Raw genomic sequence first — 288,358 nt, forward strand, 5'->3', positions numbered from 1 at the left:
CACTTTTTTTCTTTTAAATGAAATTCAAAACTTTTGGTATCATCAGAATTTTAAAACTTTTCCTAAATCTACATGATATGACATAAAACCAATAGAGTTTAGAATTAATGGTAATCAGGTTTTATATGCAGACTTCATGAGTAATATATGAGCACTGTTTTTAATTTTTGGGTTGTGGGGAAACACAGATGATGTGCTCATAATACAGATCTGTGCTAAGGTGCCCATAGGCTCCCCATACAGTACCTCAAACTGTTTGCACAGACAGAGATTTTCTTGGAATATCAATAAACAAATCACCACCTTAATACAAACACAAGTGAATATACAATGAAGCTAAAATAACAAATATACATAAAATATTTATACATATAGATTTTGTTCACATTGCGTTTCCGGATCTTTTTGGATCTTTAATGCACAGACTCTTTCCCCTTTCAGTTTAACCCTTTGCGTACCAGGATGTAAGTTACGTACTGTGCACGTGACTAAATATGGCGGCCGCTCTGAAACAGAGTCTGCACACTAGCTACCGGGTTTGTGCTGTTTCATACAGAAGGAACCCGGCAGCATTGCCCATGAACATAGATTACTCTGATCTCGGGCATTTAACCACTTACATTCTGTGGTCAAATTCATTGATATTGTTTGCTTTATTTCTTTGCAGTCATTTCCTTCTGATCTAACACCTGTCCCTTATGTCAACATTGGAGGGTGGATTGTGACACTATCGAAACCTGCTGATTTCTTCCTGTTGTAATTACCTGATGAAGAAGGGCAAACATGTTTATAAGTTTTTTTTATATATGTTTAAATAAATATTAGTTCCAGCAACATACTTTTCAAGTCCCTTCTTTTCTTCTATTGAACATTATGCCCCACTGTGATGTCAGCTCATTGCGATATTGAAATTGTACTGTCCTTAGGGAAGTTCCAGAGAGAAGGTCCGTCTGTATACCAATCGGAAGAAATGCATTAAATATTACATATAAACTACATCCAGGTATTATCTGAATATACAAGTGTAACCACAGAGTATGAATCCCAAAGTCCCAAACGTTCAGTCAGGATAATATATAGTATACTAGCCTCTGCCCACGACTTCGTCTGCGTGTTGTTGGCATCAATGATCCGCCTATATTCAGCAAATTGATGTCGTTGACAGTTTGCCTACTCTGGCGTTTCGGCAGTTCTCAAGCTGTCCTGTTGCTGAACTTGTTCCTCACACTGTGCCTGTGACTGTTCCGGCATCTCAGCAACTGGCTGAGACGCCATATAATGAGCGTGTTGTTGGTGTCGATGATCCGCCTGCTTCGGCGTTTTGGCTGCTGTAAGAGCCGCTTGACACCTTGCTTGCTAGGTCCTCTGGAGTTCCGCTTGAGGAGAACTCTGTGACTTCTGGCTACCCACATAGCTCTTGTGGTTTTAGAATTTTGCGACAAATTAGATTTTATTTTTTACAGCATGTTTAAAATTGGCAAACTGACAATTTGGATTAAATGTGTTTTCCCATGTTAGTGTCTCAGCACTGGAGCAGATCAGATAATATGTAAATGCTTGCACACAATGGACTCAGGGTTATCTGTGTGTTTACATAGAGAGATAACAGACCTGGCTTTATCAGCAAACTCCAATTAGCTGAGACACTGCTGCTGGCAAGAGCAGTTTAATATAGTATATGTACATAAATTCGTAACAGTCGTGGAGCCATGTCATTTACCGGGATAAAAAGTAGCCTATGTTTTAATTGAGGTTACAAACTATATGTCAAATTTCATTCAAATCGGTTCAGCTGTTTTTGTGTGAAACAGTAACAAACACACAAACTTTCACATTTATAATATTAGTAGGATAGGATAGGCAATCCTTCCTGGAGAGTGTGAGGAGCAGAACATAACAAACAGTGTTACAGTCTTCTTCCAGAATAATGTCAGATGCAACTGTCATGATGCCGGAGTGACCATGTGACAGCTAAGCCTAATTACAGGCCTCATTGGTCCCTGATGTCATTCAGGATGCCTGAAGAGGATCGGGAGGACAAGGGAGGTGAGTAATATTGTTAGTTTTATTCACCTCCCCTGGGCTTTACATTATACGGTGTGGAGAGGCCACCATAAGATATTATACTGTGTTAAGGGGCCACTATGGAACACTATACTATGTGGAGAGGTCATTATACTCTGTGGAGGGCCACTATGGGATCTTATACTTCATGGAAGGGCCATGGAACATGCGCAGGTTTTGTATAGATGAAGGGTGGGCTCTCAGAATCAACACCCCTGGTGTGTTCAGGGCTTGTTCACACGTGAACAAAGGGGCAGATTTTGACAGCGGATTTCGCTTCAAAATCCGCCCCTTTACAATGGTGGTCTATGCAGACCGCCGGGCTTCCTTTTTCCACTAGCGGCGGGCTGCTGCTAGCGGAGAAAAGAAGCGACATGTCCTTTCTTCAGGCGGAAGCCGCGGCGCGCTGGTCCGCGGCTTCCGCCTAGTGGCAGCACCCTCCTATGTCGGCTCATTCATTTGAACCGACATAGGAGGGGAAAGCCGCGACTGCGATAGTCGCAGCAGGCGGGTTTTGTCCAGAGAGAGACGCGGCTTGCCGCGTCTCTCTCTGTGTTAAAACCCGCGCGGGCGCCCCACATTGCTGGAGCAATTATTTTACTGTACTGGCATTTACACATATGTTATAGTGAAGTACAGATAGACCTGAAATCCATCTATTAAAAAAAAAAATTAAATATTGAAGAAAAATTTGACCAAGTATGAACTAAATGATCTGGAGAAAATGACCAGATATCTGAGCTTTCACTGGATTAGATAATGTATTATTCGGTTCTTTAAAGGATGTCCAACAGCAGTAGATTGGTTATAAACTCAGTACATTGTACAGGTTCCAAATATGTCTTTGTTATTCAGCTTTGCAGCCCCATTGTCATGTAAAGTGCAACTGTATTTATATGTAAATGAGAGAAAACTGCTTTAGGTGTGCCTTGGCTTTCCTGGGCTTTGGCTTCAGCTGTGAAATCCAGGGCAGAGCACTTTCCCCCTTATTTGCATATGAATAAAACATCAAATTACAAGACAATGGGTCTCTAAAGCCAAGTAAGAGAGACATATGTGGAAACTGTAGAATCAGCTCTACAAGGTATTAGGATTAGGTTTATAACTAACAGCCTCCCTTGAACCCATTGCTGGTGCCCAGTAGCACAGCTTTGTGCTTGTCACTGGCAATGCTCCAGTCTTGTCACCATGGTGTACGCCTCCCACCATTAAGCACATTAGTGAGAGTGACAGCCTGAGATATGCTGATTACAATCGCTGTCTTATTGATCGGTTAGTCATTGGTAATCTTTCAGGAGTTAATAAGCAGGCGTGTTCAGAGATCCTGACGAGTTTTACAACCTCTGCTCGTCAGCTATTTGTCTTCTTAATATAATACTCTCTGATTACACCTGATCCCTCAGGAGTCATCGCCGCGTAATCGGCTCCGAATATGATTGGGTTTACTGATTTATACCCATTTAACACTTAAAGAAGTGAGCGGAGCCTTAACTATTACAAGTTTCAAATGGCTACAAGCACAGTGTGATACAAATGAGATCGGAGAGCACTTATCTGGTAGTCTTGTCCACTGCTTACAACACCTCCTTGTGACCCAATATGGTATTTCAGTTCTGCTCTTCATTTATACAGTGCCAGCAATAACACAGCACCACATCAGTGACCTATAATCAAATTCATTAGTTTGTCCCTGCTCTTAAGAGCTTACAATTCCCAAAAAAGGAGACTGCTTCAAACAAGAAAGGAATCACAAAAAGGGTTAACATGACAACTTCAGACTCTTTTAATGTATTCCCTCCTTAAGACAAGTCTAATGGTGGCCATACTATTTAAAGGGGCTCTATCAGCAAAATTATGCTGTATGAGCCCCACTTAGGCTATTCAGGCACCGGTAATCTTATTTTAAACCCCCCCCATAAAACCATATATGTAAATCATACCTATCGTGCACGCTGAGCGGTCCTGCACGGTCCGACGTCATCTGCGGTCACGCCTTTCTCTTCTTTCGGCGACGCCCTCCAGTCCTGGCTCTTCTACGGCTTCATCGTCCTCTTCTTCCGGCGGGATTGGTTCAAATCCGGCACGTGCGCAGTAGCATTGGCAGGCACCGGCGCCATTTTTCTCAGTGGCAGTACGCTCACATAGTTCTAAGTGGAACTGAGCATGCTCAGTATCCTATTGAGAACTGCCATTGAGAAAAATGGTGCCGGAGCCTACGCAGTACTACGCACGCGCCGGATTTGAACCAATCCCACCAGAAGAAGAGGACGATGAAGCCGTGGAAGAGCCAGGACCAGAGGGCATCACCAACAGAAGAAGGAAGAAGAGGAAGGCGTGCCAGAAGATGACGTCGGACCATGCAGGACCGCCCAGCGTGCACGATAGGTATGATTTACATATATGTTTTTATGGTTCTATTTTAAAACGGGGGGGGGGGGGGGGTAAATAAGATTAGCGATGCCTGAATAGCCTTACGCATATGTGGGGCTCATAATTTTGCTGATAGAGCCCTTTTAAGATTCTTTTACATGGTAAGTATTCCCGATCATTGCCATGTGTTTGCTGAGTGATCGTGATACCTGTTGGTTATTGAAATGTCCGTTACCATCGCTCTGGCCACTCTTCCTTCCTTCTTCTTCATATGAGGCGGACAGAATTATCATTGCTGTTAATTTCCCTCTCATTTAATTTTGTTGTCTGGTCCAAGTTGGATGTTCAGATCTTGGAGATTAAATTTTATCTCTTGATTCTTATTTCTACATTCTTTGAATATCTTTACACATTTATTTTTTATTATATTGCTTGGTTGGTTCAATCTTTTACAAAAGCCTACTGCTTCAGGCCGGATATGAGGCATGTGTGTTCTGATATTTTGCTTTAGACTGCCAACCATTTGCCTTTGGTACTGTGATCACTTATTTTATTATAACTGCTTTTACATTGAAAATTCAATAAAAATTTTTTTCAAAAAATATGCTTTTTGGTTGTCAGCACACCTACCTTCCCATGGAAACAGGAAATTAAACAATTAATCGCCATCAATTGGCAATTACTATATCAATAAACAGAACAGAAAATCTGCCTATGTGAAAAGGACCCTTGTGATAGCTACGCATATTGCATTGGCTGAAGTCACCAACTATGGCAGATTGGTCGACTATCTAATCTGTATAGTGGCCTCCCAATTCTCCTCCAATAACAGATGTTGGAGGAGATAAAGATGGAGCATTTGGATTTCAACATGCCTGATCTTTTTGTTCAAGGGGAGAAAAGCAAGGGAAATCTGGCAGCGACTTTCTCCCCTCTCACTAAAGAGCACCCCATATAGGTTTGGCCAAGCCAGATACCTCTTGTATCCCTTGAAGCATAAGGATTGGCTTACTAGAATATATTCATACACTTTATCCGATAGTCTAGAAACAGTGAACCAAAATCCATCCACTTTTATGGTATTGTTGCAAAACCTGAATAACCAATTCCACATGGTATTACTCACTCTAAGATCACTAGGATGCTATGGTAACCCAAGTTTGGTATAGGCCCAATTCAACTCTGCGCATGGGTTTCTGTACAGGGAGTCCGCTTGGGACACCCCCCCCCCCCCCGAACGGAAACCTAATTTGCATAAAAAAATGGTTACCTTAGGAAACCCACGGACCACACAGAGTATATTGGGGTCTGTGTGTTTTCCACTCAGTTACTGCCTGAAAAATGCAGAGAGAAAAGCGTTGCTTGCAGGAAATTTCTCTCTGCATTTTTCATAGAGAGGGGAACGAAATGGTCCGAACGCATATGTGAACCAGGCCTTAGTAGAATCAAGAAGTCCAACAGAAAAAGTTTTGTTTGTAAGCATTCACCTAATGAAGGTAAAGGCTCCACTATGGGAAAGGTCTGCAGAATGTGAACACTCCCTTTAAGAAAGTGTTCAAATGGGGTTAATATTTTTGGTGCTTAAAAAGAAAGGGTAAAGGTCTAATCATTTTATCTACTGGTTTACAGGGCAAAAAACATGGCCGGTAACAATTGTTACAGGTCTGCCTTCTATTCTTAGGACCTAGTGATTTGTCCCTGACCTTTTCTACCATCTATGAAAGCAAACTTTGGCATTTCTTGCAATCATTTCACCCTATCTGCCCTGTGAGGGTCTGATCTTTCAGCAGTGAGAGACTCATTTCAAGGACACCCTATCTGTCTGACCCCAGCTGTATGACGATACAAAATACAGAGACACAGAGTGTTGAAAGGTGGCAGGGATCTGATCCGGGTACCAAGCTTCAATTACAGCCCATGTCGGCAACCACTAACCCTTTACCCACCAGATGGCTATTAAGCTTTGGTCTGTAATTCTGTAACTTCTAGAAGGAACTGGAGAACGTGTAAAGAAAGTGACTCCCCTACACTGTTCCCTGCAGGATTTACCTGCTGTATTTGATCTGTACTACAAGTACAAATAGTACTGACTTACATAAGAAAGATTTCACTGTCTGCAAGTTGCAACCTGTTCAGTTCTGGAGTGTGAATGAGGTCTCAGTGACAGATGGAAGAACAGCTTTATCCATGCTGAGAAATGATATTGTCCCATTGACCTCTGACCCGTGACAGCTCATCTCTCACCATGATCAACTCCATGGGAGCAAAAGGTGCATTGATTTCCATGTAATACAAGAAAATATTACATTTGCCTAATTGTTACACAGTGACAGCGTTAGGCAAGAAATCAAACGCCTGTTTAATGCAGCTTGCAGCTCACAGCAGCCGGGTCGATGAAGCAGTTTGTCAGAGGCGTTCTCGGAGGAGCCTGCTCTGCCGCTGATCGGACACGAGGCCTCGTTATTTGTATTTATTGGAAATCAGGTGCGCATAGTCAGCAGAACATGTTATCCGAAATCAAAGCAGCCCTGCTTGCGGCTCGGGAGAGGACACTAGGAGAGGCTGCTTTCACTCAGGTAATTAAAAACCATTTTATTACAGTCGTGTGTAAGGCAAAACCTTATGGCCTACAACTGGTCAAGACTGAGTGAAAGCACAAAGGAAGGCTAAAAATAAAAAGATCGGGTGACACCCCCCCTCCCCGAATACTGTGGTCATATTATGTCATGTCATTAGATCATTGCGATATTCATGTCGTCGTGCAGCCCTGGTCTTATACCAGCAAAACTAAAAACATGGCTGTGCCCAGATGAATGGTGCACTTATATAAACTGTTTCTGCATATTTATTATATTTACAAAATCCTGAGCACAAGGGAAAACGTAACCCGAAAATATTTCTGGTATATTATACAAAACAGTCATTGAATAAAACCTGAACAGGAGACAGGCTATTCATATGGATGTAAGGAGCTGACATTCACTTTATATGGATTGGTAAAAATCAAGGTGCCCCAAAAATAAAGTACAGAAATGGTGAAAAGGAAGGAGAGATAAGTCACGGTTAGCAGAAGACGGTCCTGATCTCAGAACATGGCTCCTTTGTCCTCCTTGATCAGAAAGTAGATGGTCACTGGTCCACGGCTGGTAGGAACAGTCTCAGTAACTCGGGCAAACAGCCAGGATCCCAAGCCATACATTAGAGTGGGGATCCCTGCCGAGCAAACACAGAACCAATCAGGACCAGTGGTAGAAGACAGAGAAGACGCGCGGTCATTACCTTATCATGCACTGCTCGGCATTCACATCCCATCATCTCAGGCTTCCCCATTATTGTGCTAGCAATGAAGGGACAACTTTATTTTATTTATTTATGTTCGAGGCGTTCTGCAGCTTTACTAATGAAAGGCAGCCAGAGAGATAATAATGCGATTAATATGAAACCCATAATAACCCGCTAACATAATGGGCTGTTCTAACCAACGGCAGCAAGGGAGATTTTAATAAGCTGCGATAATAAAGCAAAGTAATTAATCCCAGCCATATGGATAAGCAGCCACAGGAAGCCACGCTCCACATATTCTGTTTGAAAAGACAATTGATGGCCTTTATAAAGCTAAATATTTAATAAGCCTTGGGTGGGAGGCAGGATGGAGTGTGTGGGGTGTAATTACAGCATCTCTCCATCACTTACCTAGATTTATGGCTTTTAGCGTGGTAAAGAAGTGGTTGTGAAGATGCAGGTCCTGGGGGGCAGCACGGGAACAGTGATATTTAATGAACGGGAAGCAGCCCGTTCGGAGGATATGGTAATTTGTGCCATTCACTTCCCAGTTGAAGTTGGATAAGCCAAACTGGTCATTATTAACAGTGCTGTACTTGACACAGAAGGAAGTCCAGTGTGGTAGATCCCGCTGCAGAAGATGCTGGGTCAAGACCTCAGAGGCGTCGGGACGAGGATGCCTGAAGGACACAGCTGGGAAGAGAAGCATGCGTAGCAACGTGTCATGGACTTTTTTCACCAATAGCATGTCTGCAAGACACAAGAGAGAAAGTGAATATCCTGTGCACAGACCAGCAGACATATACTGCAAAGAACAAGGATAAGCAGCATTTAACCATATCACGTGTTAAAACAAAACTGTAAATGTTGCATGATTAGGTTTAAGGGGTTCTCCACTTTGGACAATCCCTATTTGTTAGTAGGGTCACTTGACAATAAGCAGATTACAAAGTGTTCCGCTGTTGGGATCTCTGAATCAGCTGTAAATTGTGGGAAAACACGACAGCGAGTGTTCAACTTCCTTGAAGCGCCCCCTGAGGGGAAATCAAGTATTGCACAATGCCCATTGAAAGAAACTGGCTGTCTGTGTAATGCAGGACAGAGAGAATCTTTGTAACCACTCTCCATGCTTCCTTCTATTAATGTAGAATTACTAATAGCATAAATAAAAATAGATTTTCTAAACCAGACAACCCCTTTAAGTTGGCTTCATAAAGATTATTCTGCTACTTCTGGTGCAACTTGTCATTTAGCTCATATACTCTAACACATGATGCTATAATCCTATGGTCGATGGTTCCATACATTTACACATTTCTCCAAAAAGACTAGATAAATGATATTTCCTCCAATCAAAAAAAATAAAAAGTGCAAACACCTTATAATGAACTTACCAGCCAGCCCAAGACGGCCAGGCAACGATCACAACCTACCCCATTTAATAAAGTGTCACCCCACTGGCCAAAACAGCTTATCAAGGACAATATCTCCAAATCTCTGTACTCAAAGCAAAGTAGATTTATCAAAACTAGTGCAAGTGAAGGAATGTGCCCATAACAACCAAGGTGTCTGAATATTCCTCAAAGGGTCTTACAAAAACGAGGGCAAAAAACCTGAGCTTTTGCAACTGATCGCCTCTATTTCCACTAGTCTTGGTAAAACTTGGTAAGTTTGGGTTTGATGTCAAAACTTTGAGTGATATCATTCATGAGGTTTTGTAAATTATTATGTTTTTGTTTTTTTTGTAAATTATTATACTTTTTTTTTTTTTTAATTCCTTCCCTTTGTACTAGCGAAAGAACGGAGCATTACCATCAACCTGAAGTCATCCAGTTTTTTTTTATTAAAGGGGTTTAGAGGGTAAGTACTCGAATAGTGGTCCCTAAAATCAATGTGTGAATGAAGAGGTAATGTGCAGGCGTGACCATCGCTCCATTCTCTTCCACGGGACTGTCAGAGACTCTCAAGTAAAGTGCTCCATCCCCACAGAAGTGACTGGAATGGTGATCATGTAGGTGCACTACCACTCCATTCACACAAAGGGTTTGCAGACCCCTGTTCTTATGATTACTGGGGTCCCAGGGTGATCAGACCCTTATCCTGTCGATCAGTGTTGCTGGTGGGAAAACCCCTATAAACATTATCATCTCCATTTTGGAATCTTCAAAAGGTGGAGCTAGAGCAATTTTTCCATCAAGAAGAAATTATTTGCAAATTTTTTCCCCAGAGCATGTATTGTCTATAGAACTCTGCACACACAAAGGTGGCCTGCAAAGACTGTCTCATAGTACCTTTTCTGACCTACATCTTCAAGATGTGCAGACAGCAATCATTCCAGAGACAGAAAATCATCGACAATTGAAGGGATTCCAAATACAAAATATAATGTATCTAATCTCTGGGCACCACCTGCCTGGAGCGGGTACATGAATCACTTCTTATAAAGGTGCAGTCCCTGTCAGTGATATTCCCGGGGAGTTCTAGTTCAGTGCCTGCAGAAGAGCATAGTGACTGCAGCGGATAACAGAGAGAAGCCTTTGCTGCTCATTAACTGGCTTTGTTAAGACATGAAAGTTGCTAACTGTCTCCACTCCTCTTTATTAGCACACAAAGAGAAGGCTGTGGCGCTATTAATTATGGAGGTGAGGGCGGCCTTGTTTGTGCCTGCCTATGATTAATACATCCCAACACCTGCCATTTTACTGCAGTAAATAAACAAGGAGCTGATTAATTACCGGAGGCGAGCGCTCCGCCAGTCCTACACATACTACAGGCAGGGATACTTAAAGGGGTCTTCTCCATCTAGGGCAGGGGCCTCACACTCCACCGGGCAAATGGGCCACACACAGAAACAATTTCAACAGGTTGCATTCCTTCCTGTGTCCCTGTACAGTTTAGTGGCCCCTATCAGTTTAATGTGCCTCCACTGATGACGCCACAGTTTAATAATTAAACTGTATAAAACCTCCCGGGTGCACTCGTTCTCTATTCGTGGTACACAACTGTGACATATATGCATCCGGATCGGGAAGGAGAGGAGTAGAGCGAACGTGGCCAACAGCCTAAAGAGTCAGAAAGGTTTAGAGCCAGGGTCAGGTTCTTCTTTCCCCATTCTACCGATTCAGTTGGATCGCCCAAACCAGGGAGAAGGCCGTGGGCTGCATGGAGCCCACAGGTCGCGTGTTTGAGATCCCAGCCCTATTGAATAATAGTCTGATAGCTGCTAGGACCATGGGAATGAAGACGTGCTGAATGTGTTTGGCCACCGCCCCAATCACCTATAAGGGATTGCTAAAGATTGCCTTATCAACAGTCCCACGTAGATCAGCCATGGGAACCTTTACGCCTCCATTATCTTGATCATTGTGGAACCCAGTGACTTCCCCAGCATCAGATATTTACACCCTGTCACTGCTAAGGCCGGTTAGTTATGTGCGGTTTATGGAGAGGCAAACGCTGAGGCCTGTAATGGACCGCAGCAGACTCGCCCGATCTACGTTTTCAGTTTTCCGTCTTCTGCTGACGGAAGACGGAAATCTGGCAGACCGTGTCTGGCCGTGAGCGCTTTGTGCTCTCCGTAGCAAAACCGTTTTTTTTTTTTAAACCGGACACAAAGTCCTGCATGTCCGACTTTGTGTCCGGTTAAAAAAACGGTTTCACCGCAGAGAGCACAAAACGCTCACCGGCGCTCATGGTCGGACACTTTCCAAACCCATTCAAATGAATGGGTTTGAAAGATTCCGGCAGGTTTCCATCTCCTGTCCAGTTTCGGGCAGGAAACAGAAACCTCCAAAACAGAGACCCCGGGCACAGATGTGAACGAGCCCTAACTTAACTACTGCAGAGATTATGGTGGTGTAGCAGTCATGTAACTGACTCCAGCACGTGATCGCTGAGGCCGGTGATTGGTGGCAATGGCCACATGGGGGTAATGTCTTCCCAGTTGTGCCAGATCCAGAAAACAATGGAGAGGTCTGGAGCAATGAAAATTGGGTAGTGGGACTAAGAAGAGAGATTTTTTTTTTTTTTTACTTTTAAACCCTTTCTTGCCTCAACCCCTTTTAGGCTAAGGCCCAACGTTGTGGCGCTTACATTCTGTGGGGCCACGGCCTATTAGAGTAATCTGTACTGTTTCCGCAGATAGTTCCAGTCCTGTATTACCATCTAAGGGCCCCTTCACATGGCGTAAGCGCGCCGCTCATTTAAACACGTATCCGAGCGCGGTGCTTCAAAACAGAGCCCATTGATTTTAATAGGAAATCCCCTTTTATGCCGATATACGCGCGCTTCCCATTGAAATCAATGGGCTCTGTTTTGAAGCGCTGCGCTCGGACACGTGTATACGTGTCTAAATGAGCGGCACGCTTACGCCGTGTGAAGGGGCCCTTACAATAAAAATTAAAAAAAAAACAAGCACAAAAATTTGTTCAAATTGCCCTTCTTTCCTCAGATCAGATATAAAAATAAATGGACAATGTAAGACACATACATATTACCGTATTTTCCGGACTATAAGGCGCACATAAAAACCTACGATTTCCTCAGAAATCGTAAGTGCGGCTTATAGTCCGGTGCGCCTTATATATGGATGGAAGCGGCGGCAAAGTCTGCGTGCCGCTTCCATACATACATAAAAGGCACCGTAAGGGTGCATTCACACTACGGAACGCCGGCGTGTATCACAGCCGTACACGCCGGCGTTACAGCAGGGCTGCCGGACACTTCCCATTCATTTCTATGGGAGCCGGCATGCGAGCGCTCCCCATAGAAATGAATGGACAGACACTTCCCATTCATTTCTATGGGAGCCGGCATGCGAGCACTCCCCATAGAAATGAATGGAAAAAAGCAGTCCATTCATTTCTATGGGGAGCGCTCGCATGCCGGCTCCCATAGAAATGAATGGGAAGTGTCCGGCAGCCCTGCTGTCACGCCGGCCTGAAACAGAACGTGAAACTTACCGAGCAGTGCAGGGCGGGCGGGCAGGCATTCAGGCCTCCTCTTCCTCCGATGTCCTGACCACTTCCTCCGGCGCTCGCGAACTAATGGCCTGGGCGCATGCGCAATATCATAATGCTTCTACTACTGCGCATGCGCCCAGGCCATTATCAGCGAGCGGCGGAGGAGGAGGACGGAACATCGGAGGAAGAGGAGGCCTGAATGCCCGCCCACCCTGCACCGCTCGGTAAGTTTCACATTCTGTTTCAGGCTTTTATTTTAAAACGGGGGGGGGGTAGTTTAATCTAACTTTTACGGTTGGGCTCTATCAGCATGATTTTGCTGATAGAGCCCCTCCTCGCCTGCCGAGCACTTCCAATAGAAGCGGCTGGCACGCGGGGGGTTAAGCGGCCGCTGGCAAAGTCTGCCTGCCGCCGCTTTCAATAACAATAATAATAATAATAACAATAATGCGCACCGGACTGCGGCTTATAGTCCGGTGCGCCTTATATATGAACCGAGACGGACTATAAGGCGCTCATGGGCAATGCGGCTTATAGTCCAGTGCGCCTTATAGTCCGTAAAATACGGTAGTTATCTCTGAATCCAACAATCCCCACTCTACAAACTTACAAAAAAATGTTTCTAATCAAAAGAGCCAAGCTGCTGTTTTTTTGCCATTTCAATAAAAAATGTAAATAAAAAAATGGTATAAATACAAAGGTTTTTTTTTGTTTTTTTACACTTTTTTTTTCTCTAATTCTACACGTTTCTGAATTTTTTCCATCTTCCCAGTATTTTTTTTTCCCCCTATCAGTATGTCTTTGGTGTGTGGGAGGAAACCCACGCAAACATGGGGAGAACATACAAACTCCTTGTAGATGTGTCCTTGGCAGGATTTGAACCCAGGACTCCAGTGCTGGCATGCTGCAGATATTTCTGTGACTGTACAGATCAATGGAACTTTTCAGCTTCAAAAATGTCCATAACGTGTGAATATCACCTTAACATGTGTGTGTGTGTATATATATATATATATATATATATATATATATATATATAGGCGTAAATAGGCACATATATATATATATATATATATATATATATATGTATATATATATATATATATGTATATATATATATATATATATATATATATACGCACACACACATACATCAGGCATGAGATTGGCAAGACTAGTGTGTATGAGATGCAGTATATATATATATATATATATATATATATATATACAGTATATGTCATATACAGAGCACACGCTTAATACTGGGGAACGAGCAAGCATTCTCAGTAGTAGAACATGCTGTCGGGCTTCTGTATGTGTCCTCACATACTATGTACATGTATATACACCCGCACTACACATGACCTTCTCTATGCCCCTCTGCCAGTCACTACCCGGGTTACACCTCACCTGCCTCATCACAGCAGAATGCCCTCTAATGACGTCACCACCACCTGATCAGTCACATGACCGGAAAATATAAATTGCTGAAGCCGAAGCTCCTGTGCGTGAGATGTGAGCCTGCGCAGTGTGGTCAGCCAGGGGGCGCTGCAGTAGCTTTGTGTGCCCTGTGTGCTCCTCTTATACACCACATCAGATACACATATACTGTATATGCATGTGTCTATAGTAATCATATATAGGAAGTTTTTAACCCTTTCAGACTAAACAATGTTATTCTATTTGCAATCCCAACTTTTTTCTGCAATGAGTTCTAGTATTTGTTATTTATTATCCAATGTTTTGGGATCCATGCACAGTAATGTTTAGTGTATACACCGTATATAATATATACTATTTTATAATAGTCTTCCTGAGGCCCCACATAACGCAATTTGGTTTTACAGTCCCTACAAAGTGGCTGAGATTGGCTTGCTATGTAGGACCTTATCCTTACGGCTAAGGCTCTGCGTGGCGTAAACACAGTGGAAAAAAATGTTTCGTTTTATATTCTATACAAAGTGGATGTCATTGTAGTGAATTCCGTCCATATATTGCGGGAAAAAAAAATAGGCACAATGGACACACTGCGATTTCCAAACTAGTTTTGGAAATCGCAGCACGACAAGTATACCTACGCAAACGCTGGCGGTTTCCCCATAGGTATAATTGGAGAAGAAAGTCTGCAGATGTTACCTTTCTGTGAAAAGCACTGCAGAGAAAAAATGCATGTTTTTTGTTTGTTTTTTTGCTGCGTCCCACTTCATAGGGCCTTAGACTAAAGTGTTTTTCCTAACTTAACAATAGGTAGTAGGATAGGGGATATCTTGTAGATTGGTGAAGGTCTGACCACTCAGACCTCCATTCATCAGGAGAATCAGAGAGATTAGTGTTGGGCTTGAGTGTGCACCACTCCATCCATTTTATTAGGACCACTGGAGATCACCAAGTGCAGCATAGCCCAACCACTCTGTATTCTGAATGGGAGATGAAACTCCAACATTTTCCATTGTCCTTGAGGATGATCCTGCCCCATTGCTCCTCTCAATTTTCCCCCGCAAGTTCCGGAAGCATACTCGTAAGCTTCTGGGTTTCTTGCTGATTGCTGCCCAAACTGAGATTCCTAGCCTATGGAAATCCAGTTCCCTCCACATCCCTGTCGTCTTGGCTTCAGGAGATTCTGAGTATCTACAGCAGGGGTAGGCAACCTTCGGCACTACAGCTGTTGTAAAACTACAACTCCCAGCATGCATACTTGCTCTGCTGTTCTTGGAACTCCCATGGAAGTGAATGGAGCATGTTGGGAGTTGTAGTTTCACAGCAGCCGGCGTGCAGAAGGTTGCTGACCCCTGATCTACAGTATGGAATCCCTGCTTGCTGAGTTACAAAGTGACAATAGCTCTCACCTGCGCACTTGGCTTCTGTGGAACCACTTCTATTACTCTGGTGAATTTTGGTCTGCCTTCTCCGATTAGCCCCTTTGACTTTTTATTCTCCCCCTTCTCTTTTTCTTTCCTCTCTCTCTCTCCTCTCCACTCTTTATATGACGTGGATTTAGATGTCCTAGCGATTGACTTGAGATTATTGTTTTGATTTACCTATGCAGCTCTGCTGCGCCAGAGTTTTTGTTCTCCTTTCTTCCCCATGCTACCCTTTCGCCTCCCCCTACAAACCGTCACCAGATTCTCCCTCTACTTCAGTTCAATCGCCCCATATCCCTCTCTCCTTGTTTATTCCCGATTATATTCTTTTGACTTATGTTTTTGTCTTACAATTTGTAAAAATTTTCAATAAACTTCTAATGGAAAAAAAAAAAAGCCTGTGTGAATGGACCCTGAGGAGATGTAGAAATCCACAGCTCAGGCGAGAGAATCTGTCCTCAGGTCAACTATAAGTTCTGCACTCCACAAATCTGGCTTTTATGAAAGAGCGCCAAGAAGAAAACCATTGTTTGTTAAAGAAAATCATAAGAAGTGCCATTTGCAGTTTGCCACCAGCCATACAGGGACACAGCAAACATATGGAAGAAGGTGCTCTGCTCAGATGAGACCAAAGTTGAAATTTTTGGCCTAAAAGCAAGGCTCTGTGCAGTGTCGGACTGGGGTATCTCATGTGCTGGGGTATCTCATGTGCCGGGCGGGAGGTGTAAAATAAAAAATAAATAAATAAAAACCGCCTTCACCTGTCCCCGTTGCTCCGTTGTCTGCCGCCAGTGTCCATTTAGTCTCGTGCCAGCGCCTTCTTGCTGGGAGTCCTGCACCTCATGTGATCGCCGAGACCAATTAGGTACAGGATTTCCAGAAATGAGGCGCCACCATGAGACCGAACAGACACAGGCCGGGGACAGCAGGGTGCTGGGGACAAAAGCTCAATAAAAACCACTGTGGAAAAAATACATTGTGTTTCACCGCTATTTTTTTTCCACAGTGTTTTTTAGCTGCATCTCACTGTTGCACCTAATCCTTAAAGAGGACCTTTTACCATCTGGGGCACATGCAGTTTAATATAGCGGTAGAAAGCCTACATTGCACTGAATTCAGCACACTATCACCTTTCCCGTTCTGTGCCCCCAGCGAAGAGCTATCGGTGCCGATACCGTAGCTCTTCAGTGCCAGAAGGGTGTTTCTGACAGTCACAGCAGCGTCTATAGCGCTCTACTGTGAGAGGAGGCGTTGCTTACCGGCCAGCCATGACGCTGAGCGGTGAGGAACACTCCCCCCGGTACTAGTCTATGGATGAGTACTGTCAGAAGGGGAGGGGGCGTTCCTCACCACGCTCACAGTACAGAGCAATAGGCGCTACTGTGAGGAAGAGAGCTCCTGACTGACTGTTAGAAACACCCTTCTGACAGTGAAGAGCTACAGTACCAACACTGCTTGGGGACCCCCTGAATGGAAACCTATACGTATTAAAAAGCAGTTACCTTAGGAAACCATACGGACCTCATAGACTATAATGGGATCCGTGTGTTTTCCGCACAGTGTGCGCACAAATCATGTGGAGAGAAAAGTACTTTATAGTGATTATGTGTTTTAGATTACTCATTGGAATTTTGGGCCCCACTTGTAAACTTGCCCAGGGCCCCACTTTGTCTAAAATCGGCCCTGGCCGGAGAATCAGCATTCTGGAGAAGAGAAGGATCTGGTGCTTGCTGGTCCTGAGGAATTCAGCATCAGGGACTGGAGGATAGGCCTGTAAAATAAAATCGGTTTGGTTAACCGACAATGTTTAAGGGCAGAATAATACTATATGGCTGGTTTATAGCCAAATTTGGATTTGTAGTGCCAGTCTTTACTATACAGCACATATGATGGACTTTCTAACGTTTTTACAGTTAACCCCTACTAAAACAAAAGAGAAATAATCATCTTAATAAGGTATTTGTCACATAAAAAGTGATGCAAGTATTATTCTGCTAGCCTAAGCAATAAGAAAGGGCCAATAAACCAGCATGTGCATGTGCTAGAAAAGTGTCTGGCCATGAAAGGGTTAACTTTACATCACTGGTCAGAAGCCAATGGGATTGCTGGACAAGAGTTTGAAAAAAAAACAACTGCCAGGTGCCTTCAGTCTGTTACAGGACAACCGCAGGTGAAGACGCCGGACGCAGGTAAGATCTGACACTCCATCATCTGATAGGACGGGCCCGGATTTATCTCCCATGAGGCCTCATTCACATTATCAGGAACCTGATGAGGACTTCAGTGCTTTAATATATGGGAGATGACATATGTCACCACTAGGGGGAGCTAGCTGTATATGTACTGATATTGCTCCCATCCTAGTAGACCATACACTAGGCTTCTGCAGTGACATGGAGGTAAATCAGAGAATTCCAAACACAGTGCTGCAGCAACCTGGTGGGAAGATGGCCGCATGTCTTAATTCAACATTATCTGTGTCCTAACATTATCTGGGGGCCACTGAGGAGCTGTACTGGGTGTCTGCGGCCAGTTCTAGGAGTGTGAGGGCCACTGGGGAACATTATTAGGAATGTGAAAACCATTGGGCAGCATTATTAATTGCCTAAGTGCCATTGGGGGCCGTTGTTAGGTGTCTAGGGGCTACTAAGGAGCATTAATAGGTGTCATAGGAGCATTAATAGTATATCAGCGTTTCATTACAGGGGGTGACACCTGCACATACACCCCCTATCAGGACATGAGGAAAGCTTCAGTGTTTGAGTCTTTATCAGATCTGTGACTAAGTCTGTGTTTGAGGTTACAGATTTTGCTACGGATTGGACAGTTACGGATCGCAGAGATATGGAGGTCAGTGTCTTCATTATAACCGGATCCCTTGTCCTATTGTCCTCTGCTCCATCCCTGATAAATGACACTTACTGTATTCTCTTCTCCTTAGCACATCTACCGCCGCCAGGAGCGCGTATATGGACTGGGACCTTTCTCAAGTGAGTATTTTTAGCTCCATAATGTCATTGATGAAACTGATTGTTTATTTATATGCTTTTCATGCTAATCCTATAACCCAGCATATCTGATAATCCAGCACCTAGCAGGCTGCATTGATGGTGGATTAAAGGAATTTTGCTGTAATTTTTTATGTGCATAAAGGTTACTGTATATCTTATGACTGATCCCATTATCTGGTTTTGTTCTCTCTTCAGCTTATGCCTGCAACATGGAGAAGAAACCTACAAATCCTCGCCTATACCATGAAGTTCCTCCCGTCACCTCTCTACAAGAAGGAGCGCCTCATGCCAACCAGCTGCCAAGCCCAGGAGGAATACCTGCCCTTTCCACTGGAGGAAGAACCTGAGCTGCGCCAGGAGGAGAAGGAAGAGACGAAGAGGATTCAAAGAGAGAGACAAATCCTCGCTTATTCCAGGATGTTCCTGCCGTCACCTCTCTACAAGAAGGAGCGCCTCATGCCAACCAATTGCAAAGCCCAGGAGGAATACCTGCCATTTCCACTGGAGGAAGAACCTGAGCTGCGCCAAGAGGAGAAGGAAGAGACGAAGAGGATTCAAAGAGAGAGACAAATCCTCGCTTATTCCAGGATGTTCCTGCCGTCACCTCTCTACAAGAAGGAGCGCCTCATGCCAACCAATTGCAAAGCCCAGGAGGAATACCTGCCATTTCCACTGGAGGAAGAACGTGAGCTGCGCCAAGAGAAGAAGGACAAGACAAAGAGGATTCAAAGAGAGGAACAAAACTGTCAGGTGAGTACGAAGCAGGTAGAAAAAGAAGAGAAGACCCCGAAGAAGTCCAATGAAGAGGAAGAAAAGATGAAGAGGAAGAAGAAGATAAATGAAGAGACAAGGAATGAGGGAGAGACCAGTCAGAAACCTCAAGACCAGAGAGAGGACAGAAGACCAAGGACTCAGCGCCATTCTCTCCTCCACTACATCCACAGGAGTCTCGGAGGAAAGAAGAATATGATGGCAAACCTTCTCTTCCATCAATGGTGCAGGTAATGTATAATCCCACCACACCAACAGCACCTATAGTAATATTAATTATAGTCACATTAATAGTTATAGTAATTAGGGCCCAATTATAGAATAGGAATAATAGTAATAGTATAATAATAATCTTAGAAACAATAGTATATAATAATATCATTATTAAGGTTAATTAGATATTATCTATAACAGCTTTGATCCGGGGTCCTAGGACTGATCGCCTTTTCCCGGGGTCAAGAAAGAATTTTCCCCCTGTGACATGAATTGGCCGAATATGTCCAGGGGTTTTCGCTTTCTTCTGGATCAACAGCTTTAGGGCTAGGACTTAATGTATTATTAGAGCAATATAGCAATAAAACCAATAACTTTAGGAGGAATAATTTTTTAAAAATCCAAAAAAATAGAATAGCAATAATAAAAGTAATATTATAAAAGTAGTCAAATAATAATGAGCAAAAAAAAGCAAAAAAAGATTATAGAGTAATATATAATTAGAGTAATATTGATAGCAATAATTAGAATTTAATATACAATATTAATATTATTTCAGTAGTTTCTAGTTATAGCAATGTATCAATAGAATGATTAGTAATAATGATAAGTATAAAATAGTACCAGGTACTAATAAGAAAATATTAATAATAATATGCTTAATACACATAATATTTAGTATATTTTTAATAGGAATCAGCAGGTTTGATCCGGGGTCCTAGGACTGATCGCCTTTTCCCGGGGTCAAGAAGGAATTTTCCCTCTGGGACACGAATTGGCTGAAAGTGTCCAGAGGTTTTCGCCTTCTTCTGGATCAACAGCTTTAGGGATAGGGATGTAGGTTAGAGTTCATAGTAGATATATAAAATAAATATTAGTAATAATAATAATAATAATAATAATAATAATAATAATAATAATATAATAGTAGTAAATATATACATAAGATAATATACTAAGAGTACTTATAGTATAGTAATAAAAGTAAACATAGTAGAATGTTGTAATAATAAAAATCTAAAAAAACCATCAAACATATTATATCAGTATGTAGGATAACTAAGTATAGTAATAAATGACAATAGGAATCAGCAGGTTTGATCCGGGGTCCTAGGACTGATCGCCTTTTCCCGGGGTCAAGAAGGAATTTTCCCTCTGTGACACAAATTGGCTGAATGTGTCCAGAGGTTTTCGCCTTCTTCTGGATCAACAGCTTTAGGTATAGGGATAGGTTAGAGTTCATAGTAGATTTATAAAAGAAATATTAGTAATGAAGATAATAATAATAATAATAATAACAATAATAATATAGCAATAAATATATACATAATAATATACTAAGAGTACTAATAGAATAGTAATAAAAGTAACCATAGTACAATGTAATAATAAAAATCTAAAACAGCATCAAACATATTATATCAGTATGTAGGATAACTAAGTATAGTAATAAATGACAATAGACTTCAGCAGCTTTGATCCGGGGTCCTAGGACTGATCGCCTTTTCCCGGGGTCAAGAAGGAATTTTCCCTCTGTGACACAAATTGGCTGAACGTGTCCAGAGGTTTTCGCCTTCTTCTGGATCAACGCTTTAGGGATAGCGATCTAGTTTAGCCTTATTTTTCCCTGTGATTGTAATAATATTAATTGTTAGAAATAAATAATGACTTATTATTATTAGACAGTAACTATGTGTCGTCTCCTTTATTTCTCCAGTTATAACACTAACATTCAGATATCCACATATGTTCTAACCCTTATTTTCATGGTCCCTAGCGGCAGCATAGTATGGAGACAGGTCAGTGGCGTAAGTACCGCGGTAGAAGCAGTAGCGGCTGCCACAGGGGCCGGGACCTCAGTTTTTTTTTTTAATAGCCATTACCTGCTTGAGTAACCCTAGAAGGTGACGGGCCCTATTTACTTATCGATCCCCACTTCTGCTCACCTTCTGCATCTCATATCATGCCACTTGGGCCCCCTGTAAGGCAGAAGGGGAAGCGGAGGCGGCTGTGCGCAGGATCAGTAATTGAGACTGCGGGCCCACGGCCAGAGTATTTTTTGGGTGAAATGATGATAAGTGACATGTAATAATCCCAGATAATAATATTGGTAACTTTCACTTATGGTGTATTTAGGTATGTAATAATCAGGGAGATATACAAGGGTAACTATAAGGGGTATCAGCCGCACCCCAGGCTCAGAGGAGCATCTCTGCCACATAAGACACCAGCATTATAAATTGCACATGGTGGGTGTTCAGGAGCGTATTGGCCATGTATATTATGGTTCCAGCCTGGCCCAGTTTCCTGAGCTCCAATATGGGTCTTCTGGCCTCTTCTGGTCTTAGAGAGATCACGAATAACATCAGAGACTGCGAAGGCCTGTAATTGGGCCTCAGCAGTCACAATGGCATCATGACGCTAAAGAAACTAACGTGACCCACATGGCATTACATTGGCATCGTTCAGGATGCTTCAAAGACATGAAAATGTCAGAAGACGGGGCCTGGAGGAGTAGGTAACACTAAACAGGGTGATGGGTGATGAACCCACAAAAATTTGGGGTGAATGTCTGAAATTTTGGAACATTATTAAAGAAAACTGCATGGGCCACTATAGGACATTATAGTGGGTGGAGGGGCCATTATAGTGCATTATAGTTTGTGGAGGGGCCACTATAGGGCATTATAGTGGGTGGAGGGTGCAAAATGGGAAATTTTACTAAGTGGTAGGTTCACTATGAAATAATATGCTGTGTGGAGGGGCCACAACAGGACCTTTTACTATGTGGAGGGGCCACTATAGGACATTATACTGTGTGGAGGGGCTACTAAGGGACTTTATACTGGGCCATGATAGGGCATTATAGTCTGTGTAGGGGCCACTATGAGACATTATACTGTGTGCAGGGGCTACCCTGAGACATTATATTGTGTGGAGGGGCCACTACGGGACATTATTCTGTGCAAAGGGGCCACAATAGAGCATTATAATGAGTAATGGGACATTATACTCCTCGTCAGGACCATGCCGAGGCGTTGTAGGGAGGTCATACAGGCACGTGGAGGCCACACACACTACTCAGCCTCATTTTGACATGTTTTAAGGACATTACATAACAGTTGGATCAGCCTGTAGTGTGTTTTTCCACTTTAATTTTGGGGGTGACTCCAAATCCAGGCCTCTATTGGTTAATAAGTTTGATTTCCATTGATGATTTTTGTGTGATTTTATTGTAATCAGATTCAATTTTGAACAGAACAAAGTATTCAATGAGAATATTTCATTCATTCAGATTTAGGAGGTTATTTGAGTGTTCCCTTTATTTTTCAGTAGTGTGTATATATATATATATATATATTTATTACACACTGTGAGGAAGTTAGCTCGGTAAAGCAGTGCTGCGGACCCTAACAGTCAAGACAGGGACACAAAATACACAGCAAAAACTGGTTTATTTAGAAAAAAAAAACCTTGAAAATACATAAACCTTGACTTTAGGCACAAAATAAACAAAACAAAATACAGCCTTAACTTCAGGCAAAAACAAAAGAAAGAGTTGCTGGTCTGAGCAACTAACTAAACAGAACTGATAACCTAACCTTAACAGGCGCAATATAGTCTTGTCGGACTCAGGGTTACAAGACAGAACCATACACCTCCTTACATCCCATGGAACTGCACACAATGCAGGATCTGCAGCTTTTTTCTGCCCCCCACTAGGGGGTTTTCCCGGTCCACTGGTGGGCCAGTCCGACCCTAGCTCTATGTGTGGCAGAAAAGTAACCCTGCTCATCACCCTGAACACACCATCCCCACTGTGACACATGGTGGTGGCAGCATCATGCTATGGGGAGGCTTTTCTTCAGCAGGGACAGGGAAGCTGGTCAAAGTTGATGGGAAGATGGATGGAGGTAAATACAAGGCAATACTGGAGGAAAACCTGTTGGAGGTTGCAAAAGACTTGAGACTGTGAAGGAGATTCACCTTCCAGCAAGACAATAACCCTAAACAAACAGCTGGAGCTGCAGTGGGATGGTTTACAGCAAAGAATATTTGTGTGTTAGAAAGACCCAGTCAAAGTGCAGACCTAAATCCCATTGGCAATCTGTGGTAAGACATGAAAATTGCTGTTTACAGACGCTCTCCATCCAATCTGGCTGAACCTGAGCTATTTTGGAAAGAAGAATGGGCAAAAATCTCAGTCTCTAGATGTGCAAAACTGGTAGAGCCATACCCCAAAAGACTTGCTGCGAAAGGTTGCTCCACAAAGTATTGCTATAGGGGGGCTGAATACTTTTGCATGTCACACTTTTCAGATTTTTATTTGATTATAATTTTGAACACCAAGTATCATTTTTCTTCCACTTACAATGATCTGCTACTTTGTGTTGGTCTATAAATTAAAATCTCAATAAAATACATTTAAGTGTGTGGTTGTAAGGTGACAAAATGTGAAAAAGTTCAAGGGGTATGAATACTTTTGCAAGCCACTGCATGTGCATGTACTGTACATTCTGTATATGTGTGCGCCTATGCTATCTATGGGTATGTAGATATGCTATATCATTGCAATTGTACACTAGTCCCTGACAGCTTTAGTGACCAGACCTCTATCCTGGACTCAGAAATATGTTATCTTGACTTCTCGTGACCCAAACATCACCATTATGAAATGATTATGGAAAAGGGATCAGGATGCAATTTACTTTATATGCTTAGGGCACCAAAATGTCTTGCCCGGATCACTGTCCCCACCCGATCTCACATAAACAGTGCCATTTTCCTTCACCAGGCTCATTTGATTCGGTTGACACAATGACATTAGTAGTGGTGTCAGTATATTTGGGATATCACCACTAGGATCAGCGATTGGCTGCTACAGTCCGGGTAGGATGTCACTATGAGCTGCACAGTTTAACAAAGCCCATACTACTTAATCCCTACTGCTGCAGCCCTGACAATCCCGTGATCCCTATTTACATTTTTGATGATTAACTATATCTCTGAACATTCCTGGATTAGGATGTCCGAGATTTCGGGTGCTGTCCCACTGTCCCAGATGTTAGGTGGCATGTCAATCTGTAGTCTAAGACTGCAGATAAATGTTAAATACAATGGTGAAGCAGAAAGCCATCCTATCCTTGCTCATCCTATCCTTGCTCCGACAACCACCAATTGGAGCTGCCGCCAAGGGCTAAAGTAAAGACAAGTACAATGCAGTGACGTCATGACACCTATTCCTCCAAGCTTCTCAGATCACAGTAGACAGCTCTTAGGGAACAGACCAAGGTGAGTATGATTTTTCTTTTTTTGCATTTTAAGGATGATTTACACTGTGTGTGTGTGTGTGTGTGTGTGGGGGGGCACAATAGGACATTATATTGTGTAAGGGGGCCCGCTATAGAGCATTAATATAATGTGTGGGTGCACTTACACTATGTGGGCATGATCATGTGTGGGTGCATCTTGTGAATGTGCCCATACTACTTTCACACTGGGTGGTCAGGCTGCCTCTGTAAGGTGGAAATTAGTGAATACAAACTGATTCCAAGCACTATGGCATCATTTTATAAGATGTGAATACCCCTTTAAGAATATTTGTAAGGATGTCCTTGAAACTATAGTTTTCTTGTCTCTTGCCACAACTTATGTTCCATTAGTGCACAGGCATGACAAGTAATTGAAACTTATCCGGACCCCAGTGAGTGTGACATGGGGTTAACTGCAGTCACACCTGAAGTTTTAGGTCTTTAGTTGAGTTAGGATTAAAACAGATGGCCACTGACAGTCTCTATTGAGCTTTAGACAGATAGTGTAGTATAAAAGGCTGCAATAAACTGCTGACCTCGAGTGAGGAAATTTCTAATAAAGCGAACTGCACTTAGACAGTCTGTCCCAAAGTTGCACACCGTTGACATTGATGTATGCACTCACTTCCAGGTCACATCCTTTCACAGAGCAGTACTGTACAAAACCTGGGTTACATAATGGGTGTATAATGGCTTCTATATGCCCAATCCAATTTCTGTAACTAAAATTGTAGCACACAATGATATCCCAGCGACAGCGCAGATCTCTTCTATTTCCAGCTTGTAGCATCCTCTGAAGAATGCCAAGAAGGATGAATGTAAGCCTTTGATCCCTGTCTAAGTCTTAACCAGTGTGATTTACTTCTTCCAACCACATGAAACATGTCACATCTCCCAGCATGAACACGGCATGGCAAACCTACTCAATACTTCTAATTACAAATGCAACAATAGTGTTAAATAGGATTTCTACCCAAAATGCACAATTGATCATATACCAGTAAATGAGACATTATAGCTAGAGATGAGCGAACAGTGAAATGTATGAAGTTCGATTCGAGTAGCCGCTCAATACTCGACTGTTCGATCGAACATCGAACCCCATTATAGTCTATGGGGAATAAATACTCATTTAGGGGGAACCAATTATTCGATTCAGAGGGTCACCAAGTCCACTATGACACCCCAGGAAATGATGCCAACACCCTGGAATGCAACTGGGTCAGCAAGGGAAGCATGTCTGGGGGCTTTTTCCCATAGGAATGCATTGACCAGCATTGATTGGCTGAATGCCATACAGAGTACAGCATTTGGCCAATCAATGCTGGTTCTGCCAGAGGCTCGTCTGTGAGGAGGCAGAGTCTAATATCGGACCAGAATGGAGACTGCTGTGGACCAATCTTAGACTCCGCCTCCTCCAGAAGAACCAGCTTTGATTGGCCTAATGCTGTACTCTGTATGGCATTCGGCCAATCAACGTTGGTCAATGCATTCCGATGCCGAGATGTAGCAGAGCTGGTCCGATCTTAGACTCCGCCTCCTCACAGATGAGCCTCCAGCAGAACCAGCATTGATTGGCCGAATGCTGTACTCTGTATGGCATTCGGCCAATCAACGCTGGTCAATGCATTCCTATGGGAAAAAGTCAGCTCGCGCATATCACAAGCTGACAGGGATCCCGACCAGATAGAGCCCCAAAGAGCTGGGTGAGTGACATTCCCCCCTAAATAAAGGTAATCCCTAGCTACCCTGCCTGTACATCTATCCCTGTCTCACAATCACATAGTTCACAGTCTCATATGAACCGGATATTAAATCCACTATTCGTATAAATTGGAGGTCACCTGAATTAGCCAGCCAATTACTTTTTCCGATTTTTTTTTCGATGCCTCCGTTGTCGTAGCTCCTGTCGCACCTCCCCTGCGCAGTTATTGGTGCAAAAAAAAGCGCCAGGGAAGGTGGGAGGGGAATCGAATTTTTAGTGAGTTTGCCACCTGGTGTTTGACTTGAATTGAACATCTTGAACAGCCTGATATCCGATCGAACATGTACTCGATCGAATGCTGTTCGCTCATCTCTAGTTATAGCATTAATCAAAGTTTGGTAATTTTATCTGTTTTCCTTATAGATATATTGACACTTATATCACTTATGTATCAGTAATAGGAAGCGCAGCCATATTTTTTGTCACCTATTGTTAGGATAACAGGTGCAGATCTAAGCCAATAGTGAGAATTAGTACTAGATACAATGATCAAAATAGTAAACATGGTGCTGTGTGTCCAACACCCTGTGGGCTGCACAAGCCCCAGCCCCATAGTAGTGTTCACCAGAGCTCCAGATGGTGGGGATGGACTTAACGACATTACTGGGCAGAGCGGTACGGGTCGAGAAATGCAAAATACACACCACAAATCACAGAAGAACCAGACACTGAGATCTCTTACCAGCAGATGTCATGGGGAGTGGTTCAAGTCCAAGGAAGCAGAAGGCAGCAGTGGTCAGCAGGTGGCAGCAGAGAGTCAAATCGTAGACGTACAGTCCAGGTCGTCAACAAGAGGGCAACGCAGTACAGTGGGAAATCCAAAGGGAAGGTTAGACAGGCAGTACAAAATCGGTGTTCAGGAAGAGGTGATCTAAAGGCAAGCCGGGGGCATAAACAGGCACAGTACAAAAATCAGTAGGCAAAGGCAGGATCAGAGGTTAAGGCAAGGGCTTGACTAAGGAGTCGTCTTTCTCTGAAACGCGTCAGCCAGACGCTTTACATGCATGATAGGGGTTATATTTTTTGCATACGGCATCACCTGTTTTTATTGTAATATTTTTTGTAATTAAAAGTAAAGTTTTATTGGATACATTTGACTGCTGGACATCATCTTTTCTACGGGGTTAAGGCAAGGTTTCAGAGCAAAGGCATTCAGGAATACACTGAATAGCCAGCGGCGGTCCGGAGTCAGAGCCATCCTTAAATAGGCTCCAGTCCACATCCAGCTCAGGTGGAGACCGGCAACCCCCGCACACCGCTACGGAGGCTCCGGCCTGCCTCAGGAAGGAGAGGGCCGCCCTTGCTCCTAACCCTTATGAACTGCCTCTCTCTTGTCACTGTCTTATTGGTTGCTCAGGCTTATAAAATCAGAGTTGGCCATCAGATTCTAATAAATATGACATCCATTATGGCTGAATTTTCTACAAAAATGGCCACCACAAGTCAGAAAAAAAATAAATCTCTGTAATAAAAAATGCATAATGACCAAATTTTGCCTGCTGTTCTAGAATCCCATTTACTAATTTTACATTATTATTATTTTCTTCATTAGGGTCTATGAAGACTAAACGGTTTCATAAAATAGACTAAAAGACTTGTGGGACTTTAATAGCATTGGGAAAGAACAGTAATGTAACAACCTAAGCTATTGTAAGCAAAGCTGAAAGGGGCCCAAACACACTAAAGGACCTACTGATTTTGGCAAGACAGGTTGACTTACGTAATGTCAGAGGCGTAACTAGGGGTTCAGCACAACGGGGCAAACATATCTGAGTGGGCGTCCAACCCAGATGTACTAATATTACCACCATACAGGGACCATATAGTGATAGATACTGGCACTACACAAGGCTCTGGAGACCATGTAATACAGCACGCAAAAAATTTAGTGACTAAGGCTGGTTGCAGATGACCGTGGCCATGTTCAGACTGCTATCGTGCTATCTGTATATTTCATGTATAGCACACTGACCCATTCTTTTCTATGGGCCCATATAAAAGACTGTGAATTTCACAGTCCTGTATGCGGGCTGACAGTCTGGGTCGCAAAATATAGAGCAGGTCCTATTCCTGTCCTATTTTGCAGTCATGTATCCGTGGCTCCTATTCTTTTAATGAAAGGAGCTACGGAAGCATGGCCAGCACATGGAGGACATCTGCATGTCCCACATGTGCCACCCATTCATGGTAGGCCAGTTGCACACGGTCATCTGCAATCGCTCTTACAGGTGACCTCTCTTTCCTATCTCTTTCATTGGACCACTTCTTCCATCTGTGATTTGTCTTTGTAAAGTTTCCAACATAGATATTTTTGGCTCCTCAATTTTCCTCACACCCCAACAGCATTTTACTTACCTACTCAAAGTCCCCATCCTGCTGCTACCCCAATTACAATATAAAATATATAAATCCCCTGATTATCACCCCCATGTGCATATTTAATAATGCTTCTATGCCCTCTCAATTAGTAATACTTCCTATGTGCCCCCTTTAATAAACAAAGCCTGTGTGCTCCCTTTAGTTTATAGTACCCCTCAATAATGCCCCTTCTGTGCCCCCAAATAATAATGCCCCCGGCCTAGCCCTTTAAACCAATAATGCCAGTAGTGCCACCTTAAATTAATACTGCCCATCCCTTAGAGGAATAATACTCTTTTATCCCGCCTTGCATTAATTATGGCTCTGATACCCCCTTACAGAAATATTGCCCCAATGCCTTTCTTGTATTAATGCAATGACAGGCAATGCAACTGCCTACAAGTATCTACATGCTGCATGAAGGAAGACCTGTCACCTCTCCTGACAAATCTGTTTTAGGCTAAGGCCCCATGGGACAACCCGCAGCTATAAATTGTTGCGGGAAAAACCACAGCGGCAACGCATCATGGTTCTTCCCGCAGCGCTTTAAACAGAAAGTCCGCAGAGTTTTCCTCCGCTGAATTTCTATTACACTTATATCTATGGGGAAACCACCGGCGTTTCCGTAGATATACTTGACATGCTGTGATTTCCAAAACTGCAGCATGTCCGCGCCATAGTTTTTACCGCAAAAAAGGCATAGCATTTGCAAGAATCCCATCCACTTTGCAGTTACTGTAAAACGCTGCAATTTTTCCAACGGAGTTTCCGCGGCAGGCAAATTGCGCCGTTTCCGACCCGTGGGGCCCCCAGCCTGTCAGTAATTGTATTCCCCAGAGAAATAACAGTTCTGGAGAAACTTTTCTTAAAGCTGTAGATTGTGTCATTCCTCTTTTCTATCTTCTGTAAATGTATGAATACATTGTCAGCTGGGTGTTACCATATCCCCCTTGTCGAAGGGGTGCGTCCCTACAGAGTCTGATTTTTTTCAGCACTGATGAAGCAGAATCAGTATGTGTTTGGAAACCCCCAACTGGTTACACTCGGAAGTGAATTTATTCATACATTTCTAGGAGGAATAACAGAGGAATAGCACAGTGAAGAACTGATATTTTATGAAGAATACCATGTCCTGAGAAGTAGCAAGTTTCAGCACTAAACCATACTTCATTGAGCTGCTTTAAGGCACCCTGAAAAAAATACTAGGGTTGATTTACTAATCCTGTCTAAGACTGAGGCCACATGTTGCGAATACGCAGCTTTTTTTATTGTAGATTTTGCGGCGGATTTTTGATCCAAAGCCAAGAAAGACTAAAAATGAATGGGAAATATATAGTAAGTTCTTATACGTCTACCTTCTGCTTAATCCACTCTTGACTTTGGTTCAAAAAACTGCAGCAAAATCTGCAACAAAAAAAGCTGTTTTTCTGCAATGTGGTATCTCAGCCTAATAGTTGGAGACTGCAAACTAAGGGTGAGTTCACACGATGTCTTTTGGCTCGTAATCTGGTACGTCTACGCCGCGAGAGCTTTTGCGGGCCGTATACGCTCCCATTGATTTCAATGGGAGCCGGGATCGTATACGCGGCGCTATTTTGCGGCCGCAAAATAGCGCGGCATATACGATCCCGGCTCCCATTGAAATCAATGGGAGCGTATACGGCCCGCAAAAGCTCTCGCGGCGTAGACGTGCCAGATTACGAGCCAAAAGACATCGTGTGAACTCACCCTAAGACCAGACAGTCCTAAACTGCACCAGATTTATCACAGTGGCAGATGCTGGAAGATAAATCTGGTATATTAATACCACCTATTTGGTTTAGTTTGTGCAAAAAATAATATTGTCTGATGGTGTTGCATCCTAGGTGTCGCCTTTTTGCCCTGGTGCTTTTCTGACAAAACTAGGCAAGGCAAAGCAGAAAAAGCATCTAAAACCCTTAAACGTAAGGTATGTAGACCAGTTTCTTGCACGAATTGCATCAGAATTTTAGTGCCTGTTGCGGTGTGTGCTAGACATGTAGCGTAACTCCATAGAGATCCATAGCACCAGAATGGCAGCATTTCCTGGCTAATGGTTGCCCAGGTGTGCCAAACATTTAAGGCACACTTGACGGAAATAAAAATGTACCATGAGTGACATAATAAAGATATGCAATATGTGATAGCAACAATATTTTACTAATAAAATCATCCATAGGATTAGAAATGGAATACGTAGAAATACTGAGAATATTGACTGTCCAGGGTCTTAAACAACATTGAACCAGATAGAGGATATTCCTTCATTATGTAATCTGGTTTATTCCAAAGAGGATGGGCGTGCGTGTTGTCAGCTTGCACATTTATTTCTGTGCTAAGTGTAGTCCTTATTTAACCTGGAAAGCCATCCCTTGTTAGTTAGGATTTTCATAATACCCTTCTAGTACCAGATTATAGGAGATACAATTATATGTTAACCACATATACATTCTAAATGGTGATTAAAATAGCATGATCTGTCCGGTAATCTGGATTACGTGCTGGTTAATATGCTCTGTCTTCCGTACTTGTCTCCCAGCACAGTTGACCTTGTCGTAAGGATATTCTAAGCCTTCGATTTTCTTAGGGGCCAGGGGCCACCATTGAATGGTCTAACACTATTCTTCAAATTTCAACTTGTTCTCTTCTGTAACCCCAAGAATTGTTTCAATCTCCTGGACGGTTTCCTGAAAGTGAGAAGATGAAAGGCATTGCTTACTAGGTAAAAATCTCCATAATGTGCCAGTGCCACACCTGGGATTGAATTGCAATACCACGCATAACCCGTGGACAGCTGTGCCACTGTTTTTTGGAACAATGGAGCCTTGTTTTCTCTAGTTCAATCTAATAATCCTACCTCACCCTGCTTAGTAATGCCAACAATGTGCATACTGTCCATCATATCAAATGGTTATGGTAAAGAGAAGAATAATACATGTTAGTTTTATAGAAATCTCCCTGCCATTGCTTTACACTGAATGTAGATGAAAATCTGCTGATTTTTTTAGATGAAGGTCCAATATCAGAGACGTAAACTTCTTGGCCCTAATGCAAAATTTGTAAGGGGGCCTCTACCTCCCTTATGCCATTTGGAATATTGGTATTTTTTACGTGACAGAGGGACCTCTGGGCCCCCTTAGGGTCCAGGGCCTGGTAGCAACTGTTACTGCTGCACCCCCTACAGGTATTCCCTTGCCCAAGATCTCTTTGTGGAATATAAATGTATTATGAGCAAGTATCCAACACATATCCAAACCACATAAATGTCACATAGGATGTGCACTTTTTTAGGGGGATGTTAAAAAAAAAGTTCACATTTTTCCTCATTTTATAAATTTTTCGATTTCCACTATATATATATATATATATATATATATATATATATATATATATATATATATATCTTACACCATTGTAAGATAGAATAATAGGCAGAACATGATCTGTGTAGGTGCCATGATATACAGAGCTCTAATAACAGTCTACTGGTCATAGCCAACTAGATCACTGCCCAGTGAGTGATCTGTTTATTGGACTATAAAGAAAAGACAGAAGCACGCATGTCCTACCCTATTCTTAGTGACATTAATAGGCAACCATGGTACCATGCCGTAAGAACATTCATATACATAGTGTAGATGGGAGTGGGTTTTCCACATCCTGGAAACAATAGCATATGGCTTATTTTGTTTGGGGAAGCCACTGCTAGTCAGAGATTAAATAGGACCCCCCTCTATTATATCTATATGAGCAGGAGTAGTTGTGAAGAGACAACCATTTAATACGTAGGCACCTTAGTCCACTATAATGAGACAAGTCCTATAATCACTATTTCGGCCCGCTGTGCTTCCCCTGCCTGGTATATACCATTCCGTACAACTGTTATATTACGACAGATCGATTAGTCTTATTTTTGCAAACAACAAATCCTTTAATTCATTTGTATGTTTTTGAAGTTAAAGAGGAAACCAAAGTACATAAAGGAACCCCATATAAGCACTGAGAAAATATACAAACACTAAAACAATACATGAACCCCAATATTTCAAGGCAGCAGCGTTAAAGGGATACCCTTTTTTTTCTAACTAGCACATAGGAATAGCCTTAAGAAAGGCTATTCTTCTCCTACCTTTAGATGTCTTCTCCACGCCGCCATTTGGTAGAAATCTGGGTCTTCTTTGGTATTCAAATGAGTTCTCTCGCAACGCTGGGTGTGGTCCTCAGACACAGGGGAGAGGGCGTTCCAGAAGAAGATGGAGGCGGTGCTGGAGAGTTCTCTGGCAGCATTGTGGACGCCCCCAGTGCTGTTTGAGTGCTGGGGCCCGCCCCAGTGCTGCAAGAGAACTCATTTGCATATCGAAGAAAACCTGGATTTCTACTGAACGCTGGCGTGGAGAAGACATCTAAAGGTAGGAGAAGAATAGCCTTTTTTAAGGCTATTCCTACGTGTTAGTCAGAAAAAAAGGGTATCCAATGATAGGATCCCTTTAAAGGGGTTTCTGAGGACTATATTTATGATAGTCTGAAGCTGTGGTGCTTTATCTTCTCAAGTCAGTAACATCACATCCATTGGTCACATGACCGTTCTGCAGCTCAGTCCTATTCAAAAGAATGGGACTGAGCAGCAATACCAGGCACGGCCGAAGAGGCAGCAACACTTATCTTAATGCTGCAGCTCTTCAAACAAGTGGGGTGCTGTGAATCACACAGATTCAATATTGATAACTTATCCTAAAGATAGGTCATCAATATGATAGTCCTGGAAAGCCCTTTTAACTACTGAATGACTCTATTGTACCGTTTTATGTAAAACTGCTTTGAGATAATGCAACAAATATCTGTGGTTAATAATTCCTGGTTTATTTGATGCAGCCAATGGATAACAATCCCTCTGAATATATATTTCATACAGCCACTCTTTACAACTGCAAGTGTTATGTAATATCTACTTACAACTTAATGTCCCATAACAATGTTGGCTATAACTATTCGCGGCGAGCCTGTCCATTTCTCTATTGATGCAGGTAACCTTTGGGTATAAATCATCTCATTGTTACATACACGCTCAGTGATAGGGACCTCGTGCCGATCATTAACTCTCTGTCTCTCTTACAGGACAGTAATTACCAAACACTGAAAGATGTTCTCATGAAGAATGGCGTTCCTCTCTACACGTTCCTGCCCAGTGACTGCCAAAACAGAGCTGAAATCATTACTTCATTAACAACTCACCTTGAAATTAGTTTCTCCCTGCATGTTAGGGGCTGAGACTTCCTGATGGATGATGAACAGATTGCGTGCAAAGGTCATCAGAGCTCCCTGGAGGTCCTCAGCAACGCTCCTGGTAATGAGATTCACAAAGAAGCAGGTCAGTGCCCCAATACACACATTATATTACCATTTGTTCTTATGTATTTGTTTACCATTACTATAGGATTAAGAACAGGCCTATTTGTAAATGTCCACTCATGGAAAGTCATATAGACCATGCCTAGTCATGTCATTCACACTAATGTCAGTCTGTTTCTCGATAAAACGTATAAGGGTAGGGGGCAAGCATCAGTAATGCCAATACAGATCTCAATATAATGATAAGGGAGCACATGTTCCAGTATGTGCTATGTATTGTAAGCCTAACCCGTGGGATGTTTTCTATCATAAGACGAAAAATAACTAGATGCTTTATAAACTTAAAATAGTGCCTGCCACAGACCTCTAGGATAGTGCCAGCCACAGAACTCTAGACTAGTGCCTGCCACAGAACTCTAGCATAGTGCCAGCCACAGAAATCTAGAATAGTGCCAGCCACAGAACTCTAGGATAGTGCCAACCACAGAACCCTACAATAGTGCCTGCCACAGACCTCTAGGATAGTGCCAGCCACAGAACTCTAGGATAGTGCCAGCCACAGAAATCTAGAATAGTGCCAGCCACAGAACTCTAGAATAGTGCCTGCCACAGAACTCTAGGATAGTGCCAGCCACAGAAATCTAGAATAGTGCCAGCCACAGACCTCTAGAATAGTGCCAGCCACAGAACTCTAGAATAGCGCTAGCCACAAAACTCTAGAATTGTGCCAACCACAGAACTCTAGAATAGTGCCAGCCACCGAACCCTAGAATAGTGCCAGCCACAGAACCCTAGAATAATACCCAGAACAGACTAATGCCAGTCATAGAACACTAGAATAGTGTCAGCCACAGAACTCTAGAATAGTGCCAGCCACCGAACCCTAGAATAGTGCCAGCCACAGAACCCTAGAATAATACCCAGAACAGACTAATGCCAGTCACAGAACACTAGAATAGTGTCAGCCACAGAACTCTAGAATAGTGCCAGCCACAGAATCCAAGAATAGTGCCAGCCACAGAACTCTAGCATAGTGCCAGCCACAGAACTCTACAATAGTGGCAGCCACAGAACTCTACCATAGTGCCAGCCACAGAACTCTAGAATAGTGTCAAGCCACAGAACTCTAGAATAGTGACAAGCCACAGAACTCTAGAATAGTACTCAGAACAGACCCCTAGAATAGTGCCAGTCACAGAACACTAGAATAGTTGTAGCCACAGAACTCTAGAATAGTGCCAGCCACAGAATCCAAGAATAGTGCCAGCCACAGAACTCTAGAATACTGCCAAGGCACAGAACTCTAGAATAGTAACTTGAGCAGAACCCTAGAATAGTGCCAAGCCATGAAGATTAGAATAGTTCCAGACACAGAACTCTAGAATAGTGTCAAGCCACAGAACTCTAGAATAGTGCCAAGCCACAAAACCCTAGAATAGTACCCAGAGCAGAACCCTAGAATAGTGCCAGCCACAGAACCCTAGAATAGTACCTGGAACATAACCCTACCCTAGAATAGTGCCAACCACAGAACTCTAGACTAGTGCCATCCACAGAACCCTAGAATAGTACCTGGAACATAACCCTACCCTAGAATAATGCCAACCGCAGAACTCTAGACTAGTGCCAGCCACAGAAACCTAGAATAGTACCTGGAACATAACCCTACCCTAGAATAATGCCAACCGCAGAACTCTAGACTAGTGCCAGCCACAGAAACCTAGAATAGTGCCAGCTTCTCTATTTCTCTCAGATAGTTTTCATAGAGTCCAAGGTGGCAAAATCCCCAAACTTGTCCCACTAAGTGCAGGATGCTTGGGAGGCCTGACATAATAATCCTTATCAATTTCAATACAATGATCATCAGATACAGAGTTTTGCTTCCTTACATGATACATAAACCATTATGACTATCTTAACACTTAATGTGGCTGTGTTTATAGAGAGCTGCCAATTCTTCAAGACATGATCAGAGTAGCTCTGCAGTTTTTCTCTTCTATCCAAACATTTTAGAGGAGACTGTTCTTGTACAGTTACCACAATAAACTTCTTTTCATCCTTTTTTGCAAAATGTAAGATGTTTGCACTTTTCATACAAATATAATGTATCATACGAGATAATGTTCATGAAAGGAAGCAATAATCTCAACAAAATTCATCAAACCAAGTGCATCCTTATGTACTATGTTTGTTAACAAGACTCTGTCAGGTGACTGTAATGGTATTGGTTACTTTCTAGCCTGTATTTGCAGATGGACTGACTCCATCCTTCAGGGTGTCAGGGCACGGCATTACCATCACTTCACCTTCATGCATAACTATGACATTGATGTACCATGTAGATCAAAGCAGCAGTTTAGAGTCTCATTACTCATATATCTCATTTGTGTGTCCGTATTGTATAGAAGTCGTAGAGATGATTTTCTTTCCTGAACTGTTTCTTCTGTACCCTGTGATGTTCCACCAAGGTGAACTAGAGATAATACAATCCAATTATATAAATCACCATAGAGCTACACATCAACACATTGTCAGGACCAGCTGCACACTCACGTAAAAAAGATATAAAGAAAAAAATATTACACTGTTGTCTTTAAGTACCCATCACAATGTGAAACATTTTCAATATCTTATTTCTATGTGTCCACTGACAGGCCCAAAGCAGGAATCTGCACTCCTGGGATAGTGTGCTGTCCTATATGAGAGCAGGATAAGATCAAGGGAGAGATACTGAGCTCTGTCAATCTTCATCAGGCTGATTGTAGTTGTGAGTAGGAAGTCTAAAATAGATGGCCAAGAGAACAGCTTATGGCAGAATTGTATGGGCCCTCTGTCATATACACAGTTGTAGCCAAACATTTTAAAGAGGATCTTTCATATCCTATGTGCCCTGGGGCAAGAGATATCGGTGCCATTACCGATATCTCTTCACTGTCAGAAGGGCTTTCCAGACAGTCGAGCTGGGCTGTGAGAAACATCTCTCCTGACAGTACTGTCTATAGCTCTGTACTGTCAGAAGGGCCGTTCCCGACCGCCCAGCCATGACGCTAACCTGTGAGGAATCCCCTCCAGTACTAATTTATGGACGAGTACTGTCAGGAGAGGATGGAGGGGCGTTTCTCACAGCTTAGCAGTAAGGAACACCCCCTCTGACAGTACAGGGCTGTAGACAGTACTGTCGGGAGGGGCGTTTCTCGCAGCCCAGCTAGACTGTCAAGAGCACCCTTCTGACAGTGAAGAGATATTGGTAATGGCACTGATATCTCTTGCCCCGGGGCACATTACGGGAAATTCAGCACACTGTCAGATTTCTAGTGGTATATAAAACTGCATGTGTCCGAGGACATCAAAGGCCCTCTTTAAGACTAAGGATAGGTTAATATCTGGAGTGTCCGTTGGAGACTTCGCCACAGAAACTGACAAGAATCAGCGGAGAGAAAAGTCCTGCATGGATGACTTTTCTCTCCACTGGTTTCAAAATAAAAATTGTGGAAACCCAACGTACACCCAGCAGACCCTACTATAGACTATGGGGTTTGCGGGTAACCACTGTCTCAGCAGTCCGGCTCTCTTGATCGGGTCCCCTGGCGGACCTGAACGACGGAGACCCATATGCAGATGTGAACCTAGCCTGACACGTATTTTGTTTTTTGAAAAAGTTTAGGGACTTTGCTCTTGGATGGCTGGGAGAAGTTACTCTTGGAGGCTTTTTAGATCTTTATTCATGGCCATATTCTTAGACAAAGTTGTGAGTGAGCCCACACTCTTGCAAAAAACGCAACCCCACACATGCATGGTCTCAGGGAGTTTTACTGTTGGCATGTTTCAAGACTCATGTTAACACTCACCTTTTCTACTCAAGACAATCTGATACTATAGTTAGAGCATTCTCTAAAAAAAACCTAATTGTTTTCCGCACGTCCAGTAATATCATATAACTTTTTTCTTTACCAAATTCTACTTAAAGTCGAAGTCCCCGTCTGCATTGAGATACTCACATCATTCCTATTCGATGCCTTTTCTGGTTTTCCAAGAGTGCAAACACTGTCCCTTGTTTCTCCTGCCAAGTAAAGGACAATGTGTCACTTTGTGACCTGGTTAGCATCAACAATCAATATATATTAACTCCTAAGATAACTTGCTGCCAAGTACGAAGAAGATGTCAAGGGTCAACGGCAGATTATCTGCCAGATGTATATGTAACTTCATTAATAAAGTCATGGTCAACCCGTTATGGTTAGATATGGAACGTCTCATGTTTTTCAGGTTTATCATCTAACGTGTCCCCAGCCTAAGCATTTATTCTTCTATAGACCCAATCATGGCCTTGCATGCCAGATCACAGATCGTGGTTAAATTGGTGTATTGGTATTGCTATATCTCTGGATGTTCTGTTTTCCATCACACATTTTAGATAATATGATGACTTAGTTCACAACGGGAATGGGCTGTATTTTTGCCACATGCTTATAGTTATAGGAACCACATCTATATCACCACTACATATACTTATATTGCAAATTCTGTTCGAAAACCTGTCAACTACTCCTATCATATATTCAAGTGACTCCATTTATAAGCTAGTATGCATAGCAGGCTTCGTTATGTGACCATACAATCCATAATTGTATGGTTCTTTAAAGGGATCCTATCATTCAAACACATTTTTTTCTCATTAACATGTCAGAATAGCCTTAAGAAGAGCTATTCTTCTCCTACCTTTCAATGTCTTCTCCGCGCCATCGTTCGCTTGAAATTCCATTTATTGTCGGTATGCAAATGAGTTCTCTTGCAGCTCTGAGGGCAGGCCCCAGCGCTCAAACAGCACTGGGGGCGCCCCCAGTGCTGCGAGAGAACTCATTTGCATACCGACAAAAAACAGAATTTAAAGGCGAGACGGAAAAGACAATAAAAGTTAGGAGAAGAATAGGCTATTCCGACGTGTTAATGAGAAAAAAATGTGTTTGAATGATAGGATCCCTTTAAAACAAAACAAAGCTCCTGTGTCTCAATATTGCTGTTACATAATTGTTCTGGTGCCCCCTGCTGTTCTTTTGATTCCCTTCCAGAATGTCCACCTCATGAGTCAGAGCTGGAGGTCACACATGCTCAGTAGCTCAGTTCCGTCACCCAGATCTTCTTGTAAATGGGCAGCATAGAGATTCCTGCTATTGTGCAGGCCAGGCAATAAAAATCACAGCACTAAAAGACTGGGGGATCTTAGCTGGACATTTTGAAAGCGAAAAAAAGGAAACCATTTGTGGTATAGGACGGTAATACAGTATGTAGAAACAGTAACATTAACTATATATTCAATTGAAGCCATTTGCAATATATTATATTATTGTATAGTAATATTCAATTATTTTAAACAAATTTTATTTTCTAAGCAATTATTTTTTTCCTTCAGAATGTATCCATACATTGGAGCACGTTGCACCCCGGCTGAAACAAAGTGTAGGTCATGTGAATTATTGCAGCCGCAGCGTAACACTGTATCCAACAAGTCAAATAAGTGAACTTTAAGTTATACATAGTAGCTATGACCTCTCATAACAAACCATTTTAAGCACGTATTATTTTTTTAATTTTTTTAAATTATTTTTCAGCATGGTTATCCTCACCTTTACATCATACCCAATACCATGGGCTTTACACATTTGGAAGAAGACATTGTAATACACGAGCGAGAGGTTTGTGTGAACCAAGCGTGTGCTGAGAACGGCAACTCGGTCTAAAATTAGGGTCTGGAAAAGAAAAAAAAAAAACACAGAATTTCCCATGAGAGAGATGACTTTTTATTAAATCTCAGTTGCAAGACATTTATCGCGCTGACATCACATGACACTATTTGCATCCAGCATCACTGAAGGCAGATACGTCTGTCCTCAAAGTAATTGCACAAATCTGTACTCCACCATGGAAAAAGAGGTCTTCATTTCAGTGTAATAATCCACAGGAGAAAAAGTGATATCTTGAAGCCTCACATAGGGGACACACCAGTCATGTACCTGTGTCTGTGTTCAGCAAACACAAGTAGTCCCTGTCCGTGTATCACAAAGGACATTGAATGATGTGCTCCATAAAAATGGTGCAGCCTGTTCTCTTACAGCCTCCCACAGGACCACCCTGTGTACACGGCTCTTTATAGCTTTCTCTGATCAATACCTTTTATAGGCTGTAATCCAAAACCTTTGTGAGGAATCAAAGAGCAACCTATCGATGGCTCAGTTTTACAGCTGACCTGGTCCATTGTGTTCCCTGTGTTTACACTGCTTTCCCCATCTAACAAAAAAGGCTTCTAACTGGTAAAAGTAGAGATTTATTACAGTATATGTGACTCCCATCAAGACCTCTAAAGTAGCCATAATGAGTGAAACTGTGGCCTACACAAAATGGAGGCATTATATCGCTATAAACCAAAAGTCTATCTTATTTATTTCTCTTAGGGCTCGTTCACATCTGCGCCCGGTCTCCGTTCGTGCAGGTTTCCGTTTCCTGCACAAAACTGAGCAGGAGACGGAAACCTGCAGGACTCTTTGATACCCATTCATTTGAATGGGTTTTAAAGATGTCCGGCCGTGAGCGCCAGTGAGCGTTTTATGCTCTCCGCCGCAAAAACGTTTTTTTTTTAAATCAGCCACAGAGTTGGACATGCAGTACTCGGTGTCCGGTTTAAAAAAAATGGTTTTGCAGCGGAGAGCATAAAATGCTCACCGGCGCACACGGCCGGACCCGGTCTGACAGCTTTCCGTCTTCTGCATGCAGAAGACGGAAAGCTCAGAACGGACTCTAGTGTGAACCCAGCATCACTGGTATAGTGCAAACACAGTGGTGTAACTAGGAATGGTAGGGCCCCGTGGCACACTTTTGACATGGGGCCCCACACAACCGTCGCCAAAGACCCTGACCGACCGACTCCCCTCCATATTCCTTTGCACACTATTATGCCCCATAGTGGCTCCTGTACACAGTATTATGCTTCATTGTGGCCCCTGCACTACTGTGGACACCGGTGAACAACTATTATACTCTGGGGTCTTTTCAGGACGCAGGCCCGGTCATGTGATGTCAGGGACGTCACTGAAGTAGGCCCTGAAGCTTGCCCAGAGATGTAAGTAACACAGTTTTTTTATGTTCTCTTACCTCTCCTTGGCCTCCGATCATTATACTCAGGGGTCTGAAAAGACACTCCCCCCCTTTCCGAGTATAACAATAGTGTTTGTGGGGCCCACAGGGGCCAGGATCGGTAAGTAAATAGGGCTTGTTGCTTGCTGGAGTAACTCCAGCCAGTAACATCCAATTTAAAAAAAAACAAAAAAAACGCAGCGGTAGCGGCTGTCGCTGGGCCCCTAATGTCCCTGGCCCTGTGACAGCCACTACTGCTGCCACCCCAGTAGTTACGCCCCTGGCCATATGTGAAAAACTTATTGTTCGGAATACTGAACACATTGACAAGCAGTTTGCTTATGAAAGCACACGGACCTCATAGACTATAATGGGGTTCATGTGTTTTCCGTCAGAGGGAACGACCTCACACCTCAGAGTTATTGCTTTTCTCACTAACTGACAATATTATATATACACTGTGGTGGAGCCACTGGGAAAGTATTGTACTGTGTGTGGTGGCCACTGGGAAGAGCATTACACAATTTAGCAACTAAAAAAAATTTTTCAGGATTTTTTTTTAGTCCCTGACTGGCATAGGATTTCACTTCCACCTGCCATTCTCCCCTCCCCCAGTCTTAATAAATTCCTCCCACTGTTATCACAGTCCCCAGTGGGCTTCCCAAACTAAACTCCCTATTGGTATATCATTGCAGTATAGGAATAAACCCGATTTTCATCATATTGATACCCAGGCCGATGTGCCTGTAATAGAAGAGTCAGAAAATATATAAGATAAAACAGAAATTATTTATTTTTTTAAAATAAATAATATAAACTTTCTCAGATATCTGCATCCTGGCAGACTTTACATCAGGATGCCGGTAAAGTATCAGATGACACAACCATGGTGAAGACTGACTGAAGTGTTGGCGTATTCAGTCTATAGTCTTCACATTACAGCAACACAGAATTGCCTTCCAGAATCCCGATGGCTGGGGGTCTTCTGCGGGGCTATTGGTGTTCCTCCTGGAACGGTTTGGGAACCACCTTCTTCTGTGTGATGCCGAATCCATTGAAATATTTTCACTGCTGATCTTTTGCAGTTCTGTGGTTGACGCTCTGAGACATTTAGGAAGCCTCCATCTTCTTTGTGGCACAATGGGGTCTTGATTCGGCCAGGCTTCCTTCACTCGATACAGTAATGGATTGGTCTTTCTTTCAGAGATATTTTTGCTTCCATTCTCTAACTGTATCACCTCCAAGTCTGTATCGTCCTCATATATTTCATTGACATCCAAGTCATTTTCAGGTGTTACCATTACATGGATGCTCTCAATGTCTATAATCTCCTTTTCTTCCTTATCCACCTCTTCATCCTCCTCCTTCTTCGTTATTATCTCCATGGTGGGCCAGAAGAATAAGACCTCACCATACTTGCAAAGCCATACTTCGTCTGGAAACACTTCGTCTTCCATACTGACTGCGCATACACTACTCACAAACACAAGCAACTCACCACCATCAACTGTAACCCTCAAAGGAATGTCAGTGCAGCATCTCCTTATATATCCTGCGTGATGTCATAAGGTTCTACCATAGCTAACACTAGAGAACATTCCGTGGTAGCTGCAGATTTCTTTTTTTTTTTTTTTAAATACTCTATATCTTTATTAAATCAATAATGTAACACGACAATACGTCAGTTACATAATATGGAGTAAACACAAAGAGGATGTAGCAGGGGTCCAGATGGCAACTATGTGATTTCCTTGGTGCCAGTTGCGATGAGCCCCAACACCTTGCTGCTTCTATAAAAAAAAAAAAAAAAAGATAAAAAAAAAAGCAGATAGACCCATCACAAATGGCCATGTGAAGATTGCTGCACATGTTGACCTGTGGCCTAAAGCTGAAGAGACATTGAAAACGATGGCCTGCTGCAGAGAGCGCTGTGGGAACAGAGCCTGGCATGAGTTGTTTTTTTTTACAACCACTATACAGCTTGGCAACTAAAACACTTGTTTTGACCCTTACATTTTTCAGTTTAGGAGCCAAAGTGGAGCCTAAGCTTTCAGTGATATGTAACATGGCCCACATTAAAGGACATGAAAGGTCGTCTTTAAGGGGGCGTTCACACTAGCGTCTGCTGTCCGCCCAGCGGTTTCCGTCTTCCATTAACAGTGCCGCACCTGTCCACAGTCCATAGTTTCAATCTTTCAGTTCACCAAAGAGATGTTGCACTGGCTATGGAAGAAGATAGTCTTTTTTTACCAAATGGTGACACTTGTGACATTTTTAGTTCCATATTTAGGAGAAAATACATTTACAGACAATTCTTTTAGGACATAATGGTTCACCATACAACTCTTACTGTAAACGATCCTTCACACACAATTTTATCCAGACATTCACACAGATGTTGGCACCCACCCACTCAGGAATGGAGCAGATCCATATCTACCAGGTCTCGGCTGTTTTATATACCTAGCAGCAATACTCACCACCAGAGACATCTCTGATCATGGGCATTTAATTCCTCAGATGCCGCAGTCAGAAGCGACCACAATCATCTTTTTTTTTTTGTTGTTCATGTTTCACATACAGCAATAACAAAAACCACAAAGACCCCCCTCTGCCTAAATTCTATGGTTTTATGCACCAGGACATAATAGGAAAAAATCTGGTTTGCAGAAAATCTTAAAATTAATTAAACCCCTCCTCCGATGAACAACATGTGACATATTTCTTTGTGCCATTATTTATTTAACATAGATGCAGCTAAAATGGAAAAGCCATGTGCAGTGGTGTCACTAGGAATGGCAGGGCCCCGTTGCAAACTTTTGACATGGGGCCCCCCACGACCGTCGCCGAACACCCTGACCAAGCGACTCCCCCCCACATTCCTGTGCACACTATTATCCCCCATAATGGCTCCTGTACACAGTATTATGCCCCATAGTGGCTCCTGTACACAGTATTATGCCCCATAGTGGCCCCTGCACACAGTATTATGCCCCATAGTGGCCCCTGCACACAGTATTATGCTCCATTGTGGTCCCTGCACACAGTATTATGTCCCATAGTGGCCCCTGCACACAGTATTATGCCCCATAGTGGCGGCCCCTGCACACAGTATTATCCCCCATATTGGCCCCTGCACACAGTATTATGCCCCATATTAGCCCCTGCACACAGTATTATGCCCCATAGTGGCCCCTGCACACAGTATTATGCCCCATAGTGGCCCCTGCACACAGTATTATGCCCCATAGTGGCCCCTGCACACATCTTCAATGATGTCCGGGACGTCATGTGACGCATATGTGACTGCTGGCCCAGTCATGTCAGGGACGTCACTGAAGTAGGCCCGAAGCTTGCCCGGAGAGGTAAGTAACACTGTTTTCTTATGTTCCCTTACCGCTCCTGGGCCTCTGATCATTACACTCAGGGGTCTCAAAAGACACCCCCCCAGCGCCGCACCTCCCATGAGGCGACCTGAAGCGACCGCTTCAGACGGCGCTATGCCGGGCCCCCGGGAGTGGGGGGCGGCATTTTTGCTGACCTAAGCCAGTCCAGGACAAGCTGTCCTGGACTGGCTCAGCATCACCGTCTCGGCAACCCGGCACAGGAAGCGAGCGGATTGGGGAGGCCCTGTGGACACAGCGCTGCCTCCCCTCACGCTTAGGCAGAGAGCAGGTCCTCTCGCTGCCTGCTAACACCGCCCCTTCGCTCCGCCCTGCCCCCTTCGCTCCGCCCTGCCCCCTTCACTCCGCCCCCTCCCCCTTCGCTCCGCCCCGGGAGGGCGGCTTTCTGTCGTCCGCCTCAGGCGGCATAAAAGCTAGGTTCACCCCTGCCCCCCCCCCCTCCGAGTATAACAATAGTGTTTGTGTATCCCGCAGAGGCCGGGATTGGTAAGTAAATAGGGTCCGTTGCTTGCTGGAGTAACTCCAGCCAGTGACAGCCTATTAAAAAAAAAAATGCAGCGGTAGCGGCTATCGCTGGGCCTCATAATGTCCCGGGCCCTGTGACAGCCACTACCGCTGCTACCCCGGTAGTTACGCCCCTGCGCAAACATTCTGTAATGTCTTTACAGACATTGCCGCTCACTGTCCCGTAATTTTAGAGGGAGTCTATCACCAGGAAAACATTCACATCACCCTGCAGCGAACAGCAAGGCTATTGTAAATATATGCCATGAGGCTCAAGTTTTCAGATACACATAGATACTTATTGTGTATGTCTTTGATATCATTTTTAACTTTTAGATGTGATCTAGGGAAAGGAGTGATTTGGATTTGATTTCTTTATTTTTTACTGCAGTTATTTGACTCCATAGGGGCTCTTAATCCCCAGGGAATCTGATCACTGGTACATTGCTAATGCACTGTACATTGCCTGCATTTGTATTACAGGCTGCATTGAGCCTGTATATGACATATATTTATGTACACACATGACACAAAAGCATAGCTAGCAGGGGGCAAAGGGGGGTAATGGCCTTGGGTACACTTACATAGTGGGGCTCACTTCAGGGCTGTGGATAAAACTAGAGATCTGAGTTACAAGAGCTATGAATGCTAGGTAATGCAATGAAAACTATGCGTAATACTACTGTGTGCTGCAAAACTATCATCTGTGGTACTACCTGTTTGGCACCATTATTTTTTAGGGGGCAGGGGTTACTGGGGTCTTGTTTTCAGGAGTGATGTCTGTCCGGCAGTATTATTATTATTATTATTTTTTTTTTTTGGGGGGTGTAGTTATAGTTTTGACAACATTATATTTGAAGTACAGTATTTGAGACAACATGCCACATAGCTGGTACAGCAAAAGGGACTAATGGGCAGCAACAGGCACAATACTGGGGTAGCAGGAGGAATGCAAAATGTTAAGGGAGTTATCCAGTTGCTATCCTTAGAATAGGACATCAATATTAGATCTGTGAGGGTCCGACAACAAAGAGCCCCCCAAGGACAACACGTCTCCCAATTATGTTTACATGTCAGGAGCCATGCTGTTCAGTTGCTGTACGCTTTGTAGTGACAGGTTTTGGTATTGCAGCACTGTCCCATAGACTTCAAAGTGACACACTGCAGTACATAAATCCTGATACAAATTGTATGGCAAGTGAGTACCATGGCTCCTGGCAAGTGAAGATTACTGGGATCCATGCTATCCCTGAACAACTGATATGCAGTTGTCTCAGCTTTCAGACCTTTGCAAATCTAATATTGATGTCCTATCCCCTTGATGGCGAACCTATGACACGGGTGCCAGAGGTGGCACTCAGAGCCCTCTCTGTGGGCACCCATCTGTGGAACAGACTATACTGTGTGGTGGCCACTGTGGAGCAGATTGTACTATGTATGGGCCACTGTGGAGCGGATTGTACTGTGTGTGGGCCACTGTGAAGCAGATTGGCCTGAATGGCGCCCACTGTGGAGTAGATTATACTGTGTGGTGGCCACTGTGGAGCAGACTGGATTGTGTGGGGACCCTTTACTATTTATATCACACAGTTTTATAGCAGACATGTGATATTATTACAGGTCATAATAACATTGCACGGTCCTATAAAACAGATCTGTGCGATGTAAATAGTGAACATTAATTGTTCAAAATTATACCAAATGCAGCACAAAGTTGTTTGTATAATTGAAAGCTCTGTAAAGCCCCATTCACACGACCATATTTTGCGGGTCCAAAATTTTTCGCAATTGTGGATCCGCACAGGGTTAAGGTTAAATTGCCGTGTTGGCTCTTTGTGATAATTTAGTGGGTTCGCCATCACTGTCCTATCCGATGGATAGGTCATAAATATCAGAAACTGGATAACCCCTTTAGCGACTGTAGCCATAATCATCGCCTGTGTGTTACTGAATTTTTAGAGTATATCTGAGCAAGTGCTCTTCATTGTTTACACTGAGTGCCGCTGATGTCCCTACTCAGAACTGGTCTCTTTTAGTAGTGGCTAGTCTGGGTATTGGTCCCATTCACTTGCAATACCAGGAACAGTCACCATGAAAAATATATCTTTTTAGGCTAGCAGATCTGGATGATTTGGGCTCCAGCTTATAATACATGATATCAAACAACTCAATATACTTTTATTTCACATAAAACATCTATTTACTGTTGTAGAGACCCCCGCGTACCACTTCATATATTACCCACATTATCCTGACCATTCCATCATGTAATGTGTAGGAGTGCCTGTGTAACACAACCTTACAGATCATTTGGTACATTTGATCCCATTGAATATAATGAAATGCCAGCGTGAACCTTGACAGCCGCACTTGGAAAACTCTGCCGCCATAAATCTTGGAGTGCAAGCTAATCATGTTTATAATATTTGCAGAATTAATATCACCCATGGCTGGAGTCATTAACGTGCAGAGGGGGGACTATAGGAGGTGCATTTCAGAAGCTGTTCACATGCAGTGGGGGAGCAGAAACTAGAGGAGCGTTTGATAGAATAATCCATGTCTCTGTTTAACAAGCGTGAAGCAGGATGGGGCCGCGGTGATGGAACGCCATTGTTTAAGGGTTGGCATTGCTCTTGCTGGGTCTTCGCAGCCCATACACTGGCATAATGAAGAGTCTTGTAAATTATTAATGCTGTGCTTATTTAGCCTCATCTATCTTGCAAATAATGAGTGATTGGTTTTATACATAATTACAGGAGCAGCAGCACCGAGAAAATGTATTCTTTTATTAAAGGGGGTTCATAAAGAGGGAAAAGTGGGTGTTAATGTAGCGAGGGCTAGATAGGTAACAGCGTGGTGAGTCACACCAGACTGCGTCTTACTGAAAGGGGAGAAGAGGAGATAAACTTCATTAAATGAGAGAACAGCGGGAACAGTACAGGAAAACATGTAATGTATGAGAATAGTCATCAGTATTCACGTGGATATGGCAGGAATGAATCTCAAGCTGCCCACACATCCAACGATAATGTGAGTTCATGATCAAAGCCATAAACCATTCCTTCGCTTAAGGCATTGTTCACACAAAGCAAGCTTGGGTGCAAGTGCAGAGCCTGTGTGAACAATCCCAGTAAACATATTATTTTTAGATTATCTCACATACAGTCTAATGGCAATGAGCACACTACTGGTAACATACAGGTGGTTATAAATATAACATGGATGTTTATGGGGTTGTTGGGGGTTATTAAATAAGTAGAAAAAAGCCTGGGGTGCGTTAAAATAAAACATAACCATTACTTATCTCTTAAATTTCCCTACTGCTCCATAACCATCTCTGTGATGGTCCCTGCCAATCTTTCTTTACATTGTTGCAGATGCTGTACTGTACATTCATATCGCTGGCCTTAGTCGTGATGCCTGTGTGTATGGCACGTGACTACAAAGACCAGTGATTGGCTGCAGTAGTCACATGGATGAGGCCCCACGTTGCGGAAGTGCAGCTTTTAGTTGTTGCAGATTTTGCTACTGTTTTTTGAGCCAAAGCAAAGAGTGGATTGAGCAGAAGGGAGAAAAATAAGTAATTTCTATATCATTCCCAGTCCTTTTTTTAGCCACTCTTGGATTTGGATTAAAAAAAAAAAAAAAATGCAGGAAAATCTGCAACAAAAGAAGGTGCCCCTGCCAATGTGGGGCCTCAGCCTAAAAGGGTTTTCCGGTCTTCAATCACTGTACTGTTCAGGTGAGCGTTGCGGCCTCTTCATTGAAAAACAAGCACCACTCTGTTCATTGTACACTATATTGGCTGTACTTGGTGTTGCAGCACATTTCCATTCAAGCTGCTCACAGGCCATGTGACGAATGCGCATGATGCCATTTGGCCTATGAAGTGACACACCAAGGGAACTGCTATCACTTCAAACAGGTGACCAGTGGGGGTACTGGGTGTCCAAAGGATAGGCACCAGTCACAAAAGCCTTGAAAACCCCTTTAAGCTATAAATACCATTTTACACAACTTAAAGGGGTTGTCTGGGGAGTATTTATTCTTAGTGAAATGCTTTTAATGACCTTAGGTGTTCCGTCAACGTCACAGCCTTTGAGTCATGTGATTGAAGGCGATTTTCAGCTACCGTCATGCCCTGGGTTGCTCCTCTCCCAATTTCACAGGTAAGTAATTACCTGTGAGATCGGGAGCGGGGGGGGGGAGACAGGGTGACCTAAGGATCTGAAATTTGCCTCCGATCACACGACTCAGGGGTTGAGATGTCTCTGGAACCCCCAAATCCATTAAAAGCATTCCCGGTAAATGAATAAATTCTCCCTAGACAGCCCCTTTAAAATGTCAAGCAACCTTGTATACATAATAGATTACTTAAATGGGTGGTCCCCACAAAATGCAGGACCTTTTTCCGCTGCACATTCAACATGTGCATAGCCGGGCTGAATGTGGTTGGAACGTGTAGTGGTTGCGTTCCCAGTCAATTCAATGCAATGTAAGAACCAGAAATAGCGAAGTACTACATTACTTGACTATCTCCGGTGCTCCATTTTAAGTGAATATTCCAGAGTCCAGAGCTGCACTCACAATTCTGCTGGTTGCTATCAGAAACCTCTAACAAGCTGCAAAATGGATACCCCACTAACAATTAAGCTGTGCTCAGCATTTATTCTTAATATATTGGATCACTAAGATCCGTCACGTAAAGATTAAGATAGCCACGCTCGTACTCAGTCAGAAGTTTTGATCAGCGGCGGTCTGGGCTATATACTGTATTTAGTGCTTATGATCAGAAGGAAAGGGAATAAGGAGGCTTCAGTTTTTACCTCTGCCGGTTTGGCTTTGTGTCTGGGGCGCTCCACTTTCTTCGGCACAGACGGCACGGTCAGACGGCTGTTTCTACAGTCCAGGGTCCCATTGGTAAGGTAAAGTAGGAACTGGGTCATTGCTAGTTGATCACTGTAGCACAAGTCTAAGTCTGTTGCCCAGATCTAGATAAATACAGAATACATAGACAATGACTGGTATACACCATAGTTCCTTACTGAATGAGCCAAATACATGTCTATTCCCTGCATTCAATACAAACCTGAATGTAAAGAGTCCATCTGGTGTTGATGACACTTGTCCAATAAGTCATGTCTATGAACCCCAATTTGTTTTCCCTGACTATTCCCAGACTGGGGTACCATTTACTTAGCATGGCCTGAGCAGGGAGCCTTTGTTGCTTAAAGGGATAATGTGGGGATATCATTTTTTTTTAGTGTATATAGAAGACAGTCCCCCGGCACCCTCATCATTACCCCCAATCATTCCTCAGCCTCTTAGTGCTCCGACTCTTAGTTACAAGGCCAACTTTGCTCTACTCTATAGGCCTGCAGCTGGAGCAGAGCAGAGTCAGAGATATCACAGAGAGGAATGAGACTTCTGTTCCCTAGCTATGCTCTGCAAAGTAAATCATCAGAATGCCAGGGGCCTATCCTTAGCAAGTTAAGGCTGCCTTCACACGGAGTAACGCTGGGCTTGTAAAAATCCTCATTCACAGCCGTACACGCGAGCGCTGTAGAAGGCTCCCGAACACTTCCCATTCACTTCAATGGGAGCGCTCGTAACGCCGGCTCTACAGCTCTACACCAATATCTAATCTGTATTGGCCACTTTGATGGAGTACTCCTTCTACAATGTTACCATATGAAATACGCCTGTCCATCCTTCAGGATAAATTGCTATCCTGCATTTGCATACTTGATATACAGTGTGTAATGACTTTTGCAAGGTCATAGTGAGCAAAGGCAATTGTCACAACTAGGAGGTCAGCCACTTAGCTTACTTCTTGTCTTTGACATTCAGCACACAGACATCTGTCCTGATCAGTACTTGATGTCAGGTCAGATTTAGGGTCTCCCTCTCTGTGCTACCTGCCAGCAAGAAAACTACTCTTGGCGCACTGAGCTGAGTCAGTGGTGTAAGCGGCGGATGTTAAATGGCATCATTATAACATTATTAAGAGGTCAGCCAGTCCCTGCCTCTTGCTAAACTCCTGCTAATTTCTAAATCATATTCACAAGCAAATGCCCTCTAAATGAATCACTGCCGAGATACTCCTTAATAACCAACTGGCAGGAATCTGCTGGGCTATTAAAGATCCAATCCGTCATCATAAGGATCTGCTCCAGGGGGGCAAGAGAAGTGCTAATCGGCAGCTGGTAACGAGATGCCCACAAGGGGGCTGTCCACTTCTGTTATTTAGAGATGGACAGACATGACCACAACAATTCACATTGTTTTAGCTGCTAGAACAAAAATGTCTGTCATGCTGCCACTATTACTAAGCCGTGCGACTAGGTGGGAGCTGTCAGAGGAGGCAGTCTGTGTATTACACAGAGCTGACAATCCATCAGCAGTAGCTACATGGCAGGGGGAATAAAAGCTAAACCAGTCTTGTTTAATATATATATCCTACTAATATTATAAGTGTGAAAGTTTGTGTGTTTGGATGTTTGTGAGTTTGGATGTTTGTTCCTCAATCACGCTAAAACGCCTGGACGGATTTGCGTGCAATTTTCCACAAACATAGTTTTCCCTTAGGATTGAGTCACAGGCTACTAGCAGGAGACTCACAAAAGCAGGACTCCTAGCCCCAGCTATAGACTCACACACACTGCCTGGCATTTCCTGCCTCAACCTGCCTGCACACTCCTTACTGTCACCTCAGGAGTAGCCCTCACTCTACTCACTCACATTTACATATAGCTTTCCACTATACAACACATCACATTGTCTCGATCACTACATACACAATATAACACATCAGCTATAGACTCACACACACTGCCTGGCATTTCCTGCCTCAACCTGCCTGCACACTTCTTAGGGCTAGTTCACACGTGAGTATAAGGGGAGGTTTTTGACAGCGGATTTCGCGTCCAAAACCTCCCCTTATAATGGTGGTCTATGGAGACCGCCGGGCTTCTGTTCTCCGCTAGCGGCGAGCTGCTGCTAGCGGCGAAAAGAAAGGACATGTCCTTTCTTCAGGCGGAAGCCGCGCAGGCTCAGCCGCGCGGCTTCCGCCCCCGGCAGCTCCCTCCTATGTCGGCTCATTCATTTGAGCCGACAGCAGAGGGTTAAGCCGCGACAGTGATGGTCGCGGCGGGCGGGTTTTGACAAGAGAGAGACGTGGCTCGCCGCGTCTCTCTCTCTGTCAAAACCCGCGCGGGCAGTTCACGTGTGAACTAGCCCTTACTGTCACCTCAGGAGTAGCCCTCACTCTACTCACTCACATCACAATATAACACATCACATTGTCTGTATCACTACATACACAATATAACAGATCACATTGTCTGTATCACTACATACACAATATAACACATCACATTGTCTGTATCACTACATACACAATATAACACATCACATTGTCTGTATCACTACATACACAATATAACACATCACATTTGCTATCCCACCAAACTTTTTAAAGCACTTTTACAGTTTCACACGTCTGTGTCCGCCCAATTCTCAAATCACCGCAGATGAAGTCGCGGGTAAAAGCTAATATATATATATATATATATATATATATATATATATATATATATATATATATATTGTATCTATGCTATTAATATTATTATTATCTGCCCCTTTCCTGGCCATATTTTTCAGCGGTGCGGCTTTTTTAGACTAGTTTTACTGCGGTGTCTATTTATGATGTCAGCGCACCACCTTGTAAAAACTGTGCACATGGGTTAGTTTAGGTGCACCTTTATAAGCTACAAGCACTTTGTACCTTTTTGTTAAAAAAAGGCGCAATTTCTCCTTTTTAACGAAGTATGACCGAACAGGCTTTTTTTATACTGCCCATGGAATGGAGGGCATTTGTGTCTTTTTTTTTGCCCCTTTTTAAAAAAGGCGCAAGACATAAATGCAGCGTGAGGCCGGGTCCCCATGTAACGTAAATCCTGCAGATAAAAAGCAGCGTTTACAGTCACTGTGTAGTGGATAGGATTCTAGTGAACCCCAACCCCACAGTGTGGAAAAATACACGCTGTGCACACGCTGATTTCCAAAACTGTTGCAGTTTTTAAAATCAGAGCATGACAATTATACCTATGGAAATGCCGGCGGTTTCCCTATAAGTATAATTAAAGCAGAAAGTCCGCAGAGGAAGCGCTACATTGCCGCTGCAGTGCTTTTTTGCTGTGGGATACAATGTGGGGCCTTAGCCTGAAAAGAACCTCCATTTAGGCCACGTCCCCTTTTCTAAAAACAAAAAACGAAGCAAAAGTGGAGAGGGCAGCAAAACATTTGGAAAAAAGTGCAAGAAAAAGACCACAAAAAGGTGCAAGTAGATTAATAAATGTGCCCCATTGAATTTCATTGATTTCATTTCATTCAATAAAATAAGGTGAACAATGAAGGCTTGAGGCCTGGTTCACATCTGTGTTTGGGTTTCCTTTCAGGGAGTCCACTTAACCCATAGATTATAATGGGGTCTGCACTAAACACGCGGAGAGAAAAGTGCTGCTTGCAGGACTCCCCGCACAGAAACCCGAACACAGATGTGAACCAGGCCTAAGAAACAAGTGAGACTCCCAATTTAATAAGGAGTAATTGATAAGGCAGCAATAATATAGTAGGAATTAAATTTAATAACTAAAGACTGAAAATAATATAAGCCCACCAACAATTGCAACTTAAAGGGAATCTGTCACCAGAACTTAGCATATCAAACATATTCCACAGAGAGATAGGTTAGGGTCACCTGAATCAAACAGTGTTTTCCCCTTGTGTATTGATGCCTCTGTTGCAAAGACATTGGTCTTCATTTAATATTGTTTTTCCGCCAGAGTTCTAGCAGAAATTTGCGACATGTGTTGGTACATCTCTGGTGTCATACTTCTTCTTTGCGCCCCGCTTGCCAGGGTTTTAGATGGGGGAGTGAATCTGGGTGGGCTTGGGTGGAGACACCCCAGTTCACCATATTTACTATAATTAATGCCAGAAAATTGGTGTAAATTATGCCACAATCTGTACCTCTGGCTGGCATAGATCGGTGACCAGGCGCATCTACATGCGCTAGAATTACTAAGAGGCTGGAGCTCCTCAATAATCCCAGTGAGTTGTGCAACTGGCAGGGAATGAATTAAGACTGACGATTAGTAAAGACGGTGAATAAAATTACTTTATATGAACTTCACGTGTACTTGCAGTGCGATCAAAGCACATCATAAAACTGCAGTAATTTGTGGTAAAACCACATGTGGTTCTCGCGCACTGTTCTCAATCACACAGTAAAAAGCGCTATGTGTACGGGCACCTCAACAGCATAGATTTTAATCTACTGACAGCAAACGATGAAGGTTCCTATAAAATGACAAATCCTGAGAGATTGATAGAGACAATATACTGGAAAACGTTTCATTGTAAATGCAGTTTATTTTCTAAAAACCTAATATCAAGGAAAATAAAACTGTTCACCAAACGTGTACAGTGAAACCCGCTCCCTTACCCAGACCATTGTATGAGGAAGACCACACCCCCAAAAGACCACTTTTTAATGTAATTTTGGAAGGTTGTCTCACAGAGGTTTCACTATATATTACACTTATAACCTTTCATTGAAGGGTTATGAAACTAAAAAAAAACAAAAAAACCAAGATCTGTATTTAAAGAGGTCGTTTCCCTTTAATGGAACCATGACAACTAAGGCTGGGTTCACACTTACGCTGGCTCTATGCTCAGGGTTTCCGTCCCCGAATCCATTTAAAAAATGCAGAAAGAAAATTCCTTTTTGCATTTTTTAGGCGGAAACCTGCTGTATCCCATTATACTCCATGGGGTCCACGGGTAACCGCTTTTTAAGCGTAGTGGGTTTCCGTTTTTTCAGGTTCGCTTGAGGGCCCAAATGCAGGTGTGAACCAAACATTATAAACATTTCTGGAGATGTTTAAGGTGGAATTATAACTTGACAGCATTAACAAATGTGAATGATGTAAAATGATGTAGAAAACCCTTATAAAAGCTGTCACATATCCCGTAGCTTATATTATATTCCAATATCATACCTGTTGCTGAAGACTTTCAGGATCTATGAATGTTAGTAGTTCTACAGATAAGTATCCAAGTACACCGCGTGTTTTGCAGGCCTCTCCGATGTTATAACACATTGATGTCAGTATATCAGGGGCCACTGAGCACTGAGGAAGAGAGCTGCCTACACACTGCAATGGGCTGGAGCTGTGAATCTGGTCCCCACAGGACAACATCTGGATTTCTCCATCTGGGTTGATCATCAGATCTATAGTAAGACAGGTAATGCTCTCAGCTGGTGGGAAAGCCTCAATAATTCCTCCTGGAAAAATAAAGTATAAGCAAACTGAGCAAAGAGCTAAACAAAAACATGCAAGTAAATAATAAGTAGATCATTTCAGTCTGTAAAAGTTTCTGTCTTTCTTTAAGCCACAATACCACCATACACAGCCCTCTTGGAACTGGTGAAAGCACTAGGATAGGTGTAGGACTGAGAAATCGAATTTCTGATTCCCCTGGTACTGCATTCACAAGGGCCAATGGGGTGGTCCCTTCCTGTGCAGTGTCCTGAGCTCTCTGCGCTAAGAGTGACCAATGCAGAGGACCCTGAACACTGCACAGGAAAGGACAGCATTGGTAAAACTTGCGACTGTAGTGTCTGATGGTTAAAACTTGTATTGGGTGAGGGTCCCACATTATGGAAATGAGGCAGAAAAAAAAGCTGTGCTTTCCACAACCAGCAAACCAAATGAGACCCTAGTTAATCTCATCCACACACTACAGAAAAAAAGAGCTGTGGAAAATCTTCTGTTGCATTATTAGGGTCAGTACACACGGAGTGCTTTGCAGGCGGATTTTGACGCGGAATCTGCCTCAAAATCCACCTGAAAAACCCCCTCCCATTCATTTTAATGGTAGTCACTAGCAGTTTGTTTCCAGTTTTTTTTTTTTTTTTTTTAGCTAATAGGAAAAAAAGTGACATGACCCATCTTCAAGCAGATTCCGCCTGGAAAATCCCGTTGAAGTCAATGGGAGGTGGAAAAACGTGATGCAGTTTTTGCAAAAAAAAAAAAAAGTTTTAAAAAAAGCTAGCGTTTTTTTTTTAAAGAGAAGGTCCATACAGCACGCTGGAGCCAAAAAAACATGTCAAAAACCATGTCATGTCAAAAACCACATCAAAAAAGTTTCCTGATTCCTGAAGTCAATGGGAGCCTTTTTTGCAGGCGGATTGACTGACATCTAAGGATCTCCTAATATGGCGAAAATCCTCATATAAGAAGCAACAGATTCTCATTTAAGTAACATGATCCCATAGAAGTGTGCTGTGCCATCACAGATGTCAGAATACGGGGAAAAAAATACAAGCATGAAATACACAGCATATAAGATTTTACTTGCTTCTCCAGAGGGGGACATTTCTAGTTATGTGAAGCAAATCCATTTATTTTTAGTGATTTTTTGAAGATGGCTGGTGCATTTCTTGTCCTCATTCAACCAGCACAGTCTAGCATCCTAAAATGCGGGATGATTAAAAAGAAAACTATAGGGTAGTATCAATTGAATTGTACAGCATGATTCACAGGTGTAACAAGACTTTTGCTGCAGACTTACACCAGGGCCCCATGTAGGATAAACGCCCTGATTTTTCTGCGGCGTTTCTGCTGCAGCAAAAACCCTCAGTGTTGTACAGTACTTACAAAGTGGATCGGATTCTGGCTAGTCTCTTCCACATATTGTAGAAAAAAATCTGCAGTGGACATGATGCAATTTCAAAAACCATTGTCTTTTTGTAAATCGCAGCATGTCAATTATACCTACAGAAATGCCTATGGTTTCTGGATAGGTATAATAAGTACAGATGAGTGAGTAGTATTCGATCGAATAGTCGAATATTGAGGTCTACTCGAATCGAATTTCGAATATTTCACTACTCACTCATCTCTACTGTATACGTTTTTTTTTTTAATGCCTATGTTGTCCTAGTCCCTGTCCCACCTCCCCTGCATAGTTATTGGTGTAAAAAAAAGCGCCAGGGAAGATGGGAGGGGAATCGAATTTTTACTGCGTTTACCGTGTCGTATTCGACCAAGTACGAGTAATTTTGAATACCGTAGTATTTGATCGAATACCTACTCGATCGAATACTACTCACTCATCTCTAATAAGAAGACGCAAAAAGTCCGGAGGAAAACTCTGCGGACTTTCTGTGAAAAGCGCTGAAAAGAGTTAAATCCAGAGTAGAACTTGACGTGGTGCAGATTTATAAATCCATATGGTTGGCCAGTTTCAAATGGAAAATGTATGTTGCATATGAATGAGATTTTTATTGTACTGTAATTTAGTGCAAAGTTTTCATGTCCAAATCTGCACAGAAAATCCAAAGCAAATTTGTTATATGTGCGTTTTTTTTAAAAAAAAATTATGCAGATTGTGAGCCCCACATAGAGCTCACAATGTACATTTTTCCCTATCAGTATGTCTTTTGGAATACGGGATGGAAATCCATGAAAACATGGGGAGAACATACAAACTCCTTGCAGATGGTTTTTTGCCCTTGGCAGGATTTGAACACCAGGACTCCAGCGCTGCAAGGCGGCAGTGCTAACCACTGAGCCACCGTGTGGCCCCCATATGTGCTTTTATCTTTACATGTCTCCCCTCTTGGAGGGGAAAAAAACTCAGAGGTCTAGCAGAGGTGGTGTACTGGTGCAAAGGTAGTGCCCTGGTATAAAGGTGGTGTACTGGTGCAAAGGTAGTGCCCTGTATAAAGGATCGTGCATTGGTGTAAAGGTAGTAATTTGGTACAAAAGTGGTATATTGGTGCAAAGGTGGTGTACTGATATAAAGATAGTGATGTGGTACAACGAGGGTGTTCTGATGCAACGGTAGTGTCCTGGTACAAAAGTGGTGTACTGGTGCAAAGGTAATGTCCTGGTACAAAGGTGGTCTACTGGTGTAAAGGTGATGTACTGCTGTAAAGGTAGTGATGTGGTACAAAGGTAGTGTCCTGGCACAAAGGTGGTGTACTTTTGCAACGGTAGTGTCCTGGTACAAAAGTGGTGTAGTGGTGCAAAGGTAATGTCCTGGTACAAAGGTTGTGTACTGGTGCAAAGGTAATGTCCTGGTACAAAGGTTGTGTACTGGTGCAAAGGTAATGTCCTGGTACAAAGGTTGTGTACTGGTGCAAAGGTAAAGTCCTGATGTAAAGGTAGTGATGTGGTACAAAGGTAGTGTCCTGGCATAAAGGTGGTGTACTGTTGCAAAGGAAGAGGACTCATACACTTACCTTGGCTTACTAACACCTGTAGAAACTTGCCCCATGTTGGATACCGGCTCCTATTCACTGGCTGTGCATAATGCTCCAAGACCTGTGGAAGCTCCTGCGCAATCCTCTGCAGTGCCTTTTCCTATTGTGAAATTGATAAAAGAACAGCCCCATTACGTTATGTCAAGTGTAATCCATAGAATGTATACAATATAACAGTGCTATAGATCCTAGTAATACAGTTCCATTCACAGCTAATAAAAGTCATTTGGTGACAACCTAATTTATTCTTTGTAAAAAGAGGGGGGCTCAAGCTAATTCACATGACATTGACTAACGGCTGTATGATGTTCGATTTTTAAGAGACGCCATAATACGGCAGTGTTCATTTTAATACAAGTGACCGATTTTTTGACAGTCGGTTGTAATAGATCATCAAAATAAGGTTTGGTGGCTCAGTGGTTAGTACTGTAGTCATTTTTCATAGCCACTTTGTACTTCATGTTGTGTGAATGTAGCCTTACTAACATATTACCCATTGGGACTAGAGTTGAGCGATCGGGAAACATCGGATCCTGATCAGTGATAGAGCAAATTTCATGATCGGGATCGGCTGGAAAATGATCGAAAATCGGATTTTAAAAACGATCCTGAAATCTCAAGATTGGCTCAACCCCAGCATACATACATTACGTTACATTACTAGGGTTCAGCGATCGGGATCAGGAAAGATCGGATCCAGATCGGCGATCGAGCAAATTTCACGATTGGGATCGGCTGTAAAATGATCAAAAATCGGATTTTAAAAACCCTAATTGGGATTGATTTACTTGATAACACTAATACCCTAACTAGGGTACATCCAATACTAGAGTCCATTGGCAATATATGGATGTGAGAAACAAGAGGCAAAACAGCGAGTGTATAAGTACCGTAAATCATTTTTTCTTGTTGTGAAAAATGAAGGTTCCAAAAAACTCATTTGAATGGAATATGTCATCAGAAAATTAGAATTTTTGAATTGATTTTTAAAAATTTTGGTGACACTAAAACATATCATTATAAAAAAAATACAAAAATCTTGCAGATAAAACTTTGGCCAATAAGTGGTTAGCATATCGTACATGCCTGACAATCCTTAGGCCATGGGTACTAGTATGACCAAACCAAACATGGAGTGTGTATGTTCTATAAATCTTTACATAGGTGTCTTCCTAAAATTGCTTTGAATGGAGTCCTATAAGACTGGCCCCAGAGATTAGAGATTGCTTAAAACACGGAAATTAGATTGTGAGCCCCACTGGGGATGAGGACCGATGTGAGTGTGTTCTCGGTAAGATGTAAGTGCTATATAAATAATGGGTAATGAATAAATAATGATAGCATTACACAGATATTTGCCCCTTCTCACCCTTATTCTCTAGGTATTCATCTATAAAAACTTCTTATATTAGTAATTCTACATGTTGTCACAATATCAGTTCTCTTTCGGTCGTTGTACATAAATCAATATTATTATTGTAATCTTCGTTTAACGTCCGTTTCCTAAGCCAATAAATACACATGTACATCACATTGAGCGCAGACGGGAATTTGTGGTTGATGTGTCGCAGCTTAAAGGAAAAAAACTAAATATCAATTCTGCTTCAGAATATATTGTGTACATGAATGTAATGCAATATTAAGTGATTCCCTATATGTTTCAATTTATAGAATACAACTGGAGAATTGAGTACAGAGTACGGGCACATTATTTATTTACATTATTAAGACTGTGTTCACATCTGCAGCGGAGCTTCTGTCGCAGATTCCAGACAAAACAAAGCAACATGCAGCACTATTTTGTCCATTCAAATGAAAGACAACATGGCGGACATTTGACGGATCTTATTATAGTTGATGGGGTCCATCATGAGTCGCTGGTGTCTGCCATGTGACGAATCCAGTACTGCCAACATTTGCACTGCTTTTTGGGATACACTGTGTGATGTATTATTATTTTTGTGGCCAATATATGTATGTAGATATCTGTATTATTTTCCCAGGCAGAACTATGATGATAATAAGGTGATAATATTCTACAGAGTTTTTATGTGGACCTGGTATCGGCATCCTCAGTGCTGTTTGAGCACTGGGCACCGCCCCCAGTGCTGTGAGAAAACTCATTTGCATACCGATGAAAAACGGGATTTCTACCAAACTGCAGCGCGGAGAAGACATCTAAAGGTAGGAGACGAATAGCCTTTCTTAAGACTATTCCTAAGTGTTAGCAATTGAAAAAAATGTAATTTTAATGATTGAATCCCTTTAAGAATAGGCCTTAAAATCCTGGACAACCCCTTTAACATGGATTTCATTGAGATTGTAATAAAGGACAGCAGAGAGATATAACCGTACCAAATAATTGAAAAATGACAAGTATGGCTATCTTATGTGTATGGTGCTCACACTGCATTTTGGCCTCATGTTTGGTATGGTAAGTTTGAAACATGGAGGAAAACGTAGTAAGGGTGCATTCACACTGAGTAAACGCTAGCTTATTCTGAACGTAAAACACGTTCAGAATAAGCGGCGTCTAAAGCAGCTCCATTCATTTCTATGGGAGCGGGGATACGAGCGCTCCCCATAGAAATGAATGGTCTGCTTCTTTCACTCCGTGCAGTCCCATTGAAGTGAATGGGGAGTGCCGGCGTGTACGCTCCGGCATGAGCAGAGCTTGCCGTATACGCCGGCACTCCCCATTCACTTCAATGGGACTGCACGGAGTGAAAGAAGCAGCCCATTCATTTCTATGGGGAGCGCTAGTATCCCCGCTCCCATAGAAATGAATGGAGCTGCTTTAGACGCCGCTTATTCTGAAAGTGTTTTACGTTCAGAATAAGCTAGCGTTTACTCAGTGTGAATTCACCCTAAGACTGGCATATTGTATGCCAGTCTTTATAAACCTCCATTTACCTGTTCCTGTTGGGCTGTTTATTAAGAGGCTGAGGCCTCTTCATAAATCTGTCACACGTCCTAGTGCCAGAATGGAAAGCTATTTTATAGCTGTACACATTTTATACCTTGTAAAGAACTGAAAATGGTCATTTGTTGTATTTTTAGCATTAAGGGGTGACATTTACTGAAATCAAAAGCTATTTCAATCAAAAACATATTAACAGGCCACGTTACATGGTAACATAGGACCCCTTCTTTGATACCACCAGCATAATTCTGTCATCCATTGAACTTGTGAGTTTTTGGATAGTTTCTGCTTGGCGCCTTGGCAATGTCAGAATAGTCTCCCAAAGCTGCTGTTTTTATGAAAACTGCCTCCCATCTTCAGATCTTTTGCTTGAGGATACCCCAGAAGTTCTCAATAGTCTTGAGGTCAGGGGAGGATGGTGGTCACACCATAAGTTTTTCTCCTTTTATGCCCATTACAGCCAATGACACAATGACGCTAGGTTCACACTAGCGCCTGGAGTCTGTTCTGAGCTTTCCGTCTTCTGCATGCAGAAGATGGATAGCTGTCAGACCGGGTCCGGCCGTGAGCGCCAGTGAGCGTTTTATGCTCTCCGCCGCAAAAACGTTTTTTTTTTAAGCCGGACACAGAGTACTGCATGTCCAACTCTGTGTCCGATTTTTAAAAAACGGTTTCACGGCGGAGAGCTTAAAACGCTCACCGGCGCTCACGGCCGGACATCTTTCAAACCCATTCAAATGAATAGGTTTGAAAGAGTCCTGCAGGTTTCCGTCTCCTGCTCAGTTTTGTGCAGGAAACGGAAACCTGCAGAACGGAGACCGGGCGCATTTTGTGAACGAGCCCTGACAGAGGTATTCTGTCATACTACCTGTCTTCCTGTCCGGATCTTCTGGGCACAGGAGAGGACTTTATTCCTGTTAGAGGTTGGGCTGAATTAGTTATTTGGGAAGGGCTAGTAGTGGGGGGATAGCTAGGGAGACAGGGAGGGGGTGAGAAGGGGAGTGACTGAGAGGGAAGTAGTGTGAGTCAGCCCATGCAATGCATCATGGTAGTTGTAGGACAAAAGCACAGGAAGCGACACCATGTAAACAAAAGCAGAAGATGTCAGGAGCTCCCAGAGAAACCCCCGAAAACACTCAAAACACTGCTAAAGGTATTTGGGTGCACTTATTAACCCATTAATAGCACTAACAGAGCTTTCATTTTTTTAAAAAAGATTTTTTGCCCAGAAAACCCTTCTTAGTTTTCATTAACTATCTAATATTTTTATATCTTGTCCAAGGCATTGCACAATTTGATGCTTTTTGGCAACAGAGAGGTCATTTTTCTTTCCCATATTGATGGAAACCTGTGGCCTGCATAATAATGTGGAATGTCCTTCTTAAAGAGGACCTTTCAAAACCTCCAACAATTCAAGCTTTTAGCATCTGTTAATATTTGCTGCTCCTCCGATTCTAACGCAGATGGAATTTTCTCTCTAGCCTCCACCATTCTTGAGTAATATGCACAATTAATTAGGCTCTGTAATGTCAGGTGGGCGGTGTCAGGCAGGGAGTGTGATTCAGAGCACCAACCAGAGACAGCCAGTGTCAGAGCTCAGAATCACACCCCTTGCCTGCTCCTGCCTGACACCGCCAGTACAGAGCCTAAATAGGCATCAAAACTACCAGCATTGATAGCTCAGGAATGGTGGGGGCTAGAGAAAAAATTCTAACTGTACTGGAATCAGTGGAGCAGTAACTATAGTGGATTTGTTGGAGGTGTGATTGTCCACCCCATGGGTTCAGTCACAGATACGCTTAGCCATTCGAAACCCTTTGCCTTCTTCTCTACCTAATATTGCTACCTGATAGAGTAACCTTTTGCTCCTTCCAATAATGTATTGTATAGTGATTTTTTCTAGTTTATTATTAAAGCATGTAACATTCCCTGTTACATAAATGGGTTTCACATTTGCTACATCTTTAGAAACTCACACAAACAGAAAAATCAGCTACATAAAAGGAAAGAAAAAAGTTACAACCAGGCGCTATACAATTACACTAGCCAACCATGAGAGGAAAACCACCTGCCTAAAAATAGGCCTACAGCCTAGACTCCACAAGACCTCTGAAGGAGATGAGCAAGAAGTTTTCCTGCAATCTATGATACAGTAGTTCTACAGGATCGGACCAGATAGCTTTGGTTCGCCATGTGCATCACAAAGGCTTTGGTGCCCATGACCCTGTTGCCAGTACTCAGGTGGTCCTTCCTTGGATCATTTTTAATATGTATGAAAATAAAGATTATGGGGATAATGTCACTCTTTAGGGAGAGACCACCTTTTCAGGTGTGTGGAGACTTATACAGCCATAGTTGCTCCACTGCAAGGGAACATGAGAAGAATATGCAAATCTGTCTCCCATCTTGGGAGACAGATTTGCATATTCTTCCCATGAAAATAAAGAGGAAAACCCCACAAAACCTGTTATTTTGGAAATGCTCTAACCCAGGCATCTAGCCATCACAATTTCATTCTTGTCAAGGTTGTTCAGATTCTTATGCTTGCCCATTTTTCCTTCTTCCAACACCGGGTTCTGGGGATACGATCACTCCTTAAGGAGAGATCACCTTCACAGGTGTATGGAGACTTACAAGAGCCTTTTTCTCTCCACTGGGGGATTATGGGAAAAATACGCAAATCTGTTTTCCATTCTTCCAACACATGAATTTCAAGAGCTGACTGTTCACTTGCTGACAAATACCACTGTCTCATAATAATCAATAAATGATATGACCTATTGGTGTATAGTGAATATTCACCATTTTTAGTACCCATCCGCTCCAAAATATACTGTGATCGTTTTTATAAATGTACAAAGTTACACTTGAAATGAAGAAGATCACAATGGTAATAGGGATAACGTGACAGTCGGTTGACAGGTAACTTGGGAAAGTATTGGGGCCTAGGAAATCTTTGCGCAATACTACTTCTCTGGCAGTAAAGGAGTTAAGAGCGGCCCTACACGAACACATTGCGTATCTCTGCTCCTCTCCTTCACTTGTCACAGCTCGGCTGCTGGAACCTGGCCCTCCGCATCCAATTGATGTTGTAGAATCTCTCTCCTCCATCTGGCCTATGAGGCCTGGAGCTGCAGCTATGATATTTTGTCACTGCTGTTTTCTTGCTGTTTTCCTCTATTCTGCTCCCCAGATGGTGAAAATAACATTCAAACTCTTTTTTTTTTTTTTTTGGTCTGTGTGTGATTTTTTTTTATTTGCTTCTAACAATGGTCCTTGGCATCATTTCAATGTTCTACTTCGGTAATTAACAGTACTGATATGGCCACAATTACAAGTCCCCCTCTCTTCGGCAGTAACGCTGTGAATTAGTAGGAGCTAATGATTGCAAGTGGAGAGGGGGCCCGAGCGCAGACGGTGAAGCGTTTTTTTGTAGGATGGAATAAAAAGGTACAAGCGGCGCGTTCGCGGTCGACGATGATTACCTAGTAATTAGTTTACACAAAGCCTTCTATTTAATGGCAAAACAGTGTAATTAACGAGTGACAGAAAATCAAAGGGTTGTTCTGTAAGCATATGAAAAATTAACACGGAGGGATACAAGTGAATTAAATCAATAGCGAGCAGAACGGAAGATTGATACCTGGGGGGCCCACAAACACATTGCTCTACATGATATTATATTGCTGCTTATTAAATTGCCCTGTGCGTTATTATATCATTTTCTTTATGGCTAGATCATTTTTCATGATATTATTATCAGCCTTTACATCCCAGTAGATCACTACGGCTAAGTATACATCTTTGTCTTAACGTATTTTCGTGTTTATTAGGTTACGACATATTGTATCCCCCGATAACCATGCTCTATAAGCACTTTAGTGGAGAGTCCGGCACCGATGGGGTTACTCCGTTTTTAGCCCCGGAAATGTCCTTGTATCAATATTTAAGGCAAACAGTCGCGCGGTAAGATCTAGCGAATATACATGTCTATGGAGTTCTGTAAACATCATATTTCTTTGCAAGCTGATTTGGAAATTATGTGCTAATGCCATACTGCTGGGAAAACCCCATTTGGGAGAGTTGCTCTGAACAATAGATTTTAAATGCGGCCCCTCAGGGCAAGGTTCTCATAAGAATAAGCATTTAACGCTCATTTCCAGACAGCTCCGCTTAAAGGGGTATATCCATAACTGATTAACACCCTGCCATTGTGATCGGTATATTACTTTACATCTTTACTGTCAATCATTTCCCGGAGAGATGGCTACATGCGATAGACCTAAATTTTGGGGTTAAAGCAGGTCATGCTTTCGGGCCCCCATCTCCTGATCCTACAGTTTAGCTAAGGGATAGCATGAGGGTCTGTTGTCTGAGTCTGATCTAATTTTACTGCAAACAGGGGATGCCATAAGGAATTCACACTCGTCATTTGTCAGCAGAACACAGCGAACAGCAGGAGTCTGATGACTGCCCTAGATATGGGGAATGCAGCCAAAACCCCACAGTGAGAAAGATTACTTAACCCTTTTTTGCCTGCCCACAACAAAAGATTTGGATTGGGGGGGACTTGAGAGGTGTTGAAGAGGTAGGCTGCATAGCACCATGGGATTTATCTGTCACTAAACCACACTACCGGCTAATGCAGCACAGTGTAGACTGGCGGAACAAATCAAGGAGAAAATACTTAAGAATTACATCAGCAACCCTTATTTTTCACGATTCGGAGTAAGAAAATGTGGGCGGTGAATTGTCAACATTTCAAAGATATTTATATAATGGGTCTAGACAAAGCCATCTATGCTAACAAAAAAAGAGCCTGTATAAATTGTTGGAAAAGTTATGTAGGAAACCTCCAGTGTGCAGTACACCACGAGCACCAGCAGGCGATACTCGGTATATTTACATATATTTACTTACACCCAGACAGCAATGAAAAACTATTGAAATCTTCTATTAAATGAATTATACTAAAAAAAAAACATTGAAAAAATAAACCAATTCTTGCTCCATTGCCAATCTATACCATGTAAAATCCGCGCAAGCCTTCTGCTCACTACGAGAAGTGACTTTAGAGGGATTTTGTCCGTATAGACACTGACAAGATAAGGGTATAAGTGTCAGATTGTTGGGGTGATCAGAACAGGGGACCAAAAGTTCCCGCAATTTCTCACTATGAATGATATGCCAGCACACTTGCGCGACCGGCACACCATTCACTTCTATGGATTTGCTTGAGATTGCGGTCGCAGGCAAGTGTCTGTAATAGCAAAATCCCCTTAACCCATACTATAATGCTTAGAGTAGTCAGCAGGAGTCTGGTGAGAGGGTCCTGAAGGCACAATTTTCATTGATATGAATACAGAGCAAAAGTCTGCCAGTACGGCAATACCATAAATTCCTAAAAAAAAGTTATCTGTTAAAGATGTCAGAATACGCAGTATTGTGAATGGGGCTGCAGAACTGAAGACTGGTCAGAGGGCCTAAGCGGACCCCTGACCATTGCATTGTCTACAATGGGCTCATGAGTATCAGGACTGAACAAGCAAGAAACGGAAGAAGGCGGCCTAGTCTGCTGAAAGTCTTCTACATCATGTGGATGGCTAGGTGTGTGGATGTCACTTACCTGGGGTATACATGGCACCAGGATATACTACAAGAAGACAAGTTGGCAGGGTGGTGGGAAACGTTAAGTCCTGACATTTATGTGGATGTTACTATGCAGTGTAGCACCGACCTGGACATTGTTTTAGAATAACTAGGCCTCTTCATGCCAATGGACATCATTTCCCACTGCAAAAACTGTTGAGAAATGGTTTGAGGAACATGACAAAAGGTTGAATGTGCTGACTTGTCCTCCAAACTCCATTTACCTCAATCTGATTGAGCATCTGTGGGATGTGCGAGGAAAACAAGTCCTGATCCATGGAGGCGTCATCTCACAACTTAATAAAAAGGACCAATCTAAACAACTCTTCACAGGAGTATATAGGAAATAGTAAAAATAGATCCGCGCTTACCCTCCGATTTCTTGAACAGTATCCTTTATTGGCGGTCTTTAAAAGCCTTGACACACAATGCGTTTCGGGAACCCTGGTCCCTTTCTCAAGTGTACATAAGGTCATCTCACAACTTACCGCACATAAAGGAATTGCTGCAAATGTTTGTGAATGGAAGGATAAGAATTGTTCTTGTGGCTTAAGGTATATTTATGCAATATCATACAGGTAGTTTTACTGTTACAGCTGATAAATAGATGGAGACTATCTATCTATCCATTTATGTATCTCTCTATCTATATTTTTCTATCTATCTATCTATCTATCTATCTATCTATCTATCTATCTATCCATCCATCTGTCTATCTCCTATCTATCTATCTCCTATCTATCTATCTATCTATCTATCTCGATCCTAAACATATACTGGTAAATTCCATTTAAAGCCGTATAATTTATTAGTATAGGGTCAGATCTTAAAAATGTGACCACATCAGCAGAAAGAAGCAATGGTCAGTAGTATTCAGAATTATACCGCCAGCCAGAGACGACAATAAGAGCTTCCCAAGCATCAATCTGCTTCATCCTTCCATCGCAGGCACAGGTCTCGGTGATGTGACACACACAGAGAAAGGGGAACTTGTCATTATGTATCATAAACTGTTATGCAAATACCTCAATTTGTAACTATTAACATAATTTAGCGCTCAGAGACATACACTCATTTCTAATCATCGCAGTGGAATGGAGTCTTGTTCTGTCGTTCTTAGCCTGCAGGAAAGTCTTTCATCAAGATGCTGTAATGTTTTAATAACCTGCCAGCGTTCACCGGCTGTGCCGCTGCCGACGACACTCTTACATTGTCCTCATTAAGGAACAGAACAGGTCGGGGAATAACAGGACATTAAAGCATTGCCGGTGTGCAGGATCCTGAGGCTTTGAAGCTGCTGTTCCTGACAATGCAGGTCTGTTAACCCCATCTGTGATGAGCTTTTGTAACATTACCTGTGATACGGACTCACCTGTGCCCACTTCTGCTTCCAGGTTTCTGCACTGTACCTCTGACGCTCTTTTACCACCCAGGCATAACATGGAAGGTGTGCAGCAATGTCACAAAATGCCGTCCCGTTGCTGCCAAATTCGTTGTCCACTTTAAATAACCAGCGAGTCACCAGCAGATTATCGATTATAAGTTGGCTCAGAGAACTGAAGAACTGTGAATTTAGCACAAATGCAGACATATTGACTGGTGTAAAAAAAAAACAGCACAGACAGCATAGATAGGGAAACTAGACGAAACTTGCAAATAAACGTGACATAAATAGGTTTGTAGGCAAAGGTAAAGTAATCTAGTTCTGTAGTAAAGGTGGATTTGTTATATAACCCTTTGCGAAAGATCATAACTCTGATTTTCATAATACGTTAGGTTTGGGGTATGTTTAAACAGTATATATTTGGTGCATGTGCCATGAACGTACTAAGGGTATATATCAAGACACCATTTAAATGCCAGAGCATCTTTTTGGCCTATGTTTGGCGGCATATGTCATTACACTTTTTTGCTGCTGTCAACTATGCTATTCTGACTAGAAGCATCCATTAAAAAATGTAGAAAATGCAATATATTTTTGATATAATATATATTTTTTAATGGAGAATATTACGAGTAACTTGAGCCACAATAACATTGCTCTTCTCATCTACAATGTTGTCAGATTAGGAAATGAACATAACTGAGATTTGATATAAATTTTTAAAAATAATAATTTAGGGACTGTTTGCACAGTGTTTCATGTGTTTTTCATACAAATGTAAAAGTTAAAGAACTTTTCAAGGAGATTGATAAGAAGACCTTAAAGAGGATTCCCAATAACATAACCACGACAAAGCAAGTATAAGTAAGAGGTCGCAGTCTTTTATCATCATAGGTTGCCAATGGACACGACTACGAATGCAGAAATGTTCTATGGTTTGGTAGTTGTCAGAAAACGAGACATTATTTCCTTATTATGTATATAATATCCCCGTCTGATATCCCGTCCACAATAAGAAAATCATGGCCGGGTTTCTGATAAGTCCCAGACCATATAGAAAGTTCCTGCATTCATGGTCATATTCAGTGGTAAGTGATCAAGACAACAAATGCCATCACTAAGATGGTTAGAGGAAATCTGTAAAACTCTGCAAAATTTTTAATTACTTATTTCCAAAAATGTTTAACTTTATGTTAAACTTAATGTTTAATTGTCTACAAATTTAGTTATGTTTATGGGAAAATCCCTTTATATACGAATGTTACTGGAAACAAAAAAAAAAATAAAAAATTAAAAAGGACAAAAATACGGTAATCAAAAGTTATTCCTTATATCAATATCCCCTATGTGTTTCCCAACATTAGGAATCAGTAATTCATCAGGGGACATAAACTGATGCAGAAACACAGGACTAGTGTAATATAGTGGGAGTATTATTAGATTTAATCCTTTTTTTCAATGCATAGACTACTTATAAAGAGTCAGCGTAGTCCTAGGAGTGAGCAGCGGCCACAACAGGCCAATATATTTATTATAATTTACATTAGAAAAAGGCTGTAAATTATGGCGGATATCTCTGCCAGCTTCTAGCTGGCAGAGATCTCAGACAGTGGCACATAGACAACCTGAGATGTGCCAAAATTATTGGGAGACTGACTCTTCTTAATAACTTTGGCGCATTTCACAATCAGTTATCAAGATTATAATCCTAAATGCCAGTCTTAATAAATCGGCCCACCATGTTTAGAAAGTTATGGCCATATGTGGTTGTCGCAGAGGCTTCTTTGTACCTCCAATTTCATACAGATTTTTCTTCTATTGGATTCTATAGAAATCTGAGGTATTCTCCTCTAGAAGCATTGCTTCATACTCACTTTGACATATACAGACTCCGTGCACTGACATACAGTTTCTATACAGTGTTCTATCATTTGCACAAGCCTGTGTATATGGTGCATAGTGGAAAATCTTGCAATTTATCGCTTAACAGGATATTTTCCTCCTTACTCTGAAGCAGTATAGAGGACATTATAGAGAAGTACCAAACAGCACTGTTTTCAATAATCACTTAGGGTGAGATAGAAAACTTACTATTAGCTGTAGCAGCCATAACTTTATGTGCCTGTGTGCTCTCTTTAACTCGGCCTCTTCTCCTTCCTCCACTTTCCATAAACTAAGGGTCCATTCACACGGCGTAACATGCTGCGTGACCTGGTCATGGCCGCAAAATAACGCGGCGTATACGATCCAGGCTCCCATTGAAATCAATGGGAGCTTTTACGGCGCTCAAAATCTCACACGCCGTATACGTGTCAGGTCACGGGGCACGTTACTCCGTGTGAATGGACCCTTATGTGGATTTAGCAGAGATTTCAGAGCGAGTAAACAGTGTAGGTAGGAGAGGGAGGAAAAGAGTATGATATAGGACAAGTTGATCCAGGGTTTTATATTGATTGCCATTTTGGAGTCGGGAATATTTTCCCCTCATATGGGACAATTGGCATAAGCCTAATAATGTTTTTTTCTTTTGCCTTCCTCCGGATCAACACTGTCGGGTTATAGGTTGGATTAGATGGACCTGTGTCTTCATCCAACCTCATCTACTATTTAACTATGTAAGGGTGCATTCACACTGAGTAAACGCTAGCTTATTTTGTAGAGTAAAATTACACTTGTAAATTTTGCTATCCTATTGACTTCAATGACATTTTACAGGCGTAATTTTACAGGCATATTTTTTACAGGCGTATTTTTTACAGGCGTATTTTTACACTTGTAAAAAAATATCATTGAAGTCAATGGGATAGCAAAATTTACAAGTGTAATTTTACTCTACAAAATAAGCTAGTGTTTACTCAGTGTGAATGCACCCTAAGTGAAGAAAGAAGCATTTTTCTCTGATAAGATATGTTACAAAGTTTATGATATTCACCCGTACTATTGATTTATGCAAATTTGGTTAAAAAGTTTGTGGCTGCTAAAAAATGGCCAATCTTTTGGCCTACAATGTAAGCTAAAGATGTTAGGTGAACATAGTACTACTCATTATATATTGAATAATCCTTTCATTACAAACCAGCCCTAGCTGCATCTGGTACATGTGCCGGTTCACACCTGCGCCAGGTCTCCGCTTTGTGGGTTTTCGTCTTCTGCCCCGGAAATTGCAGTGTCTGCCCGTGAGCATCTTCTGCCTCACTGCGACAAAACCGTTTTTTTTCTTTAACTGGACACAAAGTCCTGCATGTCCGACTTTGTGTCCTGTTATAAAATCCTGTTTCACCGCGGAGAGGCAGAAGATGCTCACAGACGGTCACTTTGCAAACCCATTCAACTGAATGGGTTTGAAAACTGACTGCCTGGTTTCTGTCCCCTGTCCAGTTTCTTTCGGCAGAAGATGGAAACCTGAAAGCAGAGATCAGGCGCAGGGGTGAACCCGCCCTTACTTGCATTTGCCTGAACTGCATGATTAATCATAGAAGTGGGACTGGCCACATGACTACTTACAGTAATACTTGCTACATTATAACTTAAAGGGGTTATTTCAAATTATCCCTATTCCACATGATAGGAGATAAATTACTGATCAGTGGGGGTCAGACTACTGACACTTACTGATCATGAAAATGGGTGTCCTGTTACCTTGTCTAAATGGAGCACGAGATGAAGCATGTGCACTATCGCTCCATCCATTTTGTATAGGAGTGCCGGAGATAGCTGCACATTGTACTTGCCCATTTCCAGCAGTCCCAAAGAAGCGAATGGAGAAGTCATGTATACATGACCAGCCCCTCCATTCATTTGGAAGGAACAATGGACCCTGTTCTCATGATCGTGGGGGTCCCAGCAGTTGGACTAACACCAGTCAGAAAATTACGGTACACCCTATCCTATGGATTGGGGAAGCTTGAAAAAAAACACTGAACACCACTGTAACATCTTTAGAAACATAGTGGAAGTTTAGGGATGAAATTTGATGATTGGTTCCCTTTAATGGCAAAAATAAACTGAAAGATTTGTAAATTCTGGTGATTTCCTAGGCTGCAAATGTCCTAAATGTATATTATATGATGAAGGAAGGATGATACTAAAGTTTATACCAAAAAAAGTTTTCAACTAAGTCTCAGGAGAACACATGGCTTAGGGGGTGACCCAATTACTATGTATAAATATAGCAGTGGTTAATACACAGAGCTGTCCAATTTTTATACCCTGGGCTGCTGTAAGATGTGGCCAGACATTGCAGAAAGAAGATTTCACCTCCAATACAGTGATTTTTTTTCCCTAGAAAAACAAATTAGGCTATGAAACTCTATGACTCAGAAATTTACATGGAGTCTGGACATCTATTGAAAAACAGGCATTTATAATGCTTGGAAGGAATTTGTAACTTGTTATAAGAAAACAACTGACAAGCTGGAGACACATGAGAGGGGGGTGGGCAAAACTGGCGGCCGGCTACTGAGCCACTGCAATCTACAATAGCGTCATAGTGGATGAGATATAAAGAGGTTATCCAGTGGTTGTTTTATGCAGGTCTTTGGGATAAAGGCTGCCGGACTCACAGCCATTGCTAATATGAGTATGACCAGTGAGTACTGCAGCTTGTACTGGCATAGGGAAGCAGCAGATCTGCGGGGGTCCTGGCAGTCAGACCATCACCAATCTAAAATTGATGTTCTATCCTATGGAGAGGATATAAATCTTATAAAAGCTTGATAACCCCTTTAAACAATTGTCACCCACACGCTGCAAAACCCAAAGTGCAATTGACTTGTGCTGCAGGTATAATAATCGCTGCAGGAGATCTGCAATAATTCCTGTGAGTGTGCTGCAGCAAAAATCACACGATTTTGGGAGTTTTTACCGTGGCAGCATTAAGGGGATAACATGTCTGAATTTATCTCCTATCTGGTCCTAGCCTGATAGAGGTTTATTTGCCTTCGTCTGGAACATTAGATGCTATGCTAAAGGGCTATAATTTCTTACAGGTTTTAGGCCGAGGCCCCACGTTGCAGAAATACAGTTTCTTTTTGGTGCAGATTTTCCTGCAGTTTTTTTGAGTCAAAGCCAAAATGGCTACAAAAGGAATGGGAAATATATAGAAAGTTCTTATATTTCTCCCTTCTGCTCAACCTACTCCTGGCTTACGCTAAAAAAAAAAAAAAGTTGCAAAATTAGCGACAAAAAAAGCTGCGTTTCCGCAACGTGGGGCCTAAGCCTTAAAGAAAGCCTATCACCTCCCTCAAACCTTTAAAACTGCCTCCATAATGCTGTACATAACACAACATTGATACAAATCATACCTTTTTTCTGTGTGACAGTGTTGGGGATGCAAAGAAAACTAAGTCTTATGAATTGTCTTCAATTGTTTCCTTCCAGGCAATAAAAATACTTCCTTATCACAATATGGACGTAAGTGGAGACAGGAAGAACGTGCCAACATGATATGACACATGCTCTAGTCATATTGGCACTGACTGAACAATAGAGCCATAGATAAGAATACAAGTGCATGTCCAGGAATATGAGGACACTTTACGCTGAATGATAATTTGTTATATACACAGTTCACCTTCTAACCTGTTCTTGGTTATAGATATCATATTCTCCTGGAGGAGTCGGGATGTTGGCACTTGCAAAGATGCGCTTACTTCCAGACTTGGTGCTGTACAGATGTCCGACTTCAGGCTCAGTTCCTAGGATAGGGACACCAAGCATATCAGCCACCACCAGATCATCAGTATGTGGGACTCTTCCAACAATGTAGCTCTCCCGGCCTTGAGTCAAGTTTCGAATACGTTGCAAGGTCTTTGGACTGTACTTGAGCAGAGTGGAAAGGCACATGTTGTGATTCTGTCATGAAAAGCAGATTGGTATATTAGGCCTCTTATAAAGTGTACCTAACCTCTCAACAATTGTCGGTTCTCCCTGAGCTGATGGGTGGAGGCTAGCTGCCATGATGTCTCCCATACACTGCAACAGAAAGTAGAGGTATAATCTGCTTCCTAACTCTCTCAGAATCATCAGATGGATTATATAGCAAGCTACTGACCTGTACAGTGTTCTGTAGTCCTGTTTTGCTCAAGATGGGTTAAGCAGAGATTTTAAAGTGAAAGTCAGTTTAGAAAGGAGTGGAGGGGGATAAGTGAAGTGCCAGATAAGTGAAGAAATTCATGTTTTTTCCCCTCAAATGAGATATATTACACTTGTACTACTAATTTATGAAACTTTTGTTGATGAGTTAGTGACAATTTAAGGAAATCAGTTTGCAGTACTTAGTTATAGTGAATGCTGACTCCAAATACAGATAAGTGTGGAGCAAGTCATCTTATGACCACTGTTTTTCTTTACAACTGTTGGGTGTAGGGATTGATGTGTAATATTCTAATATTGAGACATATATGATGACCCATATATCATGGGTCTAAGAACTCAATTTTGAGTAAAGCTATTTTACTTTGAGTAGAACAGGAAAAAAATCCTCTATTTTAGCAGACACATCTATTCCTAAAAGTAGTGACTCCCTTCATATAAATTATAACATTTATTTGATGAAACTGGACAACCCCTTTTAGGGTAAGGCCCCACGTTGCAGAAATCTGCTTTTTTGTTGTAGATTTTGCTGCGGTTTTTTTTTTTTTTTAGCCAAAGCCATGATTGGACTGAGCAGAAGGGAGGGAGCAGAAGTATAAGAAATTCCTATATAGTTCCCATTCCTTTTATACCAATTCTTGGGCTGATCAAAAAATACATTTAAAATCTGCAACAAAAAACAACATGGGGCCTCATCCTTAAGTTTGCCGAACCTTGGTGATTTAAGGAGTTGTACATGTATTTTTTAATGATGCCGTTTACCCTATGGAAGTCAATGAGAAAAAAAAAATGCAACTCAATACAAGAATTGCACATGATTTGCACACGAGTCACCATAAAGAATTACCTAATTATGTATGAACATAATGACTTAAAATGTAACATATCCATATTATTAGGATAGATGATATAACCTTCAGAATCTGATTTCCGCACCATACCAGAGATGGCCTGAAGCTGCTGCAAACCAGTTCACCACTAGTGGGCACCAGCCACAGCCGGTAACATGTCACATCCTCATAGTGAGATGTGATTCTCTATTCTCATATCTGCTAGTCATAAAAATATCTCCAGCGTGGGGTACAGTACAGTATGGCTTTATTTCTTGACATATTTCAGTTTTTTGCAATTTACTGAAGTTCTTTTTTTTACTTTTTGATACATAGGATACACCAGATTAAAAAAAAATAAACATATTCAAATAATATAATATAGTAATATATAATAGAATTGAAATAGTCTTATAAATATAAATAATATAAAATAGTAATAATATAACATAAAAATGTTAATCGAAAAATATTCACCCCATATCATACCAACGAAATATATAAAATATTCCTATTATGACTTATTGTAGGGATATGGATTTTAATATAAGATTTTTTTTTTTACCGTACTATATCTACTATTGTTTCTTTAAATAAACGAGGGTTTTGACAACGTGGTAAAGACATAAAAAGCAATATATTAGCCATAAAGCTCTATCATTTCCAGGTTAAACGGCTGTATGGCCACAATCTAGTTCATTACTCTGCTTAGCCATCAGAACATGCCATGATGGATCCGTGGCTGGGTTGTGACCTCTGCCGTAGTTGAGCTCCTTAAATTGATAAAAGCTGTTGAGGTGATACTATAATCGCTCACATCTTTAGTGCCTCATTCATGGCCTCTCTGGGAATAGAACTAATTACTACACATCTGTATTTATTTGATCCACGCAGAATTATCCTTCTGTCACTCGGAGAAGAAGCTGCCAGCCTTTTGTATAACGCTAACTCATCCCATGCCGCCCTCCTGGCTTATATTGAGGCAGTAACACTGAGAGGAAATCAATTGGAGACATAAAGAGACAAAAAGGGGTTCTGCAAGGGGCAGACTTCATGTAAGATCTCAGCAGAAGGGGAGGGATGGGGCGGATATTCCTGTAAACACACATAATATGTGCCTATGCTATTAGCTCATTGCTTATATTACCAATGGTTATCTGCTCACGACATAAAGTATAAAAGATGATCCCAGCCTTTGATATGGTGTTATTCGCCATACGGACTTACAGGGAATCTGTCCATAGCCTCAGGGGTGAGAATGGTAAATCTGTCATGCAGTTCGGTGGCATCCTGGGGGTTCCCAGATAACACTGCTGCCCGCAGACCCAGGAGCTTGCGGTAATATTGCTCTGACTCCTCATCCAGTTTCACAGGGGAAATATAGATGACATCCACATTGGGGTCTACAGGACAAAAGCTCACAATAAACACAGGAGACGCCGCAATTCTTGTAAATCAGTACATGTATACAGTGTGCTATTACTTGCATTTATCATTGTGCTGTTAGTGCTTATGCATATATAATAGTTGCTGTTACTTATTACAGGGGACTCTTTCAGTTTTTGCAGCGTGTATGAACATAAAATGCATTAGGTAGTTCTTAAATGGCGATCCAGGTCAATGAAACATAATAAGATGCATATATTATAGTGCCAGAGTATAATATTCAATGTTTTCAAATGTAAAATATTGTTGTAATTATACTCTATTCATTTACAGAGGGATAAACAAGTAACATATTCATAAGCTCTAGAATAAATATAACATAGGCCGGATAGTCTTCATCTGTACTTAATAATCACTTGTTTTCCATAGCATTGCTTCATCCTAGATTTATAGTCAAATAGCAAAAGAAAAGACCATAGGAGAAGGAAACGCTACCTGTATACACCTACAGTATATTTGTGAGCATGATGCACTACATATCTATCTATCTATCTAATATATATGCATCTATTTAATATCTATCATCTATTTATCTATCTGTTTCCCATATCTATCAATTCTGTATCTATCTAACAAAGAAGCAGCACTGTAAATACGGTGAGTGACAGCAGCTTCAAGCTGGCCCGAGGTCATGAATATACATACAAATATAGGTAAATCATTCCAAAAGAGTGTGCTACAAAAAAAATTAATTTGATTTATTTGCCCATATTCAGCAACATTTCTGTTCCACATTAAAGCCGTATTCGCAGCACTAAAGCACTGCGGGAAGAACCGCTGCGTGAACGCATTGCGGTTCTTTCCACAGCGCTTTTAAGAGAAAGTTCACAGCGTTTTCCTCTACGGACTTTCTCTTCCCATTATATCTACCAAAAAGCCGCAAGCGTTTCCATAGATAGAATTGACATGATGTGATTTTCAAAACCGCAACGTTTTTTTCCGCAAAGTGGGCATGGGATTCGCATGCATCCTATCCCCTTTGCTTGCACTGTAAAACGCCGCGATTTTTCCCGCAGCGTCTCCGCTGTGGGCAAATCGTGGCGTTTACGTCCCATGGGGCCCCGGCCTAAAACTTTTTTCAGTCTGTATATAGGCTAATAAACCACTAAATCTTTTTGAGTGTGGCGACATTTTTTTCTATCTATCTATCTATCTATCTATCTATCTATCTATCTATCTATCATTCTGACCATCTATCTATGCTAAAAATTAACATGTCAGCACTCCAAAAACAGAGAAAATAAAGGACTTTATTAGCCCATGAAGCTACGTTTCTGTTCTGTTAGAACCTTTTTGGGCATCTTGGGCTAAAAAAGTCCTTTACATTTTGGCCTATTGATCTGAGGTCTTGCAGTCATTGTGGAGTCACTGGTGCTGCTCTTTTATCTATCTATCTATCTATCTATCTATCTATCTATCTATCTATCTATCTATCTATCTATCCTCATAGTTATCTTTTATATTGTCCATCTATCTAATCTGATATCTATCAGTCTATTTTATCTATCTATCTATCTATCTATCTATCTATCTATCTCCTATCTATCTATCTATCTATCTATCTATCTATCTATCTATCTATCTATCTGTCTGTCTAACACAAACATATTTTTCATGTGTTATTTATATAAGGATATTGCTAATTCCTTGGGGCTGGCACCCTTTCTCTCATCTGGTGTGGTCTTCATTTTTCATCTATCTATCTATCTATCTATCTATCTATCTATCTATCTATCTATCTATCTATCTATCTATTATATTGTCCATCTATCTAATCTTATATTTATCTGTCTATCTATCTATCTGTCTGTCTGTCTATCTATCTATCTATCTATCTATCTATCTATCTATCTATCTATCTATCTATCTATCTATCTAGCCATCCATGACTCAGTTCTTACTATTAGTAAATAGTTCATATGTCTTTCAGTCCCTTGTACTACTATATAGTTGCATGGCTGTCTATAAGTCTTCTTCTTGCTCAATTACAATGGCTTCTCGCTCTGGTTCCTTCTAATGCTCTATACACAATCTATATCTCTATCTACTCACTGCCTTATGTAACTGCGCCCTGTAATTACTCCTATTGCTCCATATAATTGCCCACAGCAAACTATTTCACACACCATTTCTCATTTTCAAGTCAAATAAATAACAGCCTTGCTCTTATATTCTCCACGAGGCTTGGGAAATCTCCCTGCCGATTGTGACCACAGAGATTCGGAGTCACCTGCTATGTCGCACAGTCGTCCTATCTGCAGGTTCTGTTGGATACACAGGTCACGGCTTTCAGTCCTCTGTTTTTCTGTATAGCCTAAAAACGATGATGACAATAAATCATTGACAATAATGCACATTGTGTGATCATAACACAGAGCGATACGAGGCACATCATGATACAGTAGTGCACATGGCCAAAAGAACTGCACGTTACCTGTCACTACACCTGACTTGTCTGTTTTAGGAAATTATTATATTATTCATGAAATGCCAATTCTATCTTTTAAGTCTGTCTTGCACTGTCCCTCTACCAGTTTATGAATAAATTGACAAGTCGGTGTGTCCATTCCCCTTGTCAAAGGGGCGTGTCCCTACACTGTTTGATACTGTCATTGGATACCAGAGTCCGACTGGTAACACCCAGATATCAAATAATTGATACATTTAAAGAATTCCTATTTTAATTAATACAAATATTTACAAAAAAAATTAATGTGAAAAAATCTGACGCTGATTTGTGGCATGAATATGCATTGGCAGTTACATAAGCTGCAGATTTGCATGCTGTAACCCACTGGTATATGCGTAGACCACACTTCACTATATGACCTGTCACTTGCTAATATGGGTTTCAAAGCTGAATCTGAAATTCATGTATATAGGCTACAGCCCAGATTCCTACTGAAATCAATCGGAGGCGGATTTCTCATGGATTTCATTGCAGAATACGTGTTGGAATCTACATGAAAAATACTCCATGTGAACTCAGTTCCACAACACAGAACAATAAAAATATGAATCTACAATTGGAATTCTTCTACTATGCAAAGTTATTAAAGGGGTTGTCCATATTTACATAATAAAGTCTACTTTTTTCTAAAAGGTCTATGGGATATTGTTATCGCAGTTCAGTCCTACTCATTTGAGTAGAGAGGCGCTGTAATACCAGACACAACCTAAGGTGGTGCTGTTTATAGAAAAAAAAAAGACAGACCCTCTTGTCTTTGAAATGTTATGATGGGTAAGGAACAGAAATACTATATAAGTTCTAGAACTAAGTTAAAAACATTCCATCAAAACAGACATTTATTTGGTCAGAGTGAATAGTTAAAGGGGTTGTCCAGTTTCAGCAAATAAATGTTATTGTTTAGAGAAATATAAAAATGGTGACCTGGTGCCCGTCTGGTGGAAATAGTAGACTCCAGTCAGGAGCCCTCCAGGCCAATCGCAGCTCTTACCCAGACACCTTCCCATACATTGGTTGGTGAGGCAAATAGGAAAGGAAATATAGAAAAACCGGGAAATGATAGAGCGCTAATGGCAGAAAATTAAAAATAAACTTGTGAATAAAAATCACAATGTGGATGGTTAAGATGAATTGGTTCTGTTCATTGCTCCAAGGACATAAACAACAGCTTAAAATGGCCACGCGTTTCGACACCGGGCGGGTGTCTTCTTCAGGCCAAGCAGGAGGTGTCCAGCAATAGCCTTAGAACTAAATCAATTTAATTGTTTGCATAACAAAAATGTATACAATTTTCTAATATCTTTCTGTATCCATTTCTCATATCTTTGTTCATTTCTGCTTGCTGTCATTTGTTTACTTCCAGTTGTTAAAAATCAGTCCATGGTCATGTGATATGTGTGATATACACACAGGTACACAGCTTGTTACAGTCATAGCACAGTAATGAGAGTTCTGTATTGTAATGAGTTGCGCACCATACTTCACATGACCATGGACTGTACATCACATGACCATGGACTGTATATCACATGACCAAGGACTGTACTTCACATGACCATGGACTGTACATCACATGACCATGGACTGTATATCACATGACCATGGACTGTATATCACATGACCATGGACTGTATATCACATGACCATGGACTGTACATCACATGACCATGGACTGTACATCACATGACCATGGACTGTATATCACATGACCATGGACTGTACTTCACATGACCATGGACTATACACCACATGACCATGGACTGTACATCACATGACCATGGACTGTATATCACATGACCATGGACTGTACTTCACATGACCATGGACTATACACCACATGACCATGGACTGTATATCACATGACCATGGACTGATTTCTATCCACTGAAAGTAAACAAAGAATGACGGCAAAAAAAGATCTAGAAAACAGTGAGGAAATTGATACAGAAAATATATTGGAAACTTGTATAACTTTTCATTATAGAAACAATAACATTTATTTGCTGAAACTGGACAACCCCTTTAAGGTCAAATCATCTCTTTGACTATCTTGTTAATAACCATTTTAAAGAGATTATCCAAGGTTAGAAAAACATGGCTACTATCTTCCAGAAATAGCGCCACACCTGTCCACAGGCTACGTGTGGTATTGCAACTTTGCTCTACAAAAGCGACAGGTGTGGTACCGTTTTTATAAGAAACCAGTTATTTTTTTTAACTCTGGACAATCCCTTTAAGTTAGATTTAAAATCTACTTAGTAGTTAAACCTATACTAGTAACCCAGATAGAGTGGAGCTGTATTCGGTGTATTCCTGTACATACAGTTCAGCCCTCCCTCTTACTGAGCGGTTGGAGGAAGGTTTCCCCAGGGTCCCTTGCACACCTATTTGCCTGCACTTTGCACGGAAACCTCTTCTAAGTTCCCCTAATTCATAAATGTAATTAAATAATTACATTAGTGCTAATTAACATGAAACTGCAGATTATTTAAGCGCAAAAAACACTATTCAACTTCTTAATTATTCTTGTTCACACAGCATTTCCTTTTGCTCGCGCGCCCTAGGTGCAGATAAAGCAGCCCATCTGCTGGTAATTAGAACTAAATAATTTCCGACAATGTAGCTTATCATTTTGACTGCACATTTGATTAAAAACAGTGTACAAGCAATATCCCAAAGCGACAGCGTTAGCGTGAGGATGGGGCGAGGGGGTACCTGACCCGAGGGGCTACATTAGGTGAATGTTTGGAATATCTGAGAAGCAGGAGCACAGACAGTAAGACAAACACAAGCTGTAGAGCTATACAAAGCCCTCACGTACAGACGCAAGCGCACACCGCCTAGTATTCTGTATATAATATACACAATATGCACATGGGCACACGCAATGCACATGTAGTCACATAGCCCTGTTCATTACACACACACACACACACACATGCAGAAGTTTCTTAACTCATTTCACACAGATGAAAAGCAAATTATAGGAAATGGCCCCTCGGCTGCTCATCTCCCTCCTTATCCCCCACATCCCATAATGAGTTTATTTGTTTAACTCCCCGAATTAAACGTCGCTTCTAGTGCGGGCCTGGTAATATCACTCTCATCATGTCGAGAACATTTTCCTGCAGAGACCCATCTGAATAAGAGAAGGTCCCCGCGCTGAACTCAATCAGGGAAGCGTAATGTGCTGGGTAATAGAGGTGGTTGATAGATCTGGAGGCTAAGAGCTCTTTACCTAATGATGGGATATGGATAATGCTCCTCCTGCACGTCCTGATGTGATTCCAGTTGGATGCCAGATGCTAAAAAATCAAGGGAAGAGCAATGAGTGAGAGAGGCAGTCTGGAACACACTTATCGGAGAGGGCGAGGGGGGTCTTAAGCTTCCTTCCTTCATCCTGCCGTACGGTTAATCCAAGCTTAAATTATATTAATTGATTTAATTATATGCTTTAAAAACATCTCCACACCCCCCCTCCCCAATTAATTTAATTAGGAGGCTGCATGATGCGGCGGGCGAGGGGAGATTAAGGCCGTATTCGCTTTAATTAAAAGAATATGAATTAACACGGAAAGTGTGGGGTGGGGGGAAGGTGGGAGGTAAAGCAAATATAAATGAAATGGTGCGCACTAATTAAAAGGCCGTGTTAAATACTTCTTGACAGAGCAATGACAGCAGAGAGGTGTTTAATCCCCCCCGTAAGTGAGGAGAGGTTTGATATCCAAATGTACATAGGCCATACAATCTGTTCCTCTCCCAGATAGGAGACCGTCTCTGCGCCATTAGCTTGTAACATCTGGGTGACAGTGACCCTACAAATCACAATGCACGCCCAAAATCCCAACATTGTAAATCTATGTGTCCCGATAGAGATACGTGAACTCAAATGTTGACATTGTAACTGGCTGCAGTATGTAGATAGGTCGGTGTGCATAGATGTGAACGATGCCTTAAATCCAATCGATGATCCTATGACAAAGCTGAAGAAGGCCAAACAGGATATGTCATCATGAGATCACCACTGATCGGCATCTATAGGCTTCTGGGAACTCATTATAGGTGATAATGAAAAGAAATGTATAGTTTTCATGAACATTGACGGAAGACTTGTCACCTCTGCTGACATACTGGTTTTAGTAAATCATTGTATTCCACATAATATTATAATTTCTGCATACCTTTTTTAGACCTCTGTGTTGTGCTGTTTCTCTTGAACACATTGGGTGTTACCAGTTGGGGGCATGCTCCATATACAGTCTGACTGTGTGTTACCAGTTGGGGGCATGCTCCTATACAGTCTGACTGTGTGTTACCAGTTGGGGGCGTGCTCCTATACATTCTGATTGGGTGTTACCAGTTGGGGGCGTGCTCCTCTACATTCTGATTGAGTGTTACCAGTTGGGGGTGTACTCCTATACATTCTGATTGGGTGTTACTAGTTGTGGGTGCGCTCCTATACATTCTGATTGGGTGTTACCAGTTGGGGGCATGCTCCTATACATTCTGATTGAATGTTACCAGTTGGGGGTGTACTCCTATACATTCTGATTGGGTGTTACCAGTTGGGGGCACACTCCTATACATTCTGATTGGGTGTTACCAGTTGGGGCTGTGCGCCTATACAGTCTGACTGGGTGTTACCAGTTGGGGGCGTGTTCCTATACAGCCTGACTGGGTGTTACCAGTTGGGGGCATGTTCCTATACAGCCTGACTGGGTGTTACCAGTTGGGGCGTGAGCCTATACAGTCTGACTGGGTGTTACCAGTTGGGGGCGTGCTCCTATACAGTCTGACTCGGTGTTACCAGTTGGGGGTGTGTTCCTATACAGTCTGACTGGATGTTACCATTTGGGGGCGTGCTCCTACACATTCTGATTGGGTGTTACCAGTTGGGAGCGTGTTCCTATACATTCTGACTGGATGTTACCATTTGGGGGTGTGTGTCTATACAGTCTGAAAAAAATATGCTCCAGAATTGTTATATTTATATTGGGAATACAAGTATTTACCAAAACAGACAAGTCAGTAGAAGTGTCAGGTCTTCTTTAATATTCTACATCTGAAATTCCTCCTTTAGGGTACATTGACATGTTACAGATACCTATGGTGAGTCTAATAATGAATTTTTGAAGGATACATGGCAGAAATAAGTGTCTGACATTGCTTTCTGCTGTGGAGGTGCCAGAAGATCCACATGAGGATTCGTCCCATTTTATAGCGGTAATCTGTGGCTTTTCCAAGCAGAATACTCAAGTATAATGGACATGCTCATTGGGTATGCTGGTATTTTTTCCAATGCATGTGAATTGGGTTACAAAAGCCCTATTCACTTGCACTTTATGAACAACTCCATTAAAGGGGTTACTGTAACCCTATTCACTGAATAGCTCATAAGAGTTTGATTGGTGGCCTCTGGCCAATGGGATGGCCACCAATCATGAATACCAGAATTGCTTGTCCCCTGCACTCAGGGTTGCGTGCTGCTGGTCCGTTCAGACTCTATTGTATGTCCATGGGCGGTATGTAACGCTGTAGCTTAGTCGTAGTGAAGACAAGCAATATGATGCACATTGTACACATCCTGCTCTAAAGACCCCAAACAGAAAAATACAGGAACACAAATATGCAGAAAGCTCTGAAAAAAAGAATTGGCCACATGATTAAAAGCTGGAATAAATCCAAAGAGAGGGACTGCAATGTACATTAAATGTCAATTTATGATTATGTCGCTTTAGGGCACACTCGCGCAGTGGGATGGGGCGCCAATTTCTGCTCACTTTAGACAAGTGTTTTGTCACATTAATTTATTTTCATATTTGAGTATTTATTAATTGCTTAGATAATGTGGGAGCGGATAATGAAGCACAAGCTGCATGTGAGACGATACAGAGAAATCCACATATTCTTCACATACCAACTAGAGATGAGCGAAGCGGTTCGGAGTGAACTGGATATGCTCTGAATTCTCCAAAAGGTTTGTGTTTATCTGAACCGGAAGTGAAATTATTATACTCTGGGGTCTCTTCAGACTCTAGAGCAGTGATGGCAAACCTATTAGAGAGTGAGTGCCCAAATTGCAACGCAAAACCCATTAATTTATCACAAAGTGTCAACGTGGCAATTTAACCTTAATAATGCGCGGATGCACAATTTCACAGAATTACAGACCTGCAAAATATGGTCATATGAATGGGGCTTTATAGAGCTTTCTGCTCCACTGTGACCCCCACACAGTCCTATCTGCTTCAAAGTGACCCACACACAGTACAATCTGCTCCACAGTGGCTCCTACACAGTATAATCTGCTGCACAGTGGTCCCCACACAGTATAATCTGCTGCACAGTGGCCCCCACACAGTATAATCTGCTCCACAGTGGCCCCCACACAGTATAATTTGCTTCACGGTTGCCCTCACACAGTATAATCTGCTCCACAGTGGCCCCCACACAGTATAATTTGCTTCACAGTTGCCCTCACACAGTATAATCTGTTTCATGGATGGGTGCCCAAAGAGAAGGCTCTGAGTGCCACCTCTGGCTGGCACCCGTGCCATAGGTTCGCCATCATGGCTCTAGAGTATAATAGGTGGAGGCTCAGGGGAGGTGTAAAACATAAACTTTTATGCTCACCTGTTCTGAGCCTCTCTTGGTCGTCTCATGGCCTTTTCGGTGGCATCATGCGCCTCGGGTCACCGCTAGGGCCTGTGATTGGACCTCAGCGGTCACATGGGGTGCGCCAAGTGACAAGAATATAATAATTTTATTTCCAGTTCAATCTGAACAAGTTTGGACCGAAACAACCCAGATGGCTGACTTGTCCGAATCCAAGACTAAAGTCATCTTGGCCAACACGGTGGCTCAGTGGTTATAAATATAATATCAGTATCAGAGAAATATCAGTATCTGAAGCAATTCAATTAACATTGGTTACCGGTATATGGTCATATCTAGACACAATGTAATAGGTCTAAGGCTATGCTATGTGATACCTCTTTATTCAGGAGCAGTATACTGTGCTCTTATTTTAGTAGAAATCCAGAAACCTGACAGCCATAAAAAAAAATAATAGGAACAGTAGGGATCAAATGCAAAACAGATCTGTCCTGTACTTTATGGTTCCTTTAAAAATGGAGCCTGTGACATTAGAGAACAGTGGCTGACTTATTTACTTAGATTTTATTTTCAGTACACTTTTTACTGTGCGCAGTTTCCATCTGGAAGCCAAGCTACAATTGACAGACATGGTTACATAATGTGTCTCTGTTTAGTGGGTGTTTTTGCAATGGAAGTTAATGGGAGTAAAGCAACCCAAAAAAAATACCACCAGAGAAGACTGTATTAAGGTCTTACATAAGCAGACATTCATTTATACCATCACCGTAAGTGATTAATATCGATTCCAGACAAATATTTACACCTTACATTATAATCTCATCCATTTACATTAAGCAGTAGTTGTGCTTCATTTCAGAATATGCAAATGTTCAATCTGGAGCATTACGGGTAGCTCTGTTTCTCTAAGTTGCTACACCCCACACTGCTCTGCTACACCCTCCTTTCCCTCCTCCCGACTTTGAGTAACAGGGCAACATTTCAGCTTACCTCCTTGGTCCCGTCACTCAAAGAAGGACGTGGAAGGAAGGGCAATTCTGGGCAGTGTGGGGTGTAGTAATTTGAAGCAATGGACCTTCCCTTAGTGCTCCAGATTTCTTAAATACGTATTCGGTAATAAATGAATATCTCTGCGACAGAGGTGCAAATTTATATGGGGAAAAAAGCAGCACAGTCAACTGAGCAATATGATTTATTTTTTACCCACTAAAACCAAATTGGTCTCACCAAAAATGCAGTCCAGTCTTCATTCCTATAATGAGTTATGGAGCAGAAGAAGCTGAACAGACTGGTATATAGTTTGGTTAGAAAATTCCCAGTATAATTAGACATTTATTCAGGTTAAGGAGTCTAGTGGGCGGTCCTACTCCGCTATCTCTGTCTAAAGTGTGACCGCCTACTGGACTCCTAAGCACGGAAAGACCTACAAATGCATAAAGTACAAGTTATTCTGATACTCACCATATATCAATCTGCTTAGTTACTCCTACTCCATAAAATGCCTGACTGAACTATATTTTTAACATAGTTCCCTTTATATTTAATAAATATAAAGAATAAATATTGAATTAAACACATGACATTCCCTTTAAAGATAATGAATGCAAAAAAAATGCAACAATCAAAGTAAACACATGACATTCCCTTTAAGGACAGTGAATGCAAAAAAATGCAACAATCAAAGCAACAATCAAGCATTTGCTCACCTTCCCTCTGGATCGGGCATTCTGTAAATGGCGCTCTCTAGACTCTTGTAACATTTTCTTGACACGGGATTTCTGCACGTGCAGGAGCCAAGCAATCGCAATAACACCAGCAGCCCACCTTTGCCGTTGATATGTGAGATATGCCATTCTCTCTCTATAACCTCTCCATGTGGCTTGGATCTTCTGTGCTGCCGCATCCTTCCCATTTCTTCCTTTATAACGCTGTCCAGGGCGGCTCATGAATTTCTCCACCCAAGTTCTATTTTCTAGCACAGACAGAAGCTGGGATACTGATGGTTTCCTACCTAGATCTTGATCCAGTGTAGCTGTCCTCATCTTGTCTCCATTTATAGTTGCAGTAGGGATGGCATAGTCCTGGAGCAACTTCTCCAAGCTCTCCAAAAAGATCATATAGCTCCCCCAGTTAAGGCAGTAATGCTGTTTGAAGGCCAGAAAGTCTGCAGCATTAAAGTCAATGGAACCATTATGGATGGTGAAGCAGTGGCCTGTGTCTGGAGTCACTGGAGCTAATGCCCATGTATCCTGTTAAAAAGTCACAGTGTTATAAGCCAAGATATAATGAACTAAGAAAAATAAAACAGTTGACTTATAATGTGTATTGTAAAGGCCTATTGTAGTGTCCCTTGACTTAATAGCAAGAATTTCGCTGCATAGTGCACAATTCTTACCACCAAATATGATGCAGCAGATGGTATGTGGATAGTGAAATGATGTGACCTCAAGGTAAAATACCTGAGACTCTGCAGATATGAAGCCCTCATGCTTCTTCCACATTATATTTGTAGGTGTCCTTGTAGTTTTGGCTGACACATTATGAGGCGTTGAAGGTGTCTCCACACCACTGTCCTGTAGCTGACTCTCTGAATCATCAAATTGGCTTCTGGTGTTCTCACGGCTGTAGTCAGCCTCGTAGGAAGGTTCAGTTGTCTTGATAGGATTTTTGGCTGTAAAATGGTCAGATATGCAGATTGTGAGATGATGTCCTGGTTCATGGTAGTTCTAGAGCATAAATATCTATTAAAATTTAGCAGGCTGGATATGAAGGGTGGCAAAGTAGGGAACTAGCCAGGGCCCCCCGTTGCACGATTTAGAATTTATGGGTTATCTGGTTTTCTAACAATGGATGACAGGTCACTGGTACTGAGACAGCGCAGTTTGTGGTGTTGTTTACATCCCGCAAGCTGCACTGGTCACTCGCCATACAAACTGCAGTGGCACGTGTGGGTACTGCAGCGCTGTACAATTGAAATATATTCGGCAGCACTGCAGTACCTACACTTGCCGCTAAAATTTGTACAGCCAGTGAGCTGCGTGGGTCGCAGTATAAAAACAATACCGCAAACCGTACTTTCTTGACATCGGTGATCTGTAGGTGTCCTGGGTTTTGGACCCCCCAAAGAACTAATATTGATGGCCTATCCTAATGTTAGAAACCGGAAAACACCTTAAGGATCTGACAGTGGAGCTCAAAAATAATGTCCTAAGTACTTGTGGAGTGGTCATTTGATATGAATAGTAAGCCCAAAAAAGTCCAGCTATAGGGAGTCTGCTACTAAAACCCAGTATATTAACCTAGGCCTGCAGATAGATAGGTTACAGTCGCATGACCAAATGGGGTTTTTCCGTTGTGAATCGGTACCTCCATTGCTGAGATATTGTTGTTAATATGCAAATGAATTCTTTGGAGCAACAAGGGCATTGTTATTGCTCCAAAGACATAAGCAGCAACACCCTAATTGGTCCAAAGAACTCATATCAACAGAAATGGTGATCTTTCGACAACAGAGGAACAATTCGCAAGGGGAAAACGTCAATTGATTTGGGTGACAATAAGCTATCTATCTGTGGGGCTGGGCTGATATACTGGGTTCTGGTGAGGATCTAAAGATTGATAAGGGTATGGCTTCCACAGCCCTCAATCCTAACAATAGACCGGCAATATCAAAGTCCACAAAAATCCCTTCTAATTGCCCAGTTCTCACTATCTCCTGTTATACATAGATCAATATGGCGGTATTATTAGTGCGTGGGAGAAATATTTAGACACTGGATTGCGGTATTGTGTGTGTAATATATGGCTATTTATCCTTTAATACTCCCACCATGGGGAAATTCAGTGTGTTACTACAGTAAGTACATGGTGGTGATATTATTTGGCCACCATATCATGTATAGTCTTTGAAATAATAAGAAAATCTGTGTAAAATGCTGAATGATGGAGCCCTACTTTGCTTGTTCCCCAAGGTCCTATTTCTAAAAAAGCAGCCCTAATCCCTTGTAATTTGATGCACATAGTAGTAGCCAAAAAGTTACTAAACATCCAATGTTAATGTGAGTAGCTATTTTATAAGATATACTTATAGCTAGGAGTATTCAACCCATGTGCTTCCCCAATCCCAGTGTGTCACATGTGAATCCGAAAAAGTAGTTGCCTTTTGGTGATCGGACTGTTGGGTCTTACTTAATTAGGTCATAATAAACCCATAATTAGGCGAACGTGGTCATTGTAAGTAATAATCTCTGTGTCTATGGTGACAAACAATAATAATCTGTTGCATTGGTCATGTTGATTATTTTTCTCCAGGGAGAGTCTTTGCTACTGTATTTGAGCTTGTAATTGGCAATATAAAGATAATTTCCAATATAGAAATACAATACAATTCTGTTCACAATCATTTGGCTGGTAATGAAAATCTCTATGTGTTCTGCTTGGAAATATTAAATGTAAAAAATATTACAACGAAAAAAACCCCCAAAAAGTAAAATAACAGTTGAAAAGGTTTTATGGTATTTATATGTATTTATTTTTTAATACCATACTAATATGCATCATGCTCCGGATATTTTTTTAAGTTGATTTCCTATAGACTTTGTTATAGGTGGAAAAAAAAGCCATGAGTGCGTGCAGAAAGCCAAAGAAAAATACCGCCCAATTTTTTATTTTTATAATAAAAAACACAAATCCAAAATTATTTTTTAGTGAAAAACGTTAAGGGAAAAATTTCAGTGTGCTAGTAGCCTTAAGGTGCATTCACACAGAATAAAGTGGCGCTGACTCTGCCACGATAACTCGCGGTAGAATCAGCGCTAATAAAAAGACTCCCATTGAGTTCAATGTGTTTCGCGTGGAAGACGGAACCCATTGAACTCAATGGGAGTCTTTTTACAGCGCTGATTCTGCCGCGAGTTATCGTGGCAGAATCAGCGCCACTTTACTCTGTGAATGCACCCTTACACAATCATTTTATAATGATATACGAATCTATTTGCCATACAGACTTTTTGTAATCTCTAAGGACATACTGATCTTTTCCAAAAATGGGTAGTCCAAAAATATTTCCCAAATCGTGTACGAGGAAAATAAATGTTGTCAATGCTTTCTTCCAAAAACAATGTTTGTGTGTGATATGGTATCCCTATTCACTTTGTACAGAGCCGCAATACCAGACACAACCCCATGAATAGCTGTGGCACTGTATCTGTAAAAAGCAGACATGTTTTCTTATTCTGGACAACTCCTTTAAATTGCACTAGTTGTAGGAAACATGTCAGAGCTATCTTTATAATTTATTAAATATGAATTGTTAATCTCCAGTAATATTTAGAGGCTCCAAATAATACAAATGCCCAATAATTATTTTACAGGTAGAAAATTGGTTTCAGGTTCTCTTGAAATACATTTTGCCATAGTTTACCTTTGGTGTGTGTGAGTGTGGCTGTTCTTCTTGCATTGGCACCGTGCAGGGGTAGAGGCTGTTGCTTTATAGCAGGCGGAACCAAGGTAAGACGAGCGGCTGGAGGAATAAGGCCTCTCTGTACCAGACTCAGGATTCCTAAATAAGGAGCTTTATTATTAGGGATGTGTATCAAAAAATATGGAAAATGGTTGTACATGCTAAAAGGCTTGGTCTGTCCCATTGGTGAACAGGTGGATCCCCTGTGGGCCCTTGAGCTAGGTAGGCTCCAGTTTACCCTGGTATGGAATAGTACACTAACTATACTTTATACAGATACTTATCACACAGCACCTCAACCAGGCTATGCGTCAGTACGATATACCGAAGACACATAAGGAGGCTAAAATGACATCTAAATGCACAGATAGGCCAACCAAGGTACCATCTTCTCAATCACACTGCAGGGGCCCCTATCACCAATGATGCTGCAGCATCTTCCTGGCTGACAGAACTAAGGGTAAGTTCACATGGTGGAAACCTTTTCTGCGTGGCTAGCCGCGACGGGATGACGATGCAGTGTCCTGTCACGGCATTCCACTCCTGATTAGGCCCAAATAAATGGGCCTATTCAGGAGGGAGTCTTGAGCCCCAGATGCCGCAGCTGAGTGAGCCATGGAAGTTAGGGCATGCCGCTTCTTTTTCCTGCTATCTGAAAAAAATCACTAGTGGGAAAAAAATGTGAGTGGATCCCATTGAAATGAATGGGAGACGTTTTTGCAGGTAGATTTTAAGGTGGATTCCACATCCTAAAAATCCAAGAAAAAGGCCCTATTTCAAGGCAAGAGCCAAGTGGTAGACTACTAACACGAAAAGGTAAAAGGTAAGGGTAAGCAGCAAGCTACTATTGAAAAAAAAATTACATTGGAAACATTTTAGGGATTTGCAAACAAGTGTCATGTAATATTTGCATGTAGTGGGGCACCCACAATTTATTTTACTGGTGGACCCTATGCACCCTAATCTGACACTGCATGTCTTACTATATAAGAAGGTTAAGGGGCAGGAATACATTAAATAATAGAGCCGCATTCACAATTCTATTAGTCTATGGGTCTGTGAAAATCATGGCTCGCACATCCAGATTATCAGTGTTGTCTTTGTTAAAAGGAGTCTGTCAGGTCCAAAATGTCTGCTAAACCAATAGTGCCAAGTACAAGTCTTTAACAGGACATAAATATATTTTTTGCCTGCAAACCGATGAAGCAATGCCAAGATAATAATCTTTTTATGGCCATGTAAATCAGCTTTAAGTACACTGGGGTGGAGCCTGATTTGAGAGATTTTACTACAAATTTGTTGTGATCCAGGCCAATGCTACAATGAAGTTGGACTGTGATTCTAGAGGAGAGCCAAAGCACTTGCATCTGTCTGTAAGTAAATCTGGCAAGTCAGGCTCCACCTCCGCAGCACTTGCAGTCTGATCTGCATATCTATAAAAATCTGATTATTTTTGCATTGCTTTATCAGATTTTGGCCACAATGTTATGCTTCTGCTCCTAGTAAAGACCTCTATTATTGGTTTGAGATGGACTTCAGACCCGACAAACTCCCTTTAAAAATGTAAATGTGAATAAACCTTTGCAGCGTTGTGTCCACGTATATTGATGTCTCTGCGAGGCAAATGCAACCCGATAAAATATTATAATAGTTGTGTGATTAAAGATTGTATATACAATACTATTACATCTGGGGTGTGTTAGTTATTTCCTAACATCGTATTCCGTGTATAAGCCAGTGATATAACATAAGGACATATACAGTATAAGTGCCACATTGTATCACGTCTAGTGTAAACAGAATCATACTTGAAAGATAATAAATGGAGGCACATTGTGCGGGAAATATATTCCACACAAGCTGTCACTTGCCATAACACATATGTTTTCAGCTATGACATTGCAAAAGAACAGAAATCATCAAAAATCCTGAAGACAGAATAGGAATGAACTATATATCAGAGTGTAAATGGTGTCCTAATGTCAGCCGATGATGCTAATACCCCACATATATTATGTTGTCACCGGCCATAGGGAAAACAGGTGGTGGTTACTGGTAATTATCCCCCGGTGTAGTGTCGGTGGGGTCTGCATTTACACCTCTCACCTTTTTGCATGTCTTTTTCATGCACTGGCGGTGGAGGTAGAGAGGCGTCCATACGATGTGAGGCTGGTAACACCGACAGATGACTGACAGTGGGGCCTCTGGCAATCCTTTCCATAGGCACCTATAAGGAGGAAGATTTAACCCAGTGAACGCACTGATGTTGTGCATACATTATTTCTGCCTCATTCTGTTATACTGCTGTAAGGGGGCATCCAGTCTGTCGGGAAGAAGTAGACATGTTCCCTGGAAACTGTCCAGACACTAAACAATGCTAGACTTCATTGAAGTGTTGACCTCTTTATCAGAAGTATTACAAAACAATTTATTTCTGTCTGTAGCACCCGAGGAGTTTCTGGTCCCTGGACCTTATCGGAAATGTATCCAGCAGGTGTGGTAAGGGGAATGCATGCAGAACTTTTGCAAACGCCACATCTGTTTCACAGAGCGGGTGACATCAGCGGTGCAGAAAGGAGTGAGAGAAGGATGGTAGGATGGGGGTTTGAGAGAGGAAGATATGAGCTGGCTCAATCTGCCTGATGCTTTGCACGTGGGCATAAGGCCAGGCAGAAAAGCGCGGGCCCATCTTATTGGAATTCAGTAGTGGCCCTCGTTTCCTGTCCAGAGACAGATGTAACGCAGCCGTCCATGGCATTGCAAGCAGGCACTGAGCTGTTTCCAGGGATTTGTGTGTGGTGGAGAAGCAATGTCGGAGGCTCACCGTGCGCCCCTGCATAGCGAAATGACAGCCAATCTCCCATTCCACATGACAAGCACTGGATAAAAACTTAAAACAAATGGTGACCTTTCCAAAGATTAATTTGTTTACCAGCAGAATCCTCCTCTCCTTGTCATCCCAGATGGAGCATATCAGAGCGTCCCCAGATTCTAGGTGTAAGGAACGCTGACTCCAATCAGCTCCAACTCTCCGGCAATTAGTTCCGGGCGTCTTTTTTTCTCCTGTCTCTTGTATAATATTCCCCCCATCCCTACACACACAATTACCTCTCCATCCGATCAGGGAAATTGTCACGCTTCCCATTACTGGTTTAGTAAGTACATTGCAATGAAAACATCAATTTGATTACAATAAAAGTAAATCTCCATGACAACCTCAAACAAGGGCATAAAATGCATATTATTAGAGTTCCTCCTAGTGGTATCAAAAGAGGAGAGACCCTACAATACAGCCTCAGTGATCTATAATACAATAGAAAATTAAAGGGGGGTTTCTCACAAATGGCCCCCAGAGATCAGACACTTGTGGATATGGGATAAGTATGAAATCTCCGGAGGGTCCTACTGCTGGGATACCCACTGGTTGGGAGAATAAGGCCAGAAAATGACCTATGTGCTCAATTTACTTCTATGGAACTTCTGGAATGATGACGTCTGTAAGTGCCATGTAAGAGCAAACACTACTCCATTCACATGGAGCACTCAGAGATTTACAGCGATCAGACACTTTAAAAAGGACCTTTCACCATCTCCAACAAGTCCAGTTCTTTGCATCATTTAATAGGTGCTGCTCCACTCATTCTGGCACAGTTGGAATATTTTCTCTAGCCCCCACCGTTCCTGAGCCATCAATGCTGTTAGTTTTGATGCCTGATATACTATTTAGGTTCTATATTATCAGGAGGGTGGTGTCAGGCAGGAGCAGACAAGGGGTGTGATTTTGAGCTCTGACACTGGTTTCCCCTGACTGGAGCTCTGAATCACACCCCCTGTCTGACACCGGCCTTCACATCAAGCACCAAAACTAACTGCGCTTGTTGCTCGGAAATGGTGGGGGCTATGGAAAAAGTCCAACTATGCCTATTAACAGATACTAAGAACTAGAATTGGTGGAGGTGGTAAAAGGTCTTCTTTAATGAATTAGGGGGGCTTTACTGCTTCTGACTGACCATGGCCTTATGAAGAAGTCAGAGCAGGAGTCGGGCTGTGGAAAAATAAAGGTTTGGCCAACAGACTCAACAGCCAAGTCTACACCAGCTGGATCTTCACTGCACCATCTAAGAGCTACATCAAATCCATCTCATCTAGTCAACAGGTATCCTACTTTGTATTGGCAAGAGGCAAGGAACCCGAAACTGTTTTCTAGAGACAGTTGTCATTGGTTTTGCGCTAGTTATGTTTCAAGACCCTCTAATGGGTTAGTCATTGACTTACATGGGAGATGCTTATCGATTGCCCTAGAGAGATAGTTCTCTTCTTTTTGGAGGAGAGGTAATTTGTAAATTTAAGCCCGAAATAAGCACAAGCACCATGTAAGAGTGCACTAAGCTCAGGATATATAGTCAGAAAAGCTCCTAAAGTTATTTAATATGTTTCTAGAATTCTATTGGACGGACATCTGCCAACAAGAATGCTACGTTTGGCACAAATATGTCGCCATACCTTTATTCAGCTGAACTATAGGAAGATGTTTGCAGCTCTATAGCTCGGGCATATGTTCAGTGGCCCTATTAAAATGTGCCGCTACAATGAAGCTGAATAGCTTACCTCGTCCTGTTCTTCATACACGATGTCAAATATATTCTGTTACTCTGGACACCCAGATGTGTAACAGACAAAGCCCTACAGTAAGCAGAAGATAATCCAGGCTTTGTGTACAGTAAGGACCGTGGATGGTTTATCTAATCCCTATTAACATTTTCATTGATGAGCAAGCAGATCTGTATGCTTGAGTTACAGAAAGTAACTGGATGTGATGCTGTATATTACTACAAGACGCTATGACTGTAAGGAAGAATATTACATGTGGCAGACTTACAGATGTTTTCGGTTTGCAGCTGATCAGGGGCAGACTGATCCCATAGCTCTGACTGAGGAGGTCACGGTGATTCACGTTCTCAGGATTACACATGATGCGTGTGCTCAAGGTCAGTTTGTGCTGTAACAGAGATGAATACATTGGGCATATTTATAAAAATGATCATTTTACTAAAAACTGTCAAAACTGCAACACATTACACTTGACGTTTGCCAAATTCACAAAGTTACAACATATACATGTCATAAAACTGATAAAAGTATTGTAAAGGATGTCAAAAAAGAGGGAATTGTTACAGATTTCACCAAGTCTTTCCTTCTAATCCAGAACTATATGACCAAACTTTTGTCTAATAAAAATGACTGCTTAGATTTTATAATACTTCAGGTCAAATGTCTTCATAGTATTGTGAACCTGCTCAGGATTCTGGCTCACAAATACTGTGCAAAAGTTCTTACCCCTGTGCCCACTACAGATGCACTACCCCTCTGATCATCGCTTTGTGATCATAGAGAGAACTGTACGGCCGTGCAGTAGCTGCACAGTTCTCCTTATCCCTCACCCTTATGATCAATGCAAGGAAGAATGGCTGTTCATTTTCCTACAATACACTGAGTGTCGAAGGAAAACCAGTACGCGAGGGGGTCATAGGAAGAGATCACTCTGTGACAAGGAGGAGTAAAGCAGTTTGTGTGGAGTAGGAGAGCAGTCTATGAGAGAAGGATATAAGGAGAAATCTGTGTAAAGAGGGAGAGCAGTATGAGATGGTGCATGAGAAACAGTAAGTGGGTTAAAGGGAGTCTATCAGGAGGAAAATCAGTATCAAACTAATGACTGCACCTTGTAGAGCGGCTTCTGCACTTACCAAAGATTTTTTTTTTTATTCTGCATTGCAGCTCCATCTTCATTAAAATCAGCATTTTATTTTTATGAAAATTAGGTGAAAAGGGCCTTAGAGATGTGTCTTCTCTATCTTGGACTTCATCCTCTGCTCTAGATAACCACCTCTAATTGTTGCCCAGCTCCGCCCCCCACTGCTTGAGTGATGCTTCCACTTTGTCACATGTCTGGAAATAGGGATGGTTATCTAGAGCAGATAGCGAAGTACCTTCAGGCGAAGACAAGCCCCTAAAGACCTTTTCAGTTAATTTTCATACGATCCAAACTCTGAGTTTCATGAAAATGGCGCTACAATGCATAATAAAAAATACATCTTTGGAAAGGGTATAAGCTGTTCTACAAGGTACTGTCATTAGTCTAATACTGATTTTCCTGCTGACAGACTCCCTTAAGGGGACAATAGAGTTATATGTGTAGCAGAGGTGAGGCATGGACTCTCATGGGCTCTCTTTATGAGAGATGGGGGTATGATGAGCAGTCTATGTGCAATTGGGCCCTGAAAATATGTCTATAACAGAAAGGGCATGGAGGGCAGCATGTAAAACAGGAAGAACAAATCTGTGAGATATATAGGGATTAGGTCAGCAGTCTGTGTGACTGAAGGAAGGGACCATAGGGGGCAGTCTGTGTGAGAGGAGACAAGCCTGCCTATACTAGTCTCCATCGCAGCATAAAATCTAGTTTTCTATTACCGAAAAATATAAAAGGAGAAGATTAAAATCCACAAGTTTACTCTAGTGTCAACACTGGAGAAATAAGGGGTGAGTAACCCACTGGACACCAGGTATACCGTCCTAGGCCACAAGGGACAATGTCATTAATCCCATCACTACAATACATCAAACTAGTTGCAGACTTTAATTCCTTCTCTCCCCTAGACCCAGATGTTACCATAAACCCATTTATTATCCTAACTATTGCAAATTATTTGGCTCTATAAAGCAATATTTTTGTTGCTAATTTGGATTTCCCAGTTTAGAAGGAAGAAAGTCCCGGTTCCTTACTTTCCCGCTCACTATCCAAATGTAAAGCACCATGGAATTAATGGTGCTATATAAATAAACAATAATAATAATATAAAGGGGCACATCGATTGACATGCAGCAGATTTGATGCAAAAATTTCCAGGACGGTTTCATTCATCTGAATAGAGGTTGTAGAAATGCATGCACATCCTGCAGAAACAGCTCATAGCATGAATGTATTTTAAGTCTGCAGTAAATCTGCTATATGTGAATATATCCAAGACAAACTTTATAAAAGGCCTAATTATAAAGTCCCCCATTGGGAATTAGCTTTGTGAGACATGTACCCCTACTCCACATAGACATATGCTACTTCTTTTTGGTGAGTGATTGCGCCTCCAGCTAGGCACATCTTTGTGAAAGACTCAACTTAGGATGTCTATATGAGTGATGAGTGAAGGATAGCGTGATGTGGTTGTAAATGTTATCTTTCCTTAAAAAACTCAGTGAGTTTATATATATATTTTTTTTTTTAAAATATTTTCCATGAGGAAATATACTGGTAACTGTGTATACCTTACCCTGTGAGAGCCTCCATAGCATAAAATATAATGCTGATCGGATTGGGTGACATTGCCTATAAATCTTGGCTAAACCTCAGCATGTTAGCACTTTGTATAGCAAAAATACATGCAAGTGATGCAACGTACTGCAAATAAGGAACTTAAAAGGCAAAATAGTGATTTTTCATACGAGAGGCTATATGCCGCAATGTAAATGTAATCTCTATCTGATAACTGGAAATTTTTGTCTAGCCCATATATTGTATAAACAAAATAGTGCCAGCATTACTGAGTAACACCTATATACTGCTATGTGCCCTTCTATACCATTAGATGACTCTGATTTCATATTTTATTTACAGAATCTGCCATGAAAATCCGTGGGACACCAAAGGTTCAATTTGGGCCAAAGCACACTTTGGGTGCCATATGTTGGATATTTGTGACACTGATGCAGAATATGTGTATGAAGCCTAATATACACAGAGCTTTCTATACAGGGTGAGCTGCAAGCTTATATCAACGTGGGAAGTTAAAGGGAGTGTTAGGTTCAGAATACCTCCTAAACCAAAAACGATGACATGTAAGGGCCTTTCATGGGAGTACAAACATATCTCTGTCACCACAAACCAATGAAGGAATCCAGAGATAATTTTTTTTATGGATCTGCAAATCAGTCTGCAAATGCACTGAAGATGGACCTGACTTACCAGATTTCTCTACAGACTTTGGCTCTTCCTTGGAATTAAAGTTTAACTACACCCCTGACATTTTTAGCCTCTGCCTGCTTCAGAACTGTCTGTAGGTAAATCTCCCAAATCATGTCCCTCCTCCAGTGCACTTGCAGATGGGGGATTTGCAGAAAGTTGATTATCTCTGCATTTCTTCCCTGATTTGTAAGCACAAAGGTACGCTTATATTCCTATTACACTATTAACCTGATACTACACTACTAACATGCATTGTTATTGGTTTAAGAGACATTCTGGACAGCAACACTCCCTTTAAGCAAACTTTTTCTGCTGAATTTAAAAAGCATATTCAGAAAAAAAAATATTGGGCATATAGATTGTGGATATCAGGAGGATCTACCAATATAGCACATTTAAGCTTCATACAAATAAAGGTGTCGCATATACAGAGTCTATCCTGGTGGAGACCAAACTGATGATGTGTGTGTTACATCTTTGCATAGTTGCTAACTACCTCCAATTTGCCCAGGTAGTCCAAAATTTTTGCAAACAATCCCAGAAAATTAGGCATGGATTTAATTATCACACCAAAATGGGTGTTCCTACTTGGTTTGGGGGTGTTCCTGAGACCCTGGGGTTTAAATACTGTGTAGGAAGGTGACAGACAGAGTGCTGGAATCACACTATATCTCCCCCAGATTTTTAAGTTATGTGTGGTCCAGTGCGGGTCTTAAGTAGGCCTTAGCCCCAGGTGTGGGTCATAGGCTCATTACTGGCCCATAAAAGGCTGCAGATCCAGTACTTCAGGGCAGATCTGGGTCTGTCCTGTTACCCTGAGCCTGGAGAGACTGTATCGTGCGTATCGGTTTGTTCGTGTGCCTGTTAGTAAGCCACACTTATAGTTAGTTTTTGATTACTGTTTAGTTAGTTGCTCAGACGAGCAGGATTTTTGTTTTGTTTTTCCTGAAGTTAAGGATGTGTTTCATTTTGCTCATTTTGTGCCTGAAGTCAAGGACTATTTATTTTCCTGCTTGTTTTTCTAAAGAAACCTGCTTCCTGCATATTTTGTGTCCCTGTCTTTGACTGTTTGAGTCCGCACCTTTGCTTCTATCGAGCTACCTTCCACACAACTGGTATATAAACCAATGTAAATTTTGGCAAATATGGTCCTTCTTTTCTCCTAAAAGCGATCCTTATAGGGTAGAAAGTGTTGAAGATATAGTATCTGTTGGCACAGTCTGTTTTCCATACTGTTCCAACACATCTGAAAACTTATTAAATCAGAGGCATAAGGAGTCCAGTAAGAGTCCACATACATATATAATTGGGAGCCATATGTTAAAGGTCTGATATTGCGGGGAATTTATTAAGATTGGCAATCCTTACAGCAGTCTTAATTCATTCCTTGTCAGGCGCACAACTCGCCAGAATTACTATGAGGCTCTAGATTCTTAGTGATTCTAGCATCTGGTCGCAGATATATGGCAGTAATGACTGTCATAGATTTGTGACATAACTCACACCAGTTTTCTGTTCTCGTCCATCTATATTCCTGCTCTGCCCGCTGTATAAAAAAGTGGCAAGTGGGACACAGAGCCAAAAATGCGCCACAGTGTGGCAGAAATGCGCCACGTTGAGGGCCATTGTGTTTGCTTTTGATAAATTCCATATCAAAGACACAGAAATATCAGGAATACTTAGATAAATCTAAAAATAGATAAAAGATACCTTATGAGATGTTCCTAATTAGAGATGAGCGAGTAGTAGTCGATCGAGTAGGTATTCGATCGAATACTACGGTATTCGAAATACTCGTACTCGATCGAGTACCACTCGCTGTTCGAATGTAAAAGTTCGATGCAGAACCAGCATTGATTGGCCAAATGCTATACAGTCGGCCAATCAACGCTGGTTCTTCTCCTACCTTTAGAAGTCTTCTCCGTGCAGAGCCGACTGCGCATGTACGCTTGTAGTGCGGGCATGCGCAGTCGGCTCTACCCAGGCCCGATGCCTGGCAGAGTGAATTCCGAGCCAGAAGATGCTGTGGGGACGCTGCACGGAGAAGACTTCTTGGAGGATTCAGCCCGACCCTCACTCGTGGACTTGGTAAGTATAATTTGATCGAACGTTGCCTACCCCTGAAATGAGCATTTTCCCCCCATAGACTATAATAGGGTTCGATATTCGATTCGAGTAGTCGAATATTGAGGGGCTACTCGAAAACGAATATCGAACCTCGAACATTTTACTGTTCGCTCATCTCTATTCCTAATAACATAATAAAACATGTTTGCTTGCAATATAAATCTTTATTTTGTGGGGCCATAAAACCAATCTGCGAAATGCAAACCTGAAATTTGTTTAGACTTATAAAAAAGACGGTATAAAAAACCCCAAAAAAACAACAGTCAAATCCTCTCCAACCTCTGTCACGCACAACGCAGCTGTTGACAGTGGCCGGGGCTCGCTCAATCACGTCATTTCACAATCAGGATCAAGGATTTATGATGCCAAATGAGGTTTACCGTGTTTTAAGGATAGAAGGTGGCAAATTATAGGTGGCAATTTCCCAGCTGGAACCCCCAACTAGTTAATAATAACAGCGCTCGTGCCTGCATGCCATGCATGTGGAACAGCTGGTAAAGCAGCACTCTCCCTCCATTAAGAAATGAGGTGCGCGGGTTCTGTCACAGGATATGTATTCTTAAGCAGGTGTCGGAGGTTTGCTGCCACAGGGCCAGGGTAAGCAGTATTATGCCCAAGGGAGGTGCAGGTGGCAGGAATGGGTCAATTAAATAAGGTTTTATAGTTGATGCAGAATTTATAGAATATACACGATATTCTGGAACATGGTTGATTCTTATAAATAAGTGATAAGCCATTTTTATCATTGCAGGGATCAACGTGTTATATACAAGAAAAGTGGTAATAATTAACAATAATACACGTATAGGGATATATAATACACATGTAGATGCATTAACTCACACGACAAATATAATTGGCAATTTACCTCCTACTTACAGTACAAGGCAGCTCTGTGATCCATCTCTAGATCTATTCTACATTTGCTCTATATGATTGTTTATATCTTTCAGGTTATATGAACACCCCATGTGTGGTTTTTTATAGTACTTTGCACTATTATATTGCCTTTATGGTGTGTTTCTATGTCACTTTTTCAATAAAGTTTTGTTACATTCAATATATCTTGGTCTACGACTATTTGCTAATAGACGTTGTTGTTTATATGGGCATTGCCCAACTACACTGGAGTCTTCCTATCTGAATTCTCACTATGGAAAATGTATAAAATCTGTTGTTCACACTGAATCTAAATCAGGCTTACATTTAAAAATATGATTTTATCCTAAGATCAGGGGCGAAGCTTAAGGGGGTGCAGAAGGTACAGTCGCACCTTAAAGGGATCTGTAAGCACTGGCCCAGAGGCCAGAGGCATACAAGTCACTAAGTGCATTGGGGGACCATTTTTCACTGCCATAAAAAAACCCAAAACAACCTGCCATGCACTGAGGACGGGTTCACACCTGCACCGGTCTCCGCTTTGTCAGTTTCAGTCTTCTGCCCGAGAAACTGGACAGGAGACAGAAACCCGGCAATCAGTGTACACCCGTGAGCATCTTGTGCCTCTCCGCAGCGAAACCGTTTTTTTTTTTTAACCAGACACAAAGTCCTGCATGTCCGACTTTGCGTCTGGTTAAAAAAAATGGTTTCGCCACAGACAGGCCGAAGACGCTCACGGGCAATCACTTTGCAAACCCATTCAAGTGAAACTGACGTCCGAGTTTCCGTCTCCTATCCAGTTTCTCGGGCAGAATACGGAAACCCACAAAGCGGAGACCAGACGCAGGTTTGAACCCGCCCTAACCTTGTTACTTACGCTTTTCCCTTCCCTTCTATAACCAATCCTATACAAAACATGGAAAATCTGCAACAAAAAAATAGGTAGGGTTCACACGACCGTTGGTGTCCACTCAGAAGGTGTCCGTTTAAAAAAAAAAAAAAAAAAAGACACCTATCATAACGGACACAAATGGACCATAACTGATGGCTATCGGTTAATGTTTGTTGACCCTAGACCTCAATGTTAAAAAAACGGATACTTAGGCTGCATTCACACGGAGTAAACGCTGGCGTTTTTTGTGTGTTTTTTGCACATAGCGCCGCGTTTACGCCGCGTAGCGTCGCGTTAACGCCGCGTATACGCCGCGTTAACGCCGGGCAACGCCACCGCTAAATAGCGCGGCGTTAACGCGGCGTATACGCGGCGTTAACGCGACGCTACGCGGCGTAAACGCGGCGCTATGTGCAAAAAACACACAAAAAACGCCAGCGTTTACTCCGTGTGAATGCAGCCTTACAGTCTGTTTTTTCAAAAGCACAGAAAACTCCTGCATGTAGGATTTTTTTGTCCGCTTGAAAAAAACGGACATGGTTGTAAACAGACACTTAAGGACACAAACGGACACTAAAAGGATAACAGATAAAATCCCATTGAAGTGAATGGAAATTTTAACAGACATAGTTAGTGTCCGTTGCTAAAATCTTGTATGGACAGTAGCTACGGACACTGCTGAGCGGACACCAACGGTAGTGTGAACGCTGGAGCTGTGAGTGAACTGTATGTCGGACATCTCTGTGATCAGGAAGACTGCTACATGAGCGCTGAGCTGGATCACTTTTAGGCTCTACTCATATTTGTGTTGGTCATAAGAGCAGAACAATAAAATTGTCAGCAGTGCCGGATACTTTACGTAATGGCAACCACGTCGTAATGACTTTTCATTTTATTTTTCAGTCATTTTATTGCATTACTTTTACCAGCATTTATGATGGAATTCGCAACATGGACTCCAATGAAGATTTGACTATACCCTAAAGAGAGCTCACGAAGCCTGTGTGCAGTTTTTCTCTTATGTTAAAGGGACAATTTCTGCAATATCTTAAAGAAGACAATGTGTAAAACACTTAAGAATGCAGAGTCATGTATGTGGTCTTCTTCACATAAAAATTCCTCAAAGATTTCAGTAATAGAAAAGCCATGGTTACTGATCAATAAAGGAATTACAAAATTCCTATTGACTCAGATGTAACATATAGAATATGTAAAAACTATATATCGTATCTATCTCTAGATAGATAGACATATGAATGAATTCATTTTATTTATATAGCGCCAACATATTCCGCAGCACTGTACAATTTGTACATATAATACCTATCTAGAAATAAATCAATATCTATCTATCTATCTACACAGTATATATCAAGTGATTATATTTATCTATCTATATACATACTGTATATATCACAACATATACAGGTATATGTCTAGGAAAAATTATATGTACGCACAATATGCAGGGAATGACTGAAAATAAAGTCTTTGTCTCTACTAACTCCTTTATACTATCACTTTGGAAATACTCTATTAAAATTCTAAAGTGCTTCTGGCAATTCCGAAAAAATGTAAAAATTAAATAAGAGTGTGATCCAAAAGTAAAATTAGTGAGGACAATGCATAATTTCATCTTGGCATGCATTCCTCTCAATGGCTGCTGGATGCCATTACACAGTGGCACTGCCAGCAGGATATAGATGGCTGCTTTTAATGTACTCTGTGTAAAATAAAAGAATTTGACCAAAATGACTGAACGTCTACATATTTACCAGCATTGTGCAATAAGAACTTTCATTATATATCTATAAATAGATGGAGACATACAGTACCCAATTTATGTAACCAGAATGTATGACCGCATAGCCTGAATACTAACAGATATAACAGTATATTAAAGTTTCATTGCATGCTACATGCCCAAACACCACAAATATGTGTTTGTTGAAGCAAATTGTAGTGTTAAAAAATCTGCAGAGGAAGAGTGGACTTACATGGTGGCCATGCAAAAGAATGTAAAGATGGGCCGAATCTGCAACAGCATGAGCCACACATAGACTAAGGCCCCACATAGTGAGCCGCAGCCAAAAAGCAAGCGCGGCGGAAACACATGGTGGTTTTTCCCACAGCTCGTTTCACAGAAAATCCACAGAGTTTTCCTCTGAGGACTTTCTGCTTCAATTATACATATAGGGAAACAGTCAGAATTTCCATAGGTATAATTGATGTGCTGCAATTCCTAAAAATGTGACAGTTTTGGAAATTGCAGCATTTCCGCTGCACATATTTTTCTGCAATGTGTGGATACGTTTAGGAAACCAATGTGTTACAGCAGCATGAATAATACAGTAATAGTACAATAAAAACACAAACAAGCTCAGAATAGAAGATAAAAAAAATACTAGGAGTCATAGAAAATAAGAAGAAGAAAAAAAAAAAACCTTCAGGATCATTTAGTTCTCTGTGCGGAGTGATCTTTGCTTGGCGTGATGTAGATTATACACCCTGACCGCGGTAGGGAGGAAGGATCTCCGATAGCGCAACTTCTCACACTTGGGGTGAAGCAGACGGTCACTGACAGTACTGCCCAGTGCTATCACGCCCTCATACATGCGATGGGAGTTATCCTCCAGAATGGAGGTCACCACGGACAGTATCCTTCTGTCACCCACCACCTGTACTGGGTCCAGGGGGCTCCCCAGGACAGAGCTGGCCCTTCTAATCAGCCTGTGAAGTCTATTTCTGTCCCTGGTTGATATACTGCTCCCCCAGCAGGCCACATCAAAGAAGATGGCTGCACTACCACAGAGTTGAAAAAGGCCCTAAGAAGTGTCCCCTGGACTCCGAAGGCCCTCAGCCTCCTGAGCAGGTAGAGTCTGCTGTGGCCCTTTCTGTGCAGCGCCTCCAGGTGATCAGCCCAGTCTAGTTTATTATTGAGGATCACGCCCAGGTACTTATAGGTCTTGACTATCTCAATACATGTCCCTTGGATCTCCACCGGGGTCGGAGCACTTCTCTGTTTACTAAAGTCCACCACCATCTCCTTGGTCTTCCCTGCATTCATTCTGAGCTGGTTCAGCTGGCACCATTCAACAATATCCCGGTTTAAGTCTCTGTATTCCCTATCGTCGTCATCAGTGATAATGCCGACTATAGCAGAGTCATCGGAGTACTTCTGTAAGTAACAGCTAGATGAGTTGTGTGTAAGTCAGCAGTGTACAGTGTGAAGAGAAATGGGGCAATTATCTAAAATTATCTTCATAGCGCAAACGAGACCAGAGATATGGGCATTAGAAGTAAGGACGTGGCAGCTACGTCCTCAGCTAGGCAAGTGACACCCTGGGAGAACGTAGAGCTACGTCCTTGGCAAGAAAAGGGTTAATATGGTCATACACTGATAATGGGTGATAAGGTTTGGCTTACAGTTCATCCTATTTCCTTCAGCAGGTGACTTCATTGCTCTTTGCAGTCTTGTCAAGATTGTTCTTTAACATCAAACTGAACCTCAAACCAATATTTTCCTACTATACTCAAGTTGGCATTTTCTATACATGCATTAAACATAGATCCAGCTGTCAGACTGCTAGATCATGAAGTTATACTTAACACTCCAGAAGATACGGCGCTATGCTTTACAACACTGCGGGTGTTACTTTTTTATTATACATGATGAGCTCAGGCTTGTGTTTGGCTGCTCAGTCCTTGAAATTTAATCCATGTACCACCAAATGGAAACTATTAGTGAGTTCAGTGACAGGCGGCCCCTAAACTGTCAAGATAAACTCTGAAAATACAATAATTTGACAAACTGACTTGAAACTTAGCAATATAAGACAGCAACACAGGGAAATACAAAAAAAAACATGTATTAAACACTAGAATGCAATTCAAAAACTTTATTGTGTTTTATACCTCACAGAGAAGCAACACTGAGGATTTCTCAAGCACCTTTGAAAGGCAATAAAATGTTTGAGGCAACGCAGATTTTTTTGTTGCACATTTTGATGTTTTTTTGAGCCAAAGCCAGAAGTAGGTTGAACAGGAGGGAGAAGTATAAGAGCTTCCTGTATATTTTCCATTCCTTTAGTAGCCAGTCTTAGCTCTGGCTCAAGAAACCGCAACAAAATCTGCTACAAAAAAAAAAAAGCTGCATTTCCGCAACGTGGGGCCTTAGCCTAACATTGCGGAAAAGCTGCTTTTTTTGTTTGTTGAAGATATTACTGCGGGTTCTTTAGTCAAAACCAGGAGTGAACTGAGCAAGAGCGGCTTAATCTACTCTCTTCAATGAAAACAGACCAAAACTCTAAAAAGCTAAACCGAGTGTGCATGTTCATAAGGAAATAGAAAGAAATACATGTCAGCATGAACACGCATTGAATGGCTATTGATGGCATTATAACTTCCTGTATATTTCACATTCCTTCATAACCACTCCAGGGTTTGGCTAAAAAAAAAAAAGCGGAGCAAAATCTATTACAAAAAAGCAGCTTTTCCACAAAATGGCGATATGGCCTAAGGCTAACACCCCGCATTGTGGAAATGCTGCAGAATAAAAGGCTGTGCTTTACCAGCAAATTGAAGGAGATGTCATTGATCACATAGATTGTAAGCTCTTGCGAGCAGGGCCCTCAGTCCCATTGTGTGAAATGACTTTCTTTGTTCTGCATCTTTTTGTCTGTATTTGTAACCTACAAATTGTAGAGCACTGCGGAATATGTTGGCGCTATATAAATAAAATTTATTATTATTATTATTTTTATTATTGATCACATGCACACACTGCAGAAAAAAGAGCTTTGCAAAAGTTGCATTTTCAAAAACTTGTATGTTTTTGAAAAATACAGAATGTTTATTTTTAGCTGCAGAATTGTGAGCGGATTCCGTATAGATTTAACAGAAGAAAAAACTCAGCAAAAACTAAATGAAAAACACTGTGGAAAAAAGGTGATGCGTTTTCACTGTGTTTTTTCCACTGTGTTTTTTTGTTGTGTTTTGCCTAATGCCTTAGCCTAAGGTATTTTTTGTGATAAGAAAATAAACAAGCCTCACTGAACTACCTGAGATGGCAGACAGCTTCCATTCCAATGTCAGTGCCCCATTACTAAGGTCTGATAATAAATACCCAGGGGCCTGAGAAGGGTCAGTGCACACTGAGTTTTTTTGCGAGGATTTTGACGTTGAATCTGCCTCAAAAATACGCCTCCAAAAAGCCTCCCAATAGAACTCTATTAGTCCAAAATGAGATTACACCAACATCTACTGAAGGTATATAGGCACCTTTATGTGTATAGCCTCTAAACTGCTACTGTTCATTTGTCTAATATACTTTACCTGTACTCAGATACGCTTCACTTATAACTCCTGAACTCCAGTGCAAAATCCCTACTAGATCCACATCTAACGTTTCTAATACTGATGTCTTCTTATGTGTGGCATCAAGGGTCAGGCATGACTGCTACCTCTATACCAGGGATCTCAAACTCAATTTACCCGGGGGCCGCTGGAGGTAGAGTCTGGGGGAGGCTGGGCCACATCAGGTTTTCCCCAAAATTTTTTTTTCTAAAAGTCGCCATATTCTGACATCCGTAACTTTTTTATACTTCCGTGTACAGGGATGCATAGGGAGTCTTTTTTTTGCGGGGCGGGGTGTACTTTTTGGTTATACCATTTTGGGCAATTACTATTGCTTTGATCATTTTTGATTCAAATTTTTCTCAGAGGCAAAACAGTGAAAAAATGGCGGTTTGGCACTTTTGACTTTTTTTTCCCAGTACGGTGTTTACCCTACAGGAAAAATATTTTTATAGATTTGTAGTGCGGGCTTTTTCGGACACGGTGACACCTAACATGTATGTCTTTCACAGTATTCAACTACTTTTATATGTGTTCTAGGGAAAGGGGAGTGATTTGAATTTTTAAAACTTTTTAATTTTTTTTTTAACTTTTTAAATTTCTTTTTTCATTTATTAGACCCTCTATGGGTCTTGAACCCCAAGGGATCTGATCACTAATGCAATGCATTACAATGCTAATGTATTGCAATACATTGCAACGTGATGTCGGCCCTGGAGCATGCTCCGAGCACCGGCAATCACCGGCAAAATGGCCTAGGCGCCTGAGGGGTTAATGCCTCCGATCAGTGCAGGCACCGACCGGAGGCATTAGCGCTGGGTGTCTACTGTGACAGTAGACACCCGGCAGCTATGGCGGCCGCCTGACTCCTGACGCAAACTATCATCCCGAGGGCCACAGTTGGCCCGCGGGCCGCAAGTTTGAGACCCCTGCTCTATACCTTGGTAGATAACCATTTTTTGTTCTTCACACCATCTTTCAGTGGGAGTTGATACTAGAACAACCACAATTTCTACAAACATAAATCTGACATGTTTGACTCCTCTGTTAGACTGACCTGCTGTCCAGGTGACATGTGACTTGTTGGAGGTTGTACTCTTGAATCTTGTAAATCCGACACAAGCGGTTTCTGGTTCAGTTTTGCAGCTTCGTATTGAGGAGCCCTTTGTAATATTAAAAAGGCAAGAAGCAATATTTTGAGTTATCAGACGGAATGACAGAAGAAAGTCACAATGCAGGCTCCAGAATTGACACGGCTAGTTCACATCGGGGCGTACTGGCGGATTTTGGTCCTGATTTGAAGCGGGAAGCCACGTCAGAATATGGCCAAAATCTGCCTGCTGTGACTTCTGACAGTCGCGGCACTCCAATTCGGCGTGGGCCCAAATGAATGGGCCTAGAACGGAGCGTGCTGCCGCGAGGCGGACACCACGGCCGAATCAGCTGCAGATTCCACCTGAACAAAGGGCAGCTTTTTTTTTTTTCCTGCTAGCCGCAACATACCGCTAGCGGAAAAAAGAACGCTAGCGGTCTACATAGACCACCATTGTGAGGGGGCAGATTATAACATGGATTCCGCACCAAAATCCGTCCCCTCTTGCCCCGTGTAAACGGAGCCTTAGTTCATGGGCAATACCGGTATTTACTAAAACAGATATGTCTGAACCTCAGCTACATGATACCCTAATAAGGGCTCGTTCACACGGTGTAACGTCCCGCGAGATTTGGCACGTGTACGCCGCGTGACCCTTTGCGTGCCGTACACGCTCCCATTCATTTCAATGGGAGCAGGGATCGTATGCACCGCGCTAGTTTGCGGCCGTGAATAAATGCACGGCCGCAAACTAGCGCGGCGCATACGATCCCCGCTCCCATTGAACTCAATGGGAGCGTGTACGGCACGCAAAGGGTCACGCGGCGTACACGTGCCAAATCTCGCGGGACGTTACACCGTGTGAACGAGCCCTAAAGGTGTAGCCACATGTAGTAGCAGGGATTTAAAGGAATTGATCTTGTTGACTGGTAGATGTAGGTGAACAGCTCAGATGTAGGTGATCACTCACCATTTAAAGATCTGTGGTGTATACTTCTCCTTACTGTCCTGCAGAATGGTCATTGCACTGCAGTTGATGTAGTTTAGGTAGTCCTGGGTGTGCTTCTGTAGACAGACAACATTGCAAGGGTCAATTTAGTGGTATCTCATTCACAGAATATCCTCTATAAATTTGCAAAAATATTACTTCATTAAAGGGGTTGTCCAAATGCAGGACAAAAATAAATCATTTTCTAACCTTTAATCCAAGTTCTGTCCTTTGAATCGCAGTCTCCAGGTCTTTGATATCCACAGTCACACCATTCTCTTGGCTTGTATGTACCAGTTTTTTCTTTAAGTGTTCTAAGTCATTCTGAACCTGTAATATAAATAGAAGATAATTCACGTTTACATGACACACACATACACTATAAAATAGAAGTATAGATATACAGATTAATAGACACTATAGACAGATAATGAATAAAACTGTGTTTATTATCCCTGTACTGTGACATCACTGTGTGTATTATCCCTGTGCTGTGACATCACTGTGTGTATTATCCCTGTACTGTGACATCACTGTGAGTATTATCCCTGTACTGTGACAACACTGTGTGTATTATCCCTGTACTGTGACATCACTGTGTGTATTATCCTGTACTGTGACATCACTGTGTGTATTATCCTGTACTGTGACATCACTGTGTGTATTATCCCTGTACTGTGACATCACTGTGTGTATTATCCCTGTGCTGTGACATCACTGTGTATATTATCCCTGTACTGTGACATCACTATGTGTATTATCCTTGTACTGTGACATCACTGTGTATATTATCCCTGTACAGTGACATCACTGTGTGTATTATCCCTGTGCTGTGACATCACTGTGTGTATTATCCCTGTACTGTGACATCACTGTGTATATTATCTCTGTACTGTGACATCACTGTGTATATTATCCCTGTACTGTGACATCACTGTGTATATTATCTCTGTACTGTGACATCACTGTGTGTATTATCCCTGTACTGTGACATCACTGTGTATATTATCCCTGTACTGTGACATCACCGTGTATATTATCTTATACCTGTACTGTGACATCACTGTGTGTATTATCCCTGTACTGTGACATCACTATGTGTATTATCCTTGTACTGTGACATCACTGTGTGTATTATCTCTGTACTGTGACATCACTATGTGTATTATCCCTGTACTGTGACATCACTGTGTGTATTATCCCTGTACTGTGACATCACTATGTGTATTATCCTTGTACTGTGACATCACTGTGTATATTATCTCTGTACTGTGACATCACTATGTGTATTATCCCTGTACTGTGACATCACTGTGTGTATTATCCCTGTGCTGTGACATCACTGTGTATATTATCTCTGTACTGTGACATCACTGTGTATATTATCCCTGTACTGTGACATCACTATGTGTATTATCCCTGTACTGTGACATCACTATGTGTATTATCCCTGTACTGTGACATCACTGTGTATATTATCTCTGTACTGTGACATCACTGTGTATATTATCCCTGTATTGTGACATCACTGTGTATATTATCCCTGTACTGTGACATCACTGTGTGTATTATCCCTGTGCTGTGACATCACTGTGTGTATTATCCCTGTACTGTGACATCACCGTGTATATTATCCCTGTGCTGTGACATCACTGTGTGTATTATCCCTGTACTGTGACATCACTGTGTATATTATCCCTGTACTGTGACATCACCGTGTATATTATCTTATACCTGTACTGTGACATCACTGTGTGTATTATCCCTGTACTGTGACATCACTGTGTGTATTATCCCTGTACTGTGACATCACTGTGTGTATTATCCCTGTGCTGTGACATCACTGTGTGTATTATCCCTGTACTGTGACATCACTGTGAGTATTATCCCTGTACTGTGACAACACTGTGTGTATTATCCCTGTACTGTGACATCACTGTGTGTATTATCCTGTACTGTGACATCACTGTGTGTATTATCCTGTACTGTGACATCACTGTGTGTATTATCCCTGTACTGTGACATCACTGTGTGTATTATCCCTGTGCTGTGACATCACTGTGTATATTATCCCTGTACTGTGACATCACTATGTGTATTATCCTTGTACTGTGACATCACTGTGTGTATTATCCCTGTACTGTGACATCACTGTGTATATTATCCCTGTACAGTGACATCACTGTGTGTATTATCCCTGTGCTGTGACATCACTGTGTGTATTATCCCTGTACTGTGACATCACTGTGTATATTATCTCTGTACTGTGACATCACTGTGTATATTATCCCTGTACTGTGACATCACTGTGTATATTATCTCTGTACTGTGACATCACTGTGTGTATTATCCCTGTACTGTGACATCACTGTGTATATTATCCCTGTACTGTGACATCACCGTGTATATTATCTTATACCTGTACTGTGACATCACTGTGTGTATTATCCCTGTACTGTGACATCACTATGTGTATTATCCTTGTACTGTGACATCACTGTGTGTATTATCTCTGTACTGTGACATCACTATGTGTATTATCCCTGTACTGTGACATCACTGTGTGTATTATCCCTGTACTGTGACATCACTATGTGTATTATCCTTGTACTGTGACATCACTGTGTATATTATCTCTGTACTGTGACATCACTATGTGTATTATCCCTGTACTGTGACATCACTGTGTGTATTATCCCTGTGCTGTGACATCACTGTGTATATTATCTCTGTACTGTGACATCACTGTGTATATTATCCCTGTACTGTGACATCACTATGTGTATTATCCCTGTACTGTGACATCACTATGTGTATTATCCCTGTACTGTGACATCACTGTGTATATTATCTCTGTACTGTGACATCACTGTGTATATTATCCCTGTATTGTGACATCACTGTGTATATTATCCCTGTACTGTGACATCACTGTGTGTATTATCCCTGTGCTGTGACATCACTGTGTGTATTATCCCTGTACTGTGACATCACCGTGTATATTATCCCTGTGCTGTGACATCACTGTGTGTATTATCCCTGTACTGTGACATCACTGTGTATATTATCCCTGTACTGTGACATCACCGTGTATATTATCTTATACCTGTACTGTGACATCACTGTGTGTATTATCCCTGTACTGTGACATCACTGTGTGTATTATCCCTGTACTGTGACATCACTGTATATATTATCCCTATACTGTGACATCACTGTGTGTATTATCCCTGTGCTGTGACATCACTGTGTGTATTATCCCTGTACTGTGACATCACCGTGTATATTATCCCTGTGCTGTGACATCACTGTGTGTATTATCCCTGTACTGTGACATCACTGTGTGTATTATCCCTGTACTGTGACATCACTGTGTATATTATCTCTATACTGTGACATCACTGTGTATATTATCCCTATACTGTGACATCACTGTGTATATTATCCCTGTACTGTGACATCACTGTGTGTATTATCCCTGTACTGTGACATCACTGTATATATTATCCCTATACTGTGACATCACTGTGTATATTATCCCTGTACTGTGACATCACTGTGTGTATGATCCCTGTACTGTGACATCACTGTGTGTATTAACCCTGTGCTGTGACATCACTGTGTGTATTATCTCTGTACTGTGACATCACTGTGTGTATTATCCCTGTACTGTGACATCACTGTGTATATTATCTCTGTACTGTGACATCACTGTGTGTATTATCCCTGTACTGTGACATCACTGTGTATATTATCTCTGTACTGTGACATCACTGTGTATATTATCCCTGTACTGTGACATCACTGTGTATATTATCCCTGTACTGTGACATCACTGTGTGTATTATCCCTGTACAGTGACATCACTGTGTGTATTATCCCTGTACTGTGACATCACTGTGTATATTATCTCTGTACTGTGACATCACTGTGTGTATTATCCCTGTACTGTGACATCACTATGTGTATTATCCCTGTACTGTGACATCACTGTGTATATTATCCCTATACTGTGACATCACTGTGTATATTATCCCTGTATTGTGACATCACTGTGTATATTATCCCTGTACTGTGACATCACTGTGTGTATTATCCCTGTGCTGTGACATCACTGTGTGTATTATCCCTGTACTGTGACATCACCGTGTATATTATCCCTGTGCTGTGACATCACTGTGTGTATTATCCCTGTACTGTGACATCACCGTGTATATTATCTTATCCCTGTACTGTGACATCACTGTGTATATTATCTCTGTACTGTGACATCACTGTGTATATTATCCCTGTACTGTGACATCACTGTGTATATTATCCCTGTACTGTGACATCACTGTGTGTATTATCCCTGTACAGTGACATCACTGTGTGTATTATCCCTGTACTGTGACATCACTGTGTATATTATCTCTGTACTGTGACATCACTGTGTGTATTATCCCTGTACTGTGACATCACTATGTGTATTATCCCTGTACTGTGACATCACTGTGTATATTATCCCTGTACTGTGACATCACTGTGTATATTATCCCTGTACTGTGACATCACTGTGTGTATTATCCCTGTACAGTGACATCACTGTGTGTATTATCCCTGTACTGTGACATCACTGTGTATATTATCTCTGTACTGTGACATCACTGTGTGTATTATCCCTGTACTGTGACATCACTATGTGTATTATCCCTGTACTGTGACATCACTGTGTGTATTATCCCTGTACAGTGACATCACTGTGTGCATTATCCCTGTACTGTGACATCACTGTGTATATTATCTCTGTACTGTGACATCACTGTGTGTATTATCCCTGTACTGTGACATCACTGTGTGTATTATCCCTGTACTGTGACATCACCGTGTATATTATCTTATCCCTGTACTGTGACATCACTGTGTGTATTATCCCTGTACTGTGACATCACTGTGTATATTATCTCTGTACTGTGACATCACTGTGTATATTATCCCTGTACTGTGACATCACTGTGTATATTATCCCTGTACTGTGACATCACTGTGTGTATTATCCCTGTACAGTGACATCACTGTGTGTATTATCCCTGTACTGTGACATCACTGTGTATATTATCTCTGTACTGTGACATCACTGTGTGTATTATCCCTGTACTGTGACATCACTATGTGTATTATCCCTGTACTGTGACATCACTGTGTATATTATCCCTATACTGTGACATCACTGTGTATATTATCCCTGTATTGTGACATCACTGTGTATATTATCCCTGTACTGTGACATCACTGTGTGTATTATCCCTGTGCTGAGACATCACTGTGTGTATTATCCCTGTACTGTGACATCACCGTGTATATTATCCCTGTGCTGTGACATCACTGTGTGTATTATCCCTGTACTGTGACATCACCGTGTATATTATCCCTGTGCTGTGACATCACTGTGTGTATTATCCCTGTACTGTGACATCACCGTGTATATTATCTTATCCCTGTACTGTGACATCACTGTGTGTATTATCCCTGTATTGTGACATCACTGTGTATATTATCCCTGTACTGTGACATCACTGTGTATATTATCCCTGTACTGTGACATCACTGTGTATATTATCCCTGTACTGTGACATCACTGTGTGTATTATCCCTGTACTGTGACATCACTGTGTGTATTATCTCTGTACTGTGACATCACTGTGTGTATTATCCCTGTACTGTGACATCACTGTGTGTATTATCGCTGTACTGTGACATCACTGTGTGTATTATCTCTGTACTGTGACATCACTGTGTGTATTATCTCTGTACTGTGACATCACTGTGTGTATTATCCCTGTACTGTGACATCACTGTGTGTATTATCTCTGTACTGTGACATCACTGTGTTTATTATCTCTGTACTGTGACATCACTGTGTGTATTATCGCTGTACTGTGACATCACTGTGTGTATTATCTCTGTACTGTGACATCACTGTGTGTATTATCTCTGTACTGTGACATCACTGTGTTTATGATCTCTGTACTGTGACATCACTGTGTGTATTATCTCTGTACTGTGACATCACTGTGTGTATTATCTCTGTACTGTGACATCACTGTGTGTATTATCTCTGTACTGTGACATCACTGTGTATATTATCCCTGTATTGTGACATCACTGTGTATATTATCTCTGTACTGTGACATCACTGTGTGTATTATCCCTGTACTGTGACATCACTGTGTATATTATCTCTGTACTGTGACATCACTGTGTATATTATCCCTGTATTGTGACATCACTGTGTATATTATCTCTGTACTGTGACATCACTGTGTATATTATCCCTGTATTGTGACATCACTGTGTATATTATCTCTGTACTGTGACATCACTGTGTATATTATCCCTGTACTGTGACATCATTGTGTGTATTATCCCTGTACTGTGACATCACTGTGTATATTATCCCTGTACTGTGACATCACTGTGTATATTATCCCTGTATTGTGACATCACTGTGTATATTATCCCTGTACTGTGACATCACTGTGTATATTATCCCTGTACTGTGACATCACTGTGTATATTATCCCTGTACTGTGACATCACTGTGTGTATTATCCCTGTACTGTGACATCACTGTGTGTATTATCCTGTACTGTGACATCACTGTGTGTATTATCTCTGTACTGTGACATCACTGTGTATATTATCTCTATACTGTGACATCACTGTGTATATTATCCCTGTACTGTGACATCACTGTGTGTATTATCTCTGTACTGTGACATCACTGTGTGTATTATCCCTGTACTGTGACATCACTGTGTATATTATCTCTATACTGTGACATCACTGTGTGTATTATCTCTGTACTGTGACATCACTGTGTATATTATCTCTATACTGTGACATCACTGTGTGTATTATCCCTGTACTGTGACATCACTGTGTATATTATCTCTATACTGTGACATCACTGTGTGTATTATCCCTGTACTGTGAGATAACTATAGTGTAGCTGGATTGGGCTGCTGTAATGTTGCTGTATCTTTCCATAAGTCCATAGAATACTATAATATTACATGTACACATAACCGCTGCCAGTCTGTCCCTGCTCCGTGCCTGCCCTGTACCCGGTGCCATACCTGTACCAGCAGGCGGCCCACAGGCTCCGCGCCCCCCGATAGTCCAGCCATGCCAGAGCCCGGCGCTGCAATTTCTGCTGTCATGACGACGGGACGCACTCCGGATCATACCATTTAGTAGAGGAGGAGAAGGAACGTCCCATTCGGCTTCACTCAGGAAGGGCAGGGCGGAAGTGCTACAGTTGCCATGAGGAAGTTGGGCTGTTGCCATGCGGAAGTAGGCCGGGTAGTAGTACGGAAGAGACAGCGGTCCAGTCATGGCCTCTGTCCCTTGTGTGCTCCTCACCAGCTGCGCTCCTGGATTTAACGAGGAAGACCTAGTGACACGTAAGACTGTCCCGTGTATATGTGACTATGGGGGGCTGTGTGTGCTGCAATCTGTGGCCTGTATATATGGCTACTAGATCTGTACATGGCAGGGGCCGTGTGAGGCGTCATAGACATCTGCTGTGTTATATCTGTCACGTCACATGACATGAAGTGTGATCGTATGATGGGATATGTCATGTATGCTGTAAGTCTGCTAGTAGCTGTATGAGGGTGAATTCACAAACGGCAGATTGTGTTGCAGGAATTTCTGTGCCTGCATGATAACAGACTACAATTCAGTGACTTCGTTCTCCATGGACGGACTCTTATGTGATAGGGCCCTTAGGCTGGGGTTACATGGGGCCTCTACATCTCCTGCAGCTCCTTCACTAATGTTAGTAAATCACAGTGGCATTGTGACCCCTAATGTACTGTCACATCTAGGCAAACACTGCCGAAAATCCCAGTCACGACACAAGGGGTCACAGTATGACTACGGTTCAATAATATTAGTGAAGAAGTTATGGGGTGACATGTGATACACCCACAGACCTTCATCATTACAAGTTCCAAGGCCACAAGTGGATCTAAAGTTAAGGGTGTATATACACAACGGAGGAAAACAGACTTTAATATAATAATAATAAATTTTATTTATATAGCGCCAACATATTCCGCAGCGCTGTACAATTTGTAGGGTCAAATACAGACAGAAAGATACATTACAAAGAAAGTCATTTCACACAATGGGACTGAGGGCCCTGCTCGCAAGAGCTTACAATCTATGAGGTAGAGGGGGTGACACAAGAGGTAGCAGGGGCGGCATTGCTTATACAGGGGATCAGATAATTCTGTAATAGAGGTGACTGTCATTACACAAACATAAAATTGTATGAGCCATCACTAGTCATGTCCTTTAACATGTGGATGGAGCTTGGACCTATAAAGTTATCCTGAAATGGCATCATATCATGTGGGGAAATGTGGGAGGGGGGACAGAGAGGGACAGACGTTGCATGGCCGTTCTCAAATAATGAAAGGCTATGGGTGTATTCAAATGTACATTTTTTATTTTTTTTTTAAACAGAGTGTGAATCAAAAAGTAGGATGTGTCATATTGCAGGCCATTTTTCATGGATTCCTCATAGACTTAAAGGGGTAGTCTTTTAGGCTGGGACCGCATGGGCTGGAAACGCTGCGGGAAAAATAATGGCGATTTACAGTAACTGCAAAGTGGATAGGATTCTTTAAAATCTCATGCCCACTTTGTAGCAAAACCAGCAACACGAACTCACTGCGATTTCCAAAACCGGCGCGTTTTTGGAAATCGCAGAACATCAATTATATCTACGGAAATGCCGCCAGCTTTCCCGTAGATATAATTGTAACAGAAAGTCCACGGAGGAAAACTCTGTGAACTTTCAGTTGAAATTGCTGCAGGAAGAATTGCGATGTGTTCCTGCCACGGTTTTGCCCATGGGTCTTTATAGCTGCGGGTCATACCTTGGGGCCTTAGCCTTAATGTTTCAATGACATGCAGGCATGCAGTATGAACATGCACATAGCCCCAATGCCCTTAATGTTTCAATAACATGCAGAGATGGTGAACAATAAGCATTCTTCTCAATCTCACCCTCGATTCTGCGGCTGATTTAGCCACAAAGTTTGCATGGTGACCCACTCCGCAGATTAGGTCAATTCAGGGGGTGAATGACGGGGAGCAGAAGTCTACCTCAAATTCTTCTTCCATGTTCGCAGTGTGAACATGCACATAGCCCCAATGTCCTTAACCCCTTCCCGCTGATGCCATTTTTTGATTTTCGTTTTTGACTCCCCTCCTTCTAAACCCCATAACTTTTTTATTTCTCCGCTCCCAGAGCCCTATGATGTCTTAATTTTTGCGGGACAAATTTTTCTTCATGATGCCACCATTAATTATTCTATATAATGTACTGGGAAGCTGGAAAAAAATTCAGAATGGGGTGGATTTGAAGAAAAAATGCATTTCTGCGACTTTCTTACGGGCTTCGGTTTTACGGCGTTCACTGTGCAGCCAAAATGACATGTCCTCTATATTCTGTGTTTCGGTACGGTTCCAGGGATACCAAATTTATATGGTTTTATTTACATTTTGACCCCTTAAAAAAAATCCAAAACTGTGTTAAAAAATTTTTTTCTTTCTAAAAGTTGCCATATTCAGACGGCCGTAACTTTTTTATACGTGCGTGTACGGGGATGTATAGGGCGTCTTTTTTTGCGGGGCCGGGTGTACTTTTTAGTTCTACTATTTTCGGGAAATGCTATTGCTTTGATCACTTTTTATTCAAATTTTTATCAGAATCAAAACAGTGAAAAAACGGCGGTTTGGCACTTTTGACTATTTTTCCCGCTACGGCGTTTACTGAACAGGAAAAATATTTTTATAGAATTTTTTTTTTTTTTTTTTTTTTTAAATGTAGATTGTGAGCCCCACATAGAGCTCACAATGTACATTTTTCCCTATCAGTATGTCTTTTTTGGAAGATGGGATGGAAATCCATGCAAACACGAGGAGAACATACAAACTCTTTGCAGATGTTTTTTTTTTTTTTGCGCTTGGCAGGATTTGAACACCAGGACTCCAGCGCTGCAAGGCTGCAGTGCTAACCATTGAGCCACCGTGTGGCCCCTATATTTTTATAGATTTGTAGAGCGGGCGATTTCGGACACGGGGATACCTAACATGTATATGTTTCACAGTTTTTAACTACTTTTATATGTGTTCTAGGGAAAGGGGGGTGATTTGAACTTTTAATACTTTTTATATTTTTTTAATATTTTTTTTTACTTTTTTTAATTTTTTTTTTTTTTTGCATTTATTAGACCCACTAGGGGTGTTTGAACCCCAGGGGGTCTGATCACTAATGCAATGCATTACAATGCATTGCAAAAAATCATCCTCTCTTTTGCAGGCTGCATAGACCAGCCTGCAAAAGAGACAATTTGCAGACAAGCCTGGGAGCCTTGTACAGGCTCCCGGCTGTCATGGCAACGTGACGTCGGCCCTGGAGTATGCTCCAGGAGCCGGCGATCCCAGGCAAAATGGCGGCGCCGGAGGGGTTAATGCCTCCACTCGGTCCGGGGACCGATCGGAGGCATTAGAGCTGGTTGTCTACTGCTTAAAGCAGTAGACACCGGGCGGCTATGGCGGCCACCCGGGCGCAGTGGCGGATCCAGGGTTTGCGGGGCCCTGGGCAATTGACTTTGGCGGGGCCCTACTTACTGGGGGTCTCGCACTTCTAACCTGTACTTCCCAACTGTTGAAGACTAGAAAGAGGGAACAAAACGTGCGGCGCGCGCAGCGCCCCAAATTAGGCCCCGCCCACTTTTATGTTGACTCCACCCATTCTCATTCAATTTTCATGTGATTCCACACAGTATAATCCTCCTACAGTCACCCGTAAATTATATCTCCCCCCCATTTTCATATACACCCTTCATCTACCTCTAGTTTCATGTCCCCCCCCCTCTATCTCTGTCCCCAGTTTCATGACATTCTCCCCCTTTATCTGCCCACAGTTTCATTTCCCCCCCATCTCTGCCCCAGTGTCATGCCATTCTCCCCCCTTCATCTGCCCCAGTGTCATGCCGTTCTCCCCTCTTCATCTGCCCCAGTGTCATGCCATTCTCCCCCCTTCATCTGCCCCAGTGTCATGCCATTCTCCCCCCTTCATCTGCCCCAGTGCCATGCCGTTCTCCCCCCTCCATCTGCCCCAGTGTCATGCCGTTCTCCCCCCTCCATCTGCCCCAGTGTCATGCCGTTCTCCCCCTCCATCTGCCCCAGTGCCATGCCGTTCTCCCCCTCCATCTGCCCCAGTGTCGTGCCGTTCTCCCCCCTCCATCTGCCCCAGTGTCATGCTGTTCTCCCCCCTCCATCTGCCCCAGTGCCGTGCTGTTCTCCCCCTCCATCTGCCCCAGTGCCATGCCGTTCTCCCCCTCCATCTGCCCCAGTGCCGTGCTGTTCTCCCCCCTCCATCTGCCCCAGTGTCGTGCCGTTCTCCCCCCTCCATCTGCCCCAGTGTCATGCCGTTCTCCCCCTCCATCTGCCCCAGTGCCATGCCGTTCTCCCCCTCCATCTGCCCCAGTGTCGTGCCGTTCTCCCCCCTCCATCTGCCCCAGTGTCATGCTGTTCTCCCCCCTCCATCTGCCCCAGTGCCGTGCTGTTCTCCCCCTCCATCTGCCCCAGTGTCGTGCCGTTCTCCCCCTCCATCTGCCCCAGTGCCGTGCTGTTCTCCCCCCTCCATCTGCCCCAGTGCCGTGCTGTTCTCCCCCTCCATCTGCCCCAGTGCCATGCCGTTCTCCCCCTCCATCTGCCCCAGTGTCGTGCTGTTCTCCCCCTCCATCTGCCCCAGTGTTATGCTGTTCTCCCCCCTCCATCTGCCCCAGTGTCATGCCGTTCTCCCCCTCCATCTGCCCCAGTGCCATGCCGTTCTCCCCCTCCATCTGCCCCAGTGTCGTGCCGTTCTCCCCCCTCCATCTGCCCCAGTGTCGTGCTGTTCTCCCCCTCCATCTGCCCCAGTGTTATGCTGTTCTCCCCCTCCATCTGCCCCAGTGTCATGCTGTTCTCACACACGCTCACCTTTCTTCGTTCCCCCGCAGCTCTCTCCCTCATACACATATTGTAGCCGCGATATGATGACATCATCACATCGCGGCTACAAATGCCGGAGCTCAGCGTTAAAGCAGGAGCTGAGCTGTGACAGCTCCTGCTTTAAACGCCTATGTTGTCAGCTCATCGGCGTCCTACCACTGATAAGCTGAATACATAGGCGTTTAAAGCAGGAGCTGTCAGCTCCTGCTTTAACGCTGAGCTCAGTTGGAATCGGGACATGCCGACCGGGACCATTTTGTTAGGTCCCGGCAGCGCCGCGGGGCCCCGGGCGGTTGCCCAGCTCGCCCGGCCCTGGATCCGCCCCTGCCCGGGCGGTCGCCATAGTTACAGACCCGACATGCGCCGTACTATTACGGCGCATGTCGGGAAGGGGTTAATGTTGTCTCTGACACAAATATGAGTTCCATGTCAAATTGAAAGTATACAGATTTTTTTTTTTTTTCTGTGGGATCTGGAACAAGTTTATCAGAAAGTCTCCATAAATATGGCTTTGTATGTTGTTCGCACAGCTTTCTCATTTTGTTTTATTACATTTGTGGCAGTAATACACCAGAAACTTCCACAAATACGTGTGATTCCAAGCTGAGACCACACCATGCGGAAAAGCTGTGTTTTTGTTGCAGTATTTTGAGCCAAAGCCAAGAATAGCTACAAAGGAATGGGAAATATTTAGGAAGTTCTTATACTTCTACCTACTCCTTTATCTATTCTGCAACAAAAAAGCAGCTTATCTGCAAAGTCTCCACGTTGCGGAAACACAGCTTTTTTGTTGTTGTTGTAGATTTTGCTGCATTTTTTTGGCTCAAAAAAAAAAAAAAAAACGCAACAAAATCTGCAACAAAAGAAAGGTGAGTTTCCGCAATGTGGAGCATCAGCCTTTGGGTGATAGATTTGCAGCAGATTTTCAATCTGGAATTGCAGGCTGACTGCAGCGGATTACAGAAAGAAAATAGTAGATGAGATTTTAGTAAACCTTATCCACATGTAGCAGGAAAAAAATTTGAAGAAGAAATTGACTATGGATTTCTCTGATCCCAATGCATAGGAGGAATTCTTGGCAAATCCACACCACATCGTAAGGTAGCACATTCAGGCTAAGGCCCCATTTTGCATAAACGCTACCTTTTTTGTTGCAGTTTTTGTTGTGTTTTTTTTTTTAGCCAAGGATGGCTACAGAAGGAATGGCACATATATAGGAAGTTCTTATACTTCTCTCTTCTGCTCAATCCACTCCTGGCTTTGGCTAAAAAAAACCACAAAAAAAACCGCAGCAAATTCTGCAAAAAAAAAAAAAAAAAGCTGTGTTTCCGCAATGTGGGGCCTTAGCCTTATGCTGTTTTCCTTTGCGTTCTTGCGTCAGCTGCTCTTTTCTCCTAGGTCTCTCTATTAAACACCCCCGTAGCCTCAGAGCAGTGACAGAGCACATGTTACCAGCCATGTCACATCTTTTCTGAAGATTTGATGAACATTTGCTCTGTTTGTTTTATCAGTCAAATAGTATTTCCTGAATCTAACATGTCATTTGTATAGCACCAATTATGATATCAGGGTGTAACTATATTATCAACCCAATGGGGATCTCTGCATGCGCCCCTTTACTGTAAATGGAACCTAAGCAGAGTTTACATGTACAGATAAGCTGTAACGATAACCTCCGAATGTGAGCTCATACCGCCAAAGCTGACTGAACTGAATTCAGCGCACTGTCAGCCTTCGCCAATGTCAGAGGACATGAATGTTCATCTTAAATGCTCAATCATTTTACCATTACCATCCATAACCTGTTTGGGCAACTAGGCTCCTAGGTACGGCAGGGTTTGTATAGAAATACTGATAGGCGAGACCTCCGATATACTGTATACAGAAGTATCTAATATTAACCCTTGTGACTAGAATTTAGGTTTAACTTGCTTTAGTGCTATAAATATTTACATGATTTGTTTTATAGCATCATCTGTAGATGACTGATCAATATTTGTTTAAATGAGTTTTCTGGGCTAAAAATATCGACCTTATCCATCGATATCAGATCAGTGGGGGCTGATACTAGAGATGGGCTAACCTCTGAAGATTTGTTTTGTCTCAAGTACAGACGAGTTGACCCTTTGGTTCATTTCTGTCCATACTTGTTTGTATAGAACCAGAGGTGAAATTATGGGTGGTGTAAAAAAATAAATAAATATACAAATATATACTTGCCTTCCTTAACCTTTTGTGGGCCTCCTAGTGGCATCCAGCCCTCTGCCTTGGTCCTCTTCTGACCTCCTGGGTGATGTCATGTGCCCTGGGTCACCGCTGAGGCCAGTGATTGATCCTCAGCAGTCACATGGGGCACTGTCATGCTTTGCGTTTATGAGTTACAGTGTTTAGACCATAAAAAACACCCCTCTCATCTGTTTGCTTCCATGTGTTCCCCTTGATACTACTGCTAATATGTGCTGCAGGGGCTGAGCTCTGTACTAAACCATCCAGAGGGGAAACTGCTGACAAAATAACCCAATATAGTCCCCTCTCCCTACCCCTATAGAAGAAGGCTTCTCAGCTATACTACCATACTACTACAGAGACTGCTCCCTCCCTGACAATATAGTCCCCCCTCACTACCCCTATAGAAGAAGGCTTCTCAGCTATACTACCATGCTAGTACAGAGACTGCTCCCTCCCTGACTATATAGTCCCCTCTCCCTACCCCTATAGAAGAAGGCTTCTCAGCTATACTACTACAGAGACTGTTCCCTCCCTGACTATATAGTCCCCTCTCACTACCCCTATAGAAGAAGGCTTCTCAGCTATACTACCATGCTAGTACAGAGACTGCTCCCTCCCTGACTATATAGTCCCCTCTCCCTACCCCTATAGAAGAAGGCTTCTCAGCTATACTACTACAGAGACTGTTCCCTCCCTGACTATATAGTCCCCTCTCACTACCCCTATAGAAGAAGGCTTCTCAGATATACTACCATGCTAGTACAGAGACTGCTCCCTCCCTGACTATATAGTCCCCCCTCACTACCCCTATAGAAGAAGGCTTCTCAGCTATACTACTACAGAGACTGCTCCCTCCCTGACTATATAGTCCCCTCTCCCTACCCCTATAGAAGAAGGCTTCTCAGCTATACTACTACAGAGACTGCTCCCTCCCTGACTATATAGTCCCCTCTCACTACCCCTATAGAAGAAGGCTTCTCAGCTATACTACCATGCTAGTACAGAGACTGCTCCCTCTCTGACTATATAGTCCCCTCTCCCTACCCCTATAGAAGAAGGCTTCTCAGCTATACTACTACAGAGACTGCTCCCTCCCTGACTATATAGTCCCCTCTCCCTACCCCTATAGAAGAAGGCTTCTCAGCTATACTACCATGCTAGTACAGAGACTGCTCCCTCCCTGACTATATAGTCCCCCCTCACTACCCCTATAGAAGAAGGCTTCTCAGCTATACTACCATGCTAGTACAGAGACTGCTCCCTCCCTGACTATATAGTCCCCTCTCCCTACCCCTATAGAAGAAGGCTTCTCAGCTATACTACTACAGAGACTGCTCCCTCCCTGACTATATAGTCCCCTCTCCCTACCCCTATAGAAGAAGGCTTCTCAGCTATACTACTACAGAGACTGCTCCCTCCCTGACTATATAGTCCCCTCTCCCTACCCCTATAGAAGAAGGCTTCTCAGCTATACTACTACAGAGACTGCTCCCTCCCTGACTATATAGTCCCCTCTCACTACCCCTATAGAAGAAGGCTTCTCAGCTATACTACCATGCTAGTACAGAGACTGCTCCCTCTCTGACTATATAGTCCCCTCTCCCTACCCCTATAGAAGAAGGCTTCTCAGCTATACTACTACAGAGACTGCTCCCTCCCTGACTATATAGTCCCCCCTCACTACCCCTATAGAAGAAGGCTTCTCAGCTATACTACTACAGAGACTGCTCCCTCCCTGACTATATAGTCCCCTCTCCCTACCCCTATAGAAGAAGGCTTCTCAGCTATACTACTACAGAGACTGCTCCCTCCCTGACTATATAGTCCCCTCTCCCTACCCCTATAGAAGAAGGCTTCTCAGCTATACTACTACAGAGACTGCTCCCTCCCTGACTATATAGTCCCCTCTCGCTACCCCTATAGAAGAAGGCTGCATGTCCTTCACCACTCAGCTCATTAGGTGGATGTGCACATTACTCTACACTTTGAACACTAGATGGCACCATGTCCTGACTCTTGTCACTTATATCAGCATGGCAAATGCTGTTCATCTTATATGATCATGATCTATATGATGTATATAAGGTCCTTTATGCTTAGCTGCATTGATGCCCCCATAGAACATCTTTTGAATCCACCATGCTTTACACTGCAGTTTTGAATGGTTTAGTTGTGGTGTACTAGCAAAGCTTTTCCAGTAAATGTCTATAAAGCAGAACCACTGAGGAAACTATTCCCATTCGTCTGCCACCACCTGGATAGCCACTTTTACAGTTTGGGCCGACTTGGCCTGGATTGCAATGGTTTTTGGAGCAAACACGAAGTGGTCAGCAATGGCTATTTGAATTTGATGAACTTTATTGCTTTTCCCTTTCATTTTCGGAGTGTTGATCCCATAAATCCAGAATATGGGAAGCCTTGGTGTAGTCTGACCCAGGCACCGCATGTTTTGGGTTGAGCTGTGGACGGGGTGAGTTTAATGGCTGTCAGTGACTGGGTGACAACAAGCCAGTTGTCGGGAAAGCTGACAGAAGTCTTTTTTGTGTTGTGCGCATATTTCTCGCTCACATTCGGTTTGTCTCGTGCGCCAGGCTCAGAAGGCACATGTTCAAAGCACATTCCTGGGATAACATTTGTTTTGGAGGCGCAGCCTGTCTGAGAAGGCAGCTCTGTGTTTTACAACTGTCTGCGAGGCGGGCACGCTTCTTTAGTTTGGAAGACTTCATAGAAAGTCAATAGGAGAAGCTCTGCTGATCCCGACTACTCTGCTTTATCATGATGGTCTCCTATGCGTATGTACACATTGAGCATGCATGTATGTTTAGGTGATGATCTCTGCTTCTTGTCAGTGAGTGAAAACCTTCAGTACTTATTGAGATTTTATCCAATTGGCAGAGGCGTACGCCTTGTCCAAGTGGTTTTTAATGTAAGGATTGGCATACTGCTAACACCCTGTAACTTGCTGATCTGTGGGTATCCAAAATCTGGGACCTTTAAAGATCACTAGACCTATGAAGCTGTATTACAGGTAAAGCACAATGACCCTTTTGGATGATCCCTTTGAATTTAGTTTGGGGTACTTTGCAGCCCTCTACTCGGTTGTGAGCGGCATTTAACTGAAGGGGACATTGCTCTTTCTTCAACGGATCAGTGGGGGTTCCAGTTGTTGAATCCCTACAGATAAGCAAGTTATGGTGTTTTCTTGTGCCATAAGTTATGCTTTCTGAAATCAGTGGACTGCTTCAGGTCCCAACCCTAGCACCCCCACAACACAGCTGAATTTCCTGGCTGTCCTTGTAGTAGCGCTAGTCTGCCAGAGGGGGGGCTGATCATACAGAGTGACTCTCTTCTGGCTCTTTGAAGGTGGTCCTGTACGGGGGACCCCCTCTATGATATATAGAAGACATATAGACACTATCTGATTAGTTGACGTTCAACCCCCAAGAATTAAGCAGCATCGGTGCATGGTGCAGTACCCAGGACAGCCACATCTGTATGGTGGTGCCTTGTGATGAAGCTTGGCCTATTTAAGTGAGAAGGGCTGAGCAGCAGTACCACAAAGCAAAACATGTATAGATGTCTAATGTGAAATCCCTAAAAATTCCTTTAGGTTAAGAACGCGTACTGTAGTTGGAATCTCCAATGGCTGACCCACTGTCATGGTCAGTACAAGTGTAGAGGCCATCCACACGCTGCAGAAAAAACCTGCAGTGCAAAGTGTATTGCGGGTTTTAAACGCACAGCATGTCGATAATCCTCTGTGGTGTTTGCCGTGGATTTCAAAGGAGGAAACCTAGGCTAGTCACAAGGGGAAAGATTCATAAGCAGAATGCAGGCTAGCCTTAATGTAGACTCAGGGAAGCCCGGAGGAGTTTGATCCTGACTTGGCTGCCATGTTTGGTTAGTTTTATTCTTGTTGACAAGCCTTGTGTTGTATCCACCCTCTTAAGTCATACACCATTGTACATTCACGCTTCCTGTTTCTTGCAGAAATCATTGGGGCAGAACAACTTCTTGCACCTGTACAAGAAGATGGAGAAGTGAGACAGTACCCATGGAGGATAGACAACAAATATTACTCTGCCAATGTGAATATCTGCATTGTACCCAGCACAGGACATGTCACCACTCAGGTCGCAGAGTCCGTCCAGGCCTTCATTGTATACTTTGACAGCACAGCGGTAAGTGTTCATAGTGTCATGTGATGTAAGCAAATATTACTGCGGTTTTTTTTCTAACGCTGAAAAGTTTAGGAAATGAGAGTTTTATAAGCGTTTTTTATTTTCATGCCAATGTGGAAGAAGGTGGCAAGAGGTTATTAAGAAAAGTCAGATATGGAGGCCCACCAAATATGGAGGACAGCGGTAGATGATCCTCTACACAACAGTAGAGGGGATCCGAGGTCAGCGGCTGAAGACTCGGGGTGCACACTGAATAAGACCTGAGAGTGCGCTTTGTAGGAGTTTTGCTGCTTTCCCCTAACCTTTCACATGAGTGATTCAACAGCTGTTGAGTAAATGTGTGGATACCAAGGAAAACATTTCAGACACTGTTTTTTCCTCCAAAGCGGATAAACACTCTGAAATAGCTTCCACTAGTTGTTTGTCTGCTGAGTGGAAATTTCAAGCATGCGGCCACCTGAAAAATCTAAGTTCACCTTTGGAGAATTGCATACATTATATAGTAGACACCTAACGTACCTTTGTTATAGAAAATGCTTTATATATGGGGAAACTATTCCTTATTGGTGCTGTCCCTTACAGTCAGCAGAATACAGAGCACTGTGTATGACTACCTATGTGCTGCCGGGTAAGCTGATAAGTACAGAAGCCATGATAGATATATACCCCTCCCATATACTGTATGTATAAAGGCCTAATACATACGCACTTACCTAAGATACATTCACTTTAATTCTGTCAAAGATGGATTCTCATGCATCACCTATTGCACATTTCTAAATTCCTTATTTTATATAATGGCCTATACCTGCCATCTTCATTGGTCCAGAATCAGCATGTGTTCCTTATACACAGCACAGCATTTAAATTCTATGGGACTGACCAAAATAGGCAGTTCTAGTGCTCAGCCTCATAGACTTTAAATAGAGTAACAATGTGCCTGCGCAGCCGCTGCTTTATTCCAGTGAAGTGGACATGGGGCCTCTGTTCTGCTAATGCTTGTGGTGGTCATAGTGTCGGGACCCCCAGCAAGCACAAACGTAGCATCTATCCTTTTTATAGGTGGTTTACGATGTTTCTGGGACAAGCCCTTAAAATGCAGACTCAGCAGTGGGAGTAGTTGGCAAAGCAGGGAAAGTCTTAGGGTCCTCCTGTTATGGAAAAATGAATTCTAATAATGAAGTAATAGCCCCCTTCCCCCCCCCGAACTACCAAATGAGGGGTTGGGGCTGAAAGGAAAGCACTTACTATTGTCTGTGAGGTCACATAATGCTCCATTCGAGAAGCCAACAGTACTGAAGCTTTTCTATCTGGGCAGTTTGTCATCTGAAGAGCAGAAATGATAATAATGTTGGGTTTCTACATGTCTGATCCGTTGTTGTGCAGGGAGATCAGCGGTGCCAGCAGAATCTGACTGCAGCTTATCACCTAGTACAGTAATAAAAAAAAATTGGCTGATGGCTTTTAATAATGTCCATTTGTTGTCCAATATTATCAGCATCAGATGGGATAATAAAGATAGTAAAACTAGGAATGTACTTGTTACTTCAGCCATGAATATTCTCTTCTTGTGTAACCCTATATGATAGAAATCGGGTCTGGAGAAGGTGTCTCCTTGGCTTCCGCTGCTTGAAGACTGGCTGCTAGACGTAATGATCTTGGTGTGTGACCGTGCTTGTGAGACAGGTGAGATGTGAATAATACTGTGCCCCTTGTAGTCCTCTGTGTCCAGCAGTACTGCAGTTTGGCCTGCAGAGGGCGCTGCTTCAGGCTTAGCACAGGACCACATGTGTTTACCACCTCAGACCTCACTCACATGAGTGACTTGTAATACTGGATTCATCCTCTATTTTGCATGTAATTGGTGTAGTAATGTGGAATAATCTCCATTACTTCTGTATTTGGAGCTAAATTAGGCTTTTCATGAGTTTCTGGGGAGCCACTGAATAAGATTTGGGTTTAATCTGGTTAATACTTTGTGTGCAGGTGTGAACCGGCAGACGGCACAGGAGTGGTGTATACAACATGGGTTCGAGCTGGTTGAATTGAATCCTGAGGAGCTTCCAGATGAAGATGGTAGGTTGGCATATTAAAGGGTTTGTCCGACTCAATAAAAATTACGCAGCGTGCCGGAAATGGCGTACATAATAATAGAAAAATAGTTATCCACCTGTTACAAGGTCATAGGTTCACCTTTGTGATCGATCCTTGATAACTTATCCTGATGACCCCCATAATCTGATTTTTAACAAGAATCGTCAAATCAATTCATTCGTATCGTAAAATGGCTCTGTCATTTTGTACCACAATACAAAAGCACCGCCACTGTCTGCTTTTTTCCTTTTTGGGCAATTGCTAACCCTTTCCTGACAGGTCTTTGAATATGAAATCAAAAGCAGAGTGGGTGCCATAACCACCATGTATCCACTGTATTAAACAGAAATTTGATCCGGGCATTAAATGTTTATAGGGCCATGGATTCGCCCCTCCCTTCCTCTCACATTTTTTTTCCGTTGCCAGTCTGATACCTGCGCCACAAGACCATGGAAGCTGGGTGGTTAGTATGGCACTCGGGAGCCTTCTAAAGGCCACCAGGTCTGACGTAATATAACTATCAAGGCCTCAGTAGTTATGGAAGAATTCATAGGTCGCCATACAGTCGTAGTACAAGTGATCGCAGGCTCAAGTTCCCTATGGAGGACTTATTTCTGTTGAGCAGGCAATCCCTTTAAGATGGATATTAGGGTTAAACAAGAATGATGTTCTAACTATTCACATGTATTATTCTTTGATGCAGATGATTTCCCAGAATCCACTGGTGTCACTCGAATAGTTCAAGCTCTAAATGCCAACGTGTGGTCTAATGTGGAGATGAAGACTGGTATGTAATGGAAAATGAGATAAGTAATAGCAGTTATTAAAGAGGAGCCCTCACCTCACCAGGAATGAGCCATTCTACAGGGTTTTTCTTAGAGGTCTGTGGTGTGTGTTCACTGGGGAATCTGCACTGGGAAATCCCGTCCATGCATTGGCTGGATTTATCCTTTCCGAACCTAGTTAGGATGGGTATACTTGCATCATAGTGATCTATAGTGACTACAAACCCTTATATTGTATATAATGTGGGACAGTGAGTCGCAAGGAGGCTGAGAATCCCAGCATCATAGATCACTATATCACTATACAAGGCTTCTGGTCTCCAGACTAGGTACGGCCAATGTATAGACACATTTATTTATTTTTATTCTGTATTGCCCCATGTGCATGGGGCCTAAAAGGTATGAATACATTGACAGGTAGGCGTTACCAGTTGGTGGTGTGTCCTGCGTAGCGTAATATAGTTCAGACAATGTTGGCACTATCGGCTTTCCCGTTCTGTGCCCCCGGTGAAGAGCTATCGGTGCCGGTACCGTAACTCTTCACTGTCAGAAGGGCGTTTGTGACAGTCAGTGAAGATGCCCTTCCTCACAGCAGCACGTATTACTGCAATGTGATAGGTAATTCAGCAGAATTGGGGTGCGTTCACACGATGTAAAATGGAGCGCAAGCTGGCATCTATACGTGTGTCAGCATTTTGCACGCTCAAAGCCGCAAAATTACGGGCGCAAAATAACGTGGCATATACGCTCGTAACTCCCATTGAAATCAATGGGATCTTTTTGAGTGTGCAAAATCTGACACGCCGTATACGTGCCAGCTTGCGCTCCATTTTACATCATGTGAACGCACCCCAATTCTGCTGAAGTACCTATCACATTGCAGTAATAGGCACTGCTGTGAGGAAGGGCATGGTGACAGACGAGCAACAACATATAAGATTCCTATTAGGACAGTGCTTGAAATCTACTTCAGCTCCAGATCAGAAACATCACCACACCGGATCGGCGCTCTAGGACCCCAAATTTTCTGTCCAGGATTCTCCATGTGTTCCTGTTTCAGACCTGCTGACTCACTACATATTCTTGTAATTCCAGAACAATCCTTTGGGATCTTCAGCTCATTGACAGCCATGAATCACAGTACAGAGAGTAATGGAGATCCACAGGATAATGTGAGTTTATATTTCGTATAGGATTATCACAATCTATGAGGCAATACTGTGGTCTTTGTGCTAACTATGTATTCTCAGTGGGGAGAAGTTATCATACGTTTTACGCCATTTTCTGCTGTATGATAAAAGTTGCAGATTTTGCACGCTACCATTTTTGCACCAGAATTTACTTGTGACACTTTTCCAAAAAGGGGGCCAGCTACTGAGAGACTGTGACGCTAGCCACGTTGCACCACATTTACTATAATTTACGCCAGAAAGTCTCGTAAATTATAGCTCTGTAGCTCAAATCTAAGCCAACTCCTGAGGTCATTTGTCTCTACTATGGTTCCTATTCTCCATTTTGATGTTTATGGCTTTGTATTACGTAAAAGGGGTTGCAGTGATAATGATATTATAGCACATTACTGTTGTGTGGGAAGATGTACTAAGACTGCAGTGAAGCCTGATATGTTGCATTAAAGCCACAGTAATTACTTACTTGATATTACCATATTGCACTGGGGACATAAATATGTGAAAACTAGCTCCTGCCCGCGACTTCGTCTGTGGGTTGTTGGTGTCGATGATCTGCCTATATTCAGCAAATTGCTGCTGTCGATGGTTCGCCTGCTTCGGGGTTTCGGCAGCTCTCAAGCTGTTCTGCTGCTGAACCTGTTCCTCACACCATGCCTGTGATTGTTCCGGGATCTCAGCAGCTCACTGAGAGCGTGCTGTTGGCATCGATGATCCACCTGCTCCGGCATTTCGGCTGCTCTAAGAGCCGCTTGACGCCTAGCTTGCTCAATCCTCCTCAGCTCTGCTTGAGGAGAAGTCGGTTGACTGCTGGCTACCTTCTTGCGACAAATTAGATTTTCTTTTTCCTGGCATATTTGAAATTGGGAAACTGCCAATTTGGATTAAAGGGATTTTTCCATCTCAGTGTCTCGGCACGCTGCCTAGAGGACACAGAACACTTATACAGATCAGATAATATGCAGATGCTTGTACAGAATGGACTCAGTGTTATCTGTGTGTTTACATAGAGAGATAACAGACATGGCTTTATCAGCAAGCTGCAATTAGCTGATTGTCCTACAGGCAAGAGCAGTATAATATAGTATATGAACATAAATGCATAACAGTCGTGAAGCCATGTCATTTACCGGGATAAAAAGTAACCTATGTGTTATTCGAAGTTACAAACTATGTGCCAAAGTTTATCCAAATCCGTACAGCCGTTTTTGCATGATTGAGTATAATATTAGTAGGATTGTCATATATATGTATATTTCATCTAAATTGTATTTGTGACTTGTGTCTTTCAGGTCTCTGTGTCTGGTGGATCCGCCACAGTGCCTTCTACAGATCAGGGACGAGCAGGTGACTCTGACAGCCATAGTGACTCTCAGATTGATACCGTAGTAGGTGAGTTTTAAGCCGCTCTAGTGTGCTAGGATTATCATCAGTAGAGTTTTGGAAAGTGATTTATCTTGATGTGGTTGGATTATAATCTGCAATCCCTATCAGTATGTTTTTGGAGTGTGGGAGGAAACCAGAGTACCCGGAGGAAATCCACACACACACAGGGAAAACAAACCTCTCGCAGATGTTGTTCTTGGCTGGATTTCAACCTAGGACTTCACCGCTGCAAAGTTACAGTGCTAGCCATTGTGCTGCCTCATTCTGTGTATTTTATGTGGAAGATATTACAGTCTTAAAAGAGCCATCTCTCACACAGCAGCAGAATATGGCAGCAGCAAGTAGTTGAGTGTCTTTTCTAGCAGCCTCCTCCTCTCCCTCTCCTCTCTATAGATTAATATGTAGAAAGTACATCCGCCTGAAAAGTGAGATGTATCCTAGAGTTCCTTACAAGTCATTTATGAAAAGTTATCATTTATAACTGGCTTTAATGTTTTCACTCCTTGTACTGAGCTATTACATGACTTTCAATGATGCCACCTCCAATGTAGGGCGATTGACAATTTATGTATTTATTTTTTCAAAAAGGTTGTATCTGATAAATCGAGTTCAGCAGCTGAAAGGACTGGCCATGCTGTTTTTTTCCTCACCAAAGTGGAGGGAGTGTAGAAAAATGGAGCCAAACTTTTTAATGATAGAATTCTAGTGTTCAGGATTAGATACATTTTCCCCTATATGTCCAGGGCTGCCTAGATCTATTGTCAGATAGCGTTATTTCTCACTGATCTGTAGACTGCGTTGTATTTTGAGCTGCGATGTATTTTGGCCAGACCTCCTCAGTCTGCGCTGTGGGAAAGCTATGGAGATATGCTAAAAATACACCAGAAGAGACGGGACCTCTCTGACAAGAGGTCGGGGTTCACTGGCTTGACTAACAAACCCACCTGCTATTATCCTCAGACCCCATGTTGGATCTTGATATTCGAGAACTCGCCAGCCTTACTTCTGGGGAAGGGGACCTGGAGAATTTTGGACGACTTTTCAATAAACTTCAGGAAATGAAAGGTAGTGCTATTCATCATACTGCAGAGAGTTACATTCAACACTATGCAAATTTTTTATTTTTTTGCAAAAAAAAGTAAGGTGGGTGACTATATACCTTATATGCCACCATTGGATCTCCCTTTACTAGCTAGAATGGAAGGACATGAGTGGACGCCTTGTAATACCACATTTTCCCAGTGTCTCTGCAGGGCAATGTGTAAGAATGAGCTGATTCTCCTGCTGGTATTGACCAATCCCCAGCAGCCTCATAGCAGGCAACTTTTGGCTGCAGTTATGAAAGGGGTTGTTGCCTGGCACACTTATAGGGGTCACAGTGTTCATAGCCGTCACCAGACCCAGAGGTCAAAGGGGGCCTCGGAAATCCTCCTCACAACAATAAGACGGCTGAAACATCTTTGATCTCCTTTCTGACGGTGTGCCATACCTCTGTCCTCTGGTACACTGCAGTGTGACATGAAGATTTATCATACACAGAATTTCACTGTTAGAAAGGAAAAACTCACCCTTTTAATGGCAAAAATAGCAATTGGTCAGCAGCATGTTTCCATAGAGGAATTCTTTGTCACAAAAGGGAGCATAATTGTTATGTAGAGGGGGGGGGGGCACCGATAATTGATGGGTTACTTGAGAACACAGATATATTGTGAACAAGGCTTCATGGTGGTCTGGGCCCAGATAGAGAAGGAAAGGGGAATGTAAATGCAGCTAAAATGTACAGATGGGACATGGCCAACGGTTGTGTAGAGAAGTCGCACAGGGGGGGACCCAACCAGAACCTTTCCACTGGAGCTGGTGAGGTGAGCTTTTACTCACATCCTTGGTTGTCACTTTTGAAAATGTGTACAGGGTAACTAATTAGAGATGAGCGAACACTATTCGAAACAGCCGTTTCAAATAGCACGCTCCCATAGAAATGAATGGAAGCGGCCGGCACGCAGACCACGTCCATTCATTTCTATGGGAGTGTGCTATTAGAAACGGCTGTTTCGAATAGTGTTCACTCATCTAGCTAGCAACTATTTCTCAATTTTGGAGATGTGACAGCCAAAGTGGCTGCATGGTATGTTGTCACTGATGCAAAAAATCTCATTAAATCACACAACTTGCACTTTTTGGGAAATCCTGCTTAAGGCTCCACGTTGCAGAAACGCAGCTTTTTTTGTTGCAGATTTTGCTGCATTTTTTTGAGCCAAAGCCAGGAGTGTATAAAAAAAGAATGGGAAATATATAGGAAGCTCTTATACTTCTATCCTCTGCACAATCCACTCCTGGCTTTGGCTCTAAAAACCGCAGCAAAATCTGCAACAAAAAAGCTGCTTTTCCGCAAAGTGATAACTGCTCATACAGTATGGGACTCAATTATATATGTATCTGTCTCTATCACTGGCTGTGTTTGTACATACTATACATATACAATTTCCCTACAACTCATGTCCAATATGTGTTTTTTTCCTCCTCAGATAAAGCTGCCTCTCTGCCACACGAACAAAGAAAACTTCATGCAGAAAAGGTAACGTGTAGTAGTAATACCTGCCTGGTAACAGGGTACTGGTCTGTAATAAGGAATATACCCCTATAGATGGGACGGGTCTGTCCTTGGCACAACCATCACTCACTACACTGATGGCCAAGTGTGTGAACATACCCATAATCTACCTACAGTAATTCTTGTATTTGGTAGTACCTGATAATACTGACGGGGAAGCCATGCAGAACCATCTCCTACTTCTATGGTTTGTTTCAGGTTGCCAAAGCCTTCTGGATGGCCATTGGAGGAGACCGGGATGAAATTGAAGGCATTTCTTCTGATGAGGAGAATTGATAGCAGCAAGTATTGTGTATATATGTATACTGGCAAGATGCCAGGCCTTGGCACGAGGAAGAACACCGGGGCGTACGTCTGTTGTGCTTCTAGGGGTCTCTCCTTACTTTTTGTACATTTATTTCACGGCAAGGAACCTAATATCACATCTTCCTCTAGGACATATTCTCATCTGTGATCCCAGTTGTGTATTTATTAGAAAGAAACAAATCTCAATAAACTATTTTGTATTCATTCCAACATGTACATCACAGGTCTGAGGTGATTTAGGGGAAAGATTCTGAAATATGGTCTCTAGGAAGAGCTTTCATCCAGCGGGGAAACTAACCAATATATGACACCAGAAGCTCCTGGGACCCAGTACAAAATTTGTAAAGGAGTCCCTACCTACTTTGGTAGGGGGCGCCCCCTAGGGTCCAGGGCTCAATAGCCCCCTATAGTCGCACCCCAGCATGAAACCGGTTCTGTCAGGGTGCTCTGTGATAGCTCCTATAGTGATTCCAGGTATTAAAGGGGTTGCCTGGCAGGATCATCGTCCTTAGAAAAAGGAGCAGAATGGTTTTGAAGGCTTAAGCAATCTTAACTCTCCCATCCCCCATCATTGCTGTTCTGCCGCTTTCTAGGTCTCCCGCTGCTCTCCACTTCCTGGTGTCTCTCACCCAGCAGGAAATAAGCCAATAAGCCCAGACTAATCTCCCTACACTCATGCATTGGTTAGAGAGCGGAGGAACTAGTTATATGATGGTGAATTATCATTTAGGGGCCATTTTCATCAGGTTAACGGATCAGTTTTGTGAATACTAACAACAGAGGAAAGCGGATGGAGAACGATGACCATATGTTTACATGGAGTCGACTTTAAAGGGATTCAGTCATTGGAATCCCATTTTTTTCTGCCTACTACATAGGAATAGCCTTAAGAAAGGTTATTCTTCTCCTACCTTTAGATGTCTTCTCTGCGCCGCCGTTCGGTAGAAATCCCAGTTTTCTTCTGTATGCAAATGAGTTTTGTCGCAGCACTGGGGGCATCCCCAATGCTGCAAGAGAACTCTCCAGCGCTGCCTCTATCTTTGTTTGGAAAACCTCTCCCTGTGTCTTCTTCCGTCCTGGGTTTCAAACTTCTAGGCATGGGCAGTCGGCCCTTCCATCGGGCTCTTCTGCATGCCCGTGGCCATTTTCTTGTAGCTGCATACACCAGCTTACTGTGTGTCTGTGCAGGGTAAATTGTAACATGTGTCAGAAACACTGCAGTTATAAAATTATGACTGCCAAGCACCACCACTAGAGGGCGCTTGCTGCACACATTTATACATGAGATTTAAAGGAGGATTCCCATGGCCATCTCTAGTTTATGCAGCCATAGCAGTGTGCACATCTACTTTGGACTTTCTTTGGCATTCCTCATGCTGTAAAGTGTTGGATTAGTCTAATGGATATGCTATCACTTTATGATTAGTTGGGGTCTAGCTCCCACTGAGAATGAAGGTAAAGCAGTACCTGTTAGTGCTCTGTCCCCTTTCTAGTTTTGCCTGCACTAGACAAATGGAGCCATGCTGCAATTCCCTGTACAGTAGGTGCTGGTGTCTGGGGCACCGTACTACACCAGTGTCGCCACATCCTTAGCCCACGACACACAGTGGTGAGCCACAGTAGAATTGCTGCTAGCTAACCAGGGCAAACCATCCGGAAGTTGCAGCTGAGTCAGCTAATAATTATGTTTTGTTTTTTTTGCTTCACTGTGCTGGATTATTTGAATTATCAGTTTAGACATTTTTGGATGCGACAATATTATTTTTTTCCATTTTTTTTTATTGTTCCTTTATATAAAGTAGCAAATTGGGGGGATGTATTGAGTTTTTGATACTTTTCTTTGATCAGATTTCTTTCCGATTATGGACACTGGTAGCTGTGTAACATGGCTGTCACTTACTGCACGTGGAATCACATCTGCCCCTGACCATCAGACATATAGGGCAGATGCTAAGCGGTTAAAGTAGCCTGAGTACCATTATACTCCTGGGCCTTGGTGTTATAAATATGCCCCTGTCAATAGTGTCTATTGTAGAACTAGGTGAAAAAGAGATTATGGTACAAAGAATACTGTATGGATGAGTCCAACAAAGGCCAAGGCCCGTATCTTTATTGTGTTGGATCAAAACCTAAGGCTGAAATGGAGACTTTATACCGGGGAACTTTCTAATGCTAAGACCCAGCAGTATGGCAACATGCATGTACAAAATACTTAGGCAGGTTTCTTGTGTCATATCTAGGCAAATGTAAAACACTAGTTTGTGGATGTCTGATGTCACCACTAGGGGGAGCCGACTGCATACAGAAAACTGCATACAGTAAGCTCCCTCTGGTGGTGGTTGCAGGTAGCCAGAATATGGTTCCCATATGAGTGGTCACTGGTAAACAAAGAATGGAGGGATATAGCGGAGCTTTAGTGCTGGATTGGTGTGAAATAGAAGTGAGGGGTAAGGATGTGCTTTGTGTTTTTCTTACAGCAACTGGAAAGCTCCAAATTCAAGAGATTTGGATCTAGTAAAGGACTTGACTGTTCTTAAGGATAGCTCAGCAATAGAAGATTATTGGGGATCTGACATCTTACACCTATGGAGCTGCTGCAATGTGTAGGAACTATACAATGCTCTACACTGCATAGTGGCTGGGAAAGGTACTGCAAGCTCAGTCCCAGTCACTGCTGATCTGGATTAGAGAGGTGACTATTACCGCTTTAACCCATTCTAAGCCTGCTATCGATTGTTCCCTATTGGACAACCTCTTCTTCTTTTGATGGTTTTTGTGGTAGACCTTTTATATGTTACTCATTCATTGAAGAGAGCCTCGTGTAATCGCGACTCCCTTTAGTATCCAACAAACCTCACTTGTAGTTTACCCTTTAGTTCTTGATATTTAATTTTTTCCATGTTCCACTTCCAAGTCATAAAAGTGTTGAATTGAGACCTGGTAAATACACATGCCAGGAGAAGACTGAGGCACTTCAAGCTGGAAGCCGTCTTCATCATCAGCAAATGTTCTTGTTTCCAGTGACATCATACCATGAGTAACACTTTAAAATAAAACAAGACCCCAAATTGGGATTCCGATTGTGGAAAATCTCGGGATCCTTCCCCAATAAGGATTATCAGACATTGATGGCTCCGAGCTGGTGGGGGTGCGGGGGAGACGCGCTCATAAATAATGTCTGCTGATCTCTGTGGATTTACTAATGAAATACACAGCGGTGATATCATTCTTTCCAATAGCTCAGTTTTTGGAGTAATAGATAACAGATTCAATTTATGGAGTTATAATTGGCAAGCGGTTTCCTTATTATGAGGTTTTTTTTTACTGCCCAAACTTTTAATAACCATTTTTTTAAAGAGACATTCCCTACTTCATCCATGTCCCGAGGAAAAAACCACAAGAGTCTGACTATATTGTAAGCTAAATGTTCGTATATAAAGACGCAAACGGTGCTTATCATGTGACCATGGAATTGTATATCATGTAGCTTGTAGGGTGACGGGTCGGTGACTGATGTGGACGTATAGTTAGCCAAACCTGGTAATGGAGGGGGATATTCTCATGTACAAGTACCGGCTGATTTGGGGGGTAAAGAGGGTCTAAGCAAGTCCAGGCCTTTGTACCTTCAGAAGAGGAGTTAGACTTCCTTCCTATCACTAAACCAGACAATGATTATGGCGCTACCAAGTCTGCATTCTGCATTAGTGGATTAAATAAGTTGTCTGGATACGGGTACATGAAAGGTTATTCGGATCTTTGGTACAGAATACAAACTGAACTTACTAATATAGTTGAATTCTGGAACTGATCTCGCAAATATAGATCCCTCTTCTGGGTCTGGAAATGCCACTTTGGTGGTGTACCTGCCACAAACAGGCTCCTCTCCCTAAGTGTGCCGAATTGAGACATTGGTGCCAATGTCATAACTAAAGTATATTAGTAATTTTAATTTCTGTTAGCCAATGATTCAGGTAACTTTTTTTTTGTGGCCACTGGCCAAATCAGGGTGCTTAAGGCTCTGTTCACATCACTACCTATGCCATTGTATAGGCATATGGTGCCCTTGAGGGGTCAGATTTGCCATCGTGTTCAAACCATTGCTGTGGCGTGGGAGTCGACTCTGACCCTGGCTTCAAGATAAAATTATTATATCATACAATTATTATATGTAGTATAATTAGATATATAGTTTGTTACTGATTTACTTTCATAGGAATCGTTCACTAGATTCTCTGTTGGTGAATTAGAGGATCTTTACTGCTTCTGTCTGACCGTGGCAGTCAGCCATTAGTGATTCAGAATCAGGCCCTGGAAAGTTAGAGAAGTCTACAGGTTTGGCCTACAAAGTCTTCACAGCCTTACAAGTGTGATGTGACCAATTTAACTGTACATGAGAAATTGCACCCCCACACCATATAGGTGCACAATACCACACTATACAGGATAGTATGCATCTCCTATGGGGTATTTATTTTTGGCCTAAAGTACTTGCAGAAGGAGACTACGGTTGTGGCCTCGTGGTGTAAATTCAATGGTTTGCCTGCGGCGGAAAAAAAAAAAGCAGCATTTTCCAGTCACTGTGTAGTGGATTCTAGCGAATCCCATCCCCAGAGAGTGGGAAAATACATGCTGCGATTTCCAAAACCGTTCAGTTTTGGAAATTGCAGCATGTCAATTATACCTACGATAACGGCGGCGGTTTCCTTATAGGTATAATGGAAGCAGAAAGTCCACTTTCTGGAAAAAAAGGTAATGTGTTTCCACCATTGTTTTTCCCGCATTACTCTATGTCGCGGGACACTACGTGTGGCCTTAGCGCCTTAAATGCAAAATTGTGAATTTCCGCGCACACATTGTACACACAGTAGATATATGTAAAGGGTTTATTTACATTCACAATCAGAACTTTACACAAGCATTGAAAGTGGGGAGGGGGTAAAGATTAAACGTATTGGGCTCGTTCTGAATAATACCACTAATATATCGATTATTTCCCTTATTTGCTGCCGTGATTGGTCGAGGCGATAAACCTTAGCTAATCTGATGACATATATGATGGGTACAGCTACAATATAATTCCAAAGTACATGAGCGACACATAAGCAGAACTCAGAAAGTAACCAAAAGTCAGCCAGAATAAGCTCTAGAAAAAAGAGGCAGAATTATTTATACAAATAAAATGAGAAGTTTTAGGAGCTTCTTATACAAAACACAAATGATTTGTTGCAGGTTGAGAACAACCCTGTTCTTTCATGCTACAAAGAGAGGGGGAGGGGATCATATCCCGCAAACATGCTACAAATACATGGGATGGCAGATGACCTCAGCTACAGGTGGTAGATGAGAGCCGGTCATTCCTATCGGGGTCTTGAAAATGGGTATATGAGAAGACGTAAACCTCTGCAGCGCTATGGAGGGGGCGTGGGCTTCACCAATATCCTCTCTACATAAAGCTGCGGGGCGCAAGAAGTCCATGTTATGTCGTACAAAAATGAAAGGTTGATCTGTGACCAACAAGAACCAACCTACAGAATGAGCAGCTTGTTGCCCTTGAATATTCCAGCCAGTGCGACACGCTGGGTCCTGCATTGAAAACATGAGCCATAACCCTGTGCAGGTAAGAAGATAGGATACCAGCCAGAGAAGGAGAGGTTACTCAGTAAGCAAAGTGCTATCCAGAAGAGCTGGAATGGTTTCACCCAGTTGTGGCCTGTGTGGCGAGAGTAGTACCACCGTACCACGTGCTGGGCGTATTAGTGAGATGTACTTGTAGAACAGCAGGCTTCACACTCAGGCGGTGACGCGACTTTAGAAATGTGAGCACTTCACACAGAAATGTACTCCTCCAGTTGTCAAGAAAGTTCTTGGGACGTCTAAGACCAGCTTTCTATCTCGGGACATGACTACGTGCCTCGGTGCACGTAACGCTGCTGGGTAATACGATAGTCGAGTCTGTAAATCTGTCCCACGTTTAGGATACACATCTGTTGACACAGAATCACCTTACCCTATAATGCATAAAAACAGAATAAAACGGACTAAAATTGTGATGGTGACGGCCACCCCTGCAACAGAAATCCATCGGAGAGGTGGCACTTTAAAGGCACGACCACACCTATTGGAGGAGGTGGGAGAAAGAACCTAATACTTGATCAGTTCTGTAGTAAAAAATGTACCCTGTATCACAAAATGTGTGCTTAGTCTTTCCACTGAGAGTCAGTGACGATCCCAGATAGAACTACATGTCAAGTCTGTGGAAAAGTTTGGTATTGCAGTCTTCTTGCTAGACAATGTCACTGGGCTGGCTGCAGCAGCTGAGTGTTTCACTTCCATTGTAATGCTGGGTACTGGGAGGCAGGTAACATGCCAGCTGCACGGGTAAAGGGTCCGTATGAATGAGAAGTCAGGAAATAGTTCCACATTGTCTGCCTTTGTGCTGCTGAGCTCCTGCTCTATGTGGACTGTGTAGTAATGTTATTTTCCAGGTCTGTGACTTCTGTGACCTGGTTACGCTGCTCTACGAGACACTAGAGCATCGAATGGTTGGCGAACCCATCTGAGTGAGAACCTTATCCAGCCACTGTAAGGGGCCGTTCAGGTGTAGCTCGATCCAACAGGGGGTGCTGGTCACAGTCTGGCGCCTGCAAAGACAGAAATACATATCGAGGGTAATTCTAGAAGGAACAGCATCTGATTGAAAAAAATAAGACCGTCCATTTGCCTAGACATATCATGGGGCGCTGTCATGCAGGCTGCAGAGATCACACTTTTAGGCTACACACACACCCACACCAGTATTTTGCATTTAATGTTTTTGTTTTTTTTTGTTCAAAAACAGTGCGGCCATACTTATACGTCTACATATACAGGGTTTTGTAAACCGGACATTTTGGTAATACTGTTTGTTTGAAGGAGCCCTCAAGGATGTGACACTGTTCTTCCCTAGAATGCTAGATGCTTTCTTTCCCTGTAGGGTTCACTTTAAAGGGGCTCTATCATTAGAATTTGGCCATTTGAGATATTCATATGCCTGAATTGCCTTTAAAGAGCCTATTCAGGTGCTGCTAATCGTTTTTTCAACCCCCTGTTTTTATTACATACCTGTAAAACCGATATATAAATGAGCCTGTCCGTGCACCCTGGGTGTTCCTCCAAGCCTCCGTGCACCCCCCTGCGTCATACCTTCAAACCGCCCCCTCTTTTGCTTGAGCTCTGAAAATTCCTCCTCCCTCTCCCTGTAACCGCCTCCAGCGTCTCTCATATTGCTCCTGTACATTGAAATGTCGGACATGCGCAGTATCACTAACCTTCTGCACATGCACAAGCGCCATTTTCTTGTGCACTTCCTTCCACTGTCCACAAGAAAATGGTGCTCGGGCATGTGCAGTAGTGCTCAGAAGGGAGTGTTACTGCGCATGGCCAATATTTCAATGTACAGGAGCAATATGAGAGACACTGGAGGCGATTACACGGAGGAGTAGGAGGAGGAATTTTCGGAGCTCAAGCAAAAGAGGGGGCGGTTTGAAGGTATGATGCAGGGGGGTGCACGGACAGGCTCGTTTATATATCTGTTTTACCGGTATGTAATGAAAAAGGGGGGTCTTTGAAAAAACGATTAACAGCACCTGAATAGGCTTTTTAAAGGCAATTCAGGCATATGAATATCTGAAATGGCCAAATACTATTGATAGAGCCCCTTTAATAACATGTAAAATGAACTAACTGTAGGAAATTGATAAAATTCAGATAATGTACATACTTCTGTGGCTCTAGTTCAAGTTTTTGCAGAGCTGCTCCAGTTTTCATTTCAGGTTGCATAAGGGCAATAAAAAAGGGGGTTGCAAATGTGACCCTACCCTTTAATCTGAAGACATGGCTAATCTTCTACAGAAAATTATAAATTAAAAATTGCCCAAAGAAAACCCATATAAAAAAAACAACCCATCATTAAAAGTTCTTCAACTGTGTGCCGTTCTTTGAAATAGTGTGTGCAGGAAGTCTCAATCTGAATTTTATTTAGCCAACACCACGCAGATGCCCGGCCTGTGACATATAAGAGTTAGGTTTATAGAAGTAAATTGACTTTGCGCTTTGCTGCTAATCCTGAGGTTAGCCGAGTCATCTGCGCAGAAGGTTGGGTAATGAATGGGTTAATAAAGGAAGACGTTAAGTGAAATGTGAGCAAGAAACCTCAGGATCTGTAATGAGGCTGCCAAACAGAGGCACATCTGGGTTCCATTAGTTCCCCTGGCTCTGGGCCAGGACTGAAACTGGCTGTCAAGTGTGGAAGATGAGACTTAACCCATGCAACACTAGACACCGGTAGACTCCCTGCACCGGTTTTGACATTGTGGATCCTATGCCCTCCCGGCAGGAAAGAGTTAACTCCATAAATGGTCACTGAACATCTGGAACCCAGCAGGCAGAGCTAAGATCTGCGCTGAGTGTCTGCTGCTCCCACAATAGCAGAATGTTACACTCTGGCAGCCAGTGTGTTACACCCTCCACATAATGACATTTGTCACACTGCTGTCACCTCCCCGGACATTGAGGCTGAACTCCGCATGGCCGCAACTAAATCCATTTAGGAGATCCCAGAAATAGAATGTCGACCCTTCTAATCTGTCACAGAAACAAGACTGGAGGACACCGATACCAAGTCATCCACCATCTTTTACCATATGGACAGATATATAGTATATGTACCAACCTGTACTCAGCTCCCCAGCCCTTCACAAAGCTCATCCGTATAGTACACATCCTGGTCAGCTGGTACACCGCCTCAAATCCTTGGTTCACTGACTGGGCTAGTAATGCAGCAAACTCTTGGTTGTTAAAAATCTTCAGGTTGCATCCTGGGACAAAGAAAAGCAGATTGCAGTTATTTTTGCATCTAGAAATGAGGGTTTCTGAATGCATGCTACAGTGAGAATGGCCAGGGCCAACAAACCATTGGTGCAACTGCACAGGGGCACAGGACGTTAAGGGGCCCCTACCACTTTAACAGCTTTCTATTAGATTGTAGGTAAATATATAAGAGAAACTTCATGGCTAAAGATTACTGGTGGACCTTAGGTGGTGCTGTTTGGTGAGGGGCTGGCTGTATCCACCAGACCCAGAGGGGGATACAGCCAGCCCCTCACCAAACAGCACCCCCTGAGGGCCACCAGTAATCTCAAGTTCATCCAAAGTGCCTATAACCTTTGATTCGCCAAACAAATTCCAAAAGATTCCCCAAAAGGAAACAACTGATCTGTGGGGGTCCTAGCAGTTGGATTTGGCCCCCGGACAAAGGCCGCCTCACTGTTTACCAGGCACAGCACCATACATTTTGTAGTGGTTGTGCCTAATACTACAGCTCAGGACTATTAACTTTAATGAGACTGCAATACCAGGCATAGTCACTCAAAGTGTACAGCGCTGTGCCGGGAAACCAATGATAGGGGCCACAGTCCATTAGTCAGGTGATAGCGATGCCAAAAAGACAAGCAATCAATATTGTCTTGGAAAACCCTTTCAATTACAATGAATACTGGTAACTAAGTACATATGGTAATTCCATTTACTGGAGGTCTTGATAGTATCACTGCCCTGAATGCTGGACTAGAATGATTTTATTGTATACCTGGAGGTATCTTGCATACAGTAGCGGGGTGCCAGCCATAGCGTTGGTTACAATTTGGAGATTGTACAAATATCGCACTGTCACTGAGGCATTCAGCAAACACTTCACCTCCAATGTAGTATAGGCGGACTCCTCTGCCTGAAAGAAACAGGGAAATGATGTCACCATTACAATGAAAGTGGCCAGCTACTTCTGCTGTCTTATCAGAGACCAGGATATGATACAAGAGAGAAGCTGAGCTCTGTGATATATCGGGTTATATGATAGAGGAGAGAAGCTGAGCTCTGTGATATATCCAGTTATATGATAGAGGGAGAAGCTGAGCTCTGTGATATATCGGGTTATATGATAGAGGAGAGAAGCTGAGCTCTGTGATATATCCAGTTATATGATAGAGGAGAGAAGCTGAGCTCTGTGATATATCCAGTTATATGATAGAGGAGAGAAGCTGAGCTCTGTGATATATCCAGTTATATGATAGAGGGAGAAGCTGAGCTCTGTGATATATAGGGTTATATGATAGAGGAGAGAAGCTGAGCTCTGTGATATATCCGGTTATATGATAGAGGGAGAAGCTGAGCTCTGTGATATATAGGGTTATATGATAGAGGAGAGAAGCTGAGCTCTGTGATATATAGGGTTATATGATAGAGGAGAGAAGCTGAACTCTGTGATATATAGGGTTATATGATAGAGGAGAGAAGCTGAGCTCTGTGATATATAGGGTTATATGATAGAGGAGAGAAGCTGAGCTCTGTGATATATAGGGTTATATGATAGAGGAGAGAAGCTGAGCTCTGTGATATATAGGGTTATATGACAGAGGAGAGAAGCTGAGCTCTGTGATATATAGGGTTATATAATAGAGGAGAGAAGCTGAGCTCTGTGATATATCGGGTTATATGATAGAGGAGAGAAGCTGAGCTCTGTGATATATAGGGTTATATGATAGAGGAGAGAAGCTGAGCTCTGTGATATATCCAGTTATATGATAGAGGAGAGAAGCTGAGCTCTGTGATATATCCAGTTATATGATAGAGGAGAGAAGCTGAGCTCTGTGATATATCCAGTTATATGATAGAGGGAGAAGCTGAGCTCTGTGATATATAGGGTTATATGATAGAGGAGAGAAGCTGAGCTCTGTGATATATCCGGTTATATGATAGAGGGAGAAGCTGAGCTCTGTGATATATAGGGTTATATGATAGAGGAGAGAAGCTGAGCTCTGTGATATATAGGGTTATATGATAGAGGAGAGAAGCTGAACTCTGTGATATATAGGGTTATATGATAGAGGAGAGAAGCTGAGCTCTGTGATATATAGGGTTATATGATAGAGGAGAGAAGCTGAGCTCTGTGATATATAGGGTTATATGATAGAGGAGAGAAGCTGAGCTCTGTGATATATAGGGTTATATGACAGAGGAGAGAAGCTGAGCTCTGTGATATATAGGGTTATATAATAGAGGAGAGAAGCTGAGCTCTGTGATATATCGGGTTATATGATAGAGGAGAGAAGCTGAGCTCTGTGATATATAGGGTTATATGACAGAGGAGAGAAGCTGAGCTCTGTGATATATAGGGTTATATGATAGAGGAGAGAAGCTGAGCTCTGTGATATATAGGGTTATATGATAGAGGAGAGAAGCTGAGCTCTGTGATATATAGGGTTATATGATAGAGGAGAGAAGCTGAGCTCTGTGATATATAGGATTATATGATAGAGGGAGAAGCTGAGCTCTGTGATACATAGGGTTATGTGATAGAGGGAGAGAAGCTGAGCTCTGTGATATATAGGATTATATGATAGAGGGAGAGAAGCTGAGCTCTGTGATATATAGGGTTATATGATAGAGGAGAGAAGCTGAGCTCTGTGATATATAGGGTTATATGATAGAGGAGAGAAGCTGAGCTCTGTGATATATAGGGTTATATGATAGAGGAGAGAAGCTGAGCTCTGTGATATATAGGGTTATATAATAGAGAGAGGCAGGACTTCTAGGACTTCTTGCCCACACCCAGTGATTGACAGCTCTACCTGTATCATTGTGTGAATACAGAAGTCTGTCTACCACTCCATTCACAGAATACAGACTGCCATAAATTGTACCTCTAAGTTGTGTCTGCAAAGAAACAGGAAATATTCTACCCCACACTACTGCCCTGCTCTATGGAAAGACTGCTCTAGATCACCCCAGTCTGCAAAGCATGTGACTCAGGAAGAGGTCACACATAAGGGAATGGCTGACAATACATCTGATAGGTAACTCTCTCTCTATATACACGAGTATATACATATATACACGTTACACACACAGTACATAAGCAGGCACTTTGGCTTTATAACTACTGATCAGTTTCCTTCTAAGTTTGTGTTGCTCTCCCTTTAAATAAGTGCAACTAATACAAAACATCTCTGTATTAAACCCAATTATTAATAGAAAGACTGCGAGTACCACATGACTGATGCTTGTCGGTGTACCGCAGAGTAATGTAACTTGGGTCGGTCTTGTGGGAGTGAGGGGAGTAGGGGGAACTCTGTGTGTTGAGGTTACGCACTGGGTTCCTGCAATGCTGGCTGGACGGGGGCCATGTTATGGGAGGTCCTCTATTCTCACACTCAAAGGTCCAGAATGGAAAATTTTTGGTAACCACTGAATTAACAAGACGACTGAATTGTTCCAGTTATTTCGTCTCAGGCACAAATGTTCATTTTCTGGAAGGAGTTTAGACGACTACTCCTAGCAGACCCAAACACGGACCTGTAAACCAAGGAGAACGGTCACTGGGGGGCCTTTACTATAAAATGGCAAAGATAAGAGGGAATCCAGATCCTGCCCAGAGCAGTAACGTGTGCTGCTTAAGATGGGAGCGGTGCGGAGGGAGAGTAGTCTGTCCCAGACGCATTAACTCTTTCCAGCAATCATTGCTAAAGGGGCTTTATCTCTCTTCAGCTCTCAGACATCTCTTCTAGTAAATACTGGCATTCTCCAGGAAATAATATTGGCAAATTCTTTCTTAGAACTCTGTATTGAGTCGTTCCCTTGTTATTCCTCCTGGAAATGTATGACTATATTCTGGGTTTTACCATTGTCCAACCAGTACGGACATTGTCATTATATTACAACCTAATGTATGTAAAGCTTCAGAGCTGCAATCTCCCTGTATTCTTTGTTGCTCTGGTGATTTGCTTTCTGGTTGTGTTACCTTTACATAAGGCACTAAAGTAGTGGAAAGTTCCTTTAATTACGTAATAAGAGTTCAGGTAAGTCAACTGTTTCCAATAAGAAGCAGCAGAACTTAGAATGCAGCCCCGGAGTATAACATCACTAGGAACTGATGCAGAATAAATTAAGGAATCTGTCTACACACTTATGTAACTGCTTAAACAGATTGTACCTATATTTAATACTAGCTGTTACCCGTGACTTCGTCTGCGGTGATTGTAGCAGTGGGTATATACAGGGGCGGGTAAGGTTTTCGTACTGTGTATAAGGGATGGGATATGAAATGTAACTGTATATCTTGTTGTTGCTATAATTCTGAGAATACATGAGACTTTGGTGTTGAAGTTAATTTGTATTTCAGCTGCTATACGGTGTTGTTATAAACTGTACATAGTGTGTTTGGGACAGAGGTATTACAAGTGAATATACTTCGATATACGACATTGTATGATTTGTTATTTTCCGCCAGTACATGTAAGTTTTGGGCACAGGATACTGGTGAGCAAGCAACATAAAGTCTGGCCCTGTGCATGACAGTTTAGTAACTCCATGTGCCTCTTATTAATAGCAATTAACCCCATCATGTCCCTCACATTAACCCTTGTGTAAGAGTTACTGATATGTGAGAGACTTGGAGGTAATAATTAAGTATCTTCATTATTGAGGTCTTTTATTAGTACCTCCATGTCTCACATATAAGTAACCTTTATATGAGGCACACAGGGGTTAATATGAGGGACATGATGGAGTTTATTCCTATTAATGTGAGGCACATGGAGTTCCTAACACTAAACTAATAACCCCAAATGCCGGACATTAATGAGAATAGTAATCCTATGTACCTGTGTGTTTCTTACTGTCACTTTGCTAGCAGCTTCCTCTCCTCCTCAGGCAGACTTTGCAGGATGCAAACAGCAGGATCACTATAGCAGGCACAGACCTGAACAATTAAGCTCCACCCCCTGGGTTTCCTGCACCCCTCTCAAAGGGGAGTGTCCTTATGCCTCAGCTCTAGCAGAGCACTGAAAGGACGCTTGGACTTCATTTAACTCTTGCAGGTCCTGTGCTGCTGGTGTGGCAGTGAAATACGGCAGGAGTGCCACTCTTGGCACGTGTGCCAGGGGTTGCTGACCTCTGCTGTAGAGGGTAATATAAATTTTGTGGCTTGCTATGGTCCAAAGTGTGTGAGATTGCAGAGATAGTGATGTGAGTTTGGGTTTTGTGGGGGTCCTGGGAAAAACGTATGTGCGCTATTGAGACGAAAAGTAGCCTATTGCGCAATCCAGTGTAGTAACTATGTTTGTGGAAAATTTCAGCCAAATCGGTGGAGTGGGTTTTGCGTGATTGAGGAACAAACATCCAAACACACAAACCCACAAACATCCAAACTCACAAACTTTCACCTTTATAATATTAATAGGATGTAAAACTGTGCACTTGTAAAGGACACATGATATTTACCAATGTGTCGCCGGGTCAGTTCCACAGCAGCATTTCTATTAACGTTGGAGAGTAAGCCCAGGCAGAAACGCTCAGAGTTTGATGGGTCTGTAAATCCATCCACCGTCATGGAGGGCTGGGACGCGTGAAAAGTCTCGCCCACTCGCTGGTTGAGCTCGTAGTATGAGATGGAGCACCAGAAGGCAGGCTCGCAATATGTGACAGGCTGGAGATCTGTGTATACAGACACAAGTAAGATATGGTTAGCACTTGTAGGATGAATGCTGTAGGTTATGGGGTCAGCACTATGGCCCTGCAACATTACCATCCTGAATCCTACCAAGGGCAACATCTGCATGGAGTTTGGATGCTCAGCACATATTTTTGAGTGTTTTCTCCAGGCACTCCGGTTTCTTCTCTCACACTTAACCTAGCTATCAGTATCTTTAAGTAAGAATTTAGATCAGTGGTCGGGGTTCGATCGAACCCTAGGCCCTATGCACGGTTCATTTTGTGTACCAGTAAAAAAAACATATACCTATGTCTTGAATTTGGAAAAAAATCATATTTGATTTATCACTAAAGAAGGGTTCAGTGACTGTGCATATGAAACTGGTGGGTTCAGCCCCTCAAACAAGGTTAAGAACCACTGATGTAGATACAGACCAATGGGAATGATGGCAATCACTGTATGACACTGTGAAAAGGCACATAATTCCAATGTGATCACAGTCTAAGGCTCTCTTCCTATGTGTTATCTACTTCTAAACATAACCATAATACTGATATGGATCTGCCACAGACCCCCACCCTTATACCAGGGTTGTAACTGGGTTTTCTTGGGCATACTATTACAAGCTTGAAGAAGTGGGCGATGTCAAAACTTGTATATTCTCACCCTGAATCAGTGAAATAGTCACAGTTAATACACTTTAGAGGTTTTTGCCTCAATAACCACAGCTTTCTTCTAGAAGAGGAAGAGCAGAGCGAGTTAAGTAAAGCTGATCTCACTCCCACAAAGCTGCAACCTCTCTGATAAGGACAGGCCCCTCGTATACTCAGGACTGGCACCGTGCCAACCAAAACCGCCTGACCTAAACTCTACATCCGGCCAACTTCCACGGGATCGGGAGGAGAGCACTCAGGGGCATGTTTATATTAATATACGGTGCTATCGTAATATATTATTCTTACAGAATTGCTGACAATCCACTTTACTGTAAAAATATACAGAGATATGCAGCCCTCATTGGGAACAGATGTGGTGACTAATATGTGATCATGTTGCCCCCCTGTGCCACAGCGTTATCTGTCAGACCACCACCTCACACTAGATGCCTCACTGCTAGGATCTAACCAGAAAGGACCTGAAGTCCGCAGCCTAGGAACGTGAGCCTGTAAGACGCAGATAACATTGCTCGCATATACGTACAGAAACGTATCTGTTGGCTCGCAGAACTCGAGATACATGAGATAAAGCAGTAATGGTGAGGGAGGGGATGCTTCAGGATATTCAGTTAGTAAGCCCATTAAGGAGCATTATACTGAGATTCCCCCTACTCGTAACTGGCTGATAACAGAGAATACATTACATTCAACTGCATTCAAAAAGCTGTGTTTCCACAGAGTGGGGCCTCAGTTTTCCCACATATGCCGTATAGAGGATAAATGTCCCAGTGGTCTGACTTCCAATAAACACAAGAAAGGGTCCCTGAGTTCGCTGTAGTGCACATAAGGGACCATCACTTCATTCACTTCTATGGGACTGCTGTACTTGGCTATCTATGTCAGTCCCATGGAAGTGAATAGAGTGATGGCCACACATGGATACTACTGCTCCATTCACACAAAGATCTGAGGACCCCTGTTCTCGTGATCGCTGGGGGATCCGTCAGATGGCTGTATCTATCACTTTGTGATTCATTCAGTATATGGGAATATACAACAAAGCAAAAAACGATCAGCTCATGCTTAGTGGGAGCCAAATCTTACAGCAGATGGGAAAGACTGAGTCACGGAGCTGGAAAGATGATATTCTGTGGCCAAGAGCTGATAAGGAAACATGGCAGTGGCTGCAGCCCATGCACTCTGTCCCTGTATACATGTACTCCCTCAGTGACACAGCCAAATAAGAAAATCCCAGTATTCAGGACAAGGCTAAACCAATCCAGGGCAATCTCTGGGATTAACCTGCCAGCATAGAGACATTGCGTGCGGATGTTTAAGCCTGATGGCCCTTGGCAGAAGTTATCAGAAAAATCACACAAAGGTGTAATAGAGGATTCTGCAGACCTATACCTGGCCGAGATAGCTATAGACAGAATGAGAATTGTTTTCATTCCCTGACTAGCAAACTAACAGCTCTGTAAGGCTCCGTTCCCACAGAGTAACGCGCCTCTCATTCTGACACGCAAACACGTGTCAGAGCGAGGTGCTTCAAAACAGATCCCACTGACTTCAATGGGTTCAGTCTTACGCGTGCTACCCATTGAACTCAATGGGAGGCTTTTTACCTATTGCTTTCACGCACGTATCACATTGAAAGCAATAGGTAAAAAAGCCTCCCATTGAGTTCAAAGGGGAGCGCGCATAAGCCATTGAACTCAATTGAGGAATTGTTGTAGAATTATAAAGTGCATTAAAAAAAAAAAAAAAAAAAGTGTTTTATGTTTTCTAACCCCATTCACATGAGACAGAAAAACAAAAAGCTCACTGAAGTGACCTACCAGGTGTATGGATAGGCAAACCAAACACTACTGCACCAACTAAGTAAATGATCATCCATAGCATGTCCTGTCCCAAATTTTTGCTGACTGTGCCTAGTGAAATATATTATCTCTTGTGGATATTCTTAGTGTGTGGACACTGTCACACCATCTCCTGTATACCCCAATGTCACGTCCTCATATGCTACATGTATCTGTACCAGACATTAGACAGCCCCTTTATCTGTATACAGTATAAGAGTTAATGTGCAGGTGATGTATACAGCATATAAGCCATGTAATGAGCACTCCTTTAGCTACGGCCTGTGTATGTGCTATGGCAGGCCCCGGACTGACTCTTGTGGTTTGTAGCACAGAGGGCACATTGAGGTGATTTCTATGTAAAATGCTGCAGTCAGCAAGTTCACTGCTACAGTTTATCAGCAAGCTGCAACTAAGGCGAGATTTACACTGTGTGTGCAGTATACGTTTGGTGTATGTACTGGGAACAATCTTGGTATATATACATCAAACATATCCGTAGCCCCCCCCCCATTCACTCAATGGCGTATACAGTGTATGTTACTCTCTCTGGTACAGAACAGTGTAGACGTCTAGGCTGTTCTATACAGAGATCTCCAGTGATAAAATGTGTATATATATATATATATATATATATATATATATATATATATATATATATATATATATATATTTTTTTTTTTTTTTTTTTTTTTTTTTTTTTCCAACATGGGAGCCTAGGGGTGACATGCTGCTGTATGCCTATACCATGGCATACATCCAAAAATCCTATTACAGTATACTGCAGGCACTGTGCAAATGCCCTCTTACCTGTATACAGCTGCAATGTATGACCATGATCCCAATCACCTCTCACATTACATTAATAGGAGACGTGCGAGGGAGGCAGTATCATGTAATGTCGTACAACGGGCCATGTACACATCACTTTTGTGCTGTATGTTTAATGTGCATTTTGGGAAAACTCCACACATACATGCAATCTGTTTCCTTTCATTAGGAAGAAACCGGAGCACTTGGAGGAAACCTACGCAAACACGGAGAGAACATACAAACTGTGTGCAGATGCTGTCTGCAGAACTAACCACAGTGTGTCTAGATCTAGGAGGCCATACACCTACTGTGAACAAAGTCTTATATGCTATAAAACATTTAAGAATTGTAATATGTTACCGAATTATTTTGTAAACTGAGAAAACCCTGACGGCTCTCCTAAAAGGGTCAGCACCAAAGTGGTAAGATTAAAAATTGTGGCATTAGAAAGGAGAAGCCATATGTTATTACTATCCTGTGAGGTCTGCGGGGAAACAGTAGGAAATCAGCTAAAGCTGTAGAAGCCAATAATAGCCATAAGAACTAGGAACGTATAGATGTCCACCAGGCCTCTTCTACCATACAGGATATGGCAACTGAAGATAAAACCGCCAAGTCACAAACCAAGCAAACGCCACTTTCTCTTTACCAGAGAGGACAGTCATCTCTAGGTAAATGCAGTCTTATTTTTTCAGGGCCCACGGACAAACATTGGACAGGGCTATATGGGACACTAAGCCACGAGTCCATCAGGTAGTTTAGTGTCCCAAATAGACCTGACAGATTCCCTTTAAGGTTCATTATATAATAAAACGTTATGTGATATGCATTATATTCTCATTCAATGCACCATTTAGAACTCTGCTTGCTGTAAGTGAATCAGATTTTGACAATCTATGCTGAGTGTTGCTCCGAGAAATAATATATTAATATACTGTTATAATTGGAAAAACATAAACTTACCCATGTTACTGTGTGCAGGGGACATGGAATTTGGAGACAGGCTTGGTGACCCTAAAATAGTAATAGGGATTAATACAAATGTCTTTCTACTAACAAGTCATCTTTACTATACTTCTGTTAACATAGGGCTTAGACAGGAGTATTCTTGGCAACACAACCACACATACTGACTCTTAGAGGAGCGCTCAACGGCATCAGTCAGCCTCTGCTTTATCTTTATACACGTCTTACCTGAGTCTATGCTGTGGTTCATCTGATCGCTAGTTTCCCCATCTTCACTCAGATAACCAGGAGGTGGAGTTTCTAAAGAGAAAAAAAAGCAACAGTATTGACACTGACACTGGGGGAAACTCACTAACCTATCTACACCAGTTTTCTGGCATAGATGGTGGCACACATGGTGCATTTAAGGGCTAGTTCAGGGGTCCTCAAACTGCGGCCCGAGGGCCACATGCGGCCCACCAAGCACTTCTGTCTGGCCCCGCCGACAACGCTGGCAGGCGTGCATTTATAATGAAGTTCCTGGGGAGCTCGGGCCAGGCCATGGAGCGCACTTCACTTTACCTATTGGAGGGCACCGCTCCCGATGTCTGTGCGATTTGCTCTGCCTCCGGCCCACTATTTAAAAAGTTTGAGGACCCCTGGGCTAGTTGATACAGGGGAAGTTGGCAGCGGATTTTGACACGGAATCCGCCTCAAAATCCGCTGCCAAAAATGGCTCCGTTGACTTCAATGGGAGCCGCTCGCTTCCTTTTTCCGCTAGCTAGTAGCAGAAAAAAGAAGCGAGCTGCCCTATCTTGCTGCAGATTTCGTGGCTGAATTTGCCACAGTGCGAGGCTCCGGCCCATTCATTTGGGCATAATCCATCGCGGAATGCCAGTGCACTGCACACGCAGAACACCGTGTGAATTAGCCCTTAGTGCACATGCCCATTTTTGTGCATTGCTTGCCACATTTTACGCAGGCAGAAAAGGGAGGAGATTATGGCACGCTGAGGACGCCTTGGCCCAACAACTCACACAAGCTTTCTGAAACATACTGAAAACACTTTACAGCTCCGTTCATCTGTATACAGGTCCCCTGGCTGATCTCACCAGTGACTTCTTGTGTGCACCAGGTGACCGCTGCAACCAATCACAAATGTCACAGGTGACCTCTTCACAAACGGCACATTAGTGCTATGACAAGCTGTTTGTGAAGAGGTCACCATTGAGCCCTGTGAATAAGGCCCATATCTCCCATTCACCCTTATTTACCAAGGTTACAGGCACCGCAGAAATAGAAAGAAAGTCAAACATTTGTGTTTCCGTAGACTAAAAGCCCGTTCACTGATGCAGATGATCGGCTAAATCGTTCACATGAATGGTTTCTCCCAGTCATTGCCCAGCACACACTTATTCTGTCATCAGACAACATATGAGCAAACCTTTTTTTGGTCATTAATGGCATAATTTATGTAGACATGAAAATCCTCATTTGTCATCAGCATGTCTACTCTTATAAATTAGGGGACGTGATGCCAACGAACAGAATTGTCCATACATCCTTACCTGGAATGTAGCTGGTTATGGGCTCAATGCCTGCTGGGAAGTTGGTATTCTCTGGGATGGAATGACTATAGTCATCGAGAGGCGGGAACTCTGTAGGGATCTCTGTGTTTCTTGGGACTAACACAGGAGGCAGAACTGAGAAGAAATAACAATAGAAAAAGAAAAGTTAACTTTTAATCTATTCACATACATTTTACAACATCAGCAATGTAAATATTCTCAGGGCTCTGCCACTACCCACGTATGGAATCTGTGATGGAAGTGACTGGACACCAGTACCTTTGGTCCTTTGAGAATTTAAAAGAAAAATATTTAGAAAGCCCAATATATGTTCCATGAAATACCGGTTTCCTTATCTATACATCTATGTTTACTTATCTATATACTCCAGCGGTGTAACACCAGTGCATCTCCTGCTCTCTATGCTGCGTGTCTGTGTCTGTGACATGAACAGGCATCATAAATGCAGGAAATAATGTCAGTGCACATGGAGCACACACGTCAAAGTCATTACCTACAGTATTGCTGTATTCTTACATTAACCACTTCAGTGCCACATTAGGTACTACCATCAATGGCCAGACACAGCTGAGTGTTTTACCACGTGGAGATTTAACCCTTTGAACCCTTTTTGCTATGACCATTAAATAGTCACTTTGAAAATATGTATACCAAAAAGGTGATACACATGTATAGATTTTGGGCAAGAAATTAGACTTGCAGTGTTGTATTTTTTAAATCAATTTTTCCCTGTTATTTTTCTTTACGATACGAGTCCCTTATAAGACATCTTTTAGGGCGTCGTAACAGTCTATGTATTTTTCTTAAACAAAAAAAAAAAAACAATAAGGGTCAGCGCACACAGAGTTTTTTGGCGCTGATTTTGACGCTGAATCCACCTCAAAATCAGCCTCCCAAAAAAGCCTCTCAATTGGGAGACTTTTTTGGAGGCTGATTTTGAGGCGAATTCAGCCTCAAAATCAGCGCCAAAAAACTCAGTGTGCGCTGACCCAAACTCTGCCCTCCCTATGGTGTGCGCTCCCTCCTCTTGCAGGGGCACATTTCCTGTGCAGCACCATATGACCCTGTAGAGTCACACCATATATATCTTTGCTGTAACCTATACTGGAATGGCAGATGGAATCATATATAGGAATCATACAGTCTTTTTGGGATCCCTTAGCAAAGATACAAACATTTTCTTGTTATCTATGGCTCTAAAATCTGAAAAGGACCAAGTCTACAAAATTATCCTCAACTTGCTGAGTCTGATCACCAACATGACTATGGTCAATGAGTCTGTATGGGAACGTTCAGAAAAGACCTGCCTTGCTCCTTCTTCGGCCGTCGCCATATTTTGATATATAGTACAAATACCACGGACTATAGTGTCCATTCGCATACCTGGAGTCTCCACTCTTTGATAATGATATGGATTTACACACACTTCATCCTTCTTCATGTTGAAAGCGTATTCACACATTTCCATTGCCCGGAGCTCGTGGTGGCTGTGCAGGTCTGGCCACCTCCAGAGGCGGCAGTATATGACGTGAGGCAGGCCTTTTCTATGGGACACTTGCAGCCTACCATCCAGAGATCTGCAGAGATAATACATAAGTTGTAAGCCTAAAGGTTTTACACCATACATGTCCATAATTCTTATTTGCTTATATCAAGATAATGGATCACACCTTGTGCAAAAATGGACTTGGATGTTGGCTCATTCAGTCCGTCACTACAGGCATTGTGGCTCACAGTCAGGGGGTCCTGAATGAGGAACCCCTTGATGACACCTATGCCTTAATAAGGTCTCTATATTGTAGAGAGGGGTTGGGGGATCACTGCTCTTACAGTTACAGTAGACTTATAAACGCGAGTCTGTATTTTTGCAGTGATCCCTTTAGCCAATTGCTGTTCCAAGATTTCCTTTTTGGCATTTTGGCTATAGATGTGCAGGCCATATACAAACCACCCATAGCAATTCTACTGCAACATTTTTCTAAGATTTATAAAAAACGAAATCCTAGCTGCTTTGCGTGGATGTTAGTATATCCAGTTGATTCCATTATCACTAAAACATAGTTCAGATTTTGCAGTTTACGCTGTGCTCACAAGAGCACCCCCAAGCTCCATGCAGATCATGTCTCCTTGATGTGTGTAATACCCTGGTGAAGAACCGATACAGATCCCTGACCCGAAACAAGGGGTCACGTAAAAGTTAAGAGTCAGTGTTTTTTTGGCCAGAGACCGGTTTCGAACGTGCTGCACTTACAAACCACACGCAGGGCTGAACTGTGGGGAATCTATATATAAATCAGCAGGATTTAGCACAAACATACAGGATGTGCGACAGGTCACAAAGCTGAGAAGGGAGGTCTGGCCGGATAAGATAAAACAGAGATAAGAAGCAGGGGGGACCCAGAGGCAGGTTATTGCCATCTGTCAATGTTTAACCCTTCATGCTACACAACCGGACCAAAGTAAAATGTCTACCTGATATTATGATATCATTGCCATAATGAGCAAACTGATATGGACCGGTCAGGTTCTTTCTTAGCTGTCAACGTATGTGCAAATTTTTTATATTTGCAGAAATTCCCACTAAGTTCATAGGACTATTCACACCTGTCACTTACACTAGTCATCTCAAATATCTGCCAGCCTCTGACTCTCAACTTGTGGTAGATTCGAGGCTCTGAACCATGCCGACCAGATATACCCCATGACTACAAAGAAATGACTATATTGCTCGAGCCCAATACTTGAATGAGACTGAAAAAGATCACCTGCAAAAGCAGGCGCAAACGGTGGACAGATGTGGCGCTGTTTTTAGAATAAACTAGCCACCTTTTTTTTAATCCTGGACAACCCCTTTAAATCTGCTCCATTAGTTTCCTACATTTGTATGGGCACCATAACCCAAGCATTGACTAAAGGTTATAAAAACAAGATATTCCAACATTAATAAAGTGGGATACAATGGTTCTTTGTAGATGAAAGTCACAGACAGAACAGACTTGTATTCTCATAGTCGACAAACTAGTATTCCTGCTTGATCTGAGTATTTCTATACTCCAACTGGCTACAAATTGATGTAGATTTCCATGGGGCGGTGCTGCAGTACCTATACTCGCCACTATAGTGTGTATGGTGAGTGAGCATGTATACATTGTAAACAATACCAAGAGCCACACTGAGTACCGGCGATTTTGAGTGTTAGACCGCCACAACTCCAATACTGATGGCCAATTCTAAGGATAAACCATCAATATTAAAACCTGGATAACCCTTTTAAGGACAAGTCAGTCAACAACCTTGTTGACGGTTTCCAAAGGTATTGTGGTAGAATGTACTGCGGACTATAACTCAAGCTGAGGATCCGTATAAGGTAAGAAAAGCAATGTTCCATGTTCCTGCATAGAGGACAGCCCAAGACAAGGAGATGATAAAAATGTATGATAATATCTCCAGACCTGATATCTATAGCATACACATGCCTAAGCTGTAAAAAGTGTCCAAGCTGGCCAATAACTAGACGTTATAGCACAAACATACCTCGCAGGTGAAAAATGTTATCATACAAGATGAGCGACAGGCTTTGTGCTCAGTGACTGACATTGTGATTATACTTGCAAACACTTCGGAGAATGTGCTGAGCTCCAGGTCACAATACTCAGATATTTGAGAAAGTTATTTTAAGGGGATCGAGCTCTAGCTGGGACTTGCCCTCTGCCAGAAAACACGTCTAAAGCCTGCAAGCGACTGCCAGTCTTGGCCTTAATCCAGTGGAGCGGAGCCTTGCCATTTGTACTCCTATTGTTGCCAAGTCAGCCACTTCTAAACCGCAAAAGGTTGTGCTACAATGAACTCATAGGCAACGTCTGCAGAATCTGCATGTGAAGACGTCCCGGAGCATATATGTGGCGTGTACCATGTAAAATATGTCACCACCTTCTACTCTGCAGCCTGAGCCTGGACACATGCTGGTCTGCCATATACCCAGGTATATATACCCACAGAGCATCCAGTATAAATTCACTACAAATATTCCAGGTATCTGTAAAGTTGACTTTAGACTCATTCACACAGAGTAAATGATAAGAGTTTTGCTAAACTACTGATGCATAAAATATAACCAGGGCATGTTACTCTATGGAAGAAAGAAGAGTGGAGGGGGGTGGGGGAGAAGGGGTGACGTGGCTGTCTCCATTTTTTTTTTTTTATCACAAAAACTCCTATCAGTTCCCATGTAGGGCAGTTACTTAGAGCAACCAAACTGGTCCCTGCTTTACATCTTCTATAGGACCTGATTGGTTGCTATGGGCTCAGTTTCCATCTCACTAGGTATGAGAGTTCATTGTTTATGACACCGTCCGAAGTCTTTAGGATGGCGATATACACTGGTCGAACACTCCCTGGCTGACATTTATCTCTAACCAACCTGCTCTTTCATACACATGCATGCTCGGCCTGGCAGGGAGTGCATGTGAAAAGAGAACGCTTCCATCATCTTTCTTCTCCTCCAAAGGAAATGATCTGTCCTGCTAAAATTCAAGAGCCTGATCCTTATTTCCCCTGACATTTGCAGTCAGGATATAGTCAGCAGACCCCTATGCACATTAATGAAGACAACGTCCCACCAAAATCTAATATGCATGGTCAGCTGAGTAGGGTATGAATGTATGGCACTTCCATATAGCGAATACTAAAAGTGCAGGAAAAAAATTACAAGGGATCTCCTTTATTCACAGGATCAGTGTTAGAGGTCCCAATTATAAAGCAATGGCATTGCCCAGTGACAAGATAGAAATATTCCTATTATTTATGTATCATGCTTGCTTATATGGCACCATCATATTCCGCAGCGCTTTACAGACATTGACAGTCACTGTCCCATCATATAGGGCTCACAATCTACATTCCCTATCAGTATGTCTTTGGAGTGTGGGAGGAAACCCGCACAGCCACAGGGAGATCATACAAACTCCTTGCAGATGTTGTCCTTGGTAGGATTCAAACCCAGGACTCCAGTGCTGCAAGGCTGCAGTGCTAATCACTGAGCATGTGTGCTGCCCTATGAAGGCTGCCATCTTCTTCATACAGCCCTCCAACATCAGAGCTATAATGGCTAGATGGTTACATATCCTCTTGTGTCTTGTAATGTATGAGTAACATTGTAACATTCCCTGCTTCCTATGTCATCTCTTGGAATATCTCCTATACAATGCTGCATGTAGCGCTCATAAACATACGTTTATACTTAGTTTTCCTATTACGCTTACGTCTGTCTTACCATGACGCAAGCCTGTAAGTTTCATGATATGACCGCTACATCCTTCTCTTTTCTGCCTGGCAAAAAAAAAATTATGCATTTACATTTTATTGGCTTTTTTTTTTTTTTTTTTTTTTTTTTTTTTAATAAAGTTCTTCCACCAATGGTCTCAAATTTAGGCTAGGACTACATGGTGACATATAGCTGTGTGACATGGGACATTACACCTAAGGATTCTCCACGTGGTCACTGTGACTAACAGGATGCCGCAAGCGGACACTCGGCAGAAATCTAACCCTTCTCGATTCAGGCGTGTCTGCATTCTCTATTATTGGTTGGGATTGGCAGGGCGACATTACAATTTTGCATTTAGCCAACCACTGGTATGTTGGATAATATAAACTCAAACTCAATACCCATGAGGAACAGTGAAGACGTTGTGCCCACGTGTCTGACATCCAGCGACACAAAGCTATAATCAGACTATGGAGTCACACAAGATGTGGAGTGAGCAATGTGTGTATGTGTTCACATGTATACAAAGACTGGACTAGACAATCTGACCCAGAACCCTTGTGACATGGACCATCTTCGAGGCTATGGGAGCAATCTTGGTGGTCCTAAACTAGACAGCAATAGACAAAAACTGTGCAACTCCCATCGGAAGCGCCATTCTTATTTACTTCTGGAATACTTGAGATGGTAAACATTCCTTCTTCCGAGCCGCCAGTGATTATTAGCCTCATCCTTACTTTATGAGTCGGAACTAGACTCCACATTTAAGAAGTCTCTTATTGCTTGTAAGATTTAACCATTCTTATACCATCTAGAGCTAGAGATGACGGTTTATTGGGATAGTTTCAGACTGTAGATGAAACTAAGATTTTCACTAAATGTACTAAAACTAAGACTTATATTTCGGATGTCAAGCTCGGACTATCACTGATATCCAGGACTGAGGGTCTTCTAAGATGCTTTACATCTCTTCAGAATGACATTCTAAGCAATGAACATTAAGGGCTAGTTCACACGGGGGTAGTGACCGTGTATTTTGGTCCTGATTTTGATGCGGGAAGCGCGTCAGAATCAGGACCAAAATGCGCCTGCCGTGGCTAGCTGCTCAAACAATTGCGGCTTCCCACTCCAGCTTAGGCCCAAATGAATGGGCCTAGTCCGGAGGGATTGTCTTGACGCGGACGAAGCGTCCGCCTCAAGAAAGGGCAGCTCGCTTCTTTTTTCCGCGAGCGGGAACAAACTGCTAGCGTAAAAAAAGATCGCTAGCGGTCTACATAGACCTCTATTGTGAGGGGACGGATTTTGAGATGGATTCTGCGCCAAAATCCGCCCCCTCTTGTCCCGTGTGAACTAGCCCTAAGGGGTTTCCCACTAGAATATGCCACATCTGTGGGGGGCCTACTGCCTCCAGCGTGAAGGAGCCGCAGTACTACTTTAAGGGGATGACCAGTCAGGATTTTTTCTAGCTCATATTGCTCTAAAAAATATCCAAACTATTAATCATCTCACCAACCCCATGCGGTTCTTGTTCCAATGTTTCTCAGATACCCCCCTTTTGTCATGGAAACGTGACCACTTACCCTTCAACTGGCTGCAGCAATGACCATAGTATGGAACTGCATAATCTATTATCCCATTCTATACAGATCTATAGCACTCTATTGGGAGGGATACTCTATTGGCCTCCATCCGGCAATACATAGGTTTAGTGTATATGACTGAAACAGGGCCTAGGAAATTTACAGAACACTACAAATAATCTAGTACCGACCCTTTTAGGCAATAACCTAGACAAAGGGATGCCAGTTGCAACGATTCTGTCCTCAACTGCTGTTTAAAAAAAGTTGCAAACTGGAGGACTGCAACTTTTTTTATGCCAGAAAACTGTTATAGGAACTCTGATAAATCTCCCCTAAACGTGTTAGTCTGCTAGACTTAAAGGGGCTTCCCTACACTTGAAGTTCAGAATCTGCCCTTTGATCTTTTAGGACACATTTACATTTTACAAATTTATGAGTGTTCTAAAAAATGTTCCCGATGTAAACAACATAATAGCCGCCCATGACAATACACAATACTCATTGGAGACTCTCCGTAGCCTCTCTCCCACTACTGGTCCCATTCACTTCCTCTTCATCCCCCACCGCAGCGCAAGGAATTGTAGGATGACTCATTTCCTCCACTGAGGAGCTTACCTCACTTTCTGTGAATGAGCCCAATACACACAAACACAACATACATATCTGTGCGTACCCTACATGTATAGAAGCCGTGTCATTGGCTCTATCAGGATCTCATTGTATTGGCAGGAAACTACATGAGGCCATTCTCACACTTGGGTGTTTTGGTCAGTATTGTGCATTATATGAAACTAAGAGTGAAACCTACAGAGAAGGTATCATGGAAAGATTTGTGAAAATTTCATGTTTTGGATTTAAGTGTATTGGTGCAACATACTGACCACAAAACACATGTATAATAGTTGCCTCCAGCACCACGTTGATAGTCAATTGGCGCCATCAAGTTATAGACACACATCATATGTTATTTACCATTTATGTTAGCAGGGCCATATACCGGTACCTTATTTTAATGGTTGTGTTATCTAAGAAAGTATGCCTGATCAGCAGGTATGTATTTGAAGACACCCAATTTATGGAGTACCATCAGCCTAAAGGACGAATGGGGGGGGGACAAATAAAGCTTACCAGTGCATTCCCTGGATAAGCTTTATTTCTAATATGATTCCAATTTCCTACCTTTACCGGGTGCCAGAAGTCTGTATTTGCTATGTATTGGCTATGAGTGACGTCACTGGCTCTGCTGTACTCTAGTTGTAGGTTCGTAGAGCAGAGTCGGAAATGAGACCAAGAGTTGGATACCGTGGACACAGATTTTCGGCCTCCCCTGCTGTACTCTGCATAAGTAATAAAGGGGGGGGGGGGCTCTGGGACAACTAGTTATAGATTACAAATAAAGCTAACAAATATACATAACGCAAAAAAACAAACAAAACGGATACAAACATGAGTTTTACCCCAGGACCACAACCCCAAACGCAGGCCTGTGATAATACATGGGGATGTGTTTACGACCACTGGAAATAACGAGTCAGTGTGCTAGTCGTAAAAACGCACTGACAGACCACATGTTGGTGTGCATGAAGCCTTAGTGTGAAGAGGTTTACGGCTAGGTCACGTAGAAGGAATGGATTGTATGAAGGCTATGGGAAACAAATCCCAGTATCATTTCATCACAGCTTACAGTCTGAGTGCTCCGTGTTATGTCTGCTGCCTAGCATTCTTAAGGTACAATGACTGGACAGAGACATTGTATTCTCCTGCTGGCAAACTAGAGACGGTTCCTGTTCCTGAGTACAAGAAATATACCATTCAAGGCATATAAATGGCTCAATGAGAACGTTTCACAACAGCACTTCTGCTTCTGAGGGACAGGTCTTTTTTCTGCACCATCTTGTGGGCTGGTACACTGTACTCTGTGGGGACTAAGCAATGGCTCCGCATAGCTCTGACCATCTCATGTCTTACAAAGCTAAGTATAAGAAACCCGGCAAAACCAAAGCTCAAGACATTTTTCAAGAATCTAAATGCTAATGATCCCGTATGTTAAAGTATTAGGCAGTATTTTTTGCTTTTCTGTTTTCTATATACTTTCCTCATATTTTCGGTTTACTTTGAATATACCTCCATTATTTTACTAGGACGTCATAATTGCTTCATGTGACATCATGATAATACAATCTTCATGCGCTGTGATGTCACAGTGTACAGTCATCTTTTTGTGTCTGCATTATATCCCTGTGCTATGACATCACTGTGTGTGTTATCCCTGTGCTATGACATCACTGTGCGTGTTATCCCTGTGCTATGACATCACTGTGCGTGTTATCCCTGTGCTATGATAGCAGTGGACATTATCCCTTACTGTGACATCACCGTATTTATTATCCCTTTACTATATCACTGTATGCATTACCCGCTACTGTAAACTGACTGTGTATATTATCCCTGTACTGTGATGTCACTGTATACATTATCTTGATAATGTGACATCACTGCATGTATTATTCCTGTACTGTGACATCATAGCACTCTTACATCACTATGTTTAATATCCCTTTACACCTATTCCTACCAGTCATTAAAACAGAGGTCCTATGTAGGTCCTTCATAGATTGTAAGCCCTTGCGGGCAGGGCCCCACTGTGCCAGTCGGTCACTGTTAGTATTATATCTACCTGTATATTTTGTGTACTGTATGTAACCCCCAAATGTAAAGTTCCATGGAATTAATGGTGCTATATAAATAAACAATAATAATAATAATAATAATATGTACCCCATGTGAGCGGAAAGATGGTCGCACAAGCAAGCTGATATTGGAGTCAAAGTCTATGGAACCAAAGAAAATAGCCAACTGTGTCCTGGGTTACTTCAGTGAGACCAATAGACTGAACACAGAGCCAAGTACAACAGGCACTCCTTGTCATGATCAGTGGGGGTCCCACTTACCACCACCACTTGAGAGTATGCAATTTAGAGTCCCTTTGTGGACACCTGTTTTGGGGGTTTTGTCCCTCCTAAGTACACAGCAGGGTACTGGCTGGCCAAATGAGATGTCCTAGCCGCAGCTCTGACGCATAGGGCTACTTGCTTTCATTGAAGAGACTCCACAAGGAAATGTACACATGGAGGAATTTGCAAACATGCATGAAACAATACCAGATCGTATGCCTGGCATCAGCTACCCTGCTTGCAAAACACAATACAGGTCAAACTAATAACAGCAAGCAAGCAAGCGATCCCTGGGGAAAGACAAAAAAGGAGAAAGGAAGGAGTGGGGCAGTCATTGTTATTCAGCCCAGTGTAAACACAGGCGGCTGTAGTGAAAGTCCATGTAGACTGTATATAGGAGTGAATGGTCAGTCACTTACAGGATTTCACAAGCCAGTGAGTAAGTGCAAGCTCAAACAAAAGCTTTGTACAGCCCACGTGTTCATCCTGTGGAGGTGAGGGGGTTATGGAGAGTTCCCCTGAGTAAGCCTTTGCTTCTCAACACCCACACAAGCCTAAGTAAGAGGCGCACAAAACAAGCTCATTCTCTAAACACAGGAAATGAGCAATCACACCTCCCTTTATGAGAGATAGAGCTGGCCCTGGAGGCCCGGGGGCGCTCGTCTGCTCCCACAGACAGGGCTTTTCAGAGGGAAACACAAACTTGGCATGGAGTCATGTGATCATTGTCAAGTACATGTGTGCGGCATCCACATGGAAGGCCAATGGCCAGGTACTTTCCCTTGGCTTCTGTCGGCTTATTAACTTCAAAGGGGTTTTCTGAGACATAATTTGTACATTATGTCAGTGATACAAGTCATAAAACTCACGTTGTGGAAGTCTAGTAGCCGAGACACTCAATGAAGTCAAGAACCTGGGGGACACATTGGGAAGTAGCAATATACAGAAAGAAGCTGATTCATTATTAAGAATTATTAAGAACCTATTATGATATGGTTAGTCCAAATGTGTTGCAAATGCGGTTGGGGACACCCCTCTGTAGCACTTTGTGTAAGCATTCACAAAACATTTTATGCAATGGGGCAGATTTATGCCCCAGAAGCAACAAAATATTGGCTTATTTTTTTTGGTTGAAAACTTAGACTGGGCAGTGTAAATATGCACCAGATGTAGCATCCAGCATCAGTCTGTGCCATAGGATTAAGACTGTCCAGTTTAGAGGGGTTTTGTTATTAAGGACACTTATCCCTTATCCACAAAACGAGTTCCGAAAGATGACACCCCCCCCCCATATGCCTCTTCCATGTGAATGAAGTGACTTCTGACCAACGCTTCAGAACTCCCATAGAAGTGAATGGAGCACCAGCGAGGCAAGAATACTAGCACTTCATTCACATGGGGGAAGTTTGGGTCCCCATTCACCTGATCTCTTGAGGATAGGGGACAAAATCCCTTTAAGTTTGGACTGTCCAACTTTTAGACAGTGTTAGTATTTCTGCCCCATTGTGTTGTAACATTCTCACTGAAGAACTGTGGTACACACACACTTATAGATATTATAGATAATCTATCACTTGTTCTAATATGACTGTTATAAAGGGGCTTTTCAGGACTTACACATTAATGCCCTAGGTTTAGGACAGGTCATCAATATGTGATTGGTGGCCGTAGTGTTTGGGTGAGTGCTCCGGTCTCTTAACAGAGTACCATGTGCAGCTTTGGGGCTGTTCTTAGTATTCCAGCTCAGTCCCATTCACTTGAATGCTGCTGTAATATGTCACCCATGAACGTGACGAAATTCTCTTTAAAGGGGTTTACTGGGAACTAACTAATGAAGACCATAGGCTATCAACAACAGATCTGTGGGGGTCCGATTCCCTGCATCCTTACCAATTAGCTCACTGTAGGGTCCATCATGTCCCAGAACCAACTGCGCAGTATACAGACTAGAAGAATTGACTACTTACTGAGTTACTGAGCTTTGTTCCATCCACTTCAATAGAAGTAAATTGCAGTATCCAGGCACAGTCACTACACAGTATAAGGTCTTCAATCTACTATAGATGACCTATTCTCCTCCCCTTTCCTTCTCCATAGACTTCTATGTAATTCAGTCAGATAAATGGAGAAAAAAATAATTTTTCATTATTAATATATACTACAAAGTTTCTTATAGTCACTTGTACTATTCATTTATGGAAAGTTGTTTTATAAGTGGAGTTACTCTTGAACTACTTTGACGGACATACACAAGGCAAGGAGAAGTCGTATCTGATATATCTGGCCTCTATTGTCCTGGGGGGGCTGGCTGGCATCTTCTCTTTTACTGGTGGTTTGTCGCCATCTTTTGTGAATACGTAGCAGCTGTTTCCCTCATAATGGAAGAAAACGTTACCTTCACCTTTATTCCCATAAGATACAGCAATACTAGAGAATGCTTTTAATTTCCTCTGCTAAATAGCCGTGTGCTGAGCTGTAAAGTTATGGAATGTATGACTTGAATGTTTTCCATCTCCCTAAACTTTCAATATAAAGCAGTTAGTCAGTGCTGCTACCGCGGCCTTCCAGTAACTGCAGCTTTTCTACCAAGCCCATAACATTTTCTTCTATGGCCAAAGTGAAATTTCCGGTAATGCTGGTCAGAAAACGGACCTTCAATAAAGCAGTATGTGCCCAGAAAAATTTACTAATAAATCAAATCGACTTTTCGTAAAAACCGGAAAAAAAGAAGCAGGATTTTCCTTTTTTTTTTCCCCTGACAAAAATCATGCTGCCAGTATTATTCATATGGAACGTCAGATGTGCGACTCATATTGTAGCCATCAACATGTTCTACCATTATTCTGGTAATGTGGCCCCCAATGGGTAGTTCTTACTGGAGAGCTTAACAAGATGTGTGCCAGCTGATTCACATGGCAGTAAGTGCCAATAATAGGTCCAAAAGACACAAAGGAAAATGAAGAATGACTCTCCCAAAAAAAAACCTCAGAATATAAAGTTTAAAGGGGTTTTCCGGGTATTGGTTTGGCTTTAGTCTTGGATTCCGGTAGAGAGCAGGAACCATGTTAGACTTCTGTTTTTGCTGAAGTGGAGCTGAATCACGGAAAATGCTTTTGTGGGAAACTGCTTTAAGCCCATTAAACTAATCCCATTCACTTACCTGGGACTGTAAAACGGGATTTTTTTCCCTCTGCGTTTTTGCAACATGTAACCTAAATCTAAAGAAGTACCGAAGTGGTAACGGAATAGTACCGAAGTGTTCTTATGAAGAAAACTAAGCCAGCTGAGGTTCAAAGAAGTTAAAAAAGTTGTTCCCATTCAGAACCCACTGAACTGAGAGCAGGACTCTAATGTATATGGAGACTAGGGCTACATGGCAACTCCAGTCACATAACATCACCCTGTAGTTCCTTCACCAATGTAAGTGAATGGAGTCGCATTGTGACTCTTGAGGGTGCTGCCATCGTGGCATCTAGTCCTGGACTTTTCTCCGACTAGAAGTCACGGTTGCAGCACCCTCAATATCAACTCCATTCAGATGCATTGCTAAAGGAGCTGCAGGGTGACACAGAAATCTGCAGGACATGGGCCACACGGTGGCTCAGTGGTTAGCACTGCAGCCTTGCATTGCTGGAGTCCTGGTGTTCAAATCCTGCCAAGGGCAAAAACCATCTGCAAGGAGTTTGTATGTTCTCCTCGTGTTTGCGTGGATTTCCATTCCAAAGACATACTGATAGGGAAAAGATTGTACATTGTGAGCTCTATGTGGGGCTCACAATCTACATTAAAAAAAAAAAAAAAAAGAAATCTGCAGGACGAAACAGGATTTATGTCCAAAGTTGCTATGCAAATAATGCCCTGCAGGGAAGATGTCTACTTCTTTCCCTAACAAAATGAACTGTAGCAAAATGGAAGGGAAAGTCTATATATGCCTTCAAAATCAGTTTTGGGACCACTATGTCAGGTTGGAAGAGTCTGGGACTGCAAAGACAGTTGAGATGACCTCTAGAACAGAGGTAGGGAACCTTCGGCTCTCCAGCTGCTGTGAAACTACAACTCCCAGCATGCTCCATTCACTTCCATGGGAGTTCCCAGAACAGCAGAGCCAGTATGCATGCTGGGAGTTGTAGTTTTGCAACAGCTGGAGAGCCGTACGTTCCCTACCCCTGCTCTAGAATATTTGGAAGTGGGAGTTAAACAAGCTTTCTAGGACTATGGCCTATCGTAAGGTCATCAATATTACATCACTTAGGGTCCAACTCCCAACACTCCTAGCAAGTAAAGTGGCCTCTATGATACTGTAATCAAGTCAATAGGACAGGGCTACTTGTAGTACCAGACAAAGCCATTAAGGACAGGATGGCACTGTGTCTTGTAATGAAGAGACTGCAGCATTCACCCGAGCCCCTTCAAACAGCTTATCCGATCAGAGTTTGGCTAAAAACGAACCTTTTATATACATATATACTAAAGATTGTGCAGTTCTGTTATTTTCTTGCTGTTCTTGGTAGCCAGGTCGCACAGCTCTTACTGCACATTTTTGCTGTTTTTCAGCTTTCACATAATATATCTTCCTGAAACTAAACCGAAGGTCACCAAGACGATTCTGTCCAATCCGGCAGTGCCAGGACGCGGAGGGCTCCAGCAGTGTACACAAGTCTCCGGTGACTGCCAATTGAGGACAAATGTGAGACATCTTCTGTGTATTGTAGAGGTCCAGGGCCTCTGTCTACAATACAGTTTAGAAGCTCAGCAAGACTTACACATTATTACATCATCTGAAAATTAAAGGCAATGTCCACCTAAGTGAATTTTAAAATGTTCTCATTGTCTATATAAAATGAAAGAAATCGTCAACTTCGTAAGAGGTCTTCATTAAAAATATCCTACTGTTTGGTTTCTACAGCTCCAGAGCAAATGATGGGTCTCCATTGTAACAGACACAAACAACCCATGTGTAGTCTGATCTTGTAGACATACTCCTTTCTATATGTACGCTACCCAACCACATGCATGTTACCAAAAGACAAATGGAATAAAGGATAAGACTGCAGGATTACAGTATACAGAATCAGATCGCCGTCTATTACCATGGAGATGTTTACCAAGCACAGGAGCTGTAGCAAGAAAACGATGGGAAATTTTTCATTAAGACGTCTTACAAAGTTGTTTCATTTTTCGTTTTAGATTCATTGGGACAATTAAAAAAAATTGACATTGCCTTTAAAGCAAGCGAACGAGAGTCCAAGCAATGCTATGTCTATGTTCTCAGACGGTATAATAGCAAGCCGTGAATTGTCACCAACACCAGTTCTTTCACAATCACATACATACCGAAATTCACTTTCCGCTGAAGAGCCGCAGTGGAGTGGGTTTCATAATATTACTTCATTTTTGTATAATCTAGTATCACGGGCTTCACTAGAATACCTACTAGGGGGGATATTAAAGGGGTTGTCCGACATTACCTCTATTTCCCAGCCCTTCTCAATGCAAAGGGAACAAACCAGCCAACTAGCCAATTTCTGGCTAACGTAGGTCACTTCTATGGCTGGCTGGTTGAATGGTCCTTGTGGCAAGTGGTATTGGGAGCCAGAGACCAGTAAAGCATCAGAACTTGAATGGAAGGGGGTGCGTGAGAAGGTTATTGCTTCTTCTAAGATTTCTGCCATTATGACCATTTTTTATATTGCTATAAACACCCATCTACGAATAGACTTGTTCATCTCTTTTGGACATTGACTGTACAGAACAGGAATCTTATAAGCTCTGTGAAGTGCTGTGGATATATCTTTTTTTTTTCTTAAGTAGAGGCGTGCATATGAATAAATATATATGCACATAACATAAAAATGTACATATTTATATCCATACGCACATATGGATCTGTGATACATGCTGTAGACTGCTATGGGGTCACACTGTACTTCCATATGGTACTGATTTTATACAGAAGGACATGTAGATTTCACTCTTGCCATCATATGTAGTCCATAACATAGACAAATAACTGTGGAATTTTCCATAGAGCCATCATACAGTGGTCTATGGCCTGTAGTATGGACCCATGAGGATCAAACAAGGTCTATGAACCTATCCCTGACATGTGCCTGTATCCTTACTGCAGACAGCAGATCTCTATAAACTTTATTATTCTGTTTTCAGGTTTTGCAAATATGTCCAAATTACAGGCTTCCATGACTAAATCCACAACGTATAGTGAACACGTTGGCTTCTCAGTACCTCAGCTTACAAAGCAAGCTCTGACAAACCAATAGTACAGAATGTCAAATATTCACTCGGCGCAGTGCGCTTCGAGTACTGATGCCAGAAGTCACTCCGCACTGGCTAAAGCGAGCTCCAATGTATAGTGAGGCCAGCGCTCCCTCCCTGCACGGGCTGAACGTGTCTCCATTTACTACTGGTTTCCTCCCTGAGGCCAGAGTCCAGACGTACCCATGCACTGATTAAACAGAACGAAAATTACCGCCACCTCTTTCACATCATTTTACTGGCTACTACAATGAGTTCATGTCTATGGTGCACAAGTAAATACATTCCAGAAAACCAAAGGGAACTTACATCATCCTAAACCCAGGATTTCAAGGATTTTATCGTATAGCTTACCTGCAGGCATTACCCTTAGTATCTGGTTGTCATTTGGGACAGGTGATATTAGTGACATATTAGTGAGGTACTGACATATGGGGTTACTGCAGCTGTAAAAGATATAGCTGTGTAATACAAAAAATGAGGCGGCGCACCCTCTACCAGTGAAGGGGCTACGAAGATTGCCATTGAAAGTGCCAGTCTTCCTGATTCAGCAAGGGCTAATAGAAAACTAAAAAGAAAGACTGGACACAGATTTCTTCCTTTAGTTGGGGGCCCCCATGTACTGGAAACATTGCGATCGCAGCTTTTTACAGTACCTGCAAAAAGGATTGTACTCTGGCTAATCCCATCCACACATTGCAGAAATGTCAATTATACCTACAGAAATGCTGGTGGTTTCCATATACCGTATATACTCAAGTAAAAGGCGACTTTTTCAGCGCAGTTTTTACAGCCCCCTTCCCCCCCCCCCCCCTTTCCCGGCTTATACTCGAGTCAGGGTCCAACTCAAGATTGGACCGGACCACCGGGGAACCGGTGAATCCCCCAGTGGGCCCCAAGCCCCAACTATTAATCCTCATTTTGTTAATACAAATACATTGGTCAGGGGCCCCGATCGGTTCCATAACCAATGCATTTGCATTGGCAAAATGAGGCCTGGAGCACAGGACCTGCATAAATTAAACGAAGGGGGAGGTTCTTTAGCACTACAGTAATGATATAGGAGACTCTCCCTTCTCTAGCAAGAGAGATGAAAGCCCGGAAGGCCCCTGCTCCTGTTTCTGCATTGAGGAGAGGAAGCTAGAATAAAGTGAAAGTAAAACACCCAGGTACCTTCTAGAGTTACTATTCCTATTAATGTCAGTCATTTGGGGTTATTAATTTAGTTTCAGTAACTCCATGTGCCTCATATTAATAGCAGTTAACCCCATCATGTCCTTCATATTAACCCCTGTGTGCCCCATATAAGGGTTACTAATCTGTGAGGTGGGTGCTAATAAAGGACCTTAATTATGAAGATACCCAATTATTACCTCCATAATATCCCACATATCAGTAACTCTTATGTGAAGCACACAGGGGGTTAATGTGAGGGACATGATGGGGTTAACTGCTATTACTATGAGGCACATGGAGTTACTAAGCTGTAATACACATGACCAGACTTTTTATCTGCAATGGTGGATACAATTATGGACTATTATATTTCAATGGGCCCGTACACATAGATGCCGTTGCTTTTGTGGCCGTGTCTCCGGGCCAAATTGAAGAGCTGCAACTTATAACTAGGCTTATACTCAAGTCAATATTCCCAGTTTTTTTTGTGGTAAAATTAGGGGCCTTGGCTTATATTTGGTTCGGCTTATACTCGAGTATATGCGGTAGATATAATGGAATCAGTAAATCCACAGAAGAAAACTCTACAGACTTTGTGAAAAACACTACGGAAAAAAACATGCTGCTTATGCGCCACAGTCTATTCTGCAGCATTTTTTTATACTGCAGCCCACCACGTGAGACCTTAGCTTTAAAGGGAGTCTTTCACCAGAACCAGTATATCACTTCAGCCCTGCAGATAGATAGGTTATGGTCACCTGAATTAAACAGTGCTTTCCCCTTGTGAATCAGTGTCTCTGTTGAGATATTGCTGTTTTTGTCACTACACAAATGAGCTCTTTGGAGCAATGAGGACATTGTCACTTACCAGTGTGGAGCAACAACAATGTCCATGCATATTAACAAAAAACAGTGATCACTTAGCAATGGAGGTACCTGATTCACAAGAGGAAAACACTGTTTATTCAGGTGACCTTACCCTATATATCTGCAAAGCTGAGTTGATAAGCCGGGCTCTGGTGAAGACTCCCTCTAAGCCGAAACACTATTAAGGCGAAACATAACTCCCAGCCAATTCGTATATATCAAAAGCCACAGAACTGTCATAACTCTACATACAGGATTTACAGTGCAGGGTCGACCACAGCTCCGGATTTCATTGGTGTTGTCCTCACACAGGCCGTGTATAAACATCAAAAAGGTTCTTTATGAAACCCCTGAAGAGCACAAGCTGTTTCCGGCTCAGCTGACTAGCATCGATCAGAAGCGTATGAAAGCTGTCGTTGTTCAAAGAAATGCAAATTCTGAGGGCACTGCCACCTCCGAGAGCGGACCACAAACCAAACATCCACCTACACCCAAAGCAGGCATACCCCAGCATTCCAAGGACTGGGATAACAGAGTTTCTATTCAGACGGTGAGGACGTTTCACATCATTGCTGCTCATATCTTCTATACTGCTTGTCTATGAACGTTCTTCAGCTTCAAATCTGAAGACACATATGACAAGGTGACAAGTAAGGACACTGAAAGGGAATGACTTACTCTCCACGTCCTGCTTACCGATCTGCCGTCAGTCATAGGAAACCAGGTCCAAAAATGTAGTATTAAGTGGGGCCATACAAATGGGCAACCATGTAAGCAAATGAAGGGCTGAAGACCACCAGAGATAGAGCCAGCCTCTATGCGATGGTCTCCACTCTAAGTCATAGCCATGGTCCACAGCGAAGACTGCCTATCATATTCCCTAACAGGACATTTGGAGAAGGGTTACATTTCTAACACAACATGAAGAGCCAGACCCACGCATTCCCTGTTGTCAGACATATTTGTTTCTCACTCATTTCTTGTAAAGGAGTTCTCCAGGGACATTTACTTGCCCCCGATTTTATTGAGGATTATTATAATGATGTCTTCATCCTGGCTCCATAGTAACTAGCAGTGAAGAGGAGAGGGTAGAGAAGAGGTGAAGCGACTTTGGGCCGAATGCTGTTACGATCAAGTGTCTCAGGGTCAGAATCAGCCCAGAAACCTGTAGTCTGTCTGCAATTGAACCCAGTAGAAGCAAACAGGGCTGGGAGATTGATCAGATTAATTTGATTAATCAGAATAAAATTTCTGATGATTCCGTTTTTTGACATCTTATTAAATTTTTCCCACCATCCACATGTCAAGATGGAAGCTGCTTGGTTGGTTTAGGCCTGGTTCACATCTGTGCATGGGTTTCCGTTCGGGGAGTAAGCTTGGGGACCCTCCAAATGGAAACTTAATCCACATAAAAAAGTGATTACCTTAGGAAACCCGCAGACCCCATAGACTAAAATGGGGTCCGTGTGGTTTCCGCATGAAAAATGTGGTGAGAAAAGTACTGCTTGCAGCTCCTTTCTCTCTGCATTTTTCATGCAGAAAGGGGAAAGGATTGGGCGAACGCAGAAGTGAACAGAGCCTAACAGCAATACACACATTAACATCAGTCTTCTAAGGGCTCGTTCACACGGCACAGAAGGGGCAGATTATGATGCGTAATCCATGTCATAATCCACCCCCTTACAATGGTGGTCTATGGAGACCGCCAGGCTGCTTTTCTCAGGCAGATTCCGCGGCTCGCAGAGCCGCGGCGTTCGCCTGGCAGCAGCAACCTCCGGGGTTGGCTCATTCATTTGAGACGACTCTGGGGGGCAGCGAGAGGCGACTGCGACAGTTGTGGCAGGCGGGGTTTGACAATTCATGTGAATTGTAGGTTTTTCTCCCCATTAGCCTCAAGTTTTTACTTCACTACACAAATATACTTATTAAAATAATCAAATTAAAAAAAAAAAAAAATAGACCCCTGCCTTAATTTCCTCTCATTCTACTCAGCCTGGAAAGATTCAATGCTTGTGCTGTGATGAGTACTAGTGAAACGATCATCTTACAATGGAAAGGAAAAACAAATTTACTTTTGTCTCCTCATTGAAAATAATCAAAAAACCATGAATTCAGTGGGCAAGAGGAAAAATGTGACAGTTTACGTATGCGAAAATCCTTCCAGAAAAAGCAGACACTTCATCACTGCTGTGCCGGGTGCCAGAGGAGGCGGATCTCTGCAGCTTCATTCTACACTAATTATCATAAGTCAACTGTGTGGAATGAGGAAGTTCAGGCAGGTCCTCAGCCGCACACCACCGCACTTCACACTCCCCCGTAAATGAACCATCCCACTGAACAGAGATATGAAATAACCCATAGACACTCTTCATATGCTAAAGGTATTATGTGCAGTGTTCTGTAACCTAAGGTCAGCTTCCAAGCATATCAGAACCAAAACTAACTGCCCAAAAAGTTTAGGTCTATACGGAGTTATACTCCGTTTCACACTTACGTAAGCCCAAAAATGTGATATGGGTTGCTATATGCAAGGTCCTTGTGCATGTGCCTTAACGTGAAAGAGGAAAGTGGTTTTTGCTGTACTATCTGATCGCAGGATATGAAGTAGGGGAACAGCTGAGTTCTGTGATATATCGCTTTTATATCGTTTAGAGAAGGATTTCTGAATATAAAGTAAGGTAAATCCTGACAGGGCCCGCGCACACGGAGTTAACACGCGCGCATTTTAGCATAATACACGGGTATAGAATAATACTCCCATAGACTTCAATTAAATTTTTTACACATGTAAAAAACGTGCTAAAAAAATCAGACGCATTTTTTACACGTGTAACAAATTTCATTGAAGTCAATGGGCTAAAATGCGCACGCGTTAACTCCGTGTGCACGAACCCTAAGGCTGCGTTCAAACAGAGTTTTTTGGTCAGGAAACTGGCTCAAATTCATCCTCTTAAAAACGCCTCACCATAGGACTGACCAAATTCCTGACCAAAAAAGTCAGTGTGAACGCAGCCTAAGGCTGGTCCTACACGGCCGTAATGTAAGTCTTCAAATGGTCCGCAATTAAGAGTTTTCAATTGCAGACCATTTGCGGACACATTATATTCAGTGCGGCCTCTTACACCACCAGATATTTTATCCGTGGTGTGCTGGGCCGCAACAAAAGTCCGCAATTTATAGAGCAGGTCCGTAATGGCCGTGAATTCCCGACACTGCACGGACTTGCCCATAAAACTCTATTGGCGAGTGCAGCAGTTCACGGGCGTCTGCGGAGTCTATGTTGCTAATCAGCAACTTGTGGACGGTAAAATCATTACAGCCGTGTAAGACTAGCCTTAGAGTCCTGATTACCATGCCCACACAGCGACTGACACCTTCTGTGTACACACTGATACAGGAAGAGTTGTCAATCATCCAGTTTGGGCAGAGTAAGGAAGACGCTAACATTCTGTCCTAGGAGTCCTGTGGGATTTACTCTGCTTCTTATTTAGAAATCCTACTCTGCGGAATAGCAGCATCGGTCCTGCCGCTGCTGGCTTCATCTGTGCTGGCGTCTACACTCCCCGGCATCCGCCTATTACAGCGGATGCCGGGTCTGTATTACATTGCGCAGGCTGTACGTCCGATGTCTAGTACATCGGCAGCGCACACGCAGGGGCCAGCGGCATAGAAGCGACGACTTCTCGCCGCTGGCTTTGCATATGTAACCCCGCCCACCAATGACGCAACAAAGCCGGAAGACAGAAGAATTTACTGCAGCGAAGACTAGCGAGTATGCGACGTGGAACAACCCCTTTAACTGTAATCCATTTCAACTGGCTGCAAGTGTCATTTAGTTATTGCCACCACCTGTTAAGTGCCTCAGTTAAGTAACAGGTGCTGTTAATTACACAAATTAGAGAAGCATCACATGATTTTTCAAACAGTGCCAATACTTTTGTCCACCCCCTTTTTATGTTTGGTGTGGAATTATATCCAATTTGGCTTTTTGACAATTCTTTTTGTGGTTTTCCATTGAAGACAAATTAAATGAAGATAATAATACCAAAGAATGTGTAATTGTAATCATTTTCTGGAAGAAAATGAGTATTATCTGACAGAATTGTAGGGGTGCCAATACTTTTGGCCAACACTATATATCACAGAGCTCAGCGGCTCTCCCTCTATGAAATAAACATATATATCAAATCACATAACCCTATCCGTAGCAAGATTGAGCAGGACGCTTCTTCTTTTCCTCGTCCTGCTGCAGTCTCTGCCTTCCATTAAAAAAATGGAAGGTGGATTCTGGGTGGAATCCGCTCTGGATTCGGGGGGCCAAATCTGCCCCCAGATCTGCAGCAAATTCCTCCATGTGAACAAACTGTGATGTCAAAATGTGAAAACACATCGTCTAAGATACAGCTTCTTGGACTTTGATAAATATTATTTGAGAAGGAGAAGTGATTAAGATACCCAAACTGCCCAGCTCTTCTTAGAACGCATGCTATTAGATTTTGGAATACGACTGCAGGAATTTACATCCATTTAGTCCTAAGCCTACTGAGAGTGGATATCAGTCACATTCCCAAATTTTCCAAAATGTGTTCAATAATGTACTGGGTAAGTAACCCGATGTCTTATCTAGGTATCCATGCAGAAGAGAAAGTAGGTAAAATGTAGTCGTTCAGAATGTGATCTACTCACTTCTAGTGTCAATGAGCCCTACTAATGTAATCTAAGAATGATGCTACTCAGGGGCATAACTTATAGCTCCTGGGCCCCAATGCAAAATCTCTAACAGGGTCTCTATGACCCCCTGAAACAGCAGGGCCCAGGTGTGACTGCTACCTTAGCGCCCCCTGCCTTTGACAAAGCTAAACAATATCCCAATCAGGTTCTCTAGTGCTTGCTATAGGATCACCAAAAAGCAATGCTGGCAAAATGTGTGATCTCACCGTGTATGGCCGGCTTGGCTCTAAATCTGAAACAGATTAACTACAACAAAAGCATAAATTTATGGAGCAGGATTATGTTTTCTCAAAGGATTGTGACTGCTTATGTTAAAAAAACAGAAACTTCATGTCCTGAACACTGTGATGTACAATCCATCTTTTCCTACAATACCTGCCATGTACTTCGTACTGGCTTTAGACCCGGATGATGGATCAGCAGCACAAAATAATAGATTTCATGAGCCAGAGAGAATACTGTGGTTGTACATGCTCATTGTGCCTTTTATAGTGAGATATATTTCTATTTACAGAGCCATTGCAGCATATACACTGGAATAGACATAGGTGAAAAAACAGATCTGGGTACATCTCATATCACCCGAAAATATATTAGGATGACGTAGTATCTCACAGGTGACCCAGGCAGTTTTGGGGCAGACAGGGACTGTCGAGGTGAGTATGGCTTATAAACTTGTACCCAATTCTGAGACCTTTATTACAATTCTTTTTATAGAAGACAACCTCTTTATATAGGACCTTTTGTCACCAACGCCAAATCTTTGAGTCCTTCAATAGATGACCCTCCAGTGATTCCAGCACAGTTGCAATTTTTTCTCTAGTGTCCCCCATTCCCAAATAGTTATTTCTGGTGGGCGGTCTAAGAGTAAGTTCATATGGAGATTTTTGGTCCGGACCAAAAACCAGGTAGCCATGACTGAAAGCCGATGCACTGCACCAGCATCCAGCCGCGCTCCGGATAAGGCCCAATGAATGGGCCTAGTCGGGAGGAGGGAGTGTCTTCAGGCCGAATCGAGAGGCGAAATGACCTGAAGAATGAGCACCTCGCTTATCTTTTCCGGGAGCCGGAAGAAACGGCTCCTGGAAAAAAGACCTGAGTGACTCCCATTGATTCCAATGAGAGTCGTCTTTTTGGTCAGGATTTTGAGGCGGATACGGCCTCAAAATCCTGACCAAAAATCTCCATGTGAACTTACCCTTAGGTTGTGTTCACACAGTTTTTTTGGTCAGGAAACTGACTCAAATTCCTCCTCCTAAAACGCCTTACCATACAGTCCTATGTACCGTAATCTTTTTTTTTTTTTTTTTTTTTTTTTCTGCTAGCAGATTTTCCTCTAGCAGAAAAAAATCAGCTAGCGGAAAAAAGAATGAACATGTCCATTCTTCAGGCTGATTCCGACTCAGAAAATCAATATAAGTCAATGGGAGGTGGAAATACCGCTGGCAGTTCTTTGCCAAAAACCACCAGGCGGATTTTCTACCTCGTATTGACATGCATTGATTTTTTTCAGGCGCAAACCCCTGAAAAACGCTTAAAAAAAACCGCTTGAAAAAAACACCTCATGAATTTTCCTGAAGCGGATTTTTCCTGACCAAATTCCTGATCAAAAAACCCCATGTGAACACAGCCTTCGTTTTTCTATCCTGGCCTAGGACTGCCCACCTGACAGTAGGAAGCATAATTAGCATATTAAGTGCTAAAAATAACCTAAACGATTGCTCAGGATCTAGAGAAAAAATCTGTGTCGAAATCAGCGAAACAATTTCTATTTAAGCAAGGAGCTGAAGAGGGTGATGAGACTGAGGCCCCATGTTGTGTGTTTTGTTGCAGTTTTTGAGCTAAAGCCAAGGATGGCTACAAAAATATGGGGGATATATAGGAAGCTCTTATACTTCTCCCTTCTGCTCAATCCACTCCTGGCTTTGGCTCAAAAAACCGCAGCAAAATCTGCAATAAAAAACACCTCGTTTCCTCAACGTGGAGCCTTATCCTGGAAGGTCCTCTTTCAAAATCACCATCTCTTGGTTATACAATACCAAAGCACCGAAAGTGACCCAATATATGAGATAATGATGGGACACCACTAAGAACCTTTATTTCCCCGTATTAAATTGACGACGAAACTGAGATAAACAACATGTCATTTCCCCTTTAATAACCAAGAACTTTGGGCAGTGTGCAATACTGATGTGTTATTTCATATGGCATATTAAACCGCACCCACTTTTAATTTTCTCTAAGGCAAAATTAACATTTCCACTCACATATGTTGCATCACCAAAAAGAAGAAATACACACCAAAACATGTTTTTCCTAGAGTTTGCAATGCGTATAAGACATGAATATACAGAACAGAATTGTGGTGCTGGTGGCGTCTATTCTCCATACTTTAATCCATTGAGACTTCAGTTCTAATATTTGGTTTTAGACACAGCAGGAAGTTTGGCTAATTTTCCTTCTACATGTAAAGAGCCCGCGCTACCATTAAGGAATTTTTTAAACGTTCGTGGAAACCTGAGGAGAAAAAAATATTTTCTTAATAATTGGAGAGAAACTCCATCAGGTAGGCATTAGGTCCCCTCCACCCCTCCCCTCTCAGTGCTGCACTGGAAAACCTTCACAGTCCCTTGGGAACCATTGCAAAAAGAGAAAAAAGGTAAAAATGTCAGCAGCAAGTCGTCCACTACAAGGTCAGCGTCAGGTGGGGCTATCCTCTAGGTCACCTGAACCCTGCGCAGACTGGGCCCTGTTAGAGTTAGGCCTTAGTCACATAATGGCCTGTCGGTCTATTCACTATTTTTCACAACCATCAGAAACACTGACATGGTCTATCTCTGTCCATTGGCCGAAACCAATATATCCATTTGAATGGACCCATAGATATTCATGGGTTATAATAATCCCCATCAACGGGTTGAAGTGGACATACTCATTTAGTTTTGTTTTTTTTATGGAAGTTAGGTTAGTTATGTGAATAAGGCCTTAGACTTCACACACACACAGCAGGGTAATGTTTAAGGGTAAGTTCACATGGGGTTTTTTGGATTGGAACCTGAGGTGGAGGCCGCCTCAGGTTTTGATCCAAAAACTGAGTAACCGCGACTGAAAGCCGGTGCACTGCATTGACATCCAGCCGTGCACTCTGCTCCAACGAATGGGCCTAGTCCGGAGGATGGAGTGTCTTCAGGCCAAATCGCGAGACGACTCGGCCTTAAGAATGAGCATCTCGCTTCTTTTTTCCGGGAGCCAGAAGAAATGGCTCCTGGAAAAAAGACCTGAGTGGCTCCCATTGATTTCAGTGGGAGCCGTCTTTTTGTTCAGAGTTTTACGGCGAATACGGCCTCAAAATCCTGACCAAAATACCCCATGTGAACTTACCCTCAGGGGCTGTATGGAGGCATGTAGTGTCAATGCTGCCATATGGTACATTGTGCAGCACCATATAATGGGGTTATTCTGCACAATCGCTTTCTGATCAATAATTACAATAATAATAATAATGTTAATTTTTTTATTCCCTTCAAGTCTCTGAAAAGTAAACTAAGAATGTAGACTGGGACTGATGTCCCGTACACACTTCCCAAATGGTAACTCTGAAGTGCACATGTAGGGTCATTTCACCATTCATTCTTCATAATGATATGATGGTAGGGTGTGGCAGAATCCTACTATAGAGATAGGTGCGGGTTCCAGAGGTGGAATGTTCTATGGATGTCTTAGGCTGAGTTCACACTGAGTTTTTTGGTCAGGATTTTGAGAACGAATTTGCCTCAAAATTCTGACCAAAAAGATGGCACCCATTGAAATCAATGGGAGCCGGTCAGTTCTTTTTTCTGGGAGCCATTTGTTCTGTTTGACAGCCATTCTTGCTGTCAACAAATAGCAGAACCTCAAAATATGAAGGATCAAATTCTAAAAGTGACTGTACAATAGACTGTTGGAGAATCGCTGCTCTAAATTCTTAGCATCACACCTTGGCTTTGACTCATCCAAAACAAGGTTCATGAATGTACATAACTCATTCTTTCTGAAGAACAATCTCAAAGGGGTTTCCTCACTGAAGAAACGTATCCCCAATCCACAGGACGGTGGACAAGGGTAGTGGGGTGTACAACCACCCAAGTGCCCCTGTGAATAAAGCAGTGGTGTGACTTTGTGGCCAGTGTTTAATTCACTTCTTTTGGACTTCTAGAATGGTGATATCTGGTTTTCTCATATAATTTAATGGATCTGTGGCCGTGTCCATACCGCTCCTTCATTCACAAGAGCACCAGCAGGACCCTCTTGTTGTGATCACGGGGTTCAGACGTTTCTCCCCTACCCCGTGATGCTTCTAATACATACTGACTCTGCATAGTTATAGATTCCTACACAAATTCTTTCTAAGTACAGATGACATGTCCGGACAGGACCTTCCCCACTAGTAATCATATACAGTGCAATTAAATCTGTACACCCAGAATAGTCATTCCTGACATTCCTACAGGAAGCTGCCATCCAGGATGAAGGTGGCGGCCTTACCTCCTTCTGAACGTTGTATTAGGCCTTATGAGGATGGGGAAAACAAGTTTGTGCCCCTATATGATGTGCCATGTAATATTCTGTGGAACAGTCATATAACCCTATATATCACAGAACTCAGCTTCTCTCCTCTATCATATAACCCTATATATCACAGAGCTCAGCTTCTCTCCTCTATCATATAACCCTATATATCACAGAGCTCAGCTTCTTTCCCTTTATCATATAACCCTATATATCACAGAGCTCAGCTTCTCTCCCTATATCATATACACCTATATATATCACTGAGCTCAGCTTCTCTCCTCTATCATATAACCTTATATTTCACAGAGCTCAGCTTCCTTGCCTCTATCATAATATAATAACACATTTTATTTATATAGTGCCAACATATTCCACAGCGCTGTACAATTTGTAGGGTTCATATACAGACAGAAAGATACATTACAAAGAAAGTCATTTCACACAATGGGACTGAGGGCCCTGCTCGCAAGAGCTTACAATCTATGGGGTAGAGGGGGTGACACAAGAGGTAGCAGGGGCGGCATTGCTTATGCAGAGGTCAGACACTTTTGTAATAAAGGTGACTGTCATTACACAAACATAAAACTTTATAAGCCGTCACTAGTGGTGTCCTTTAACATGTAGATGGAGCTTGGACATATAAAGTTAGCCTGAAATGGCCTCATATCATGTGGGGAAATGTGGGAGCGGGGACAGAGGAGGGTTAAATTTTGGGGATTCTAATTATAGTACAGCAGGGTTTACGTTAGAAATTGTGATAGGCCTGTCTGATAAGATGTGTCTTTAGTTTGCGTTTGAAACTGTAGAAATTGGGAGTTAATCTGATTATTCGGGGTAGAGCATTCCAGAGAAGTGGTGCAACTCAGGAGAAATCTTGTATAGGAGCGTGGGAGGTTCTGATAATAGAGGATGTAAGTGTTAGGTCATTGAGTGAGCGGAGAGTACAGGTTGGGTGGTAGACAGAGATGAGGGAGGAGATGTATGGAAGTGCGGCATTATGGAGAGCCTTGTGGATGAGGGTGATAACTTTATATTTTACTAGCTGGTACCCGCGACTTCGTCTGCAGTGATTGTAGAAGTGGGTATATACAGGCGTGGGTAAGGTTTTCGTACTATGTATAAGGTATGGGATATGAAATGTAAGTTTGTATCCTGTTTTTGCATAATTCAGAGAATACGTGAGACTTTTGTGTTGAAGTTAATTTGTATTTGAGCTGCTATACGGTGTTGTGAGAAACTTTACATAGTGACTTTGGGACAGAAGTATTTGAAGTTAACCCTTTCCCGTCGATGGCATTTTTTGATTTTCTTTTTTCGTTTTTGACTCCCCTCCTTCTAAACCCCATAACTTTTTTATTTCTCCGCTCCCAGAGTCATATGAGGTCTTAATTTTTCCTGGGACAAATTTTTCTTCATGACGCCACCATTATTTATTCTATATAATGTACTGGGAAGCAGGGAAAAAATTCTGAATGGGGTGTATTTGACGAAAAAATGCATTTCTGCGACTTTCTTACGGGCTTTGGTTTTACGGCGTTCACTGTGCAACCAAAATGACATGTCCCCTGTATTCTGTGTTTCGTTATGATTCCAGGGATACCAAATTTATATGGTTTTATTTACATTTTGACCCCTTAAAAAAATCCAAAACTGTGTTAAAATTTTTTTTTTTTTTTTGAAAAGTCGTAACTTTTTTATACGTGCGTGTACGGGGATGTATAGGGCGTTTTTTTTTTGCGGGGCCGGGTGTACTTTGTAGTTCTACCATTTTCGGGAAATGCTATTGCTTTTATCACTTTTTATTCAAATTTTTATCAGAATCAAAACAGTGAAAAAACGGCGGTTTGGAACTTTTGACCATTTTTCCCGCTATGGCGTTTACCGAACAGGAAAAATATTTGTATAGCTTTGTAGAGCGGGCGATTTTGGACGTGGGGATACCTAACATGTATGTGTTTCACAGTTTTTAACTACTTTTATATGTGTTCTAGGGAAAGGGGGGTGATTTGAATTTTTAATCCTTTTTATTTGTTTTTATATTATTTTTTACTTTTTTTTAAATTTTTTTTTTTGCATTTATTAGACCGCCTAGGGGTATTGACATGGGTGGGCGGTGTCGTGGATTGTCAGAGCGGTGGGGGTTGGCAAACATGGCTGCTCCGGAGCGTTAAAGAGAGCCTCCTGGAGTATCGTTAAGGTGAGGGGCAAAGTGGTAAAGTATCTGTATATGTGATTGTGTGGGGTTAGTGGCGAGGCTGTAGAGGGCAATATGAATTTTGTGGCTTGCTATGGTCCAAAGTGTGTGAGATTGCAGAGATAGTGATGTGAGTTTGGGTTTTGTGGGGGTCCTGGCACAAACGTATGTGCGCTATTGTGACGAAAAGTAGCCTATTGCGCAATCGGGTGTATTAACTATGTTTGATGAAACTTTCAGCCAAATCGGTGGAGCGGGTTTTGCGTGATTGACTAACAAACATCCAAACATACAAACCCACAAACATCCAAACTTTCACATTTATAATATTAACAGGATTCTATAATGAATAGGCAGCCAATGTAGTGACTGGCACAGACCGGAGGCATCGCTGTAGCGTCTAGCCTGATAGATGAGCCTGGCCGCTGCATTCAGAATAGATTGTAGAGGGGAGAGTTTAGTGAGGGGAAGACCGATTAGTAAGGAGTTACAGTAGTCAAGGCGAGAATGAATCAGAGTGAGAATAAGTGTCTTTAGTGTATATCTAGTAAGGAAAGGGCGTATTCTGGAGATGTTTTTGAGGTGAAGATTACATGAACGTGCGAGCGATTCAATATGAGGGGTGAAGGAAAGGTCTGCGTCAAACATGACCCCGAGGCATGCTGCCTAGGAGTTATAGTAAGGCCTGAGACTGCAATGGATATATCAGGGACAGATCTATTAGATGGTGGAAACAGTAGTAGTTCAGTCTTGGAGAGATTTAGTTTCAGATAGAGCGAGGACATGATATTAGAGACAGCAGAAAGACAGTCACTGGTGTTCTGTATGAGTGCAGGGGTGATGTTACGGGAAGATGTGTATAATTGGGTGTCATCAGCATAAAGATGGTACCGGAAGCCAAATCTGGCAATGGTTTGTCCAATGGGGGCTGTGTAGAGAAAAAAAGAGCAGGGGGCCGAGGACCGAGCCCTGAGGAACCCCAACAGCAAGGGAAAGAGGGGAGGAAACAGAGCAAATGATACACTGAAAGTGCGGTCTGAGAGATAAGAGGAGAACCAGGAGAGCGCAGTGTCATTGAGGCCAACTGAGCGGAGCATAGTGAGAAGTTGATGGTCAACAGAGTCAAAAGCTGCAGAGAGGTCCAGAAGAATAAGAAGAGAGAAGTCACCATTGGATTTAGCCGTCAGGAGATCATTGGAGACTTTTGTGAGAGCTGTTTCAGTAGAGTGCAGAGCACGGAAACCAGATTGTAAGGGGTCAAGCAGAGAGTTAGCAGAGAGATAGCGGATTAAACGAGAATAGACCAGGCGTTCCAAGAGTTTAGAGATGAAGGGGAGGTTAGAGACGGGTCGATAGTTAGCAGCACAGGACGGGTCCAGGGAGGGTTTTTTCAATAAAGGAGTTATAACAGCATGCTTGAAGGAGGATGGGAAGATTCCAGAAGAGAGAGAGGTTAAATATTTTAGTAAGGTAAGTCGTGACAGCAGGCAACAGAGACTGGAGAAGGTGTGAGGGGAAGGGGTCACTACTGCAGGTTATAGGGCGAGATGAAGAAAGTAGCTGGGAGACTTCCTCTTCTGTAACAGGTTCAAAAGATGAGAATGGACAGTCTGAAGTGCGGTTGGTGAGGGGATCAGTACTATAGTAGGTGTGGGAATCAATGCCACCTGGGGCTTGGGTAGTTATTTCCTGGTGGATCTTATCAATTTTATCATGAAAATAAGTGGCCAGGTCATGAGCGCTAAGGTCTCTGAATGGCATCTGCACCTTGCGTGTGAGTAAGGAGTGAAACGTTTCAAACAGCCTTTTAGGGTTGCTGGAGAGAGAAGAGATGAGGGCGGTGAAATAATCTTGTTTGGCGAGGTAAAGGGCAGAACTATATATCACTGAGCTAAGCTTATTTCCCTCTATTATATAATCCTATATATCACGGAGCTCGGCTTACCTCCCTCTATTGTATCCTGTTCTCAAGTAAGGCAGCAGATATCACCTGACATGTTCACTCCAAGCCAAAACCCTTGGAATACATATACCCCAATGCACCTAGCAGTTGTATCTGTACTGTAAATTATACCACTGCCAAGAAATACATAGATATATATCCAAAATATAAATATATAATCCAAAAGAGATTAAATTGACTATTGAGGATAATAAAGCCAACTATATAATAGAAATCCTATAAAAACCACAAACAGCATTAACCTCCTAGGTCACGCTGCTAAAACAGAAATGACATAAGGTGCCCATTTTGTGAATGTTATTCCCTGGTTCTCATCAGATATACGGTTTTCACTCCACATCAGAACTGATGGCAAACCCTTTGGGAAAGAGACGCTAACTAGGTATATTAAGCTAAGTAAATTTCAAAGGCTAAACATACAGCTCATGTCTGTAACTGGATCCCCCGGCGCTCCGCAGATATCAGACTTATTATACCTGACTGATGCACAAACCAGCTGGCTCAGGTTTTCCCTTCCATAAAGCCATATTTTCTTGGCTGGATGCTTAATTTGGGTGACTGGAAATTCTGTACATAGAGGCTATGGCAGACAAATAGTAAAATAAGTGATTCATGATGTACACCAGGACAACCCAAGACGTATAATACAACCTGTGTGTATAGCTTAGTCCTACCCTGTCTTAAGTTAATTTTGCTATCATTGTATACACAGTTTTGTGACTACATAATACAAAGAACAAACCAGACCAATGTTCCGAGCGATTTGCCACTGATATATTCCTCTACGTATTGTTTGCTACTGATGTACATACATGTCATGTTCTATTTTATACATAGGAAGGTGCTAGCCATGCTGCCCAATGTTCCCAGGCACTGTCCTGGCAGGCCTGTCACAAGCTCTCAGCTTTACCTGTGTCCTTAGGAAGCAGATACAGTTGGATGAAATGGAATACTTTACCTGGTTACCAATGCTGTCCAAAATTTGGTGCCAGCAGGAGCAATACAGTAACATCATTACAGCTGCATTGTCAAACTGCAGACAGCCAAGGAGGCCTGCAGAGTCATTTACTCCATTTATGATGGGAATGGGGATAGCTGGGTATTCATTTTATTCATTGGAACAAGGCCCTTTCTTGTGCCAAATGTGTGTCACAACCCCATTCTGTGCCTCACCCAACACATTGAGCAAATGTGGGTGTGAGTTATAATGGACAGCTACACACGGCACATGGGTGTGCACTTGATATATGGGGAGGCCTTAAGACTGGAGTACAAAACGCCCATCTTAATAAATCTGTATTTGGTACCACTCTCATGACCTGCCAATATTTAAGCAGTCCTATATAACCATATAATATATTAGAAGAAAAAAAATATATACTGTTGCGTCCCAGCGTTTATATATCCTTTGCTTTTAACAATGTGCTTTTGTGCTCTTCTCTGATACACCTTATATCCTATTATGTACTGTATGTTCTGTGATTCACTCAAATTGGACATAAGAATTTCAACCCTGAAGCAAAAGTAAGAATGTTGGCAAATTGCAACGTAGGACGCCTTCCATCAGATTGTATCATGAGCAATATAGCAGATTAAATGCCTATTAACAGTTTGCAGTAATGTAGCCTTCATAAATGGGACTGTCTAGGCAGAATCCTGCCAAAAGTACCTGGGGACATAGTACTGAGATACCCAGACTGCTCTCTACATGCTCTAGATGGCTCGTGACATCACCAATGTCTTATACCGCCTGGTTGATCCCAACATCGAAGCAGGAACATACTAGGGGCTAATTGCTAAGTGACTGGATGGTCTTTGTACCAAAGCCAGACATAACCTTTTCAGTAATTTGTTCTACAGCAGGTCAGGGATCGGACCAGGCAAACTAGTCTTTGCTCCCCACACATCCATGAACCATGGGTGCCTATGATCCAGTCTCTGTTTCTCTAATTGTTTTTGCTCAGTTATTCTGTGATGTGAATGATCAGATACCGTTCTATATACTCTCGGTCCGGATGTTGCAGCCACCTCACCAAGCTGGACCGTGGTCAGAGTATCCTCATTCTCAAAACAGGTGAGGAGCCCAGAAATATCAGACGTCTATGCCATATGCTATGGGTATATCAAACATATCTAAGATGGGAATACACTCCATTTTTAAGAGGGAGCCTGTGATTTAACCCCTTAGAGACACAGCCCAAAAGTGACTTAAGGACCAGGCCTCTTTTTTCAAATCTGACATGTGTCACTTTAAATGGCGATAACTTTGAGACGCTTTAACTTACACAAGTGATTCTGAGATTGTTTTTTCGTAACACATTGTACTTCATGTCAGTAGTAAATTTTCGTCGATATGTTTTGTCTTTAATTATGAAAAAATAGGAAATTTGGTGAAAATTTTGAAAAAAATGCAGTTTTCAAACTTTGAAATTGCAAGCCTTTCAAATAGAAAGTCATACTACCCGAATTTTTTCATAAATATAATTAACCATGTCTCTGATTTATGTAGCAATCAAATTTTAATCACCCTTTCATTTTTTTCAGATATTATAAGGCTTACAAGTCAAGCAGTAATTTTCCAAATTTTCAAGAAAATTTCCAAAACACATTTTTCAAGGGACCAGTTCAGTTCTGAAGGGAACTTGAAAGGCCTCTCTAATAAAAACCCCCAAAAGTCACCCCATTCTAAAAACTGCACTCCTGAAAGAATCCAAAACAGCAGTTAGAAAGTTTCTTAACCCTTTCAGCATTTCACAACAATTAAAACAAAATGGAGGTCAAATTTACATTTTTCAATTTCTGTCACTAATATATTCATTTAGCCCTAGAATTTACACATTTACTAAGGTTTAAAGGAGAAACTGCACCCCACATTTTGTTACACAATTTCTCCCGAACACGACAATACCCCATATGTGCTGGTACCCTAATGTACGGGCACACGGTCGCTCTCAGAGCGGATGGAGCGCTAATTGGATTTTGTAGGCCAGATTTTGCTAGAATATTTTTCAGGCGCCATGCCCCGATTGCAAAGCCCCCAAGGTGCCAAAACAGTGGAAACCCCCAAAATGTCACCCCATTTTGGAAACTAGACCCCTCAAGGAATTTATCAAGGGGTATAGTGAGCACTTGGACCCTACAGGTGTTTCACAGATTTTTTTACCATTGAGATGTGAAAATGAAAAATTACTTTTTTATATAATAAAATGTCACTGTAGCCCCAAATTTTTCATCTTCACAAAGGGTTAAAGGAGAAACTGCACCCCACATTTTGTTACACAATTTCTCCTGAACACGACAATACCCCATATGTGCTGGTACCCTAATGTACAGGCACACGGTCGCTCTCAGAGCGGATGGAGCGCTAATTGGATTTCGTAGGCCAGATTTTACTAGAATACTTTTCAGGCACCATGTCCCTTTTGCAGAGCCCCCAATGTGCCAAAACAGTGGAAACCCCCAAAATGTCACCCCATTTTGGAAACTATACCCCTCAAGGAATTTACCAAGGGGTTTAGTGAGCCCTTTGACCCTACAGGAGTGTAACAGAATTGGCCCAACAAAAGGAAAAGTGACATTTTTTGCTATAAAATGTAGCTTTAACCCCAAATTATGCATTTCCACAAGGGATTAAAAAAGAAAATGCACCCCACAAATTGTCAAGCACTTTGCCCCAACTACAGAAATGCCCCACATGTGGATGTAAAGTGATCTATGGGCACACTGTAAAGTCCAGAGCTGAAGGATCGCTATTGGGATTTTGGAGGGCAAATTTAGCTGAAATCTGTTTCAGGCACCATGTTGCATTTGCAAAGCCCCTGAAGTGCTAGAACAGTGGAACTCCCCCCCCAAAACGACCACATTTTGAAAAATAGACCCCTCAAGGAATTTATCAAGGGGTTTAGTGAGCACTTGGACCCTACAGGTGTTTCACAGATTTTTTTTACCATTGAGATGTGAAAATGAAAAATTACTTTTTTTCCAATAAATCGTCCATTTAGCGCCATATTTTTAATTTTTGCAAGTAGTTAGAGAATTAAGAGCCCCCCACAGTTTGTTACACAATTTCCCCTGAACACGGCAATACCCCATATGGGATCATAATCTGCTGTATGGGTACATGTTGGGGCTCAGAATGGAAAGAGCGCTATTTGGATTTTGGAGGGCATATATTGCTGGAATAGTTTTGAGGTGCCATGTCGCATTTGCTGAGCCCCTAAAGTATCAATACAATAGAAACCCCTCAAAAGTGACCCCATTTTAGAAACTACACCCGTCAAGGAATGTATCAAGTGGTATTATGATTTTGAGACTAAAAATGCTTCCCAAAAATTGAAATTTTTAAAGAAATATGCCATTTTGGTATCCAATGCATTGCACCCACTTTGTGTTGTCAGAGACCTGCACTCCTAAAACTATTAAGTGGGCCTTCCCGAGGGGCAAAAAAATTATATATGTGGGTATAAACTGCTGCTTGGGCGCACAGCAGGGCTCAGAAGCGAAGGAGCACTGCGCTTTTTAGCTTTTGGGGTACAGATTTAGAGGGACTTTCTGGGCGCCATGTTGTTTTTGCAGAGCCCTGGAGGTTCCAGTAAACTGGAATTCCCCAAGAAGTGACCCCATTTTGTAGGGGAAATTTTAGAGTCTCTGCAAAAGTGCCATGGCATCCAAAAACCAAACCGTCTAAGTCTGTGCTCCAAAAACCAAATAACCTTCTTCCCTTCTGTGTCTGGCTGGGCCCTAATATCAGTTTATACCCACATATGACATTGCATATGTTATCCCAGGTACACCAGTGTCATATATGTGCCCTAATATCAGTTTATACTCACATATGACATTACCCCGGTTACACCAGTGTCATACATGTGGCATACACTGCAGTTTGGGCGCACAGCAGGGGGCAGAAGGGAAGGAGCGCGATGCGGCTTTTGGAGTACAGATTCAGATGTTTGGTATCTAGACGCCATGTCATGTTTGTAGAGCCTGTAAGGTACCAGAAAAGTGGATTCCCCAAAGGAGTGAGCGCAGTTTAAAAACTGCACCCCTAAAATAATTTATCAGGGGGTGTAGTGAGTATTAGTATCCCGGACGTGACTGCACAGCGGATGGCGAAGAGGGAATGTATAAGCCGTGCGGAGGATATTGCAGACACTAAATTCCCTACTGTACCCCCAGTAGCTCCTATGATTGGGGAAGTCACACTGGGGTCACTTCTGGTATATTTTCCCTCGTAAGCTCTAAATCCGGGGTGTCCCCTGATATTCGCTCGCACAGCTTATACATTCCCTGCCTGCCGCACCCAGTTGTGTTCTAATGATTTGGCGATTTTGCGTGATTTTGTCTTCACATTGGTAGAGGCTATATTTTCTTTATTTTTCTGCTGACGTGGCCATATAAGGGCTTGTTGTTTGCGGGATGCGATGTATTTTGTAATGACACCATCTTGGGGTGCCTAAAACTTACTGATTACATTTTATTAACTCTTTTTTTGCTGGATTTAAAAGAGAAAAAATCAATTCTGGTATTGAGTTTTACCTTTTACATTTTTCGCCATGCAGCGTACAGTATAAGTAACATGTGACCTTTATTCTGCGGGTTGGTACGGTTACGGCGATACCTCATTTATGTTATTTTTTTATGCGATACTAAGTCTGCAGAACAAAAACACATTTGGGGACATAAATCAGTGATTTTTGCATCGCCATCTTCTGAGAGGCGTAACATTTTTATTTTTCGCTTGACAGTGTTGGTTGAGGGCTTATTTTTTGCGGGACAACCTGTGCATTTTATTGGTACTATTTTGGGGTGCATATGACTTTTTGATCACTTTTTATAGCACATTTTGTAAGGTGAGATGGCGAAAAATCACTACTTCCGGCAGGTTTTTTCCGTTATTTTTTACCGCCGTTCACTGTGTACATTAAATATTGTTTCAGTTTTGTTGTACAGGTTGTTACGGACGCGACAATACCAAATATGTATTGTTTTTATTAATTTTTTGTGTTTTTTTACATAATTCATTTTTTATAGAAAAAAGGGATTTTTGGGACTTTATAACTTTATTAATTGTTTTCAAATACTTTATTTTTTTTTTTACACTTTTTTTTTACTTGTTCTTGTGTCCCTATGGGACACATGGATCAGTGAAGATTGCATCACTGATTCTCTACTCTAGACTGAGACACAGGCTGCAGTGACAGCCTGCACGTGTCTCGCTCGAGAAACAGGAAGTGAGCTGTGCGGACGGCACAGACTCACTTCCAGAAGACGCCGGGAGCACCAGGTAAGTAAGTGAGTGCTCAGGGCTGTCTGGGGTCACTAACCAGACCCCAGACTACATATTACAGATACCAGCACCCACCGATCTCACCGCGTGGGGTGCCGGCGGGGGGGGGGGGGGGGGGGGGGAGAGATCGCGGCACCCTTTGTTTGCGGTGGTCATGTTTGACCATCGCAATCAAAGGGTTAAAACCTCCGATCGGTAAAAGTACCGACCGGAGGTTATGGAAAAGGGTGATAGCTGTCAGTAACAGCCATCACCCAGTTCCGATTCCGCCCGCTCAGCTAGTGAGCGGGCGGAATCACCATGACGTACAATTACTTCATGGTGCGCGAAGTACCTCACGTCCATGACGTAATAGTACGTCAAAGGTCGCTAAGGGGTTAAAGGGATTCTACCATTAAAACACTCTTTATTCTAGTTGACACGTAGGAATATCCTTAAGAGAGGCTATTCTTCTCCTACCTTTAGATGTCTTCTCCACGCTTCATTCTGTAGAAATCCCGGTTTTCGTCGGTATGCAAATGAGTTCTTTCCTCCAGCGCTCAAACAGCACTGGGGGGCATCCCTAATGCTGTGAGAGAACTCTCCAGCGACGCCTTTTTCTTCATCTGGAACGTCCTCTTCATGCATCTTCTTCCGGCGCAGGCGGTCAAACTTGTAGGCCTTGGGTCGAGTCGACTGCACATGCCCGTGGCCACAAGAAAAATGGCCGCTTTCACAGTAAGTAAGTGCCCATTTTCTTGTGGCCTCTGGGCAGGCGCAGTTGGCTCTGCCCGAGGCCTACAAGTTTGACTGCCTGCGCCGGAAGACGACACATGAAGAGGACGTTCCAGATGAAGATAGAGGTGTCGCTGGAGAGTTCTCTCGCAGCATTGAGGACGCCCCCAGTGCTGTTTGAGCGCTGGGGTCCGCCCCCAGTGCTGCGAGAAAACTCATTTGCATACTGACGAAAACCGGGATTTCTATGGAACGGCAGCGCAGAGAAGACATCTAAAGGTAGGAGAAGAATAGCCTCTCTTAAGGATATTCCTACATGTCAACTATAAAAAAAAGTGTTTTAATTGTAGAATCCCTTTAAGGTCCATGAGTCATTGACATAAAGCTTCTTCTGTACACAAAGATTCTGCAGAATCTGAGACACTTATTATAAGGGATATTGTACCACTAACCAAAAAGTATTAGGAATACTAGAAGTCATCTGTATAAGAACACTCTACCTATGAGCCAATACTCATGTTATAAGTGAGAGACCTCAAATACTTGTATAGTTTACATTACTGGATATATTATCCTCTATATATTTTACCTCACACACATCCTTCCTATTGTGTAAATTCTACTTTAGAAAATTTTAAGAACAACACTAAGAGCATCTCCCCATCCCTCTCAGTAGCATACAGTAGTATTGCTGAAGAAATTCAATCTTTTCTTCATAAACAATTTCAATCTATTGGTCCCATATGCACATCTTCTCGGCGGTCGGACCTGTTGACATGCAGCCGCGGTAATACGATCGCACGGCTGGGTGAGCAGATATTTACTTCAGACTAAAATTGCAGTAGTTAAGATTAGGAACACTGGAGCTCTTGTCACACCTTTCTACGTGTGCGAGGTCTGGAGCAGAAAATTACTCTAGAGATGTAGCTTATTTAGTTGTCTGAAAGGAGCAGCTCTTGCAGAACTGGGCCACGACAATCACGGAAACTGCGCGAGCAGAACTATGGAGAAAATTAATTTGTGGATGCGAGTGAGAACTACCTGCTCAGCGATGGATACACCGCATAATACAGAAAGCAATTTATCAATTCACATATACTTAAAATGCAGAACTTTTATTAAAGTCTCACAGTACCATCTACAGTCCTCGCAGCTCTGCCCTATGCATTGTATGAGATAATGACATTTTATCCACACATTATGAGTTATTATTATGAGTTATTATCCACACATTATGGAGGGACCTATTCCAGGCGCATGTTATAAGGTGCTGACGAATATAAAAGAGAGCACTTACTGTATTTTATAGAAAGTCAACTTAACCAGGTATCTTATCACCAGCATGTCCTTATGCACCAGTGGTTTAATGCCCATTGTCGGTCTGCCCTGGAGGTGCATTCTCATTGCGGAAGGGGGGGGGGGGTATACACTAGTCTTAATAAATCTGCCCAGTGGGTAAAGCCAAGGTCTGTACACCTCAGTGTGCAGAGCATATGCACTGAAGCGAGGATAGAGAATTGCGCATGCGCTGGGAGAACCAGAGATGGGCCCAATTGGAGTGAACAGACTAGGCTCGGCAGATTAAGACACTAAATCACCAGTGCATAAGGCCATGCTGATGGTTTAGTGTCCAGAAGTCTGCTGATAGGTTCCCTTAAAACAAAGACAATGGACCTCATTTACTATTGTGTGTTTGCCAGAATTCTGTTGTAAACTTGCACCATGTGTTGGCGCATCTCTGGCGCGCTATGTCACATCTCTGCCTCTGTGCGCCACTCGCCACCCACTGTTGTAGACAGTGGGCAGAGCACAAATCTACACCAGCCCTAGATCTACATGCACTAGAATTACTACGAGGCTGGAGCTTCTGAGTAATACTAGCGAGCCGTGCACTTGGAAGGGAATGAATTAAAGTGTTTCGGCCAGGCTGCATGTAGTGTCTGCGTCTCACTTCCTTTATCTCTCCCCCCACTACTGAACGAGACACAGAACACTTAAAAGCAGAGCAGATAATGTGCAGTTTCTTGTACAGAATGGACTCAGTGTTATCTGTGTGTTTACATAGAGCAATAACAGAGACTTTATCAGCAAACTGCAATCTGAGTAAGCGACTCACTTGTCCTATCTCACAGGTCTGTGCTGCAAGGTGGTATCTGTTTGGCAGTGCTGTGGTATCTGGTGAAGCCTGGGGTTCTGTGCACTGAATGGTGGTATTAGGTTGGCACTTCTATGGGGGCAATACTGCAGGTGGCGCTCTGGCATCACTGAATAGTGGTATTAGGTTGCCACTCCTATGTAGGCAGTATTGTGGCAGGGCCCTGGCATCACAGAATGGTGGTATTAGGTTGGCACTCCTATGGGGGCTGCATTGTAGGTGGCGCTCTGGCATCACTGAGTAGTGGTATTAGGTTGCCACTCCTATGGAGACAGTATTGTGGCAGGGCCCTGGCATCACAGAATGGTGGTATTAGGTTGGCACTCCTATGGAGGCAGTATTGCAGGCGGGTCCCTGGCATCACCATGGATTAGTTAGTTCCATCGATCCTGTACGGTTCACTGTTTCGTCTTTTGTTTCATTCTCATATTTTCTCTTGAGAACAAAGCCATTTACGTTCTTTGCCTCTATAACGCTGTATTGTTACCCGGGTAGGTTTCCTTTTTTCTTAGAGAATTCCTTTGGCTTAATCTATGGAGAATAAACAATCCTTAAAAACATCTTTTGTAACGTTCCGGAAACTGAGTCAAGTGCCTCTTAAAATGACCACATCAATTTCCTACCGTCTGGACTATTTTTAACAAATAATTAACTTGCGACTGTAGAAAATGTATGCCATGGCAAGAACTCTCACCTACTCACTATAAATCTTTATGTATCAAGAACTACAAAAAAAAGCTCAGTCTGAACAATGTCTGACGCTAGGTTCACACTGGCATCGGCCATCTGAAGACCAGTGACAGGTGCACCGCTAAAATAGCAGTTACATATGGAGACAGATGGACCCCACTGACTGTACAGAGGTTCGACAGGTGTGAGGAAACAGTGGATGAAAAAGCTGTTCATCATACGGAGAATCTGATGCAAATGTGAACATAGTCTTAAACATGTTTTATCAGGAGAACCCCTTTCCGTATGCCGTATCAGGCATATGGACAACGTATACTGGCTACCCAACTTGGGACCCACCTATTAGGCAGAGTGCAGATCTACTAATAAGCATCAGCACACGCTATGGCGGACTTCTACCAACATGTACAGTATGTATGGATGGAGGGAAACATATGGCTGGACATGCACTCCGGAGCCATATCTCGTATTATAGGGACTGTCTGTCGTGAGTCAATACTGACAATAAGCAGCAATACTGAAGCAGGAAAATCTCTGGTACACTAATAGGTTGAATTCAGATGGCCGTAGATCTGTTCCTATACACAACTGAATGACAGGTGTCTGAATGTAGTCTAAGGCTCAGGTCACATCTCAGTTTTTGCACATTTGGAGTGTTTCTCAGAAATGTCTCTGCTATATACCCAGGCCTCCAGGCCAAATGAGAGTGGTTTAGATATACGTTAGGCCAGTATGCATAGCAGGAGGAAAGTATGCAAGTAAGTATTTTACAACAGAAGTCAATGGCCAGTCTGCCACAAAGTACCATGGAAGGCTGAGGCCCCATGTGGCGTAAAACACCACGGTTTGGCCTCTGTGGAAACAGCGCGGTAAAAACTGGTGTGTTTTACAATCACTGCAAAGTGATTGTGAATCCCATCCACACATTGCAGAAAAATATGCGCAGCGGAAATGCTGCGATTTCTAAAACGGTTGCGGTTTTGAAAAATCGCAGTATATCATTTATACCTACAGAAACTCCGGTGGTTTCCCTATAAGTATAACGAAAGCAGAAAGTCTGAGAAAAACTGTAATGCGTTTCCACAGAGGTTTTTCCCACAGCGCTTTTTCGCTATGTGCGCCCTCAGCCGTAAAATCTACCATCAGAAAATAAAAACAGATTATAAAATGTGACGTATTTCAGTATCAGGGTTTAGTAAATAATTCAGATTCGCCACACATTCCTTTTAGGGACTTTTATCTAGTGTTACATTTTTTTTCCTTAAGGGAGAAAATACATTACGTGCATTTTTTTTCGCCCATTACTCTCCTAAGGTAACTCCCTCGGGGTCTCGGCCATGGAAACCACTCTATCAATCCATCCTTGCAGCCAAACAGGCTCCAGACAGTCTCATCAAAATGGCTTAGTTGCATTTTTAATTGACTCTACGTCCTGACGTAATGGATAAGTGAGCGTTGCATAAACTCCTATTTCTCGGCATTGCCATCGATACGAAGGGTTAACCTGCCTCTCTCCAAGACGTACTTACAGCGCAGCTCCGATTGTTTAATACAAGCCGATATTAGAGAAGAAACCGAGGGGAATACGATCTGTTTCAATTGAAATCAAGCGCTCCATGATGCTGTTTATATCAGTGAGTACATCAAGCAGAATAATAACATTCTCTCCTGTTACGTACAAATAACTGCTGCTAATAAATTAATAAATTAAAATTAATGGTCGCTCAGTCCATTAAATCTTGTTAATTTTGTTTCTCCTATAACCCACAAGTTTACATTATAAAAACAATAGATTTTTTTTTTTTTTTTAATGATAATTTTAATTGGATCCCTGATGTGACAATCCCGCGTGTTATGGATTTCTTAATTTCTTTTCTTGATTTTTTTTTTAGACAAACATTAGTCATCAGAGTTATTAAGTATAATGTCCCAGACTTAAATTGCTAACAATCAAAAAATAGAGAGAAAAAAAATTACACAGTTAATGTTAACGTGAATGGAAGTGAGAATGGATACAGACTAGAATCCGCTCAGGTGTACAGCCCTACGGTCCGCTGCAAATTCCCTTAAGATTACTATGGCTGTGGAAGATAATTCAGCAATTGTGATAATGAAATGATGTGAGAGAGCAGATATATCCTTCTCAGACGCCAAGAACGGCCCAGACTGCTAAGTGCACCTACTTATACCAAGCAATAGAACTATATACCACTATGTAGTACTGCGCGTCTTCTTCCGGAGCTGGGTTTCAATCTTCTAGGCCTCGGGCAGAGCAGACTGCACATGCCCGCGGCCACAAGAAAAATGGCTGCTTATACAGTAAGCGTAAGTGGCCATTTTCTTGTGGCCGCGGACATGTGCCGTCTGCTCTGCCCGTGGCCTAGAAGATTGAAACCCAGCTCCGGAAGAAGACGCGCAGAGAGGTTCCTGAAGAAGATGGAGGCATCGCTGGAGAGTTCTCTCGCAGCATTGGGGGCGCCACAATCCAAAACATGATGAAAGGTCAATTGATGGCTGGTGAAATTAATCTAAATAAATGTATATTATACCCATGCAGAAAGTTTCTTGGGGACAGACTCCCTTTAAAGAGGACTTGGCACTTTTCCCAGTATGTCTGTTTTAAAGGGGCTTCTATCATTGGGAAAAGTCATTTTTTAACCAATCACATCCTTGCATAGCCTTTAGAAAGGCTATTCCACACCTACCTTTTGTATGTAAATTGCCTCAGTAGTTTTTGAATGAGTCCTTTTTTATTCATGTGCTAATTAGCCTCCAGGATGCAGCGGAAGTCTCATTGAGCACGGTCTTTCTCGCTGAGAATTTCCTGTTCTCTCTGGAGCCTAATTAGCATATGAATAAAAACAGTCTCATTCAAAAACCACTGAGGCGATTTACATACAAAAGGTAGGTGTGGAATAGCCTTTCTAAAGGCTATGCAAGGATGTTATTGCTTAAAAATGACTTTTCCCAATGATAGAGCCCTTTAATAGACACTTGTATCCCCCATGAAATGATAGATCTGGTTCTATGTTATTCTTTTGCTCTGTTATGTTATGGACATAAGTAAATTGACAAATGTGCATTGCCAGGGAAGGTGTGTCGCTGCATTGGTAATGCCCAATTGTCAATTTACTCATAAATTTCCAAGAAGAATAACAGAGGAACAGCAAAACATAACTATAAGAATATAATTATTTAAAACAGACATGTCAGATAGTTGTCTTTAAGAAAACACCACAAGTCTACACAACCTTTCCAATATATTTGGTAAAGGTTTTTATTTTTTCTCTCTTTAAAAAAAAAAAAAAAAGTCACATCATAGATACCCCGCAGTGCCTGTTCCAACGCCCCACTGGTCACTACTTCCTGTTCCCCTGACACTGCTCAACCAATCACAGCAGTGATCGGCCCCCGAGCAGCATTTCCTGTGTGTCAGTAGGGTTGAGGAATTCTCTGCCAGACAATCCCTTTAAAAACAAAAAAAATTCTCAAAAATATTCCTAGAACATAACCACCAAAATTCACGGGCAAATACAATACATAGTATGGGGTTGTTTTTTTTTACAAACAGTTGCTTATTCTCCAGTTTAACCCATTAAGTCAATAGGAAGGACCCACAAAAACACAACTAAACACCACACAGCTAACAAATAATATCACAATGAAGCATGCTCTAACATTGTAGAAAAAAAAACCCTCCAAAACTGGAATTTCATAACTTTCCATTAACTAACCCTGGACATCTGGATATTGTGGTAAGATACACAACTGGCAAAAAAAGAAGACTAAAAAAGCAAATAAAAAGCTCCATATCAACATACAACATCATGCCTGTAATAAATAAACTGTATATCATCTACATACACGCACAGAACATTTTTCTGGTCTAGTCTCTTTCTCAATAACTGAAACGAAAAAAAATATTCTACTTCTATTTATTGACAGAACCGAGTCTAATGAGCGAGTACAAATTACCCTCAACAATTTCCACTATTACCACGGCTTACGTTACATAAATAACGGATGAAATGCCTCAGAAACTGGTTATACAACACCTGGAATACGGCCAGAAATAGCTGCCACATATCCACTGAAGGAGAAGCCCCTTCTTTTGGACGTGGAAGTTTTTGCAGGGGAGCAAAGGGTTAAGCTGGAGCAGTGAGATCCCGCTGTTCTTGAGTGGAGATTGAATAAACTGTCTGCAGCAACGTGATACCTGCCGGGGCCGCCTGTTACTGTAAGCGGCCTCCTTCTCAGACTAATTGTATTAATGCCTGCTGCTGTCTGCGCCCGCCGCGCCTAATCTCACTGAACCCACCACATGGACTGCAAATGGCTGCGCTGCCCCCTTAAGAATGGACATTCAGATTCCACTAAACAAAGACCAACAGACGCACATCTTTGCACCATCCTCACGTTGCAAAAATTTCATCCCCCCCCCCCCCAGTTGTAAAAGTCAGACTTCTTGAGTGTCATGTGACCATGAAATTTCAGCTGGGTGACAATGGCTTTGGGTCCATCTGCATAGACATTACCTCCACTAAGTATTCTAGTTTCACCCAAAATATGCTAAGGTTAAAGGGCGAGTCAGATGTCTGCAAATAAGGCCAGGATTACATAACGATTTTGGCTGTGACACATGACATCACAGTACGGGGAGAAGAATGATGGTGAATGTGAATGTCACTTGTATGTTACTATGACCGTGACATGATGGTTGTAAAAAATTCATCAGGTCTGGATATCTTACAATGCTGTGTTACGGTAACTTTCTACTTGTAACGAGACAGAGTTTACTTTCTTTACTTGCAAAGAAGGCAGCCATGTGACCATTGCCCACGCTACATGTCTACAAGCCAGAGTCAGAGTGTAGTATTAGCCTAAAAGTTACCTTAACCAGTTTCAACGCCCAGCTGCAGCCCACATAACTGCATAAGGCTGAGGCCCCATGTTGCGGAAATACTGCTTTTTTAGTTGCAGATTTTGCTGCGGTTTTTTGAGCTAAAGCCAAGAGTGGCTACAGAAGGAAAAGGAAGTATATAGGAAGTTGTTATACGTCTCCCTTCTGCTCAATCCACTCCTGGCTTTGGCTCAAAAAAACGCAGCAAAATCTGCAACAAAAAAAAATCTGTGTTTTTTTCAACATGGGGCCTCAGCCTAAAAAAAAAAAAAAAAAAAAAAAAAGTCAGTGAGTGAAATTTCTCAACTCCTCTGTGTCAATCTTCTGGCATACATGGGTGATATTGTGGTGCACATTTGACAGGAGGCCTTTATTTGAGCCAAATGTGCAGATCATCCCCCGTTGCGCACCTAGTGTGCCACTTTCCGTGAACGTTGGTAGAGCAGGGCAGGCTGGGGACGCTTTGGCTTGACATATGTTTTTTGGCATGAGTTATACAGAAAATCTGCATTACTAAGATCCTAAGAAGTCCCAGTGTAGCCCTGTGTAGTCTTAATCCATACTGGTGTGGGACTGTTACACATCAGTTAGATGAAAGTGTTGCACTAATGCCACTGTGACTCAGTGCATTCCTATAGGATACCATCATTTTTTATTTTTTTTTGGTAGGTAGAGTAAAAAAAAAGTCAGCAAAAAAAATTTAAAAAAATAACTGAGAATTATATGCAAGAATATTTCACATGAACCAGCCTGGGGACACACTGAAGAGCCTATAAATACTAGAGAGAATTATGTATACACCTTCTGCCTTGTAGATAAACATTTCACCTTGGTTAGGTTGATTCTATCATTAAAACTCAATTTTTTCTGCCTAACACATGGGAATAGCCTTAATAAAGGCTATTCTTCTCCTACCTTTAGATGTCTTCTCCGCGCTGCCGTTCGGTAGAAATCCCGGTTTTCGGTGGTATGCAAATGAGTTCTCTCGCAGCACTGGGGGCGGGCCCCAGTGCTCAAACAGCACTAGGGGCATCCCCAATGCTGCTAGAGAACTCTCCAGCGATCCCTCCATCTTCTTCAGGAACGTCCTCGGCACACATCATCTTCTGGCGTAGGCGGACAAACTTGTAGGCCTCGGGTAGAGCCAACTGCGCATGCCCACAGGCCACAAGAAAATGGCCGCATACTTACTGTGTAAGCGGCCATTTTTCTTGTGGCCGCGGGCATGCACAGTCAGCGCTGCTTGAGGCCTACAAGTTTGACCGCCTGCACAGAAGAAGATGCGTAACGAGGACATTCCTGAAGAAGACAGGGGCGTTGCTGGAGAGTTCTCTCGCAGCAAACTAATTTGCATACCAATGAAAACCAGGATTTCTACTGACCGGCGGCGCGCAGAAGACATCTAAAGGTAGGAGAAGAATAGCCTTTCTTAAGGCTATTCCTACGTGGTAGGCAGAAAAAATTGTGTTTTAATGATAGGATCTCTTTAAAGATCAAATTTTATCTGCAAACAAACCTGCAAACAAAATCTGCAAACAAAAATTGCTGGGGAACATTAAAATATACAGGGCCACTGATGGGGCACAATAAACTGTATGGGGACACTACTGAGAGACATTAAAATGTACAGGGGCCACTGCTGGGGTATATTAAACTATGTGGGGTTACTGCTGGGGTTATTTAACAATAAATTCATATTGTATAGAATCTGAAAGGAATGCTGCCCATCAATTTTATTTTTTTTTCTGTGTGACCCATTTGCCCGGCCAAGTTTGGGACCCCCTACTTTACACTGCCTGATGCAAACTATACAGAGGGGGGGATTGTAATATGGATGACCTATTCTTAATATAAATCAATATTTGTTCGGTGGGGGCCACTACCCAGGAACCTCTGCTCATCTGGATTTGGAGTCCGGTTCAATTTTGGGTGGAGTTAGAAAAAAGTTACTAACTCCAACTCCAAAATAAAATTATTAAACATTTTATATTAATATATAAAAATACTTATATAGTTTATTACAAAACTGCTTTAATAGGAAATCACTATGTGTTTAACGAATTAGAGGATTTTTACTGACTATGGCTTCAGAGTTAGAGTTGGAGTTGGACTATGGCAAAATAGAGGGGTCTTTATCAGAGTTGGTGGTTTGGCCTACTGACTCCACAACCCTGGGTGTAAGGTAATAGTACTATAACCCCAGAGCCACCAGGCTTACATGAGGTCAGTCAATATGTCACCCTGGAGTATGTTTGTAGCATTCAGTCAGTAAAGGGCCGGGATCCTGTATACCACAGTGCTATAAACAGCTGTTGCTTTATTGTTTTTTGCACCATAACTTCCTCAAAATCTAGAAGGTCACTTTGATAAATGTAATATATTACATGCAACTACCTAACCACATCCTTTCCATCTACAAAAGAAAACATAGGAGCTAGCATTGGTGTCTCAGGAAATGCCTTTCACACTTATTTCCAGGGTGTACAATCTCTGACCTCTGTATCTTTCTGGAGTGTGACTTGCTGACACACATGTATATCTTAAGCACATCACATCGAGTGCGATACAAAGGCAACAGCACCCCAAATCTACTGGGTATAAATGTATCTAAATATATCCTCCCTTCCTACAGACGGTCTCCGGTGAGCATTTGGATGGAGAGGCCGGGGCTGAGTGTACACAGAAGTAGCTGTGTGTGCACCACTCCCTGCGCACAGATTCCTAAGTCACATGGTTTGTGGTCGAGGAGGAAAACTATTTATTGCCTGAGCAATGGAAAGAAGCTTCTGTTGGGGAAAACCAAAGCAACCACAAGCTGCTCTGCTATTTGGGGTGCATCTGCTGGGATCACTATAGCACGAGCATTGCAATCCCCGTCACCCCCATAACAAAATGGCCATACACGATGAACCATTTCAGCCCTTTGCAGAATGAAATAATGACAGCTGGACAAATCCCAGTATCCAGTGTGCCCAAAATGTGCCACTGGCACCTATCCTTCTGAATGACTGCCTATTGATATGTATCATCTGGCATCTAAAAAGGTGGCACCAACATTGAAAAGTGCTGACATTTCTCCAGCGTATACCGAGGCAGGTTTACTATTGTGGTTCCTACTAAACTGTGGGATAAAATGTGACAAAATGTGTGGCCTTTGGGCACAACTAGTTTGAGATTTAAAAAAAAAATCTGACTTGTTAGACAAATAGGAGTGGCTTCTAAGTAAAGGGGAGTGGCTTAAATGCACCAAACTGAGACTCAAAATAAGCCAACTAATAAGTATTATAAACTTAGAAGCATCGAATTTATCATCCTGCATCAGCGACTGTGATAAATCTGGAGCGTTGTACGCTACGTGTCTACTCCTGATTTCCCAATGCAGCAATGGATTTTCCTGAATTGCACTGCAGCAAAAACTTTCCAAGTTTAAGGATAGGTTCACATCTGCACAGGGGTCTCCTTCTTTCGGTTACACCAGGCAAGCTGAACGACTGGGAGCCGGACGGCTAAATCACCGGTTACCCACGGACCCCATTGACTATAATGAGGTCCACCGGGTGTCCTCTGTTTTGATACTGAAAGCAGTGGAGAGAATAGTCCTCTGTGCAGGACTTTTCTCTCCGCCAATATTCGGCAGTTTCTACGTCGGAGTGCGGCGCAGATGTGAACCTAGCCTAACCGCTGTGGGTAAGCTGTAGGTTTTGTCCTTTGCATTGCAAATGATGAAAGCCATGGTGAAAACCCTTCAGTGTAAATTGGCACAGCGTAGGTCAAGTGGCACAGTAGTTTGTTGCGGAGAATGTGAAAAGGATTTGTATAAATCTCATTTGCTTTGCTACTGTACATCACAGCCACCGGCATGTTCGTGATGGTTAATCCATCCGGTACGTCCCATGTGGATCCAGCCTTAGACCATATGCTGGGGGGAAAGCTTTGCATTTGGTTGACGATTTTGTTGTTCTTTTTTTTATCCAAAGCTGTGGCTTCAGAAGGAAAGGGAAGTATTAAGGAAACACTTACACTTGTCCCATCTGCTAAATCCACTGAAAAAAACTGCAAAATCTACAACAAAAAACAAAGCTTCCCTGCATTGTGTGGCCTCAGCCTAAGGGTGGTTTGACACTTGGCACTTTTTTGGAAATTGCAGTTTTTCTTGCAGTTTTGAGGCCAAATCCAGACGTGAATCCAGCAAGAAGAAGTACGAGTATTTCCTTTACATTTCCCATTCCTTTGGAGTTCACTTCTGGCTGTGGTTCAAAAACGGCATCAATATCTGTGGCTTTTTTCCAAAAAACACAGTGTGTGAAGCCGCTCTAAAGGCTATCCCTATTGGGTCATTTTCTCACAGAGCTTACAATCTAATTTCAATGAGATAAACTCAATCTGTGAAGGTCGCAGAGGCTGAACTCAGCGTTAACCCTCGGTGAATTTCGTAAGCGACTAACTTCCTTTCGAGCGGAGAACTGTTTTTATTTGCAATTCTGGAACCGAACCAAACCAATCTGTACATTTCCATCTAAACGCTGCCCCATTAACCCTTTGCAACGGGGACTGATGATCATTAAATGAAAAACTCTATGTTTTCATTTGCAAAAAAAGCATCCCCATTTGCTCTCGCTATTCTACATTTAGAGTTGAAAATTTGTTTTCTGAGCGAAGAAGTGCAGCTGCGGGAGGCAATAAAAGGGAACACATCTACACGGCTGCTCCTCGCCCCCTCTGCACTGTGAGGGCTTCGTAGTGAGAATAACATCTGCATATACAGAAATCCACATGTACAGATGGTTATCATTAATTGAAACGGGGCTCTTATATTGCAACCTGATACAACAGGATGGGGGGTTTAACAAGGCTGCAATTATACTGAATTTAAGCATCGAAAAGTACGGCCCTCAAACTTTTTCTGCCAAATCCTCAGGAGGCAGGAAATCTTTGCAGCTGATCCACACTCGCTGGTGAGAATATTTGCAGGCAGGCCCAGCTATTGTGTTGAGCAATATTAAGTATGGCTTTATTACACTTACCGCTAGAGAAAGTTCCTAGAGCTAAAAAAAAAAAAAAAAACAGGGATTCCGGCCACAGGATGACCACAAGTGCGGAATTACAGAATTTTTTTTTCTCTAAATACTCAATGGATGGGATGAGATACAGTTGATACAGGTAGAAGTGGGACAGTATACCACAATAACAATAGATATGTCCAATATTGCTGCAATTTGGCCTCACCTCAGCAGCAAAATTAGTCAGCAAGCCTTACAAATGCCGCCTATGCCGGGCACTCTGGAGGAAGGAGATTAATGTGATCAGCCTCATATTTAAAGGGGTTTTCCAGGTATACAGAAATATAAACTCAGATTAGGGATACATAAGAATCCGGTGACTGTAACCTGTCAATCTGTGGCGCTGGGTTCTGGCGACACACTCCCTTTAACATCATATAGAATTTTTTGCTTGCTTATTTAGTGCAATAGGTCATACAATTATTCTAATCATAAATGTCTCATATAGTCCAACCTATTTGGGATGAGTAGTATAGATGTAACACTAATATCAGCACATGAAAGTGCAATAAACTCCATTCACCCTACTGTAAAGGTTGCCACCTCTGCGCCATCCTATTTTTGGGTCAGAACCAGACGACAACAACATGCCCAGCCGCTAGGTCAGTGACTTCTATAGGATGGAAATGTCTGATGCACAGCAAATGCCACGCTCCAGACTTCCAGGATGCCTTCCCTTACAGACGCTCCATAGGTCACTGCGTCTAGCAGTCAGTCCAGGCTCCATAGCTTAGTCAACACTTTTCTGTCGAGTTGTGTTTCATGCAATCTCTATAAAAGTAGCTGTTATTTTCAAAGCATATATACTTATTTATTTGTGGCAAAAAACTACAATGGTGCTTTCAATATCATTTACACTATATTAGGTAGAAAATGTATATGCAAAGACCATACCTATGCTCTCCTATATTCACCTTAAAGGGAACGTTTTATGTCATGCTCTGACAGCCTCTAGTACATGGCCAGGACTCGCTTGTAGACACATATTCGGCCTGTAAGGTTGGATTATGGACTGGACTATAGACTCCTCGGGATGGCAGAACCTCCCAGATGACTCTTCACACGTAACTAGCACATAGTGTACAGTACAGAGGTTATACAGAGGCATCTTAAGTAACCTATTAGCAAATATGACACAGTGCTGGAAAGAATAGCCCAAAATGTAGATCTAAGAAGAAAGGAGTATTCCAGAATTTTTATATTGATGGTCTACCTTTATTATAGGTCATCAATATTCAGGAGGTTTGCCCTGAAGCATCTTCTAAGTGATTGACATCATGTCCACCAGTCATATGATCCTTCTGCCGTTCAGTCCCATTCAAATGAATGAGCCTAAGCTGCTAGGCTATGTATGGCTCCACGTGAACACATTCTGTCACGGCTGCCATAACGGGATGTCGGTGCAGTGCACTGGCATCCCGTCACAGCTTTCCGCTTCGGATTAGGCCCAAATGAATGGGCCTAGTCAGGAGGGAAGTGTCGCGGGACGGACGCCGCGGCTGAATCAGCTGAGGAATCCGCCTGAAGAAAGGGCAGCTCGCTTCTTTTTTCCGCGAGCAGGAACAAACCGCTAGCGGAAAAAAGAACGCTAGCGGTCTACGTAGACCTCTATTTTGAGGGGGCAGATTTTCAGGTGGATTCCGCATCAAAATCCGCCCCTGTGTGAACTAGCCCTTAGGCTCTGTGCCTGGTATACAATGAAGAGGCCAAAGCACACGCTCAAATGACCAGCGAGGGTGCTGGGTGTTGGATCCTCCCGATCTGATATTGATAACTTATCCTAAGCCCAGTCCATCAATATAAAACCCATGATACTCCATTTACACACAAATGTGTTACAGTGTTGAGAAATGAAGACTATAGAAAAGATAAGCAATTAAATATAATGTATTAATAAGTAATATACCAGCATATCTCAGTCTACATGGCACATTGTAAAGTCTCTACAGGGGTTTCCAATGCAAAGTAGCTCATTGATCGCCCCTATTTCTTCACATTTCACAATAATCTCTGCATAAACCAGGGAGGAAGAAACGCTTATCAATACATTATAGCAGATTAGGCTTATCCTGTAGATTTCAGTAACAGTGATTCACAATGTGACGTCTTCATAGGCATGAGTTACCACATGTGGGCAAGGCTGACACCTGTGTCTATCAGCACGGCCGCTCCCCTGCTACACACCGCCACCTCCACACGACCAATGTGTATAAACAAACACAGGAATGAGACAGTGACACATACCGTGAAATACAATATCCGATATGCTGGTGAATGAGCCGAGAGTAAACAGATTATTACACAGCCAGCGCCAAAGGTACCGCATGTGGAAGGGGCTGCCAACCTCTACTTGTAAACATATGCAGAGTGAATAATCCAGGGCAGACGGCCTTCCTTTCTATGACACATTCCTACATCTTCATGCCAGAAGGGTAGACACAGGAAGAGAATAGGCCTGGCATCTGGGTACCAGCATCCTGGTAGGTTACACAACTATAGGGACATAGGGCAGATCGGGACACTTGTCACTGACGTCCAGGATACAGGTTGGCTTTGGACAGACTAAGGATTGAGCTCCAATTTATGTTGGTTTATGTATAGCACCGAACCACAGCGTCACAGCCTGGTGCGACTTATGTCATATGAGTACTCTACACAATTGCCTACGTGCATGTTTATTCCTACTGGACTACTGGAAGTCACCCCAAAGCTGCACTGGACTAAGATTGCGCCATGATCTACAGTCATACTTCAGTGAACCACATATGTCTATACAGTGTCATATACTGGAGACTTCTATCAGACTTTTACAGTCTTCGAGAAACCTTCCTAACATACATCTCCAAGGAGGAAGACCAAGCAGAGGGCGCAGAGTGTTATCTCATATGTAGTAGATCCGCTGCAGGCAGAAAATATTTGGGGACAGAAAATCCACAGCAATTCTGGCTCCGCATTGATGAAGTGACTGACTACTGTACATGACGAAAACGATGGTGCCCCGAAGCATCGCCACTGGAACGGAGCAATGGAGTAACACTTCATTGTTTATTTAACCCATTCCCTACCCTGGAAAGCCCTTTAAAAATTCTCATCCACATAATGAAAACAAAAATGTCCGCATTGAGTCTTACCCAGAGTGTAAAGCAGTAGCATGCCAATACTTTCTGCAGGTTTCACCCTTTATAATGCATAGGCGGATAGCCACAGCAAATCAATGTGCCATAAGATCTATAGGTTGTGACACAGAATCGCAACGAAAACTGCAACTACCCAATGTGGATGTACAGAACTAGGCCTCAATGGGGAGCTATAATACAAATGTCCAGTGATTGTTTATAAAATGTGTTAAAGGGTCGGTAACTTTTGTCCCCTGCCCTTGTCACCTTGATATTGGCTGATCAGGTATTTCTCCAGTCAGACGCTTGGAAGGAAGATTTTACATTGACATCTTAGAGAAATGATAAGATATTATGCAACTGCTGACAACCTGCCGTGAAAATGTAAGGGTTGTAAGAGTAAGAAAAGCTATACTATGAAAAGAAGACCAAAATATTCTTATACTAAATGCACACCACACCTTAGTCATGTCAAACCTATATGCCTGTTTATATATATATAAAGATGACCTCTGAACCTGGAAGAAAAAGAACCAATGTTTTTTTACTAAAAATATTTCCATGGAAAACCTTTCAATCTCACAATGATATTATCAGTCCTTTACAAACTTGGAGCAACTCATAAGATCCCATTACCCTGGAGCTCCTGAGCACTGGGAATGCTGCTCTGGTTGGTTTACAATGACAATACTTCTCTCTACGGCCGTGATGGCGAACCTATGACATGGGTGCCAGAGGTGGCACTCAGAGCCCTCTCTTTGGGCACCCATCCGTGGAACAGATTATACTGTGTGGGGATCACTATGCAGCAGATTATACTGTGTGGGAGCCACTGTGGAGCTGATTGTACTGTGTGGTGGCCAATGTGGAGCTGATTGTACTGTGTGGGGGCCACTGTGGAGCAGATTGGACTGTGTGGGGGTCACTGTGGAGCAGATTGGACTGTGTGGGGGTCACTGTGCAGCTGAGTGTACTGTGTGGGGGCCACTATGGAGCATATTGGACTGTGTGGGGGTCACTGTGAAGCAGATTGGACTGTATGAGGGTCACAGTGGAGCAGAAAACTCTATAAAGCCCCATTTGTATGACCATATTTTGCGGGTCTATAATTGTGTGCAATTGTGGATCCGCACATTATTAAGGTTAAATTGCCATTTTGGCACTTTGTGACAAATTAGTGGGTTTTGGGTTGCAGTTGGGGCACTCGGTCACTAAAAGGTTTGTCATCACTGCTGTAGGGTATGTGGCATCCATAAGATCACAAAGCTATGAAGTAATGGAAAGTGCTGCATAACCTCATAGCCCATACATTGAGATCACATAACTTTTAGGCCTTATTCAGATGGATGTAATGTGGCTGCTTCCATATTGTGGCCACATTTTAGCCTCCAGCATCAAAGGCATTACATCCGCCTGAATGAGGCCTTATAAAGTAAAGCAAATATATTGGTATCAGGAACAAACCAAACAGATATTTCTGAGGCTCAGGTACCAGGACAATCCAGAAAGTTTTCTTTACAATCAAGAGTCCTGGAGCGCCATTGTGTAGGGAAGAAAGTGCATGAATAGATTAGCACTGCGGCCCCTTTATTGTTTGGATGACTGAAGGTCTCATAGACAGGACTCTCATCTATCCTAATGATTCACCAGAACGTTGTCAGATCATCATATTCCTTTACTGTCCAATAATGTTTAGTTTACTCTTTCTAGGAAATAAGAAAAACGCTAATCTGCGATACCATTATAGTTGAGGATTTCACTCACAGACAAGAATAGACAAAATACACCACTATTTAAGGGTTTTGTGTCTGTTCCCTGCCAAGGACTGCTCAGATGGCAGCCGTATTAGGTGATTTGTGCCCTAGATAAATGAACGCTATGTAAACCAGATGACATAACTACTGGGGGTTTGTGTATTTAGAGACAAGAAATTCTTTCAATTGGATTATACCTTCAGTGAAGAATGGCTAAAATCCAGCTTTACAACCGTACTATTCTGAGCCCTGCGCCCAGCCTGCCCCCCTATCCGCCCCTATGCATGTACTCACAGGCCCTCCCTGCCTGAAGGTTATATGCTTTCTCACATGAAGTCAGTTACTGAATACAGCGGGTATCACCATTATAACTATAAAGCTTAGTAATCTGAGGGAATGGCCACAGACGCTGTCCTACAACACACAAGCCACTGCTTTCATAGTATCCACAATATGGGATAGCTATAGATATATACATAGCGGAGGGGAGAGGTGTGGTAAACCAAAAATGCAAAAGGTCTACTCTCTATCATTTCAACCATGTAGTACCAGATGCCCCACCAAAACCAAGCGTAGACGAAACATCTGCCGACTCCCAGAAGTTACTTATGACAGCTTTTCAGCAGATCCCATAGATCTTGTTTATAAAGCTGCAGATAGACCTTTGTGTATATTTATCCTACCAATGTGCACAGACCCCCATTTTCCTCAGAGTACCCAAGATCGGATCTTGAGGACCAAAACGGGAGAATTAGTCAGGCATTTCCTCAGCCAGACCTAAAGACATTAAATGGCATGGCGGTCATGTATGCTTCATTCACACAGGAGATTTGGGGACCCCAATCGAGCAAAAGAGGTCCTAGCAGTCAGGCCCCCGCAGTGTGCATACAGTTATCACCTACACGGTTTATAGGAAAAACACTTACCTTTTACTACCTTAGAGCCTTTATAAGATACCCAAAATAGAAGGCCTACTACTTGCCCCTGCACAAATTCATTGGGAGCTGAGTTGCAGTACTTGCACCACGACTCTATAGACCTGATCAGTGTCAACAGTGCAGGGGTCAACTGCCAGACCCCCGATCAGATATTTATGACCAATCTGAAGGACTGACTGCCAACTAAAACCATGGTCATTCGTACCATCAGTAATACCAGAAAAAACAGAGCAGCATGCTGGGGTATGTTGTCTGGTAAGATTGATGGAAACCTAACAGACCCCACTGGAGTTATTGGGTTCAGCCTGGCACCCCTGGTGTCTTTCTTATCAGGGATTATGTAGGAGCGCTTTTTTTCTATTTCTATAATGCAATAAAACAAATTGAAACAATTATGTGAACATCGCCTAAATCAATGTCTGAAGGGTTACGTTAGCCTAACTGAGCCCCAATGAATACCCTCTTGACTTCCAGTTGGCCAGAATATATCAGTATACTGCAAAGTAAAAAATAGGTCCAGAACAGCGCACTAGACTATGCTATTTCATACAACAGTATCCAATTAATAAACTATGTATATCAAGCGGTACTAATTTATTTATTTTTACAATGGGATCTTATGGATGATGGACATCACTGTTTGGCATGAGTTCACACCCAGTATAGCAACCCAGGCCTGCAGATAGGTAATGGTCATCTGAATCAATCAGAGTTTTCTTGTGATTCGGTGTCTCCATATATCACTTTTGTCTTTAAAGAGAGCCTGTCAGCTGGAAACGTATCACAGTACCTTGTAGTGCTATTAATACACATCAAAAATACACTTCTTATTCAGCATTGCGGCACCACCTTCATGAAAACTGTGGCGTCATCCACATGCAAATTAGCTAAAAAGTGCTTTGGCGGCTTCCTTATTCTCCCAACTTTCCTCCCGGACACCCAGCTCGGCTCTCAATGGGTTGACTGACATATCACCCCCTGTGATCATGGTCTGCACTGCTCCTGTATGGCTCTAGGTAAAGTCGGCCTTCTGCTCTTGTGGCGTAGCCTGGCGTCATTGGGCATACATAGTATGGTGTATACGGTGGGAAGGGGGGCATTGGGGTGTAGAAGTCAATCAACAAATGGGAAGAGGAGCTGGGCAGCAATAAGGGGAGTTAATTTACATTGGACAGTGAGGCCCAGGGAGGAAAAAAGTCATTTCCACCTATTTGCATATGAAAAAAACAGCAACTTTGATGAAAATGGAGCTGCAATGAATAAGAAAGGAATATTTAGCAAGTGTAGAAGCCGCGCTACAAGGTACTGTCATTAGTGTTATTAGGCATTTCCTGCTGACAAACTAAAGCTAGGATCATACCTAGCTCCACCGCAGACTCCATCTAAAATCGGCACAGACCCCATTTTAGTCTATGGGGTCTGCGGGTTTCCGTGGCTAACCTGGACGGTCTCTCCTAGAGACGCATGCTAGTGTGAACCCAGCGTAAAAAGGTTGTGCCATTAGAGACATTTACCCCTGATCCACAGAATAGAGGGTAAGTGTCACATCCCTGTGAATGATGCGCCAGGGCACTTGTATGACTGGCGCTCCATCCACTGCTATGGGGCTGCTGGGACTGCAATCTCCATTGGCCCCGAAAGCCACTTAGAAGTGTATCAAGCAGCATGCACTGGCGCTTCACTGACAGGCAGAAAGAAGGGGGTTTGGGGGGGTTTCTCCTAATCACAAGTGGACCAAGTGATCAGATCCCCAGTGATGTGTCACTTATCTCCTATACTTTGGAGAAGGGATAAGTGTCTCCCTAGCACAACCCCTTTAATGCAGGCTTCCTGGCCATATACGTAATGTGAACAGCACCTGAGATATCTAGAGATGGAATATACAGAGAAGAGGATGACTCTCGGTCTTATATCTGCTGCGACGGGCCCACACCTGATACCGAGCAGCGCATCTGGTTAAATTCTGCAATATCACTGTAAAAACCCGCACCGTTTTTGCCACAATGCTATTCTGCAAAAGTAAAAAATAAACCTGCAGTACAAATTGATATGCTGAGGCTTGAAGATCTGCTCCACATCTCAGTTTACGCTGCGTTTTTCTTGAAATCTCAACCACTTGGCTGCTCATGGACAAATGGCGGATTTTCTGGTCGCAATATCATGGCAGAAAATCCAATAAGGACCTGAACCCAAAGCGATGGTAGCGATAATATTATATGAACTTTGATAGAAGTTTTGCAGGGTTAACAATATAACGGTAGTAGAGTATGCAGTTATATAGGATTACGGGGGTACTAGACAACCCAGCCTCATATATATCCCTTAGGTACTATCAGGGTGTCTATCATACACCACTACCATAGACATATCATTAGGATAGACACCATGCTAGTACTTAAGGGATATCCAGCTTGAGTAGGTGTATAGCAGGCTGGGGGGTGCAGCCTGTACTCAGTACCCAGGCCCTGCTGACAGCTCATATGACAGGCTCAGGGTTATTATATAAGCATGGGCTTCATGTCACTTCCAGCCCAGGACATGCAGAGTGCCAAGCACCGTGCCAGCCTGCAGCAGCCCTCACCTGGGGATAGTGATGCACTTGGTGCTGATGCTCTGGGTTGCCAGGGCTTTCTCCAGCTCGTCCAGCTGTCCAGTCTTCTTCAGCTTCTTCACCAGGCTCTTCACCGCCTTCTCACACCACTTCTCCTCCTGGCCATTCTGCTCTCCCTTCTTCCAGCCCAGCAGTCTCTTAACAATTGGGGGAGTGAAGGGCAGGATGGAGGACATGGCAGCCCCCCTATAGGAAAAGATGCAGACTGGAAAGAGTGGGCAGCCGGGCGCGGAGGGGGCAGCCTGTCACACACTAGTGTCCCCCCGGTAAGTGGCCTGTGTCGTCTGGTGTCACTGCCCCCGGTCACACCGGCTCTACCTGCCGCTCATTGCCGCACTTCTCTCCGCTCTCTGCCTATAATTCTCTACTATTCTAACTTTTCATCCCCCTCCGACTGAGCCGCGTCACCTCCCCTCCCAATCAGGGTATTCCTCCGCCCCTGGCACCGGTCACTCCCACCTTGTCCCGCAAACACCCCTGTGGCCCCGCCCACCCTGGTGACGTCCTCCTCCAGGCAGCACATATAGGCCAGAGGCTACTGAAAGCGACGGGGCGGGGCACAAGATGATTGACGGGGCCGGCGAGATTAATGCGCCTGGTGACGCGGCTCTGGTCACTTTCCCCTGCGTGGGTGAAACTGATACTCAGTCACATTCACTTCATTGCTCTTCATGTCCCACTTGTTACACTTATCATTCCGCCCAAACCATATACACCAATTGTGGTAACAAGTGTGAGCAGTGAGTGTGTCACACTGCACATAACACACTGCTGACACATTTCTCTCTGTGGTACCAATATAGGGGGCCCAGTAGCGGTATATTCACACTGCTGAACTTTCCCCTGGCTTTCTGTGGGAACTCCACATATGGGCGCCCTGGATTTGAACTTCACCTCATGGAAAATATAAGTGGCATGTCACATATTAGGCTATGTTCAGACAGAGTTATTTGCAGTACTTTGTAGAAAACGCAACAAGTCTCCCATTGTCTTCAATTGGAAACCACACCCTCTATTCAGTAGGGCGGTTGTTTGTTTTGTTTTTTGTTTTTAAAAACACTTCAGAAACAAGAGAAGGGAAATGTCACTTACCAGTGTGAATACAGGTCAAAGGAAAGCTGAAAAAACACTTATCAAGGCTGAGACCCCAAGCTGAGCTTTTTTTTGCAGCAGATTTTTAAGCCAAACCTAATGGTAGCTGAAAAGGAAATGTGAAATACAAGAAAGCGTCTTATACTTCTACCTTCTGTTAAATCCACTCTTTGCTTTGGCTCAACAAACCGCTGAAAAATCTGCAACAAAAAAAGCAGCTCCTCCGCATGTGAGGCCTCAGCCTAAAACTCCGTGTGAGTATAGGTTAAGGCCAAATGAAGCAAAACACACCAAAAAAGGGAGAAACAAATCAATTCCAAGTAAGATTTTTGCAACAAAATAATACATTGTGTGAACTTGGCCTAAGAGCTTTTGTTAGCGTCCAAGTATTTTAAGTTATATCCTTGACCAAATCCCATGTGATCAATAACCAGATGGACCTGGCGTGTGCCCGGTGCTGATCCCAGCCCTGGATCTTCAGTAGATGATTACCCATGTATGACATTGTAGCCTTCAGTCGGGATTTACAACACATTGATAGTGACAGGGACCCTCGACTATACCTAAACAACTGCATGGAATGTGGTACATTTCCTTACACAGCACCTTGAGTGGATCCATTCCTTCCATTTTAGGAATTGATAGGTTTTCCAGCACTTAGATATTCATTATTTAGACAGTCCCTTGCAGAAAAGGGGACATCAAAATTCTTGCTTGTGTCAAAGATGTACCACATGACTCATTCTACGCCACACTCGCCATCCTTTACAAAAGTGTGTAAGTCAGGGACACCTTGGTCCAACAAATTTATTATAACTGAGATGAGTTACATTGGATATCTACAGCACTTTCTGAATGACTAAGGGTAAGTTCACACAGGGTTTTTTGGTCAGGATTTTGAGGCCATATCTGCCTCAATATCCTGACCAAAAAGACGGCTCCCATTGAAATCAATGGGAGGCGGTCAGGTCTTTTTTCCGGGTTCCGGAACAAACAGCTCCCGGAAAAAAGACCTGACTGCCTCCGCACATGCTCATTCTTCAGGCAGATTCGCCTTGTGATTCAGTCTGAAGACACTCCCTCCTCCAGACTAGGCCCATTCATTGTCTGTATATTTTGTGAACCGTATGTAGCCCCCAAATGTAAAGCACCATAGAATTAATGGTGCTATATAAATAAACAATAATAATAATAATAATAATTCATTGGGTCTAATCCGGAGTGGAGTGCGCGACTGGATGCCGATGCAGTGCACCGACTTTCAGTCACAGCTACCGTTTTTTTGCTCCGGAAAACCCTGTGTGAACTTACCCTCACATTTTCATCCTGGAGCATGGGAGTGCACCTGATTTCTTAAGAAGCCATGACCTCTTAATAACTTAGGCTTGTCTTGTGCCAATCATAGACTTTATCAAGACTAGCATAGGAAACACGTCTTAATAAATTCCCCACAATATTGCAAGTCAGTGCCCAAATAATACTACTATACAATGCCTAAATAATTTCTATATACAGTATCCAACCATTACTTTAGATCATATTTACACAGATCTAGAGGTTCTGCAGTGACCCTCAAGAGTTTACATTCTTTAGGTGCAATCCCCCACAACATAAGATCCTCCTCTACCACTAGTGACTAGAGATGAGCGAGTAGTATTCCATCGAACCTCCCCTGCATAGTTTTTTTTTTTTTTTTTTTAAATGTAGATTGTGAGCCCCACATAGAGCTCACAATGTACATTTTTCCCTATCAGTATGTCTTTTTGGAATATGGGATGGAAATCCATGCAAACACAGGGAGAACATACAAACTCCTTGCAGATGGGTTTTTGCCCTTGGTGGGATTTGAACACCAGGACCCCAGCGCTGCAGGGCTGCAGTGCTAACCACTGAGCCACCATGTGGCCCCCTTCTGCATAGTTATTTGTGTACTCGGTCGAATACCACGCGGTAAACACAGTAAAAATTCGATGCCCCTCCCACCTTCCCTGGCGCTGCTTTACACCAATAACTATGCAGGGGAGGTATTCGATAGAATACTACTCGCTCAGCTTTACTAGTGACCATAGTGATTCACCAATAATTGTAATAAATTCTTTGAAAGTGTGACAGGCTATGAGCCATGTTTACAGGCCTGTAAAAACTTGCAGAGTACAAAACTTCTGAAGGTAAAGGCATGAACTAAAAATGATTTGTAAGCATAAATTGTCTACATTACCTGGGAGTAGTACGGTGTTATTCAATGAGCAGTGTATGTGTGTATTGACTGTATGATGGAATTAATTGAGCATTTTGGGCGGGTGTTAGTTAAGAACTGTTTTGAAGGGTATTGACTAGTGTATTGGGATGTTAAGACTAAGCCCCTGCGGGAACAACCTTGGGGTGAACGCATCGCGGTTCTTCTTTCATTGCTTTGAATAGGAAGTTCGCAGAGTTTTCCTCTGCGGATTTTCTGTTACAATTAGGGTAAGTTCACACTGGGTTTTTTGGTCAGGATTTTGAGGCCGTATCCACCTGAAAATCCTGACCAAAAAGACGGCTCCCAGGTGGATTTGCCTCGCGATATCCACCTGAAGACACTCCCTCCCGAATAGATCAATTCATTTGGGCCTAATCCGGTGCGGAGTGCGCGACAGGGTGCCAGTGCAGTGCACCGGCATTCAGTCACGGCCACCTGTTTTTTGGTCCGGAACCTGAGGCGGCCTCCGCCTAAGGTTCCGGACCAAAAATCCCAATGTGAACTTACCCTAATATCTATGAGAAAGCTGCCAGCAAAGTAAATATAATTGACATGCTGCTATTTTCTAAACCGCAATGGTTTTGGAAATGGCAGCGTGTCTGCGCTGCGATTTTTTCCACAAAGTGGGCATGGGATTTGCATGAATCCCATCCACTTTGCAAGTACTGTACAATGCCGCAATTTTTCCCATGGAGTTTCCACCATGGCCAAATTGCAGCGTTTCCGGCCCGTGGGGCCCCGGCCTAAGTGTTTTGCATGTTCTCAAACCAATATTGCCTGAATAGTTAATAGTTACCAATTCCTCTCACTAGAGGTTAATTGACTGAACACCTAGAAACATTGAGAAACAACCGACCCATAGTTCTTGGAGTATTGGTAAAACAAGGACAAAGTTTTGAAAATGTATCATATATTGACATAAATATTGAATTAATACAATATATGTGAAATATTTGTATTCTATGTCTTGGAGAAGGAATAAATGACAGTGTACGTGAGATCTAACACTGTGTTCATATCTGTCGCCCGTGTGTCCATTGTTCTGGTCGTTCGTAGGACTACAACAACAAACACACATACCACTAAAATATAGGACACCAATGGTGCCTGACAGACCCCATGGTCTATAATGGGATCTGTCAGGTGTCTGTTCTCTTAAACTTGAACTGCTATGGCTTCTACCATCTTCTAACCAACCTAACCCTGATATTTCCATTTCAGCCTATGGTCTCACCATGGAAGCATGGCTGTCTGTCTTATGAGTTGTGTTTAACTCAGACCTTTCCTTTGCTCCTTATAGCCTATCATTTGTATATGTATACCACCTGCACCTCAAAAACATCTCAAGGATCTGTCCTTTCCTTACCATGGAAGCTTCAAAAACCCTAGTGTCACCCTGATTCATTCTTGACTACTGTAACTCCTTACAAATTGGTCTTGCACTTACTAATCTCTCCCCTCTACAAGCTATGCTCCTGTATAGAACTACAAGAGCAAGAGAAGCCAGAAGAGGCGGAGTTGCTGCAGAAGAAGGAGGCGGCGCAGGAAAGAGCTCTGGGCAGCAATGGGGACGCACTCATCGGTGTTTCAGCGCTAGGGCCTGCCCTTATTGCTGCGGAGAGCTAATTTGCATACCGGTTAAAACCGGTATTTCTACGGAACGGCGCGGCGGAGACCACGTCTAAAGGTAGGAGACGAATAGCCTTTCTTAAGGCTATTCCGACGTGTTCATTAGAAAAAAAGGTAGTTTAATGGTAGAATTCCTTTAAGTCTAAACACTGCACCAATGGCTCCAGTCTGTGCCACTCACTGCATTGGTTGCCTGCCCACTATACAATACAATGTAAACTTATCTCCCCCATCCACAAAGCTCTCCATAGTTCTGCCTACATTTGCTCCCTCCACTCTGCCTACAACACAACCCACGCTCTCCAGTCTGCCAGTGATCTAAGATTAACATCCTCTACTGTCAATACCTCCCACTCCTGTCTCCAAGACTTCTCTCAAGTTGCACCAGTTCTCTGCAATAATACATTTTTCAACTTTGGGTAAAACTATCTACAAGCTGAAAATGTATTTAATTAATAGCTTGAATTGTATTCAATTGTGCATGCTAATGATAATTGGAACCAAATGTTACTATCTAGACAAGTATAGATTATTGTAACATATCATTTGTTGGCTATGGCCTTGGTTCACTGGCAACGTTACAGTCGCATGTTTACAGAATTTAAGGGGTTATTCCCATCTTGGCAAATTGTTTCTGAGATGGGAATAACTGCTAATTCCAGACTCCTAGGATGGGAAATACGGGAACAGCTGAGCAGTGCAGGTCTATGGTCTTCTCATTACTCGCATAGAGGTGAATGGGAGCTACAGGACCTCTCCTGCTCTCTCCTATTTTTTTTTTCTTTAATGCCTCAGTGTTAGGGTCCATTCACATGGAGGAAAATGCGCTGAATTTGGTGCTGAATTTCAGCGCTGAAAAAAAAAGCCTCCCATTGACTTCAATGGGTTCCTTTTTCTGCTAGCTTACTTCTTTAGTAGCATAAAAAGAAACCCATTGAAGTCAATGGGAGTCTTTTTTTTCAGCGCTGAAATTCCACACCAAATTCCTCTGTTTGAATGGACCCATAGGCTGGTTGCACACAAACATGTGCTAGCCACCAACCATGATTGAACAACATGGCCAGCACCGCGGGAGGCACCCAGAGGCCCCAGTCATTCAGGAATAGGATCAGTTCTGAGTTTTGCAGCCGGGGCTGTCGTAATTCATGGTCATGTGTATTGACCGACAGAAATAAATGGGTCAATGTGCTATCCGGGAAAAACCCAGATAGTGCACTGACCCACCCCATGGTTGTCTGCAAGGCTCACACAGTTTCTAGCAGCCTGCTGATATCAGTTATTTGGTAGGGTGTTTTGTGACAAAAAGTGTACGTATAGGGTGGCTTCACATTGTTTTTGATAATATGGACAGTTTGACAATTTTCAATTTATTTGGGTATTCAATAACAATTGTCTGAATATGAAAAGACTTGCAGACAGCTGATGTAGATAGTCAAAGTCTTCAGAGATGGTAAGATCATGAGTTGGCTGTGGAAATGCACTTGTGTTAATGGTGTTGCCTTGTACCTGGTTGACATCAAATAATTGCTATATGTACAAATGTAGTCACAAGCAGGATCTATAGTCAAAGAAGTGGTCTGTTCCCCGAATCATACCCATTTAAAAACATGTGATCTTACATCTTCAATAGTTATCCTGCAACAGCCATTCTTCTGGACTTCCCATAGAAATGCATAAATGTTTCAGATGAATGTTCATGTGTTCTCAATGGGGAGAGGAAATAAGCCTAGACACCACTCACAGTGACTTATATCCCTTGAAAACAAAGAATCAGCCATGTTGAAATTTAACATACTTATTCCTTTATTCCTGTGACATCATCTGTTGATGTAGAATCATCATAAGATATTGCCACGTTGCATACTCACCAGTCTTCGATGCTGTAAATTCTTCTTTCTTCCGGCTTTGTTGCGTCATTGGTGGGCGGGGTTACATATGCAAAGCCAGCGACGAGAAGACGCCGCTTCTATGCCGCTGGCCCTGCATGCGCGCTCCTGATGCAGCTAGGCATCGGACGTACAGCGAATAGTGAGACCAGTCGGTTCCCCAGCCTTCACAATGCAATTTAGACCCTGCATCCGCTGTAATAGAGAGGCGGATGCCGGGGAGTGTTAGACGCCGGCACAGGTGCCTGCAACATCGCTACACTCCTGCCCTGCATGAAGCCAGCAGCGGCAGGAGCGATGCTGTTATTCCGCTCCCCCCCCCCTCCAGGCTCGCTCCCATGCACTTAGCCCCTCCTCCCTCCCCCCTGAGAGCAGGCAGATACATCACTTGACTTTTGACCAGATAAGTCAAGGGATGTGTGAACAAAGAAATGAATAAAGTAATATAGTGGACAAACAAAGCAGTTTTGCTGAAGCAGTGTATTTAGGAAAAGTTTTACATTCACATTATCAAGCAGTATAGATAGGATCCTTGTGATGGGACAACCCCTTTAACATCTTATTCACACAATGTGACATCCATATTTTTGACTGGCCATCACACGGTTGTTTCAAACACTATGAAAGCTGATGGGATGGGTATATTCACATATCCTTTATTTTAATGGTCCTAAAATGGTCGATTTTGCCATGTGCATCAATAGAAGACAGGTTGCTTTTCACAGCTGTCACTTGAATGACAATCCGTTTTGATGACCATTTTTCATGAAAATTTAGCACGGAGTAAAACGGAATGGTCGTGTGAATCAGCTTGGAGACTTTGCTCTTATATTATATGTATGAGCACTCATAGTAAACCAGATCACCAAAAAGACAAGGGGGCTGCTTTATTATGGCCCTGCACCTTGTCATAAATGAAGTGCCTCCTCCGTTGACACAGGGAATATCAATGCCAATGACGATAACGCCAGTCTTGATAAACCTGCCCCCAGGTATAGCCATTCTTGCTTTCTTTATAACGGTTCCAAGTACAGTTTTATAACTGTCTGAGACAAGTTCTCTGTTTGGCAGTAGTTATTATTGTTAAACCTGTCTAATAACTGATGTCCTTGCAGGTTATGCCTGGGAGCCTATGAGTCAGTACTAGAATACATGACTCACACAGGATACTTCATAACCTGTTTGCTATGTCAATATTTGTCTCCTATTACAGAAAAATAATCTTCCTCACTGTTATATTTTAAGGGGGATAGATCAACAATTTTTTATTTAAGCCAAATAAGAAATATATAATTTTTCAATTAATCTGTTTTTATTTTGTGATTATCCTTTTTTTATTCTATTTTCTGTACATGATTATGGGGGCTGCCATGTTGCCTGAGCTTCACCATGGAACAAATAGTGCTCGAAAGATAAATAAAAATAACCCATATTTACCGCCCAACATGGCTGCTTTAGTAGTGATTGACATTTTCAGCCACTACCTGAAATTGTGCTTGGCCCCAGCGGACTTGAAAGTGGATTTGTATACCCATAAAAAGATGATTCTCTTTTTATTGCTTCATTAGTTCGTGACCACAAAAGTGTGTTTGTGCTCCTATTAAATACCTCTCTACAGCACTATTATTGGTATTACAGGCATTTTGGACCTGACAAACTCCCTAGATCAGAAAATGTGGCAGATTCTGTACGCCATATTTATCAATATATTTATTTGTTACAAATGCACAAAAATGCAATATTTATGAAACAAAGCTATTTGTTCTCCTTTGTTTGGGACTATCGGAGAACCCAAACAGTGGAACGCTGGGTCGCTTAAACAGCGGTTACCAATGGACATCGGCAGATCTCATTGACTATAATGGGTTCTGTAGGGTGGCAGAGAAAGTGGGAAAGAAAAAAGTCCTCCATGCAGAACATTTCTCTCTTCTGATGATCAGCAGTTTGTGCGATGGAAACCCAAGCCTTAGTACCGTAGTCACTCTCATTCATACCATTAAAATTTTTAACTAAATACCTAGAAAGGTAAAAACTTGTACAAAGTGAATAATACTCAACTTAGATACTCAGCCATGTCATGACTTCCTGGGTCCCTCGCTGGTCTTTGTTACCTTGCATCCAGCAATGATGTTTCAGCATGGACTTCTAACCTCTTCTTCCAATCTATGGTCACTGCTGCACTGTGTTAAAACATCATCGGTGGAAGACAAGATACAGAGACCGTCAGGGTACCTATGAGGGTGGGTTCACATCTGCGCCCAGTCTACGCTTTGTGGGTTTCCGTCTTTTACCGAATGGAGACGGAAACCCGGCAGTAAGTGTTGGCCCATGAGCGTTTTCTGGTCTCTGTGACGAAACCGTTTTTTTTTTTTTAACCGGACACAAAATCCTGCATGTCCGACTTTGTTTCCGGTTAAAAAGAGCGGTTTCACCGCGGAGAGGCACAAGATGCTCATGGGCGGACACTTTGCAAACCCATTCAGGTGAATGGGTTTCAAAACTGACTGCCGGTTTCTGTCCCCTGTCCAGTTTCTTGGGCAGTAGACGGAAACCTGCAAAGTGGATACCAGTCGCAGGTGTGAACCCGCCCTGAAGCAGCAGCAATTGAGCTAAGGCAATGGTAAGGTTAGTGTTACTCACTTTATTCTATACCATTCTTAGCTTTATAATATATCAAGGAGCTGGACAACCCCTTTAGGTTTCATGCACACGACTGATTTTGTATTACCAGTGTCTTCCTTTTTTTCACACTCAGATGACACTCAGATAAAATGTTGTCCATTTTACATTGATTTTCATGGTGGGCTCAAATCCGTGAAAACAGATCTAAATAGGACATGCTGTAAGAATATCAGAACAGAACATCAGAAGACAAAATCAATTGTAAGCTTAAAGCCTTAACCTTGCACAGTTATTCAATATCATAGTTATGGGACTATGATGTGACAGATATATCCATAATGTGCTCATGCACAACCGTGGCACACTACTAGGAATCATGAATCAATCAGAGGTTACCATGTAGTGTATTAGGTTGTAGTTGCACCTGAATGAGTAGACAAACAGCTGACAAACTATATAATACAGCTAGTGAATACAACAGTATGAGTAGTTGGATTAAGTCTTCATCCTCACTCACACTTGCTGAATAACAATCACAACATCTTCATCTTTTGTGACATTCCTCATCATTGCTCACTATCAATGAAGATCAAAGACATGATGTCATTGAGGTCTATAGTTTCACCACAACAAGTCTAGAAAAAGAAAATAACAAAAGATTATAAATAGTGCCAAGAAATCGATATAAAATGAAAACATTCCCATAACATGTAGAAGAGCTGACTAACAGAATGAAGAGAAGAGTCTCTGTAATGTGGAGAGAGTCACTTTAACACTTTTAGCTTTTTAACTAAGCCTATTTTATCATATCTTTGGTCTATGGGGTTTTTGTACTGCAACATCCTGGTGTTTTGTGGGGGAATAAACATACAAACTTATTAATTGTATTCATGTTGGCAAAGGTAAATATCTCCTAAAGCTCTGAACTGTCCTGTGATGGAAAGGTGAGTCTTATGCAGATTGGCATAAAAAGGCCAATTTCCATGCTTTTGTGTTGTGAGCTTTTGCTATTGAAATTAGATGGAAATGTAAAATATCCTGCAATGTTTTGGTAGGTACACAAAGAGCCTTTGTGATTATAAGGGTCCCCTTTAGCTTCCCTAAAACTGCTGTGTATCCTGTATGTGACGTATTTGTAGCATTATTTCCTATTGACTTAAGTTGTGTCTACAGCATTCGTTATATGCACGCTGCCGTTTCAACAAATTGCGCATAAATGAATCAATTTCAATCAAAGTTCAATCAATTATAAGAAAACTTGTTAAAATTTCTATCTGATAAGATACATTACCTTTATCATTCTGCTATGAAGGTAAACTTGCGCACATGAAAATGAGCTGTTTAGTGCACTTGGGAGGGGGGGGGGGCTACTCAGAGTACCCATTTTTTTGCGATTGTCACCCAGTGCCACCTGCAAAACAGTAAGACTGCTGCAGTCTTTCCAGGAACACTTTTTGACTTTGGCTTACTACGTGGGGCTTTATCCTCAAAATGGTTTTGGTTCAGGTAGACCCCATTCAATTAGAAGATTCCTCAACATGCAGCTTGTAATGTAAACTCCTGGTTAGTTCAAAATGTTCAAGTAATCTTAATTGTGTCTGTTTAATCTCTGTTTAGCCATTTAGCCCTTTGTCAGCAGGGAGAAAGTAAAGGGCTACAAAGATTCAAGTCTCATCCTACTCGGCGCCATACTGTAATAATGTATAAGGTATGAAGCAGAAATTTTTCAATTTATATTAAAAGCATGTAAAAGTATTTTCATATAGTAGCTAAAAAACCCCCCACAACTTTCATACAACAGGGTATGAATACAGTACATGCTACCTGGGAGCCCTATACTTTACATTAGCATATACTCCTAAAGAACACGTTTCATTGGCACATATTGAGGGGTTCTGATAATCTCGGCACCTGGAGTATGCACCCCTATCTCAAACTTAATGCCCTCATCTAAGCTTCGCAGGACGCAGCTTAATTTCCTTGTTTATTGCTCTGGTCAGGGTATATTTAGCAACTGTATAGTAATGTTATTAGTGTTTGATTAGGGTACTATAAGGCATGTCTTAAGGGGGCATCACCTGCCCAGGGCATCATGCCCCCTAAGGCCAGCTCTGTTGACTATACTTTGAAAAAGTATTGAAGTCAATGGCAGACATGTGTAATTATATTATGTAGGCAATGGTATGGACAATACTTTTATTTGCAGCATTAAAATGTATGTATTATACGGCAAGAGGGGTCATTAGAAATTAGTCCAAGACTAAAGAGGTTAAAGTTTATTCTGCTTGTAGTAGTGTGGGTGTACATTGACATAGGACAATAAAAGGCACATATTGTACTCCTATCTCACACATATACTCGGTAGATATGTACTATAAAATTGCGAGGCTTGTCTGCTGGAGACTGGCTGATTCTTTCGTAATATTTGCTCTGTTTTTTTCTACACTGTTAGTGTTGGTCCACATGCCTCAATGAATAGCCGTACAGTAATGTATACTGCTTTTGTTTGCTTGTCTGTCTCTCCATGGAAATCATGAAAAGTGTTTGTGTAAATCCTGTACATTTCCCTGGAGGTGTACAGCAGGAGACAAGGTTGTAGTGTAGTGTCAGCAGCAATTCCTTCTGTAATGAAGTGACTCAGACTCCTGCCTTGTCCGCTCATTATGTCTGCATTGTGAGGAGTGTTGTGACTAAGAAGTGACTCATTGTATATACACAGCTCACAGATAAGACCAGTGACTGTGTGCACCCAACAATCATTTGTACCCAACAACCCGTCACCCTCCTACCACTATACCATCAGGCCAAGACTTGCCATCGAGTCAGAGACGGTGACGGTGTGGGCACAACTTGCTACAGCCGGGCACTGTGCCCTCTTAAATTATTAAACCTGGCTGCTTACAAAGAATTTACACATTGCCAGAATAATGATAACACTTTTTATGCCAGGCTGCTTATCCTCCCCTTCAGAGGTATATTTCCTTTTTTGGTACTTTTTCACTCCTAAACACTTTCCTACCTATCTCGCACTTTTGGCAAACAGCTATTCCTCCTGACCCCAAAATACACATGCATACTCGGAATGATTGCCAGAAGAGAATAAACTACTGCCAAACTGAGGCCTCGTTCACATGGGGCACGGGACCGCGTATTTTGGTCTTGATTCTGATGCGGGAAGCCGGGTCAGAATAGGACCAAAATGCCAATGTCGTGGCTTCAGACAGTCGCAGCTTCCTGCTCTGGAGTAGGCCCAAATGAATGGGCCTAGTCTGGAGGGTGCTGTCGCGAGGAGCAGGGTCGGACTGGGGTGCCTAGGGCCCACCAGTGGGATTATTTCCAGGGGCCCACCCTACTGCCATATGTAATATCGCCCGTCCAGTTTTTGCCATTATACACGTTTAAAGTGCATTTTCACGCACAATACAGTGTGCAAAACAGCTATGGCTACACTACTACTTCCTTCATGCAACCAAAGATCGCAGTGTCCCTTTGGGACTCTTTCACATTAGTGAATGGAATCGCATTGGGTCCCTCAGGTTGCAATGTGACTCCATTCACTAACATGAGTGAAAGAATCACAGGGCGACATCTTTGGTTGTATGACAAAAGTTATAGTGTAGCAACAGCGGCAAGCTCTCCGTCATACAGGTCCACAATGGGACCAGAATGACGGAGAGGTGGACTATTAAAATGGCGGTTACACACAGACAGTGGCAGACCTCATTAACATAATGAGGTCCGCCAGGTGTCAGCCATTTTCAGGCAGATAAGGGTATGTTCACACATCAGTATGCCATCCGTCCGTTTGAATTCAGTTTGACACTTCAAAACGTATGTGTATCAGTCCGTTTTGAAGTGTCAAACTGAATTCAAACGGACGGATGGCATACTGATGTGTGAACATACCCTAAGTCCTCAGCGTTTCTGAAACTTGGATATTGTTATGCTGGAGCTCTAGAAAAGGGCACCAGCATAACAATAGAGTGGGACATTATCTATGGGGTGGGTGGACTACAACTCTCAACAGTTCCAGGGCATCTGGAGCTGCTGGGAGTTGTAGTAATTGAAAGATTTGGGGGCATCTTTCGATTGTCCATCTCAGACAGCGGGGGGATTGGGGGTGCTAGCAGTACCATTACAATAAATTACAACATTACAATAAATACAATGCAGTAATATTTTGTGCAGTAATACTCACAGGAGACGTCTTCCCACATTTCCCGTCTCTTCCCTTTGGACCGCCATGACCACTTCTTCCAGCTGTGACTTGACTCTGTAAAGTTTGAAACACAGACATCTTTGACTCCTCACTTCTCCACACATCCACACCATATATATATATATATATATATATATATATATATATATATATATATATATCACAGCAGCCCCTGCAGCCTATATTATGCCCCACGGTGGCACAATAGACTGTGGGGCATAATAGAGGTTGCAGGGGGGCCACTGTAGGGCATAATAGAGGTTACAGGGGCCACAGTGGACCTTTCAAGCTCTATTATGCCCCACAGTTGCACACCCATGAACTATTATTATACTCAATGGTCTTTTCAGACCCTGAGTATAATAATCGGAGCCCCAGGAGAGGTGAGAGAACATAATAAACACTGTTACTCACCTCTCCGGGATCTGATGTTACGCCTAGCAGGCTTCGGGCCTATATGGTAATGTGTCAGACGTCACGTGGTCTGGGATATTACCATATAGGCCCAAAGCCTGAGCTAGCAGTAACATATAGGCCCAAAGCCTGTGGTAGCAGTAACAGGTTATTACTACTACCACAGGCTTCGGGCCTATATGTTACTGCTAGAACAGGCTTCGGGTCTATATGTTACTGCTAGAACAGGCTTCGGGCCTATATGGTAATATTCCAGACCACGTGACGTCTGGGCATTAACATATAGCCCCGAAGCCAGCTAGGAGTAACACTGGATCCCGGAGAGGTGAGTAACACTGTTTATTATGTTCCCTCACCTCCCCTGGGGCCCCGATTATTATACTCGGGGGTCTGAAAAGACCCCCGAGTATAATATTAGCGGCAGTGGGATCGCGGCCTGGCCCGGGCCTATTCACTACCGCCCGCCGCGGCCTAAAGTACAAGGGGAAGCGGGGGTGGCAGTGAGAAGGTCCGGGTTGGTAAATAGGCCGCTGCCTGCTGGTAGATACTCCTGCTGGTAGATCAGTAGCTCTCCTTGCGCTGGTTCTTAGGATTAGGGGAGGCGCCCTAAGCGCCTCCCCTAATCCTCCTCTGACATGGGCAGGGGCCCGATTGAAATCATTTTAGCATAGGCAGGGGCCCGATCGGGCCCCTGCCTATGCTAAAATGATTAGTAGTATAGTCCGGGTCCGGGGGCCCACCGGGGGATCCCCCGGTGCTCCGGCGGGCCAGTCCGACCCTGGCGAGGAGGATGCTGGGGCTGACTCAGCCGTGGAATCCGCTTGAAGAAAGGGCACCTCTCTTCTTTTTTCTGTGAGGCGGAACATACTGCTCACGGAAAAAAGGAAGCTAACGGTCTACATAGACCTCTATTGTGAGGGGGTGGATTCAGCATCAGAAATCGCCCCCTCTTGCCTCGTATGAACGAGCCCTGACTGTTGTGGATCTCCTGCTCGGCGAGAATCATTATAGTCACCAAGCCTAACGTATTTTCTCTTTCCTATTGAGGTATATGTCAGGAGGACGTTTAATATGATTTTTTTTATTGACTGCTATTTAGCTGTCAGAGAGAAAATATTTGACAACATTGGATAGCAAATCAGGCGCCATGAAGATTACATTATAGTATATAGTATAGTATCGAACAGTTGCCAAAAAAGTGGATGATGTGCTTGAGTTCCGAAATTGGGATGGGAGAACTTGGACCTTCAGTCCTGGGTAGTTAGGAGTGTGGGACTATCAAGCAGGACCTGAAAGGGATCTAGATTTTATCTGTATGTGACACATTAAAGAGTTGAGATTATTATTTTATTGCTTTTAATGATGAGATGTACAAAAAAAAAACATGAGTATCCCTAGGGAAGAGAGGATGTACAATTAACCATGAGTGCTTCAGGGAAGAGAGAATGTCCAAAAAATGTGAGTTTCCTTAGGGAAGAGAAGGTGTACAAAAAATGTAAGTGTCCCAAGGAAAGAAAGTATGCATAGTTCACACGTGAAAAAAGCCTAGCTGATTTTGTCACTGATTTTTCAGCATCGCTTTTTTTGGACACTGTTTTTTGCATTGGATGCTGTTTTTGACACTGTTTTTGACGCTTTTTCGGTCGCTATTTTTTTGAAGCTTTTTTTTTTTATGCACTACAAAAAAGTACATGATAAAAAAAAACGCTAGCAGTTTCAGTCGCGTTTTTTGCCAAAACAGCTGCAAAAATAAGCGACCAGAAACCGCTAGTGGCTTTTTCAGCGCCCCATAGACTCCAATTCATTTTTTCAGGCGTTAAATGCCTGAAGAAAGGTCATGTCGATTCTTTTTCTGCTAGCAAGCTAGCAGAAAAAAAAAAGCTAGCAATTCACATAGGGCTACATTTTATGGAGGCTGATTTGGCCGTGAAATCAGCTGTCAAAATCAGCGTCCATGTCCCCGTGTGAACTATCCCTTAAAGAGTATTCCTAGAGGAGAGAGGAGGTACAAAAAACATGAGTGCCCCTAAGGAAGAGAATGGTCATGACTGACACCATGAGACAAGTTCAATAGGGATGGAATAAATAACTAGTTTGAAAAACTAAGAATTTAGAATGAATAATCTGACATAAAGTTAGAATATTACTGCTTCAGATCACACTAAATATTAAACATATTTTCTGCAATAAACTTACTTTGCCTTGCTGCCTAGATATCCTGCCATGCTGGATTTCTCTTACATACTGCACAGTATGGCAGGCCTAGCTGGAGAACAAACTAGTACATGTGCAGTGTGCACTGCCTCTTTGCCCAAGGATGTGGCTCTGGGTGGTGCATATATAGTGGTCACTCCCTGGAACCTGAGGAACCCCAAAATCCTCAACGCAGCACTAATGCACCAGTATTGTACTGGGTAAGGCCCAGTTCACATCTGTGCATGTGGTTCCGTTTGGGGAGTCTGCTTGGGGACCCCTCGAACAGAAATCTAATCCGCTTAAAAAGCAGTTACCAAAGACTATAATAGACTATAGATTATAATGGGGTCCATGTGGTTTCCGCTCGGTTTCCACATGAAAAATGCAGAGAAAAGTGCGGAGGGGAACAGAATGGCACAAACTCAGATGTGAAGCGGGCCTAAGTGGTGACCCTATTACAGATTTTCATCATGACCCATGACCTTCTAGTTATGACTCTAGTTATGCCAATTGCACTAGAAGAGTTGCACAGTTTTTTAAAACCCCTTTTTGTTTCACCTATACCAGTTATTGTGGTTTCTTCCCTGTACAAAGCTTTATATTGTGATTTGTACGTTTGATGTGAACTGAGCCAAGAAGTATAATTTAGTTTATATTACAAAACACATTAGAAAATAGTTTTTATTGTTTATATGTTTTTGTTTATTTAGTGTATGTGGTTTATAACTTCACGTTGCTTATACACCATGTACAGGTTGTACAAGGATTATTCCCATTTTAATAACATTTACAAGGTTAGACTCCATGCATATTATTATATGCTTTGTCAGTGTGCCGTTCGGTGTGCACATAATAATGGAAAAAGGAGGCTTTGCTGTGCTGTAAACCTTGGGTCCTTGTGGATATCACTTTGACATGAACCACTTAAGGTATATAAACATTCAATATCATGGAAACGATATTCCTTAAAGGGGTTGGCCACTTTCAGACCAATATTGACAAACAAATGTACAATAAGAAGATATACAATTTTACAATATACTTTCTGTATCAATTCCTCACGGTTTTCTAGATCTCTGCTTGCTGTCATTCATTCTGTTACTTCTAGAGGGTAAAACTCTGACCATGGTCATGTGATTTACGGTCCATGGTCATGTGATGAGCACACAGGTGCCACTCGTTACAGTCATAGCCCAGTATTCAGACATCTTCTTGGTAACGAGCTGTGCACCTGTGTGCTCATCACATGACCATGGACTGTAAATCACATGACCATGGTCAGCGTTTTATCCTCTAGAAGTAACAGAATGAATGACAGCAAGCAGAGATCTAGAAAACTGTGAAGAATTGATACAGAAAGTATATGGGAAAATTATATATCTTTCTATTGTACATTTGTTTGTCAATATTGGTCTGAAAGTGGCCAACCCCTTTAATGGCAGTTTATGATGTTTGAGGAGCCTGACAAAGAGTTCCAGTTGTTGACTTAGCCTCCAAGTTACTGTTTCAGTTTGATGGAGCATCTTGGAATGTTATGGTACAATAAGTCCATCCATATAGATCCTACCTCACAATATACAGGGCATAAGGTGTGTTTGCATGGAGGAATTTGCCACTGATTTGGGGGCGAATTTCACCCCCATATCCAGATCAGATTCCTCCGGGAATCCGCTTCCCATTGTTTTCAATGGGAGACAAAGATCGCAGCAGGGCACATAAAAAGAAGCATCCTGCTCGATCTTACCACAGATTACGCCCCCGGGGTCCACAGCCCGAGACTCCCTCCTGATTAGGCCCATTCATTCGGGCCTAATTAGGAACGGGATGCTGCAACGGAATGCTGATGCACTGCATTGGCATCCCATTGGCGAAAATACTGGCGACAGAAAATGAAGAGGAATTTCTCTTCATTTTGTGCCATGTGAACATACCCTTAAAGGTTCTACTGCTAATTTCTTGGTACCAGATAATGCAGGACACCTTCAGAGATCTTGTGGAGTCCATAAACAGATCAGAACTGTTCTGACTCTAGAAGGGGATTTACACAATTTTAGGCCTTTATATTATGGCTACTGTCAGGGGTGTAGATATAGGAGGTGCAGAGGTAGCAATCGCTAAGGGGCCCTGGAGCTTCAGGGGGTCCAAAAGCTTTCTACATGAAGAAGACACCAATATTATAGATAGCACATGGTAATATTGGGACCCTGTTACATATTTTGCCTTGGTGACCAGGAGCATCACTTCCGATTAGTATATATAGTATAGTTAGCATTTTAATGCATATTGTTTCTGTTACATGCTTTCAAAGGCCCTTGGATAAGGGATCTTCAAGAACAGAGGACTGGAGTACAGAAAGTGAGTAATATTTGGATATTTTATTATATTCAGCTAGCTACACCCAAAGCCACTTTTTTTCATTTTGGGTGGAGATGCCCATTAACAAGTTTTATGGAATACTCCAGAGCGCCACTTCTGTTATTTTTAGGTTTTTTTTTTCTATCACAAAACACATTGCGTTATGCACAGACACTGTAGAAGAAAGTTATTTCCTCTCTTTGTGTCTGTTTCGGGACTAACTGGTGAGACATCTAAAGAATGACAACAGCAGATGAATAGGAATGAATGGTTAACCAAGCTCTATAGTCAATCTACTCGAGATCTGTAGAGAACACTTTATCAGTCTAGACTGGAAGAAAACCAGTCTTGTACTATATAAAAGATTGTGAGTGGTTTTTTCCTGGCTTGTTTGAAAATTCAAGGAGCAAAATAAACTTTTGGGGACATTGTAAAACTGGTGATAGGGAGCACAAATGTACAATTGTATTCTATTTCTTTGAAGGCAGGAGAGGTGAGACAGCTGACATTACTCACTCTGGAATACAAAAAAGAGATGAGAAAAAAAAAAAATCAACATTGACAATGTTTTTGTTTTTTTTGTTTCACCTGGCCTGGTCTGCTGATGCCTTTATCTCTTAGGGTAAGTTCACATGGAGTTTTTGAAACAGAATCGGCCTCAAAATCTGCCTCAAAAAAACATCTCCAAACTCTCCTATTCATTTCAATGGGAGTCAGGAGCAGATTTTTTTTTTCTCGAATTGATTTTTTCTTCTAGAGGAAAAAAGAAGTTTTATCAAAGTATTTATCTTCAGACATAGTTTTTATGCAGTGGTGGAAGATAAATCCTAAAACCTATTTTTTTCCTGTAGCAGAAAAATCAGCTAGAAAAAAAAATGTGCTCCTGACCCCCATTGAAATGAATGGGAGAGTTGGGAACCGTTTTTTTTAAGGCAGATTTTCACCTCGAAATCCACTTGCAAAATTCTCTGTGTGAACTTACCCTCAGATTGTTGGCAGCTCATCCCAAACACACAGGATACTCCAAAAATCAACAAGGGTCTCTAGGCAGAATTTATAAAATTGTTGCTAGAATTTTAATCTGTTAAAATCATAAAAATGTCCTAAAAGGGGCTGACAAGTTACAAAAAATATCAACTTGCACATATATACACATTTCCATATACATCAATTATCCTGAGTACCCTGATCTCCAGATGCCGGATCTGGTGTAGGTTGGTCCCTGAGCGTCCTTGTGCAAGAATAGCTATGGACCCCTTACTTTCCAGTATCTCAAAATAGAGGAACCCCCTTATGTCTCTAATAGAGATGAGCGAACAGTAAAATGTTCGAGATTCGATATTCGTTTCGAGTAGCCCCTCAATATTCGACTACTCAAATCGAATATCGAACCCTATTATAGTCTATGGGGGGAAAATGCTCGTTTCAGGGGTAGGCAACGTTCGATCAAATTATACTTACCAAGTCCACAAGTGAGGGTCGGGCTGGATCCTCCGAGAAGTCTTCTCCTTGCAGCGTCCCCGCGGCATCTTCCTGCTCTTCATTCACTCATCGGGCCTGGGCAGAGCCGACTGCGCATGTCCGCACTACAAGCAAGCATGCGCAGTCGGCTCTGCCCAGGCCCGATGCCTGGCAGAGTGAATGAAGAGCCGGAAGACGCCGCGGGGAAGCTGCACGGAGAAGACTTCTAAAGGTAAGAGAAGAACCAGCGTTGATTGGCCGACTGTATAGCATTCGGCCAATCAATGCTGGTTCTGCATCAAACTTTTCCATTCGAATAGCGAGTGGTACTTGATCAAGTACGAGTATTTTGAATACCGTAGTATTCGATCGAATACCTACTCGATCGAGTACTACTCGCTCATCTCTAGTCTCTAACAGTCCATCAGCATTTTTTCATTCTTTCCCTTGTTCCTGTATTGAGAGTTGTTCCTGTCTCTCACTGAATGTTACTGTGTATGGAGTACGGGCTGTGTAAGATATAGAAAAAATGGGGAGGGTCAAACGGAGTTACTGTATATCTTGGACATTATAAAATGTACAAAAATTACTGCACACACCGAAGATTTTTTTGTGTTGAAAATAAAGTGTTGTTTTATTACATATTTTCGGTACAGGAAAGATGCTTCACACACATAACTATCACAATGCCATACAATATAGTATAAGGTAGCGTGGAGTTGTAGATCAAAAAATGCGACGTTTCGGTCCACTGACTTTCATCCGGCTAGAGCTATAGTACAATATGCATAAAGAAAATACTGTAAGGGACATGGGAGAGATGTATCCATCTAACATGCATTTTCATTAAATCACAAATGTAAAGTTACAATTATATTAGTGTGAAGATAAAAAAAAAAGAGGATATAAGTATTGAATTGAGAAATAAAAAGTAGAATCTGGTTTGGTATTAGGGTAAAAAAAGGGACTTGGCAGCATCAAGTAAACGTAAAAAGTCAGCAGGGTAGGTATACATAAATGTGACTTACCTGCTTATACTACAAATAGATAAGTCATATTTATGTATACCTACCCTGCTGACTTTTTATGTTTACTTGCCACTGCCATGCCCCTTTTTTTGCAGCAATTTTTATACCCACAATACGGGTTGGAGAACCCTTTTGCTAGGCATCACCACTAAGGCCCGGTTCACATCTGCACATGGATTTACATTTGGGAAGTCCACTTGGGGACCCCCTGAACGGAAACTTAATCCACATAAAAAGCAGTTACCTAAGGAAACCCGCGGAGCCTATAGACTATAATGGAGTCCATGTGGTTTCCGCTCAGTGAGAAAAGTGCTGCTTGTAGGACTTTTCTCTCTGCATTTTTCATGTGGAGAGGGGAACAGAATGGCCCCAACACAAATATGAACTGGGCCTAAGAGTGTGCGGTACCAGCGACATTTCTTCTATTATAAAACATACAATCTTACTTTGGGTGTCATATTGTAAGGGAATTGCTAAGACAGCAATTCCCAGAACTGTTAAACCCTGGGAGGGGCACAAGAGACAGTGAGCCCTAAGCTGAAGCCCCCCGCTTTCCCTTCCTATTGCCAGGCCCTATCCTAGGTAATAGGCGACAACCACGAGGACAATCCCTCCCTGAATACGTGAAACACAAAACGCAGACAAGACGAACAACAACAAAGGGAGGTCAGCTAGCCAGGGTTCGGTAACAGGAGAGCGATGCAGTGCCAAATCGGAGTCAAGAGAATAGTCAATGAGAAAAGCCAAAGGTCAGGTATAATAGTATAAGCAAACAGGGAACGTAAGAGCAGGTATGCACACGGCAATAACAAGCACTGGTGTGAATGGGAACCAAGGCTAAATAGGGAGGAAGAACCCGCCCATGGAGTTCACAGAAAGGCAGCTGTCAATCACAGGGCAAGGCCAGATTAACCACTTAATGGACAGAGGCAACCTTGGCAGAAGACGGGTGTGGTGCAAATCCAATTAAGGACTAGAGCCGTGTTCACACAGTGCAACTAAAAACTTTAAGCAGATTCTCAAACTGCACACGCCTCCTGCGCCGCAGCATGCGAGCAGAGGGTGGTGCAGTGACCCGAACAGGCAGAGATGTTACACATATGAAAGAAGAGGTTCAAGCCGTTCAAGATAACAGACTGTCACCAGTAATATACTGTAGATATGTTTATGAAATCTTTAAAAATCTACAAAATGTTTTAATTATTTGTATTTGCAAAAATATTTAACTTTTCATTGTGTACAAATGTAAATATGGTTATATTCATGGGAACATAACTCTTTATCCATACCTTTACATTTTTATATCTATGTCCAGATTTAGATGTAACGATAAATGTGTCTGATAATGTTATTTTGTGCATCCTGTATAATGTCAGAAAGAGTCACTCTTGTGTTAGACTAAAGCCCTGTCCAAATCTGTGTTCGGTATTCCATTTTGGGGAGTCCGTTTGGGGACACCACAAATGTAATACAGAATGCATTAAAAAGTGTGAGCAATGAAAGCACACGGATAATGGGGTCCATGTGGTGTCCAAATGAGTCATGCGGAGAGAAAAGTACTTCAAGAACTACTTTTCTCTCTGCATGATTTATGTAGACACCGCACAGAAAATACACGGACCTCATTATAGTCTATGGGGTCCGTGCACTTTCATTGCTCACCGCTTTTTAATGCGTTTGGTATTCTGTTTGGGGGGGTCCCCAAGCGGACTCCCAAAATGAAATACTGAACACAGATGTGAGCCAGGCCTAAGGTTAGTACAGTATGCCAGGTGATACCATCTTGGGGGGCAGATATGAAGAGTGATACACAATATCTCCTGGTAAAATATCTGTGAAGGGTGTACATGGCTATTCAAAGCTGAGAATATTCTTTTGGCATAGTGGTTGCACAAACATGTGAGCTGCTAAGGTGAGTAGGTCTGTTGTAAGGCAAATAGGGAAGGAAGAAGCTGTCTTGGTGTCCAAGACGGGGTCTTCAGTATGGAGTTCAGTACAATACCATAGCTCATTGCACACACCAGACATTTGGTACCTATGGTATGGTATCGGCAGCTTGGTGTCCAAGTGTCCAAATTCTAAGACCTTGGTTTACTTGAGGCATAACTTGGTATGAGACTACTGTTTATCACAGCCTTGGCACCAAAGTTAGTTCTGACTTTGTCTGGGATACAGTTTTGATTTTTGCAAAAGATATTCAGTTATTCAGTGCAAAAGCAAAAGCGTCCAGACTTAGGTCATATGCAGTTTTAATCAGTCCATTAGGATGAATGTATGCCAAGTAGGTGGTCTTATATGGCAGCAGAAGAAAACCAAATAAAGGGATTTTTATGGTTTAAATGTGAGAGATTTTAATACTTTGCAAAAAAATTAAATCATCTTTTCAGCTACCTGAAGCTACTAAAGGATCGCATCTTTCCAGAATCCAAGAGGACTATTCAAGTGAATCCTTGCAATTATCATAAGGCGGTAATCTAAGCAGAACAGGAGGTTGCAAAACGTAATTTCCTATTGAAGAAAGAAAATTCAGATTAATAAAGGCAGTAAAAATATAATGGATTCATCCAAAAAGAGACACGCTTAAAATAAAAAGCCTGTTTTATTTCCTCTAAATGGTAATTTAAAATGTTATATAAAACCGGGAGAATTCCTCTGACAAGGAAGTGTAGAGAAGTGAATAAATTTACTCTTTTGGGGGCAGATTTATCAAGGCTCATCTATCAGATTTCATCAAATTTGTCAGCAAAAAAAGAATTGTGTCTTTTTACTGTTTTACATTGCGCTCAAAACTTTCCCAAAATGTATGTGGGACATGGGCAGGGCTTAGTTGGAATGGACTTGCCTGCTCTGGCCCAGCACATCTGGTTATAATTTATGCCAGAACCTGGCACATATTATAGATCAAAGATTTGACTCCTTGCTAATGGAGGACCAGAGATGCGCCAAATTCCCTAAGAGGAATGTCTTTTAATAAATTGGGTGGATTGGCATATGTCAGTCTCCAGTCTTTATACTCCATTATTTATATATGTCATTATACTGTGGGGGGGCCACATTAATGGTGACATCATACTGAGGGGTCATGTTAAGGGACGTGTTATACTGTGGGGGTCATTTTAAGGGGGACATTATATTGTGGAGGCCAGAATGAGGAGGAAATTATAATGTGATAATGAGGGGGGCATTATACTGTAGGGGCTATAGGGTGACATTATACTGTGTGGCGATCACAAGGGGGCAAGATACCGTGTTGGCACACAATTTTGACACTCTGTTAGGAGCGTTCACACTACCACTGCTTTCCACCCTAAACTGGACAGGGGATGGCTTGCTGGCGGTCAGCTTTAAAACCCAATCATTTGAATGGGTTTTTAAAAGTAACCGCTGGTGTCCGTATGCAACCTCTCCGCTCGGAAACCATTTCTTTTGCATGGACACATAGTTGTAAATGAAGTACTTCTTGTGTTTTTTTTTTTTGTTTTTTTTTTCTGTAGATTGTGAACCCTATATGTGGCTCACAATTTACATTTTTCCCTATCAGTATGTCTTTGGAGTATGGGAGGAAATCCATTCAAACGCAGGGAGAACATACAAACTCCTTGCAGTTGTTTTCCTTGGCAGGATTCAAACCCAGGACTCCAACGTTGCAAGGCTGCAGTGCTAACCACTGAGCCACCGTGTTGCCCCACATGCAAGACTTTGTGTCCATGCCAAAAAAAACGGTTTCCAGGCAGAGAGGCTGCATACGGACACTGGCGGTTACCTTTAAAAACCCATTCAGATGAATGGGTTTTAATGCTGACCATCGGCAAGCTGTCCCCTGTCCAGTTTCCCTGGGGCTTAGGAGAGAAACCCGGGGATGGACAGTGGCGGTAGTGTGAACAACATCTTAGATTTTTATGCATCATCTGCTTTTTTGAGGTCTCAAAGAAAGTTGTTGTAAACATCTTTCTCTGGAAAGGGTTAGGCTATGTTCGTATGACCAATACAGGCTGAAAAAAAAAATAAGTGCTGTATCTTTCCAATGAAGGACACAAAAAGCTCCTGATTGACTTCCATATTAGTCATAACTATACTTGCCAACTCTCTCGGAACATCCAAAAAGGGTCCCAAAGTAAGGGAAGACCTCCCAGACTCCTGGAAGAGCTAGAGATTCTCCTGGGCCTGGCAGAACGCTCCCTCATCCATGGGGCTCTATATAATTTTACACCTGAAATACATGTTATGTTATGGTCATGTCACAAATAGGGGTGTGACCACCTTGACAAGTTTCACAGTGCACTTTGCGTGCCATTTTTCCACCAACCTAAATCCAAATTCTGGCAAATATGGACATAATCCATGGCCAAGAGTGGACTTGCTTATGGAAAGAAACAGTCATGCTTATCTAATCCTGGACAACCCCTTTGATAAATTATGATATGATATTGTGACCCGATCACCTTCAGATGTGGTTGTGTTCTGCAGAATTACTCATTGCGTCAGAACCGGAGCCCATTGGAGGATGAGTTTAAGTAGAGCTGTATGGGCCACAACCTAGTGTTGACTACACACAAATGGCTAATTTTTTACCCTATATTGCGTCTCTTCTGCACACTTTGCACACGGTGATGCCAGACTTTCCATACTCTTTGGACCCCACATGAGGACACTACTGTACCTTTAAGTAACCTGCTCCAATAGAAACAATACAATGGCCCAATAATGATCTGGCTGTCCATTGCTGACAACAGGAATCCCTACAAACAGCAGCAAATGAAAGAAACCAAATACAAGGCAAAATAAATAAAAAAAATCATAAGAACGGGATATGTGCTGAACCTACAAATAGATGTATTCTTAATAAAACTTGCTTTTCACAACTCCGCTCCTTCCCCAGGGAGAAAGAACAGCTTGCACATAGCATCTGAGTTATAAAAAGAGACATTTCTCTCCGGTTTTCCAGAAATTGCTTTAATTTTAGTAAACGGAATAGCGTGTTGCTCATAGTTCATTGACCTGATGCTGTACTGCGCCATCTGGAGATTCCTGAGGTTGAATGGGATACCTAAGGAGCTGTTTGTGTAATCTGAGGCTGCGAGTATTGCCTGCACACACTCCACACAAATAACATTGGCAAACACTCTCCTCTACATTACGACTCTGCACCCGTTTGGCCTTTCTGTTGTAAGCACAGTGTACGCGTGGAATAACTCAGCGCCCGGTCAGGGGCAGAAGCGGAAAGGCAGAGCAATAAAGGCTTTATTGATTCGCTTCGCAGGTACTTTTAACCTCTTTATTTCACCGGAGAGTATCGCCATGACACAAATTCTTGCTTAGACACAAACAACTGCTGCTATGTCTGGTGTAGAGAACATCCACCATGGCGCTTACTACTTTTGTGTAACACAATTGTTCATAAGTAGGGCATGAACAAGAAAGGAGTGAACACTGAAAAATGCCCTCTTGTCCTTAATATACAGATTATCCAGAAATTTATGGACAATTGGTCATGGTTAAAGGGGAAGTGTCATCAGAAAATGACCTAGCATTAAAAGAGGTTTTAAGAACTTGCATATTGATGGCTTATCCTTAGTATAGGTCATCAATATGTGATTGGTGGGGTCTGAGAACCGGGACTACAGTCCATCAGTTTATGAACGCTCCGGCCTAATCCCTGTGCTGATGGTGTCCTGTCATGTCATGTTCACTGGGCACATGGTAGCAACAGCTCAGTCTCATTCAAGTGCATAGTCTGAGCTTTAATACCAAAAACAGCCTCTATGCCATATATGACAATGTGCTTTGTATTCATTGAAGAGACAATAGTACTCACCAAAATATAGCAGCCTCTTCAAGAAGGGAGTCCGAGGTGTTCAAACCCTAAGTATAGGTCACCAATATATAAGTTCTGGAAAACTCCTTTAGGCTAAGGCCCCACAGGCCGTAATCCGCATTGCGGTTCTTTCCGCAGCGCTTTTAAGAGAAAGTTCACAGAGTTTTCCTCTGCTGACTTTTTCTTAACATTATATCTACAGGAAAGCCGCCGGCGTTTCCGTAGATATAATTGACATGCTGCGATTTGCAAAGCCGCAATGGCTTTGCAAATCGCAGCGTGTCCGCACTGCATTTTTTTCCGCAAAGTGGGCATGGTATTCGCATGAATCCCATCCCCTTTGCTTGCACTGTACAATGCCATGATTTTTCCCGCAGCGTATGTGCTGCAGACAAATCGCGGCATTTACGTCCTGTGGTGCCCCGGCCTTAAGCTAAGTTTTTTTGTCGACCATAGTTTTCAGTAATAATTTTTTCATTTTCCAGGTCACTATCTATATTATATTTTTATTGTGACCACTGAGCATCGTAAAAGAGTGACATCTCCTGCTCTTCAGAGATCACTTTTCAGGAGTCTGCTCATCATTTTAACATGTGAGATCAAAATGAATAGTAATATCCATATATAGAGAACACAGCATCACACCATTCACAATACAGTAGGTGATGGACACAACTCACCTCCAGTTCTTCCCTGCAGGTAACACTTGCACAGATCACAGAGCATGCCTAGAAAGCTGTGGAAACTGATCAAGACTGGTGTACTGTACATTGGTCTTGATGATTCTTGTGTCACAGGTAAGTTATCCACATTTATGACAGGACACAGGCCTCATTATAAATTCGGCACAACTGCTACTAGGCCATTTGTGTAACTGAGCTCACAAACTCATAGCTCTCGTAGATTTCAGGCATCATTATGATGAATCTGGCCTATGACCCTGGCCACAGCTTGCCCTCAACACTCCCCTTTTTGTGAACTTCCAGGGTTGACGTAGAAATGGCACATGTGACAATTTTTGTTGCAAATACTGTTAAAAAATCTACAAAGGTTTTTGGGCCTTATTTCTGGCATAGGGGCTTAGTAAATGTGCATACTATACTTTTGCTCTCTGATTGTCACATAGAGGGATAATGTAATACCCCTCTCAGTCCAATCACAAGGGTAATACCCCTCTATATATAACATAACCAGGAAGTTTTTTGGCGCTGTGACCCAGATGTTTACCATTGTCCAGGTCGCAGTGCCAAAAGAGGTGCAACAAACACACAACACATACTCAAAGACATCAATAAATTTAGCATTTTTCACTGTCCCTGTCCTGTCCATACATGATCTTTATAGAGTAAAATACGCCGACTGCCGCTCTAGTGATATCTGTTACATTCTAAAATGATAACTATAACGATTATTATTAGAGATGAACGTATAAAACATTTCTGACAGGCGGTAAAGTTCCATCAGTCAGATAACACATTGTCACCCATTGAATATCACCATATAAAATCCCAGTTTTTGGAAGCTTTCAGATGGGTGTAATAATGAGTGGTGATAGGGTGGGCACTTATAAAATCTTTGCACTTTGCCCACCAATGTGTTAAAACGGTCCTTGACCCTTATATAAAATAGATGCTTGCAATAGGATCTGTTCTCAATATAGATGTGTACTGTGTACATTATTAAAGGGGTTGTCTAGGACTATGACATTGATAACCTATCCCTATACTTTACTCAGTACCCTGAAATAGATCTCTCACACCTGATAAGTCTAGTTTACGTTGAACATCAGTTTACTCATTGAAGCGTTTGTATATTCATTTTCCAAAGGTAAAGAATCAGAAAGCTGCAGTTATAAAAAGCTCCTTTTTACATCAGGCGTGAAAACTTTCAAAACAGATTTTATAGACATTCTGACATTTGAAAGTAAGTGCGCCCGCTTCATTGGGATCTTATTAATAGTGCATGGAATTTGTGCTGTGAAATTTGGTGACACCCAATATTCCTTGTGGTTTGTGACAGTGCAGGGGTTCATAGGAATAGATTAGGACAGGAAAGAACATCATTTCACTGTTTTATTTAATTCCTCAGAAATTCCACAGAGTTACATAATAAGGTTCAATTTGTCTGCTGCCACCACTAGTGGGAGCTCAACATATGGAAATATGCAACTTCCATTAAAGGGATACAATCTTTCAAACACATTTTTTTCTGAGTTACACGTCGGAATAGTCTACCTTTCGTTGTCTTCTTCGCGCCGCCGTTCTGTAGGAATCCCGATTTTTGTCAGTATGCAAATGGGGGAGGGTCCCAGCGCTCAAACAGCACTGGGGGCATCCCCAATGCTGCGAGAGAACTCTCTCCAGCGCCGCCTAAATCTTCATCAGCCACAGCCTCTTCATCCTCTTCTTCCGGACTGTGTAAGCGGCCATTTTCTTGTGGCCTGTGGGCTTGTGCAATCTGTTCTGCCCAAGAACTAGAAGTCTGAAACCTGCGCCGGAAGAAGCGGATGAAGAGGCCATTGCTGATGAAGATGGAGGCGGTGCTGGAGAAAGTTCTCTTGCAGCATTGGGGACGCCCCCAGTGCTGTTTGAGTGCTTGGGCCCTCCCCCAGTCTAGTGAGAGAACTCATTTGCATACCGACAAAAAACAGGATTCCTACGGACAGTGGAGGTAGTGTAAACCCAGCCTATGATGGTGCTATATAAGTAAGCAGAAGAAATAAATAATAATGTACATACCAGCAGTGAACACAAAATGACTTTTCCTGTTCTGGATACCTTTTATATACACTCACCGGCCACTTTATTAGGTACACCATGCTAGTAACGGGTTGAACCCCCTTTTGCCTTCAGAACTGCCTCAATTCTTCGTGGCATAGATTCAACAAGGTGCTGGAAGCATTCCTCAGAGATTTTGGTCCATATTGACATGATGGCATCACACAGTTGCCGCAGATTTGTCGGCTGCACATCCATGATGCGAATCTCCCGTTCCACCACATCCCAAAGATGCTCTATTGGATTGAGATCTGGTGACTGTGGAGGCCATTGGAGTACAGTGAACTCATTGTCATGTTCAAGAAACCAGTCTGAGATGATTCCAGCTTTATGACATGGCGCATTATCCTGCTGAAAGTAGCCATCAGATGTTGGGTACATTGTGGTCATAAAGGGATGGACATGGTCAGCAACAATACTCAGGTAGGCTTTGGCGTTGCAACGATGCTCAATTGGTACCAAGGGGCCCAAAGAGTGCCAAGAAAATATTCCCCACACCATGACACCACCACCACCAGCCTGAACCGTTGATACAAGGCAGGATGGATCCATGCTTTCATGTTGTTGACGCCAAATTCTGACCCTACCATCCGAATGTCGCAGCAGAAATCGAGACTTATCAGACCAGGCAACGTTTTTTCAATCTTCAATTGTCCAATTTCGATGAGCTTGTGCAAATTGTAGCCTCAGTTTCCTGTTCTTAGCTGAAAGGAGTGGCACCCGGTGTGGTCTTCTGCTGCTGTAGCCCATCTGCCTCAAAGTTCGACGTACTGTGCGTTCAGAGATGCTCTTCTGGCTACCTTGGTTGTAACGGGTGGCTATTTGAGTCACTGTTGCCTTTCTATCAGCTCGAACCAGTCTGGCCATTCTCGTCTGACCTCTGGCATCAACAACGCATTTCCGCCCACAGAACTGCCGCTCACTGGATGTTTTTTCTTTTTCGAACCATTCTCTGTAAACCCTAGAGATGGTTGTGCGTGAAAATCCCAGTAGATCAGCAGTTTCTGAAATACTCAGACCAGCCCTTCTGGCACCAACAACCATGCCACGTTCAAAGGCACTCAAATCACCTTTCTTCCCCATACTGATGCTCGGTTTGAACTGCAGGAGATTGTCTTGACCATGTCTACATGCCTAAATGCACTGAGTTGCCGCCATGTGATTGGCTGATTAGAAATTAAGTGTTAACGAGCAGTTGGACAGGTGTACCTAATAAAGTGGCCGGTGAGTGTATATATATATATATATATATATATATATATATATATATATATATTGTGTATAAATTAATTTAGTCCACTCGTCTGCCAAGTACATTATATTTACGGCTATCCCTATCCCCATGCATAATTTGTACAACAGAGTGAGAATTACAACTATTCCTGCACAATGTAAAGGCCTTGGTGAGTAACATAAGCAATAACAAGACAAAGCAATGTATACCAGAGCTGAAGTAGTCCCTCCAGCAATGTTGTATCCAGTACTCCATCTATTGTGAGATATATGCTGGTATACAACACCCTCACTGGTTTTACTGAAGCTTTGCTTAGAAACAGATAACATTACAGTAAGATGTTATGTCTAGTACATTGGATGTTTTAGAATAGACCATTAAGTGATTAAAGTAAAGTATCTACCCTATCATATAAAGCGAATGCTACTCCATTAACCTTTTCAGGACCAGGCCATATTTCCTGGTTGAGAACCAGACACAATTTCAGGGTTTTCCATACAGTAAGGCTTTATTTTTATGTTATTTTTGTTTTTCAATGTTTTTTCATTATATTAATAGCTGAAACAGTAGGAAGTGGGAATATGTCTGTTTTTCACATTTTTCAATTTTTTTTTAATGGTACAAAGAACTACTAAAAAAAATTAAAACGTTTTCCCTCTCCGGTACAGTAATGCAGAGTGACTATTATTATTATTATTATTATTATTATTATTATTGTTATGTTGTTGGGAGCAGGGTTAGAACCTGTAACGTGATAGTGGCGTTTTCCCCCCCCCCCCCCCAATTTATTTTATTTTACACATTGTGCCCCCCCCCCCCCATAAAGGCTTTGTGGGAGCATTTTAACTTTTCTTTTTTTTGACCTGTAACTGGGGCTGATACATTAGTCTCAGTTACACAAGGACTGCAGCATCCTATCACTGACTGTATACCTTTAGGACCCAGCAGCTCATTCAGCCCCTGACCCCTAGCAGCTCATGCAGTTCCCAACCCCTGGCAGTCACGTGACTGCCAGGTCAGAGAGGAGCCACATCATGGCAGCTTCCATAGCTGTGTACACAGTAATTGGGAAAGTAGGGACAGTAATAAACCATGCCTGTCTTACCTATAGGATGTCTGCCTGTAGTAATAGCTGACCCCCTACTTTTGCAGCTGCACGATTTCATGCAGTTGCTTAACACTGCAAAGACATATAAGAATAGACCACTCAGATGTTTAAAGTCAACAGGTGGTTCAGAAGTGGTTAAATGGGTTTTCTTGGTTCACAATATTGATAGTCTATCCTTACAGTGTTGATCCAGGAAAAGATAAAAGCCTCTAAGAAGAGAACATCAAGTTTCCCATTTAGGGGATAAATTCCTTTGTGTCTCCAAATTTGCAGCATAAATCCATGGATCAGTGTCACTTCACCATCATCTAGTACCCATAACTTGTAATATTATTGTAACGTCTCGGCCTGTTTAGGCCTCTGCGCCACCCCGCTTGCTTGCTACGGCGCAGGAGGCATGTTCAGTTATCATTCCTTGCTTTGGGTTCTTCTTGTATCATCTGAACCCTGTCCTATTCCCTTACCTCTGTAATTGATTTTCCACCACATCCATCACCTTCACTTTGGTTTCCCTCTGCTCTTCTAATAGTTAATATTAGTCTTACCCCTGTGTGATTGACAGCTTATCTCCCAATCATGACTGGGGCGGGTTCTGGACTTCCAATAAACAAGTCATCTGCCCACACATGTTTGCTGGCTAGTGTGACTTGTCCTTGTTAAGCTTTGTACTTGCTCTTACTGTTTTGTACTTACTGACTTCAGACCTATGGCTTTACTTGTGACTACTCTTTTGGATTGCGATATGGTACTGCTTTGTCTCTCTGGCTTTGACCCTTGTCTTCCTGACTACTCTTCTGTGTTGTGTTGTCTTTTCTTGTGCGTGTTTAGTGTTTATACTTTTTCAGAGAAGGGACTGTCTCCCAGTTGTCCCTGTCATTAGGACAGTTGTGGCAAGTAGGTAGGGAAAGTCACTGGGTCGAGTTTAGGACTCACTGTCTATGTTTTTCCCTTCCTCCTTGGTTTCAGCAACAGCACCAGGGAATTGCTCAATTAGCAATTCCCTAATAATTATATTTTTCAAGAAAAGCATTTAGGCTCCTCTTGAACTTGGTAAATCAACCATATCTTGTTGCAGAGTTTCAGAGTCTCATCTATGATGATGCTTAAACAGTCTTTCCTCTAAAGCAGGGGTCAGCATCCTCTCCAAGGTCAGCATTTGAGGTGTATTTACCCGGCACAGGGTCTCTCTAATGATTATAATGCTGCTGATACAGTTATCCCTCTTTCATGGACCTTGTAAACACAGATAGGAAGGGGGAAAGCATGAGGCATAGTGTACTAGTGTCTAATATTTAAGCTAGCTTACTCAGGGGACAACAATTGGCTTACTGCAAATCACTCTGTGTACTGTGTTCAGCCAAAAGTCATATCCACCAGATAAGAATCATCTCTGCACAAAATGTCAAGGACAAGGATCACATTTGAAATGGAAGTTTAATCAACCAGTAAATAGGTCACTGTTATGGTGTACATTATATAGCTTTCCTCTAGGGGTTACATTTGTCAGGCTGAGGGGTCCCTGCCCTGGCCTATCTTGCTCTCTTTGCACTGGCAACAGCTGCCTGGAACTGGTCGCTAGTGATGGTCTTATTTAGCGCCAGTTTTATCCAGTATTTTAGTATTTAAAGGGGCTCTATCAGCAAAATCATGCTGCTAGAGCCCCACATATGCGTGCATAGCCTTTAAAAAGGCTATTCAGGCACTGAAAAAGTTAAATTAAACTACCCCCCCATTTTAAAATAATAACTTAAAAAAGAATGTTCTCTACTTACGGAACGTGCACCCTGGGCGGGCATTCAGGGTGCGCCGTCTTCTTCTTCCCCGCCTCTTCTTCCTCTGACGTCTTCGGGTCCCATCCTCCTCCGGCGCTTGCTCGCGGACACTGATAAAAAAAAATAGCCTGGGCGCATGTGCAGTAGCCGTAATAGAAGCCGCGTGCTACTGCGCATGCGCCCGGGCCTTTAAAAAGGCTATGCACGCATATGTGAGGCTCTAGCAGCATGATTTTGCTGATAGAGCCCCTTTAATATATAACTTTGCTTTTTCTTTCCTTGGCCCAAATGTATTTTAATTACATTTGAACAAAGTTTTATAGTCTATATATAGAACTATTCCATATACCCTGTTTCCCCGAAAATAAGTCATCCCCTGAAAGTAAGACATAGCAGAGGTTTTGTTGAGTTGCCTAATATAAGGCATCCCCTGAAATTAAGACATCCCCAAATAATAATAATCTTTCTGCGCAAAGATTGTATGAAAAAAATCATTGCAGCCGGCTGAACACTGTGCGTGATGTTCCGTGTGCACAGGTATGCCGACTGCTGACGCCGCTGCGATACGTTGTATACACTGTTCCTGCTGCTGTAGGATGAGCTGGGAGATGCCCACTGTGTATACACTAAGCACCACTCTCCCAGCTCATTGCACAGCAGCCGGAAAAGTGGATACAACACATGGTATCACAGCAGCAGCTGGCTTTCCTGTGCACACAGAGCACCGCACACAGTGTTCAGCCAGCTGCAATGTTTTTCTTCATACAGTCTTTGTGCAGCAAGCACCTCTCAGCGTAGCACAGTGGTGGCAGCAGCACACTAAAATAAAATAAGACATCCCCTGAATATAAGACATAGCATATCTTTAGGGCCCACATTTAATATAAGACACTGTCTTATTTTCGGGGAAACACGGTAACAAGTTGAGTAAGAGTATGTTCATATCTTTGAATGATGCAGATGTGAATTCATTTCTTATCTTGCATATGTTACATGATTTATCTTGCACGGCTCTGTGTTATAGTCCAGAGCTATATTCACAATTCTCAAGAATTCGCAATCTTTGCAGGTTCACATCTGCACAACGCTTCCACCTGTGAAGTATACTTGCATTGTGGGTAAGTGTAATATTGACACCAGATACTGTGCAGTAATTCGATGTAGGGAAAACCTACTCTGCCACTTCATTACAGGAGCCCAGCTAAGCTGTTAGGTGTCTGACGGCCAGCTTGAGGACTGTTTCTGTGACTAAATATGCTGTTCTGTAACATCATATTACAATTTATACTTAATTTGTACTTAAAGGGGTTTTCCAGCCCCAAAATGTATTTTCCATACTGATGACTTATACACAGAATGGGTCATCAGTATCTGATCTGGGGAATACACCACCGGGACCCCTGACAAATTAGCACTTCCAGCAGCCTCCAGGCACTGGAAGCTGCTGCAGTGGACAGGGTGCATGTGCAGGATACTCAAGCTGCAGTCCCCATCACTGTACAGAGGTGGTTCAGGGGAACTGCTGCACCACTAAGGGTCAATTCACACTGACTTTTTTTGGACTGGATTTTGATGCGGAATCCGACTCAGAATCCTCCTCCAAAAAACGCCTACCATTAACTGCCGATAGGGCAGCTCGTGGAAAAAAAGAAGCGAGCTGCCCTATCTTGATGCGGATTCTGCGGCGTGAGATTCCCTCCCGACTAGGCCCATTCATTTGGGCCTGATCTGGAACGGAATGCTGCGATTGGATGCTGGTGAACCGCATCGGCATCCAGTTGCGGCTAGCCGTAGGAGGCGTTTTTTGCAGGCAGATTCTGAGGCAGCTTCTGCGTCAAAATCCGATCCAAAAAACTCCATGTGAACTTGGCATAATATTACTTGATAAGGAGTAGCCTGCACATGTTCTCCGTCCACTACTGCAGCTTCTGGTGCCTTAAGGCTGACTGCACAGCTGCTCAGTAAGGGTCTAGGTGTTAAACACACATACTACATTAGTTTCAGAAATAAATTTGCGTCTAGAAAATCACTTTAATGATCTGCCAAAGTGTGGCTGCAAATACCTTTATTCATATGCATTTACAGTATAATGGTGCAACCCCAACTGTATGAGCCTTCTAGGCCAAACAAGAGAACCAAAAGGGACCACTTTACATATATTGTGCAGCCTTGACTTCTTTGAAACTCACCATTTCTTATTGTTTTAAGCATATTAAGGTCTGAAGGGCAAGGTAATATAATTGCACATATGAGATTAGTATTGACAAAACATTGTTTGAGCACTTCGTTATCAGACATTTAGTCATGTCTAGCAGTCAAAGACCCAAATATACACTACCCAAAAGTGGCATCTGAGAGTCTTTTTGTAGTACAGTGGAGAAACCACTTTTACACCCCCTTGTGGCAGAACACTCCTTTAAAGGGGTATTCCCATAACTCTTGTTCTGGAGCCTGAAGGCTTTGTGCTTTCTTCACTTCCTGGATTTCTCGGCACATAGTTGGGAAGGGTTTCACTTGCTCTGTTATCTGCTATGCATTACCACAGTATGAAGCTGATGTGGAAACTGATGTAGCAGAGCTGGATTTGAGTCAGCTTGCATTACATACAGAGGTACCGGACTCCTTGTCTCAGCCCTTATTAGCCAAATTCAATTAAACTGGCTGATAAGTGGAAAAGCTGAAGATAGACAGCACAGTAATCCCGGAGCTCTCACCTCCCCCCTCCCCTATCTGAGGAGCTCTGTTGCTTGTCAGTCCCTCCCCCCTGAGTGCAGGTCACTTGGGAAATGAGCAGATAAGCCCAGTGGCCATAGAAACGCAGTGTCAACAATGAAGTGAACAAATTAAGATAGCGGTCAAACAAAGCAGTTTTGATAAAGCAATGTATTTAGGAAAAGTCTTAAATCCACATAAAATAGCAGTATAGATAGGATGCTTTTCATAGGACAACCCCTTTAATCATTTATATATCTGCCTATGACATAACTGCATGCTGAGTTCCTTTTGTTATAGGAATCCTGCATTTATCCAGAAATGTCCTGGACCTGGATCGCCATGTCTTGGTGTTTGCATCTCCTGGTGGGACTTATATATAAAAACCATACAAACTAATGTTGTCCATAGCAGCCCATCAGATTTCAGCTTTCTTTGTTCCAGTGCAGCCTAGAAAACAGAAGAAGTGATCTGATTGGCTGTTATAAATAGAATCCCCCAGTTTTTGTCTCCTTAACTTTTCATACATAAGGCCCTTTAGGTAAACTACACAAATTAAAGTACAAAACACTAATAAAGATTGTTTTGTACCCGACAGTTTGATATACTGTCACTTATTGCTGTCTTGTTATTAAAACATTCCATCCTGGGCAATAAGGGGTTATAAACGCGTTTATCTGGCATTATGGAAGTTTCCCACATGCTGAGCAAGTCATTAAAACGTAATTTTTAACAAAATCTTTATATTTTTATTTCACATATGCAATTATATAAATATTACCTTTACAATTACTGGTAATTAGGTGTCTATTTTATAAAGCTGCAGCTCATTAACCCAAACTAAGAAGCTATTAATACTTACATCCACAAAAGCCTCTATCTGCTGCTACTGATGCCGTGCATCTTTCTATACCTTAAACACATAACAACTATAGAGTCATCTGAAATATTCAAGATATAGCATTATATCAAACCTAAGCTTGTAGCATTGGCTTGATTAATGATACGGTAAGCACCTTCTGGTGGTCAAGCTCAGACTGGTCCCTCCGGTAGGCCCCTGAGCCAGGGTGGTCCGCCAGCCTCCTGCATTTGAGGTGCATGTCACAGTACACTTACTAAACTACATATATATAGGTAGCATACAACATCACAACCAGCCTTTGTGCCCATATAATAAACTGGGTAGATTACATAACAAGCTACCCAGAGTATTATTATATAGGCTAGTAAATCCCAACTGGGGTTCCACGACACCCAGAGGTACTGTGAGGGTTGCTTCAAGAATTTGGTGGGAAGTTGGCTGCAAATTTTCATTCAACAATATCTGCGTCCTTAGTATACAGATAAGTTGAATATAGTGGTGAAGCAGGAAGCTTTCAACTTCCTGCTCAACCATTCAGACATCTGCTAGTGATGCCTGCAACTCAGTGCAGACCTGCTACATCAAGCTGGAGGTGAGACAGTCCATGGTCATGTGATTGACACACAAGTGCACGGCTCAGCACAAGACAGATATCTGATTATTAAGCTGTCACAGTAATGAGCTGTGCACCTATATGTCCAACACATGACCATGGACTGTCTATCACATGACCACTGAGAGTAAACAAATGACAGCAAGCATAGATCTAGAGGAGCATGAGGATTTAATACAGAAAGTATATTGGAAAATTGTAGAACTTTTCATAACACAAACAATAACATTTAATTGCTGAAATTGGACAATCCCTTTAAATCCCACAACATCGAGTGTAAAATGGAAGACCCTGGTTGTATGTTCTCCCCGTGTTTGCATGGATTTCCATCCCATATTCCAAATACATACTGATAAGGAAAAAAAAATGTACATTGTGAGCTCTGTGTGGGGCTCACAATCTACATAAAAAAATAAATAAAAATGGAAGACCCTGGGAGAAGTGTCCTGTAAGCTTCTCCATGCTGTGATTGACAGATCTCTTCTTTTGTGTGTCCCTAAACTAAATGTCCCTGTCACTAATTCATGCCCTGCCCTAACCTCCAGATAGATTGTAGTGAAAGGTTTTCTTTAGGCTAAGACCACACATTGCAGAAAAGCTGCTCTTTTGCTGCTGATTTTTCTGCATTTTTTGAGCCAAAGTCCAGAGTGGCTTCAAAAGGAATAGAGAATATATAGGATGCTCTTCCACATCTCCCTTCTGTTAGAACCATTCCTGACTTTGGCTCGAAAACTGCAACAAAAAAGCAAGCAGTGAAACAATGTAATACTATATATTATTCTATAGCCCTTCTGTTTATAAAAGTCCAACCATTCACAATGAAAGGTGTTGGTGCAATATTGGCAACAACTATGACTGAGCTTGACATGTTTACATGTGCCTGACCATTACGCTTGTGTGTGGTCTGTATACAAATGCCTTAAACAGTAGAACATGTACATTTGTAGGAAGCAGGAAGAGCACACAGATATCTCTGGAACGCAACGATACTTGATATCTGTATCATCTTCGGGGTGGCAGTGATGGCTCTCATGTTCTTCATAGGTCAAAGTGTTTATTGCTATTTCCTGTCTCCATGCTGTCTTCCAACATACGCTACTTAAAATATGAACAAATATATGTATGTACTTTATAGAAAACTAAACAACATCGACCAGTTTTATGAAGAATCTTCTACTTTATCCGAAGGTTCACAAAACAGATGACGCATCCTGTAAGGATTTGACCCATCTTGTGTTTATCCGTGTGTACACCTGTACTCTGCTCCTGGGAAATTCCTCAGGAAAACTGGAGTGTGCTTAGGTGGGAGAGGCAGGAAGTTCTGCAGATTGTGTAAAACCTGAAACATCCCACACAAGTCTAAAGTCCTACCATGTAACTAATGCATTTTCTTTGTATCCTGCAGCAATGATGTCTTGTGTCATCATTTACATGTCTACTAGTCACTGTATGTAATGTCATTGTTGTAGGACTTCCCAAATCCACAAGGGTAAGAGCTGCTGCTTGTTATCAGTTCTTTGCTCAAATAGAAGATACACTATATAGACCAAAGTATTGGGACACCTACACTTTATACATAAGGTAGCTTTTATGACATATTCTAAATCCAAAGACATTAACCCCTTCCCACCACAGGCATTGTTCAATATTCGTTTTTGACTCTTTTGTATTTTTCTGTCTCAGAGCCATAGGAGGTCTTAATTTTTGCGGGACAAATTTTTCTTCATGATGCCGCCATTATTTATTCTGTACAATGTACTGGGAAGCTGGAAAAAAATCCAGAATGGAGTTGATTTGAAAAAAAAAGTGCATTTGTGCGACTTTCTTACCGGCTTCGTTTTTACGGTGTTCACTGTGCAGCCAAAATGAGATGTCATCTGTATTCTATGTTTCGGTACGATTCCAAGGATACCAAATTTATATGGTTTTATTTACATTTCAACATTTACAAAAATCTAAAGCTGAGGCAAAATTTATTTTTTTCTAAAAGTCGCCATCTTCTGACACCCGTAACTTTTTTATACTTCCATGTATGGGAATGCATAGGTCCAGTGGCGTAACTAGGAATGGCGGGGCCCCGTGGCGAACTTTTGACATGGGGCCCCCCCGACACCGAAGATCTCGACCAAGTCCCTCCTACGCATTCCTGCGCGCTCTATTATGACCAATAGTGGACCCTGCACACAGTATTATCCCCCATAGTGGCCCCTGCACACAGTATTATACCCAATAGTGGCCCCTGCACACAGTATTATGTCCCATAGTGGCCCCTGTATACAGTATTATGCCCCATAGTGGCCCCTGTATACAGTATTATGCCCCATAGTGGCCACTGCACACAGTATTATGTTCCTTAGTGGCCCCTACAGGACTAAATACTGTCACGTCACCGCTGACCGCTATACCAGGACAATTGTGGATAAAAAATCTGGTCATGTGCATTACAATTTAGTAACTCCATGTGCCTCATATTAATAGCAGTTAACCCCATCATGTCCCTCACATTAACCCTTGTGTACCTCACATAAGAGTTACTGATATGTGAGAGACATGGAGGTAATAATAAAGTATCTTCATTACTATTACCCCCATATGTCTCACATATCAGTAACTCTTATGGTGAGACACACAGGGGTTAATGTGAGGGACATGATGGGGTTAACTGCTATTAATATGAGGCACATGGAGTTACTAATACAAAAGTAATCACCCCAAATGCCTGATATTAATAAGTAACCCCAGTATGTACCTGTGTATCTTTAGTTTCATTTTCCAGGAGCAGCTTCTTCCTGTTCTTCTCTTGCAGGACGGCAGGAGCTCAGCAGGGATAAGCCCCGCCTCCTGGGCTCTCCTCAGCCCTCTCATTGGTGGGCAGAGGACAGGCAGAGAAAGGGAGGAGGGAGAGAGGGGGAACGTCCTGAAGCACTGAGAGGAGCCAGACCTGCAGCTCCTGTGTCTCAGCTGCAGCTTCGGGGCCCCCTGTTGGTGGAAAGTATTCCACCAACAGGGGGCCCCGATCATTATACTCGGGGGTCCGAAAAGACCTCCGAGAATAATGATAGCAGCGGTAGCAGCTGTCACCGGGCCCCTAATGTCCCGGGCCCTGTGGCAGCTGCCTCTGCTGCCTCCGTGGTAGTTACACCACTGCATAGGTCGTCTTTTTTTGTGGAGCCAGGTGTACTTTTTATTTATACCATTTTGAGGAATTGCTATTACTTTGATCACTTTTTATTCAATTTTTTATCAGAGGCAAAACAGTGAAAAAAAATGACGGTCAGGCACTTTTGACTTTTTTTCCTGATACAGTGTTTACCGTACAGGAAAAATATTTTTATAGATTTGTAGAGCGGGCGTTTTCAGACATAGAGATACCTAATGTTTATATGTTTCACAGTATTTAAGTACTTTTATGTGTTCTAGGGAAAGGGGGGTGATTTGAACTTTTAATACTTTTTTTTTTTTACCTCTTTTTTGCATTTATTACAACCCCTAGGGGTCTTGAATCCCAGGGGCCTGATCACTAATGTAATGCATTACAATGTTAATGTATTGCAAAAAAAACCCCGTCATATCTATTGCAGGCCACGTAGAGTAGCCTGCAAAAGAAAATCATTACAGACAGGCCTGGGAGCCTTCACAAGGCTCCCGGCTGTCACGCCAACAGGAGATCGACCTGGAGTGTCCAAAATGGCGGCATCCAAGGGCCACTGGAAAATGGCTCATCGGTCAGCTTTGACCAATGCGGGCATTAGCGCCGGGTGTCTGCTGTATGAAACAGCAGACACTCGGTGCCTATGGCAGGCACCTGGCTCCTGAGCGGCTACCATCTTTAAACACCCAGCATCCGCTGTACTAGTCAGGAAGGGGTTAATATGGGGTTGGCCCTCCTTTTCAGCTAGAACAGCTTCCATTCTTTTGGGTAGGCATTTAACAAGATTTTGATGTGTACCTGAGGGAATTTCTACCCATTTGTCCATGTTCTTGGTTGGCCAGTTGAGTTATTCTATGAGTCTCAGAACTCGGAGACACCCCCCCCCACACACACACACACTATAATTGTAAATGATCTACCACATCATGAGTTGCTGTGGTTAATACATTTTTTCACTTTTCAATAATATCTCTCATAATTGATGGTGGAATATCTAAAATTGAAGATATTTCGCATACTAGGCTGTTGCTGTAACCAAACCACAGTGCAGTACAAAACCAGGTTGGCTTAGTGTCACCTTGTTTAAACAGACTCCATGGTATTCACTAGGGATGGACGAATCAGCTTGTAAATATTCGGGTTCATTCTGAATATTCCAAATTGTTTTTTTTTTTATACGAAACCGAAGAAATGGAGATTTGTTTTGGGCAAACTATAATGGCTGCTGCATTATACTCTGGGGTCTCTAAAGACCCCATAGTATAAAAGGTAACAACCCAGGGGAGATGAAAAAAAAAAGACAAAGCACATACTTCTGTTACCTCTCTTGGGCTGCCAGCGTCCAATGGTCTTCTGTGACGTCAACAGTTCGGACTCAGCACTGATGCCTATAATTGGGTCTCAGGAAAGAGAAGATGAGTATGAATGTTTATTTTAATTTTTTACACCTCCCCTGTGCCTCCATCTTATATACTTTAATGTCTGAAGAGACCCCAGAATATAATAATGTCACTTTATACTTTGACATAACTTTGGCTGTGTTTGCTAAATTGGATAGATAGCTTCCTATGATCCATGAGAGTATTCTACTCTATGTTTTAAGCCAAATTAAAGTATGGTCCATATCAAGATTGTTCGTCTCAAAACAAACCAGGAACCCAAGCTGAAGAACCTGAACAAGAAATTAATTTTGAGAGGTTTGCCCATCTCTAGTATTCACCCTTTATTCCCCACATGGGGATCTGAACCTGGTTGCCAAGTCACTACCTCCCAAGATGGTCCCGGTGTTGGTAGCATGGCCAGGCAGGTCAGGGATTATGGTGCAGAATACCAAAGTATCAGAGAAACACATAATGTACAGACTAAAGTCAGAGCAGACAGTATGCATACACACAGTAAAAAACGGCAAAACTTGTCATCTCAGAGCTAATAACAGGCTAGAACATCCAGATAACAAAGGACAGGTCTAAAGCAGGAATCTTAAGCAGGACATGAGGACAGGTATTAGAAGTACTAACAGAACGGAAGCCCAAAGGCTACAGGCAGCAGCCGTACATATGTAACGGAAGCCTGAAGGCCACAGGTAGCAGATGCACTAACATAATGGAAGCCCAAAGGCCACAGGTAGTAGAGGTACATACATAACAGAAGCTCGTAGGCCACAGAGGAACAGCAGAAGCCTGTAGGCCAGCATTCATAACAGAAGCCTGTAGGCTGCAGGTAACAGAGATACATATATTACAGAAACCTGAAGGCCAAACATGGCAGAAGGAAGGACATGCGTCCAAACACGGCAAAAATACATGGCAGAAGAACAAATACATTCACAGAATTATTGACATGACACCAACATGGGACAGAAACTTAACTCAGACATACAGAGAGAAGGGCAGCACATGCCCAAACAGCAGATCATGGAACAGACAACTGAGCATTGCTTAGCCAGGGTGTGACTACAGAATAGACCCAGTGTATGGACAGGGCTTACTCTGATCAGCACACAGGTATTTTTTGGATTGCAAGGATACTTAATGCCTGCACTTCAACGTGACAGAAAATGAGCCTCTTGTAATACCAAGTCTAAATGGTTTTCTTACCAATTCCTATTTAGTTTTTGTAATTGTTATGCTGTAAGATTTGTTTTACTCCATCTTATTCCACCCTGGCACAAAAGGTCTTTTTCTGAGTTGCCTTTATTGCCAACATGTATTCAGATGTTGATTTTTACTGTAAATGGCCAAAAAACACAGACAAGAAAACGGAATTTGAATAAATGAATTGTTTAACAATATTCCATCTACAGAATTTGGAAATCACAGAAACTTTTCCACTGTCAACTTTTATAAAAAGTCATTAAACAGACCATTTGTAGTAAACGTACAGGCTAGGCACGCATGAAGCAGCTCTTTATGCATTATAATAAATGTCTGCCATATGGCCAGCTTCAGGACATTACAATATGATGAGAAGGGGAGTTTTTGTAGTTCATGACTGCAATGAGCTTGGTGGTGGTGGTGGGGGTAGGTTAATGCATATCAGCAACCTGTTTGATGTTGTTAATGCAAAAACGGACGGACTTTAGCCGTGAGTTTGATCTCAGTGGCTGATACTGGATGATATATTTGGTACTCTAGGCAAGTTCCACCCATTTGATTGTATATTTATACTTTTGAAGTATGATATTCCAGAAGTATGATATTTAGATACTTACGTATAAGGGGGGGATGCTCACAATCACTCACTAAACCAAAACTATATAAAGGGAGTCTGTCACCAGAACCCAGGACATCAACCCAGTCCTGTAGATAGGTAGGCTGGGGTCAACTGAATCAAATGGTCGTTTCCCATTGTTAGTGGGTCCTCCATTGCTAACATGTCATTTTTTGTTCAATATACAAATGAGCTAGTTGGAGCAATGAGGACTCTAAAGAGGTAAGCAGCAGCACAGGCAGTTAGGGGAGGTAATTTACAGCACAGACTGAAGCCCCAAAGCCCTGTTCACCTAATTTGTATAAGAATAAAACTGAGATTTTGTTAATAGCTACAACGCTGAATAACAAAGACATAATTGGAAAGTATGTAATGAGCACTACAAAGTACTGTCTTTACTTGGATTTCGAGTTCCTTGCTGACAGACTTCCTTTAAAAATATTTTTAAGAACCTCTGATATTTTTGTACAATTTTCCATGTCACTATCTTTTCCTAAAAAGTGCTATACCCTATCATTTTCACCTTGGCCACTAAGCCTAATAATAGAAAGACACTTGCAAATTTTGTAGAGGGTTTCTTTACAGCAGTTATCTCATTTACATCACAGAAAGGATTACAATAGAAGATAACACCACTATAGATAGCATAAATGACCTATCATTACATCCATTACTGACAATAGATGATGTTATAGCTTATCTACTCTCGCTTCTTGCACACCATATGCCAAAAATAGTGGCGTAACTAGGAACGGCGGGGCCCCGTGGCGAACTTTTGACATGGCCCCCCCGACCGACACCGACGACCTCGACCGACCCCCTCCTACGCATTCCTGCACACTCTATTATGTCCCTTAGTGACCCCTGCAAACACTATTATATCCCTCAGTAGCCCCTACACACAGTATTATCCCCCATAGTGGCCCCTCCACACAGTATTATGCCCCATAATGAACACCCATAAACAATGATTATACTCTGGGGTCTTTTCAGACCCCAGAGTATAATAATCGGAGACCCAGGGGGAGAAAAACATAAAAAAAAACCTCTGTTACTTACCCATCTCCCGTCTCCTACGCTGTCGACCTCCGAAGTAGTCGCTCTTCAATGACATCAGACGTCATATGACCCGGGACGCAGGCCTGGCTCATGTGACATCGGACGACTAGGCCAAAGCCTTACGGATCGTGGAGAGTTAAGTAACAGTGTTTTTTATGTTTCTTACCTCTCCCGGTCCGTCAATCATTATACTTGGGGGTCCAAAAAGACCCCTGAGTATAATGATAGCAGCGGTAGCGGCTGTCACCGGGCCCCTAACGTCCCGGGCTCTGTGGCAGCTGCCTCTGCTGCTATGGCGGTAGTTACGCCACTGGTCAAGAAAAGTTTCCTGTAGACCTTAGTGAGTGGTCTCCAGGCTATTGCCGCCTATGGCCATGACTATGTAGTAAAGCAAATTACTAAAATACTGTGAACAGAGCAGCAGAAAAGTTAAAAGCAAGTTACAAAAAGTGATATATTTCACTTCACAGATGTAAAAAAAAAAACCCAGTAGGTCACCAATATCAGATTAGAGGGGGTCTGAGATACCGCAGCCCTACCGATCAGATAATATCAGTAGCCACGGCTCTTTTCAAACACTGTAGTTCCATCCACTATTCGTGGTAGTTAGTGTTCATTAAAAAAAAAAAAAAAAAAAACACAACTTTAACATCTCTTTAATTCACTTATATTTCTGAAAGCATTCTCACTTTGCATCATGTATTCCACACCTGCCTAAAACTTTTGCACAGTGCTGTAAATAAACAGAAAGTCTGAATGCAAAATATATTAAAGGGTTACAAAGCACAGACAACAAAAGAAATACTCTGAGCTTTAGAAACACTTCCCCCACTGCCTACATCCAAGTGTGTTTATTCAGCAATAAGCACCAGCACATTTTTAATTGTCTGTTTTTTTCTTTGACTTAATGATCCATGTGACTATTTAAAGCCCTTTTAATTTTTATATTTTGATTGGAAAAAAAATGTACAGTAATTGCTGCAAGATTTTAGTCACTAAACTCTTTTACTTTCTCAATGCTTAGCCCCCTCTGCCTCCCGAACGCTCTTTTCCTCATTAGTTACCTTTTCTTCACTATTACCTAGGTCTTTCAGACATGGCCTCACACTTAAAGGGGCTATCTTGCTAAAAAAAAATCCATTGAAAAAGCATCTACTTTATTGGTATGACCAGATTTTTGATCCCCAGACCATCAGCCACATTTCTGCTCCAGCCACTTCTGGAACGGGGCTGAACGGTATACATTGTATTACATGGTGCCAATTGTTCCTTAGAAACTTACTTCTACCATTCTCTGACCATAGACTTCCTTTGAGCTGCTTTTCTTCCATCTTAATGTATTTTTTACTTCTACCACAAATCTGATCACGCCCTTGTGTCTCCCCTTTGCACCATCTTCCATACTGATTGTTAACTTCAGTTATATTAATCGACAGCCTAAGGCCTCGTTCACATCTGCATCGGTAATCTGTTTGAGGGAGTTTGTATGAGGACCCCCCCTGAACAGACCACCGAACGCATTGGCAAGCGATGTACGGTGAAAGCACACGGACCCCATAGACTATAATGGGGTCCGTGTGTTCTCCGCACAATCTTTGCACGGAACATGCGGACAGAAAAGTAGTTCACTATCTACTTTCCTCTCCGCATAACTCATGTGGAGACTGTGCGGAGAGCACATGGACCCCATTATAGTCTATGGGGTCCGTGTGTTTTCACTGTTCACCGCTTGCCAATGCATTCAGTACTCCATTCTGGGGGTCTCCATGCGGACTCCCCGAACGGATTACTGACGCAGATGTGAACGAGTCCTAATATCTGCAGGCGTTGACAAACCCTTGGTTGAGGTCTCTTATTAAGGGAAATATAACTTACTGTATGCTGTATGGATTTCTCTTGTCTAGTAGACATGTGAACAAAAGAACAATTGCTTGTTTGGCAGACAGCTATCCCATCTGTTTTGCCTATAAACATGTACACTTGAATCTGTGACGTGTGCATGTCCATGGCATAAAGGAAACACTTATCTTCTGGGAAAAACATATGACTGGGCATGTTACAAATTTTGGAATCTGCTGACAAGTCCATAAATATTTTATAGTTTATTCATCATTGTCTTCCTTATCCCTTGCACCAGCACTCCATTCATATCAGATACTTGGTATCACTGTTAGACCTGTGGATAAAGAATAAATGTCATTGGTGCGACCACTTTAGGCTAAGGCCACACGTTGCAAAAACAATGTTTTTTTTGTTGCAGATTTTGCTGTGGTCTTTTTGAGCCAATGTCAGGAGTGGCTTGAAAAGGAATGGAAAATATAAAGGAAGCTCTTAGGGGGCATTCACACTACCGTCTGTGTCTGACAGGTAGTGTCCGCACCTAGTGTCCATTCAAAATCTCACACGGACATTAGGAGCGGACACTAGCTGTGTCCGTGACACCTGTCATTTATTTAAATGGCGATCGGGTGCGTTCTTTTGCACTCCGTGCCCTTCCTCCACTGTCCACTTTTAAAGATGTCTGTCTTTTCAAGTGGACAGAAAAACCCGACATGTAGGGTTTTTCTGTCCGCTTGAAAAGTCGGACATCTTTACATGCAGACAGTGAAGGAAGGGCACGGAGTGCAAAAGAACGCACCCGATCGCCATTTAAATAAATGACAGGTGTCACGGACACAGCTAGTGTCCGCTCCTAATGTCCGTGTGAGATTTTGAACGGACACTAGGAGCGGACACTACCTGTCAGACACAGACGGTAGTGTGAACGCCCTCTTATAAAAAAATATACAGAAAAAAGAGGCGTTTCTGCAAAGTGGGGTCTTAACCTAAAAATGTACCTGTCCTTCATTTGACTTTTTAGGATAAGCTGTCATGTCTCTTTACATGAGTAGTAATACTATTTTAAGCCATTATATGACTTACGTTCTGCAGTTTTACCAGTTTCCCCCCCTGCATGCTGTAACTATATTTGTAGTCTTCTCTGATCTGGTAGGTGACACTAGCAGCTGTACATTGTACACAGTGAATACAGGTGTATACAGAAACAGTCTCAGAATCATGCAGGACCTATGTAGAGATGCAGCAGCCTGTACAGATGTGAGGAAAGTGCTTTGGTTGGGATAAAAGTCTTCATATTCAGATTTAGCAGCAGACTAAAGCTTGTGTTTGTTCAATTATCTCTTACACTTCCTGCCAAACTCCTCTCCCTTCCCCTCTCCATAGACATAGTAACATAGCAGATAAGGATGGCTAAAGACATGAGTCTCTCCCGAGGCTGACACCAATTGCTCCAGAAAATGCTTCCCAACTCCAAATATGGCATTTGAACTAAGTAATTGGATCAACATCCGATCCAAAAATGTCTATCTTTCATAAACTGTGATACTCTTACTTTCAAAAAAAGGCATCCAGGCCCCCTTGAATATGTACACATTATCAGCGCCGCACCTCCCATGAGGCGACCTGAAGCGAGCGCTTCAGGTGGCGCTATGCCAGGGCCTCAGGGAGGGCGGCATTTTTGGTTACCTAAGCCAGTCCAGGACAAGCTGTCCTGGACTGGCTTAGCACCGAGCGGTGGTTTGGGGAGGCTACTGGAGCAGCGCTGCTCCAGCAGCCTCCCCTCACACTCAGGCAGAGAGCAGGTCGTCTCCATGCCTGCTCTCTGCCGGCGAACGGCGCTAAGCCCCGCCCCCTGCACTTCACCACGCCCCTACGCTCCGCCACGCCCCCTCGCTCCACCTCCCGGCGGGGGGTGGGGGGTGGCTTTCTGTAGTTCGCCTCGGGCGGCGAAAGGGGCAGGTTCGCCCCTGCACATTATCCACCATCACCACATTACGTGTATTTCTACGTACATATATATATATATATATATATATATATATATATAAGTCCTCGGAGTTATGTGGCCTGCAAACCTCTGGACATGGATAGAGCAGTAATATTCACAGTGACTGGCGGTATAGAAGAGGGAAGGGGAGCAGGACAACACCCCGATAAGAGAAGGCAGAGGCATTTCTTTATGTCCTTTTTTTTTTTAACTGGACACAAAGTCGAACATGCAGGACTTTGTGTCCGGTTAAAAAAAAAAAACGGTTTCGCTGTAGTGAGGCAGAAGACACTCACGGACGGTCACTTTGCAAACCCAATCAAGTGAATGTCCCCTGCCCAGTTTCTTAGGGCAAATGATGGAAACCCACCGAATTGGCTAAAGCAGAGACCAGGCACAGGTGTGAACCCGCCCTGAGTCTTATATTCCAGTGTTTTTCAGCTGCATTTCTCTACATGGGTAAATGCTCTCGTGGCCATTGTGGAAGTTTAGCTTAGTCTTTGCTGGGCTGCCTGTATTCAGGCACATTGATAGATTTATCAGCCTGAATTACTTCTGGTCCAGTTGAAAAAAAGGTTTGACATAAATCTGCCTGTATCAGCCTGGAAAAGGTTAAAAAGCCGTTTCTAAGGTTCTGGGACTCCAGTGAATTATATATGGAGGAGACTTGGAATAGTGCTGAGTCTTCCCAGGAGTGTACAAGCTGCCAAGATTACAGCAAGAGTACAGTGAAAATTTACTAGGAAGTCACAAACTAAACCCAAAAACATCTAAAGAACTGCAGGCTACTCTGCTTTCTGGTGAGATCAATGTTTATGACTCTACAATAAGAAATACAATGCAAAACTAGAATTTACAGGCGTGTAGCAGGGCGGTAACTACTGCTACCAGAAATAACATCAGGGCTTGTCTAAAATAAACCAGGTGGTGCCCATGATGTTTGGGGTCACATTGTGGGAAGTATGGAAGTTGAGTAGCTTAGACGTTAACCCTGTAATGCAAAGATGGCTAGGATTATCATACATGGGAAATTGTCAAGTATGTTACAAGAACCAAGTGAAATGTGATAAGGGATTATAGATAGAATCTGCTATGTACAGGCATAGTCACTGTGGTTGGGCAAGTATCTGGGATTGGCTCCGGCAACCTTTACTTCTAGTTCTATTAAAGGGGTTCTCCAGGGAGCCTGTGAATGCTTACTATCTCTAGGATATTTAGTAAGTATAGTAAGTGAACCCAGGGGATCCAACTTAGTTCTGTCCTTGGGTCACATGATCAGTATCCGTACATAGCTCCCCTGCCCCTACAATCCCCCCTTCCTCTCCTGTGTTCACAAGTAGTTACTTGTGCTATGGGTGCTGGCAGACTATAGTAAAGCCAGACCCCATAGTACTGGTAATTTCCTGTAAACATGGGAGAGATGAGGTCGAGTGACTTTGGGGGCTGGATGTTGTTCTGCTTTTGTGACCCCAGTATAAACAAAGGGCTCCAGCCATGGGTAAAATGAAGTTCAACGTTAATAAATCTGTAAGGGAATTGCTAGAGGATCAATCCCCCAGTAGCTGCTGGTGAACATTGGGGTGAGTGGCACGGCAAGATGTTGCGCCCTAAGCTGAAGACCCCCCCCCCCCCCCGCTTACTTGCCTGAACTATTGTAGACGACAACTGGTAGGCAAAACCCTTCCTAGATATAGGTGATGACACAGAACGCAAACAAGACAAAGAACAACAAAGGGAGGTCAGCTAGCCAAGGATTCAGTAACAGTCAAGCAACACAGTACAAAATTGTAATCCAAGAGAATAGTCAAAGGTAATGCCAAAGGCAATAGCAAGCAGCAATGTGAATGTGAGCAAACATTAAATAGGAAGTAAGAACCTGCCCCAGAAGATAGGATGTCAATCACACAGGTAAGGCTAAAATTAACTGGGGCTGAGGGAAACCAAAGTGAAGGATATGGGTATGGTGGAAAATCTTTTACAGAGGTGAGGGAATAGGACAGTGTTTAGACAGAGCAACAAAAACCCTAAGCAAGAATTCAAAACTGAAAGCGCCTCCTGTACCACAGTGTGCGAGTGGAAGGCGCAGAAGTTCGAACGGATGCGGATGTAATAAAATCACATAAAATCCAGATAAGACATGACACCACTAGGACTTGTGTACACGTTTCAGGTTTACTACAAACCCTTAGTCACAGCCTGTAATGTAGGAGGTTCTGCTCCTAAATGCCCTGGAGGAAGTAAGTATTGACAAGTTCCAAGGAGAACTCATTTAACTTATTCGGCTTCCTTTTCTTCCCATTATCTTCTATTAATTATTTAAATTTCTTTACTCCTGAAACTTCAAGCTTGAAACATTTTACTAACATATGTAGATAAATAGTAACTAACTTCTATGAGGGATGAAAGTGTGTCCGCCATTGTCTTACTGAACTGCTGCATTCTTTACTGTTACTATAGATTAGCATTGACTGCTGTAGCGATAGTGCCACCTGGTCAGAGGCGTAACTTGAAGCTCATGGGCTCAAGTGCAATATTTGTAATGGGACCCCAATCCTACATTATGCCATTTAGAACAGTGGTACCGTATTTTTCGGACTATAAGATGCACTGGACTATAAGATGCACCTAGGTTTTAGAGGAGAAAAATAGGGTAAAAAAAATTTTCATGCAAAAAATGGTGAAATATTTAATGTATGGGAGTTGTAGTTCTGCAACGGCTGCAAGACCACATTGACAGGTGACCCTGCAGCTGTACCTGGGGATGTATAGGGCTTTTTTTTGTGGGGCCAGATGTACTTTTTAGTTATACCATTTTGGGAAATGTCTATTGCTTAGATCACCTTTTATTTAAATCAGAGGCAAAACAGTGAGAAAAACACGGCGGTTTTATTTATTTTATATTATATTTTTTTCAAGCTTTTTTTTTAAACTATTTTATTAGTTCCTAGGGGGCTTGAACCTTCAATCATTTGATTGCAAGTCCCATAGACGGCAATACAAATGTATTACCGTCTATGGGAGATTCTGTACATTACTATCGTGGCTGGTCATAGACGTCACAATGATGACGTCACATCGCGTCTACAACTGTGCGCCAGTAAGAGAGAGAGGCGTGCAGAGAGCGGCGGGGGAACGAGGAGAAGGTAAGTGTAATGTGGAACATGAACCTGGGGGCAGATGAAGGAGAGGACGGCATGACACTGGGGGCAGAGATGGAGGGACATGAATCTGGGGGCAAAGATGGAGGGGACATGAATCTGGGGGCAGAGATGGAGGGGACATGAATCTGGGGGCAAAGATGGAGGGGACATGAATCTGGGGGCAGAGATGGGGGGGAATGAATGTTGGGGCAGAGATGGAGGGACATGAATCTGGGGGCAGAGATGGAGGGACATGAATCTGGGGGCAGAGATGGAGGGACATGAATCTGGGGGCAGAGATGGAGGGACATGAATCTGGGGGCAGAGATGGAGGGGACATGAATCTGTGGGCAGAAATGGAGGGAACATGGATCTGGGGGCAGAGATGGAGGGGACATGAATCTGTGGGCAGAAATGGAGGGAACATGGATCTGGGGGCAGAGATGGAGGGGACATGAATCTGGGGGCAGAAATGGAGGGAACATGAATCTGGGGGCAGAGATGGGGGGACATGAATCTGGGGGCAGAGATGGAGGGGACATTAATCTGGGGGCAGAGATGGGGGGACATGAATCTGGGGGGACATGAATCTGGGGGCAGAGATGGAGGGACATGAATCTGGGGGCAGAGATGTGGGGACATGAATCTGTGGGCAGAAATGGAGGGGACATGAATCTGGGGGCAGATGAAGGGTGTATATGAAGCTGGGGGAGAGACGGAGGGGGAGATATAATTTACGGGTGACTGTAGGAGGATTATACAGTGTGCGGGCAAATGGAAAATTAATGAGTGGGCAGAGTCAACATAACAGTGGGTGGGGCTAAATTTCTGCACATTTTGTCCCTCTTTTGGTTCTTCAAAAGTTGGGAGGTATGAGTACAGGGGGCAATGGAAAGATGTTAGAAGGTGGTTTTAAAATGGCGGGGGAGGGGGGGGGCCCAGACACTTAGGCTGTATGGGGCCCCAAAATTCCTGATGGCAGCCCTGCCTCCAGTCCCTGATGCTGAATTCCTCAGGACCAGCAAGCACCAGATCCTTCTCTTCTCCAGAATGCTGACTCTCCGGCCAGGGCCGATTTTAGACAAAGTGGGGCCCTGGACAAGTTTACAAGTGGGGCCCTAAATTTCAAGGAGTAATCTAAAACACATAATCACTATAAAGTACTTTTCTCTCCACATGATTTGTGCACAAACCGTGCGGAAAACGCACGGATCCTGTTATAGTCTATGAGGTCCGTATGGTTTCCTAAGGTAACTGCTTTTTAATACATATAGGTTTCCGTTCAGGGGGTCCCCAAGTGGACTCCATGAACGGAATACCTAACCTCTTGGGTCACATGCGGTTTTATATACCGCTAGAAAGCTGAAAGTGCACTGAATTCAGCGCACTATCGGCTTTCCTGTTCTGTGCCCCTGGTGAAGAGCTATCGGTGCCGGTACTGTAGCTCTTCACTGTCAGGAGGGTGTTTCTAACAGTCAGTCAGGAGCTCTCTTCCTCACAGTAGCGCCTATTGCTCTGTACTGTGAGAGCGGTGAGGAACGCCCCCTCCCCTTCTGACAGTACTCATCCATAGATTAGTACTAGGGGAGCATTCCTCACCGCTCAGCGTCATGGCTGGCCGGTAAGCAACGCCCCCTCTTACAGTACAGCGCTATAGACGCTGCTGTGACTGTCAGAAACACCCTTCTGTCACTGAAGAGCTACAGTATCAGCACCGATAGCTCTTCACTGGGGGCACAGAACGGGAAAGCCGGTAGTGCGCGGAATTCAGTGCACTGTCAGCTTTCTAGCTATATATTAAACTGCATGTGCCCCAGATGGTAAAAGGTCCTCTTTTAGGATTAGGTGCAATAGCGAGATGCAGCTAAAAAAACACTGTGGAAAAAAAATAGTGGTGAAACACAATGTATTTTTTCCACATTGGTTTTTATTGAGCTTTTGTCCCCAGCACCCTGCTGTCCCCGGCCTGTGTCTGTTCGGTCTCATGGTGGCGCCTCATTTCTGGAAATTCTGCACCTAAATGATCTCAGCGATCACATGAGGTGCAGGACTCCCAGCAAGGAGGCGCCGGCACAAGACTAAATGGACATTGGCGGCAGACAACGGAGCAACGGGGACAGGTGAAGGCGCTTTTTATTTATTTATTTTTATTTTACACCTCCCGCCCAGCACATGAGTTGCTCCAATTCCTGGACAAATCTTTAAAGGATTTATCCATCTTTGTAATATTGATGGTCTGTCCTTAGGATAGGCCATCAACATTACATCTGTGATGATACAACAGCCAGGACCTCTGCAGATCAGCTCTTCCAGAACAGCGTGGCTACAGGTAATGGTAAAATTTCTAGGAGCCATGCTGTTCACTTTCCATACAGTCTGTAGCAGTGGGTTTAGGTAGTGCAGTGGTGCACATTGTATAGCGGGTAAGCAGCATGGCTCCCGAGATGTTATTACCTTTAGCCGCACTGTCTCGGTATCGGTGGTCTGCAGGGGTTCTAATGGTGGGCCCCTAATAACAATTTCACTGGTGGGCCTTAGATACCCCAGTCCGACACTGCACAGATACACTCATAAGCTCCAACCATATACCATTTTGTGATATACCTTAATGACATATATTGCCCCCATAGTCCTTTTTATTCTTTTGACAGGTTTGTGAATTTTATAGGCCAAACCACTGACTCCAACTCCTCCATTTTTCTATATTCTGACTCTGACTCCTTCATAAATGGCTGACAATCAGAATCAGTAAAATCCTCTAATTCATTAAAAAGCCAGTGATTGATTCCTATGACAGTAAATAGGTAATAAATTAAGCATCTAATTAATTATGAAATATTAATAATTATATAATATCATTCAAAATGATTTTACTTTGTCACAAACTTTTTTCCAATTCCAACTCCAACCAAAATTGGTCCTGAATCCAGTAAAAATGTCCCTTCAAACAGACTGTTCTCTCTTCTCTCAAGCATCACACAGCAGACTACTGAGAAGAACCAGAAGCAACAAGGAAGTAGAACTGAGGAGACATTGTAAGGACTACATGGACTCCAAATAGTAAAGAAAAAAAATTTCCACTCAGTAGGAGGAAGGTGGAGAGAGTGCAGCATTGACTAAATTGCAATATATGTGTTGTGATAAGATTGTAAGGATATGTTCACAGAGAGGAATTTGCCACGGTTTTGGGGCGGATTCTGCAGCTTGAGACTTCAGATTCGCCAAGCTGCGACGCAATGTTAATGCCCTGCATTGGCATCCAAATTCAGGCTAGACCATGTCCGAATACTGCGGCAGAAAATGAAGAGGAATTTCTCTCTATTTTCTGCTGTACCCTAATACACTGAATATTCAATGAATGGTGAGAGATTTCAGCTCTGAAGTTAGCAAAAGTGTGAATGCAACTCTAGTTTATAATAAGGACTTAGCAGGAGTGCAAGATAACTTATTAGGCTTTGCCAGGTTACATCACTTTTCAATACTGTGCACACGGTAAAGAGACAACTTAAATTGTCTCAAGAGTTCTCCTGTAGACGTACGGTATATGATGTATTCCTTTTCTGTGGGGCTTCATCCTTGAGTAGCATAGACAGGGTAAAGGAGGGGAGGGGGATTGAAGGTCAGACACATGAACTCTCGACACACAAGTCTGCCCTTGGTAATGTGACATAATGAAGACTGCAGTCAGTATCTTGGGTTTTGTTCAGTTAGTATGCGGCATGTGCATGCATTTACTATGCTGGTATGAGCAGTAATCACTTTTGCATAGTAGATATATTTATTGTGTAAATGGCATAGAGAAGTCACTTCTCTTGGGCCCAGATTCTACTCTGACAATCTGCAACAAATACAGTACAATACAGTGGGGGGATTTATCTGAACTGTCCAGAGCAAGCAATATGGTATATTGTTTTTGGAATACAATGGGGCTGTGGGACATTAAAGGGGTTATCCAGGAATTAGGACAACTGGGGTCAGTGTTAAAAAAAAAAAAAGTCATACCCACCTATCCCAGGGCTCCATTGTACAATCCTAGTTCTCATGACCACTGAGGCCAAGGAGTGGTCCCAGCGGCCCCTGGTGTGGAACAAGCGATGTATCAAAGCTAGCCTAACCCTTGGTTCACACCTGCATTTGGTAATCGGTTTGGGGAGTCTGCATGAGTCATACAGACAGAAAAGAATATTGTGAAGTACTTTCCTATCCACATGTTCTGTGCGGAGATCTCGCAGCAAGCACACGGACCCCATTATAGTCTATGGGGATCTGCTTGCAAATGCGTTTTGTAGTTCGTTCTGGAGGGTCCCCATTAGAGATGAGCGAGTACTGTTCGGATCAGCCGATCCGAACAGCACGCTCGCATAGAAATGAATGGACGTAGCCGGCACGCGGGGGGTTAAGCGGCCGGCCGCCGTCAAAGCGTAAGTACCAGGTGCATCCATTCATTTCTATGGAGCGTGCTGTTCGGATCGGCTGATCCGAACAGTACTCGCTCATCTCTAGTCCCCATGCAGACTCCCCTGAACAGATTTCCGACGCAGATGTGAATGAGGCCTTAGTTATCATTTTATTGTCTACTTCCCATCCAGCAAGTCCCAGCACTGAAAGGAAAGAAGACTGGGATCACTAGGGATAGGTGACTATTCCTTTTTTATTTAACACCCACACTGGATCACCCGAGTTTCTGATTATTCCTGGATAACCCCTTTACTATATATCAGCCAAGTGTACGCCAAAAGGCAATGTTTTTGGACATTTTTTGGACTGAGCCTAAAACCTCATGCATTACTGGTTGGATTCAATGGACAGAATATAAAATATCCTTATTGGTGTGCGAAACAAATATATCTTATTATTCATTTCAGATTCTGTAGCACCAACATGTATCCAGTGCACACTCAGACTATACTATAGGTCAGATACTTTTGTATACTGCACGATAACTATAGATATTCCTGGGCCCCTCCAGTACTCGGCTTTAACTACAATATTCGCATTACACGTTGCAGAGCCTCTGGTTTGCACTGAGGTCGTCCACACACTTTTTGTCATGTGATACCAGGCCTCAGGCAGGATGCTGGTATTTTTCCAGAGGTTTCCACAGAAGAAGCAAAATGTACCCAGGAGAGGCTTAACTTTTTCACTGCCAACCCAATCAGTCGCCTTAGCTCATACCGTAATTACATGTGGTTTCCATCAAATGTGGGATTTAGCCCATAATATTTTTGTTCAGTCCTTATATTTTTTTCCATTTCTTTGACAATGGATGATCAATGTACTATATTATTCAGAAAAAATGGAAAAAGGATTGGATTAGGAATAGAATTTGTTTTAAATACCTTTCTAAGTTGTTTTTTTTATATAGTTATGGGCTGCCTAAGGTTAAAAAAAAATTCTAAGAAATATTATCTACGTCTAGTTGCTAGAATTCCTATGAGTATTAAAACGAGTACACACCATTTAGGAGGCAGTCACACTAACGCCGCTGACCGCCAAGGAGTTTCCGTCCTAAACCCCGGAGAAACTGGACAGGGGATGGCTTGCTGGCGGTCAGTGCTAAAACCCATTAATTTGAATGGGTGTTTAAAGCTAACCGCCGATGGCCATATGCAGCCTCTCCGTGGGGAAACCATATTTTTTGCACGGACACAAAGTCGTACATGCAGAACTTTGTGTCCATGCAAAAAAAAAAAACGGTTTCCATGCGGAGAGGCTGCATATGGACACCAGTGGTTAGCTTTAAACACCCATTCAAGTGAATAGGTTTTAGCACTGACCGTCGGGAAGCCATCCCCTGTCCAGTTTCCCCGGGGTTTAGGACATAAATCCCTGGACAGACAGCAACGGTAGTGTGAACGCCCCCTTAATTTGTGTGAGTGTCTAAGAGCAGGTGAGACCTATGTAGATGGATTACAAATGATACTTGGGAATGGCTAGTAAGTGTTAATGATGTGTGTAATGGTAAATTTACTACAAGGCTGAACGTTTCAGAAGAAATTGTCTATAGATGAAGTCACTGTAAAGAAATTCTAGTTCATCAAGTGTTCTGGAGAAAGTGTCAAGCTCTTATTTTATTAAAATAAGTATAAATGTCCATATTCCTTGTCTGGAAATGCACCTGCAGACCTCTCAGGTTTCCCAGCAACGAAAGGCCAGAATAGCAGGCATTGGCAAATATATATTGTGGGGAACCGCTCAGGTAGATGCTTGTAGCAGTGCAGGAAACAGGGACACAGACACTGGATTGCACATGAGTTCAGGCTTTATTCACATGTAACGCATACACTGCTTTTGCAGAGCCACAGGATAAACAAAAAAAAACCCCTTCTCGGCTGAGAAACTAACTTAAACGTAAGGAAACTTTTCCTTGATTATACAGGAGACTGGCTACCAGTCTCCCACCATGGCAACAACAACGGGTGGCACAGTACCTGCTTTGGAGGTCCAGTCTGTATAATTCAACTCTGTCAGTGTGTGGTGCCACCCTGCTAGTCTTCACACACAGACTGTTATTAGGGCCTGATTAGTCAGCTGACCTCCCTGGTGTGAATCTTTACCAAACACCCTTTAGCTGCCTGGCTGGAATATACTTGTCTTCCCAGACCACACCCTTCACTCTCTCACAATATATATACAGTATATAGCTCTTTAGTTACATATTGTTGCATGCTTTGCCCGGAGAGTACCATGCAGAACCATTTACTGCAAGCACGTCAGAAAAAATTAGTCTACAGATGAATAATGTATTCTATGTCACCCAACTGCTACACTTTAGCCCATTTTCCACTGCATGGTACTGGCTCAGCTCATTTCACTTGACTCAACTTGATTCAGGTACTATGTAGTTTGTTTTGACCGTGGCTCAGCATGGTATTCAGACACGCAGAGGCGATATCAGGCGGAGGCCTGAAGAATACATTAGGCACCACGGCGCCGCAAAGACGCCCAGGAGAGGTGAGGCACAGTGAGTAGAAGTTTTTGTTATTTTTCCTCACTTCCCTGGACCTCCGCTTATTATACTCTAAGGCAGCAGTAGGGAACCTTCGGCTCTCCAGCTGCTGTGAAACAGCAACTCCCAACATGCTCCATTCACTTCCATGGGAGTTCCTAAAATAGCAGAGCAAGTATGCATGCTGGGAGTTGTAGTCTTGCAACAGCTGGAGAGTCGTACATTCCCTACCCCTGCTCTAAGGTCTGAGGAAACCCCAGAAAATAATAGCGCTTTTTGCGTGATGAACCCTAAAAGTTTCAGGCTTGGCATGAGCTTGACACTTATTGAAAATTTGGGTCGAATCGCTGTGTGGGTGACAGAAAAAAAGGGCAGTATTATGTATGGGGGCTTCAAAAGGGACAATATACTGTCTGGGGGTCAAATAGAAGAGGGCAATGTTATGTGTCAGGTCCTAAAAAGGGCAATATATACTCTTTGGGGACCAGTGAAAGGGGCAATATACTGTGTGTGTGTGGGGGTCATTAAAGGGGTAACATACTCCTACAATTTTAATTAGAAGGGCCTCATCTCAGAACTAAAGATTTCTTTTTCTTTGAGGGGGTGGGGAGAAGTCCATGGGTTAGTTCTACCCTGTGGATATGTGACCTTAAAGTACCACTATGGCTCGCTTGATAACTAGTATGTAACATGTGCAGGGTCTGTATATATGCAGGGCAGTCTGTTCTATGACTGTATAAATCTTGGTACATACTGTCTTATCAGTTTTTCTGCTGCTATAATCACATTATGGCTACAGCACATTTTACATTTGCCTCTCAGGTGGTGGGCATGTACAATAAGGAGCAGTCTGCCCTTCCCCCTATCCATTATAATTAGTTTGCTTTGTTTACATGTATGGCAGAGGTGGTGTTATTGGACTTGGGGAATACTTAATGTATTTATATGTAATGCTGGGAATGAGAGAGTTGAATTTTTTGATTATTTTAAACCTTTTTTTTGTCCCCTTGGGGGCTTGAACCTGTGATCTTTAGATTATTTGCACCATAAACTACTGTATTGCAGTTTGTGGCAAAATTCCTACTGTTATTACTATTATTTATTGATACAGCACAATTGATTCCATGGTGCTATACATTTGAGGGTTTACATACAGTACACAAAATACACAAAACAGTGACCGACTGGTACAGTGGGATTGAGGGTCCTGCTCATAAGGGTTAACTGTTAAAGTTATAATACTATGTCTCACCTGGGAGCCTTCAGTAGGCCATGATAGCAGAACAACTCCTGTAATCTTCTTTTGAGAATGCTGTTCTATCACTGAACATGAAATAGAAGGTAAAAGTAACCACACAGGTGCCAGGATCGCATCTGACTACAGCATCTGAGTGGTTAAAGTGCTTAAAATTGAGAGTTAGTAGGGACCTGGCGAAAGTGCCTGTGATCAGAGTTGTCTTGGTGCCAGGTCCCTACTAACTCTCAATGTTTTACTGTCCTGGTTCCCATTCCTACAGGTGCTAGAACACTCTGGATCTGAAGTGGATTAGTTTCAGTGGTCACTGGTGAGGGACTGGTGGCTGGCTTATGTGGTCATATCAGTCTCTCCATGTCCGCGCTGGCAAGGAGCTGAAGCGGTTTTCTGGCATAGAGGCAGGGGTGTAAATACTGGGGTAGCAGCGGTGGAGGCTGCCAAAGAGCCCGGGACATTAGGGGGCCTGGCGGCAACTACTATCACTGCAGATTTTTTTTTTTTTTAAATAGGCCTTTCCCTATTGGAGTAACTCCAGCAGGTAACGGGTCCCATTTCCTTACCACTCATGGCCACCGGCGCTTCCCTTTCTGCAGAGGCGGTTGTGAGCAGGAGCTGGGATCGGAAAGTAAGGCCACGGGCCTGCGAACCCCAGAAACACTGCTACTATTATACTCGGGGGGTGTTCTCAGACCCCATAGTATAATGATCAGAGGGCTAGTAGAGGTGAGGGAACATAAAGAAAAACACTGTTAAACACTTTTGTGCTCTGGAAGGCTTCGGGCCTACTTGGTGACATCCCAGACGTCAGGTGAGCTGGGCCTAATGTCCCTCTACTTGCAGATTGCTGGCAGAACTATACTTTTTAGATTTGGTAGGTGGGTATGTTTCATTCCTGCAGGTAAGTCCTAAAATTGACGAAAGATCCTCTAGATTTTAGGAATGTTTTCCCCTTTAAAACATGAGTAAGGTGTAGTCAGAAGGAATAGCTGTAGGATGAAAAAGCTAAATTGTTTAAGGCTGGCAACAGTGGTGTAACTACCACAGTAGCAGTGGTAGCAGCTGCCACAGGACCCCACCCTTCCTAGTTACGCCACTGGCTGGCAAGTTAAGATGGGTACCACACCATGTCTCTGTAGGCATGTTTATGGATATATTTCATGTTTTGTGGTTACTAGGGTCTCCAAGTGGCCATTTGATATAACGCAATAATGATTCATTCTGTTAAACATATCTTCCATCTTTTTAGCATCTGAAATAGTCATTGCAACATGTGTTCTCTTCATTCACCAAACATACAGGTCCGCAGATGTATAACTCCAAAGTGTAAGGCTACATGCACACAACCGAGTGGGAAACAATTTCATAGCAGGATGTACCAATATGACACAGATTATTAAGATGTTCTCCTGACTGCTTGTTTACAATAGATTTGTCTCAGCCCAGCAAATAGACCTCTATGGAGAACGGAGAGGAGGAGTAGGAAGCTGCTGCTGGGCTAGTTAATTGATTCATTACCTCATTCTGTGCACTGGCTGCCTCTTATCTACAACCTAGCAGTGTTAAACGAGCTCACATTAGCAGAATGTAACAATAGCAGTTATCTGTTTGTCTTTTCTAGCAGCTTCATCCTACATAACATAAACATAGAGATTATAAAGTAACTCTGCCCTCTGGAGAAAAATATGGCATATTACAAAGTTTCTTATTTTCACCTGCACTATTCATGTATGAAAAGTTGTTAAAATGGAGGTACCCTTTAAGCATTTACCGTCTAACATACAGTAGAAAACTGCTGGGAATTCATAGGGTCACCTGACCTAATGGGCCTCCGTGCAGCTACAAATGTTGCACCAATGTACATCCATACCTGTTCTCTGTAGTACACAGTAGTCCACAACTCTGTGGCTCTTCTGTTACAGCATGGGGTTGTTGTGTTTAACTTTTACCCAAAAATTTGGTCAAAAAAATATTTTGCCTGTTCAAGCATTATTTGTGGTTAAAACCCCAGACTCTATAATACACACTCTGATGCAATAGTAAGTTGCAGACTACCTCCATAGAATGACACATAAGTAAATATACATAGGGACAGTAAAAAAATAAGATATAAATCACACATTTTCTAAGACTTTGATTAAACTTATCTTGAATGCCTAGTAGAGTAAAATGTAATATCAAAGACAAGCGCTCCCTCAAGTGGTCAGATGTGGTACTGCAGTACTCTTGTCTTCAGTAGTTTTTAAGGTTGTACTTTACCAAAAAGCAACGTTGTCTTTTTTCACATTATTGGCTGTTCTGTACATGGGATGAGTTCATGCCTGGTAAGGCTTGCAAGGACAGCATAAGGAAACTGTTATAGATGGCCTGGAAGTAGACATGTACGTGCCAATGTGAGGCTTTAAAATACTTTGTGATATTGCGTCTACCATGACACATCTATTAATCTGGCTATCTCAGTTCAGTTTGGAAGGGTTTTCTCCTTTATAAATACGTTGGTGTGGGTATAAGAGTTATAACACACACAAAGGCCTGTTCAAAAAAATACATAAATGATATATAATTTTATATTTTATGCTGGTATTCATTTACTGAATACTATAGACACTACTTCATCTGAGGGAAAGATTCAATATGTTGCACTAGCCACGTATCTAAATATCCTGGCCAAGGTAGAGTGGCTTGTTGGCTTCCCAAACCGCTTCCTTTAATACTCAACACTCAGTTCGCACACCCTACCAGCGCCCCCTTCCTTCAACACTCAGTTCGCACACTCTGCCAGCACCCCCTTCTTTCAATACTCAGTTCACACACCCTGCTAGCACCCCCTTCCTTCAACACTCAGTTTGCTCACTCTGCTAGTGCTCCCTTCCTTCAATACTCAGTTCGCACACCCTGCTAGCGCCCCCTTCCTTCAACACTCAGTTCGCACACCCTGCTAGCACCCCCTTCCTTCAATACTCAGTTCGCACACCCTGCTAGCACCCCCTTCCTTCAACACTCAGTTCGCTCACCCTGCTAGCACCCCCTTCCTTCAACACTCAGTTCGCTCACCCTGCTAGCACCCCCTTCCTTCAACACTCACTTCACACACCCTGCTAGTGCCCCCTTTCTTGCAAATAATCCTACTAATCCTATCCTACTATTATCCTACTAATCCTACTAATATTGTTTGTTCCTCAATCACGCAAAAACGGCTGAATGGATTTGCATGAAATTTGCCACATACATAGATAGGAACCCCGATTAAAACATAGGCTACTTTTTATCCCGGTAAATGATGTCATACACTACCGCAGTGAAGGAATTTAGGTTCCCACAACACTAAAGGACCTGTGATGACATCATCATAGGTCTTTGAGCCATTCTAGGATAGGATCATGCTAGGCAGTGGGTGGAGCTACACACTATTTTGTGGGCGGAGCTATATAGGATGAATCTGCACAGTGTGAAAGCTGAAGAAAATGAAGTCTCATGGAAGATCAGGAGACTACAGAACATGCAGGCTGTGTGTGGGCAAGAGGAGTATATCGGGTGTAGGGTTTCAGTGAGTACCACGGGGAATGTGGTATTCTGCCTCTGATGGGGGAGGGAGGAGAACTTTGGCACATTTCAGCAACATCCATTCAGCCCTTTGTAACACAGAAGCTGCTCAGACAGTCACATAACAAAATCCCTGTAATTACAATTGCCCGATGTAGCAGAGCTTATGAAGCGCTGTAGCACACCTCTGTAGGCTCTCCATATGCAAACATGTACATACAGCAGGGTATCCTACGCATATGCAGCAATGTAGCAGAGCTGAGACGCGGGAGCAGGCTGATCGAACTTTGGCACATTTCAGCAACATCCGTTCAGCCCTTTGTAACACAGAAGCTGCTCATGCACTGACATAAGAACATTCCTATAATCCAAATGGCCAGATGTAGCAGAGCTTAGGCAGCGCTGTAGCACAGCTGAGTACGCTCTCCATATGCAGAGATGTACATACAACTGAGTATGCTGCGCATATGCTGTGATGTATCAGAGCCAAGACGCGGAAGCAGGCGGATCATCTACAACAGCAATTGGCTAAATATAAGCGGCTCAGCGCTAACACCAACCCGCAGATGAAGTCGCGGGCAGATGCTAGTACATTATAAATCCTTAGTAGAGAAGGGGACAGGTCATGGCACCAACACCAATCCTGAGAATGGCAACCTCTGAGGACAACCTGTGTGAACATTGCTCCATTCACTTCTATGGGACTGATGGAGATTGCTGTACACATTTCTCCAAAAGTAAATGGAGCAGTGGAGTCCCCATACACAGAGGAGACTTAGGGACCCCCTGTCTCATGGTACCATGTGTAAAAGGTCAGCACTTGCAGCAATTTTCCGAAACACAGGACTACACTGTGTCCTATAAATTCACTATCACAGTAGATACAAATAACTAAAGAAGAGCAGCAGCAGCAGCCTATTCACTAAGCATATACATCTGTACAATGCAGGATGTCACCAAACCCCAGTACTCAATTCTATAAGGAATAAAAGTGTCTGCCAAACTTATTAATTATATCCGCACAAGGCGTGTATATTGTGTCCCTTTATCAGAATTTGGCAGAAAATGGAGAATCCCTTTAAATGTATCGGGGCAGTTTTATTACTCTGTTCATTACTAAATATACTTAAAATTGCTATTTATCTCCTTAGAATAATGCAGATTTTTTATTATAGTAATTATTGTGTAATTGTGGTTAATTTGTTATTTTTATAACCTTTAGGTTGCTTTTACAGTCACTGAATTACTGTGTATGGAAATGGATTCATCCTGCCCATGATGGTTTTTTTTTTTTTTTTTTGCTTATTTCAGCCATTCATATATTTACTGAAGCAGCAGTCACTTAATGACTTACATATTCTAATTAATCTGTGGACAGTTTTCTTACTTGTCTGGTCCTTGTATTCTCTAGATGTCTAGATATACACTTGGCTTAAGCTGGGGCTGGTGAATTCACCCTCCTGACCACTAAACGTACAGCATAATAAAAGTATTCTTTATTATAGTTTTGTTTAACTATTGTCTCCAGACATTCATCTTCGCAGCTTGTTAAGCTGTGATACCAGTAATAGGGGTCTATAATGATGTTGTAGCCATATGTCATGTATTCTGTGCTGATACTAGTAATAGGGATCTACCCGATATTCCCCTTATACACAGTATTGTGATGTTGTAGCCACATGTCATGTACTCTGTGCTCTGTATAGTAGCATACATGTCACAAGCAGAGTATACTAGCCCATTGCAGTTGGCAGTAGCCTTATATCATGTACAGGGAGTGCAATAGTCCAGGCACATTATGTCTGATATAGCATTATTCAGAAACTTACAAGAGACCGCAGTGACATCATCAGACTAAACTAAGGTTTTTATGTCACTGAAAGGAGTAATAGAAAAATTAAAACGTAACATTTATTGATGAATAATCTGATATGAGCTCCAAATGGTCATAACAAGACAAAAATAAACAAGTATTGGGGTTAACAGAGCCCCATAAATGAAGGCTTTTACTATTTTTCTCTGTTCAAATAATACCTATAAGATTGACTAAGCATGCTCGCTATACTACAATATTGATCTTGTGGAAAGCAAAAACCCAATGAGATAGAAGCCAAATTTGCCTTTTCCCCTTCTGTGAATTTGGTTCACTATAACAGGTTTTTCTGGCAGACTTCCACAGTCACACTGCTCTTACAGTAAAGAACCCCCGTATTTGGCTAGAAACCTTTCCTGTAAGTACAGATTAATGGAGAGGTCTATGTATTGACCCCTCAGCAAAATAACCCTAATTTTTCTAATTTTACTTTTGTACCCATCTCATTTATTCCGTTACTACTTTGGTGCCGACCTTTGAACCCGCTCAGGCTCTAATATGTCTTTCTTGTGCACTTGAGCAGGTTTACTGTACTTAAATACTCCAGAATTCTTATTTGTTGGGTTTCCTATGATAGCTCTGCCGACCTATTGTGAAGGAAATAAAAAAAATGTCACTTTACAAACTTCTACAGAACTACCCTGTTATAACCATAGTAGCTTCTATATGGTCAATGCAGTTACTTTGCACCCTTTCATTACCTTTTTGACACTCTTGCAGAAAACATGCAGGGACTTGGATCAACAAAACTTTTACAATCTACTTTACCAGAGTTCCCCTGACGGACAAAGCTACGGTATGCCAAAAAAAAAGTCAATGTAGTCTGAGATCTAATAAATGAATCCATATTTCAGACTTCATTCTCTTATAGGCAGCAAGTATACAGTAGCTCAGTAATAGGAACATATTTTTACATATAGTTATCTTGTATACATTCTTGTTATTATACTATCTAGGTAAATACAACACCAACATATAAAGAATATGATATGGATAAGTACACTCCACTACATAGTTACATAGTTTACATTTTCTATATAGGAGTCAATCTCAATGTTCTTCTACATGGCTTATTTAGATATGATAGAAAAAAACATCTCTGTAATAAGAAGGCTAAGACCACACAGCAATATGTAGTAGTGCGTCATAGTAGTGCGTCATAAGATTGCAACGTTACGCTACTAAAATGTACTTAATATAGTAAGATAGTAAAGCTGAGGCCCCACATTGCGGAAACGTAGCTTATTTTGTTCTAGATTTTGTTGCCGTTTTTTGAGCCAAAGCCAAGAATGGCTATAAAAGGAATGGGAAATATCTAGGAAGTTCTTATACTTCTTCCTTCTGCTCAATCCACTCCTGGCTTTTGCTAAAAACAAAATGTAGCAAAATCTGCAACAAAAAAAATCTGCGTTTCTACAATGTGGGGCCTCAGCCTAAATGTGATTTACATACTGTGGAGCCAAAAGTCATTATGTAGCCCTAACCTACAAGGTCTACTTTTTTAATGCAAATTTTTCAGTGCTATGAGTAACGGACTTAGATCTTAAAACGCGTAGGCGATTTCTTCTATGGTGTCTCGTGAGTTTTATGTCGTGTAACATGTTTTTGTTAAAGAAACAAAGTTTTTCTCTTTTTTTTTTTTTTTTTTTTTTTTTTTACTGGTATCTGATATTTGTAAAAAAAAATTATGGATATGCTAATCCACAATTAAAGGCTAAGTTTTATGAATAACGGAGCTGTCTCGCTGTGCTGGATGCTTTTGTACATGCTATATAAATTTTGCAGTTACACCATCTTCAAATAGATGAAGAGATAGATATTAGATGAGTAGATGGATAGATAGATGCTTTGGAATAGAAACGCTGATTGATTTTTCATACTTTGGAGTGCTGCCAACTTTGTCTTTATCTACACATTTTGGGAAGGTGGCATTTTCCCTTGGATTTGCACCCATTTTTGGTATTAGTGCTGTGCTGCTTTAAAACTTCTATTGATAGATAGATTATATATGACATAGATAGAGAGATAGATAGATAGATAGATAGATAGATAGATAGATAGATAGATAGATAGATATACCCATGACTCTAACAATGGGTGCAAGCCTCAGGTCAATTGATTATAAACGATATAGTAAAAAAATGAACAGGTCAACACTCCAATGATAGAAAAAATATAGGACTTTATTAACTCAAAGTGGGACATTTCAGTCCTATCAGGACTTTTTTTTTCAAACCTTGAAATATCACTCTTTGGGCTAATAAAATCCTTTATTTTGTCCATTTTTGGACTGCTTATTTATTTTTTAACGATAGATAGATAGATAGATAGATAGATAGATAGATAGATATTAGCAACTCTTCCGGATTTCTGTGTGACTACATTAGTAGTAGTAGTATTATTAGTTGTCACCTGCAGCTCAATATTTGTAATTTTTATGCTGCGCAGTCAAACGTCGCCATTGTAGCCATACCGTACAGAATCCATTTTTTCACTTCAACTTTTAGAGTCCTGCTCTTTTCTTCAGACAGATAAATTAATTGATAGATATGCGATAGATAGAGATAGATATATAGATATATAGATAGATCTTAGATAGATTTATAGATATCTAATATATAAGATACACAGATAGATAGAAGTTATGTATTAGATAGATAGATAAATAAATGGATGGATGGATGGATGGATGGATGGATGGATGGATGGATGGATAGATAGATAGATAGATAGATAAAAGTCCAGTCCGCCAGCATCTTGTGACTTGATGGAAAATGTTCTTTAATTGGAAAGAGCAAAAAATAGTGTATTGCTATTTTCAATAAAATGACATTTTCCGTAGTCAGAAGACGCTGGCAGCCTGGACTGACCCTTCATTGGAGATGGGGCCCTACAACTTGGGGAGACTAGTTTTTCCTAGAAAGTTTGGCGATATTAAAACATACCGTATTTTTCGGACTATAAGACGCATTTTTTTTCCCCCAAATTTGGCAGGAAAAGAAGGGTGCGTCTTATAGGCCGAATGTGGCGCCTGGCATCCGCTGTAATAGAGAGGCAGAAGCCGGCAAGTGATAGACGCCATTACAGGTGCCGGGGCCTGCGACATCGCTGCGCTCCTCTGCCCTGCATGAAGCCAGCAGCGGGAGGAGTGATGCTATTCCGCTCCTCCGTCCCCCCGCCGCTGGCTTCATGCAGGACAGGGCAGCGATGTCTCAGGCCCGGCGTCTATCCCTCCCCGGCATCCGCCTCTCTAGTACAGTGGATGCCGGGTCAGTATCAGCGGCCTCTTCTCCCCCGGGGCCGGTCCCCACCGGCCCCGTACCTGTAAAGTTGCAGGCCGGCTCCTGCGCGGCGATATCGCAGGAGCCGACCTGTTCGGGTGACAGCCGGGAGCCTACTGAGGCTCCCAGGCCTGTCACTGCTATATATTAGTATTGCGGCCGGGTCTATGACCAGCCGTAATACTAATACACAGAATGTCCCATAGACGGCAATACAGTTGTATTGCCGTCTATGGGACTTGCAATCAAGTGACCGCAGGCTCAAGCCCCCGGGGGGGGGGGGGGATAAAATAGTAAAAAAAAAAAAAAACCTTTAAAAATATATAATAAAAATATGAAATAAATAAAAGTTCTAAATCACCTCCTGTCCCTAGAATATATATATATAAAAGTAGAAAATCATATATCATAAACCACCGGGTTTTTTTTTCAATAAAAGGTGATCTAAGCAATAGATATTCCCCAAAATGGTATAACTAAAAAGTACTTCTGGCCCCGCAAAAAAAAACACTCTATGCATCCCCGTACAGCTGCAGGGTCACCTGTCAATGTGGCCTTGCAGCTGTTGCAAAACTACAACTCCCATATATTAAATATTTTACCAGTTTTTGCTTCAAAAATTTTTTTCCCTATTTTCCTCCTCTAAAACCTAGGTGCGTCTTATAGTCCGAAAAATACGGTAATTTACTTCCTATTAGATAGTTATGGTTGAGATAAAGCACTGTAAGTTAGAATACAGGATAGACAATTCGTTCAGTACAGCTTTTAGAATGTTGTTGCTTTCTTAATATAGATGAATAGACAGGCAGATAGAATGATGAATATACTGCCTATATATATATATATATATATATATATACTGCAAATATATTTACTGTATAACGTAGCAGAGTACAGTGTAGAAGTGACATGATGCAAGGTCCTTTAACTCATCTGAGCCGAGTTTACACTGTGCTGATTGTGCATCTAAAAAGCATAAAAAATCTGCACTGAGCGCAGGAATGAAATGACAATTTGTTCTCGCCCTAGAGGGATTTAAACAAGCTTGGATAAACACAGGTAGATCCCGAGAATGAACCATTAATGAGGACTATGTGCAGAGCGGAT

General features: G+C 42.5%; 4 protein-coding genes across 5 annotated transcripts; 1 reads left to right on the forward strand and 3 right to left on the reverse strand.

Annotated features, from left to right (window-relative positions):
- Positions 1 to 6,921: 6,921 nt before the first annotated feature.
- C5H15orf61 (chromosome 5 C15orf61 homolog) lies at positions 6,922 to 14,144 on the reverse strand. The gene is made up of 3 exons (XM_075276164.1): positions 14,088 to 14,144; positions 8,128 to 8,466; positions 6,922 to 7,647 (listed from the first exon to the last, which is right to left on the reverse strand). The coding sequence occupies exons 2-3, from the start codon at positions 8,462 to 8,464 to the stop codon at positions 7,520 to 7,522; spliced, it is 465 nt and encodes a 154-aa protein (XP_075132265.1). The 5' UTR covers positions 8,465 to 8,466; positions 14,088 to 14,144; the 3' UTR covers positions 6,922 to 7,519.
- Positions 14,145 to 31,129: 16,985 nt separating this feature from the next.
- Positions 31,130 to 118,106, reverse strand: IQCH (IQ motif containing H). The gene is made up of 21 exons (XM_075273140.1): positions 118,048 to 118,106; positions 111,140 to 111,259; positions 110,912 to 111,006; positions 109,906 to 110,011; positions 96,458 to 96,577; positions 93,685 to 93,805; positions 91,540 to 91,677; positions 88,577 to 88,788; positions 87,824 to 88,366; positions 82,741 to 82,807; positions 79,266 to 79,349; positions 76,817 to 76,992; positions 74,247 to 74,519; positions 68,655 to 68,846; positions 58,690 to 58,810; positions 55,439 to 55,725; positions 50,198 to 50,362; positions 39,960 to 40,082; positions 38,334 to 38,395; positions 34,219 to 34,327; positions 31,130 to 31,673 (listed from the first exon to the last, which is right to left on the reverse strand). The coding sequence occupies exons 1-21, from the start codon at positions 118,096 to 118,098 to the stop codon at positions 31,605 to 31,607; spliced, it is 3,234 nt and encodes a 1,077-aa protein (XP_075129241.1). The 5' UTR covers positions 118,099 to 118,106; the 3' UTR covers positions 31,130 to 31,604.
- Positions 118,107 to 118,217: 111 nt separating this feature from the next.
- On the forward strand, positions 118,218 to 137,975 carry AAGAB (alpha and gamma adaptin binding protein). The gene is made up of 10 exons (XM_075273183.1): positions 118,218 to 118,374; positions 129,206 to 129,396; positions 130,986 to 131,082; positions 131,383 to 131,472; positions 132,194 to 132,277; positions 133,371 to 133,447; positions 134,755 to 134,854; positions 135,809 to 135,913; positions 137,374 to 137,423; positions 137,658 to 137,975. The coding sequence occupies exons 1-10, from the start codon at positions 118,305 to 118,307 to the stop codon at positions 137,733 to 137,735; spliced, it is 942 nt and encodes a 313-aa protein (XP_075129284.1). The 5' UTR covers positions 118,218 to 118,304; the 3' UTR covers positions 137,736 to 137,975.
- Positions 137,976 to 142,647: 4,672 nt separating this feature from the next.
- SMAD3 (SMAD family member 3) lies at positions 142,648 to 218,400 on the reverse strand. 2 transcript variants are annotated; one of them, XR_012716091.1, is made up of 10 exons: positions 217,904 to 218,400; positions 159,535 to 159,728; positions 158,131 to 158,265; positions 156,812 to 156,883; positions 156,581 to 156,631; positions 152,079 to 152,291; positions 147,391 to 147,528; positions 146,476 to 146,620; positions 143,707 to 144,406; positions 142,648 to 143,676 (listed from the first exon to the last, which is right to left on the reverse strand). XR_012716091.1 is itself a non-coding variant. In XM_075273173.1 (9 exons), the coding sequence occupies exons 1-9, from the start codon at positions 218,107 to 218,109 to the stop codon at positions 144,283 to 144,285; spliced, it is 1,278 nt and encodes a 425-aa protein (XP_075129274.1). In that variant the 5' UTR covers positions 218,110 to 218,400; the 3' UTR covers positions 142,648 to 144,282. The 2 variants fall into 2 exon arrangements, 1 of the variants encoding a protein (XP_075129274.1); XM_075273173.1 differs by having other exon boundaries at positions 142,648 to 144,406.
- Positions 218,401 to 288,358: the final 69,958 nt, after the last annotated feature.

Source organism: Leptodactylus fuscus, chromosome 5 (genome assembly GCF_031893055.1).
Source record: "Leptodactylus fuscus isolate aLepFus1 chromosome 5, aLepFus1.hap2, whole genome shotgun sequence".
Lineage (NCBI taxonomy): Eukaryota > Metazoa > Chordata > Amphibia > Anura > Leptodactylidae > Leptodactylus > Leptodactylus fuscus.

Excerpts from the sequence above, each read along its gene's own strand:
- SMAD3 (XM_075273173.1), bottom strand. The coding sequence starts at position 218,109 with ATGTCCTCCATCCTGCCCTTCACTCCCCCAATTGTTAAGAGACTGCTG. Across the intron at positions 146,621-147,390 it reads TGTATGCAAGATACCTCCAG|GATGCAACCTGAAGATTTTT; the intron begins GTATACAATAAA and ends TCTTTGTCCCAG. Across the intron at positions 144,407-146,475 it reads GGCTGGGGAGCTGAGTACAG|GCGCCAGACTGTGACCAGCA; the intron begins GTTGGTACATAT and ends CTGTCTTTGCAG.
- C5H15orf61 (XM_075276164.1), bottom strand. The coding sequence starts at position 8,464 with ATGCTATTGGTGAAAAAAGTCCATGACACGTTGCTACGCATGCTTCTC. Across the intron at positions 7,648-8,127 it reads GCTAAAAGCCATAAATCTAG|GGATCCCCACTCTAATGTAT; the intron begins GTAAGTGATGGA and ends TTTGCTCGGCAG.
- IQCH (XM_075273140.1), bottom strand. The coding sequence starts at position 118,098 with ATGGCTGGACTATCGGGGGGCGCGGAGCCTGTGGGCCGCCTGCTGGTA. Across the intron at positions 88,789-91,539 it reads CACACTCACACACACCAAAG|CCAAAAATCCTATCAAGACA; the intron begins GTAAACTATGGC and ends ACCATTTTACAG. Across the intron at positions 74,520-76,816 it reads AGGCTATGGACAGATTCCCT|AATCACAACATGTGCCTTTC; the intron begins GTAAGTCCGTAT and ends TTTTCATGACAG.
- AAGAB (XM_075273183.1), top strand. The coding sequence starts at position 118,305 with ATGGCCTCTGTCCCTTGTGTGCTCCTCACCAGCTGCGCTCCTGGATTT. Across the intron at positions 129,397-130,985 it reads TATACTTTGACAGCACAGCG|AAATCGGGTCTGGAGAAGGT; the intron begins GTAAGTGTTCAT and ends CCTATATGATAG. Across the intron at positions 131,083-131,382 it reads TGACCGTGCTTGTGAGACAG|GTGTGAACCGGCAGACGGCA; the intron begins GTGAGATGTGAA and ends CTTTGTGTGCAG.